General features: G+C 33.0%; 26 protein-coding genes and 1 long non-coding RNA gene across 52 annotated transcripts; 12 read left to right on the top strand and 15 right to left on the bottom strand.

The window, feature by feature from the left end:
* The first annotated feature begins 3,038 nt into the window (after positions 1 to 3,038).
* On the top strand, positions 3,039 to 38,334 carry LOC126855270 (uncharacterized). Of its 2 annotated transcripts, none has more exons than XM_050602755.1 (4): positions 3,039 to 6,831; positions 23,031 to 23,204; positions 35,745 to 35,916; positions 36,269 to 38,334. In XM_050602755.1, exons 1-4 carry the CDS (start codon positions 3,865 to 3,867, stop codon positions 36,478 to 36,480), a joined length of 3,525 nt encoding a protein of 1,174 aa, XP_050458712.1. In that variant the 5' UTR covers positions 3,039 to 3,864; the 3' UTR covers positions 36,481 to 38,334. The 2 variants fall into 2 exon arrangements, with proteins under 2 accessions (XP_050458712.1, XP_050458703.1); XM_050602746.1 differs by having other exon boundaries at positions 3,041 to 6,831; positions 35,745 to 35,934.
* Positions 38,335 to 38,787: 453 nt separating this feature from the next.
* On the bottom strand, positions 38,788 to 40,581 carry LOC126855546 (mediator of RNA polymerase II transcription subunit 22). Its single transcript, XM_050603318.1, has 2 exons — positions 40,088 to 40,581; positions 38,788 to 39,281 (listed from the first exon to the last, which is right to left on the bottom strand). Exons 1-2 carry the CDS (start codon positions 40,188 to 40,190, stop codon positions 38,962 to 38,964), a joined length of 423 nt encoding a protein of 140 aa, XP_050459275.1. The 5' UTR covers positions 40,191 to 40,581; the 3' UTR covers positions 38,788 to 38,961.
* Positions 40,582 to 40,696: 115 nt separating this feature from the next.
* On the top strand, positions 40,697 to 50,580 carry LOC126855283 (gamma-aminobutyric acid type B receptor subunit 1). 5 transcript variants are annotated; one of them, XR_007688216.1, is made up of 12 exons: positions 40,697 to 41,602; positions 43,549 to 43,647; positions 43,781 to 43,915; positions 44,065 to 44,235; positions 44,472 to 44,970; positions 45,065 to 45,192; positions 45,278 to 45,570; positions 45,804 to 46,047; positions 46,349 to 46,592; positions 46,704 to 47,098; positions 47,184 to 47,571; positions 49,677 to 49,802. XR_007688216.1 is itself a non-coding variant. In XM_050602781.1 (12 exons), exons 1-12 carry the CDS (start codon positions 41,432 to 41,434, stop codon positions 49,718 to 49,720), a joined length of 2,574 nt encoding a protein of 857 aa, XP_050458738.1. In that variant the 5' UTR covers positions 40,697 to 41,431; the 3' UTR covers positions 49,721 to 50,580. The 5 variants fall into 5 exon arrangements, 4 of the variants coding, with proteins under 4 accessions (XP_050458738.1, XP_050458760.1, XP_050458749.1 ...); XM_050602781.1 differs by having other exon boundaries at positions 47,184 to 47,334; positions 49,677 to 50,580; XM_050602803.1 differs by lacking the exon at positions 49,677 to 49,802 and having other exon boundaries at positions 47,184 to 47,334; positions 47,398 to 47,659.
* A 537-nt stretch (positions 50,581 to 51,117) lies between these two features.
* LOC126855339 (nuclear pore complex protein Nup54-like) lies at positions 51,118 to 54,957 on the top strand. Its single transcript, XM_050602896.1, has 5 exons — positions 51,118 to 51,307; positions 52,918 to 53,439; positions 53,515 to 54,422; positions 54,504 to 54,731; positions 54,809 to 54,957. The coding sequence occupies exons 1-5, from the start codon at positions 51,184 to 51,186 to the stop codon at positions 54,929 to 54,931; spliced, it is 1,905 nt and encodes a 634-aa protein (XP_050458853.1). The 5' UTR covers positions 51,118 to 51,183; the 3' UTR covers positions 54,932 to 54,957.
* On the bottom strand, positions 51,315 to 52,204 carry LOC126855553 (uncharacterized). The gene has a single exon (XM_050603331.1). It carries the CDS (start codon positions 51,882 to 51,884, stop codon positions 51,498 to 51,500), a length of 387 nt encoding a protein of 128 aa, XP_050459288.1. The 5' UTR covers positions 51,885 to 52,204; the 3' UTR covers positions 51,315 to 51,497.
* A 633-nt stretch (positions 54,958 to 55,590) lies between the features above and the next one.
* LOC126855293 (SWI/SNF-related matrix-associated actin-dependent regulator of chromatin subfamily A containing DEAD/H box 1 homolog) lies at positions 55,591 to 67,255 on the bottom strand. Of its 2 annotated transcripts, none has more exons than XM_050602825.1 (12): positions 67,251 to 67,255; positions 59,640 to 59,821; positions 59,150 to 59,340; positions 58,344 to 58,572; positions 57,777 to 58,110; positions 57,425 to 57,699; positions 57,169 to 57,306; positions 56,732 to 57,049; positions 56,320 to 56,621; positions 56,028 to 56,240; positions 55,821 to 55,927; positions 55,591 to 55,742 (listed from the first exon to the last, which is right to left on the bottom strand). In XM_050602825.1, exons 1-12 carry the CDS (start codon positions 67,252 to 67,254, stop codon positions 55,600 to 55,602), a joined length of 2,436 nt encoding a protein of 811 aa, XP_050458782.1. In that variant the 5' UTR covers position 67,255; the 3' UTR covers positions 55,591 to 55,599. The 2 variants fall into 2 exon arrangements, with proteins under 2 accessions (XP_050458782.1, XP_050458775.1); XM_050602818.1 differs by lacking the exon at positions 67,251 to 67,255 and adding an exon at positions 60,195 to 60,698.
* Positions 60,853 to 64,875, top strand: LOC126855449 (lysophospholipase D GDPD1-like). 2 transcript variants are annotated; one of them, XM_050603113.1, is made up of 7 exons: positions 60,853 to 61,177; positions 61,349 to 61,391; positions 62,235 to 62,416; positions 62,489 to 62,709; positions 63,027 to 63,160; positions 63,252 to 63,369; positions 63,458 to 64,875. In XM_050603113.1, exons 1-7 carry the CDS (start codon positions 61,054 to 61,056, stop codon positions 63,581 to 63,583), a joined length of 948 nt encoding a protein of 315 aa, XP_050459070.1. In that variant the 5' UTR covers positions 60,853 to 61,053; the 3' UTR covers positions 63,584 to 64,875. The 2 variants fall into 2 exon arrangements, with proteins under 2 accessions (XP_050459070.1, XP_050459077.1); XM_050603120.1 differs by lacking the exon at positions 61,349 to 61,391 and having other exon boundaries at positions 60,887 to 61,177.
* A 609-nt stretch (positions 67,256 to 67,864) lies between the features above and the next one.
* On the bottom strand, positions 67,865 to 68,485 carry LOC126855540 (protein mago nashi homolog). Its single transcript, XM_050603304.1, has one exon. It carries the CDS (start codon positions 68,381 to 68,383, stop codon positions 67,943 to 67,945), a length of 441 nt encoding a protein of 146 aa, XP_050459261.1. The 5' UTR covers positions 68,384 to 68,485; the 3' UTR covers positions 67,865 to 67,942.
* Positions 68,486 to 68,614: 129 nt separating this feature from the next.
* LOC126855305 (synergin gamma-like) lies at positions 68,615 to 72,664 on the top strand. Of its 2 annotated transcripts, XM_050602839.1 has the most exons (6): positions 68,615 to 70,267; positions 70,390 to 70,780; positions 70,866 to 71,029; positions 71,117 to 71,258; positions 71,447 to 71,589; positions 71,723 to 72,664. In XM_050602839.1, the coding sequence occupies exons 1-6, from the start codon at positions 69,122 to 69,124 to the stop codon at positions 71,939 to 71,941; spliced, it is 2,205 nt and encodes a 734-aa protein (XP_050458796.1). In that variant the 5' UTR covers positions 68,615 to 69,121; the 3' UTR covers positions 71,942 to 72,664. The 2 variants fall into 2 exon arrangements, 1 of the variants encoding a protein (XP_050458796.1); XR_007688219.1 differs by lacking the exon at positions 71,723 to 72,664 and having other exon boundaries at positions 70,866 to 71,037.
* On the bottom strand, positions 72,228 to 73,997 carry LOC126855560 (transcription elongation factor SPT4). The gene is made up of 4 exons (XM_050603344.1): positions 73,600 to 73,997; positions 73,369 to 73,475; positions 72,992 to 73,047; positions 72,228 to 72,509 (listed from the first exon to the last, which is right to left on the bottom strand). The coding sequence occupies exons 1-4, from the start codon at positions 73,660 to 73,662 to the stop codon at positions 72,391 to 72,393; spliced, it is 345 nt and encodes a 114-aa protein (XP_050459301.1). The 5' UTR covers positions 73,663 to 73,997; the 3' UTR covers positions 72,228 to 72,390.
* A 1,671-nt stretch (positions 73,998 to 75,668) lies between these two features.
* LOC126857069 (smoothelin-like protein 2) lies at positions 75,669 to 76,669 on the bottom strand. Its single transcript, XM_050606169.1, has 4 exons — positions 76,572 to 76,669; positions 76,257 to 76,380; positions 75,934 to 76,085; positions 75,669 to 75,792 (listed from the first exon to the last, which is right to left on the bottom strand). The coding sequence occupies exons 1-4, from the start codon at positions 76,667 to 76,669 to the stop codon at positions 75,669 to 75,671; spliced, it is 498 nt and encodes a 165-aa protein (XP_050462126.1).
* On the bottom strand, positions 76,572 to 92,145 carry LOC126855256 (uncharacterized). 3 transcript variants are annotated; one of them, XR_007688213.1, is made up of 5 exons: positions 91,990 to 92,145; positions 89,336 to 89,377; positions 87,605 to 87,895; positions 79,297 to 83,595; positions 76,572 to 76,647 (listed from the first exon to the last, which is right to left on the bottom strand). XR_007688213.1 is itself a non-coding variant. In XM_050602731.1 (4 exons), the coding sequence occupies exons 2-4, from the start codon at positions 89,349 to 89,351 to the stop codon at positions 79,439 to 79,441; spliced, it is 4,464 nt and encodes a 1,487-aa protein (XP_050458688.1). In that variant the 5' UTR covers positions 89,352 to 89,377; positions 91,990 to 92,145; the 3' UTR covers positions 78,381 to 79,438. The 3 variants fall into 3 exon arrangements, 1 of the variants encoding a protein (XP_050458688.1); XM_050602731.1 differs by lacking the exon at positions 76,572 to 76,647 and having other exon boundaries at positions 78,381 to 83,595; XR_007688215.1 differs by lacking the exons at positions 76,572 to 76,647; positions 79,297 to 83,595 and having other exon boundaries at positions 87,747 to 87,895; positions 89,209 to 89,377; positions 91,990 to 92,115.
* A 57-nt stretch (positions 92,146 to 92,202) lies between these two features.
* Positions 92,203 to 94,039, bottom strand: LOC126855573 (uncharacterized). 2 transcript variants are annotated; one of them, XR_007688258.1, is made up of 3 exons: positions 93,936 to 94,039; positions 93,271 to 93,384; positions 92,203 to 92,398 (listed from the first exon to the last, which is right to left on the bottom strand). It is a non-coding gene; the product is annotated as an uncharacterized LOC126855573 (long non-coding RNA). The 2 variants fall into 2 exon arrangements; XR_007688257.1 differs by having other exon boundaries at positions 92,203 to 92,395.
* Positions 94,040 to 94,070: 31 nt separating this feature from the next.
* On the top strand, positions 94,071 to 97,003 carry LOC126855408 (dual oxidase maturation factor 1). The gene is made up of 8 exons (XM_050603030.1): positions 94,071 to 94,214; positions 94,610 to 94,808; positions 94,916 to 94,973; positions 95,487 to 95,621; positions 95,779 to 95,998; positions 96,097 to 96,308; positions 96,376 to 96,571; positions 96,655 to 97,003. The coding sequence occupies exons 2-8, from the start codon at positions 94,644 to 94,646 to the stop codon at positions 96,833 to 96,835; spliced, it is 1,167 nt and encodes a 388-aa protein (XP_050458987.1). The 5' UTR covers positions 94,071 to 94,214; positions 94,610 to 94,643; the 3' UTR covers positions 96,836 to 97,003.
* A 118-nt stretch (positions 97,004 to 97,121) lies between these two features.
* Positions 97,122 to 109,410, bottom strand: LOC126855226 (dual oxidase). 5 transcript variants are annotated; one of them, XM_050602685.1, is made up of 21 exons: positions 109,171 to 109,410; positions 108,002 to 108,868; positions 107,216 to 107,303; positions 106,550 to 106,707; positions 105,517 to 105,704; positions 104,991 to 105,195; positions 103,928 to 104,094; positions 103,424 to 103,660; positions 102,382 to 102,827; positions 102,102 to 102,303; positions 101,567 to 101,893; positions 100,924 to 101,148; positions 100,521 to 100,739; positions 100,214 to 100,417; positions 99,776 to 100,088; positions 99,264 to 99,638; positions 98,966 to 99,183; positions 98,205 to 98,666; positions 97,788 to 97,943; positions 97,512 to 97,640; positions 97,122 to 97,423 (listed from the first exon to the last, which is right to left on the bottom strand). In XM_050602685.1, exons 2-21 carry the CDS (start codon positions 108,075 to 108,077, stop codon positions 97,295 to 97,297), a joined length of 4,524 nt encoding a protein of 1,507 aa, XP_050458642.1. In that variant the 5' UTR covers positions 108,078 to 108,868; positions 109,171 to 109,410; the 3' UTR covers positions 97,122 to 97,294. The 5 variants fall into 5 exon arrangements, with proteins under 5 accessions (XP_050458642.1, XP_050458651.1, XP_050458667.1 ...); XM_050602694.1 differs by lacking the exons at positions 108,002 to 108,868; positions 109,171 to 109,410 and having other exon boundaries at positions 107,220 to 107,299; XM_050602710.1 differs by lacking the exons at positions 107,216 to 107,303; positions 108,002 to 108,868; positions 109,171 to 109,410 and having other exon boundaries at positions 104,991 to 105,202; positions 106,550 to 106,697.
* Positions 109,411 to 109,552: 142 nt separating this feature from the next.
* On the bottom strand, positions 109,553 to 118,704 carry LOC126855349 (MIF4G domain-containing protein). 4 transcript variants are annotated; one of them, XM_050602931.1, is made up of 10 exons: positions 118,203 to 118,704; positions 118,011 to 118,129; positions 114,015 to 114,099; positions 113,819 to 113,918; positions 113,052 to 113,280; positions 112,574 to 112,802; positions 112,198 to 112,316; positions 111,623 to 111,766; positions 111,263 to 111,391; positions 109,553 to 110,844 (listed from the first exon to the last, which is right to left on the bottom strand). In XM_050602931.1, the coding sequence occupies exons 2-10, from the start codon at positions 118,035 to 118,037 to the stop codon at positions 110,611 to 110,613; spliced, it is 1,296 nt and encodes a 431-aa protein (XP_050458888.1). In that variant the 5' UTR covers positions 118,038 to 118,129; positions 118,203 to 118,704; the 3' UTR covers positions 109,553 to 110,610. The 4 variants fall into 4 exon arrangements, with proteins under 4 accessions (XP_050458888.1, XP_050458894.1, XP_050458879.1 ...); XM_050602937.1 differs by having other exon boundaries at positions 118,011 to 118,704; XM_050602922.1 differs by lacking the exons at positions 118,011 to 118,129; positions 118,203 to 118,704 and adding an exon at positions 116,345 to 116,507.
* Positions 118,705 to 119,327: 623 nt separating this feature from the next.
* Positions 119,328 to 126,418, bottom strand: LOC126855344 (ribosomal protein S6 kinase beta-1-like). The gene is made up of 12 exons (XM_050602910.1): positions 126,037 to 126,418; positions 125,875 to 125,909; positions 125,564 to 125,753; positions 124,253 to 124,336; positions 123,858 to 123,991; positions 123,721 to 123,783; positions 123,462 to 123,590; positions 123,289 to 123,379; positions 123,088 to 123,204; positions 122,571 to 122,810; positions 122,298 to 122,479; positions 119,328 to 122,182 (listed from the first exon to the last, which is right to left on the bottom strand). Exons 1-12 carry the CDS (start codon positions 126,124 to 126,126, stop codon positions 122,125 to 122,127), a joined length of 1,413 nt encoding a protein of 470 aa, XP_050458867.1. The 5' UTR covers positions 126,127 to 126,418; the 3' UTR covers positions 119,328 to 122,124.
* A 614-nt stretch (positions 126,419 to 127,032) lies between these two features.
* LOC126855527 (thioredoxin domain-containing protein 17-like) lies at positions 127,033 to 128,263 on the top strand. The gene is given in 4 exon segments (XM_050603279.1): positions 127,033 to 127,214; positions 127,216 to 127,399; positions 127,716 to 127,797; positions 128,024 to 128,263. Coding segments are annotated over 4 exon segments (537 nt in total). The 5' UTR covers positions 127,033 to 127,097; the 3' UTR covers positions 128,178 to 128,263.
* Positions 128,264 to 128,270: 7 nt separating this feature from the next.
* Positions 128,271 to 140,538, bottom strand: LOC126855397 (SEC14-like protein 2). Its single transcript, XM_050603019.1, has 11 exons — positions 140,193 to 140,538; positions 138,733 to 138,914; positions 134,301 to 134,370; positions 133,640 to 133,683; positions 132,303 to 132,420; positions 130,365 to 130,574; positions 130,128 to 130,208; positions 129,555 to 129,754; positions 129,028 to 129,170; positions 128,803 to 128,957; positions 128,271 to 128,723 (listed from the first exon to the last, which is right to left on the bottom strand). The coding sequence occupies exons 2-11, from the start codon at positions 138,781 to 138,783 to the stop codon at positions 128,611 to 128,613; spliced, it is 1,185 nt and encodes a 394-aa protein (XP_050458976.1). The 5' UTR covers positions 138,784 to 138,914; positions 140,193 to 140,538; the 3' UTR covers positions 128,271 to 128,610.
* Positions 140,539 to 143,030: 2,492 nt separating this feature from the next.
* On the top strand, positions 143,031 to 162,271 carry LOC126855461 (calcium release-activated calcium channel protein 1). 5 transcript variants are annotated; one of them, XM_050603158.1, is made up of 4 exons: positions 143,031 to 143,350; positions 156,739 to 156,944; positions 159,613 to 159,741; positions 160,142 to 162,271. In XM_050603158.1, exons 2-4 carry the CDS (start codon positions 156,771 to 156,773, stop codon positions 160,667 to 160,669), a joined length of 831 nt encoding a protein of 276 aa, XP_050459115.1. In that variant the 5' UTR covers positions 143,031 to 143,350; positions 156,739 to 156,770; the 3' UTR covers positions 160,670 to 162,271. The 5 variants fall into 5 exon arrangements, with proteins under 5 accessions (XP_050459115.1, XP_050459097.1, XP_050459090.1 ...); XM_050603140.1 differs by lacking the exon at positions 143,031 to 143,350 and adding an exon at positions 146,300 to 146,729; XM_050603133.1 differs by lacking the exon at positions 143,031 to 143,350 and adding an exon at positions 146,300 to 146,738.
* Positions 160,980 to 163,326, bottom strand: LOC126857063 (MORN repeat-containing protein 3-like). Its single transcript, XM_050606158.1, has 4 exons — positions 163,306 to 163,326; positions 162,953 to 163,210; positions 162,311 to 162,650; positions 160,980 to 162,072 (listed from the first exon to the last, which is right to left on the bottom strand). The coding sequence occupies exons 1-4, from the start codon at positions 163,324 to 163,326 to the stop codon at positions 161,921 to 161,923; spliced, it is 771 nt and encodes a 256-aa protein (XP_050462115.1). The 3' UTR covers positions 160,980 to 161,920.
* A 348-nt stretch (positions 163,327 to 163,674) lies between these two features.
* LOC126855312 (zinc finger CCHC domain-containing protein 8 homolog) lies at positions 163,675 to 168,321 on the top strand. Its single transcript, XM_050602857.1, has 8 exons — positions 163,675 to 163,906; positions 163,993 to 164,254; positions 164,777 to 165,050; positions 165,288 to 165,580; positions 166,044 to 166,257; positions 166,365 to 166,545; positions 166,670 to 166,833; positions 166,904 to 168,321. The coding sequence occupies exons 1-8, from the start codon at positions 163,828 to 163,830 to the stop codon at positions 167,477 to 167,479; spliced, it is 2,043 nt and encodes a 680-aa protein (XP_050458814.1). The 5' UTR covers positions 163,675 to 163,827; the 3' UTR covers positions 167,480 to 168,321.
* A 1,110-nt stretch (positions 168,322 to 169,431) lies between these two features.
* Positions 169,432 to 173,418, bottom strand: LOC126855566 (small integral membrane protein 14). The gene is made up of 5 exons (XM_050603357.1): positions 173,264 to 173,418; positions 171,377 to 171,481; positions 170,711 to 170,765; positions 170,282 to 170,424; positions 169,432 to 170,211 (listed from the first exon to the last, which is right to left on the bottom strand). The coding sequence occupies exons 2-5, from the start codon at positions 171,446 to 171,448 to the stop codon at positions 170,170 to 170,172; spliced, it is 312 nt and encodes a 103-aa protein (XP_050459314.1). The 5' UTR covers positions 171,449 to 171,481; positions 173,264 to 173,418; the 3' UTR covers positions 169,432 to 170,169.
* A 1,249-nt stretch (positions 173,419 to 174,667) lies between these two features.
* LOC126855320 (sodium-dependent dopamine transporter) lies at positions 174,668 to 199,933 on the top strand. Of its 3 annotated transcripts, XM_050602880.1 has the most exons (13): positions 174,668 to 175,327; positions 180,818 to 181,015; positions 187,609 to 187,743; positions 189,887 to 190,190; positions 190,917 to 191,055; positions 191,262 to 191,396; positions 193,499 to 193,602; positions 193,685 to 193,922; positions 194,170 to 194,298; positions 194,594 to 194,794; positions 194,898 to 195,065; positions 195,466 to 195,618; positions 199,690 to 199,933. In XM_050602880.1, the coding sequence occupies exons 2-13, from the start codon at positions 180,829 to 180,831 to the stop codon at positions 199,711 to 199,713; spliced, it is 1,917 nt and encodes a 638-aa protein (XP_050458837.1). In that variant the 5' UTR covers positions 174,668 to 175,327; positions 180,818 to 180,828; the 3' UTR covers positions 199,714 to 199,933. The 3 variants fall into 3 exon arrangements, with proteins under 3 accessions (XP_050458837.1, XP_050458826.1, XP_050458830.1); XM_050602869.1 differs by having other exon boundaries at positions 195,466 to 199,933; XM_050602873.1 differs by lacking the exon at positions 174,668 to 175,327 and adding an exon at positions 176,540 to 176,701 and having other exon boundaries at positions 195,466 to 199,933.
* A 1,363-nt stretch (positions 199,934 to 201,296) lies between these two features.
* LOC126855382 (ankyrin repeat and MYND domain-containing protein 2) lies at positions 201,297 to 203,765 on the top strand. The gene is made up of 3 exons (XM_050602994.1): positions 201,297 to 201,523; positions 201,761 to 202,138; positions 202,279 to 203,765. The coding sequence occupies exons 1-3, from the start codon at positions 201,323 to 201,325 to the stop codon at positions 202,915 to 202,917; spliced, it is 1,218 nt and encodes a 405-aa protein (XP_050458951.1). The 5' UTR covers positions 201,297 to 201,322; the 3' UTR covers positions 202,918 to 203,765.
* Positions 203,766 to 207,505: 3,740 nt separating this feature from the next.
* On the top strand, positions 207,506 to 211,300 carry LOC126855387 (phospholipase A1 member A-like). Its single transcript, XM_050603007.1, has 3 exons — positions 207,506 to 208,195; positions 208,679 to 208,955; positions 209,556 to 211,300. Exons 1-3 carry the CDS (start codon positions 207,871 to 207,873, stop codon positions 210,139 to 210,141), a joined length of 1,188 nt encoding a protein of 395 aa, XP_050458964.1. The 5' UTR covers positions 207,506 to 207,870; the 3' UTR covers positions 210,142 to 211,300.
* Positions 211,301 to 213,807: 2,507 nt separating this feature from the next.
* LOC126855371 (T-box protein 2-like) lies at positions 213,808 to 226,471 on the bottom strand. Of its 2 annotated transcripts, none has more exons than XM_050602981.1 (5): positions 225,103 to 225,296; positions 224,029 to 224,161; positions 218,384 to 218,702; positions 215,007 to 215,153; positions 213,808 to 214,746 (listed from the first exon to the last, which is right to left on the bottom strand). In XM_050602981.1, exons 2-5 carry the CDS (start codon positions 224,049 to 224,051, stop codon positions 214,210 to 214,212), a joined length of 1,026 nt encoding a protein of 341 aa, XP_050458938.1. In that variant the 5' UTR covers positions 224,052 to 224,161; positions 225,103 to 225,296; the 3' UTR covers positions 213,808 to 214,209. The 2 variants fall into 2 exon arrangements, with proteins under 2 accessions (XP_050458938.1, XP_050458929.1); XM_050602972.1 differs by lacking the exon at positions 225,103 to 225,296 and adding an exon at positions 226,128 to 226,471 and having other exon boundaries at positions 213,810 to 214,746.
* Positions 226,472 to 233,156: the final 6,685 nt, after the last annotated feature.

Raw genomic sequence — 233,156 nt, 5'->3', positions numbered from 1 at the left:
GGACTTTCTTTCATTTTTTTTTTATAATTTATGTAACTTAAAACTTCTTGATTTCTCGATTTTGAAACTAGTACTATCTTATTTTAACTTCCATTTTAATACTATAAATGTAAAGGATATCAAAAAGTATTGTAATTTTTAAAAAGTTTTCTGGACCGTGACATTTATCAGTTATATACACTATGGTGAGTCACTAAAAACTGCCTTCTAAAATATCTTCATAAATATTAATTTTACACAAATATATAAATTAAGACAATACGTAAATTAAAACAAAAATTAAATAATTTTTAAAGAGCTACATTTTAATCTTCTTAATTTTTTGTTAAATGGAGACATATGACATAAACATTTTTGTATAATATTAATATTTATAAAAATATCTTAGAAGATCTACTGCCTTCTTCAAGATTCCTAGTAACTCACCTTGTATAATATCAGTGTTTTTAACAAATCTTAACAGCATTTTTCAGATACATCTCGTAAATATTTGTGCACTTCTGAGTAGCGTAATTTAATATCAAAATGTTTAATCGTATTTTTATTCGTGTAATAGCAAGAACCGTTATGTTTTCTTATATAATCACAACAAGATTAAGAAAAGAAATTACGCGAAAGTCAGTGAACGATCAATACGAACGATCGAATCACGCAAAACGAGTAAGTAATCGCGGGCGATGAAAGGACCAGCTATGTAAAGACCATAGATAATCACATCAAGAGGAATCTTTCATTGCTTTTATCGACAATTACATACTTTTTGAAATCCCTCAGACAATTGCCGAACTTGCCAAAATTTATTTAAATTTGCAAGTTTTTAGAATCTCTTTATTTGAGATTTTATTACCTAAATATTTGATGATAATAATTAATATAATAACAGAAAGGAAATTTTTCTAAAAAAAGATAAATTTTAAATTCGAATCTTAATATGAAAATTCAAGTCAAAGTTTTTGAAACAAATAAGATCACTATATTTTGTTCTTTACTTTATATAATCTATTAAACTTTATGTATAATCAAATTTTTTCACATATTTTAATATAATCTTAATTACCTTTGTCCGACAAAAGTAGGATTCAATATAGCAATTTGGTTCACTTGATAATTATACCTTGGTTAAGTATAGTTCTCTAACTGATATTATGTTATTATATGATGGAAAGGCATCAATTCTGATATATAGAGACTATGGGCTGATTTACTTTCCCTTTGAGGATATCGAATATTTTTTGAACTTTAGATGAATATTAAATGTATCATGGTAAATTCAATTCTCATATGTCAAAATAAGTACAAATCAAAGATGGAAGAAACTATATGAAAAAAATTGATACTTAAAAATAAAATATTTTATATTTTTCCATATTAAACTTAATTATTATCCTATCAAATAGACAATATCAAATTAAAAATTTGCTCGCTTTTGTCCGAGAAAATGCGCTCGGATTATCCGCATTTATTTCAATAGGTCTTGCAATTTTTAATTTCTTTAACATTAAACTATACATTGTAACTTTGATATAAGAAATATTAAAATATGTATAAAATTAATATATAAATGATAATATTAAATAAGATAATAATATAAATAATATAAATAAATATTAAAATATGTATAAAATTAATATATAAATGAATCATTTGTGTGCATTTAACATCAATAGGAATCAAGCAAGAATTCCATTAAAAAAACAGGCTTCTTAAAAACTTAAGGATTGTAGCTATCGTAGCCGCAATTGTGTAGCTGCTGTTCTTCAGGAAATTTATCGAGAGTTGAAAGAACAATATAGCGATTTCTATCTCGTCGTGTATTCTCGCGGAGCGTAATGCACGATGCGCGTTGTACGTTTCAGCGTGTGCATTATTGCAAATAAACTTTGTCATGATTGCGAGCGACCGACAGCGCAGGAAGCAGTCCATTTCGCGCCGAGTCGTCTAGGGCAGAGCGCATGTAAATTACGGGAAGGAAGGGACAGCATAATAACACCTACGCGCGGATGCAATGTGTAGTCTGCGATGGACGCAGAAAGCAGATCGGAAAAGACAAAAGCTGTATCACGCTTAGCTTTCTGGCGTGAGGAAATAATTTCAAAGGAATAAAATAAACGATATCGGTCGCTCATAAATAGAATGAGCGCTAGTTTAGAGCAAAATTTATAAAAAATAAAACGTCACGTGTTGTAAGAGTTATATTTAGTGAGAATCTCTTTTAATGAGAACACTGTTTAATGACTTTAATGACACACAGGTTTTTTTGATTTTTAAAGATTTCTTCACTACGCGTAGATGAGAAATGTAAGAAAATTATTCGACTGAGGGGAATCCGCATTCCATGTTTCGGGTCAACGTGCGTCTCGCTCTTTGATAAGATCTTTTTCAGATTGGTCATCATGTCAGATGCATCTTTAATTACCTTGATCGTACAGATTAATTAAATAATAGAGTCAGAAAGTTTTAAAATAATGTTAACGAAGCTAATTTCGAATAACAAGTATATGTATATACCCGATTCCATTATTATTATTAATTATTCTTATTTATTATACAAACAATATGAATTATTCAACAGATTCGTATTCGTCGAGCAGACAAACAGTATAAAAACACGAAGGAATAATTGAATTACCGAAATCCGTTAGTATACATCTATTGCCGATGGTGTAATACGAATCAACCCTTAAAACCACGAGTACGGTCGCCGCGGCAACCCCAAGTTTCGATTTTTTGTCCTCGTCATGTACTCGATAGGAGCGCCTCCGTCGTTTGCCGGAGTAATGTCACGGAGTGGTTGAACGCGATCGGGGGGATAGGAACGAAGAGGGAAAAGGGAGAGAAAGAGAGAGGGAGAGAGCGAGACACAATCGGTGTAAGCGAGAGGAATGATCCCGGCGCGAACGCAGAAGGGGCGGGAGAGGCTGCTGTGCGCGCGCGAGAGAAAGAGAGAGAGACAGAGAGGCGATCTTCGGCGAACGACGGTGGCGGGATCGCGGGGCAGATGGTAGCGCGAGACAGGCGCTGCTTTCGTTCGCCTTTCGTTCGTGAGGGGTTTTGTGTACGCGAGCGGGCGCGCGCGCGCGACCAAGCGAGCGGCGGATACTTTCGATTTCGTCGAGTGGGCCGGCTCTCTCGCGGGGCGCCGCACTCCAGGAGGCGAGCATGCCAGTAGTCGTCGCGCGATAGAGCGACGACGTGTATTTATCGCGCTCGTGACGTCGATCGGCGCCGTCCCGTGTTGTAAGTCGCTGTCACAGTGCCGTGCGCGTGACGTATATGTGCGAGTGGCTCGTTATCGGCGCACAGGTGTCTACCGAGTTACGTCAATCGGAGTGGAGCGATCGTGACAGGTGGAGGATATTTTCGCGATAGAAAAACGGTGAGACGCGATAGAGAGCCTTTTCGGTTTGGAGGGAATGGAGATACATCGATTTTCGCGTGAAATTAACAGGATCCTTTCATAGCGATCGGATTGAGAGACACCGAAAGTGACGGAAAGCATGTAGATATCACCCGGAGAACGTAATCTTGACTCCCGTCACCGCCTACCTCTTTCCCCGTCGAATCTCGTGTGCGCGCGCGCGCGTGCTTTGACCGTATGCTCGGCGTGTCATCGATTTTTCGGCGAATTGTGTACGACCCGTGTCGCCGGTAGGAATCGCGAACAGGATTATGAAGAGGATCAACATTCCCGCGATCAGTAAGAGCGCGTAAAAAGAGCTACGTACGTGCGTACGTACGCACGTACGCAAGCACGTCGCCGTCTCGTGCCGCGAAAGGAGAGAAAGCAATAGAGAAAAAAAAAGAGAGAGAGAGAGAGAGAGAGAGAAAGACGAGAACGCGAGCTATCGACAACGCGCGTCCAACATGGCCACCGCCGGCAGCAACGCGAACACCGGCAACGAGGCAGGGAACGGTAGCAGCAACGTGCCGCAATGGAAGCGCGACCTGATACAACGTCGTCGTCAACAGAGCAAGGTCCTCGCCAACAACGGCGCGAGCGTCAAACTATGTAGCGCGGTGATAGGCACGTCGGCGAACGCGGACGGCGTCGTCGAGCAGAACGCGCCAATGGTCCAGGAATATTGCTCGATCGCCGGCACGCTCCGGATGGCGCAACGCTTAACAACAACAACGAACAACGGCGAGGATACCGCGGCAACCGTCACGGTTTGCGGTGCCGGTAGCAGTGGTGGTGGTGGTGGTGGTAGTGGTGATAATTCCAGTAACGCGCTGCTGTCCCCCCCCTCCTCGTATTCCGCGAGAAGGCCGCCGACTAGTGGCGCCACCATCGTCGCCGGCGGTGCAACGGCAACGGTTGCCGACTTCGCGCCGTCAGTCGCGTACAACATGCGTCTCGAAGCGGATCTGTCGCTCTGCTCGGACGCGGAGGATGTTGTGAACAGCGCGGCGAACAAGTTCGTGGACGAGCGGAAATTTTCGGATTACGCCGGTGACGAGAACGAGGAGACGGCGTCGAAAACCCCGGACGGTAAGCTGGTGAGAGCGATCGTGAGGATGAGTAACGAGAGTAACGCGTCGACGCAGCGCGGTGAAGTTTGCGCCATTGTGACCGGGCGCGGGAAGGACATTCTTGGTGGAAACATCAGGACGCTGAAAGAATTGCCACCGACGAGCGATAGCCGCCACGTGTCCGGCGAGGACGCGGAGAGCGATAGTTCCGAGGAGCTGCAATACGGACCGGGAATCGTGAATAAGCTCAAGAGCAAGTATCTTAACCTAACCTTGCGCGAGACGAACAAGACCCGCGCGTCGGTGCAGCGATTCCGGCGAGCGGCCAGTCTCGAGGATCTGCTGGACCGCGATGATGACGAGGCGTCCAGTCACGAGAAGCAATCCGCTATCGGTAGGAAGTATACGAAGCGGAACAGCGGTTCGTCGAGTGGCGGCGGTGTCGTCGCACCGAAGACCGACAGGTACCGAAACGCCACCCGGGGCAATGACTCGATGAAGCGAGCGCGTAGCGTCGAGACCTTGATGAGGTACAATAGCGTGACGACGGACGAGCCGATTATGCGCCAGCTTGTTCCGGTTACGAACGGCATGCGCCAGGAGCCGGTCAATGACCACATTATTCTCGTGGATCGCACGTCCGTGAAGATCGAGAATCGTTTGGGCGAGCTCGAACGACCTAAACCGATCAACAAGCCCAAGAGGATCAAGCCGGTGCTGGCGGAAACGGAACGACCGCCGCCGGATCTAGTCAAGACCACGATGAGGATCTTCGAAGGTTCCGCGAAAAAGGTAAAGCCCAAGGGCGAGGTCGCCGCGAAGGTCGCCACTTTTAAGACCATCAATGATACGTTCAAGGCGCAGAAGAAGCTGATGCCGAAACCGCCGATACAGCCCAAGCCCTTCGTCAACGGTGGCGCTCGCGCTGGTTCAGGGGGTCTCGGGTCTCCGAAGAAAATTGTATTGCCGCACAAGCCGACAGCGAAGCTGATCGAGACGCAGGATGGCAAGGAGGAATGTCATATAGATGGCGTGATCACGGAACCGATCGTGCAATCGGTGTCCTCGGTGGTGAGTAAGTTCCAGCAGATCGAAAAATCGCATTCGCCCTCGCCGTCACCGGAACCCTCGTGTTATAAGCTCAAGTTTTCGCCCGCGAACAGTCCCGAACCGCCGCAGATGTGTAAGCCCAAGTCAGCCGCTCTCGAGATCGTCGTCAAATCACCGCCGGTCACGCCGGTACTTTCGCCGAGGATCTCATCGCCCAGATTGCAGAGCCCGCCATCGCCGATCAAGGACGCCAGGCAAGGCTCGCAGAGTCCCTCCTCTCCCGTCAAGGACTCGATCCGAGTTCAGATCTCTAATCCGTTCCACAAACCGCCACTGCCGAGTCCCGTCCGGGAATCTTCAAAGACTTTGGAACCAGAATCCTTCAAAGTTCTTCGTCCGCAAATTGAGAAGGAGTCTTCGAGGACGAACATTGAGAGTCAAGAATCAACTGTCAAAATTGAACAAAAAGAGGACGCGAAATCGAATCGCGTAACGTCCAACGATGACGAAGGAGAGGAGGTCGTCGACGGGCCGAGAACCATCTCCAAGATCGCTCTGGACAACATCGGCAGAGCCGGCATAACGATGCAGTTCAACTTCGGCGACAAGCCCATGACCGATAAGAGTTATCTACCGGGTGCGAAGCAAAATGGACAAAGAACAGCTGATGAGCGAATGCCGGAAGACGATCGTTGCGCAAAAACGGAATCCAGAAGCAAGACGATCACTCCGTCCGATGCACCTGCCGGTGTCGTGATGACCTCGGAGACGACGTACAAATTGCAGGAAAAACTCGGGTCCGAGAAGCTGGACGATGACAAGGAGGATGTCGAGGAGAAGCTGATCGTGCCGGAAAGCAAACCCATCGGCGCCATCTGCAGTCTGGGCTTGATCAAGACCATGACCACGGCGCATCCGCAGAGCAACAATGAAGCGAAGACGATAAGATGCCAACAGAAGAGTGAATTCTCGCCGCCCCAGAAGCAGATCGGGATCATACGGCCGCTTGTCTCAACGCAGAAGACGCAATATCCGCAGAATCTGAGCAATCGCGAGCTTGAGAAGAATCTGATCAATCGAGTCAAGAGTATCGAGCAACCGACCAAGGTGGTAGTGAGCTTGAAGAGCAGCGCTGACGAGATACAGCCGGCGAAGAAGACGAGCGCGGGAGGCGGCGGCGGTCTCTGGGATACGAAGCCATGGAACCAGCAAAACAATACGATGGTGTTCAACTTCAGCAACCGAAAGGACGTGCCGGATTACATCGAGAATGACGGTCTCATCATCAGGAGAAAGCGTGAAAAGCCGAAGGTGAGTCATTAATTGCATTCTTTCCGAAAATGTAAAGAGCGCGACAGGTACTCGCTTCAACTTTTACATTCTATACGACATCGCGATTACGACGATAAGGCTTTTATGGCTAAGAAGGCTTAAAGTTTTCTTCCTGGAATAAAGTCGCGTGGAATATCTCTTTTTATCAACGTATAAGTTGGATAAGAGAACATCTCATACGTAAATACGGAAATAACATTTAACAAGGTATCTATTTTCTGGAAAAACATGGAAAACTTGGAAATCTCAGGGAATTTTGTTGGGACTCTAGCAATTTTAAAAAAAATTATTTCTTTGATAATTTTGCTTTTATGCTATAAGCAGTAAACAATTCGCCAATGAGCCATGCTGTAAATTATGTGTTTAAAATATATTATAAATATATATTTATCTCTGTTTATATATTCAGTGTCTTAACAAAATATTAAATATATATTTTTTATTTTAATTTTTAGTGATAAAAAATAAAAATGTTATGCAAGTTAAAAAATTTTATCTTAACGAAAACTATTCAGTTTTATTTTCAATACATTTGTAAATCTAGCACTTAAAACTTAAGTAGCTTTGTGTTTTTTGTTTTTTTTTTTATGAAAAGCATTAGAAAACGTGTACAATAAAAAAACTTATTTTAGGAAATTGCATAAAAAAATGTTGAAAATATTCTCTTTACCTGGAATTTTGAATAAAAAAATCTGGAAGATCAAGGAATTTTCAGAGAAATTTTTTACGAGATTTGAGTACACACTGTTCAATTAATCAATATAATTTCAACCGTAAATATATAAATAATCTGAAGTAAATCAGAAATATGAAATTGAATTTGTTTATATTTTCGGTTTTTTTTGATATAATAAATAATTTATTTTTACTGGCAATGAGAGAATTAAAGTACATAAAATATTCTTATTCATTAAAAGACTAAAATAAAAGACTAAAATAATTTCTATAGAAGAATAATTATATTTTTAACAATTTATTACACATTTAGATATAGCATATATAATTATCACAATTAAATCTTTTTAAAAATTGATAAAATATTAAATCTTACATTTATGCGTAACATGAAATTTTATTCCTTTATTATTATAATTACAAATGCGGCAATAATATAACTTTATTAGGGAAATATCTTGCATGGAGCAGATTTTTCACGGACCAAGTTAACGTAAGGTAGCAAAAACTGGTAGTGCGAATAATTTGATTACTAGTACCGTAACAAGGTACTTACAAGACTTTTTTCTGTCCATTCAACGTTTTTCTTCTATAGGAGAACTAATATTCATTAAATCGAATTCGTTAAATCGCTTGTTATCGCCGCCGAGGAAGATATCACGGTCGATACAGTTCGATAGAAATCTAGTACCGGCAACTTTCTTTTCACATGCGTAAGATAGTTTGAATATTTCACTTTCTTTAATACGCCAGACACAAAAGCGTCGATCATGACAAAGACAATGTTTGCACCTACAGCGTCAACTGTGGAATTTCAATTGATTCTATATGATATTCCATACACGCACGCTTCGAATATATATAGAGTGTCTTGCATGTCCCACTGTTTCTTTTTATCAAGCTTTTTATCTACGAAGTCTATATGATGAAATCAAAATATTTTTTTAACAAACCAATTAACAATTGTCAAAGTCAAGTCAATAATTTTGGAATTACAATTATGAAAATTTATTCAAAAATTTTTATAAATTAAAAAAGTAAATATATTTTTTATTAAATCTTAATTGAACAGAATTTTAACTTGTAGATCAACAAAAATATTTAAAATTGTGAAAAGGTTTATCTACGAAGTCTATATGATGAAATCAAAATATTTTTTTAACAAACCAATTAACAATTGTCAAAGTCAAGTCAATAATTTTGGAATTACAATTATGAAAATTTATTCAAAAATTTTTATAAATTAAAAAAGTAAATATATTTTTTATTAAATCTTAATTGAACAGAATTTTAACTTGTAGATCAACAAAAATATTTAAAATTGTGAAAAGATTATCTTGAAGTTAATCGAAGAATTCATGGCTAAAGGAAACGCGGGAAAATCACGTGACATCCTGTATACTCCGTGACTTATTCGACCTCGATTTTGCGTCTCGCTTCCGCTCGGCCCGAGGAGCTGCGAGAATCCTCGTTAGACTAACGTACAACACGTGTAACGATGTCGTCGCGTGCCTTAAACCTAGCTAAATGCTATTGTCCGTGTTTAGACAATTGTTTGGATGAATTAGTTACCGTTGTCGGGAGTATCTTGAGATATGCGTTATTTTAGCCACTTTCAGTTATTGATGATGAATTATTGATGATCGTTAGTTTGTCATCGTCGTTTTCTTGTGAGACAACAATAATCTTTTCATTGTATATATGCACTGCTTATTCATAAATTCGACTAAAATATCAACGAGACTTTGGTGGAAATGTGTTTATTATATCATCCAGCGTAGCTCGGGAGAACAGTTGGATAAATTACCTAGCTACGTAATCAATTTAATCTATTATATATTAAAATCTACCTATATAATTATAGTAAAATTTTAAAAATATATATATAGATTTGTGAACTTAGCTGATCGAAATCTTGGAAATGATATTTTATCTCATTAGTCTGAATATAATTATTTTTTAACTAAATTTTAATTATTATATTTCAAGTAAGACTCTCATATATAAATGCGATCATTGCATACGCTTTTCGTGAAATATTCAATATTCTTCACGCGACGAGGTTATTTTGATTTTACGTAAAATATCCGCTTTTGTACTTCTCAAGATGACACGTAATAAGGAGTATTTCTAATACGTAAAAAGCGCCGGTCGAGGAAGATCAGATTGCTCAGATCAGATATCAATGAGCATTGTATTAATTTTCGATAACCGCGATATGAAATTATTATCGCGCGGATTGCGCAAAGTAAAATCGAAATCGTGCGGCGCTTTCTAAAATATTCGACGTAAAATCTGTCTCTCTCGAACGCTGTGCCGCTCGTTTTCAGGCCTCTCGTAAAACGCATCATTGCGCCTTCGCGATGAACCAAAGTGAAACCGAAGAAGGCGTTCGATATTTAATGGAAAATGAGAGAAATTAGGGACACGATCGGCCCGATCTGTCTCACAGACATTACTTTCCCCCCGTATTAGATAATGCGGAAGTGCGCAAATAATTATTATTCTTGCCAATAGATTCTAACGTTTAATCTATGTGTCTTTAATGTGTACGTTTAAAACGAGATGGTTACATGTCTAAGTAATAGTCGCATCTCACGCAAGCTGACATCACGATTTGTACTGGCTAATAATAATGCGTAATGGCTAATTAACGCGTCTGTTTTCCTCAACAGAAAATTTATTAATTATTGATTATTATTAGTTAATAATTAATAATTAATTATTAACTAATTATTTGTAATGAGAAATATATCGGAGATCGATTTTTAATTTTAAAGACGAATAACAAATATATATATATATATATATATATATATATATATATCTCGCAGAACAAGTCAATTTAAACCTTTGTCCCCACTAGATTGTTTTCGCAGAATAATGATGAAATCAATTTTGTCAATAATTTTATGATAGAGACTTACGATATCGCTTGTCGATTGTTTTTTGCTTTGTCTTTAATAAAAAATACGCATTATCGGCACTTCATGCATTATCGTATTAAATATCATAATGGATTACTGTATGTGAAATCGAAATATTTCAAATCTTCGAGGACATTAATATCTGCTTTTATTCAGTTTTTCAACAACAATTTTATTAATTCAATAAAGTTGAATTAATAAAATTAAATTTTAATTAAATGTAAATAATCAATTTTTAATTTAATGCGTCAACTGATCATCAATCGACTATATTCTGCTAGGTTTATATTTATTAAATTAATATTTACAACAAATAAATGAATCAATGTAAGACGAGATCGCAATATAAGAACATAGTCAAAGCATTTTTTTACATTTTGACAACAGCAAACATGATTATGGTAAATTCGAAACGTGATTAGTGTCTCCTAGATACGATTCGCGTTATTTAATATTCATTTATGAAATGATATATCTGTGCCTTATCTAATGGGTGCACAGCTGAAAAAATATGGACAAAGGAATTCGCGTGCACAAAGGACGGTTGGCGTTTGTGAGCCGCGAGGGCTTTCTTGTACAATTTTCATATTTGATTTGCGAAATTGCTTCTGCTCCATCTAATCGACGTAACGGTGCATCTGCAAATGTTGAAAAAGAGAATATCCTTGCCCGACTCGCGGGCTGAGCGTAAAGCAATCGTTTAACGAACTAGAAACTGGAATGTACATTAGGGTGATGCAATCTTCGTCAGCTTCTACAAAGGTTCGGAAATATGCGAAGAGCGCGCATTGTTTATCCGCGTTATTCGATATCACAAACAAAACTTTCAATAAGAATGACTGATAAAACCAGCATGCATGAAATACAAAAAAGTACGACTTGCATCAAAAATAGCTTAATCGCATTTTATTCATATTTTACGATATTTTCGAGGATCACATTTGTCATTTCTGCGATGTAATATAGATTATACAATGATAACCTTGCATGTGCAACGTAGAAAAATTTTTAACCATGTGTTTACCTAAGGAGTTTGATAAGCCGGAAAAACCTTGATCGATTCTAAAGTTCACATGAATAAAAAAAAGCTTTAAAATTTTAAAGCAACCTTGTTGATAAAGTTAGGTCTTATAATAAAGGCTGTATATAAATCATTTTTTATTACACATAACTTATGATCGCGCATGTGCGGTTTTTCATGTATATAATTTTTATGTATAATGATTTAATTTATTTAATAATGTAATAAATATATGATGTTTTGAGTCGACGTCGAGTTTACGTACTGTACGTAAATAACGTTACGAGTTTGTTAAATACATAGAAGAGACGGTATACAATTTTTGCCGCTATTAAAATTTAATTGGATTTGATCGCCGATATTCAGGAACGTAATTATATAGCTTCAACGACATCGTTAATCGCAACAAATTCATCTTTATGAGATGGCAAGAATGTGTATTCATATATATACACAAGTGCTATTTGCGTAAGCATCACACGACAAGCTAATTCGATTTGCGACATCAAGAGTACACAGTCGTGAATATCGTAGTTTACTTTGTCGTTACGTAAAATCACTATGCGCTTATATGCTACGTTAGCATTTTCAAAGTTTTAGTTTATTCGATAATAATTAGATACAGATTAAATTGGAGAGATTAAATTAGATTGTGCAGAAATATGTACGAGGTATATCATTCTTATATAATGAATACTAGTTCAAAAAGAATTTCCGCCTAAAGATATGTCATAAATATTATTTAAAAAATTTTAAGCAATAGGTATCGATAATTTCATCTAAATATATAATCGACAAAGCAAGATATTGCTATTATATTATTTTTATAACAACATAAATGCAGCAGTAATATATACGAAAAAATATTTCGAAATGATTAAAAAGATGCAAAATTGCAAATTATCTGGACAAAGGAACTGTATCTGAATTTACACACACAACTGTGTGCGTAAGATTTAGAAAATAAAGAATATAAAAAAGTTACCGGCTACATTTATACATTGATTGCGTTAATGTGTGAATTGATTAAGAATTATTCCCATTGAATTGTTGCGATTACTTAATTCTAGGATTATATCGTGTCCATTTGCGTAGTTATTATATGGTAATTAACCTTCATTATTCTATAATCTCGAGCATTACATTCGCATAAATTACAATACATATAATAAACATATGATAATATACGTTTATATCAATAGGTTCTCTTATGTGAAAATGTCGCTGTTTTTCAAGTAGCGATGGATCATAATGGATTATTCTTCATTTACTTTAGAGAAAGTTGTTATAGTCTCTAGTAAATACATTGAACTTAAACTTTGTTGTTTATATACATATATGTAGTCGTGGGAAGCATAAGCCAAACAGTTTATATCCGTCGACGTAAAAATCCATAAGTACTGTTCATGTTTACTTTAATACATTACAATAAAATCGATGTGTTGAAAATCATCTATTTTGAAACTTGAGAAACATTCTCACTTATTTTGCTTATTGAAATTCTTATTAGCGATATAAAAAAAGCGATTTGCTTGTATTTCTTCCTTCCCTTTTCAACAGAATAAAACGCCATAGTGTAACCTAATGAGACATTTGATACACAAAGAATCGTAATTAGCCAATCATACGTCATTGCAGGGTTGTTACGACAAGCATAGTTACAGCATGTATGTACACATATATATTTGTCCGTATGGTATGCGTAATTATTAATTGAAACACTCAGAGGAATTTAAACAAAGAGGCCGACATACATATTGGCGCGTATATACACATGTCAGCTGACTATCATCCGGTCGAACGTTAGTGCAACGTCCTGTTTCGCTTAAAACCGTTTGATAACGCCACATCCTCCTTCCGTCTACGTCCTCTCGTCTCTCTTTCTCTCTCTTTTTCACCAGATATAATTTCTGTCAGTTTTTTTTTGAATGGGCAAGCGATACGCAATACCGTTGTGTTTTTATATGCGTCTATTAAAACTATAAGAAATTATAAGATATATAATATCACTATATAATGAAATTGTCTGTATATTTTATAACATTGTTAAAGCATCTCTCTTTTATAATATTCTAAAAATTTCCCAGGGAAAATACGTATTACGTATCAATTTCCATCTGCGGAATTTCCGCGTGTTAATAAAGTAGAGCAAAAAATAGATATTTTGAGATATTATGCCTATTAAATTTAATAGTAATTAAAATGCATTTTACTTTTAATTATGTTTTTTTCTATTTCAATTTAATGCAATTTCTATTTCTACTTCTATTACATAATCTATTTTCTTTTCTCTTACATATCATACTTATAATATACTTATAATATATACTTATAACATACTTATAATATAAAAGCTTGCCGGACGGAAGTGATCACTTTTTCTTTTTTCGTAAATCATTGATTTTAGCTATCGAGTCATTTTGGTTTATTCACGGGAGCGTTTAATGACACATAATTTGTACCAACCGTAGCGAATTCAATCGGAAAACGAGCACTCTCGACTCAGCTTCTACGATCAATTTATATTCTTCCTAGACTTATGCGTTTTATGAGAAAGAAAAAACGCGAGTACGCGCCTTACCTACAGCAAAGAGCACAAGTTGTTTCATTTGCTATCGTAAGCTTTCTTACATAAACATTGGTCCCACTCGAGATCGCACCTCTATGAGTCATGAGCTGTGTCGGTTTATCGATTGGAAATTAACACCCCACCATATGAAACATTACTGATAATGGATATCGGTGATGTGTGTCGATTATCTATAGTGTTAATCATATCTTTATTTTTGACATTATTTTTTCATTTTTACTTTTCACAAATTCACTTTTAAATTTAATTTTATACTGTGTATTATACACGAAAATAATGAAACAGCTTGAAAGTACTCGATAATAAAGAAATTTATATTTAAACACACAAGCTAGATTGTAGTGCAATTTTTTTTTAAATTATGTTTGATAGTTAACTGTGTATATTTAACAAATATAAATTTCCAAACGTAATGTTTATTGCTCTATGCATTCGCTTTATACTGCAGTACGAAGATTGAGTTCATTCGGAGAGAGGATTATCCTTGACATCCTCTTATTCGGTAATTATTACGATATCTCATAATTCTCTCTCCACTTCTCTACCCTCGACATCTGAATTTGATTAAAATGTATGTTCATATTATTAAAGGTTGAAATTTTCTACAAAAATAAAACATTTTGTAACAATACATCTGATGATTTTTAAAGAAGGGATGACTTGCTTTAATCTTATCATTCAATGATAATCTATCCCGCTTATTGCCGAATTCTAGCTATATTTTTTTGTCTATGCATTAAGCATCTATTTTGGACATTATTTTTCAATTAGTTACGATCAGCTGATTTTTATGTTATTAGAATTTATAATAAAAATACATGAATTAATAAGTCTTTTTGATTGTTTTTTATCATATAATTTTACAAGAAACAATTATAGGCGAATTCGCCGATTGAGAAAAATTCTTTATTTCGAAAAATCTAATATTGGATCAGTAGGGATCAAATAAACTAGAGAAGAAGAAGAGACTAGAGTAGATCGGTAACATTCCGCGATATAATACACGGATCTCTTCTCGTATATGGCCGTCCTAGAGAAGCAATCAGGACACCCAGTAGAGGAATCCGTTAGCATCTTTCAAGTTTTCTCAGTACAGGTCTTCTAAGGAATATTACACGTTTTGCAATCATACCTGCAGCCATATATAAAACACAAGAAAGTGAAGAAATTTTTTATTTGCTAAATATTTATTTCTTAATTTTTTTTTATTTTGTAATTTTTTTATTTGATTCAAAGGAGTTTTTGCTAAGAAAGAATTTTGCTGGCACTGCAAACAACCGTCTTATGTAACAGCCTTTGAAATATTAGTCACATTATCTTTGTTAGCAGTGATCTATAATAATTGTCTAAATTCATATATAACATTATTGCATTGTTTGGACGGTATTAATTGAAAGAAGCCGTTAGTTCGTTTACTAGCTATGTTTTACAATTATTCTTATATTTTATTCGAGAATTTCAATATTTTATTTAAATTTTAATATTAAATTTTTAATTTTTTTGTGTACTGTTTGATACTTTAACAAATTAGCAAGAGCAATGGAAAAATATAATTTATTTTTAGTTTTTTACTTTGTACGAAACGACATGTCAAAATGTAAAAGAATAATAGAATATTTCACTTTGACTGACATAATTTGAAATCATGCGGAACTAGTTCTCGTATCAGAGGACAAGATCAGCTTTATATAACGGTAGCTATCACCGTCTGTCAACACATTAATCAAATGTGACATAATTATGAAAATATAACTTAAATTTGTAATTTTTAATTAGCTTAAAATACGCAATATCTTTCTACATTTGTTAAAGTATACAAAGAATTGAAATGTGTTCAAAATGCTATGTTTTCTCGAACGGTGTATGGTTTATTTTCATATTCGCGCATACATGTATGTATGTATGTATGCGATGCGATTCAAGATGGTCCTTATGGCACCTGCCACTACATTTTTTCTTCTCACAAATTGGGCTAATTAATTCTCGCGTGAATAAACCCCCGAGGCAAGGCCTCTCTCGACGATTTCGTTCGCGATGGTGAAATCTCGTCGTTCTCCATCGCGAGCGGGCGTGAAAGGGTTTCCTCGGTGAAATTCAAGATATCTGACCTCGTTTGACCTTGACCGAGCTCCACTCCTGCGAAACGGCTTCAGGACAATTGTCAATATTTTGTATCATCTTATAAAGATTGTTAAAGCTTTCGAATTTTCATTGTAATCATATGCCATTTGATTTGAAAGCGATCTAAATAATATTTCGAAAATCTTACTAAGGTCGCATCATAACAATCTTATGATTGCATTTTCTTCAAAGTTTTTAAAATTTTAATGAAAAAAAAATTATGATATATGAAAGAAATTTTGATAAATGAAAGAATTTAAAAATTATCTAAAGAATATTATGAAAAATTCTCACGTACAAGAAATATACAAATATATAAGAATAAAATTTAGGATATATTATTAAAAGATATCACAAAATGTCAAAAATTGATTATTAAATTTTATATATTATATTAGCAAAAAACTTGTTACATCCTCAAGTGCGATAACAGTTAATTGTGGTCTCATATATCGACTCACAGTTTATCTACTTTATAAAGTATATGTTTGAATTGTCCATTGTCGATCTGATAAGAACGATAGTTGCATATAACGGCTTCAAAAAGCTTTTTGTAACAGGTGGACATATGGCAGACAAAGATAGCAATACATAGCAAACAATGAAAGCATGCTATTTTTCATAATTTCGATTATCTGTTTAGTTAATAGGCGACTTACGCAATGTCGAATTACTTAACGAGGAGCATATTGAGAATGCACAATATCTCTTGCACGATAAGAAATAGCCTCTTTGATCTCTTTAATATCCAGAAAGAAGTATAGTTTTTGCTGACGGCAGCGATGAAATAAAAAAATAAGAATGTCAACTATATCTCTGCAGAAAACTTTGATCGGTTTGACCAAGCAAATTTAGGATGATTCATGTAAACTAATCTTTTGCTGACGACACGTACTCGCATTAATAAAGTTCATGAGTGGGCGAGAAGTGATTCCGGTGATTGTGCGTCAAATATAGAACATGGTCATTATAATCCAAAACACTGAGATTTATCGTAATTTAAATGACTCGATTGAGAAATTAAAAAAAAAAGGATATTATTTATCTAATTATTTTTTTTTATATTTTATCTTATGTTGTTTGTTGTTATAATTATTCAAATCTAGATAACAATAATTGATAAAAATAATTTTAGCAAATGCAAGATATGTATATAGTATAAAAAATTTACTTTTTTTATATTAATTGAACATCTATATTAAATAAATAAGCAAATTTAATTTTTACTTTGAAAGAATTAAATAAATATTGAAGTTTTGATGAAATTCAGAATTAATTAGATGCTAAAATTTGTTTAATGATTTCTGAAAATTTTGCATTTTAAACACTTTAAGAGAGACTTACGACCGACCATGAACCGGATCGGAGGTTGAGGGAGGAAATGAATTCGTTGAGCGTTGGGGTGAGCAGTAAAATCAAAAGGAAGTACGCATATGAGAAACGCCGTGCAGTAAGTTTCTAATAATTTTCTATTAGACACACACCAACTTTATATGCCTACGATTTGAAGATAAGCAATAGACTATTTTAGGAAAATCCATTTGTGTCAAAGCGTATCGTCTCTAATCACTTTTCTTGAAATATTTTTCACAATTAACAATGATTGCAGCGATTTAAAATGATAAAGATAACAGGGTTTTAAATATAATATAAATAATTTTTTTTTTGTTCTACTATGTGAATACATATTGTCGTGTTAAAGGAAAGGATCAGAATTTCTTAATTAATTTGTGTGATCAATCAATGTATCATATTTAAATAATTCTCTGTAGCTGAAAATTCGTAATTATACTGAACTTTATTCGATAAAAATCTTTCAGCTTTCTATCTCGCTTTTCATAACTCTTGTCTCACTATTAATCTTCTATTATGATTCTCAGGCATTTTAATAGTTTCGCTTAACTCACGATCAAAATGCAGTCGCGACGAACATTATAAATGCCAACAAATTCATTTCTCTCGCATTTCTTTACGATTATGTTGCAAGTATTAGCGATATAACCGTAGCTCTCGGGAGGATGAATGTTTACGCTTCGATCCACTCGCTGAGGGTGCAAGCGTAAGACGCAAGTAAGGCGTACTTTTGCGAGGAGTGCGCTCGCATGCGACTGTCGGACGACAGTCGATGGTCTGTCCTCCTCAAGGGTTCAAGGTCCACCTGCGGGAGTGATACTTCACTGCGGCCGGAATAATGAAAAGAACCGTCCTGGGAATTTCTCATGGAGTCAGAGACCGCGTCTCCAGGTTCATTGCCGCAACTTCTCCCTTCTATATCTGCATTCTTTTGATGTCCCTTTAAACCGGCATACAACCCGTTTTTATTATTCGATGCTTTTATGTCCGCATCACTTTCGAACTGGTCCCGATCTTACGAGATGTTCGTATTCTTCGATGCGTACTGTTTTCAGATACATTTCTACAATAATTTAATTACTTGAAAAATGTTCAAATAAATATATGTAAATATATATGTTTGAATATTGATAAATTTGCGTTTAGTTCACGAAAATACATTTTATTAAAACCTCAAAAATAATAAAGAAAATTAAAATTATTTATTTAATAAATGAATAAACGAATTTACTTAACCAAATACTTTTAGAAAATTTAAGACAAAATTCCGGAAAGAAAATGAAAAAGAAAAATAAGATATTATTAATTATCACTTTTGTCTGATCATATCGTGATCAATTTTGCATGATCGTATTGTGAAAATTTATATAATAAACCGATACTACACACAAAATATACATGGCAGGAGAGAGATAATATTTTTCTATACTTTAACAATAGCCTTTATATTAGTTTATCGACCTCACATGTAAGTATCGAGCATGTATTCAGCATTATTTTTCTATAAAACATTTGTTCCTTCCTGTTGTATGGTGTCACGCACATGCGAACAGAAATACAGCATAAAATTAGACACGATAACGTCATTGTTCGCAGCTTAAATCGTGAGCGAATAATACAATTTAATTTGTATAGATGTTGTCGATTGTCATATCGACAAGACTAATTGTTCTACCGCACACGTAATATTGACAACTTATTTTACTCATGCCGCATTAGAGTTAATTCCAAGTTGTCAGATTAAATCCGCCCATTTGCCTAGACGTAATGCGAGATTATACGCTAGGTGTCGAGTGCGCACTTTTTTTCTCACGATACTTTATCCGTAGGAATTATCCACGTTATACAAGTCTGACGCATTAATCTGCGATAGTTAGCACAGTCTGACAGAAATATATCGCATATATTTCTCTCGCGCTGCTATTTTTGCAATTAATCACAAGTATAATTACTAATCTGAGATCTACTGATCTATATAAGATAGAAAGTTTACGTCCGAGTTATAATTAATTTTTCTTCTTGTGTCAAACTTGCGATATTGTTACAAGTCTACAACTTATTAGAATGCATATATTAAACTATATAAAATTATATTGATATTATAATTTATTATGCATTTATCAATGTCACAAATTTATTAACATTGATTTAATAAAATTAAACTATAAGTTTCTAATAAGAGATATAAATCTTATAAATTTCTCTCGACCGACATACACGTACTCTTTGACGAATAGTTAAAATTAATTCTTTCTTAGCGAAAATTTTTTATTTGGAAGTTACATATTTAGATAAGTAAGATAAACATTTGAATTTTGCTAAAATAGAATTTGATTCAAAATTTTGCGTGAATAATATTTTGTTATTAATTTACATTCTTGAGCATTTATATATTTAAATCCATTTAACTATCAGCTGTTTATGTCTCTAAGCTACAGTTGTGTCGAAATAATGGAATTGTCATTTCGATCAAAATTCTTTACATTTCTGAAAATGAAGTGACACTTTTCTGAAAGATTTCTTTTTAAATTTAGGATTTCTGCAAATAATGTCAGAATATGTATCGCTAAGATAATAATGGATGACTGATACGAAATACGCTACTTACTTTTTCGCTCCTCTCGTTTCACCGATACATCGGCACGCCACATTTTATATTCAAATACAGATATTATGTTGCTCGGCCTCGATCGTTGCTCGTCCGTAATGCGGCTGCGTCTTATGATCCGTGACCGCATTTTTCCCTGGATTAACGAACGTTCAACCCAAATCATCGCGCGACTCGAAGAAGAGAGATGGCGAGGCAGATTACCACTAAAAAAATCACTTTCGAAAATCGCCGAGCGATTGCCCCTGCGGCAATCGCCGGAAGTAGACCGGAAATCGGTCGTCCCGCTGTAAGGCCACTCGATTTCACACGCGGATCTCCGCTGCGTGAACGTGGAATTTACATTGATAATTTCGAGAATATTATTTATTACATATCATTTCGTGGAGAAGATATTATAAATAGTCATATTAATTAATAGTTGTCAAAAAAGTATCGAGTGAAAATATTCGTATACTGAATGTTTATTACATTAGACGACATGCTTTATATTATTTCAAATTTTTTAATTTTTTTGACTAATTTATATTTAACATGTTATTTTTATTTGTGTGACATACATTTGAAAAATATTATTATAATACTACGTACAGTGAAATAATTAATAATAAAACTTAAATATCTGTATTTAAATAGAAAATTTATTATTGTTTATTTATATATTTTTTTAAACTAATAGTTATGCAAGAATATAATATTTCAATTATTATCTACATAATGTTGTTGCAAGCTTAATATTTTAGTTTATATGAAAAAAAAAATGACATATTTCTTGAAGAAATAAAACACATGCTCACGGATGCGACAGATGTCGGATAATTTTAAAGTTCGCGAAGAAGTTATGACGTTTTCTTTTCTCTTCGCATATCCTGTATCCTGTTGTCGCGTTTCGCAAGGGAGCCCACTCGTGCGAAGAGAGACCAGGATAGATAGGCTCTCTCCCGAAGGGCGCCTCGACGCGGAGGTATTTATCCATATTGCCTTGTGTTACTCACGTTTCGCGTTTCCCTTTTTTTTACTCGACAGGATGTTCCATTCACGAGTGTCTTCAAAGGCGGTAATCGTAACTGACCGACTGACGCCTCGCGTGAATGTAACCGTCGTCACGGCACGTTCGAAAGCACCTTCGAGTCGTCTCTCCGCAGTTAACATCTCCATTGTTCCAACGAAAGAAGGAAAGTAAGGGATGTCTCCCTCGAAGATCGTTTTGGGATAATTTGCGATTGTACGCGGAGAAAACGTCCCTAAGAGACGTAATGCGTGGAAAGTTTCGCGAGATTCGCAAGGCTGTAATTTAGGCCGCACATTTCGATTGTGCGGGTAAAAACACTTTTTCGAAGAATTTTTTTGGTCCACAATGGCAGGTTTTACGCTCGATGGAAAAGCAAACTCTTCCTTTTTTTTTTTTTTTTTTCCCGTAAAAAAAGAAATAAAAACAAGATGCGAATCAACCTGTATGGAGGTTGCTTCAAATCTTAAATATCTTCGCTTTTTAGCTCTGAATAAAGAAAAAATATTTTTAATATCTATATTTTTTATTTTTGTGCTTTATAAATGTTTTTGTAATTATATTCAAATAATTTTATTTTTATCTTTAATAAAACTAATAAAGCGTAACAATCATGTTTAAGTATAACTTTAGAACAAAATTATTAATAATTAAAATGCGTCTTTGAAATATTTAAAACTAAAATTCTGGATTATATATAAACAATATTTGATCCTTGACGCGTCTAGAGAACACAATCTATTATACTTGCTATATAATTTTTTAAGAGAGAAAATAATAATCTCTAAAAAATAAAATTGCACTACAATGAAAGAGAAAGATCACCACGTAATTTTCAGCGAAAGCTTGAGAATTGAAGCTTGTGAATTTATATGTCCACATATATGCAAATATAAACTAGAGATAGAATGAATTGTCACAGTCGTGTAAATTAAATTTGGGTTACGAGTGATGAATTTTTCTAGTGGACCCTCATATTTTTACGCAGAGACAACTTTCTCGAATCATCGCGGAAATTTCTCGGGTCGTAAAGGATTGCGTATTCGCACATATGTGCGCTTATTTGCACTCGAATACAACGCGGATGTACATCTCAATCTATCGAAATGTTAGAATACATTTGCAAGCAGGAAAGATTTATGTATGTGACTGGCAAAAAATCGACTTCGCGCAAATAACCTTGAAAATTCTGTTTACAGTGATATCGAGAGGATCGTTTTAAAATACCGACACGTTCACCATAACGTTTTCTTTTAATCTCCATTAAATTGAAAGTTGGGCAAGCATAGAGTGGAATAAAACACTTAACCAATATTTTCGCGCCAATAATGTATGGCAGCCTATGTGTTAATAATTTATTTATCTTTATATATGCCAAGATAATATAAAACTACTTTTTGATGATGGGTAATTTAAAGATAATTATTTTAATAATAGGCAATTGTAAATTGAAGATGAATTTGTTAATAAATTTTTTTTTTAATAGATTTTAATTCAATTCAAAGATAAAGATACAACTTAAGTATTAATAAATGATTTATTTACACAATTTAATGCTTGAAAGAAATTGTAATAATAGATATAATAATATTTTCAATCATTAAAAAATTAAAAATACTTTTTTGCTTGTAAAGAAATAGTATAATTAATCAGAATAATAATTATTATATTAATATATTTGGTTATATTTATGTAGAAAGTAAATTTGTAAATTTACATAAATTTTTATATCAGATTTTATATCATAACATAAGCAGATAACACGCTGTGTAACTTAAGATTGTGATATCTCGCTTTTTTTTAAGTTATTGTCTCTATAGCGATAGAGCAATATTTTTTCAAAACTCATTATATTTTTATCATTTTTGTTATAGGTTGGCGACGCCGGCATTATAGTACTTGATGCTACTGTGGATGCCTCTACGACCGACGATGCTGAGTGGGAGATCTCCGGGGGTCCGCCATCACCCTGCGATGTATCGTTTCTCAACGACAATGTCCTCATCAACGGACGCAGCAACCTCTCGAGGACGCCACGAAATCATAAGGTGAGTGGACTCTTGCTATGATTATGCAGTTTTTCCAGCGACGTTTTGTTCGAACAGGTTTCGCAGTGAAAAAAGTTGCGTCACAATTCAAGTCAATGTTTATAATAAAATTAGTATTGCTTATCTGTTTATCTTTACGTACTTTTATTTTGCAGTCATGTCAATTTTTGTAGAGAGAAGTTTCAACAATTAACATATTTTTCTAGAAATCGTAATAATGAATAATATCTTTGAAGTTATTATTAAATTAATGAAAATTATATGTGAAAATACAAGCAAACTTTATTAATCCCAAAAAAATATATATAGTTTTTATTTCTCAGAGAATTAAAAAATAAATTATTGCCAGCAATAATTCAATAAATAATAGGAATAATTATATATTAAATCGTGGCATCTTTATTATATATATATATATATATATATATATATATATATATATACGTGTGTGTGTATTTTAATAATAAAATAAAATAGTTTAGAATTTTTTTTTTTTTTTTTTCAATTTTTCTCATTCAAAATCTCATGTTGTAATGAAATAGTTAGATATAAAACAAGTTTATTGTTATTAAATTATATCAATCATCAGTAATTTATATATCAAGTTTGTCAGTTATCAAAACTATTTAGAAGTCCTATGCGTGGTGTTTTAAATGCATTGATGTCTTGATACGACGAACCTTATCAACATCTCTTATTTCACTTATTGTACCTATCTAATCTAATCAACTGCACTGCAATTATTCATGATCCGGCTACCTTACTAAATCAAAAAGCGCGCGGCGTAATATTACTTTCAAGATCGCGGCGTGAGAAAACTTGCCTCATAACTATTCCTGAGATCGGACGCACAATGTGGTTGCCTGACTCCCACGTGGTTCGAGGAAATTTTTTCCCCCTTGGAGGAAAGAGAGAGAAGGATTGTACTAATCCATGCCGTCACGTAATATATTTTTGGCTCGACAGATGACAAACGTCAATGTTTCACGCCTCTTGGCGCCAGAAACACGTTCCGTTTATATACGTGCTATCAAGGAAAACATTCTTTGTTTGCGGATAATATAAAACAAAAAAATATCGTATCTGAGAAACTCAACTCGCATAATATATTAATGTTATTCATATAAACGTAAGAATCCGCATAGTTCACACACGTGTATTTAAAAATTATTTATACATGAATATAAAAATCAATCACATGTTTTTTATACGCACATATTTTCCCTCTTTTTCTTTATTTTTCTCTCTCTTGACGTTATAAATTCTTGACGCCATATTATTTCTCCAGATCTAGAATTCTCAGGATTGTCTTGTTTTCGAAATATCACTCACTGGTAGACTTTCGTATATTTAATTAGATATTACATATTAGCTCTACGATTAAACATCTGGTAATCTTTTTAATATTATTTATTCTATTCTAATGAAAATTATAATAATGGATTTATAGGCTCTATAATAACTCTAAAAACTCTATATCTAGATATTACAATTCTAGAGATATATTATAGCCATCTATGTAGATACAGCTACATGTTAAAATCATTAATGGTACATGTAATACGTTCTGACATTGAACACATTGCACCAATGTGTAGTAATAAAAAATTAAGATCTTCTCGCGCGATGTAACTTTGATGTAATCTATTAACGATAAATAGCAAGCAGATAAGCGAACAAAACGTCATTTATAAAAGATGTAAGATATGAACGAAACATGCGGGAAATGATTAAAGCGCAATAATGTGTGGTGCATACACGTTGCAATATAAGTGCTCGACGCACCGATAACATATCGCGGGATTTAGTATCGTTCCGCAAAACGCAATTGTGTAAATATTGATATTAATACTGGAAACGTTATGTTATTTGGTTCAGCTACCGTTTAAACAATTTTAAAGAGACATTTTGGAAATATTGCCAAGTGAAAAGAATTTTTTTTTTTTTTACAAAACATGCATGTTTTAGAAAAGATGTCTTTGAGAATAGAGCCTGAATGTCAATATTGATCAGCTGATTGTAAATCATTTTACATAGTATTTTATTAATTTTATATTTTTATATTTTTTGCGTATCAGCAAAATATGCAATCGTGAATTCTCTTTATTGTCAAAAATTCTACGTTTCTCTATTTCTATTTATTGTCGATATTAGTAATGACAGATGTAAATATTAATTGATTATTGTTTGTCTTTTATCGCACATATCATTCTAGATAAATTTAGTATTTTGTAAACATCCAATCAAAACTTCTGTAATAATCGTATAATCAGATCTAAAAGTTCTAACGAAATCTTTAATCGTTCCCATTAAATCATTAAAACGCAATCATTTCCATCCAATCATCAGTGTCTGCTTCATTCGCGACTTTCTCACGCGATTGCGCATCAATTTGACGCTGCGACGCAGGGGGGGTACTCTATTACCAACACTGATAAAATGCCAATTTATAAGTAAAAGAATCGTGTCCGTGGACCGGCAATGATTTTCGAGCGCCTCGTCGACCAAGTTAATCTATCGTGTATCATGGGAATAATCATTGGATAAGGCAATTCTGCTGTTGCTCTTTAGTAACAGTAAACGCAGAAAATGAGAGAAGCCTATACATCTTGAAAGAAATAAAGATTCGTAAGAATCAGAAGACATTTTTTTAATATTGCATCTATATTTTTGATAAAAAAAAAATACGACGCATTTTCTCTGAACGCGTTATCGCTTAATCAATCTAAAATTGACGTTGATAAATATTTGCGTGTCAATCTTGCGTCGCAGTCTTCATTTTTAAGAAAGCAAAATTACGATTACCAATGCGTGTTTGAAATTAATAATAGGATTAGGAATAGAATCTTTTATTCTTTAGTCTCGAAATTCGACTCGCTTAAATCTTTAGATCTTTAGTTCGTCGCAACTGTCAATGTTTTTGTCGAGAATAAATTGATACGACACAACGGCCACGGTATTCATAGATAAAGGTAGCGCCGATAGCTTCGGATCACTCTGTTTTATATCGCCCATTGTGTTCTTACAAGATCTCGCTATTCGTCTCAGGAGAGTTAATACTTCCTGGATCACTACGACGGACGCCGCGTCATGTTTTCTCTAGGATTTATTTCAGTGTTCGTAATACCGTGTCGGATTGATGGAAACGCTGGAATAACCGATCGCGCGTTATACACGACGTGGAATTCCTTTCCGCGACTTATCGCGGAATGAGTCCCGGTTAGAAAATGCGGGCATTGCTCCTGGATCGAGCGATTCGGACGAGAATTCAGTTACCTCGAGCTCATCGCTTTCGAAGAAGACCCAGCAAAGGAATTTTACAGAAAGCATCGAAAATGATATATTGTTACTTTTGTTCTCGAGTACCATTAACCGGAAATAATTTATCAAATATTCACCATTAATTTTCGCGAGTTCTATAGAGTACATAGGAGGAAACTATCACAGTTGTAACATATTTTTATCGAATAACAAATACTATCATTTATGTTGTTAGTTCAAAGAAAAGCTAAAGAATTATATATGTCAAAAATATATAAAACAAATAATATTCTCATAAACATAATATATATTGTGTAAAATAAAGTAGCACTTTCGGTCAAACTATGTGTTTGAGATAGAAATATGTCGTTTCGACACACTTCTCTTAAAAGCATATCTAAGGAATTCTTCGTACATGTTATCGTCTCCGCGTATCTTACTCTCGCAGCAGGAAACTCGTTCTTCTCGTTTATGCACTATGTTTTAGTTTTATTGTGTTTTAATCACGATACGATATAATGCCGTTGATGCTTTCGAGATTAACGCTTATTTTTTATTTTCAAGTTAAATACACAACTTGTATAAAACCTAAGAATATAGCACATTTTGTATACGACAATATTTCATCGAGCTTACGAAATAATATAGAAAAGACTTATCTCCGCATAACGAAATTTTATTACAATTTCTATTGTAGGTGAGAAATATAATGAATATTATATCTCTAAAAATGAGAAAAATTAAGAAAAAAAATTTTAGTAAAATGCAAAGAGAAATTGAAACTTTTCATTAATATTTGAAAGAGGATAGAGGATTGTCAGAGGATAGAGATTTTCTTCTCTTATTCGCCGATCCGTTGCAGCATGTCGTGCGAGATAATACGTACTTTACGATTCACTTTGTATTATAGTGCGTGGTGCAATTTCACTTCGCCAACAATTGGTTTGACAGCTAATACTTGTCACGCGCGGATTCAATCGTCGAGTAATAAACCTTTCTTCCGCGCGTAAAAGGTCGCGATGGAAAATAGGGACAGAGAGCGTAGACACAGTCCTACGAGGCTGTATACGATAAGCTGAGCTTATCGAGAACCTCGTTTCTTCGTGAGAAACTTTTTCCGCGCGTGAACAAGGACTCGCGAACGAGGAGAGTCCTGAATTTGATATAAAGTGCGTTATGCAAGGCGCGAGAGTAATCCAACATTGCAACTTTTCTCACGCTATCGTGATCGCGAAAAAGCATTCGTTTATTATACGCTTAAGCATTTTCTGAAGTGCCTCTCTACTATCAGACCAGTTTGTGAATGTTTTCTGCGAAAATATGATCATAATACGTTGCTCGTGGAAAGAGAAAGGTATACTACCTACATAATGAATTTGTAAATTGCTGAGTTGGAATAACACGTAATGACGAGTCAACATCGTTATGCACGTATTTATTTTGCGATAATATAAATTCACAAATTGATAATCTTATTAATTTATATTATAAAGTTTGTAATTCTTCTGTCGTACAAAAGATATAATAATATAAAAAATTGATACGTTTTAAATGTTAAACTCGTTTTTTTTTCCCTTCAATTCTCATACAAACTATTTTTCAAAAAAAAAAAAAAAAATTATTGTAATTTAATTTTTTTTTTAATACTTCCTCAATTAAAATGTAAACAATTTTGACACATGTTACATTCGTTGCACGCATACGCTTAAAAATATGTTATACTCACATTGAATAAACGATAAGTTACAAAATTATTTCAATCTTCTCTTTTACAAGATCAACATGATGTGGTATTCTTTCATTCATATTCAAGAGACTCGCTGACTATTTTCTTTCGCCTCTTACGTAAATGATGTAATACATTTATCAACAGGCGTATATCCGCATATCTGAAGCTTACTTAGACATACGCTAGACAATAGTGGTCGAGATCATGGTAATAAAAGATTACGACGTGCGTAATTTACGGACGTTGCGCGACTTCACGCCCGCGCGTGACACGGCAAGACGCGACACACGCAACGAGGTGCACTCGTGTCTGTTAACAGTTAATTGCGAGAGTTGTAGCAGCATGCGGATATTATGTCATATATTATGCTAGTACTGTATGTAATAGCACGTTTATGTCTCTCATTTTTTATATATTTTTTTATATATTAGATAATATTTTTGAACGATGCAAGAGTGTTGCATTGATTATATTATTTATTTATTGTTTGATAAAATCGTGTTCATAAAAAGATATATAAAGTGTGTTGCATCGTGTTATATCGATTACTGAGAAAACTTCTTGAGTTTCTCTTTTCAATATTTTATTCTCAAAATATATAAGTATTGATTTTTTTTTATTAAAGATTATATGTTGAAACAAAAAAAATTTGTAATATGAATTTTTTTATATTTTTTTTTATAAAGAGAGATACTTTGTATCTATAGATTTATCTTTCGATTTCATTATCTTTTTCTTCTCAATATTTTTTACTCGATAATAAATTTTTTTTTTTTTTTTAGTAAATTAAAATCCAAAAATTTGGTTACATATTTTTTTCACATGATTTATTAGAATCATCTTTATATCCACTTTACGACTCTATGGGTATTCCAATTATTGCCTCAAAATCTCGCGGAGGAAATCATAACGATACTATATCATAACCATATTACAATGAAGACTATTATTAGATTATTACCTGCTAGCTAGTGGGTGCGTGCTTAGTACATGACTGTTAAATAATGACTAAACGTGCTATTCATAATATTCGATAATGTATACATTGCCAGTAGGTTGCATGCGTGCACACGTATCACGCTGCTCTCCTCGATTCTTATACCGAGTGACACCGAATATCCGACCGACTGACATCCTTCGGTTAGCCGCGTACTTTTTTCATTCAATTCAAGACGCAACATCATAACTCGCACATGCACACATCAGTGCTAAATAATGGGAAATTCTCGTTGATATATTAAATATTTCGCGGGAAATCGATGTATCCACATGAATGTCATGTCAAAAAACCTGATATCGTTAATATTTATCGACTTGGAATTGTCGAAAAAAATCGCGTCTGATATATTTGCATAAAGAGATTAATAATAACACAATTGCAATTTCTTTGCAAATTTTGCAGGAGGATGCGTTGTAAGATGTCATAAGAAGCGTATGACGTAAGATACAGTTGAGTGAAATTTATTCAAGGATTAAATAATTGGTTTGTATATATTTAAAGAGGAATAGAACGGTAATTTTATAGCATTAAATTACATAATAAATCACTCGAAATTGCTGCGAGTAAAGTAGATAGACAGATTGTCATAATTTTTTTTTTTTTTGCAGCTTAACGGATAGAATATACAGAAAGATATAAATTTAGCAAATTTTGAAGCGTGGGAAACAGTAGACAATATTATTTATTATTCAATTATATCATCCCACTCTTTCTATATGATCGATGTTTTGATCGCTCTACTACATTTCACCTGAAATTTAACGTGACAAATATTTATACGTATATCGCGAATTTTAGAATTATTTGAAGAATGATAAAAGAAATTCTTGCTTACGAAATTCGTATAAATATAACTAGATATGCATGTACAAAACAGTTTTAGAGTACAGATACTATTTTTTACAATTATTATTAAAATTATTATTACAATTTTAATATTAATTTATTATCAGTCGAAAGAATAAGTTATATATTTTATTATCGTGGAATTACATTCGTGGAAATACATTTTCTCCCTATATATAATAATAATAATAACAATAATAATAATAATAAAAATTGTATTTGTTTTTCCTTCAAAAAATTGATACTGTTTATATAAAAATAATGTGCATTATATTTTCATATTTTATTCGAAAGTCTCTTTATTATTACATAATAATAATAATTATGCGATTGTTAGACATTTTATAAATACGTTACGTTAATTTAATGATGACTTTTGATGATGTTACATTAATTTAATGATGATTTTTGACAACCACGTTCACGATTGTAATGCTGCACGAGTTTTAACTGAGTCAGTGAAATTCGAGCGTTGAGTATGTATTTACAAATTGATCGTAATCGCTTAAAAGTTTGTTTGGAAATACCAACAGTCTAGTGTCACGCCCTTGGAAAGGAATTAAGCCTGCGTGTTTAAACAATTTTTATCGTCATGTTGCGAAACGCGTTGATTGTTTCGGATTAACACACAATCTCGCAAATATTACAGAAAAATAATAATAAAAAAAATGATTTTCTACACACGAGACTCAAATTTATACATGGTTTATATTTATTAATCTTAACATATTTACATTTCTGTAAAATTTCTCGAATAATTCTATTAGAGCAACGTAAATAAGAATAAGATCAATTCTGCTTTTCTCGAATCGATATAAATTTGCGATCGGCAAAAGGTGCGAGCGAAAGGCTTCTCTTTTTATACGGCGCGTTTATGCGCGTCATCATCGACTTCAGTCATTTCGCAAATTAAGCGAGTGCGTATAGACACGCATAAGACGCGCGTAATCTCGCTAGTAGCGCGCTGGCCGCCAATAACGGGATCTATAGTAATTCACCTTGTCCACGATAAACATTCTGATCGTTCTTCGGTCAAGCATTTAAATTGATGACGATTAACACAGCGATCTATCCACTATGTGTGTTCGCGCGCGCGTTTCAATACGATTGATTCGAATTCGTGTCACGTAAAGATGACGAGGTATTGAAGTGACGAAACATGTCTTCTTGCGAATATGTTAATTACGTAAATTACGATTCACAATATTGTTTATCAGACTTCTGATCGCCCAAGTGTTGTTGGCACTACTTCATGAAGCGAGCGAATAATGTATTTGTGATTCTAGCAAATTTCCTAGTACACGCTTATAAATTATTAAATTATGACAGAGAATTCTTTTAGCTTTTTTGTCTCTATAAACATGACTTTCACGATTAATGAATTTAATTTTCTAACACTCGTTTTTGCATCTTACATGTCTTATCGCCTATTTGCTTCACAAGATTACGGATATTGTTTAAATATTGTCTGTAAATAGGCTATAAATTTTTGACTTCTAAAAGAATAATTTTTATTTAGTAAAAATAATAGATTGAATTATGTTGTAAAGCCATGCGACTTTACAACATAAATCTATTTTTTACATATTTTTTATTTCTGAAATATACATATGTATGATTTATTTCAACAAATCAATCAGATCAAATAAAAAATTGATTGATTTATTGACGAGACGAAGGGAAGTCCTACTGCTTTAAGATAAATGTTCAAGATAAGAAAAGATATTAAAAGCAAATGATAAAAAATGAAAAACAAAATACTTTATCGCTAAATGGTTCACTTTAGCATTTCTCTTGAAACTGCTTAATCCGCTCGATCAGGCAATCACGATATTGTATTGCGGTTTAATTGCATCAAAAGTGCGTGCAAGATGTGCGTAAGGGATATCCGCGTGTACTCCGATATCTTATTAGGACATAACGGATGCGCGACTGCGTCCAGTTTTTGCTGTGTGGCGTGACCTTTATGCGCGCGTTCATTTAGTACTTTAGTCGTGGAAAAGCCCGAGAGATATGGGCGAGTTTGAGCACGTGGATCCTACCAGGATCCACACGCCGCGATATTATAAATTCCCCGGTGCTTTTACGTTATCTCTTGCAGCAACCTTCGTATTTCAGGAAGAAGGATATATATCGCATAGCTGTTGCAAGAGCTGTATCATTCTGTTTCAAAGGTCATCCTGATATTTTCTCTGCATAGAATTCATGTTCGCATTCTACATAGTTCTCATCCATATCCATATAATGAGGTGTACGAGATTTGATTTTCAAAGTTTGCGTAAGAAATTTGTATCGCTAACAAAATGTATGTAAAAAATATATCATTCCTTATATATTTTATTTATCTGCAATTACAAACAGATAATTCTGTAATTTCTGCATACTATAGATTGATCAATAGATTGATAGCAACATTGACTTGTTAATTTTTTTTGCCGTCACGTATAAATTTCGTAAAAAATTTATTTTTTATTTATTCTCTTATTTTAACTAGGAAACTTCTCGTATTTGATTATTCGTGTTAATGAAGCGATAAAACACAAAATAATGCCGTTGAAGAAACGAAGTTTTACATGAAAAATCGCTATAAAAAGATGAAGAATTGTTTCTAAAAATTCGCGTGTCATCGGAAGGGTAAAACATGTTCACTTTATGCTAACGAAAGTATACCCCTCTATCGATCGGCAACAGACCACGGTATTCTTTGTAAAAAAAAAAAAAATCAATATCACGACAGCCAATGGATGCACGCCTTTGCGCGATGGCTTTGCGTGCATCTTCCGGAACAGTTTGGGGTGCCACGGGGTTTCACTCATGTGTTTACTCACACTTGTTCTGCTAATACACATCGTTTGAGGGATAGGACCTTTTATTTTCATATTCGCTCCTAATCGATCACCGCGTATATCGAGAACGCTACTCGCCAACCTCGCTAATGATGAGAAGAAAGTCTCTTTGTTTTAATATTCTCGGGCATCTTTTCACGACTAATGCATTTTTGATCGGGAATTAAGAGAGAAAACGGGCTGTAATGAAGTCATTTCGTGGACTTTCATTATGATGACTCGATGTTGTTAGAAAATTATAATTGCCTTTTTATGGCAATATTGTCAGTGATAGAAGAAAGTATACAAAATTTATCGAAGCAATGGTATTCTTATCATTATTCATTAGATTTTCTATGAAATAATAGCAAGCAGTAATGTTTATATTCACCAGTTAATTAGTATTGAAGTTATGCTTATTTCTCCGTGTGTATTTTCAAAGTATATAATAATATTTTTTCACAAAAACATAAATTATTATACAAACAATTTTAATCATTATTTATGCGTTTCCGTTTTGAATATTTATTTTTATTAGTAACATTTAAATAATATATATGTATATTAAAGACTTTTCCTGTCTTTTTTTTATAAAATTTACAATATTTGAAAATTTAATATGTATTTAAAATTTATATTTTTTATATTTACTCTCAAAACTTTCCTATCTTTTGATATTCTTTTTTATGATTTTAATCATTTTTATATAACAAATTATCTAATAAAAATAAAATTATATAATAAAAATAAAAAAATATATTATGGTATCCGTTTATTGTTACTCTTTATTAATTTATCGTATCACAATTGATACGAAAATTCACTTCTGCTTTGTAATGTAAAATATCGAAATAATAAGCTTCAAGAATTTTATTCTAAATGAAAATAATTTGTGGAAACGTGAAATAACAAATAACATAATTATAAAGTACACAATAATAAACCATATAATCGCAAAGTACGCAACAGTGACTCGCGTAATTGCAGCCTATTGAAATCTCCAACATTCAATTTCATCTTAAAATCGAAAACGACAAATAATTAATTAAAATATCTTATCAGTTAGATTAAGCATTGACATATATATTGAAAATACGAATGTATCTTTGTTATATCTTGTATATACATAAATTTTAATTATCGTAGATATTAATTGAAACTTTCCACTCTTGTTATCAATTTTGTCAAATGTAAATGGGATGATTAATTATTATTTTTAAACTTTTTGATACATCAATATCTATGATCGATGAAAATCTCAAGGTAAATCGAAGAGATAATGAAACGTCGCATTAACGTTCGCTCGTTGAAGATGACTATGGAAAGTCCCGTGTGTTGTCGTTCCTTAAGTTCTGCTGTTAATGCCACTTAACCAGCTAGCCGGAACGATCCACGATTGTCGCCTTCACTCGCTCAGTGAGAAAATGCTAATTGCAATTTGCGACGAGGAGAAGTCCCTCCGGAAAAGTGGGGCGTCGCTTTAGAAAGTGCGTTTTTTTATGCAGCTCAAAGTGACTTTTCGCGTCTGTTAGATATCGTGTTCATTTATTTTGGGGCCTCTCTTGTTAGGACTCTTCTTGCGAGAGAAGACGACAATGATGATTTAATCGGCAGATCGAGTCACGCGAGCGCGCGTTGATAATTCAGGATCGCGTTTCTGTAAGAAACTATGCACTGCTAGACGTCCGAGATTAATCCTGCCGATTTAATTTTTGTCTAAGAATGATCTCACGACGCCTTGGGAAGAGAAAACGGTGTATACATATAATTATACGAAGCAGTTAACCCCTAGTTGAAATAATCGCCGGTACTGTTATTGCTAGACTAACATAGTCGCGAAGGTTCATGGATTGATGTACATAAAACTTTACGTCAAATTCTGTTTGGAATTTATTCGTTTTATAATACACGCATACAAGACCGTCACACAAAGCTGTATAATTTTTCTCTACTTGACTTGAAAAACAAGAATATATTATATAATTGTGTAAAAAACACAAAAATATATAAAGAATTATTTTTAAATACAGAAAGTTAAAAAAAATATATAATCTTTAGTTTATAAATAGAAAATAAAAAAGTAAATAATATTATTTTAGAATAATTTATATACTTTTAATGGAAATTTGTAAATTGCATGTTTTTGTCACATAAAAATAAAAATATGTTTGTCACATAAAAAGAAAAAAGAGAGGGAGAGATAGTTCTAAGCTTTCTATAAATATTATTTATTGTAAATGAAGTAGGACAAAATTTTTAGAGACGAAAGTACTTAATCAAGTCACTGCGAAAGACATTCTCTTCTACAACTCTTGTCTTATTAAAACGACTGGCGTTTAATCAACAACGTATTAAAAAAAAAGCGCTTTCTCCAGTGATAATTCGCGTATACACAGCGAACGAAGATGATGACAAAGACGACGACGACGACGACGACGGGTGGTCGTCTTCGCTCACCGCTCGCTATCAAAAAAGCAGCGAGTGTGACCAGTTACTGTTATACGGAGGCTACATTACATGCGCTTGCCGTTGTTTGTTCTCCTCGCATCTCATTTGTATCGTGCCGCAGCAGCAGCGCTTATTACTCGAGGCGCCTTGCAAAAATTTTTCCGCGGATAACTGTTCCGCTAAAGGCGTAAAGGCGAGCCTTTGCTGTAAATCAAATCACTAGCTGCATAACATGTGTTTACACATTTGCGAATATACTCTCGAGGTATACTTACTCGGGGCAATTTTCCACGCCACACGTCGCTGTAGAATTAATTTATCACTGTTATTATTATAATATTTGCATGTGCGAATTGTTTTATGTGTACGTGGCTACTCTGGCGTCGTTCATTAACTCGGCTAGGATTTTAATTGACTCGTTGTAATTTCAGCATCGAATACAGTTTGACGATACCGCGACTCGTACTTTCGAGTATCCCAGCGAAGCATCGGTTCTCGAAGGCGAGACCAGTAGTGTGGATGGGGAAACTTCCGGTTCCATCGAGCAACAGTCTACGCCGGGCAACAACAAAACCCCTTTGATAACCACCTCGACGACGACAAGTGTGCCGTCTCTTCTCGGTAAAATCAAACTTGAGTCTCGTTCGTTAAACTTGGCAAGACACTTTTGCAATTATTCCAATTCATAAACGTAATACTGTAATAATTAACGGTTAAAAAACAAGCTAAAAAGATATATTATAATTGCAAATTATTATATTTCTTATCATTAATATTTCAGAAATGTGCTATCTTTTCTTTTACATATATATATATTCAAATATTTTACACACATATACAATGATTTTTTTTTTATACATATTTGTATAATCGTTCGAATGTATAATAATCGATAGATAGAAAAAATAGAAAGAGGATAAATACATATAAATACATATTATTTAATTGTTTGTAGGTGGTGGTGGATTAGCCAGTTATACGCCCAGCAAGGTGGATCTGACGTCGGAAGGTTTTGAGCTGGGTATCACTAGAGCTGTACCGATGATAGTTTCCGCGCCAACAGCAGCAACCGGGCAAACTGAAAATGCGAGCGACGTGGAATACTTGAGACCAGCTCAAGATGCAGGCGCATGGGGTTCGGAAACGACCGGGGATCTTCTTTATTGATGAGACAAAAGGAAGAAATACAAACTACACGCTTTAACAGCTACACCATTAACAGCTCAACGTCCCTCCGCAGCAATAGAATGAAAGAAATGAAAATGAAACTTATAAGACTTAAGAAGTATTTTCTTTTTTTTCTAGCGTCGACGAAAAAGCGCGAAAAACCATAAACGCAAACATCAATATTATATTAAAGTTTAATAAAAAGGTTTATGACAAATGCTCGCTCAACTAAATAAAGTAAATTTTTTGTAGAAAACGAGTTAGATGTCGCGTTCGTGATCGGATGAACATATTGGACCACAAATAAGTTATCGTCAAATAATTAAGCTAGATAAACTTTTTTTCATTGATTACGAAAAAAATCAAAAATGCAATCTCCGTTCATGAACGTTTCGAAAAGATAAATGAAAAAGTCGAGGTTATTTAGATTAAGTAAGAACTAACAGTATCATTCCAAGTATATGCATTTACTTTGTATCGTTACGCTATATCAAATGAATGGATTTTTCCTAGACAATGAATCATCGAAACTGCCAAGAATCATTAGGGCTATCTCTTTTGTAATAACACTTTAAAGAAAATGCTCAGTGATACTGATACTTTGTTGGATAAAGGAAAAAAATAAGAAAGAAAGCATATTATCTTTCTGGCTACTATATATGATAGAAGAGAAGTCAATGAAAAAATCGAGAGTTTTGTAACCTTTTTGAGATTACTTTAATTAATGTTAAGCTGTGAATGCTGCCAGTAAAAGGCCAGAGTTTTATGCGAAAGTTTTTGTAGAAAAAGAGGTAAACGATTGAATATATCAGAGATTCAATGGGAGGGAAAAGAAGTTCGAGAGAAACATTTCGAGTTTAGGTTTGTAACATTTTTGCCAAAGTAGAACGTAAGTCTACTTAGTATATTTAATAATATATATGTATAATAAGTGTTTCACAGAGTTCGGCAAAACTGTAAGAATTGTAAATTTTAGGATATCGTCATTTGTACCGAATATATCGCAAATCATACTATAAGTATGTCTTGCAAATAAGATAAGCCATTACAGCATATGTGTTTTTCATATTTTGAGGTTGCATTTATTTTTCAAGTATATATAATACATGAAACTAGTAACTTTCTTCAGCATAGGAAGCATATAAGAGAAAAAACACGACAGTTTAATATTAATTATTAATTTTAAGCGATTGAATTTTGTATATACTAAATTGTTGTGCGGATCTTAAAGAGCCATCTGAGATAATTGAGTCACGAAAAATTCGAGATAAAAGAAAAATTACAGTGCTTTAAGATCATCTTTCTTGTATTATCTTTGTTTTTGTATTAATTTCTTTCTATTGTTTATTGTATCGTCTCAGATGCGTTACCACAAATATTCGAAAATTGTTTTGAATTATGTAGATGTTAAATTTTCGTGTAGTTATTTAATAATGTATGATTGTAGCAATATATGTAGTTAATATGATTATAATTTTATCAGTTGGACAGTGAACTAATTCAAGCAAAAAATTCCATAAGAAAATAATTTATTACGAAGATGTATTAAGTATTATGAAGTTGTATGAAGTAAAACTGCTGCAGCATTTTGTTAAAATTCCAATTATATTTACTCTTTATTTAGATGCTGTACCAATTCATCAAATTCTTTACAATGTATTGCATTGTTTAAAAGACCTATTCTTGTGTCACAGCATTGTTTCACATTGTGATATTTTTGTTAATTTTTCTTAGTAAAATGATTTCCAATTTTTTGTCAAACAGCAGTATGTAAATCGTCAATATTTTTTGTATATCTCATTGTTACATGAAAATATTACAAGGAGAGAATAAAAAGATTACATTTGCGCAACATTCCAAATTCAAATCATATATGTATTTTTTTTTTTTTTTTTCCTTCAGATTGTCAGTTATTCTTATAATCCGCTAATTGTCATTTCCTTGCTCCAATACAGGAGAAAGCTGTTTAACAGTTTTGTAAATTACTATTGTACAGTATCACAAGATACCATATTTCGAGTAAATGATAATAAGCAGAAACAATTGTAAGGTGACTATTAATAATTGAGAGAAGGTTAGATATGTATATATCTCTTTCTCTCTCTCTCTCTCTCTCTCTCTCTCTCTCTATATATATATATATATATATATATATTACTACCTTTTTAAATATACTTACCATGTAAAAGTATCGTGTGATGTACTGTCTGTGTGTTACTAAATATCAAAGTAATAAAAGAGACAATTACTCCTTATTCAGGACTTGTCTACAGCTCTTTGCAAGATTAAAGGGATGCATAGAAGTCGTATTGTAGAAAATTAATCTTATTTATTTAAATATGCAATGTAGGTGCATGTATGTTTAAATTCACGAGTTAAGATATTGATTATTTGATTTGTACAAGTTGATAAACCACATTTTAACGAATCGTGATTCAAATTATAACACAGTCTCATATATTACAAAATTCTAAACTAATGTTATTTGTATATCGAAGTATAATATTCCTCTTCTAGATCATACAAATCCGCAGCCATGTCGTCCCTCAGAGATGCTAATTTTTGATCACACTCCACTTGTTTAGTCCTAAATAACTTGCCGTTTTGTATTATGGCGTCGTTTACAGACGGAAAATCATTCAGGATTAAATATTGCTTTATATCGGAGACTAGTTTCATTAACGATTCGCCAGCACGCACAATATTGGCCGCTCTGACGTGCATTTCATACGTGTCTTGTTCGCATTGTGTCATCCGAGATAGTTGTGAGTCATTTTCTCCTTTCGCAAGTTTGATTATTTCTGGAAATAAAACAAAAACGGGTTAGAATTATTAAGACAAATATTATAAATTATAAAACAAACGCAGTATAATTGTTATAGATTCAATATTATATTATATAAATCCTCTCTTCCCAAATTTCAAAACATTTTTATTGATAAAAACTTTTTAAATAAAAGTCACGTTTATTATACATTATTGCATTGCACTGAACATTATGATATCAATTTAATATTAAGAAAATTATATACATATTTTATCATATTTATTAAGAAATTTTGTAACTTTTATAGTACAGTTTACAATAATAAGAATAATTACTCCATTTTATTTATTGTATATGTATTTACATATATTTCTCAACATTATTTAATATTGATTGAACATTTTTACTCAAATCACTCAACATTTCAAGATATTTAACTGTTTATCATTATGTCACATCCACTGATTGAGAATAATCAAAATTAAATACCAAAATTCGAACTTTAAATTTAAATAGAAAACTACTAAATTTTCTTAACTTTTAATTAAAGATTACAATCAAAATTATCAAAGTACGATAGTCATTGAAAGTGAATACAATAACTCTAACAAAAAATCAGAGGATTTATATATAAGAGGTATATACAGAGGAAACATATATAAATATTTATATTATTTCTGCAGAACGATTTTGATCTGTCAAGCTATATTCATAGATTAAGAAACACCCTATAAATTAGATTAAGAATAAATCAAGGAATATGATTTAAATAAAAATTCAGATTATATTCAAACATGAGAAACGTAGGTTAGAATATTTGTTGACTATAGGTTAAAGTACCTTCGAAATTTTCTAGCATCGACTTTACATCATCCTTCAACCTTGTCATGTACGATTTCAATAAAGCTTCTTTACTTTGCGGAAGCGCACGTTGCGTGGCCATTTTTTTAAAGAAAGGGATAACGAAAATATGTATAGAGTATTATTTGTAATCACACCGCGACGTTTCACGCACAGACGCGTCGGCCATTTTGAGAGAATCAGCTGATGAACTTATATCGCTCGTGCAAACCTGACGTAGCTACACAATACTTTGACGTCTCATTCTTACCCTTCGTCAGAGCCTTCGTCAATCAATTGCATCTCTCTCTGTAGGGGTAAAGAAACCTTAACTGTTCAAATATATCCCGCACATTTTTCGAGCACGGCGAGATCTGGAAAAGAAGAATCTTTCACAAGATATTAATAAAAAAATAAGGAAGAAATTTTATTTGTATCCGTGTTCGAATTTTGCCCGCGTCATATTGATTTTCGCGCGAAGGCGAGCGCCGTTTATTTCGCGGAGTCGTCATCCCCCTGTCCCCCTCACGCCCTCTATCCAGCCCCACTCGCGAGGCCGTCCAGGGTTGGCAATCGATATGAATACGCCCGCGAAGCGCGCCCGTCGCTAAATTGTTCACTCGCACGCGAGAATCCCGGCCACGCGATAGTCGCGCGGGAAGCGTATCCGTTGCGCGATATTGCGAACGTCATCTCCGTTTCCGCAGCCACGGAGGTTCGAATCGGGGTCGGTACTCCCCCCCTCCCTCCTTCCCCTCTCCAATATACTTCCCAAAAGGGTGACCGTTGTACGCGAAACTCGCGCGACGTAACGCGAACGGGGGTGCTGTCACTCTGCTGAGCGTGACAGTTTCTAATCCTCCTCGGTGGTCGACCTTGGACGAAGAATCGCAGACAGGGAGAACCGAACATCGCGTTGACAACGTGGAGATCCTTGAATCGGTCGAGGAATTCCTCGAGGATTTCGAAAAAGAGCTCGACATTGGAAGCTTGATTTTTGAGACGAGGAGGAGGCGTCAAGAAGTGAAGTAAAGACGGAGAAGAGTGTGACGTTCGCAGGAAGCAGATTCGCGAACGGTCGAACGCGCAAGTAACGCAGGCTCGCAAAGTCAAAAGAAAAAGAGAGAGAGAGAGAGAGAGAAAGAGTTCGATTAATCGGACGACGAGGTCAATCGGAGAACGATGGCAGTGAGCGCTTTCTCGATGGTATTGCCTACCACCGATTTTGCCACTACGTGTCCCATTACATCCGGTATGTCGTAGGAGAAAAAGAAAAAGAGAGAGAGAGAGAGAGAGAGAGAGAGAGAGAGGACCGTACGGTTTTAGCGAGACACTGCTGGCGAAATGGCGAGCGGTTTTCTTCGGCAATGCACGATGTTGTTGGGCTTAATTGTGATTTTAATAGCAGCGCTCTGGACCGAGGCGTCACTTCCGCCTGAAGATGAAGATGAGAACGTCCTGCATATTGGCGGTATCTTCCCCATCGCCGGCGAGGGCGGCTGGCAAGGCGGCCAGGTGAGAACGATTAATCCTTCTTTCATCTTGGAACCGCAATCGCGAAAATTAAAAATATTGCGTGAAGTATTGTTGAATTTGATCATGATTCTTCTGAAATATTTAATATTTTTTAACAGACTTTTACAAAGTTTTAAGCAAAAAAGAGATAGGTGTGAAGGTATTACAATCCTTGAAACGTTTCTGTTTTATGAAATTCTTATCGAAAGTTAAATAATACTCTGTTAAAATAGAAATAAAATATTTAATACTACATCCATCACACAAAGTATGTATGTGATAACATCAATAATTGATGAAATTACGTAGGCAAGTTAAATATAAACCGGATTTTTTCCAAAATATTTTATTCAATCAAAATATTTTCAGCGCACATCTAAGTTATTTTTCCACGTAGTTTCTACTAAAATTTAAGCATTTTTGGCTTAGCTTTACATTCGTCCCACTACTTTTTATGACATGAAAATAAAAAAATTGCCAATCTGATGACAAAGATGTTTAGATTTTAATGAAAACTAGGCAGAAAAATTATTTGAGTGTGCGTTGGAAATATTTTGAATAAAGAATTTTGTGGAAAAAGTTTGGTTTGCGCAATTGATTTTGGACACATCCCACTACTTTGTATGACACGCAAATAAAAAAACTTTCAATTCGATGGCAAAAATGTTTAGATTTTAATGGAAACTATGTAGAGAAATGACTTGAGTGTGCACTAAAATATTTTGATCGAATATAATGTTTTTGAAAAAGTCCGGTTTATACTTGCCCACGTAATAATTCTTTTGCTCCGGAATTTTACGCTCGCGTAAACTTTAATTGTCTTTTTAGCGATTATTTCACAATAATATTATTAGATTTGTTAAAAATTACAAGTTCTATTGTTCAGACTTTCGTAAATGCAAAGAAGAATGATTGTTACGTCATCGTATCTTTCCGCGTTTCCGCTTATCTTCTATCTTTTACTTCTCTCGAATTGTTCGATATCCTGTGACATTGATAACTCGAAGAAATTCTCGTCAAACTTTGTAAACCTCTGGGAACAGATTCTAGAGTTCATGTAACGATATAAACAAGTTTATCAATAGACTAATCTTTTTACATTGAATCCCAAAGTCCAATATGCAAATTGTGTTTAAAATATCGAAGAATTTTGCAGAGAATGTAAAGCGAAATCCCTCTAGTTTTATGTAAATTTAGCAATGCGCGTGTATTTTTTTTCTCAAATATTATTATTTGAGAACTGCAATAACATGCCAAGAAAATTCTAACAAACATTAACAATAAATAAACAAAAATATTTTTAAAAGATTGGAAATGTCCGTTTTAAAGCATTATATTCTTCATTCTTTCACGATTATTTAATTCTTGTTTTATATCTAAACATTAAAAATATAATGTAATTTATAATAATTACCAATTTTTCATATTATTTATATACAATAGATAATAAAAAATAAAAAAAGTCATAGAAAACTTTTTTCATCCATACATGTGATAAAAAAATTACACCGACATAATGAAACGGCTCTCTTTAACGGCTTGAAAGGTCGGACAGGTTTATCTACTTTTGATAGCATTTTATGGCATTGTATATAATTTTTATAATGTATTTTTCTACAAAAACATGTACGAAGAAATTTAATAAACTATAACGTTGTCATTTATTTAGACAGACACAATATGCTTAAAAGTATTGTATTGTCCAATTTTACAAATATTTTTTGAATTGTTTGCGTAATAAAATCTAACACTTCCTTCGTATAACTGTTATAAATATTCATTCTTTAATCGTGTCTTTCAAAGTAAAGAAATAGCATTTCTAACTTTTAGCCCGTATATGACGTATATATTTATCGAACGGCGCCGCTTCTCACTCTGCATGCAAACTTAAACTCATTAAATTAGGGGGTTAATCAAGCTGAATTGCATTATCATTTATTCAACAGGCTTGCATGCCAGCTGCGCACCTGGCCTTAGAGGACGTTAATCGCGAGAAGAACTTGTTACGCGGATATAGACTGCACCTTCATTCCAACGATAGCGAGGTAAATTCACGAAGATGCGTTTAATGGCATTATAATGGCGAATTATGCTCCCCCCCCCTTCCCATTTCTCTTTTTTTTTGCGTCAGTTGGCGCGATGAAATTACTTTTGTAATTTATTGCATTTCGCTTCCAGTGCGAACCTGGTCTTGGCGCATCCGTGATGTACAACTTACTGTACTTTCCACCCTATAAATTAATGCTGTTAGCCGGTTGCAGCACGGTCTGTACTACAGTCGCTGAAGCAGCCAAGATGTGGAATTTAGTAGTGGTGAGTGTCTTCGTTCACAGAGTTATTTTGCCGAGAAAAGCGAAAAATGAATTTTTTTTTTTTTTCTTTTTTTTTCACTGCGAATTAAATTCGGCACGCAATTACAAATGCAAATGCGCGAGAAACACGACTGAAACACATTTTCTTAGCTTTGTTACGGTGCGTCGTCGCCAGCATTGTCCGACCGAAATCGATTCCCGACCCTCTTCAGGACACATCCTTCCGCCACCGTACACAACCCCACGAGAATTAAATTATTGCAAAAGTTTGGTTGGTCTCGAGTAGCGATACTACAGCAAGCCGAAGAAGTGTTCATATCGGTAAGAATATCGTTAATAAAATTTTGTTTGTTTTTATTCTTGTCTAGATATCTACCACAAAAAATGTTCCCCGTGTATTTCTCAAAAATAAGTGAAGTTTAAATCAAATTAAATCTTTATAATAAATATTTGTATTTTTTATATTAAAATTTTACAACGTAAAATTTCTTATTACATAAGTTTATTTTTTATAGTAAATTTTTTATATGTAAATAAGAATTTGACTCATCACACAGACTGTCGAAGATCTAGAAGCTCGGTGTAAAGAAGCTGGGATAGAGATAGTCACCCGTCAGAGCTTCTTGTCAGATCCGACGGACGCGGTGAAGAATTTACGTCGTCAGGACGCGCGAATAGTAGTCGGATTATTCTATGTGGTCGCTGCGAGGCGAGTACTATGCGAGCTCTATCATCAGAAGTTGTATGGCAAGACCTACGTGTGGTTTTTCATTGGCTGGTACGAGGACGACTGGTTCGAAATTAATCTGGAGAAAGAGGGTATCACCTGTACGAAGGAGCAGATGCGACAAGCAGCGGAGGGGCATCTGACCACCGAGGCGCTCATGTGGAATCAAAACAACGACACGACAATCAGCGGCATGACGGCTGAGGACTTTCGAAAGAGATTGAACAAACAGTTGAAGGATGACGGTTACGATATAGATAACAATCGATATCCAGAAGGATATCAGGAGGCGCCCCTCGCCTATGACGCGGTCTGGTCCGTCGCGTTAGGTGAGTCCCTCGGATGCATGATTTAGCAAATCCATATGATCGCAATAATCTTTATTGTTTTTTCTCTTTTCTTCTCTTTCGTCTCTGCCGTCAGCGTTTAATAGAACCATGGAGAGACTAAACAGATTGGGAAAAAGCTTGAAGAACTTTACTTATGATAACAAAGAGATTGCCGATGAGATATACGCGGCGGTAAACTCGACCCAGTTTCTCGGTGTTTCCGTACGTAAAATTTATTACAGCTTGAAAATTACTCTCTTCATTTGACAACAGCGCAATTTCTAAATGTGAATCTTATTTCATGCAGGGATACGTTGCTTTCAGCTCGCAGGGCGACAGGATCGCTCTGACGCAGATCGAGCAAGTGATCGACGGAAAATACGTCAAGTTAGGATATTATGATACACAAAGCGACAATCTGACATGGCGAAACGTGGAACGATGGATCGGCGGGAAGGTGCCTCAAGACAGAACGATAATAAGAACCGTTTTAAGAACGGTGTCACTGCCCTTATTCATAAGTATGGCGACCTTGTCGGTGCTCGGTATCGCGATAGCTATCGGATTGATCGTGTTTAACGTCTATAATAGACACCGGAGGTATACTATACTCTGCTATACTCTACTATATATATATGATATATGATATATATATATATATATATATATATATATATATATATATGAGATATATGATATATATATATATATATATACATATATGTATATGTATACTTCAACGCGTGTTCTGCATTCGTTAATATGTTATTCGACATATACTGCGGACCGACCCACACAGTCTATAATCGATACATACAATGTCTATTTTCCAGAGTTATATATTCATCTCATCCCACCGCCAACACGATAATGCTAGTGGGAATAATAGGCTGCTTCTTGGCCGTGTTGTGCATAGGGATTGACGGTAGGTTCGTGACGCCTTGGCAGTTTTTGATAATCTGTCAAGCTAGAGCGTGGACGATGTCAATTGGCTTCACTCTTGCATTCGGCGCTATGTTTAGTAAAGTTTGGAGAGTCCATCGACTCTCTACAAAGGCCAAAGCTGATCAGGGAAAAGTAAGTTGTAAACTAGTCGCGAGTTATTACGTCAAGTCTCTCAATTGGCAAAGTGGTACGAGTAGAGCTTTATAATGTAATATAGCGAAATGTATCGCGATTACTCCAAAAAAATTCTACATGCTTTTTAATATCCTTTTTTCGTCAAACTCTTGCAATCGTACCGCTTTTCTTCCTCGTTTTTCTCATTAGTAATGAGACTGATTTTTAGTTTTTTCATGAAGATGGAACCATCCTGCATGGTTTGCTGTTCCCGCATCTGTATGTCCCGTATCTTTAACCTATTCTCGATTCCTTTTAGTCATTGACGGCTAAACAAAAAGTTTCGTCTATACAGAAGAAGGTTGAGCCATGGAAGCTGTACGTTATGCTGAGCGGATTGCTGTCGGTGGATGTCATTCTTCTCGTCACTTGGCAGATGGTTGATCCGTTGCGAAGAAGAATCGAGACCTTCTTGTTGGAGCTGCCTCCTTACGGAGACGAGGATGCAATGATCAAGCCCGAATTGGAACACTGCGAGAGCGAGCACAATAGTTTGTGGCTCGGTGAGTAAATACATTGTCACAAGAAAAAAATACGTGTAGGGAAATAAATTATGCACGAATTGATGTAATTCCATTACGATGTAAATATCAAGATTGAGAATATTTTTCCAGGTTTGATTTACGGTTACAAAGGCATTGTTCTAGCTTTCGGACTTTTTCTATCTTATGAGACGAGAAGCATCAAAATCAAACTGATTAACGATTCCAGATACGTGGGCATGTCAATATATAATATCGTAGTTCTATGTCTCATAACGGTACCCGTGGTAATGGTCATCTCTAGTCAACAGGACGCGAGTTATGCTTTCTCGGCGCTAGCTACTATCTTTTGTTGCTTCCTCAGCATGGCGCTCATTTTTGTGCCGAAAGTAATCGAGGTGATTAGGCATCCTAAAGACAAGTCCGAGTCGAGATATAATCCAGATGGCGCGGTATCCAAGGAGGAAGAAGAAAAGTATCAGAAACTACTCAACGAAAACGATGAGCTTCAAAAACTTATTGCCGCAGTAAGAATATGAAACAATATCGATGATCTTATCGATTAATTATTATACGTAATTTGATACACGTATTTTTGTTTGTATATTTCAGAAGGAGGAAAAAATTCAAGCCATTAAGCAGAAGCTAGCTGAACGCGATGCTCTAAAGGGCACAACGAGTCGCTGCAGGCAAGGTCAACCCAAACAATCCTTCATCGTTACCGACTATCCAACAGGCGAAGGGACATCGGACAGCGCTATCGGTGGGGGTATTTCTATTTGTACAAAATCTTCTCGCGCTTCCGCTTCTGATGTTGAGTTTTCAGAGACGTACTTATAATCTCTACGCAAATACGAGTAAAATTATGCCGTTGCCGGACATCTTTTCGCGCGACCGCTTGATACATTTGGGACCTAAAGTTCTTTTTACTCGATTTCTCGGTGATTATCGTTACACTTCGCTTTTAAAGCTTTGTGATATTTTCAATTTATTATTTGTCGTAAGTATTGATGGGTACGTACTTTGCGTTTCTTCATAATGCACTGACAGGACAAAGTCATTTGCACAATGAAATAAAAAAAAAGGAAACGATGTTTCCTTTTTTTTTTTATTTCATTGTGCAAATATTATTGACATTTCATCGTCACGTTGCGAATTACCAAAACGGTATATCGCAACGTGACGATGAAATGTCAATAATATTTGCACAATGAAATAAGAAAAAAGGAAACGATGGAACGATAAAAGAACACGTATCTTTTTTTACACAATTTGCACACAATAAATTGTATTTATATTTATTGATACAGTTATGCGCGGTGAATAACAAAAAGTAATCTATTAATATAATAATAAAATAATAACGAGGAAAATGTTAATATAATGTTAATGTTCTTCGGCTAATTGTTTAGAGAATTTTTTCAGTAGATAATGCGACTCTCATATATTATGTCGCTTTTGTAAGAACGTACATTATTCTCTTTTGTAGTTTTAGTATATATCTTTCAATGTTAAATACGCAAATGTCATTATCAATTAGTACGAGAACTAGTAATTAGTAACTTTCATCTAATAAACAAATTAATAATTTCGCGCGGATATTTAAATAAGCGAGAAATACAATCGGATCAATTCATCAGGCCTATGTTGTATGGAAGATGGTCCTATCTTTTTCATGACATACACAATCAATGTTTTTTTTCTATAATTACATGTTATATAGCCCATTTTCCTCGTTTAAAAATTTAACTGTTTTGTAAAGACAGATATATATACCAATATTATATATATCCAATATATATATATATCCAATATTGAATGTTTGTGAGAGAGTTTATCAGGTGCATTTTTCAGCACTGTGAGAAAGTATTCAACCAGATTCTTAGCGTAATACAATCTTCTCCTATGGACCAAAAGTTATCCTGTGGAATAACGTTTTCAGGGACAGAGATTTTGAGTATTTTATATATATCTTAACTTTTAACTTTTATCAAGAGAGAAAAATATATGCTTGGAGGAAGAAAATATAATAAATAAAGTTTTTTAAATTGTTAGAAGTTAAATTGTTAGAAGTTACTTTGATGTTTATTTTTTTAAATTTAATAATATAATAAATTTTTTAAATAAAATTATATACAATAGATTAAAACGCAAAACTTTATTTCTTTGAACGATAAATTCTTCGTATCTGAAGTAAAATCGTCATCATACACATACACACACACACACACACATGCACACATACACGCACATACACATACACATTGTTTTTGAAAGAAAACAGAAACTGAAGCTATAATCTTCTTGCACCGGGTACGTTCTCTCGTGCAATTATTTTTCTCTTGTAGAAATATTTATATCTTTTCAGTTTCAAACAAGATAATAAAAAAGAATATAAAAATATTTTAAAACGCACAATATATAATTCCGATATGCATGTGTTAATTGGAGTACAAACAAACTAATCATTAATCTGATATAAATATTGCAGAAATTATATCTAACTGGCTCTTAGGATAATGTTTTTAATATGCTTATTATTTGTTGCAGAGCACATATATACACAAAGTACTTTCATGTTTACGTTAGGCCTAAAATAATCTTTATGATTACGTGGCTCAATTATTGCAGTTAAATCTCGTTAGAAAAGTGTTGTGTTAATTTTATCAAATACTGTATCAAATTGTGAACCTCATGAAGCGCACTCCCAAATTTGATAGGTAGATTATCAAAACTCAATTTGTAATTTGGTCCCAATTTAATTAAAACATTTGTACCATAAATGCGAAATGTGTACTAACGAGATTTAAATGCCTACGAATGTTATGCCGTTTGTTTATAATTTGGGAGTCTTGATGAGGTAAAGTCTTATACATTATTGTTTAGTTTAAATTTATTATAAGTTTGTCTCTCGGGATACGTGCTTGTTAATTTTTGATGAACTCTTTTACCGTAATGAGATTATTTCCAATCCTTAGACTGAAAAGATGTATGTAAATTTTCGACTTCCAAATCATTTACGGACGGATCAACAATTGTGTCTATGAGAGTCTGCTTGAAAAAGAAAGAGAGAAAGATTTATGGAATTTGACTTTCTGTTTTTAGGCACGCAACACGTCGCCGAAATGTACGAACTGCACCGACTATGATGCCAAAGCAATATACACACAAACAAGCGCTACGCTTGCGACAAAACTTTCTTCTAAAACTAGTATTAAATCTACGTGCACGGTCAATATGCGAATTATATATATATATATATATATATATATATATATATATATATATATATATATATATACATGAAAAATGAATCTCGGATAAAAAAAATCGCCAAAAGCGAAGGATGCACGAGATGTGATTTCGCGACGATGAGAAACGATTGTCACGTACCTAAAGTGTAAGTTAGTTTATAGCGCGTGTGGAATTGTTTTATATGTTTCGATACGGTATAAATACACGATTCGATTGCGCCTTAGAGAGAAAAAATCGAGAAGAGGAAAGAGAAAGTAGAATTACTCCGTAAAATCTGTCATCGCGTATGTATATAGACAGACTTTTCAATCGAGTGTAATTTCTCGTTTACTGTATCTACCCACGCGCCCTCCCCCTTTCTTCTGCCCTCCCTAAATCCATATGCAGTATTTTTTACTGTACTCATTTGATCAACTGCCGCGCAAACGGCGCTTTCAAATCTAGCATTATATATATACATACATATATATATATATATATATATATGTATGTATACATATATATATATACATGTACGATAATCCTATCGAACTGTTGACGAAAGTATCACACATATATGTACGTTAGATATTATGAAAAGATATTTATTTTTAAGTTTTTGAATTATAAAAATCCGTTAAAAATATCGAAGGCTTTATCTATTATTGATCCTTGAGATTGTTTATGATTAAGAAAAACTCGTGCAACGATATAACGCAAACGTTTATATATATATATATATATATATATGAATACATATATATATTATATATATATATACACACATATATATACGTTGTTTTTAGAGCTGGGATTTTAATAAAGAAATTTAAAACTGAAGGGAAGTTTACATCAATATACACTGTAATGCTTATATACATTATATTTGTTCGATTAAACACACAATTAGAGCAAATATCAATAAGAGAGAAATGCATATATATAATTTAAAATATATTTATTAGAATGTATACATTGCTGATGTTGTATATGTTAAAATACATGATATAAATACCGAATCAAAAGTAAAGGTTTATAGTAAAAAGATTTATTGAATAAATACGTGATCTATTTTTTTGAACTTTCAGGCATGCATCTGAAATTTGTAATATCGCGCAGATCTTCTGCGCAGGCCCTCCAAATCTCCCGCCCGCGCTCGGTTGCATTCATAAAATGTACGAGACAAAGTAAAGAGGGGAATCAATTGACCAATCGGGACAGAGGGAGCAAAGAGTCCCTTGTCCCGATTGGTCGGGACAAATGGTACTCCGTTCGACAAGTCGATTCTGCGAACGCGACTCTTGTCACACGTACGACGGCCATGTTGCAGCTCGCCACGAACTGTCGTCGACAACGCGACGCGTTGTTTTAATAACCTATGTTTGAGTCGCGAAAAATCGGAATGTCGTTCGGTAGCGGCTTCGGAACGTCCACGTCGACGCCTGCACCCACGTTCGCCTTCGGCACCACGCCAGCTTCCACAGCGACGCCGGTTAAACCTGGTAAGTCATCCCCGATTTATTCGAATGGGAAAAACGCAAACTCTTCACCGTCTCCTTTTTTCACTCGAAAATATCTCTTTATCTATTTTTGGCGGATGTAAAGGTATTAATAATATTAAGACATTCCTCTTCTGTATATAAATGTTATAAATATTTTGCGACAATCTCGAAATTGACAATGTGACTTTCTTCAATTCCTCGTGGAATTATCGCTGGTTCTAGTGGTATCGGAGGTCTTGTTTATTCTGTCTGAGCCTAGCAAGGGCTGATTCACGCCACTACATCCCGGATCGCATTCCATGTCGCTTTTTGCGAAGAAAGCGTGCCTACTCCTGGATCTCGCGATTATGCACGCTGTGATACAGCACATAAATAGTATGATTAAGAGCGCAGTCAGCAAGATAATTAGCAGTGTCGAGCGTTCTGTATATTCGTCATATTTGAGAGTTTCGATTGAAGCCAATGTGGTGTTATCAAGTGTCGTGTGTAACTCGCTGTCATAAGCAGTTTTGCTGCTGGGCGTAGTGTCCTCCAAATAATACATTTCATTTGGTATTTTCCCAAGTGTTGTTATCATAATTTCTGCAGTTGCATCCTGTATAAAGATAATCGAATTAAATTTTCACAAAGTAATGTAATTATACATGAGAGAGATACACAAAGAGAGAGAGAGAGAGAGAGAATAAATTGTATTATTCCATATGTACCCCAATTGCTACATCTGTAGTACCAAGTTCATTTATAATTTGAGTGGAAGAATCGTGTATCGCTTTAATGCGACGAAAGAGAATATTGGTGCTGGACATAGAACCTAACTTCAATGAATTGTGCGCTAGTTGTGCATAGAAACTAGTCTGTTAATGATTTTTGAAAATACACATTATATTAATACCTATACATTATATTAAACTATATTTTATTAATAAAGTAAAAGAATAGGCTTAAATCATATTTTTAAGTTTGCCTTGTACAATAGTTTATTTTTTTACCATTAAATATTTACCTGCAGTTCATTCTGATGACTCAGAAATGTCATTTTTTACTTTATACTTTTTACATAACTGTGTATGTTATTATGAGATTGACTGAATTTTCATATATTGAAATTTTATTAGATATTTATATTAGTATAAATGTGTTCAAATAGAAATAAATATGTCCATACAATTACAATATCTTTCAATATATATATTATATTTAAAGTTGTTAGCATAAAATAAGTAATGAATAAAATCAAATACCTTTTACATTGACATGTCTTATCCAACTTCATATCAAATAAAAGAAAATAGGTTTGATATTCATTGTTATATTTAAAAATTCAGATAATATCATAGTGCTCAGTGCTCACTGCTCACTGGTATAGTGATTCATTACAATTTGATAATTCAAATTTGTCAGATTGTAAATTTAAGTACATTGATATAATTCTTATATTTTGTAATATATATAGTCAAATAGAAAATTAATTCAAATTTACACATAATTTTTCTTTAAGATTTATATACTCAAGTTACAAAAATTTTTGTCTTTTTTTTTTTTAAGAAAATTTTAATTTCTGCTTTTATTTAATTGCTGCTTTTGCGCTAATCCATATTAAAATTTTTAAGTGGCAGGATTTGGAACACCATCATTCGGATTTAGTACACCGACTACTTCGACGCCAAGCTTATTTGGTACCCCATCAACTCAGACTACTGGATTTGGTACTGGAACTGGATTTGGTACTCCAGCGGCTACAGGATTTGGTGGCACATCAACCACAGGTTTTGGATCTGCTCCTACATTTGGTACCACATCAACCAGTGCCTTTGGTTCAGCGCCAGCTTTTGGGAGTACTCCCGCTTCTTCCGCAACCACTGGATTTGGTACAACTTCGACCTTTGGCAGTGCCCCAGCCTCTACGACTGGTTTCGGTGGATTTGGAACAGCGACGACAACGTCGTCATTGAGTTTTGGAAGTTTCGGAGGATTTGGGACAACTACTACTACATCTGCCCCTAGCTTGTTTGGTGGATTCGGTAGTACAAGTATTCCTTCAACCGGTTTCGGCACATCCACTGGTTTTGGTGCATTTGGAAGCAAGCCAGCCACCACTAGTGGTACGACTGGATTTGGCGGATTTGGGACAGGTGATTTAATATAGAATATTTTTGATGCTACATATTATTAGTCAATATGTATATTTATATTATAAACACAAATAGGATTCACTGGATTTGGTACTGGACTGACACAGCCTCAGCAGCAACAACAGCAACAACAAAACCAACAACAACAACAACCTGCAAATAATATATCAGAAGCTCTCTATAATGCTGTGTTTAATTGTCAATTGTACAATGATGAGCGAGATAATACTATTGCCAGGTGGAATCTTATTCAAGCATTATGGGGTACAGGAAAGGCTTATTATTCTGTAAATGCTCCACCTATAGATCTCACTCAAGAAAATTCGTTATGCAGATTCAAAGCTATCGGATATAGTCGTATACCCGATGCTGACAACAACGATGGTTTAGTGGTGTTGTGCTTCAATAAGAAAGAAAAAGATGTACAAGATGGCAAACAACAATTAATTGTATTTCTGAGTGGTTTGCTGGGGAATAAGCCCAATCTAACAGTAACTATTGACAATATTAAATCCACGGGAGAAAATAAAAGTCAAGTGACAATATATGTGTCAGAAAAAGGAATAACTGGCTCTTACAGAAAAATTCCTGCCAATGAATTAGTTGCATATTTGTCGCAGATGATGCAAAAGCAACAATTGCTACAAAATGGGGTTGAAGATATATTTCCACTGATGAAACTCGATCCGTCGCAGCTAAAAGAATATCTAGATAATCCACCTTGCGCTATCGATGCCAGATTATGGAAGCAAGCGCAATTGGACAATCCCAATCCAGAATTGTATATTCCGGTTCCTATGATTGGTTTTCAGCAAGTTAAACATAGATTGAAATGCCAAGAAGAGGAGACTGCTAGACACAGAGCGTTTTTAGATATGGCAGCGGAAAAAATACAAGGCTTGCAGAGACAGCATACAGCTACGCAGGCCCGCCTCAAGGAACATAGACGAACATTATTAGAACTTCAACATCGAGTTCTGCAGGTAATGGCAATTATATATTGCTCATTAATTGTATAACCGTGTATGACGTTTTTGTCTACTAACGAAAAATTCTATTTAAAGGTGCTAGTTCGACAAGAGATTACGCGCAAAGTTGGATTATCCTTACAACCAGAAGAAGAAGTTTTAACACGAAGATTTGAAGCAATGCATTCGCAAATCAGCGCTCCGACACAATATAAAGGTAGAATTAGCGAGATGCTTTCTCAACTTAGAATGAGGCGGCATATCGATATTCAAAATCAGGAAAGATATACAATGGATCCAATAGCACAGGATGATATTAAAGCGGTAAGAAAATATTCCTTATTTTTAACAGGGATTATCAAAGAGTATAGAGGCATAATAATTTGTTTCTATTATTTTAGTACCTGAGTATGGAACAACAGGGCATGGCGCAACTTATTGCAACAATAAATACCGATTTAGAAAGCTTAAAAATTATCAAAGACGGAATGTCAGATCTTTTAATGAGCCAAAGTATATCCTGAGGATTGTAATGTATAATAAAATTTTTTCACATGCCTTCCATACAATAAGAATTAATGTTTTTCAACATTATCAATGATATGATTAATATATAAATTACAATATCTTTCACAAAATTGTGCCACATTTATTTCATTTACGCAAATTCTACAATTCTTTTGTACTTGAAAGTTGACATGTCGATGAATTTTGCCTATTCAATGATTTTGGCAGTTTAATGATGTTTGTCTGCATATTATGCAGAAAATTATATTGTTTAATGTTTTTTTTATTTTATTTCATATATTTTGCATATTTTTATATTTTGTAACATATGCTGCAAATAAAAAAAGTATGCGTAAAGCGTACTACATAAAATAAAAGGATAAAACAAAATATGCATTGTGTAGATAAATAAATGAATGATTTAATAAATATACAAAACAGATATCATAAAAGAATATGTTTCACAGTGTGCATCATAAATAGAAAATTTATAAATTTTGTGTATTACGTATTTATCATAGTTTAATATTCTCTGATTTTTTAAATCAGAGTAAAAAACTTGAAGTTTTATAAAATATGTTATATTATTATCCTTGTGTGTGTTTGTGTTTATGACGAGTTGACCTTTCCAGTAGATAAAATCGAAATATATCAAAATTATGACTATTACAAATAGAATGATAAGCTATTTACAATTTTCGTTATTTCCTATTACATCAAATGCTTTACATGTATTTTTCGTTGGTGATAAAGATTTATTGTGAGCATCTTGGCCTATGGTCATTTTTAATAATTTTAAAACAGATTTCTTATCTGCATTATCACTTTCTGTGAACAGAAATAAACCTTATTAATATTTTTGCAACTATAAAGTGTAACATTTGCACTTTTACATCTTGCTTTTACCTTCATTTCCAGTAATTTGTTGTTCAAGATGTAGTTTTTCTTGTGCTATTTCATACATGTTTTCCTCTATTGTGCCTTCACTTAATAATCTAATTATTGTAACTGGACTGTAAAAAAATTCAGAATCTTCAAATCCGTTTTAATGAACGATAAAACGTGTATATTTTATTCCAACTTAAATGTACTTTGATATATGATGATACTTACTTTTTTTGCCCAACACGATGACATCGATCTTCTGCTTGCTTATCATTGTAGGGATTGAAATCTATATCATGAATTATAACAGTATCTGCAGCTGTTAAATTGATTCCCAAACCTCCAGCTCTTGTAGATAATAAAAATATGAATATATTTGCATCTTGTGTGTATTCATTTATAAGAGTCTGTCTCTCAGTCACAGGTGTACTACCATCTAGCCTAATTTAAATGTTAAATTTATTAATAATTGAATTAAGATTAACATGCAATTTAAATCAATCTTATAGTTACTGCAAACCTTAGGAATGTGTGTCCTCTAATGGTCAAATATTCTTCAAGTATGTCTAATACCATAGTAAATTGGCTAAAGATAAGTACTCTATGACTGTCTTTTTTCAATTGTGGTAGTAACTTGTCCAATTCTTTTAATTTACCAGCCTGAGGGATAAGTTCCTGGGGCAAACCAAAACCAGCAACACTTTTGTACATACGTGTTAATTGATTTATTTGATAATCAGACGTCCAAATCAATTCTTCAAAGACATACTTTGGATTCTTCTGTTTGTAACCTGATTCTTTCACCAATCTGTTTGCTATAGCCTAATAGGATACATTGATATAAATTAGAAACGAATTAAAAAAATAAAATCAGTTTGTTTTTTAGTCATATATACATATGTATATATAATAATAATAATAATAATAAATACCTCAAGTTTTTTCTCATTATAATAATCTCGTACAAGAAGAGGATGATTGGCGAGCTTTCTCAATTGCATCATCATACCAGTTCCATTCACTTCCGTAATTTCACTAGCCTCTGCTGAAAATTGTGCAACTAATTTATTATACATACTTTGCTGTTTCTCAATTAATGCACATCGTATGATTTCGTCTTTTTTATCAGGCAAATCACGTAGGACTTGATTTTTAAGTCGTCGAAGGACAAATGGTCGCATAATCTCCTTTGCGTTCTTAACTTGTTCTCTTTCAAATAACGGCTGTTCTCCATTCTTTTTATCACATTTCTGAAAATTTCAGAATGTAAATGATAAATTAGCTATTGAATACATGAATACATTATGATAACATAGTAAATATATGCGAGTATGTGTGATACATTTTTAATAATTATTTAATCACTTACAGAATTTTTAGAAAATAAACTTTTTATATCTGCTTGTTTGCCAGCAAACAATGAAGGCATTACAAATATCAACAAAGACATCAATTCCAATAAATTATTTTGTAGAGGTGTACCAGTCAATAAAATCCGATGTTTAGCCTTTAAAAGCAATTGAGATTTTGTTACAAAAAATGATTTCCATATTTATATATGTGCATGTATGTATGTATATATATATATATATATATATATATATATATATACAATAAATACATACGTTAATCCTGACAAGATTTTCGTATCTAACAGTGCTCATGTTTTTGAGCATGTGAGCTTCATCAAAAATAACATAGTTAATTCGCATAACGCGAAATAATCTACGTTCTTCTGGGGTGCTACAAATTAAATTGTATGTAGTTAACAGAACATCAACATCATCAAGATCACCACTTCGCCATCCCATTCGCATATCTTTTCGTTCATCTTGAGAGCCATAATATTGTACAATTTTCAAGTCAGGTGACCATTTCTCTAACTCATTCCACCAATTTTCTATAAAAATAAAAGATGAGTATATATGAAAAGAGCTTATTTTTAGATTACTATTAAACATTGTAAAGATACATTACCCATAGTCGAACTGGGAACAACAATTAAATGAGGCCCGTCCATTTCATTGAGAAGACGAGCTTCCTTTAAATATGTTAGAAATGCTATCACTTGTACCGTTTTCCCTAGACCCATTTCATCAGCTAATATACCATTTACATTCTGTGCATGCATAACGGCGAGCCAATTCAAGCCAACCATTTGGTATGGAGCTAATATTAAATCTGGTGATAATGCTTTTGGTTGCTGTGTTATAGCTGAAGCACCAGCAGCCACAGCTTTTTCCATATTGGTGGACAAGCGAAGACATTTTTTCATTAGAATCTCAACTACATGACGTGTAGATAATAATACCTTTGAACACATTAAATATAAAATTGTAATAATTATAAAATATAATAATTATAAAAATTAAAATTGATAATAATTAGACCTTGTTGTACTGATGTATATATCTTGTTGTCATGAAAATCTTTTAATTCTATATATATTTAATTCTATACATACAAAAATTAATATTAATATCCTAATAAGTTGAAAACTAAATACTGTTACTTATATACATGCATCTATTTTTTTAAATTTACCTGAGCTGTATTTAATAATTCTGTGTCTAAATATCTTGTATTTTGGAATTTATTCACCAAGTCTCTCCAATCTTGAAATGGTCTTGCTTCTACAATAGCATTAGCTCGCTTCTGAGAACATTGGGACATAAGAAGGAGCTCTGAAGGCAGAGCAGTTTGCATAAACTCTAAAACTGCCTTCTTATCACCTGTGAGCTCATTAGATATCTCTATATCTGAGTCTTCATCACTATGAAACAATAATATTTATCTTGACATTATATACAAGGTGTTACAGGTTTAAATGCCCTTAAAATATAGGATCTCAAAACAAGAAAAAATTTTCCTCTGAACGTGTGACCGTAAATGCTTTGCTTAAGAAATACTGACATCTAAAGTTATGGGTAGAAATGATAAATTTGTTGTACAACTGCTAATATATATTTGTTTTTGTAACTGTTCATGTCAATGACATTATAATCAATTAATATTATAAAAACGATAACAAACACTATATTGACATATTACTGAGAAATTTTCTCAGTGACTTTCTCAGTTTGTTCGACGCTTTCGCAAATTAAACATTATTAAAAAAACATTATGAACAAAATTTATAACATTTATAATTACATTAAAATTTATAATTACATTAAAATTTTCATATTTTCTAGTAAAATAGTTGAAACACTATTAATTTATAATCTGATAATAGTTTCATAAAATTTTATAATGAAAATGTTTACATATCAATATCTCTTAAATAAAATGTTGACGGGCATATCTCCAGAGAAAAATTGAATTATAAGAAGTATTGCAAAATTATATACCTATTAAATACTTTGTCTTTATAATTTCCTTCGTCTGAATCAATATCTACATCTTCATCCACATTCAATTTTCTTCTTTTCTTTTTATTACTTTTTGTAGATCCCTTCAAACTTCTTTTCCTATTTTTTTTAAGTGCCTCTTCAGCCTCTTCAACATTCCAATTGGTACTACTAAGTACTTCTTCTATATGCTACAAAAATAATATTTTATATATATATATATATATATATATATATATATATATTATATTAAAGATTATATTTTTCACTATTAATAAATGCTATTGATTTATCATTTTACTATTTATGTTTTCATCAAGTTTAATTTATTTTGTATTTTAAAGATAGCAAAAAGGTTTATCAACATTTAATATAAAATAAATAAAAGTTTGCATATATTAATGTGATATAATTAGATGAATTACTCAAGTAAATAATACAAATGTGAGAAAGAGACAAAGCTTTATTCAAAAAATTTAATTGTGCTTACCAATACATCATTCTGTGGATACAAAGCTGTCAGGTACTTTAACTTATTCTCTTTACCTTTGGCATTGCAATCTAAACTTGATTTAGCTGGACTACCAATATCACTGTCACTATCCTCAATACGATTTACAACTTTACGGCGCACTTGTGTATCAGAACTTACCAAATTACTGTCATCGTCAGCTAAAAAAAAAAATAAAAAATTAATATTTGTATAAAATTTCTGGCTTAAAATGATAAATAAGATTAATTTATATTAAACCAGGTACAAAAAACGATACCAAATTAAATGTCATTTTTACCATATTACAACTATAAATTTATATAATTCATAATTTATAATAGATAAATATACAAACGAAAAATTATTTAATATAAATTGCTCGAGTTAAAATCAATTCTTAAATATCGAACTGCTAAATCGGGATAAAATAAATGTTTTACATTAATGCACAGAGTCATATTGCAGAAACATGATGAAGAATCCAGAGAATACGCGCACCGGTTGCATTCGATTAACGAGATAGAGTAACAAGAAATGTGCGCGAGATCTTACACATATTTATTGCTTTCGTTTGTTTTTTTTGAAAGCGAAATTGTCGCAGGAGGCTGGAGCTACTGGTATCCGTTTTAGGCGAATTCGATTCGGACATCGCGTCAACCGTGCGAGGGACGCTGACAAGAGCGCATTTTTGTGAAGGAACTTTCAAGAATCGTGTGGCAGGTGCATTCAGAAGTCGGAACCGCTACGTAGAGCGCGTCGAGAGTTCTACACGTAGAAAAACGTTGAATGTAGATCAGATCGTAGCGCGCGCATCCGGGATTAGTATTAATGCCTGATTTTCATATGACATTTCTTCTCTAACATTTCTTAAATCAATTTTATTGCATAAAACTTTTGACGCGTTCAAGAATAATTTAAAATCGAGATGCGATACGGTACTCGAGAATCTTCTAGAAGCTACGTGATTTTGTATCTCCTCTCTTTTTAAAATTTAAAAGTAACATATAGTGTAAATGAACATTATAATTATTAAATTTTTTCTTTCTTGACAGATGTTTATCACCCTCTCTCTGTCTCTCTCTCATTGTTTTATTAGCAATTAATTATTCTCGATTAACGAAAAGGACTTTCGATTGGCCGATTGTGACGCGCGCAGGAAAGAAAAAAAAAGAAAATCGTACACCCGCGAAAACTGCGCAGTCGCAGTCTCGCGTATATGTATTAGCGCGATGCGCTACTCTCGAGTATGCATCATTCAGGGACGACGGTCTCGCTCTTTCGCCGTCGTCTGCTCCTATCCCTACCGTTTATTTGTGTCTATTGTTTGGCCCCGCCAAACCGAGAAGGTATGTGAATATCGGCATGTCAATGTCATTCAACGGCGGATAAGCGTGCGGGACAGAGCGAGAGAATGTTGCTGTACACGTTGATCGGCGGCTACATGCTCACCTCGGTGATACTGTTCAAGTATCCTACCTTACTCCACAAGAAGAAGAGGGTGAAGTTTATGTGCCATCATATCAGCCATCGGGGCGGTGAGTCGTCGCCTCGTCGTCGTTACCTTCCCTCCCCCCACCCCCTTTGTTTACCTCGTCGAATCTCTTCATTCTCGCGTGCGATTACGATCGTTGTGATATGATGCGCGTATGAGTGTTTTTTCTCTGTGAAATGTCATTAATTTTTGCTGTGTGTGATACCCTTTTTAGGAGCGGGCGAGAGCTATGAGAACACGATGTGCGCATTTAGACGGTTAGTTAAAATATATTGTTTACTCTCAAGACTCTTGTGTGCTTTTAATCTAAGACTGCGAGTTTTTTTTTCATATCACACAATTGCCAGTGTGAATATATTAATCGCATTATTATTACATACGTATTTGACATCCTTGTAAATAATTTTTATTCGAAATACTTTGTACATAGTACAACACAGAGATGTTAAAATCTTTTGTTCCATGTTAATTTTAATGCAACATTGATGTTTTATATTGTTGTGAAAAATACATGTTTTGCACAATTAAATAATATGTTATTTACATATAATATATATTAGTAATATAAAAACAGATATACACACACATAAGTATACAAACACAAGCAATCTACATATTTGATATACAACTCTTTTAATATGACAATCAAAATATATTATGAACTCTATTAATTGTTTCTAATATTATTTGCATTTAATACATTAATTTCATATTAATTTCATATTAATTAGATGCATACAGAAAAATAAAATTGAGATTATATTAATATTGATTTATATCATAAACATACCACAAAAAAAGGACAAAAGATAAAATAATTATGAACATTAAAAAGGTTGATTATTTGAAATACATATTTTTATAACAGCACCAAATGTAATATATTTAAATTAAATTTCTCCTGTAGTTTTTTGTGTATAATTAAATTAGCATAAGTGGAACGAACACTTTTAATTTATCAGTAATTTGCTTGATTACTGATTAATGTTCACATTTATTTGAAATTATATATATATATATATATATCATAAATACGTATCATAAATATATATCATAAATACATTTGTAAGTGATATTAACATGTTTACTTACAATTACAGAGCAGTGGCTATTGGAACTCAAATGTTGGAATTAGATTGTCATCTTACAAGAGATGGCGAAGTAGTAGTCTCTCACGATCAGAATCTTTTACGTAGCACTGGTATAAATAAAAATATTTCTGAATTGGATTACAAAGATTTGCCACTCTTAAAGCAACGTTTACCAATTGATTTTGAGCCAGGTATTGTTATTTATTATTTAAAGAAAGGATTATATTTTTGAACAAAATTATTTAAAAGCTGTAGTTGAACAGATATGGAATATGTTGGTTCTGCGAGGGAAGAAGATCGACGATTTGCCTTGCTACGAGAAGTTTTTGAAGCATTTCCTAATATTCCTATTAATATTGATATTAAAATCAATGACGATCAACTTATATCAAAAGTTTCTGATCTTATAAAACAATACAATAGAGAAGAATATACAGTTTGGGGAAACTTTAGTGATGAGGTCACACAGAAATGCTATAAAATGGTATGTCAATATGCAAAATTTAATTCAATATATCTTTGAAAAAAAGTGTTAAATAATATTTCATAAAATATTTGACAATTTTTACTTAGCTATTCTTGGTAAGATATTTGTTCTTATTGTCAAAGCATGTTCAAGATATAATTAACTTGACATAGACATTTATTTGTTATATCATATAATGTTATCACAGAAGGAATTGCGACTAATCAAATAAAAGCTAATAACTTATTTTTTTAAGTGAAAAAACTGAATAGAGAGGTATTTTTATATAGATTGTTGATTTTGTTATATTTTTAATAATTTTAATTTTATTATAGAATCCAAACGTAAATCTACTTTTTTCAATGCAACGTGTGACAATGTTGATATTTCTTTTGTATACTGGCTTGTTGCCATTTGTACCGCTGAAGGAAACACATCTTGAAATTTTTTTACCTTCGATCTATTTGCGGTAATATAATTGATATTTTCTTATAATTATAATAGAATTACATTTATTCAAATACACAAACGAAATTATCTTTCTTGCATTTTCATTCTAGACGTAAAGGCGGGTCAAGTCAAACATTTTTATCATTGGAAAAATTTGTAGTACGTACAATTAATGTGCTATTAATGAGGCCGTGTTTATTTAATCATTTAAGAGCACGGGGCATACATGTAAGTATATGTATTACAGTCCACATGATTATATGGAATTACAACTTTTTAATTGGGTAATGGTTTTATTATATATGTCTATGTATAGGTTTACTTTTGGGTTTTGAATAAAGATGAGGAATTTGAAAAAGCATTTGAATTAGGAGCAACTGGTGTTATGACAGATTATCCAACAAAATTAAAATCATTTTTAAAAAACCATGCAATGGAATGAAGTGCATGGTTACATTTTTAAAGAATATTTATCAGATAACACAAATTGTTAAGGAAATTCGCAAAGTTATTTATGTCTGTAAAAAGATATCTGCCACATAATGTATGTGAAGATATATAAGCTATTATACAAAAAGGACAAAGTAGTATATTTTTTATAAACAAAGCAGAACTATTTGCTTATGTTCTGTGTATAAATGCCAACTCGACAAATTTTGCCAGAATTGCGACAGCCCGTACAAATCGATTCATTAGCAAAATTACATATACAACGTATTGCACACACACTGTAGTTCATTATATTACGGTTACATTAATCGTTCAAGCATCCATTCATGGAATAAGATTGCTCTGGCCTCGTAAATTTCTAATTTATCTGTTTTTCCTCGATGAAACGTAATGAGGTTTTTTTTATTAAATGATTTATTAAGAAGCATAAACTAGTATATTGATTAGTATTGACAATTATTTTGCGCACAATGTGTATGAATCAATTGAGCGACAGTCTATAAATAATTTAAATTAAGTGCCTATTCTGTAACTTTTAATGATGTCATTATGTCATCATTGCGCAATGACACATAACAACATTGTTACAAAATAGGTCTCTTAATTGAGATATTTTTTTATAATCTATAATACAGTCGCATATATATATACATATTTCTATCTAATTTGTTACTGGAATCTATTATAGTTATTATAGTTATTATACTTATAATTATTATAATTTCAAATTCCGTATATTGGAATATTCTTATTTATGGGATAGGCATGCTGTCTCCTCATAATCCGACAAATTGTTATTTTTTAATCTAGTCAATTTCTTTACCAAAACTTTTCCTACAATACCTCCTCTTTCATATTTATAAATATATTGTGAGGAAACAAATTCGCACATCCCAAAAAAGTCCGTGTGTGTGCGTGCATATCCCAATTTTTAGTACAAAATATCTATTGATTATTATATCACTCTGGGGCCAGTGTTAGCTTAGCCCATCATTCAGAGGCTTGAAATAACAAATAGTCTGATCTATGGTGCATTTGTTAAATAATTTTTAACATTTTCATGAAAAAAAAAAAAAAAAATTTATGAAAAGAAAAGAAAAATCGAGCTATGCTGATCGTGATATGTCCTTAGTGTATATGGGTGTGATATAAAAAATTCCCTTTTCGTAAAATGAATGTGATAAAAAGTAGTGTCAGTCTCGTTATTGAAGAGAAACTGAAATCGAAAGCCCTATCATATGTGACTAGAATTCTATTAAATAAAGAAATTTATGTACTTGCAAATACTGTATTTGATGAGTATATGATACACTTTCATTATATTTGATAGTGTTACACTGTATATCATTATTAACTTTATCATAGCTGGATGTATATGGAACATATTTCAGGGCTTATCGTTTTCTTTCAATGAATCTGTTCCTGAAGCGTGTTCTATGTACAAAGTTACATCATGTATTTGCATACAGGGCATTTTACAGCTACTATAATTGATATATAATTGTCTATATGGATATCTCTATGTTGAATATATATATACTTTTCTAATCCTTTAAATATAGAAGAAATACATTGAACAATTAAAAATATTAAGTTAATAATATATTCGAACTGCAGCTTGTTGCACACATTTATAAAAAGTATAATAATAACATCTTTTCTAACTTATTATATGTATTATATATAATTTATACACAATTAGAGACTTCTTTTATAAAAGATCTGTGTGTATATGTGCCACTATTACATGTATGCAATATACATATTCAGATAAAAAGAAAAAAAATAACAGTATATAGGCATAAAGAGATGTGACGGATATCAATAGTTATGGCTACAAAATAAGAAAGATTATAATATATTCTGCCTAATAGAACAGTCATAGAATGTAATGTATATTTATTTTTAGTTAACATGTTGATAATTTATTGAAATTGTTGTTTAAATTTTTAAAGATATTATTTATTAATACAATTAAAAATAGATATATTAATACAATTGAACTTACAAATCTACTTTTTATGCCATAAATGCTAAAATATTATTTTATTTATGCCAAATAAATTTGTAAATCTTCCTTCCATAAGTTTCTTTATTTCATATTTTAGCGATAAAAAATAAATATGATTGTGTATAAATGTTATTGAATTTGTAAATTTATGCACGTATATATGTAAGTATCAGAAAGAGAAAGGAATTCTGTATGTATTTAAGCATACAAATTATCTATATTTAACTTTATTAAATTGTATACTTGATACAATGGAATAAGATAAATAAGTAATGTATTAAAAAAATTTTGTTAAAGTGATTTGCTTCTATGAAATATTCAGAGTTCTATAATGTGTAATTAAAATGTCGGAAATGTTTTACAATGAATGTTAATTATAGAAAAATAAAATATGTACAAATTCATGTACCTTTGTACTTGAAATCAATTTTTGTGTATTTATAAGCTCAAAGTTTATAATATAAGTTTTCATTCTATAATAAATAACTTGATTCTATAATGAATAACTTGTTTTACCCATTAAAAATTAAATATATATATATATATATATATATATATATATATATATATATATATATATATTTGTATATCTTTTAATATTTATTTTTATTAATTTATTCTTTTAACATATGTAATTGTGTATGCGAATAATTGTTACTAAAAGTAATATTTAAATCTTTGTGGCAAGATTTGTATATGTTACACACCTGTTACATTTTTAAAAAAATGTTACAGATAATTATAACTTTTTGTGTTTTTAATTGTATACTTCTTATATAGATAAAGATGTATTATTAATATTGCATATGAAAAATTTAGTTAAACTTATATACGTGTATACATAACATAAAAATATATATAAAAATGAAAATATAATCTGTAACAGATTATTTAAAGAGAGAAATTAATAAATTTATGTAGAATATTTGATATCTTTTGTATCCATCTTACACAAAACATATTTAAGTTTATAATATATTAAATCTATTATTAAATGTTATTATAAAAATTAGAAATATAATAATATATCAATATCTCAATGTTATAAAAAATTAATATCTAACATGTTCAAAATTTTTTGAAGACATTTTCTAAATTCGAAGAAAACTTGTACACAAGAAGTTACAGGGATATTATCGTGATGATTCATCACTTGTGCTCTTTTCTTTTGAAACATATTTTTCTTTGCATCTATGAAATATATATGTATGATTTAAGATGTTATCAGCATCATTATCATTTACTATATTTCGATATGTAAACACCTTGCCTTTGCAATATCTACAAATACTATTTGAAGGATGTGATTCATTTTTATAATGCTTTTGTATAGCGGCTGTGTTTGACTCAATCTTACTCTTGCAGTCATCACAATAAACATAATCCTTTGGACGAAATCTTTCATGAACAGAATCAGTTTGAGTTCTACGATCTTGATCGCTGATGTTTTCGTTGTTTAATGTATCCTGTTCAGCAGACATTTTGCAGCTGTCTTGCATCTGCAATTAAGATTGTTTGAAATCAATAAAATATATATTTATATATTCCATTTTCTGTAATATTTAAAATTATTATTCTCAATGAATCATGAGAGAAATTTATCTCGACAAATTTTTTTTAAAAGTGCTTTAAGCTTTCTCGAATTAACACATATTTATTATACATTATATTTTTCATAAAAATTGAAAAATATCTGTATAAAAGATAGTGAAATAATAACATATGACATGATGCAATGCATTATCACTTTGCTACAACAGAGCATATACGCGTGCAGTTATTCTTTTATCTCACTATATGTGTATATGTATAAATACCCTGAGATAAAAGTTCTTTTATCTCACCTTTGTATATAATATGTTAATAGATATATATATCCATTTGCCGATTGTTCTAGCGGGAAATGAACGTATGTATGTTGCTAGCGTCAGATTGTGCACATATTCGCGATTCGTTTATAATTAGCTAATAGTGGATAAATGATTCGTTAAATTCAACCAATCAATTTCTTTATTCACTATTCACGAATAATTTAGCATTAGCATTAACGTTCTTCTTATAGAGATTTGTTCTTTGCAACTGAACTTTTTCCTCTCTCTTTCCAATATATCTATTTCAATTTATTCTCTCTCTCTCTCTATGTTCTAGTTTAGTTACAAAGAACAAAAACCTAAGAGGTTAGATCGAATCACTAATATATTCGCAATTTAATCTCTCTCGCAAATGCACCTTGTTGCGTAAAGAAAAAAAAACAGCTAAATATATAAATAACATTATACTTTATTGGAATATAGAAAAATTATTACAATAATATCTGCACGTAATACAGAATCGGGGGGCTTATATGGGCTTGATCTTGAAGTGCAATCCTATTAGAGAGAACACCAAACATTTGAGATCCTGTACAAGGTAGTAGAAGCAGCGCAACCCCTCCGGGTCACGTGACTGATTGACATCCAGGAGGGAGCCGGTCTTGGACGTGGTGAACGATATGTGCTCGTCACCGATTACAATTTCCAACTCTTGCCGGCCGACGCGGTCCGGCTGCGGCCACAGCGAGTCGTCCTCCTGCATGATCTCGGAATCCTGGATGATTCGCTTCAGCTCCTCCATCACGCACTGGTGCACGTACGCCTCTTTGCGGATCATCGTGTCGTTTTTGTAATTGGAATTGTTAGCGTATCGCAGCTTACCATCGGGCCGAAACTCGAATTCCAAAAACTCGTGACCGAACTTGCCCTTGTGACCGACATAATAGCGTATGTAAAAGTCCGTCGACATTCTGGTTACGATATTATCTAGCTTTGAGTAAAGACGCTCTGTTATGTTAGCGCGGGATACTCGGATTGTCTGTGGTGTCTGCCATAACCAAACGTCAAGTCAGTTTGTATTTATATCGTTCGGTGGAGTTTTCCACCGATGCGATCAAGGATTGGCTGGTCAAAACAAACATGGCGTTCTTTGAACGCGACGTCATTGGCTATGCCATATTATTGAACCAATTTGTTGTATCGAAGCGTGATTAATCTCTTATCTCTTACATTTCGGTCTACCTATTTTTAAGCGTTTGACAGATGCGGAAGATTAAATATATGATTGAAAAGATAAATGACGGATCGCAATCTTTAATTAATCAATAAAAATATAATTTAATTTTTTTAAATAATCTATATGATGAACGAACATTCAAAATTCAAATACAATCTGACAATGTCTAACCCTAATCTAAGAGAGGGGGGATAAGAAAAATTGACGTCATCATGTCAGATGTCAGTTGATGTAAAGGTGAATTGTGTATGCTTCTACGTGAACATCATTCTGCAGAAAAAATGAGATATTTGCATTTTAAATATTCCTGTGATTGGTATTGAAAGACTGATGACTTGTCTTGGCGATGTTAATGTACGCATCAAGCTAGCCACTGAAGAAGAATGAATTCTCACAAGAGCTCGATGAGTTTATATTATTTGCGACGTTCGTAGCAACGAGATTCGCCGATTTGATCTTCGTTGAGCAAACATGAATAAGAGCCACGCGAAGAGACTGAATCAATTGCCGAATTGGCTATGGACGAATTCGACCACCTTGCCGCCGGTTTACAAGATGGTATGGGAGGCGGTACGAGATGATCGAGTCAGGTCGAACGGCATGCAGACCGAGCTGCTTGTCGACACCAATAAGGTATTTCCACTGCTGCTCACTAGCCAGTTGCCCACGGAGGTTCTCGGTCACATATGGAGTTTAGCTAATCAGAAGTACGCTGGACAGCTGACCGAACAAGAACTGTACGTCGTCCTGGCTCTCGTCGCTGCTGCACAGACTTCTTACACCTTCAATAGTCTCGATATACTGCATTTACTTCCCTTCCCTCCTACGCCGTATTTAAATATAGATTGTTTGATGAATCTGCAACCTACTGCGCAAACAAACACGCAACAGAAACTTCAAAACTATGGTAACGAGGAGTTCAATGTCAATAATATAAGTGTAGAAGGAAAATATACCTCTGATGTTAGAGGAAAAATTAAAGTTAGAGCTCACACAAATACAATGTCTGATGTGAATACACCCTTTTCGAACAATACATGTGGAAAATTATCATGTTCCGATAGCAAGACTCTAATATCTGGCACAACTGCAAACAGTTTTAATAATATGTTAAAAGAAATAAAACAAACTCCACGTGTTCAAATCGACATTCCACCTGCATCGTCCTTCGATGAGTCCTGCGATGAATTCACCGAATTTCAGAGCGCACCGATTTCTAACATCCCCACTGCATCAATTTGGGATAGTAAACAAGGTTCTGCAATTGGCAGCAGACTTGCTAATCATAATCTAGGAGTAAAGAAAACAGTCGACAAAGTCAAGAAAGCCACTACTGGAACAAAAACTGTACATATTAATAGTCAAATTCGTACGTCTGCACCTGCAAGTTTACCATATCAAAGTAAAGATCAGTCAACAATAGAAGGTCCGTTGGATCTATTTTCTAAATGCGGAGTAAAGAATCAATCGAAAACAGTAATACTCAAAGACACTGTGATCAGAAATAATGATTCGCCTAAGGATTATAATGATAGTTTTAGTAATCTGGCAAATGTAATAGAGCCTATATCTCTTAGCAATGATAAAGAGACACTTAAAATGGAGTTAACACCAAAGGTAAATAAATATGTCAATTGTATATAATTGTTGCACAAATACATCTTTGTATATTTATATAAGTTGAAAGTTTATAAGTTAATATATATTTTGCTGATATATATATGTAAATTTATCTGTAGGCTGTCACAGTAGATATGTCTAATTCTATTCAACAAGATTTAATGAGCTTGCAACAAATTGAAGATAAATACAGTGCATTGCGTGCATTAGTTCAGGAAACATCTGTCGTGAATGATGCAAATTTAGATTTAACTGTTAATAATCAATCAGCCGACGAGTTCGGAGAATTTATGTCTGCGGAACAACCATCTACTAATCATTCTACGATCATATCAGATACTTCGGATACTGAAAGCTTTAGTAATATTTTTGCAGATTTTGAGTTTAGTAAAGTGCATTCTAATGTTGACAACAATAATTTGGCAGATCTGAACTTTATATCCGAAGTATCTGAGACCTTTAATAATTTAAAACTTGATGATGGAATTGAAGCACAATTGGTAGAGTCAGGTTAGTGCATTTTTGCAACACATGCTGCAATTTTATTTTTGCTTGTGTCTTATTTTGTTTAAATCAAGTAGTATATTATTCTTAGGAAAAAATATTCAGAAAGAGGATGCTATTTCGATAAATAGTGTAGAATTGATTAGTGGTCCATCTGAAGCACTGCCACGATCAGGATCTGTGCCTAGCTTAGATCTTAAATCATTTTTACCTTCAAACATAGAGGAAGATCAAATTGTAGAAACTTCACAGCAGGTATACATGTAATAGAAATATTAAAATATTAATATGTAGAAGGAATATTAATATTATCATATCTTATCAAGCATTTCTCTATTACAGACTATGTATTGGGAATGGAAACAATATATGGAAAGTTGTGTTTTACTGCTACAAGTTGCAGCCAATATATTTACCAATATAACATCAGAATTAGTTTTGCAGGAGGTTTTAAATTCAGCTCAAGGATACAACTTTCTCTGCCGTAGGTGTTCTTTGAATACTGCATTTGTGCATGAAATATTGCACATTACATCAAATTATTTTTATAATTAAAAATGAAATATTCATATCGATTTGAATCTTTAAGAATATACAATATATCATTGTCTGTTCATATATACACAAGTGTGTAATACGTAAAATTATATATACAATATTTTTTGTTTATAGATTTAGCTGAAGTTGCAGCTGTTTGTAGACGTGTTAATTTTTCATACAAAGAGTTAGACATAAACATTATTGGATTTGATGATCTTTTAATGGATATTGATCGGATTTGGGCTGAAATGGAACCTTTTTATGCTAATATACCAGTAAGTATAAAGTGATTATATAGATGTTAATATATGTAGCTATATCCTATATATATTTTTTATCCTTAAACACCTACATTTACTTTATGCAAAGAGATTCTATTATTATAGATGTGCATTTGTACCAATACAGATTGTCACTGAATTACCAGCTTGGCCATTACACCAGGGAGAATGTGTGTCTTGCTCCTTATGTTTAACAGTTATTACGAGTGGTCGAGTTGTTTATAATGATAATAATTATCATGTAACATGCGCAAATTTGTGGCTTAATTGCGTAAACAATCAATTGCCGGTAATGCGATACTCTTTACTTTATCAACCAAATATGTGTCCAGGAAGCCACATTTAAATGCCAATCTGTATACAGTTGCAACGTTTTCTAATTTAGACTAAGAATACACATTTTACATACATATCTCTTATTAATAGAATTCGTAAATTCGATCAAAGTATTAATATTGAAAATAATCTCTAAAAGTAGAGTTCTGATAAAATTTTCATTAATCTAGTAAAATCATCTATATGTATATAAGTAAAAAAATGCAAATGTTATGTCAGTTATTTATTAAATTCTTATACTTTCTATAAATACTTAATAATATGCATACAATGATATATAAAAATGTAGAAGTATATTTATATTTAAGTATGCAAATATATTTATATATTTATTTCAATATAATGAATAATGTGGTTGCATTTCAAACAATGATGTAATTTTAGTGCAATATTATAAATTAACAAAAAATTTTATTTTATTTACATAGTATAAAAAATTTTTATAATTCTTGATTACAATTAACGTTGACTTGTATCGCGTGGCCTATAAACTATTCCTCTGCTTTTCATTTCTCTAATGACACCAGCTGGTAACCGTCCTGACACTGATATAGCATAAACACCCTTGCAGAAACGATCTGGAGCAAACAGAATCTCTGTTAATGTTGGCCATAATTAAAATAATTAGATAGGAAATTTTAATTCCTAAAAAGATATTGTGCATCATTCTATTTACATCTTGATAATAAGAAAGTTATATGTATACAAATAAATATGTTCCTCAATAAATAGATCAAGATTTGTATGTGAGAATAATATATGTGCATAAATGTATTATATGTTTAAAAGTGGAAAATCTCAGAAATAAATATATTTATTAAAATATCTAGATATATATATATATATATATATATATATATATATTATAAATAATTTATAAACATATAAGTAAAACTTATATACATATGTCATTAATTCTTTATTTATTACTATATAATTTTGAAACAGAGCTTTTAAAAAATTTTTTTGAATAAAACAAAAAAAGGTGCAATTATAATTGTAATAAATTATAGATGTTAGTTATTTTTAAATAGTATCATTATACTTTCAATATACTTACTTATCCTTTGCCATTTACACACCCAACTATCTTCTGGACTCATTGCAGCAATCATTCTATAAAACAAAATATGAACAGAGTAAATAAAATGTGATAAAATTGCTTCATCTTTTATAATAGAATTATGTATATTAAACTGAACATTATTAATTGATATATTATTATATAATAATTGATAATATTATATCAGCTTTTTAATATATATACATCTTTAATAATTTCTTTTTGTGTTCTTTACAGATGTAAAAAATTTATGCTGATATCAAATATTTCTAGAACTATATTATTGCAAATAGAACTATATTATTGCATATATATTACAAAATATTATACAAAAATCACTCTTAAGTAATTGTATATATATTCTTGCATATTACCCATCAAAGTTGGAACTTGTACAATCGAAAACATTATCCTTATTATTCTTCATACGAAGAAACTCATCACAGTTGTCACATCCATCAAACTCAAATTGATCAAAGGTCTGTTAAAGCAAGATAACATACAAATGCAATTATTTCGAAAATGTAAATAAATTCTATATGTATTGGCTTGTTAAAGAATTGATTATTATTGGAGGTGTAATTTAGGATTTATAAGAAACATACCTTAACCAAGGAGCATACCAAACATGCTCTTAATCCACGCAAATCTTTCGGCACAGTCTCCATAGATATAATTATTCTTACAACGTAATATAATACAAATAATTTTGTTGCAATTATTTACAAATGAGGGAATTACAATATGAGGGAACTTAATTCGTTAATTCGAAATGTTTCGTGATGACATAAATACATTCGAGCAACGAAATCTTTCTAAAAGCGCATAGACGATAGGTTTGGTTAGATTACGTTAGGTTGGAATAGAATTATGGCTCTTGCGTATGCGTATAGACACGACAATGTGGCAGAAAATGACGTAGTAGCCAATCATTTTCTACATGTTTTATTATTTTCGGAAAAGTATCAAATTGATTGGTCACTGTTGAGGAACTGCTGTTCTTTTGGAGCGTTCCATTTGATGCTACAAAAGTTTCGAAGCAATCAATGATTGATCAATCAGAGACCAAAGAAATCTTCGTTCTGATTGGTCAATTAAATTCAAAACTGTCGTGGCATTAAACTGTGTGTTGCGAATGTATCAACAGATGCTCAACAAAGCTAGTATTGAAATGTAAAAGTAAATAACAAAGGTACGATTTGTTATGCATTTCATTTTCTGCATTTCTGGATTATAAATAGTATCAATGTGTTGATAATATAAACGAAATAAATATTACAAAATAATAAGTCAGTAATTTATAAAATCGTACGTAATAATTTAATAAATAATTTTATTAAATGAAAGAAATTTTCTCTCATCAGAAAATTGTTACATCCGTTAATTCATTTGCAAAAAAACATTAATTAAATTTTTATAACTTTGTAGGAATGTTACTGCGCCTCTTTTATTGTCCACCGTCTTCGCTTTCGCCATTATTTGATTGCGTTAAATGGATAGTTACCTGTTACCTGTGATGATGTTACCGGTGACGAGTTTTCTTCATTTCCGGTAAGTGTAATAGTCATGTGGAAATAATATTTTTTTGGACAAAAGAAAAAAAAAGAGAGAGAAAGAGAGAGAATCGTATACATATGCGCTGTGCTTCGCATTTCTGATAAAATTGCTATATATATATATATATAGTAGTACTGTATACAGCATGACTGTATACAGTACTACTATATATATATATATAGTAGTACTGTATACAGCATGACTGTATACAGTTAGGCAAAAATCTACTCTCAAACAAACGGCCGTTATATGTGTTTTTAACGAGATAATCGCCAGCTAATGGCTGATTTGTTTTTCTTTCAAATTAGAAATTGCATCGTCATCACTGAGAGACAATCATTGAGTTCCGATTTTACCGCACAGTAAAGATCAATATATTAATCCTTTGAGGATGGCAGACGTATAGGTATGTTTAGAGATTTTTTCAAAAGACGGTAAATATATATATGTTTTTGTATTTTAAAGTCTTTTTTATTAATTTATTTTTTCGGCAAGAATTAATATGACTAATCTTGTTATTGGTAAATACTTTAATTGATGAATAATTTTCTTAATATATTCTTGTTTTAAAGAAATATATATATAAAGGATAAAAAATAAGGAGAAATCTTTCTCGTATCACATATTTATTTGAGAAATCTCTTTGGTGCTCTCTCAAGACATTTTTATTAGTTTTTTATAATATCGATGGCTAACGCTATTTGGCAGCGATTTGACAGTACTTCGCTTACATGTGTATATGATATCATCGTGTATTTTTGAGGAAATCATTAGCTGCTACGTTGACATCGGTAGAAAGTTGTTACGCGTTAGTAAGGCTGTGCCAAGAAAATATGCGAAATATGAAAATATAAGATACGTACAAGTACATAGCTTCTCGGGCAGTCGCGATATTTGATTCATCATTATTATCATTATTATCATTGGAAGACATTGTCATTGAATCTGAAATTCTACGCTTACTACCTTAAATTTGATTCGCATCTGGTTGCAGGAACATCAATTTTACCATATAAACCACATACGAATTAAATGGATAACATTGTTCTACAAAAATAGCGGTCAACATGTTCTATCTTGGTATTAAATGGAATTGTGCTGTGCTGCGTTTTTAAAATTAGTCCTCATCTTTAAAGCGACGATAGATGGATTGAACGTATGTGAAGACGCACTTCCAATCCGGTCGTTGCATCATCACCATATCTTCGACATCAAGTAATGGCGCGATTCCAGCGACTTCGCTGCGAAAGAAAACAAACGAATTCTTGGCAAATTAAAGACAAAATGTTATGACAAATGCTTAAATAATATCGAAAATTGTTTAGACAAAAACGATGGCGATAATGTCGAAACTCGAAGAAAAATTCGAAATTATTTCTTACTCGGCCTTCGTGAAAGCAAGTTCAAAGTTTTTCCTGCGATTCTCCGGACGTAGAGAATTGTAATCAAAAGCGTCCGGTCTAAAGTGATGAATTAACGCGCAAAATGCTAAGCCGTTATTCCAGCTTGTCGAAAAGTTATCGAGCTGCACATTCTAAAATATAGAAAAGAAATTAAATGAATATATGTATATAATCCAATAACGCATTAATTTTTCAGAGCGTATATTTTTTCTTAAAGATACATCGCTTATAATGTCTGTGTTATAGGGAATATTTGTACATCGATTCGATAAGTATCTCACATATACGAATAAGATATTTACCTCGTACTCTTTGGTTTTTGACCGACACCATGCCAACAGCCGTTCTTTAATTTGCACAGCATTGTCTCGTACAGTTGGTTCGGTAAATTTGAATCGAAATTCGGTCGCTGGTGATTTTACAGGACTAAATAAAAAAAAAATTACAATAAAATAAGAGACATATATCTACATATAAGTTAATAAAATTAGAACATCTTTTTTCAAATTGTTTTAGCAACAATAGATTCGCCTCCTTGATAATTTCCTTCACACTGGATCATCCATGTGATTATTAATTATATCGTCTCATTTATATATTCGATTGTTTATTCTCACCTTGACGATAAAGGGGCGCTGTTCTGCCTATCGAGCTGACGAAACTTGGCGAACGGCGACAGCGGTTTTTTCGGGACTGAAAAATGAATGGGATACATTGTAGAACTACATCGAGGAGCGCTTTAAAAGCGCACAATATGTTAGACTTGTGCCGAGATGCATAAAATTTGACCGAAATGTTAATCTCTATATCTATTTTAATTGCCTGTAATTGAATCCTGATACATGTCAAAGGCGTAAACAGGTAAATTATTAGAAAACTGGATCTAGCAAAATCTTTCATTTCTCACTCTCGCCGCATGCCTTCAACGCGCGCGGGCGACATGCATTAATTGTCTTACAAACAAATTAAATTTTAGTACAAAAAAAAAAAACAGGTTTGATAATCGTGAAGAACGTATATATGTGCGTCTCTACATAAATATTAATTTTCCAAGTAATTCTTAGTAACTCTGGCCAAAGAAACTATTTTTTTATGGATCAGATTATAAAATGGATAATAACAGAATCGATTTTTTTGTCGATTGATGCCACACATGCACGAGTAGATAGGTACTCGTGCGCGTATACACACGCACACACACGCACTTGTACCCACGGGGACTTGTCACGAGGTGTGGCGGCAAGTACGGGGTAGATTTACTAATAAAAATTTGCGTTTACATAAAAATTTAAATTTCGCTATTTTTTATAATATGCATAAGAATCCTAAATAAGAAAGAAAAAATACTTAAGAATATTACTTTAAGTATCACTTCTATTTTCAAAAATATATATAATTTTATTCTGAGAATTCTTTAACACATCTATTAGTGGTGAATCTGTTTGGTAATTAAAATTTTGTAAAGTATCATAGAGATTGTTACTCTCCTAATTGACTTTTAATCTTTAATTACATTTTTCAAATAAATTAGTAGAATATTAAAGTTAAATAAATTTATATTTCTTTGTGCATGAAAATAGATGATTTTGTTTGCGCGAATACACATAGTAAGATTGTCTCTGTGCTAACTCAATATAAAAAAAATGTCTTCTGTAGAAAAATGTCCATTCTCAAAGACAATTTAAATGTAATATATTACTATAATGCGAAATATGTATACACGGTTGTATTGTGCAATATTAAATCATATTATTATGTAATATTGATCATTATCTTAAACTATATTATTTGGCAAGCATTGCAAAGTATTTCACAAATATAAAATATAAAGAATCTTAAATTATACTATAACTCACAATATATGCGTGTGTATGTACGTGTGTGTGTGTAAAAATAAATGTGTTGTAATATTGCATGTCGTAAAATACATTGCGTTCAAGTAGTGAAGAATCGTATATCCGGTTTTCATCTCCGAATATCCGTATTCGGGGAGCATTTCCGAGAGATTGAGCGTTAATTGAGCCACCACAGCCATCGCTATGCTCCGCTACGTACCAACACTCGGCACTCGTACACTACGATAATGTACACTCTTACACACACTCTATACACAGCAGTGCAAACTGTACGCTACTGCGTAATAAAGGATCAACAAAAATAAGGGCTGTGACTCACTGCTTTATTCAGGGATTGGCATGGATCCTGTAGCGACTCTCAAAGTCCGTCCGCGGGACGTGCGCGTCGCGAGATTTCGAGTTAAAAAAAAAATAATAAAAGAAATGAGGCACACCCGAAATGCGCTCGTGTCGACGACGTCACGTGCGTCACGCGCGTGACTGTTAAATATGTAGATTTTGCATGCCTCGCGTAACTATGTAATGCGCATCAAGCACGAATAACGGCGGAATCGATGCATTACGGTGCTCTCTCTTTAACTTTCTCTCTTTTTATTTTTTGCTAGTTAGAGAAGACTTTGTACAACAGCTTTGTTTCTTGACGCACTGATATTTCCACACGTGTCAGACTATTTTGGTCGAGAAGAACGAAGAAGATAACATCGGCGTATGATGATGGTCGTTGCATCGATCTGCACTACCGTCTCTCGTAATGGACGAAGACCATATTATGAGTGTCGATTCCGCACGAAATATGCTTCTTCTTCGTAGATAACTAGCTATATAGTTCTACATCACGAAACACATTCCTGTTCTTCAGAAAAAACGGCTTCTAATCTGCGTTAAGTCCATCATCTCGTGATGATCGTGCGAAGAGAGAGCTTCAAATGTCAGATGTAGAGTAATTTCCGCGAAAACAGAGAATTATGTGTGTACAGTCAATTAGACCGTAGAATCAGGTCTAGAATTAAGCCCATATAATCGCGCGCTAACGAAACTATGCTCTTTCAGCTTCTTTATCTTTCTCTTCAATTATCTTTTTTCTCTACAATTAACTATCAAAAATGATTTAATTTATAGATTCTAATAAAATACGTGGCGCATTTTACATAAAATGCGCTCAGATAATACTGAATTTATTTTTATAAAAAGAAAAGAATATTTTAATTTCATTAAATAATTCGATCAAAGTAAACTCGGAAGGAAACAGAAGTCTAGTTAAATCATAATTAATTTCAAATCTATGTTTACGGGAACAAATTTTCCTTTCAGAAGAAAATAAGCAACCAACAACAATCTATGTAAAATTTCTAATTTAAATAGTCTGATTAGAATTAACTAACAAACGACACAATGCGTTATCTAAAATTACAGCAGTCAGTTGGGTAAAATCACAGTTTAGCGATCTATATCGTTATGCAGCGAGCAAGATTAACAGCGATCGTACAAATGTCTTTATCATCATATGTTCAGCGCGGCGCAGACTTGCTTCAAGAATTTAAAAGTCTTGGACGGACGTCACTTTTGTCGCAATCAATCTCTCACGTACATAACGCGAAAGATTCACGACATGGACGAGGAAGGGCCGATCAGAAGCGATGATCGTCGTTTTTGGTAGCCTCTTCAAAGATGTCATCAAACACTTTGTCCACTTCAGCGCTGTTGAGATTTATCGCGGGAATTTGCGGCGCAGAAATCAACAAGCGCAGACTCCCGTCGGATATTCCTGGCATGGTGCGACTCCTGGACAGAGCGATCGGACCCTTCGTCGTCGAATCGCGCGACGAGAAACGCCTATTCTTCGAGTCCCTCATCTCCGCAGTGTTGTCGTTCGTGGTCGGATTGTCGAAGTACCTACGTATCTTGTCCTCCATTCTCTTCACGTTGATCGAGGACGAGGACGCCTCGTATTGCTTCTTCATCTTGAAGGACGACGGCGACTTTGGCTTTGTCGGCGGTTTCGGGAGATAGGACGCGCCTCGGTTGAGAGGCTGCGGTGAACCGTCGATCTGCGACGGACGCGGCGAGCCTTTGGAGAGAGCCAGCTGATGCCACGATTCGGACTTGGACAGGACGATGGATCTGGATGGTTTATTGGCGCAAGATACCAGATATTCATCGCTCGGATCCATTGCGCCGTTCGGAATCGGCGAGCGTTCCTTTCGCTCTGTCTCCGGTTTCGGCAGCTCGTACTGTCCTCTAAGCGCGGTGACGCGATTCGTCGGACCGAATGTTGAGGACGGCGCTACCGACAACAAACCACCGGTGACCATCGGTGGATATTTCGGTCTCTTCGGTTCTGGTTTCTTTGATAATTCCGGCTTCTTCGACGATTCCAATTTTCTTGGCGGTTCCAACCTTCTCGGTGGCTCCAATCTTCTCGGCAATTCCAGTTTTTTCGGCACTTCGGGCGGGAGACATTTTGGCTGATTAAAAGTATTCAGAAGCGGATTAAAATCGCTGGATTGATTAAAGTTGTCAGACTGATTCACGTGATGATCATCATTTAGCATCACACGCTCATTCTGCAGCCGACGGACCAGACTTTGTTGAAGCATATTGTGCCGGCGTATCTCATCCTCGGTCGTGATGATCTTGTTGTCGATCGGACGCGATCGGAGTTGCAAGGACGATGAAGGAGTGGGTGTTGTGCTAGTTTCCGGCTCGGATCGCAACTCCGGAATGTCCGTGGATGCGACGGTTGCAATCGCGCAGGTATATCGTGTGATAACACCCGTGTCCGCGCTGATGTCCTGATTTTGGATATTCTGTTCCTCTGGCAAAACGCCGTTCGTATACGAGAAATCTTCCTCGACGATCTCACGCGATGTCACGTTCGGCATTTGATTCTCTTGGAACGGCTCTACATTGGATTCAACGTAAGGCGGATAATCTTGTATTCGCGATCGATTATCCATCACTGGTTTAGACAAGAGACTATCTTCATGTTGCGGATTTGTGTGGAAGATTTGCTCGCGTTGTTCTGGCGATTGATAACCAAAAATTGTTGGAAAAGGAAGTTTCTCCATCGGGTCGGGTGTACGAACAGTGTCTTCCTCGACGATATCGTACACGTTCTTGTTCACCAACGGCAAAGTTTTGTTTTTTGGAATATCGTCAACTATGATACGATAATTTCGATTGTGATCCAGGACGAAATGCTTCGAATCCTCAGCGGGACGATATCTCGAATCCAATATCGTGTCATCGCATTGAGGCATTGCCCATTGTTCCTTGAACTCTATTTCAGGCTGGTCACAAGTCTGGACAGACGCGTTGTTGCACGTGGATGGCAGGCCAGTTGAGACTCTAGGAATCACCCGAAACACGCGTGCCTCCTCCAGATGATGATCGCCATGGACGCCCGTCTGAACAGCCACAGACGAGCTACCTCTTAGCGTCGCATTTCCAGTAAATCCATTTCCGGTTGAGTTCTTATTGTCGCGCACCGCGACTGGCTCGAAAGTATTCTTCTCGCTGCGATGGTCGAACTTGTCCCGATCTGTTCGTTCCTCGATCGCGACACGACGCGGCTCGTTCGGGCGATACTGCGATTCTTTCTCGGGATACATTCTAAAAGAAATCTTTCCGTCCACTACACCGACTTTCTCGCTTGACGGCGCAACGTGTTCGTTGAGCTTGCAACGGGACTCCTCATTGTTTCGCGATGTCTTGGATTCTGGAATACCGGTGTTCTTGCCGACGAAGGGCGCGAATTGCTTGCAGAAGAGCCGATAATCGAGCCGTCCGTTCTCGGTGACTGTGTTGTTCGACTTTCCCTCGATCTGCCTATCCGTATGCTCGAGCCATGGTGGTCGCGGGAAGGAGGATCTCTGGGAGTCTTCCTTTGCGTTGAACCTCGCCGGAGGCTGCGACTGACAAACGTTGCTGTCTCGATCAAACATAATCCTAGCCTTCTCGCGTAAGGTGTTTCCGGGCGGTGGCGCGTTGTCCCTCTGATAGTGATAGCCAGGCGGAGACTTTGGCCTCTGCGTCTTCTCGATCTTCCGAAATAGCGACGAGGGTGCGTGTCTGAAGCCCGCGTCCACTTTCGACACGTTCGCGAATGGGAAACCATTGTGCGCTTTATCGCTGATTGGTGTCTTCTTGTTCATTGTCTGAGGAGGCGCGATCGGGAAGCGTTTTGCTGATTGCGGTTTAGGGGACAGTTTATTTTCCATCTCGTTCGCGGGGGACGGTTTATCGAAGGCGGTCTTGATGTTCGAAAACCGACTATTCCAGTTCTCGTTCGTCAATGACGACATATCTGTCGTTTTGGTGTACCCGAAAGACTTGATGAAACCGGGCGCGGCGTTGTACGCCTGCGACTCGTTGTTCCGGTTGATCAGGGCGAGGAACTTTTTATCGTTCTCCGTTTTGGGATGGAACGATGGTATAGCAAGATTAGACGTGTTCGCGGTGATCTTGTCGCTGACGTTGATGGGACGTCGTAGTAGAACGCAACCGGGATTGTCGAGTCTCTCGGCCTGTAGTTTCAGGTAGCTTGGTATGTCAACGGTGTTTGCGCGCTTGATTTTCGACTTTTTTACCGTAAATTTGTTGTTATTATTATTGTTGTTGTTGTTGCACTTGTTTCCGCTGATCAATTCCGCGCGTTGCCGAAGCACTGCCGCAAGTTTCGTCACTTGACTCTGCTCCTCACTCGCTTTTCTGATTGCGGTTTCTTCGTCGTCGCTCTCTTTTTCCTGATAACTATCTACGCTGCCCCGACGTCGAGTCTGATGCAGATTCAATTCACCGTTTATCGTGTCCGGCCGATCTGCGTAAGCGATCTGCGCCGGAATCAGCGAGCGATATGCACTGGTATCCTCACGAGAATCTTTGTTCTTGTCACGCAAAGACTGTCGCTGATTAATCACGTCTTTTGTGTACTTGTCGTGGATCTCCTCCACGTGTCTATCGTTACTCGTCGCGTTACGTGACGCGGGCAGCAACGATTCCCGTCGTCGAGCCGATACTTGGTCGTTTAGTCTTGCTAGATCGGCGCTGCTCTCCTCCAGTTGCTTCCTTGCATGCGCGATTTCTTCGGCGGAGACGCCGATGGTATGTCTGACAGCGCGACGCCTTCGTTCGGGCAACGCGGCAATACCACTCTGCGCTCCAATCGACTTGCCGTTCTCGTCGCCCTCCGTTTCCGCCTTCTCTTTTTCTTCCGGCACTTGCAGTCGCGACAACAAACTGGACACTAGTCGCAGGAGATGAAGCTTGCTCGTAGGATCTGACACTCCACCGTGCTTGGCGAGCGTGGCAACGTCCGTGCGTTCTAGGGTCTCGCGCAAACGCGAGAGCGCAGTCTGGATGTCCGACAGCAGCAGATCCTCCAGGAACTTGAGTTCGTCCTTCTTCGGCTCGTCTTCGTGGCTGTCGAGCAACGCCTGCTCCAAGGAACGGCGCGCGCGGGTACGCTCGGGGCCGCTACCCTCGGATTCGGCGAGCGACGTCGCCGCCGGCTCGTCGCCGCTGTCTCGTCGGCAACCCGACGTCAGGGACAGCTCGAGCGCCTCGCGCAGACGTTCTACCAGTATCGGCAATGAATTCCACTCACCGACTGCTACGCCGGGACCGCTGCCAACGCGACGACACTGCTGTCCGCTGCTACCGTCGTTGGTGATGGTCGCCGATGGTATCCCAACCCTCGGTTCGCTCGATTCTGCCTGTCCTGCGGCTAACGCTGGACCTGGCACGCCGTCGTCCGACGACGCGCTTCTCGTGACGGCCGCCAGCTCTGTTGAAGAAGAACAGATCAGATGTTGGTTTAGAAAATTATATTGATCTTATATATTTATTTTATTTTTTAATTATTTAATTTTTTATTAGAGTCTTATAATTTGTACATATCTTATCTGAGTAAGTTAAGATATATCGAAGGTATATATATATTAGTTTTTCAAATATTCTATTATAGATTACTTGATTTGATCGGATTTTTATTGACTGAATTATTTTATCTTTTTTCGCATTTTTTATTTTTTATAATTCATGAGATCTTTGCTAATGCATCGTTAAAGGCAATCATATTCAGGAACTAGATTTCAGAAATAAATTTCTCATAATTTCCAAGATATATATAAAATTATCAAATTATTATAATATGTATCAAAATAATGGAAAAATAGAAAGATTATTGATCTCATATAAGATAAAGTGAAAAAAGAATATTTAATAAATTAGTTAATTATTTTTTAAATATAAAATTTTAAATATAAAATTATAAATTATTTGCAATTAATAGAAAAGTAATTTTATAGCATTAAAATAAAATTACACTTTTATACAATTCGGAGAAAGCATACCTACTATATTTTCTGACTGAACGGAGAAAATGTATCAGCGTCAAAATATTGCTTTGATAGCAGAAGAAAATTTACTGCTTCTCTACCAAAACGATCGCTATTTTTAATTCACGATTGAAAAGTCCGAGCATAAATCTTGACAAGTGGTGCTTATCTTTCTCTCTCTCTCTCTCTCTCTCGCGAAGACTGAGATATATTCAATTACTCGCATCTATTGTTTAAAAACATTCGCGTATCTTGTTTTTTGAAATTATTTCACGATGATTTATTACTTGACGAGAGCACATTCGTCTCTTTCACGAAAGATTTTCGAAGCATTTAATATTTATTTTTGAAAGCACCTGTCTTACTTGTCACTCGCTTTATACTCGGATCATTGTATCGCGTTGAGATATATTGCGTAGAAATAGTGATACAATTACTTCACAAAATATATATAAAAACGATATTAATAGCAAAGCACGAAGCTAGAATAATTAATACTTTGGATAATTAAAAGAAATACTATTTTTCTATCAAAACAATCGGCTTTAATTCACGATAGATGCGCTCGACTCTAAATCCCTTTGACAAGTAGTATTTTTTCCAAACAGCCCGAGTTAAAAACCAAATTACAGCACATAATTTTCGCACATAATTTAGCACCGATACTCGTTAACTCGTTTCGCGCTCGCTTATCGTCGCCTCGAGGAGGCACGCGTTCTCCAAACGTGCGCTTCGCACGTCCGATCAACTCGAAATATCTCTCTTCCGCACGTCAACGTGTCGCGCGTTTTAAGACACGCGCGAGGAGATGCGCGGGACGCGAAAAGAGCAGTTTGTTAGAAGCATTGTAAAACAACCGGTTTCCGCTCGTCGCGCGAATTCGCTTCGCTTGGCGCGCGCGTGCACGCGTAACTTCAACGCGACTCGGGACGGTACTCGACTGTATCGCAGACACGGATTGATGTCCTCCTCTCTCGGGAGAGCGACGAGTTCCGATCGCTATTCGCAACTGACAGTAGAACACATATTTTTACCAGCGTGTATCTCTCGTGCCGCTGCGCGATTTTTTCGCGAGCGGAAGAGAAAGATGAGAAGAGTTAGAGCGCGGCGCGAAGAGAGAGCCGAGAGGCGAGAGGAGCGCGAGAGAAGCTGACCGGCTTCGGAGGCTATCGCGCGCGCACACGCTCGCTTTATTTAAAACAACGCACGGGGATCCTCTTCGCGGGGATTTATTTTCGGTCGCTCGTTCGACGCCTGCCGCAGCTGCTCGCGAAGCGAAGCGTGGCGAGGCGAGGCGAGGAGCGAAACTACCCGCGCGCACAAAGCGAAGTCCGCCCCGAAAATTGCACTCGCGTTTCTTTATCCTTGTTAGCGCGTGCACCATCTCTTACAACAGCTTATTATACATAGCTGAGCATCGCCAGCTGTCATTCATTACATCGCGATCTAATGCAATTTCGTGTTTCATTTCCTTCTCATTCTTATTTTTGGAAATGAAAGCGCATGAGAATAATAATAATGATAACATAATAATGATAACAAAGTGAAGTAGAGGAAAGTTAGGCTGAAAAATTCAGAAGTAATGATGCGTAACGGTTTCTTTTTCTTGCTCATATTAATGGTGGTTGAAAGCGAAGTCATGCGCTTGTATAGAAAGCTGATTAAAAATTGAGAATATAAAACAAATAGAGTCACGTGATGTGCATTATGGCAGATGAACGCGCACAGATACATAACATTGGACGCACCCCAATTGCCGTGTCCTACATTGCTATCGCTCCCATTCCTCTCTCCGGATGAAAAAATTTACACATCGTACCTTTCTCTTTGTAGATTATTATAGATACAATGAATCAATTAAAATGACAGAAATGATAGTTTTCTTTTCTTCTCAAAAATGATTTTACTTTTATGAAAGAATCAGTAACGTTTACGTGCGTTTCGCGAATAATATGCACTTTCTCGTTTTGCTTATCTAAAAGAATTTGCATTGAATTATTCAAAATTGTAATAAAAAATTTCTACTTTATATATATTCTAAACACATTATGTTTCAATCTGCAATGTTCTTTTTTATTGTCTCTGTGCCAATTTTACTGCACTCTTTTTCTTTTTTTTCTACTCGTTTATTCTTTTTCATCTCAAGCTACGATTACTATTTATCTCTTTGTTCCTGTTAACAATTTTATTTTTAATTGTTTTTATGATATATCATAACATTTCATATTTCAAGAATTTACATCAAACATTTCGTTCATAGCATCAAGTAATTATGCAGGGTGTCTCCAAATGACAGATTCTTGAGATCATTTGGAAACAATTTTTCTTCCGTGTAAATGTCATGAAACATCAATAATTTTCGAGTTATAAACAATTAAAAAAAAGGATTTTTTGCAAAATTAAACTTTATGGAGAGTTAAAAGATTACTAAAACTACAAGTTTGCTAAAATTTTTTCTCGGTTAAATTTAGATAGAATTTACTTTAATAGAATTTTAATTTAAGATTTATATTCAGAGACACATAGTAGCGAAAATTGAAAATTAAAAAAAAAAATGATGACCTCGATCGACATTATCGTTGAAAAAAAAATCGTCTCCAAATGATCTCGAACATCTGTCGTCAGCAGGTGGTGCGGTGACCCTGGAACACCCTGTATATAGCCGTGAGAGCGTGAGATTTGTAAATAACGCGGGAACTTCTGTGTACCGCGACCGAAATAGTTCGCGTAAGAAGGTTTAGATTTCCTTGAAACATGCCACGCGAGAAACGCAGATCGCTGTATATTCGCAGCGAGCTATCTCGCTGACGTCGCTATTCAAATAAACGCCGCGAAACGTCTATGCGAATAATGGCAGTGCTAACGCAAACACGTCGACGACTTGGTGAGCAACGACGATTGGTTCCGACAAGCGCGATGGTAAACACGACGGTAAACGCCGTAAATTTTCGCGCGACTTATTTAATAGAATTTCTATTCCGGAGCCGCGAGATGTTGCAGAAACGCCAATCTTAATAGATCAACGGGTAGATTTTCGACCTTTGAATTCGATTGGGATTAATTTTATCTCAACTGTATTTTGTCGAATTGAAAATAGAGAGCTTTTTGCGAGATTTAAAGCGTGATCACGTAGCAAAATTTTATTACTTATTTAATCTCAAAAGTAGCCGCGCGCTTTAACTATTCTACGGTTTTTAATTTCAAGTTTTATTTTTCTCAAATTTATATAAAAAATATGTAAAAGTATTATATAAAAAAATATTATGTAAAAATATTATATAAAAAATTCTCCTTCTAACAAAATATTTCCAGAAAGAAGATATCAAAACATAATGGCGATCCGATCAAATTAAATTTCTTAGAAATCAGAGTTTCTTGCCTGCTATTTTAACGATGCACTTTCTCTGCGCAATCGTAAAAATCTCCAAATATTACAAACGTAAGCAACACACCAACCTGAATCCGACGTTTCTTCTTTTTGCGTTTCTTCGCGACTCGATGCCTCCGTTTCTACTTCTTCCTTAACTTCCTCTTGTTCTTTCTCCTTAACTTCTTCCTTGACTTCTTCTTGTACAATCTCCGTAACTTCTTCTCGCTCCTCTTTTTCGGATTCCTTCGTGGACAATCTTTCCAATAATTCTGGACTATTCGATTCTTCTGTTAAGCTTGCTATTTCCTCTCTGTTGCTAGTCTCCTCTTCCGTTGTCTCTTCCTGAGTATCATCTTGTTCCGACACGTCCTGCGGATCTGCAAAGGCAAGATGATTGAAGGTGATAATCCATCAACGCAAGTGTATTAAACAATATGTTAATAGAAAAGAGAAGAGAAGCAATCATTCGCAGTAAAAGTAGAAATATTTTTTTGTTTTGATAATGAGTGAGTGCGATGATGCTTGAAAAATTATACAGGCTTTGATGTGTTGATTGCCAAACTTTATGTATCATAAAATAGAATGCTTAAAGAGTCTTCCTGGTTTGAGGCTCTGAAAATAGGGCGATTTTTTTGAGAATTTTTTTAAAGAAAAATATATTAACTCTAAACTTTGTACGTTTATTAAATAATATTTCAAATACATTCTGAATTTTTTTTCAAACAAAATATTTGTTTCAAAATTATAATAAGCTAGAATAAAAAGAATATTGAAAAATAAAAAAATTTTAGCATCTCTAAAAAAAATTTCATTTTTCATCAAAAAAGGTTGATTAGTTTTGTAAGTCGCAAAATTTGAATTTTGCAAATATCGATTTAATTATAATTCACAATAACCACACTTAAGAATCTTTTTGGTTTTTTTTTTAATTTTGAGCGATTATAATGACCAAAATCATGTTTGCCACAAATAACAATTTTTGTTAAACACTCTTGTTGGACTACTATAACTTTGAAACAAACAAATATTTTTGCTTGATAAAAATTCAAGATGTACTTGAAATGTTATTTAATAAACGCTTAAAGTTTAGAATTAATATGTTTTATACTTTTCTTTAAAAAAATTCTTCGAATCGCCTTCATTTTGAAAGCGTCAAACTAAGAATACTTCTTAATGTTGCCTGTTTAAGGCAAGTTGATATCTTTTTCATGTCACTTTAATTTCTGTGTAAATATATCATCAAAAATTACAAAATTTCAAATTAGCTAAAGATATGGTGACCTGTTATTATGAGCGTTTTAATAATCTAACTTCTAGAGCGTCTCATATTCTGTGAGTCGAAGAAAAAAATTTTAAAGCGATGAGAGAAGAATGTGCTTTGAATTGGCATTTTTTAAATTTCAATTTCTGTCGAGGAGAAAAGAACAAAAGTGATGCTTATTATTTTTGGCCGCTTTGCAGAGCTACGTAAAGATCGATGACTCGGCGAACGCTTCTTGTTAATAAACAGCGGCGAATGCAAACGGCGTTACATCGCGGAAATGCGATGGGAAATGTAAACTGTTCGCACCCCAGCCGAGGCAGTAGACAGAGGTACGTTTTCAGAGTGCTGTTCGTCCAGAATCTTTGGTTAATAACGCTCTGCATATTGTTACACATCATACTGATTGATCATATTGTTGAACATTACATTTTTGCGCGCATACGCTGAATTACGCTCGTTCCCACGTGACTTCTTCCCGACTGACACTCGTTTATCTATCTACGATGATACTCAAGCAACACGATCGTGACGGAGCTCCTAAAGAGGCCCTCACCTTCTATTCCCGACATTTCGGCACGCCGCTTCGACTGGACGCCTAGAAAAATAAATATTATATATGTAATTTTCCACTTTTCTTTCAACAAAATAATTCTTTTTAAAATAAAAACATTTTTATCAAGTAATTATTTTTTTTTTTTCAATGTTAAAGGCACAGAGCATTCTGTTTGTTTCTCCAATATTCTAAATTTGAATGAGTTTAAGAATATGATCTGCTAAAATATGTAATTTAACTTGAATATGGAATGATCTTATAAAAATTGCTTCACAAAATCATAATTCGTAGACTTTTTAATATAAAAGAAATTATTTGTGATAAAAAATTTGTTAATTTTATGTTTAATTGAGATTACAGACTGCGATCACGTGTCGAAACATTGAATTCCAAATCTGACGCGATACGCAGTTGGATCAAACGTCGCGATGTTCCTAGATTTGTCGATAGACAGATCTACTTTGTCATCGATGATGGCAGTGGCAGAGAAGAGGGAAGCGGATGCTAAGCGTGCCGATATACGGCTTGTCTTAACAAAGTACCGTCGCCGGCAGCCTTTCGTGGCTTTGAGGGCCGTTTTCGCGCGAAAATAGCTCTGACCCGTTTTCGTGATACGTTCGAAAATTAGGAAGAAGAAATCTAGACGCATGCACGGCGCGCAACAGCGTTGATTTGCACGCGGGACGACCATGATAGGTAGGCGGTAGTGGCGAACGCGCGATGCCACGAGGTCGCGCTTTATAAATAGGCCGGGCGAGTTGCAGCGTAGGTAGATGCCTACAAATGCCTCCCTCTCGAGAAAGTGTGTTCGCATTTTTGTTCGCGGTGATTCCCCGTCAAAATTGCGACGCGTAGACTCGATGAATAGAATCGATCGGTCGAAAGTGTCGGAAATAAATTTCGTTCGCCCACTCATCTCCATTCGCTTTTACTTCCCCTCATCATTTACTTTGTCGATTCTATGAATTGTTGGAAGAGAAGAAGAGGGGAACAATTAAAAAATCTCTTACAATAGTGTGATTTAATACTCTTCTTTTTAAAAAATTGTGAAAAGTAATCAAAAGTTAATCTCTTCTTAATTTTTTAAAACTAATTTTTCTAGGTGTTTGATAAAAATAAATTAAATTACTGTTGTATTGGATTGCTTTTAGTACTCCTAATTTGATGGAGTTTTCATGAAAAGAGAGATGTTTAAAAGATGCTTTAAGATTTCGGCTACTTTTTTAAACCCTTCTCGGATATTTTTCAAATTTCTTTTTTGTTTAAAAGCAGATCAAGTGATTTATTTTTTTTATCTGTAGCCCATTACCTTTCCTAAATAGAAATAAACAACTTGCTGCTTGACTTGATAGCTTCATGTACTTGTGGGACAACATTTTCTTCCAGAGATCAAAAATGTTTAACTGCAATTTTTGATTTATCTCTCCCGTCTTATTACCATGCGTCCCGATCGTGACTTTTAGTAAATGATACCACGTGGCAGCATGCCAAGGATCACTTCGCCATTCTGTTAGTCTTGAGGCTCGCCGAGTCACGATGACGATTTCGTCGAATTTTCGCTTCGTCGATGGTCACGTATTTTCGGATACAAAGTAGGAATGCGAAGTTTCCAAAGAATGCAGTTTACGTCTCACAACAATTGTAATAAAGTTATAACAAAAGATCCTTTGACAAAAGTTAAGCGGAACTCGTATGAAAAGAACGCATTTGAAATTATTTTAAAATAGCACGAAATATCCATTAAATCCGTCCTAATTATATATTTGGAATTATGTCGATATATATAGCAATCACAGTCGTAAATAATAACTTTGTAGGAAATTTATCTTAATCTTTTTCTCTCTTGTGCGCATTAAAAATAAAGGAAAATAATATTGTCGTGTGTGACATGATTTTAAAAATTATGAAAATATATATGTATACATATACATATATATCTTTTTATAAATAAATTTTATAAAAATGATTATTATTTCGTTAACAATATAATAACACAATAAAAATAACGTTTACGGATAACAAACTGTAATACAAAACTATTGAAATACACAACTATTTTTTTATCAAATTTAAAGCACAAAATCAGTGTTTCGATAATGATTTCACTTTTCCTATAAGAAAGGCATGCATTATAGTTAATCATTTTGAAATTTTCTGAGATACTTATGCGTATCATTGAATATTTTTATAATAATAATAATAATATTATAATATTATAATAATAAAAATTAGCATAATTAAAACTGATCTACATATATGTCTGTCAGTTTTTATAATTATAGTATTGTTTCACTATTGTTGCAAAATATTAATATCTTGATTAATTATCATACATCTTTTTGTTTTTCTTTATCTTTTCTATATAATAGATTCTAAATTTATGTGCGACTAAAACTCATTTCAAAAATAGAAAAATTCTCAAAATTTAATGTATTTCAAAAAAAGTCCTCGACAAAGAAATATGCCTAGAAATTTATCATGTACGACATTTTACATAACAATCTTCAATAAATCTTCGATATATATTATGTATACACATATACAATCTAAAAATATCGTCACGATGAGCCGGATATTGTCTCGAAAGGGTTACGGATTCGATTGACGGAAAATGCGAAATCCGAAGGAAACTGCCGAAAGGGCTGAAGTTTTACCTTTAAGGATCGGAGGACCAGCGTCGGCAGTAGGTAGGAGTGGCCCACAAGCCTTCGGGAGACTGCGTCCGTCTCGCCACCGTCAAACTCTCGCCGTTCCGATGGTTATTGCTGGCCGACGGCGGTAGTGGCGACGGTGCGCCGCGCTGGATGATGCTTCGCTATCAACGCCGTCGTTAAAAGCATAGCGTCACCGGGCCCAAATTAGCCGGCCCGAAATAGCGGAATTATTGGCGACGGCGCGCATAGCCGGCTTGGACTCGACACACCACGGTATCCGGTCGCGGAGAACGAGCGAGAGAATGCTTCCGCTACCGGTATATACGGCTCGATCACCTGGCATCGATTCGGAGGACATCCTCGATGTTTTTTTTTTTTTTTTGTGTTCGAAGAGAGTGCGTTATCTCTGCTTTTAGAAAAGAGGAAATATACTCGCTACAAAAAGTGCCACGTGGAAATTTCTTAATCTCGATCAGAGAAATTGTTATCGTTTACGATTACGGTAACAATAAATAAATTGACTGAAATGTGATAGAGTTTAAATTAAAACTCTTTATACTGCGATTGTGAATAGATAAATAAGCAATTACGAATACAAACATCTGTTCAGTGTTATAAAAAGACTCATATTTTCATTATCTAGTCTTCTAAAATTTTTAATGTATTATTGTTTATAGAAATTTTTATGTGAAATGGTAGATAAACATTTTTGGATTATTGTTAAAAATTTCTTGCCTATGAAAAAGAATTATGATGCATTGTAATTATTCTTCCTACAAATATGATAAATATGATAAAATATTTACAGAAATAATCTTAAGCATTATTTAATTATATCTTGTAGCATCTGTTTAAATATTATTTAAGTGTAAAAATATATATTATTTAAATAATTTTCTAATTGTTATATAGCATTAATTTATGCTTATACACTTAAAAGATACTTTTTCGTTTACTTAAATTTTTCTAGATTATATGTATAATAATAAAATGCGTTTGCACCTATTAATTATATGTTGAAATAAAGCATTTATAAAGAGAGCTCACTTATGAATAAATCAAATTTTCACTTTTGCAAGTTAATCAAAATCTTTTGCAAGTTAATTAAAATTTAAATTAAAGGTTAATTAAAATAATATTTATATGTATAATAGACTTTTAATTTTATTTTTATAATTGAAAACCAAATTGTTAGTTCACAATATTCAAGCAACAGTCCAAATTATTATAGATTTAATTAGTAGAAACTTTGAAAGTTTTCGTTCGCTACCTGTCACATACCATGAAATTTATTTCGTTTGCCGGCATCGATGTCACTCGCATGCCATTCTGCATACCATACAATCCGTACACGCTTGTCACGTCATCATCTTCTTGTGTCGTCATACCGAATTGCTGGTGACTCATCAAATAAAAAAAAAGATATAGAATATAGAGCATAGTAACGTATCAAGAATATATCTCGCTTAATCTTAGACTGATTTTTAATCTCAATTATTAATCAATTATAGATAGATTATTATTGATTGAATTAGATTTCTCTCTCAAAGCTAAGTATCTAAAAATATCATATTTTTTTAATTAATATCAAGTAAATTATTTTAACAGAATTTTTATTTAAGACTTATTATTAGTTATAAAAATGTGATGTTAAAGAGATTAAAACATGTTGAATCTTTTTTGACATTTTCGTCGAAGAAATTTCATCTCTATAAACTCTACCATTAATCGCTGATAAATGTTTATATAAAATAAATATGATATATTGGCGTATTTTTACTGAAAAGTCAATTATCTAGCATATTTCATATTCTTTTCATTCATAAACTGCGTATAGCCTACGTAAATAGCAAAAGTCGATTTAAAGCAATCAGTAAAAGAATTGGATCAGCTGATCCGACTCAGACTTCTGACTTTCTCGTTGAATTGCTCTCTGTCTTTCTCACCTTTCTCTCTCGTTCTCTCCCGCCGATCACCATCGCCGATGACAGCCCCACTAGTATTCTCTCTGTCTCTCTTTCTCACTGAGGCATAAGGTCGTCTGTGTCCGTTAGTGGAAACCGCTTTCCAAGCAAAGCCTATTAACGTACGTGGGCCCCAGTATTCTCACCGCCTCCGGATCTTAACGTTGCGCGGTGCGCGAGCACGCTTTTGCCGAATTTTGTTAATTAATTTCGGCAACTTCGATCTTGAGCGCTGACAGCTTATCGGTAATTTCTTTAAAGGTAAGGTCCTGCAAAATTAAAGACATAAATATCAAGGTTAGCGCGGAAGACACGCTCTCTTTTGTGCCGCAATGGCCGCGATCTCGCTTATCGGAACAATCCTGTTCAAATCTTTATTTCAAGTTTGAATCTTTATTTCATCTACAGTGGCATGTACAAAAATAAAAGATGGTACTTCCTGAATAATACAAGAATCGGAAAGACGTCTAAAAATATTCCAATAAGAATAAGATGAAGCATTTGAAAGAATACAAAGCGTTTTAAAAATCTTCAAATTTTTAATCAATATTCTATTTTTGAAAATATTTAAAAATATTATCAATTTGATTGTAATCTAATTTGTTTCTTCAAAAATGACGATCGTAATATAAAATTTTTGCTTTCAATTATCTTAGATTCCGGTGAACCGGAATCAACTAATTAAGGAAGATGAAGGGATGGTTCGACGCCTTTCGCAGCGATGGTGGTCCGACGCTCTACAGCTACAGCAATCGCACACCCGTGACAGGTGATGTGCCCCTGGTCATCGTATTCGTCATATTCGGTACCCTGTTCATGGCGTTCCTAGTCATATTCCCGGGTGTCAGGAAAGAGGTGAGCAGTCTTTCCACTTGTTCGTCGTGTCAGATCCTAGATCGTAGACCGACGGTTAAGCAAATTACTAGTTATGGCCGTGTAAATCTGATGTTTCTCCGCCGCAGCGGTTAACCACTTTTCTCACGATTACCATGAGCCTCTTCGTGGGTGCGACGATTCAAGGTTCGTGCACTTTGTCTACTTTCCAAGTTGAAAGGCCTTGACTGTCAGTGGCGTAACTAACGGAGCTCGTATCACTAAGAGCTCAGCGAGGTCTAAAAAAAAAGGAGGGAAAAAAAGGAGGTAAAGAAGGGAATTAAGAAGATAAACAAAAAAATAAATGTTTCAAAGTCGTCATCTGCATATTTAGCAGTTATACTATTTATTTATATTTTATTTTTTCACGTGTATAGTTTTTCTCTATTATTGTTATCAGATGTATAAGTTCGAGAAAGTAAAGAACAAAATAAAACTCGATATTGTTTAAAGTTGTTTAAAAAATCGAATATTAGTTACGCCACTGTGTGGGCTCGTAGTTTCATCACGTATTTAACTTGCCAGAGATATTTCTTCGATTGTGTCGAGTAAAATTCTAATATTAGAAAAAAATTACGAAGTCGAGACTATTGATAGAGATGCTAATAAATGTAGCGAGTAAAAAAATAATCATTGCGTTCTCTGTGTGTACACATGTAGTGGCGCAATACGGTTCATCCTGGCATACGAGCTCTGCCACCATTGTTAGTTCCTACAGCGCTTTCTCCAGGCACAAGGCGATGGCCGATATCGGCGGTTACATCGGCTTAATGCATATAAATATAACATACAAGTGTAAGTTTCAATGGGAATTCAGTGAGAATAATCTTGGATATCTCTTGTGTCAATTTTTTACAAACCATGTTTTTCAAAATATTGAACTACATGTGGCAAATTTAAATTCAATTTATAATCTACATCTATTTGCATTTACCGAGTCTTATCTTTGCAGTATTGCCAGAAAGCGAGCAAACGAACGGCGATGTCGAATACAATGAACGCTTCTGGTGGAGGAGTTCAGGCGAGATGACCAGCGCCTTCAAGCAGGCCCTTTATCAGGGTGCGCCATTTCCTATCGTCTCTCTGGCGGAGTACTTTAGCCTCCATCAGGAGGGCTTCTCCTGGGGCTCGCGATATCGCGAAGCTGGATATTATGCTTCGATAATGCTATGGTATTATATTCCCGATGATGAAGTACTTTCGCGTCTAAGAATCTTTTTCTAAACTAAAATAAATTTAATAAACTAAAATAAACAAATCTTTCTTGCAGGACCTCCTTCGCTTCGTGGCTGATGATGAACTTGTTGCTCATGGTAGTCCCGCGATACGGAGCATACGGCATGATTTTCACAGGCCTGTGTATGCTGCTAACAAACTTAATTTACACGGCTCTTCTACCATGCGAGCCTTTGATAGCTCATATAGACGGCTCGATCCTCTCCTTCAATCTTGGTTGGAATTATTGGCTGGTGGTATCAGCTGGTTCGTGAAATATTTGATTGTAACTGCTATGTGTGAGGATATATTATCACAATATTTTCTTTTATAGGTGCCGCATGCCTTTTGGCAGGACTCGTGATAACGGCTATAGATATGATCTTTCCTCATCAATTTTCGACTATACTCGAAGTCGACTACGACACGCCGTATGATAGGCATGTCATTATAGAGGAAAGCTTCGACACACGCAATGTTAGGCGGAAAGTTCCCAAGATCGAGGATTCGTTCGGCGATCGAATAATGAGGTGATTTGCGATTAAATTAATTGATTCAATTCATTAAATTATTCCCCTCCTAATTGCACGCTATAATTATGAAAATATTTCAGTCAATTGTCGTCCAAACTTCAGAATAGACACAATGCTAAAGAAGACACCGAGGGTGTTATTAATCGAGGATACACGTCGCATGAGCCATCCGAATTCCAGCAAGAAATCGGCGATGAGCCTAATAGAAGTAATTGGTCGTATCCCTTCCCACCCGCCTCGCGCAGAACCATAAACGGCTGATGTATTTTTCGATTATTTCAGATACAATTCATCGACTTTCTAAAATGCCATTAAATGTTTCAATCTATTTTATGTGTAACATATTTAAAAAAATAATATTATTTATAATAAAAAAATAAATACTGACTTTTTTTTTGAAAAACTTACAAAGGATCATCCAAAGAAAATTCGTATTACAAATGTAAAAATAAATTTTTAAATTATAATAAATTATAATAATGCGTTCGCCGTCAAATTGTTCGGAATACTTTCAGGAAAAGAAAATAGGGAGAAAGAAAAGAGATCATTTCCTTTTCCTTGTTCATAAATAAGAAATGTTAGTCGCGTGATAATTCATAAATAATAAAAAGCGCATATGTACATTTTATAAAATAGAACGTCGAGATTTGCATTGAAATATTGTCTAGGTATTGGACAGTCCAATATTTCACGCGAACAGGAAACGGAGTTATACCTTGACTAGCCAAAGTTTTCAAAGTGATGAATGAAGTACGGCAAGCGCCGAGTTTTATTGACTTCGTCGCAGGCTGACATGACACTTTTCGTCAGAGGACGCGGTCCACAGCTAAATACTCCTATTTTGCTAACCTGTAAATTAATAAAATCTCATTCATTTCATCAAATATATTTCAAATATATATATATATTTTTTTTAATATTAATATGGTGGACGCACGTAGCTGTGTTTCTTCTGAACAAATTTCAAGAAGGATGTCATGTCTGGTCGACCGAAGTGATTTATGGCCTTGAGTCCGGTAAATATACTTTTCTTCGATAGCCTCTGAAAATGATTCTCACATATGTACTACATATGTGAAATAAAATGTAATTAATAGAATAGAAAGTAATTAAAAATAGCAGAAAATTATTTTCTTTTTTTTTTTTTTTGGTTTTCATATATTGTATACATATATACATATATACATGTATACATAATTTTATTTAATTTTACCAGCATAGTAGTACGCAAATCAAACTTGTGGAAGAATTGCGTAATGAATATATGAATTTCAAGTACGTCTGTAACATCTTTTCTCTCAACATCTCTGAGAACTTCGATGAACCACTCGAAATGCTTGTGCGACGGGCAAATCCATAGAAAATAGACCTGCGAAATAAAAAGAAAATCGCGCTTATCATCTAACAAATTAACAAAAAACATTTTCTCATTTGAATAGTAACATAAATTTTTCCACAAGATCATTGCATCAATTTTATCATGAAATTTTCTTGATATTTTGATATATATTATAAATTATATCTTCTTAAATATAATAAATAATTCTCAAACAAATCTGAATTTACTTGCAGAATTCTTTTTAATCCATTTATTTTTGTGAAAAGATATCTTTTGATTTTTCACGCTCACCTTCTTACACGCGACACCCGAATATCTGTTAGTCGACGTTCCAAACACGAGATCGTTGAGCATCGAGGCGTAAGGGGTGACCCCGATACCTCCCCCCACCATCACCGCGACCTCGAACTTGTACCAATCTTGGTTCCCACCGCCAAACGGGCCCTCAATACGAACTTTCGGATATTCGTCCTCCGGATTATAATTGCAGGGATCGAAATAATTCCGGAGCTTCCATGTCCACGGCCCCTGTGCTTTTATGTGGCACGACAGAAAATTCTCGTGCGGCGCCGAGGTCAGCGTAAAAGAATGAAATTCGTTGGATCTGAAGGACGTGCAGGCGAGACGCACCCATTGTCCCGACAAGTATTTCAAGTTTGGAGGTCTGTAGAACTTGATCTTTATCACGTCCGAAGGTAATAATTCCGTCTCGATGATATCCAGGGCCATGTATTTAGTTCGCAGGCTCACAACCTGAAATGCAAATGACAATTCCTGTAAATTCTGTTGCGTTGTTCTTATCGCATTAATGACAGATATCGAGACACTTTAGATATTATACTTTAAGCGTTCACGAAATAGTGTGTAATATAGAGATTTGTTACATCAGTTTCTGCATATTTAATTATTATAATAGTTTTTCATAAATATTTGTAACGTTACAAGTATGCTGCGTATACAAGTGTAAAAAAATTGAAAATTATTTTTCTTTCTCTTTATTCTTATTTTTACTTTCTTCTATTTTTGAAAAATATATGAATAAGAAAAATTACTTTATCCAGTGCGTAAATAATTGCCGGACCGACAAAGAATATCCAAAATCGCGGTGCGCCCGTCAAACGAGCCAAGCCGTGGATCAAGCACAATGCGTACAGGACCACATAGAGACTGTGTGTCGACCAAAAAAATTTGTAGGCTTTCTGTCTTATGGTCGGATGTGCAAAGACAAAAATAATTGTCATGACGACGAAGAGAAGAATACCGCTTAAACCTGTATGACAGAGAGAAGAATAAGACATTTGTTCAGTAACGTACAAACTGACAAATAAATTCTTTTGACAAAGCCCTCACCGGTCACTGTTCTGAATAGCCAGAAGGAAATGGTAGGTCTTGCGTCGCTGGGGAAACTAATCTCGCTGGTGAGACAGCGAAGATGCGCTATTGGCTGCGTAGAAACGTGATAAAAATTGACTATGTGACCGACCGTGTGCAAGACGGAGAAAAAAAGTGCCGTGCACGCTGCGATTTTGTGGAATTGTATGTGCGAGTCTAGCGGGATGTATTGCTGGATCGAAAATTCCTTCAGCTTCGTCAACAGATTACGCGACATGGTTAGCAGCAAGAGACTATAACAAAAGGATAGAGCGGCCGCTGATCCCCTCGTTATGGCGATTCCTACGCCCATAATATGCCTCAGATCCGTATGTTCCGCCATGAATGAGTAATCTGTGTGAAATTTTATGCTGACAATAAAACAATCTTTTACAGACAATAAATGATAAAAAATGTCTTAAAAGTGTCTAAGTTAATATGCGATTTAGGCATTTTTTGTCTCTCTTGCTTGGATCTGATCGAATACTCACGGATAAATCTCTCGATGAAGAGAGCTACAGTGACTACATAAAACACGAAGAGATAGAATATATTCTGTCTATTCTCCTCGAGGAAGGTTGATATAGCGTCCCACTGTTTACGCGTCCAGCTCTTCGAATCCTCCAATGGAAGTTGGTCAATGTGAAAGCTGGTCATGCGAGCGACGTTTGTTGAAGTGTCGAGAAAATTCTGCTTGGCGCCCTTGCAATCAAGACCAATCGCGACAAAGTCTCCCTTGTACTCCTTCATCATCAATTTGAAGTCGTTGTATGTGAGATAATCCTTTCTCTCGAGTCCGGCATCCTGATGGATGAAAAATTGAGTAACAAAAAATTATCGCGTCATTTATAGATGATAGGTGTTTTGAAACATCTGGGGATCTGTAGCAGATGAGGGACGGGGGATTAGTGAAGATAAGGAAAACGCACTTGGAACATGCCGTCGATCAGTTCCGTAACGTGGTCATCCGAGAGACTCGTGGTGCGCGCTATTTCCACCAGCGATCTTAACATCTCGGACAGTTCCTCCTTATCGATTACGCCGTTGCTATCCTTATCGCACATGTCGAAAATAATGCGCAGCTTATCTTCAGTTTTGCCGCGCGAGAACAACAAGACCGTGTCCAGGAATTCCTGGAATTTGAATTTTGCCGATGGTGATCCGACAAAGATGCAGAACTTATAAGAACTAAGAAATGCAAAAAAGCAGTCCATTAAACGAACGACTCGATTATACCTGGAAAGAAATCCGGCCATCGCCGTCTTTGTCAACAATGTTGAACATTTTCTTGACAAAGACCGCGTCGGCTCGCATGCCCAGGGCACTTGCAAATTCGCTCTTGGAAAGTGACGTGCGCATCACAGTGACCACTTCTCCGGTATCACTGTCTTCAGATCGTCGTCTTCGTTCGCCAGGACGTAAACCGAAAGTCAAAGCATAGGCTTCTCTAAAGAACTAAAAATATTTATATTTTATATATCTTAAAATATTTTTTAACATTTTTTTTATACATAATATCACTTTGTTTCTCTTTTTTCATTACTTCAATTAAAAGACTTATTGCTTTTCCTTTATAAAAAGAATTTCTTTTGTTAATTCAAGTTTCAATTTATTCATAAATGGAGAGAAAGACGCAAACCTGTTCGAGCTTCTTTTGTCGGCGCTCCTTGGTTTCCGCTTTTGCCAGCATGATATCTCGCGCGATTGGCGTGAGTGTGAAATGCTTTTTTTGCGACGCCAGAAACGCCTCCAATTTCGCAATGAACTTTCTACGCGAAGCCAGCGAATCGAGTTCAAGGACAAGGTCGTAATCGCGTGGTATACGTAACAGCACTAGAGCTTTACGATGTCCGGTTTCGCTCTCCTGAAACCGCGATTAATAATTAACCGAATGCACCGTGTGACGTTAAAGAGTCAGTTATTATTTAATAAAGCGTAGAGAGAGAGAGAGAGAGAGAGAGAGAGAGAAAAGGCCATGTAATTAGCGAGCATTTAATAACACGCAACTATATCTATGCGACTTTTAATCGTTACATCATTTGCATAATTAATACGCATAAATATTTGTCAATAAAGTTATATTTCTATAAATACTTTGGAATAATTTTTTCCTTAGTTAAAATTTATTCTAGACATATTTCTTTTCTATATTTTTTTTTCTTAATTTTAATATTTTTTAAATATTTAATTTTAATATTTTTTCTTAATATTATATACAATTATATCTTAAATTAAAATTCTATTAAAGTTAAGTGTATTTTGTAAAAAAATGTAACGAGTACCTGTGATTCCTCCATAGTTATAGTGTTAACGCCGCTGAAGTCGAACGTGCGCAGTTTCTCCCCTTTTCGATCGACGATGTGCAATGCCGCTTCCGGCCCAAATTTCACCTTCACGAGACGGCGATGGTTTGCGTGCAGCCACTCACGTACAATCATCTTATCGACGCAAATCCGACCCTCACTTCGCTTTTGAATCGCCTCTTGAAGTATCTTCAATCTTCGTCGACGTCTGTTTTGCAGCTTCACCAATCCGTATCCGGCACCGGCGCAAAGAATCGGGACGAATCCAAGGAATACGCAAGCGTAGATGTAGACGAGTTCGCTACCCTATATATTATATTTTTCCCAAAATTTAAAATGTTTTTCTTTTGTTCAAAAATCTGATATATTAAAAAAATATTTGTGCTTGCATTTATGATTTTTCTAAATAAAAAAATAATTCTATTTCTGTCTCTCTTTTAGAATTATTATTATAAGAAAAAAATAAATGAAAAAAATTGATTTTTATCTGTATATTTCTTTTAAATTCAGTTACCTCAAAATAGTCATAACGCTGAAGAGGGACACAGGGCTCGAGCATCGTCGAATTTAATTGAAAAGGTTGAGGACAAGGATCACCGTCCTGCCAAACGAATACTTGTTCCTGTATCGCATCGGATGGTATGTCGGTCGCGTTTGTGATTACATCCCAGAGCGTGATATGGCGGATCTCCTGTATCTCGTTCTTCGTAAAGATGCTAACGAGCAAGAAGATGCGTCAGGGAGAGAAAATTGACTCGACTGATTTCATCGCTAAGAGAAACTGACTCGCTCACCCATTTTCCTCGTTCTCAAACCAGAACCGATCGGAATCCCGCAAGCGGAGAAATTGCTCCTTTATAACCGCGGTGAAGAGTTCGCCGGGTCCGCCCTTGGACTCGAGCATCCCGCCGACGTAGACGTCGACGTTGTTGAGATTGTTCGAGTAAATCTCGACGAGGGTGCGCAGCAGTGACGGATTCTTGTTGAATAATTCGGGATTGATCTCGTTCCACGTTTTCCGTCTGGCCAACTTGAAACGCGCCCTGGCTGTATTGTAGTCCGGGAGACCATTGTCGCGACCTCGCATGATGTTCAGGGCACCGAGGTCCCTGCGCGAGAATTCCATCGGACCGAACAGATTGTTCCGGATATCGGTACTGAGAAGATTATCCTCTTTCTCCGCTAGTTGCGACGCCATACCCATGATCAGCTCCTCGATTGTGCTGTTAGCTAAAACTTGCTGAAAAGCATCTATGTTTTAATGTGAACATAAGATTTAGATTTTTAAGAATTTAATGTAATAATTAAATTATATAAATATTCAAAAACTTATAAAACATGTTTTAACATGTGATGGAAATTTTAATAAGTTTAAAATTGACTTTTCTTCAGCAAAACATTATTAAGAAAATTTTAAGAAAAGTTGTTCGATGCTATAATTTCTTAAAAAAATTAACATTAATATAAATACAATTTAACATTAATAAATAATTGATTAATTAAGTTTGCATTAAATCTCAATTTTATTTCAAGATTTTGTAAATTATTTTAATTTTTTAAACGCTCTTGAAAATCCAGGTTTAATTGGAAATGATTAATGATGATCAAACATGAAATATAAATATATTAAAAAAATTTGTCTCAAGGTTCTGTAAATTAATTTAATTTTTTAAATGCTCTTGAGAATCTAAATTTAATTGAAAATGATTAATGATTATCAAAAATAAAATATACATGCAAAAAAAAATCTGTTTATCTAAAGTAATTTCTTCTCAAAAGATATAATGTGAGATAATAACAATGCAGCAAGTCTATTATCATAAGTATGTAACTCACATTCGAGTCCCACCATGTAGAACATAATCTAATAGCTGGTTGGCCTGTATTGGTCTTTCTATATTCGCATTTTTCATTTCGCCGATATATCCCCGGCGGGATAAGAGTGTGACCGAAGCGAAAAGCGGCACTTTGGAATATGTGACTAATACCCGGATGTAGATCTGGTTTATAGCCGCCATATGATGGCAAATCCTCATTTAGTAATGCCGGAAGATATTCGTAAAGAATTATGTTCTGTAAGAAGGTCGAAAAACTTCACATGCAAGAAATAAGCCTTACGTAAGCGCGAAACTTAATTATGTAAATTTAACGCTGCGATTCTCAAAATACAATAGAGAAATTTATTTATATCGTATATTCGAAAGCTCTCAATGATCACATATTTTCAATTATATAAAACTTGTTGTCATTTTTACAAACGTAATTTTTTCATGACTAATAGAAGTAATTTTCATCGATTGTGCATTTTCAAGAGAAAGCTGAGAAGAAGCTATTATCCACCTGAATTGTTCCGATGACTATCCGACGTGCTCTTTGAAAGACCTCTTCGTCGGACATATCCGGATGCTCTCTTTGTACACGAGCGGCTATGATATTGTGATATCGATAGAACAAGATTCCCAGAGCCAATAGCGGTGGGTGCTGATTCGTTCTTGGATCTCCGAGCACTACGCAACACAATTAATTGTTAAGCACTTTCGCAAGAAAATTAATAGCTAAGGGAAAGTTAAAACGCGTTATAAAAGAGTGAGCATAAACCAGGTGCACGTAATAATTATAAGGCAATGCAAAAAGATCATAATGACGTTCTCTATAGTTAATAATAATTTAATATTAATTTAATCAGAGAGCGAGAAGAAAGAATATTATCTAAGTATTGGACAATTCAAACTGGGACGAATTTCTTGTCAACACATTAGAAGGAAAAATGTTTAACTATTACTCAGTAATAAAGTGAATAATTGATAAAATTTGTATTGTCATACAAATTCGATTCTTTATTCACACAGTTAAGTCGAGAAAAAATATAAGAATATTATTTGATTAACAAGCAATTGAAACTAAAGTTTACAGCCGGTTGTTTCAACTTCTTGATAAATTTTACTCATCAATCACCCATTAGATAAGTATCAATAACTGTTTCATCTATTGGTAAAGTTTACTTATAAATTCAATTGTTGCCAAGAGGCAATTTTATTCTGAATTCCAACTATCGAGTTAAGATCTCTATTTATACTGATATTTATCTAATGGGTGATTGACGGATAAATCTAGCAAGAAGTTAGAACAATCGGCCCTTAATGGATTATTAATAGATAACACGGAAGCGTTACTTCAGCAGAATCTCTTTTTGCTGAAAATTTTGATTGTCTCTTAAACTTGAATTAATCCAGATGTTTATCTGGATTGACTGTTGATAAAATAAATAAAGCTACGCGACGTGCAAATTTTTATTAAGAAAATATTAGCTCCTAATCAATAATTCTTAAGAAAATCTAAATTAATAAAATTATTAAATAAATCTACTTTTAAACATTAATATATGTAAATCTTCTTCGCTTACGATATAAACGCTCCGGACTGAGCATTCGCATGACATGCGGTACCGCGTGATTGAAGAGAGGCGCTCGCATGGTGTTCCTGACGGGAAATTGTCTCGTCTGTTCCATGAGAAGACTGCCATTCTTGAATGCTCTCATCGTATTCGCCCACGCCTCGCTGCTCGAATAGACGAAGCTACCGTCGATCCAGCTCGTCACTTTATTTATCTGCAACCTCACGTATTCAGAGCTACTTCTCACGACTCTGCTTCGATGAATCGACACCGCGTATAAGCACTTTCGTTATAACGCGCTTCGACATAAACGGAAGAGCAAAAATGATTATGTTTCAAGCAAAAGAAAAACTGTAAACTCGTAATTTCGTGATTACACATAAACGTGACTAAACGTTGTACAATAGCAATAATTTAAAGACATATTCGGCGTGTATCATTATCGTCATGGGTGAAAGTCGAACGAGGGTCTCCCGGAAATAGACTCGTGGAATTATTCTCGGTAAAATTGACCCGATTGACAATTGGGAATTACCTGTTCCCTTGGACTATTGGGGCTGCGCCCGGTTTGACGGTCGTAATCGGCTCGGAGGAATGGAATGTACTTGTTACCTTGGCACTCCTTGTCGAAAACCGGATCACATTTATCCACATCGATTCGATGAAATTCTATGGGGCAACCACTTTCGCTGGCCATGATTATCTCCGACGTGACCAGCTGTCCTGAAAAAGATTTACCACTTCGAGAATGATGCAAAGTTCCGGCAAGCGCGCCGTGAAACTTGAATTCGATGATTTCGTGGTTTTACTCGAGTAGATTAGAACAGTTCAAATCGACTCGATTAAATTAATTTATTTGCGAACCATAAAATAATTCCAACAAACGCGGCAATTAAATATGCTTTTAGAAATATGTCTTTGGATAAACTGAGAATTATGTATGAAATATTACGATGCGCAAATAATACATAACAAAAGTATATTGTAGATAGAATCACGTTAAAATAATTGCCTGTATAGATATGGTATAATTGTTTATATATTATAATGAATTAATAACGATCTATTATATATAATTACGAGAATTTTAAATTAATCCGATACTTCCTGCATTCTATGTTGCAGGCTATTATCTGAAGGCTATCTCTTATAATTTGATTCCATTAAAAATTGTAATAATTTTCTTATTAAAAATGAAGACAATTCTAAGTATTATAAATTTCATAGAGATAATTATGTTTAAGTAATTATATGCAGATAAAAATTATATAAATATAAATATCTATTATTATGTTATACAACAGATATTTTAGAAAAATTGAGCTATTCGATGAAACAAACAACATACATCAAAAAAGCAAATTACTAGTTTAAAAAAAAAAAAAAAAAATAATAATAATAATAATTTCAGATATCTTAATTAGATTTCAATTAAAAATTTATTTTCTCTCTCTATCTTTATACTAACAAAAATATAAAAAGCCATTTATATTCAAGGCCTGTTTGCGGTCACTTATACCTAGAGTGTGTATTCTTCTGCTAGATAATAGCCGTGTTATTATTCTCACCGAAAAAAGCGAATAATGCGGTCCGATTTTTCACAGACGGCAGACCATCGTCACCTTGCATGAATAGATCGCTGAGCTTCCGAGGGGATGGCCTGTCCTGGCCAGCCATCGCGTATACGCCATCGGAATACGCCGCCGGGACTTTTCGGATTAGCCTGCTGTCTATGGTGAGTTGTATGCGTGTGAGTCGTATTAGGATAACTTTCCATGGTGAATTACCTTCGCTGTGCACACAAGATTGTCGCTTTCTCGTCTCTTTTTAAGGCATACATATGTAACTTCGTTTTATAACGGTTTTATAAAGCAATTAATCAATTTTAATAATCTTTCTCATTTAATTTATAATGCTTGATGTATAGTATTTTAATTATGCATACACGCATAACTTCTGTAACGTAACTCGCGGTTATATCTGTAGTTTCATCGGAATCAAGGTAAGAGAAAACTCATCGCGTTCTCCGTCAGAAAGTTGAGTATTAAAATTGAAAACAGAGATAAAAAAAATTTTGATAACGTTAATATAAAATTAAGCAAAGAAAAAGTCGTGTAAAAAAATGCCTTTGATTAATGTGTTTAATAAAAAATAAGATTTTTCCCTTTATTGAAAAACGACAATCTTGAGAAAACAGTGCAGGTATTTGAAATCCGATTTATAATTTCGAGTACTTGCCGATTGCTCCCCAATCAGGATGAGCCAAATTGTTGTAAAATCCATCGTATCTCTGTTTGCTGTCCGCATAGCTATGTCCCGCGTCTAAAATAGCATTCTTTGTGTAAATTCGTTGTACTTACTGAAATTTAAGTTTTGCAATATCGCTATCTGACGGACAATCGATTGCCAATTGTAGGTCTTCACGTTTGATCATAAAAAAAGTTAACAATCGTCCGTAAATCGAAAGGTATAAAAGGTCAGGATATAAAATACATCCGGCTTCTCTATTTTGTAACTGCTAAAAAAGCATAAAAGCGAATCGGTTTCCCAAAATACAATTAGAGTTAATGAAAATACTTAGACGATACAAGCGCGCAGATGTACATAATAGAAGAAGAATAAAAAATGTAACACGAGTTGAACACCGCGAAATTATCTATCTTTCGCAATTTAGTTTGCTCTCTAATTTTCGTCCTTCACCCGAATGCGAATATTACGAAGTGCGGATCGAAAGAGCGATATCTTTCGAAATTAATTATTAAATTAATTTTGCCCTTTTTTTACTAAATTATCACGCTCGTTATTTAATATAATAAATCATATAATTTATTTTTTTATAATATTAATCTATTAAAATCACGATAGACGTTATCGAGCGGAACGAAAAATTGTAAAATGTCAAGTTGTTCCACTCTAATAGTCTTTTATACTTCGATTAAACCTCAACGGTCTTCTCTTTTTTAAGAATCGCGAGACTTATGATCGCGCACGTCAAGTGCCGAGCCATAGATTGGACGTACCGGTTCTACTAGGTGACACGATCCAAAGTGCCCAAATGATCGCGCAGAGAGGCGATGACCGCCGTCGTCTCGTCATCGTCAAGTGTCACTTGATCTCGCCCTAGGTTCTATGCCTCCTACACATTTCTCTGTCACGTAGCTTTAATTTCTTCCTCTTTTTTTTTCTCGCGCCCCTTTTTCGCGTCTCAACGACGTCCTCGGAGACACATTTCGCTGTTACCGTCCATCAACAAGATAAGAGTGCACTGACCGCCGTCATACGAAATCTCGGATTGCTCTCTGAAAGCTGATATTCGGAGGATGGAAACAAGGAGCGTGGACCGTGTCGGCACCAACTGGTCAAAATCCAAGATATTAACGTGACCGTGCCCTGATCTTTCGGTCACTCCAGCTGCAGCGATCACGTGCGAGCGCAGGACGAAAGATCGCGGGTCCAGGTGCACCTCGCGCGTCTCTCGAAACAAGATTGACGCCCACGCAAGCTATTTTGAGATAGACCCGCCAAAGAGACGAGCCGCGGAATCTCTCATCGCGAAGGAGCACCGGATGGAGGACGCGATGGATCGATGGACGATTCACTCGAGGGGCTCGAAGAACAGTTGGTTGCCTCTTCGACTGTGGTTTCGACTGTGTGAGTCGATCCGCGCCTCCGCCACCACACAGTCGCTCTTGGTCGCGGCTTGGTGAAAGTCGCCGGCCTATTTGTTTCGTTACCGCGCGCTACCTCCGTCTGCCTTCTCCTCCTCCGTATTTCTCCCTCTCGACGTCTCCTCCGCCGGCTACGTCGTCGGCCTCAGTGTTCTTCAATCACTTTTTTTTTTTCTGCAAATAGACAGAAAGAAAGACGGAGCATCCACCGATGAATATCTAAGAGAAATATATCTTTTTATATTTTTCGTTAATTGATTTAAAAATCAAATTTTATTTTAGTTAAAATTGTTGCGATTATAAAAAAATCTTTTTTTTTATTCGAAAGAGGCAGCCAACTCCCACTGTCAAAATTAGCCAAGGATTATCTTTAGAAGAATAGATTTTAAATCCGGGTGGCTCTTTAATTGACCGGTTCGTGGGAATGACATTTAGGGAGAATACTAAGATGCATTGCAGTTTCATGTATCGGATGAAAAACCACTGCTCTTGGTACGTCGTGATGTACAAGATACACATACACACATACACACCAAGCCGCGCATGATGCGGCGCGGCGACGTCATTGCGGGCGCAGGCCTAGATTTCGAAGTCCGCGGCACCGATTACCCAAGGCGAAACCTCTCTCGAGTTCCCGCTGGTCGTTCCAAGGTCGTCGGATGGGTAGAAGACCATCGTGCCGATGCGCACGTTGGGATGGGACGTTCGTGTATATAATCTCAATGTTCTTTCTAATGACTCCTTCCTTTTTAGACGCGGTCGTTCTCGTCTCGAGTGGAAATGACAAGAAAAATCCGTGTCAACGACGCGACTTCTTCTTACGCGTTCTTCTTTTATGAGCCGACAAATGAGCACGATTGGAAAAGGTAGGGTAATATATTGATACATACGTTACATACGTAATTGATCTCGCAAGGTAATTTTTTTTTGTGTAATTTGCATCGATATATTGATACACAATGAACATCGATTTATCTCATTTCATCGAATATCATATCCAAACCATACAGAAATTTAAAAAATATCTACCATCTAAAGCGCGCTTGAAACGATTAGAATGTATTTATGATTTCTAGACGATTGCATCGTCTCGGATAATTACTATCCGTAATTAAGTACCGTAATTAAGCTAGTGCACGCGCAAGCGAGCTCTCGTTCTTTCTTATATCGAAATTGTAGACTCGTATTTCGGTTCCCTGATCTTTGTAACGGTTTATACGCGTCTTAATTAAACGTAATGAATCTGCTTATCCGGATTCGGAAAGATTCGCAGCGATGGTATTGTCAAGAGAGAGAGACAAAAGGTGCGGTTCGATGGAGGCATTATGACACAATCCGCAGAGAAATCGCGTCTACTGGTCGATCTCTTTTATCGCCCTTGGCACAAATCGGTGGAAAGAATCGCAACAAAAAAAAATCAAACGAGTTTATTGACGCAGTCGCTTCTTCGTTTCGGAGACGCGAGGTCTTTCACCCTTTTCTCCCGCGATAAAGTCGACTCCTCGCTGATTTACGATGCGGGATAACAGTTGAATACATTATAACATGTTTTTCGCTGGAATCCCTTCTCGATCGCGTTATTCATCCTTGAAAATTAATTATCACAATTTATCTTTCGATTTATCTATGCAAAAGAACTTGTTTATTCGCACCATCGTCTGCATACAGTGTCATCGGATAACAATTTTCGTTTCGCAGAAGGAGATCATCGCAAACTCTATTCGTGATTCTTCGAAAAAGAGAAAATGACGTAAATCGACATCGTCCTTTCGTTCGTGCTTTTTTTTTATCGTATCGAGAAATAAAATAAAACTCCGTCTGTGCTCCGCGTAATTTTCGTTGAAAAAAACATTTCGACCCAATATAGAAATAACAAAGTAAGGAACTACACATCCGTACTTTCGCGCATATCCACTCGCGTTAAATCCGAGTAAACGGACGGAGATATACTCGAGTAGCGGTCACTTGGAGTTCGAGTTCGAAGGATAGTAGTAAACCACCGCCGGGGCCGGTAGCTGCCAATGCGCGGCGTGGAGTTCGATCAGCTGTAGGAGCGTTCGCTTGACTGGCGGCAGAATCGTCTCCTCTGCTAAGAAGGCATCGCGAACGCTGCCAAGAAGCTGCTGCAGCTGCGCCGGCAGCTCCGCAGCTAGGTCCTTGCCGATGCACGTGAGGATGATGAACAAGCAATTTGTCTATGGTACACACAAGTTAATTGAAGATATAAATTAATCTCTCATTGTAATAATTTTCTATTGAAAAAATCAAAGATTTAAGAGAGCTAAAGAGTTCAATGCAAAAATAAAGTAAGCTTATAATTTAACGAAGTTTATCTTCAATAAAATTTCTTTTATTTGTTGATTATAATTATAAACTTATATCATGCTTCCACTGAAATTTGTAATGAAAAACTTGGTCGTAATGAATTTTATATCAATTCAAAAATCGAATCATAATAAATTCTAATTCGTTCAGATTAATTGCTATGGATAAAAATTTAAAAATAATTAAAAGATTAAAATTCAAATTTCTAAAATTAAAAAATAAAGAAATATCAAGAAATATCAATGACAAGTTACATATTGGATTAGCTCATTAATTTCGTGGACGTACCTCGGCGAGCGAGTTGATGACGGGCGGTTGCAAACAATCCTGGCAACACTTCCAAAGCAGCGTGAGGAGCACGCGTCCGGGAGGAACGCCCTCCTGTTGCGTTTTTAACTGTAGCTGCCGCCGCTTTAGCTGCAATTACGGGATTACGCACGTGTATGCGGGTACGATCAAGCATGCTTACCGCTGTCGTAACATGTGATAAAAGTAATAAAAAAAAAAAATAGATTTACAAATATGAATTATTGAAGCAAAAACGCGAAGTTAAATTATTAGATCGAGAAAATTGAGCCGCTTTTTTTTATTACTCGGAGAATCGTTAAATATAATGTGTAATAAGTAAGATTGTATAATTAATTATACCTGGCAATACATCTCGTTGAGAAACGTCATAAAGGCCGAGTATCGATAACAGGTCGTATTATCGTATAGTAATCTAGCGCGATCCTGATACCACTGCTGACACATATTTAGCAAAGATTCCAAAAAAGTTTCCTTCGTTTCTTTCTGTGCATGCAAAACGTATTTTTAAATTATTATTATTAATAAAAATATGAATCATACTGATATGGATAATTGAATACCATAATCATTATTAGAAATTTTAAATTGAATATTATTGAAAGAGGAAGAATGAAAAAATGTTTACAATTTTCTTACACCTATAAAATAACATAGAAAATAAAATAAAATAATAAAAATGCGAGTCACAGTAATATCTATATATAACATTTATCTTAAATGATTATGCTTTTTTTAATAATATTTATTTCTGTTATTAAAAATTAAATCATAAAATTCTGATTTTTCAGATATTTTTTTCTCATCTTTATTTCTTGTATAATTTGTGGAAAAAAAACATATCTATAGCCAAACAAATCTTCATCTATTAATAATTTTTCTATAAAAAAAAGAAGATTATAAAGATATATAATGACCTCTATAATTGTGATGCAAACTTTAGCTGCCGGTTCGGCATATTTGCGACTTCCCACTACTCTTTCCAGAATATGCCGTACTAGTTCCATCAATGTTCTCGCGTTTAGAAGATTTGGATCTGTGAAAAAAATTATCAATTATTTCTAACTGCTGAGTAACATCTTTTAGTATTAAAAGTTCCACGTCATCAATTCATATATTTATCTATTTTTACTACTGATTTTTGCTACTAATTCGTATTCTTAAATCATGTTTTAAATAAAGTTTGTAATATGTATCATTTGCTTCTAAGATTGAAACGACACTAGTCTATTCTCAAGTCTCTCTTTTTAATTTAATATATTTTAACAATAATAGACACACAGATTCCATTACCTTCTATCGCTCGCAAAAGTATATCTTGAACAGGTGAAGGAAATTTTCCGAGTTCGGAAGCATCCGCGATGTTGAATGCTTTAGCAGCTAATATGTCCGAATTCAAACTCTTGGAACGCTTCAGACCATAAGTGGACACAAAGGTGTGCGATTTAGTAAGCTTGCCTGGTTTTGCGGAATTCGTCTTGACTTCATTTTGATCTACGTTGAAATGTACTCTATTCGCAGCCTGGTGAAAAAACAAAATCGTTTTAATTAATTTTATAATATATATATATGTATATATATATTCAAAGATATTTCAGGAACATTAAAAATTATATAATTATAATAAATATAATAAATATTAAATATAATAAATATAATAAAAATTATAATATTAAAAATAATAATATCAACTAATGATAATTTTACAATAAAATTTTCCAGTTTTGATATATGCAGTTTGTATCTCGGACTTTCATTGCATTTTACTTACGTGTAAGATGTTTCCGCTGGACGCGGACGTATCTAAAGGATGAGACTGACGTAATGTAGAATTCGTTGTCGAATGATGGCTACTCTGAGAATGACGAGGTGAGAGTTGATGTTGCTGCTGAAGAGGATGCTGCAGCTGTTGCTGAGCGTAGAGATATCGGTGAACATTACCACTCGATTTACTGTGCTGTAGATAATACGTGGAGCGCTCGGATGCGTTAATTCGTGACCTGTTCGTTTTTATTATTTACAAGATTAATCCAAATTCAGAATCCTATCTAAAATTCTGTAAACTTTGGGCTCTCATCCAATCAATTAATTTATCCAAAAATATTCATATACACACACATATTTAATATATTATTGTTAGTAATATTACTAATAATTTGACAATAAAACGGCAAAAGATTGACTGATCAAAAACTTTGAATTATTATTCTTTTATTTGTGTAATTAATAGAAAATTAACATGAATTTAAACTTGATAAAAATTTTGAATCTGTTGCTATTAATTGTTACATAATTAATTAAAAAAATTGTGATTATTCTAGGATTAAAGATCATTACAGCTTAATAACGTATCAAAGCGATTCATAGCAACACAAACTCAAATAAAAATTTATTTTATAATATATGAAGGCAAAAAATTCTAGCATCTAAATATTTTATTTTAATTCTTATTTGAACGGCTTTGGAAAACGAAAAGCATCGTGAAACAAAATTTCACACGGCAACGCTTCTTAAATATAGTTCATTGGGTTCACTCACTTAGAGAGATGTGAATCGTTCTGCTTCATAGTGAATTCTTTGGCATGCACGTTTAAACGGAGATTAGTGACGTTTGCCGTGGTTCCTTCCGCTCTCCCACCTAAAGATGACCATGAAATCAAACGATGACGTTCATGTGCAATGACATATTAATATTTACGACACCGCGCATCACCTAATGCGAGAAAGTACGAACCTGGGGGTCGATATATTTCTAGGGACGGTTTGGACTTGGGAGTAGCTATGTTAGTACTTCCTTTCTGCGGAACCGCATCCCTCATCTAAAGAAAACAAAGAACATCAAATAAAAAGAAAGAAAAGAACTAATGTCTATCTTCGAAACAGTAGTGTGTATGTGCCTGAGACCGAGAAAAAATTTTCTTTCGCTGCAAAACTGCATTGCAACGATAATTAAAAATAATTGCGTCGTTCATATTATTGAAGGCTAATATTAACTTTTCAGACTCGGTTGCCACTTATGCAAATATAAAACGTAGGAAAGATGATTCACCTAAAACGTAAGAAAGTAGGAATGCTAGTGGGAGTGTTGCCTCATTTTGATTTTTGATAATTGTAATTATATATATATATTTTTTTTTATTTTATTATATTTTAAATCTAATAACAAATTACCTTGCCAAGATTGAATAATAATGCAATATTTCTAAATGTACGATGTATTGTATCTTATTTTTCAATACATATATAATATAATTACAGCATGATTTTACGATTTTATAGACATTTCAATAGCAATAAAAATTATTTTTACAAAATAAATTTGTTTGTAGAAACCATTAAGAGTTACAATATTGTAAAACGTATATATAATTCTTAAATATATCATTTTCAAGATTTTTTTGAGATCAACTTTGAACTATGACAGAAGAATCTAATATGAAATAAAATTTTTCCTTTTATATAAACATATAATTCTTTTCAACAGATAATTCTTTTAGTCCGCAAGATCTTCATCGTGTATTGGCAAGTCTAAATCCTTGATTACAAAATCCAATGTTTCAAAATAATATTTCTGATCTAGCAAAATCTTGGCATTCACCTCTCACATTTGTAAACATTACATTGCATGTGCATTATTCACTATATGTATGTAGCAGACGTATTTACCGCAAAGAGTACATATAAGAACATTTTCTCGTTATAACACATTAAAATAAATGCAATGGACGCATTGGCTAATGTGCAGAGACTCATCGTTATGATAACAAGTCGCGAAGCACGCGGGATGTCATAAACGATACACACATCATGAACACGGCATTAAGTGCGTAGGCTTAATACACGCACCAATCTATTCTCACGGACAGTTTTGTATTATAAAAAACGTTAATTGGAAATGTAACAAAAAATGAAATAGTTGGTGTAACATTAAATTAGTCTGCCACTCACTCTGCTTGCATCATCTTTTTCGTATCTCATAATAAAACATATTTTATCCAAGTTGTTTATTTCACATCCCGTTTCAGTTATCATAGATATGAGCATCGCAATAAATAAAAAAATTAAGATAAATTGGAGAAAACAGAAAGAATTCAACGATCGTAATATAAAGTCAATTTTTACAATTTCGAAATAAGAGATATGTTAGAAATTTATATTTTTATAAAATTTCTTCTCTTTTTTTTTTTTTTGATTGTAATTAAAAAAAATCCGCATCATTATATATTATATATTATTATTACATACTATTCCTTAATTTACATATAGATTTTTCTATCCACGCCGATCAATATATCGTTTGAATCAGTCATTACGAGAGATGCATTTTTACATTAACTTTGTTTAATTATTCAATATCTATAATTTTTGAAAAATTGCTGATCTCTTCTCTTAGAAAGAACAAAATAAAAAATTTTTATATATTTCAAATAAAAAATTGGAGGAGATATAATATATATCGTACGCAATTCGTACGCAAGTATTATTATTGTCCCGCGCGTGACATTTGTTGACAATTGAAAATGCCGAGAAATATAAGTACAAAATGTCATTCAAAGTGAAGCAAAAGAACAGATGTTGGAACCGATGTAATTTCGATGAATTCGACGCTACATACACATTTCGAAATTGATCGCGCGCGAGCTGTTCTTTAACATTAGTCAGAGTTCTCTGACTGACTGTCTCTGTCTGCTCTAAGCGTGGAATTAAAAAGAGACAGAGAAGATAAGTTGAACTACACACTTAACTTTAATTAATCTTTATATCAATCTTTCTACGCGTTTATTCATCGATAATCGAAAGGCGAGACTTTGAGCAAGGTGCACGTCCTCTCCCGCATATATATATATGTGTACAAAAAATATTAAAAAATGATTAAAACTATGGGTGTCCCAATGTATCAGACAAAAAGCGTCAGGGGAATGGCAGAAGAGACACTCACAGTGAAAAGCGTGCGAGAATCATCCTTCCCAAGGTTTACAACGAAGCGGATGCTGCGGAAATCCTTGTTCTCGCGCACAGATCACCGGAAATACACACACGGAAACGGAATCTTTCGGCACGCACGTGCAACACGAAGATGAATTTCCCGGCGGCGAGTTCTCTTTCACGGACGAGAGGCGCGACTTTTCCGCGTCGAACGTGCGTGCGTGCGTCGTTGTCGTCGTCGTCGTCGCCGTCGTCGTCGTCGCCTCTTTGCTCGCGCATGCAGAGGTTCCTCTCCGATGACCGAGGACTAATAATAGCACGGCGCAGCCACGAGCGAGCGAACGTTATATATCTCTGTGCGATGCCACGTACGTATTAACAGCAGTCGTTGCAGCGCGCGAGAAAAGCGGATTGAAATATATCTCGGATAGACTCATCGCGACAGACATCGCGCGTCGCGACGCCTCTCAAAATCATCGATCAAAATCGCGCTCTTTTCTCTCTCTCTATTTTTCATTTCCACGCCACGCGGCGAACCAAAAATGGTGATTGCTTTTGGTACCGGCATTCGGCAACCGGTGTAACAGTTAAGACTCTTGGACCGATTTTATCTAAGATATGAAGCTGGATTCGAACCAAGCGAACAGATAAATATCAATAAACAGACGTTTATTAACACATTTAAAATTTTTTTTAGATTTCTTAGAAAAATTTTTGTATAAAATAATTTTTGTTATATAAAATTATTAAATAAATAGCGCTTCTCTATCGATATTTATTTGTGATCATTTTTGTTTGCTTACTTATTTCAATTCACAATTTTTAACTCTTAATTTATCATGGTTTTATCATAAATAATCGCGTAAGTACCGGCAAAATTGTCTTCAGAGGAGGATATGGATAAAGATAGCCTTCTGTAGCTTTACAGTGGACCATATTTTGGTGGATATAAATTTACATCTACTATATTCGTTCGCAGAGTGCTAAAGACTTTATCGCCTCTTTGCAGCTTGTAACATTTCATTTCTTATATCTATCTTGTATCTATTTCTTATATATATATATTTCATTAACAAGATTGTAAATACAATGTATGAACATAAAATGCATGCAAAGACACATGATTATTTTAATTATCTATAATAAAAACTGTAATAAAATATTAATAAAATATTTCACATCGATCATTAAGCACATTAATGTAATGTAAAATGTATTTTATTTGTAAGTTTGTCACTCTCTCTCTCCTCTATTGAAAAACAAATAAGAAACATATTCTCAATAATACTTTGCTTTATGATAAATTGGTGATTTTATGATAGCTATTATAATAATTTTAGTGCGTTCACTTTCGTAAGATTTTTATCGTAAATATAAACTTTAGTGCGTTTATTTCCATACGGTTTCTATCGTGAACGCAAACTTTGTTCCATGCTGAGGAAAATGGATTCATTGTCAACTCGTTTTCGCGTCAAATGTCGAGGTTTTAGCCTATTTTTGCAACGTTAATTCTTCGTACTTGATTAGAAAGGGATTACAAAATTATAAAAAATTCAAAACAATTCGAAATTTCGCTGTGGGTATCGTATGCACATATATGTATGTGTATCGTAATAATAAACAATAGAACGTAATAATAAAAATAGAGCATAGGCTTTAATAGTGCAATTTGAAAAGCAAGTGATAAGAAATTATATATTAAAAATTCGTTATTAAAAATCCTTATATATAACTTCACATTTGCATTTTTATAGCGTCATCTCAGTGTCAGTAAAAATTATAATAATGTAAATAACCGCCTCACCTTCGTCGCGCGAGTTGTCCGTACCATTCTCGTTCTACGTATTTGTCAAACACCGGATGAGAGTCGATCCAGCGACGTGTCAAGCATTATTATGTTTTTTCCATTATATACGATACAATCTGATACAAATAATGCTAATTTTATATAAAAATCCAATTTTTTCTTTTCAATTTTCTATTTATGAGTTCTCACTTTAAAATCTCAATTGTCAACAAGAAGTTTTGTTCGCCGGCTGATCCCTCGCTGTATTTATTCCGCAACACTATTGTGTCTCATCCGCTTTTTTGTGATTTTGCTCAATCTTTTGCGACGTTTTTGCCAGTCTCGCGCGTTTTGACGAATTATTTATAATCGGAATGTTACTCCAGTAATGGGTGGAATATTACTCTTACACCAGTTTTGTGATGTAAGTATTTCAAACTTGAACGCGACGCACTGCGATCTACGCTCGATCCGGTTGATCGATCATTTGGCCAACCGCAACAGAATCGCGTCACTCTTGAATCGTCGCGTTACATCGTTTCTCGATAATTATCACGATGATTCATCTCGTTAGAAACTACGCGTCGAGTGACACTAGTAAAAAGAATATTTTCTGGGACTAAAAATCCTTTAAAAATCGTTGTATGTAAACCATAGAGTTGGATCAAGATTTTCAGAAAGAGTCCCTCGATGCGAGTCGCGATGGTCACTCGGTGCCGATGCTGTCACACCAATGACTGGATATACGGCATGCACATGTAACATGTCTTAATATGCGGTTCGCGTGGTGGGCGATCACCTAGGCATCGCCCCCGTACACCTGTCGACGTAAAGAACACCGACGGAAAACGATGTAATGACCAGAACACTATAGAACTAGAAAAAATCGATTTACTTCTAAATTCTTTCGTCATAGCCCTATTAAAAATATATAAAAGTAATTCTATCTTTCAATAGCGACGCAAACAATTTGATGAACCATAAGATAATTAAATATAAATATTTTTCTAAAAACTATATATATATATACATTTTTTTGAATATTACATCTCTACTCTATTAAAGTAGATTTGAATTGACAGTTGAGGGAAAATTACATATGAGTCGATAGCGATCAACAAAAATTTAAAACTACAGAAAAATGATAGAGTTTTTGTTAAGAATATTGTTTCTTAAAAATATCCTCTTCAAGTGGAATGATTATTTCATTAGACGCCGTATTGCATTAAAAGTAAATCTTATAATAATTTTATTTTCGCGTCTTATATTATAGATAATATATACTAAAATAAACGTGAAACAATTTATAGATACAAATATATGTGCGACAATGTCTATTTTTCTCTCACAAATCGTTATTTATTTATTTATAGAGGATTACAAATCATAGTAGTGATAAGTTAATCTTGAGAATCTACATTTAATCTTAATTGGAAGCATATAAATCATTCAGTTTTCTGCCTATATTTTGGCTAGATTTCGTTACTTATCATTCGATGATATTGTACGGGAGGCTCTTAAATAACTAATATATTTCGTATTGCAAATAAATATGCATGTTTCGCAATATATATAAAACTAATCAAATTATTAATTTTCCTATCGATAAAGTTATTGGGTTGAATCGACAAATCGATTTCTAACAATGTCAGTTCTCGTTATACTTTGTACTGAATATCTGTCAGCTAAAATAATCAAAAATGCGCAAACAACGGCATTCCTATGTGAGAATTATATTATCGTGCAGAGATTACATTTATGTTGCTAAAATCATACATACATATATGATTACCATTGAATTCTTGACTAACGCATCAGAATTGAGCGTGGAATATAAGAAATATATATCTCTACGTTATAATAATTATTAAAACAATAATAATAAAGAAGGTTAATTTCTCCCCTATAGCAAAATAATCAGCACCAAAGTTTTCTTGAGAGCACGTCAATCAAGTTGTGAGAATCTATCTACAAAGTTCTCTCATTTGGACGCACTCTCGGTTTTTCTCACTTGTATAACAAATGCCTCGACTTCGAAATTTTAAGATTCGTTAGTGAAATTTCGGTGAAAGCAACAATACGCGTACACAGTTGTACGAGGCAGTGAATAGCGATTTTCATATTTTCTGGCATGCTTTAATTTAAAGCGAATCTTAGGTAACAGTTTATATAGCAGTTTTGGTATTTATCAAAATCTGACAGTGGGTAACTTAGGACGTAATTGGTATCTTTCTTTTACGTATAGTAAATTTCAGTACACACACCATCGAGCGTACGTAATATACATATTCAAATAGCGTCTTGACAACTCTGTAGGCACATTCCCGATTTAACATTGAAAATACATGTCTTTTCGAATACATATATGAGAACCGACTTAAGTTTTCATTGTCTCCCTGTGAATACACATTTTCCTCATAGTATGTATATATAGCTGTAGGGTAACATGGTTTTATAATGTATATTATACGCGCTTATTTATGTAGACATAGTCGAAATGCAACTTATCTACGAGACATGTTTTCAGGAAAAGAAAAAATATTTGAAAGGAAGATAGAAATGTCAGGCAATGTTACATCTCGACTATGGTGTTCGTTATAAATAATTAAAAGATATATTTGCCGGCTAGAGCATGGCCTATTGAACACTTGGGTACTTCGGAGCCTTTATGAGCAACTTTTACAGTTACTCTTGCTTATGTCTATTTTTCTACTGTTTTGTAATTAAAATCATTATCTATATACATGTTATATATGTATACATTAATGTACGTAACACAAGAACAAGTATAAAATACTTATTCGGATGGAAAGTCAATGTTTCGCAGTAACATTGTTACCATGGTATCTTGCTCTCATCTTGTACCAGTCTGACTTTTTAGAGATCTAATATCAATATCTTACATTGAGAACAACTTGTCATGGAGGTAGAAAAATCTATATATGTATACATTTTTTTTTCGCACTCAAATCACAGAATGATAATGATTTCTTATTTCAAGACATTTATATAAATTAAATTTTTAATAATTATATTTATAAAAAATTAATAATTAAACATTTAATAATTTCATTATAAAAAAATTATAGAGAATGACAACGTTCCTCTCATTCCAAAATATTGATAATTACAGTATATGTCTATTTAACAGAATGTTTTTTTCTAGAGAATCTAAAGTATGTTGTAATTAAATTTGCAATAGGAACTTTTTCATAGTGTAAATGCAATTCCATTATACCTCTTATATATTTCATCTTTTTATAATTATTATTATTTAGGCGAACTATTTTTTATTGCCATGGAAACGTTATTACTGCTGAAAATATTTTCCACAGATGATATAAGAAAAATATTTTCTCCTAATAGACAATGGTATATGGAACCTGGAGCGGCGGAGCGGTTGTGGTAGCATTTCTTTCAAAAGTGTTCTTGTCAAGAGTAATTAACGTTAACCGTTGAATTGTAATTGGGAGCGTAGTTGTAAATATATAAAATAAGTTTATATTATAGACTTATATATACTGTTATATATAAATCTTCAGATGTAAAAATATTATCAAGATTAAGTCTTTAGCATCTAATAATTATACAGCTTCTTACGTTTCAAGCATTATGCTTGAATATTTTCAAGTTTTTAAAAGCTTATCTTAGTTAAACCACAGTACAAATTACGATATTATAAGAATAATAACATGATTGCTGCATTAATAGTAATATTTATAAAAAATCATGCATGAGTAATCCAATGTAATACATACATTTTTACTAAATTTCTTAAAAAAAAAAAAAATTGGGAGACAATAATCTGTGTTATATAATTATGTAACATAATATGCTTTTTTGCAGATTATTTTCAAACTTATTCAATAAAATTGCAACTACTCAGAGCGCTACCAGATAACTGCTGCGTCGCCGTTAAATTATATAGTATTAACTTTTTTTATTCAAAATATACAAATATAAAAAAAAAATATATTACCTAAATATGTAACTGCTGGATATCCATGTAAAGTAATAATGGATATTGAATCCATTCCCTAACTATTCCCTCTAAATTATAAAACCCCTCCCTGAGCATTATGAATATTCAGCAGTTGGACAAAAATGCTATCTACTAGTTTGATAACAATGGTTAGCCTATCTCAATCATCTCTGTATCTTCCATATTGCTGTGACCGACTCCCCCATGCCTAAAAAATTATTGTTCATACTATTTTTAAATCAAAGACTTGATGATATAAAATCCTATATATAGAAAAAATATAATCGATAATATAAAAGAATTCAAAATCTTTGTATTCTAACCTGTGATTCGGCAAATGCGTATTGTGAAGGTGGAAATGTGTTGTCCGAGGCGAAAAACCGCGTGAAGATGCTTTACGAGGACTTCTGGCTTTTACAACTCGTGGCTGCGACACAGTAGTTAGGTACCGTGATTGTTGTGAATACACATCCTCTAATATGCTCGGTGCTACATATGTAAATCCCTAAAAAGAAGTTTGCATTATTAAACACAATCAAATATGACTGGTTCATGTGGTTAATTATATGTATATATACTTAAAATAAGAAACTCACTTGGAATACTCTATTGGCCGATTCGCTTAAAGTGCATTCTACTGGTGAATCTATTGGTGCTGAAGCGGTAAATTTTTTATCAAATTGCGATACGTCGTCTTCACTAGCCAATATTGGTTTAAAAGGAGGTTCTAATTTTCGAGATATAACATCATCCCAACTGATATGTTTGAAAAATTTGTGTGCTTTTACTTGTTCGCCATCCAATGATCCAGATCCCAATCTTTGCGTAACTGGTCTCTGTAAAAGTCAATTATATATTTATATATTATCATAAAAAAATGTATACATATTATTTAATGAAAAGATCTATACTATAATGTATAAAGTATTAAGAAAAATATAAAATTATAAAACTTTTTATCAAAATAACATCTTTTTTTAACATAGTATTATTTGCTCGAATTAAATGTACATTAATCAATAAATAATGTTATCAATAATAAATAATGGTTATTAACCAATAAAATCTAATCAATAAAATAATATAATTAAGCAGCAGTTTATGAATACTAACTTTTAATAATTTCCGAAGAAGATCTTTGGCATCGGGTGTTAGATATGGTGGAAGAATCAATTTACCACGTAGAATCTTGTCAATCGTTTTCTTTCTGTTATCCGAGGTAAATGGTGGCTAAAAAATTTGATAATGTCAAATAATACCAATTATGCATAGTATTATTTAATGTATGCTTTTATATGTAATGATTATACATACAAGTCCTGTAAGCATGTCATACATTAAAGTTCCCAAACTCCACCAGTCCACTGCTTTCCCATGTCCATTCCTTGTTAAGATTTCAGGTGCCCTTGAATAAAAAAATAATATAATAATCAGTATAGATTATAATCATAATATTTCTAAATTATTAGCTACTCAACACTCCTTACATGTATTCAATGGTACCGCAGAATGTATGAGTTAGAGCACCTTCCTGTATATGCTCTTTACACAATCCAAAATCAGTTAACTTAATATGTCCTTCTGCATCCAATAAAACATTTTCCGGTTTTAAATCTCTAAAATTATTCGTTATAAAAATTATTAATTCAATACTATATACAAAAATAAAGAAATATAATAACTCTTAATAACTCTTGACACATAACATATGCACACATAACTTATTAGAAAGAAAATATGCAGTACCTGTATATAATTCCTTGCAAGTGGAGATGTTGCAAAGCCAATGTAATTTCACATAAATAAAAACTGGAAAACAAATAAAAGACAATAATATACATGTTTGTAAAATATATTTTGAAATGCTTTTATATATCACTTACCGTGCAGCATCTTCCAGAAAAACTCCTTCATCATCTAATTGTCGAAATAGTTCACCGCCACACATATATTCCAATATCAGATATAATTTGTCACCAGTTTGGAATGCATACTTGAGATCCACGATAAAAGGATGCTACCAGATGCAAGTATAAATATATAAATTGATACTTTGTATAAAATATAATAAATATAGAAAAGTAAAGAATTAATTAATAAAGAATTAATTCTTGTTAAAATTTATCTAAAAAATATTAGTTTATAAGTAATAATATTATATAAGTTATTAATTATAAAGATCTTTTCTATCTAATTAAAAGATTATACATGTGTATGTAAACTGTTTGCATAATCTGAGCATTCCAATTAAATTCTTTAACTGATAGAAATAACTAACCTTTATAGACTCCAAAATATTTCTTTCAGTTTTAGTGTGATCTGTATCTTTCTGATTTCTTATAATTGAAGCTTTGCGCAATACCTGTTGAAATGATGAACAAAAATACTTTAGATAACCATACCCAGAAAAATTATACATAAAAAGTAGTGTATATATATATACATGATCAAACAATTAAATCTCGAAACTTGCTTTACATTTCCGTTTGTGACGCTATCTTAGCGAGTTATTCACAACTCAATACTCAACATATAGTGTAAGTTTTAAATTATTTGGTTCAATAGTTAATGTGATAATAATGCAAAGTTGCTACAAAATTAAAAAAAAAAAATTTTTTTAAAAGTTGCTACAAAATTTTTTTTTAAATTAAAAAAAGTGAAATGGAAGGAATGCTTGAACAATGCGCCAATATTAAATTCTGCATTAAATTAGAGAAAATTGCACACAGAAACATTACAAATCATTCAACATATCTACGGAGAGTCAGCTATGCATGAGAGCAACATTATGAAAATACAAATGACATAACATGAATCAAATTTTTAAAGGACTTGCTTCAAAAAATTATCAGAGTTGCTTTGAACAATGGCAAAGACATTGGACTATGTGTGTCAAGTTAGATGGTGATTACATTGAAACTTTTTAACTGTCTAAGCTTTATATGATTAAAAAAAAGTTTCTGCAAAAGTCTCGAAACTTTAATTGTTGCACCATGTATACATGTGTTATGTATAATATATTATATATATATTATATATATATATATATATGTATGTATATATTATATAAATGTATACAAAAAGATAAATATATTATTATTCTAAAGATAAAACTGCAAAAACTAATTAAATTTCATAATTGTAAAATAATGTATTTAATATATATATATATATATATATATATATATATATATATATGCATGTATATATTATATAAATGTATATAAAAAGATAAATGTACTATTATTCTAAAGATAAAACTGCAAAAACTAATTAAATTTCATAATTGTAAAATTTATATAAAATTCTAATAAATATGTTCGAATTATTAAAATATCATATAAATATCTTATAAATATCATATAAATATAAAAAAAAAATCCATAAAATGCTCAGTGAGTAATAAAAGAGTAAGAAAAATATGAAATGCAAAATTGTACAAATTATGTAATAAGATACATCAAATAATGAGACATCTCTCTCTCACTCTTACATTTTCGATGTTATTGCAATTCTTTACCAAAGAGCAGATTCTTTTTTTTCCAAGCATGATATTCTGACCTAATAGTATGTAAACAGATTTCTGTACCTTCATAGCAAAGATCGTGCCACTGTCATTTCCTGTTACTTTGCGTACTTGAAAGACCTTGCCGTAGCCGCCTTTCCCAATAACTTTGCACAATTCGAAATCCTGCGGCCCGACCTTCTCGCGTTCGCGGTTGACGTTTTGCTCGCATATTGGCACCGCTTCCACGCTTCCGACGTCAGAATTGTCGGAACTGTGAAAAATCGTAAGTAAAATATCTTCTCGTATCCAAAATAAATCAAGATGACAAGAGGATTCGCAGGCGACCGCGTGGTCGCGCTACGCGAGACACACGCGCGCGGCCCTTTACTCACTTTGCAATCTCACTCGGATCGGCATCGCCCTCCTCCTGCAACAGAAAAACAGATGCGGCGTTAAAAGCGTTCACGTGTTATCGCCCGCGATACTAACGCGAGAAGATAGTTCGGAGGATCGGAATTTTCGGGATGGAGTCGCGTGAGGAAATCGAGCCTTACCGCGCCGAACTCGATGACATCGTCGTCGTCCGACTCGTCTCTTTGCAACAGCCCAGCGTCCTGCAGCTCAAAATCGAAGATTGCTGACATCGTGTTAGCGCGATTAATGTGCTGACGTTGCGGGCCGCGAAAAGTGTCAACCTCGCGCGTCGAACGTGCTTGTTAATTGATTGAGTACAAGTCAGCGGAACAATACTTTAGCACGAGCGTACGAATGTTACGTCGAGCCAAAGCCAACTACTCTCGTTCACTCTCGTTTGTGGAATGCAATGCCGGACTCGCTAAGAACGGTCTTGTCGCAACCACGCCGACGAGATGGGGGAAGCGTGATTCACCAATCACGTCATGTCTCCCACGCCGTCCTTCTACGCGGCAATTTTGAATCTGTCACATGCTGCTTGGAACAAAAGAGATCTTTCCTTAGGAAAAGCAACTTGTAAATAATGATGTTCATAAAAATTTCGTACGCTACGTAATAAATGTGTATTTTTTTGCATCTAATGGTAAATGAAGATTTTAATTACAGTAATCTTATTTTTATATTTTTCACATACTTGTCGCGATCGGCTTCTGTACATTTTTTATCGAAACTTATCGTTATACTTGTATCTATGAAATACATAATTTATTAAATATGCTAAATAGATCAAATTTATTGCGCTTCGAATATTAACTTTAAAAAAGTGCCCTGACCGCCGATATTTCATACTTCTTCGTAATCTTTTGTTTAGATCAGCTTTGTGTTTCTCTCTCTTTGTTTCGAAGAAGTATATCCTGTATATGTCAAATTCCTGGAATGTAAACACGTCAGCTGTTCGAATAAAGATCACCGAGCGACACGCAAAGTATATCTATATCCATAGATATATACTAGCGGATTGTGTAATTTTGCGAAATCATGATCACGATCAGATATATCGAATTTTATTCGAGCGAGAGATCTTTGCTCAACAAGGGTATTATTAAGTGCACGATTTATCGATATTATCAATATAATTTATGAAATATTATCGGAATATGCGACACACAACGACACACATCGAGATAACATCTATATAAAAATGCATAAAAGCCCATTATATAATGTATATGTGCGTGTATCGCAGATGAAAACAGAGATAAACTGTAACCGAGTATCTCCAACAAATGATATAGAATTTCACGCACTTATCACCCATCTTTCTAGCGAGCCCGATCAGTGAGCGCGATTTATCAAAGATGGTACGGCGTTTTCATCTGCAGGGATACGAAAGTTTTCTCAAATATGTAGACGATCTGGGAACCGCGGAACAGGTGTACATACTTTACACCGGCACGAAGCTACCCGACACCGGCAAAAGCTGGTGTCCGGATTGCGTGGAAGGTGAGTGAATCTTAAACGAGGGTGTACATAACCTATATCTTTTGTGTGTGTGTGTGTATTTCAAATACGTACGTATTTCTATTATTAGAATCGCATGTCAAAAATATTGGCGATATTTAGATTTTGACGGAGAATGTTACATGACTACTGAACAATGGAAACAAAAATGTGCCGTTTAGTGGCATATTTTTTGTTTCCATTGTTCAGTAGTCATGTAACATTAAAAAAAAAACAGCATACATATTATTATTGAGATTTTATTATATATTGACATATTATTGATGAGATTTTAAGTCTTTACTTTATTTCATTTCAGCTGATCCATTCATTGAACAAGGTTTTGAAACAGCACCTGAAGGAACACAGTTAGTAATAGTGGAAGTTGGAGACAGATCATTGTAAGTAAATAAAACATTTTACCTTTATATTTTTGCAACTATTGTCTTTAGAAAAATCACTGTAAATATCTTTATACAGTAATAACTGCAATTAATTATAATTGCATTTATTAATAATTGTATAAAATTATATAATAAAAATTATATAATAAGCTTAGATAAAAAAAGAAAAGTTGTAAGACAAAAATCTAAGAATCTCTAGAATATCTTTTGTATGTTATCTTAGTTGGAAGGATCGTGAATGTCCATTCAGGACAAATCCTATTACCAGATTGAAAGTCTTGCCAACTCTAATTAAATGGAATACTGAAAAACGTTTAGAAGGTGATCAATTACTAAAACCTGAACTTATTGATATGTTAATCACAGAAGACGATTAAATGTTTGAATAATACATTTTTTGTATTTTATATAAAAAGTATATTGTATATATCATGTGAATTATAAATATTCTATACAAACACTACATTCTTATATCCCATATATTTTTCCGTTATCCAGCTTTAAAGAAACGAATATTAAATTATTATGCTTTGTGTGTGCATTTACATTTTTTAATTGCTATTGTAATAAAGACCAATTTAATTTGTTAAACGACGAAGTATGATATTAAATTACATAACTATGATTTTAAATCTATAAATTGTAAAAGAGAGATTTATACTTTCAAACTTTTTTCGATTTATATCGCGAAATCTATAATAATAATATTTGTTCGCGAAATTTTATTTAGTCTATTCTATTACAATAACTATGTCCTATAAAACTATAAATATATAAGTATAAATTTCTTAACATAAAACCTGTTCGGAATTATGCAATCGGTACCACTTTCTTTATTTCTTCCGTTGGTGGTAACACACGTACGGAATAGTAAACTTTCTTATTCCTTAAAAGGCTGTAAGTATTATCGAAGACAATGGAATCTGAAACAAAGAAATTTGTGTAGGTGACATCTCTTTCGGTATTGTTATTCATTCTAGTGTTTCAACAATATGAGCTTACAGGTAGCCGGATCTTCGCAGGTCAATATTCCTACTTCGTCCGATTGATGAGATGCGACTCTTCGAATAGGTATAACTTCTGTCGGGGTACCATTTGCGGTGTCCTTTTTTAAGATTCCAAACTTAATATCGTGACCTTCACTCCGGAATTCCCAGCTACATAAAGGCGAGTCAAAATTTGATTTGAAAAAAAGTTGTAAATGCAGTCTTAATAACCAAAATTTACCTTAAAATAGAGCCTTTTTCGAGTGTGGAGATATCGAATTCTAACTTTCTACCTTTTCGAACGATAACGGAAGTATAATCGTCGTTTGATTTATCCACATTGTTGGTATACATTTCTTTAGGTATTTTACCACCTTGACAAATCTGGCAACAATCTCAATTATCATTCTCCGAGATGAAATATGTGATAAATTAATAATATTTTACACTTAAAGAAATCATTTTTTTAAATAAATAAATGCGTTTTATACAAAGAAAACGAAAGAGTTAATGGTCAGAAATAAAATTTTTTGATAATTTTAGACTTTATATTTCTTTAATATAAATTTAAATAATTAATACTAAAATTTTTAATAAATTGAATATATTTTATAATATATTGTAATGCTCAAGATTACTTAATAAGCTTTTACTTATTTTTTATCAACTCATAATTCACATATTTTGAATGTTCCATTTCGTTAAATAAATTTCACATTCTGAATCATGCATAATTGTAAGAGAAAGTTGGATCGATTAAAATGTCACCTTCGAAGTTAATCTCGGATTGCCGTCTGGGTCGCATAATGTTCCACCGAAATGAGCGGGTAACTGGTCTTTTGGGATGACCTTCAGTATCACCGGTTGCCATTTAGATGGATCGGCTTTGTAAATTTGTATTTTCGACAATGTATAATCATTCATAAACTTTTTAGTAATGGAAAATGCAAAAGCGAAAACTCTTGGAGCTGTAACAATAGTCTTAAATTTATTTTTTTTTTCTTTTACAGCATAAATTAATTCTCGAATCGATCAATTTGAAAAAAAAAATTATACCGTGAAAAATAAAAATATTTTTTTTAAATCACAATATATTATTTTAGGAATTAATCGTTAATATATCGCTAATATAAATTATGAGATTAATTTTCCTATTCTTATCATGCCAATTCGAACGATACAAGATTTCAGAGGCTTGTAAGAAAATGTTAAAATATCTTAGATATTCGTTGCGAGCAATTTTGTTCTTTTCCTTTCGACCGATAATACGTGAAAATCTATCTACATCTGTTTCATTGCAAACTATATATATCTAATTATCTATAATTCTGTTGAACCTACCATTAATGATAAAGCACGTTTTTAGAATTTCGGGATAATTCGCTTCGTACATTTGAATAAGTGTTAGGACCAATTCGCCAGCTGTAACAGTATTAGGAAACGATAACAATAACATAAGATAACAATAACAATAAGATAACAATAGAAGAAAAAGATGTTATGTACAATAGAAGATAACGAGAAAGTTTGCATCAAAAAATTTCCGAAGCATACCCGGTTTTACTTGAGATATTTTACCTGGTCTCCATAAATATTGCTTAAGATTAAATCCATCCATATCGAAAATGACGGTTAGTTGATTTGCAATCTGTCCGTGCTTCTTGGATTGTTCTCTAGCTAGTTTCAAGTGTTCATCCAAGATTTTTATCGTAACTTTGACATATTCCTGCGGGGTTATTACGTGTAACATTCCGTAAATATCCATTCCGGCAAACGGTATGATGATGACTGCAAAAAATTAATTGTTCATACATGTAAACTTATCTTTGCATTCTCTCTGATTTACATACGATAAACAGGATATACTTTTTATAAATTCATGATCAAAAATATTTTTCTTTTCAAATAAGGTCAAAAAATAGAAATTTTCCTGTAGAGGAAATGTATGAATCAGTCTATCTATTAAATATACTTTGTATTTACTCTATTATCTTACTATACTCCCGCAATAAAAAAAGAAAGATGTGTATGCGAGATAAGCTGTAGCGAACAATGAAAAAAGTAGAGAACGCAGCGTGAATCTGTAAAGCATAGAACCATAAAAATGTGAAAATTTTAGTGAACATAAACGATCGTAACCCCCTGCCGCTTCCCTTTCTTTCTTTCAAAAGCATCAATAAAAGAAGGTTTTATTATTCAGTCATACTTTGTTCATTAGAAAATATTTACAAAGCGAGACTTTCCGGTCTCTATAACAATAGAAGAAAAAGTTTGTTTATTATGTACAATTATGTACAATAGAAGATAACGAGAAAACAATTTCCGAAGCATATCCGGTTTTACCTGAGATATTTTACCCCTACCTCCATAAATATTGCTTAAGATTAAATCCATCCATATCGAAAATGACGGTTAGTTGTTGCAGAAAATGCAGAAAAACTGCATTTTCATAAAATTTTCTGGGTTTTGTATAATTTTAAGCTTCATATTCACAGTTTGGCAGGCCCAACAATATAAAGATAGACTGATTTCATAAATTATTCTTACATGCAAATTTTGACATTTTCAATATCATTTCAAATCTCTTCTTTATGTAATTGGATTTGTCTATATCAAAAATTTAATGAAAATATTTACATCTATCATCGCTAAGATTAAACACTAGTCTTATAAAATATATGAAATTTATAGTATTTGTGAAATTTTTTTGTTATTTCTAAAGAATAACTCTCGTAATAATGTTTTTCCTTTTACATTCTTTTAGAATTAATATTTAAAAATTGTTTTCAAAGTCTAAGATCGTGTAGAAACTTGTTAATTTGCAATGGAATAAAAACTTGTTTAATAATTTTTATTCTCTATTTTCGAATAATAAAATGATCCTTTTCGTTAGAAAGCTACGAATGTTTAATTTCGCTATAACAATCATTTGAAAAATGATAATGTATGATGCATCTCGAATCACAACTGCCATGTATATATGTATATATTTCTTATAGAAAAGTATACTGGTTGAGAATAAGAAGGAGACCTTGATCAGATTTTTTACGAAAATATTGAAACCTGTTATGTTTCACTCTCAAGTATGTTGATCATTATATTTGCTACCAACTCCAGCCATATAAGCGGCCAGGAGCAGACTTTTATTTTTTCGCTGTCGTATCCATATGTTTATAAATGTATTATATATGACGAATATTTTCATTATAATTATAATATATCGATGAAATTCAAGTAAATTCACAAAATTTTTTGTAACATTTAATATGTCTTTTGATGATTTGTGTAATATTTTTTTGCATAATAAAATTTTTTTAAATCTTTAAAATTTATATTTATATTGGTCCGCTCAGAGTTATCATACTTGTTTTATAATAATGTTATAAATATCTACAACTATACTGTTACAATATAATGACATAAATTGATAAATGATAATATAATTTAAAGAAATTTGTAGATTTATGTGGTATTCAAAGATTAATGAATTGATTTTAATAATTAAAAAGATCTTACCTGGTGCACCATCTTTATCGAATCCGCTTAATCCATAAGGGAAGTAAGACTTTACCGTTTGAGGAAGATCCCATTCAGATAAATTATCAGCATCCCATTGTTTCCGCCAATCCAGAGACTACAAATAAATTTTTCTTTCATAATATGTTCATATTATGTACGTTATTTAATTATCACAGAAATACGTGAAATTAAACAATACATACAATTAAAATTATCAATGAAACTTAATAGAAAATATGATTCTGCAAATTTTTCTGAATGTTTCTCACAATTTATACTTAATGATTTCATAATGACAGGGTTTCTCGCGGAATAGAAAGTGAAAAAGAGTGTAATTTCCTGTACGAAGAAATTACTTTAGATGATACTAGCCACTTTGCTTTATGTACCCATGATTTTCAATCATCGTGAAACTTCTCTAAACGAGAATCGTGATGGCTTGACTTTGAACATGCTTCAAGGAATCGCCTTAATACTTTGGACTCACGAAATAGCACGTACAGAAAACGACTTTCTATTTCGCATAAAACATCTTCCAGAACAAAAAAGCGAAACCATCGACAACAATTTATCTTCAACATCTGACATCTGACATCTATCTCCGGAAGAGAGTTCTTTTATTTATTTATTCGCACATAAATTAGCTATAATTATTTTACACAAGCTGATTTGGTCACTATTTAAAAAAAAATATTATTATTATTATTATTATATCTCTTGCTTTCAAATATTATTTTATGAAAAATGTAGTTTATTAAGTTATATGTTACATTACTAAAACATGTTTATTGTTATCAAAGAATTATTTATAAAAGAAAATTTAACTTGTAATTAATTTATTCTTCATTCAATTTACAATAGTTTTGGAATAATTATATTCATTATTAAGAGTTAAATTTCAGAATAACATATTAATCTTATTAGAATAATGTTTAATTTAGGAAACGGATGAAGATTCAGAAAACAACAGATGGAATCTTCCAGAGGCAGCGAGCCGTAACGTAGTTCGCGCTGTATTTACGTCCGCCGCGGTAATATTTAATGATTTGCGAATAATATTCGTGGTAGAGAAACTTAAAAGGCTCGGTGACCGGAACGTGTTTCACCAGACTTTCTCAATTGGATTTGCCTGTGTTTTGTACAATGCGAATGTTAAATCTAATCTGTGAACGAGGGTTGAATATATAATCGACGCTTACTGACTGTGTAATAAAAAATATATATGTGCGTTTTGTTTATTACGCGATGTGTTTGATATGATATAGAGTAAGATATTTTATAAGACATGACTGTGAGATCCATAAATTAGATATGTTCTGACATAATTTACTTACATCTCTCAACATCTTTTCCGCCGCGGTAGGATCCCATTTTCTCGCTGAAAAAAAAAATATATATAAATTTGAGAATGAGAAATCACGCCGGATCACATATAAAAAAATATTTTTATTTATCTATAATACATATTATCCAATCAAACTTGAATATGATAACTTATACAATAAAACTTGATATGATAACTTATACAATAAAACTTGATATGATAACTTATACAATAAAACTTGATATGATAACTTATACAAATATGATAGCATTAAAATCAATAAATAGAATTTTCATTTAAAATGTAAAATCACTACATTTTAAATGAGATCTAAATCTAACAATTAGTTAAATATGCAGTTACTAAACGCTTAAATATGCATCAAGAGATCTTTCATCAATAGCAAAACACGGTACGCAGTTTGAAGTAAAAACAATTAATAACCGTTAATAACCGATAATTCTGAGCAAATTTCAAAACAATTTAATTACTTCGCATTGCTTCGACACACGAAATGGAAAGTTGATGTAACATCAATTAATAATGATGCAAATGTTGTTCACGATGCGCTAGACTGTGCATTGTGTACATACGCATAATAAGGGATAATACTTATCGAAATTACAAAGTGTATTTCCTTCGATATTATTAATACATTGTCACACTCGTACCTCTCAACCAACGAAGCAGAAAGTGGTCATCGTGATGTGGTTGCAAGACATCTTGCACGGATCGTCTGAACTAAAAGAAAAACAAATATACCTATATATTCTTTTTACGTGCATTATATATATAATACCAATAATAATATCAATATTAAAAGTGATCGATCACATAATATAACATGATCTCTGATGAGATTCGATATCTATGATGTTGATGCGGACTACGCGACACAAAATAAATTCTTGATTTATAAATTTATATTTTCATATGTTTAGTTATATGCACGTACAAAGTGCGGCTAATTTTTATTAACATACATATATTTATCGTACATATATTTACGCCAAATATTTTATTTATACATTTTTCCGAAAAATAGCGGCATGTTTTGCATGTCGATTTTGTTTATTTTGTCGACAGCAAAGTTTTTGTATGCACAATTATTATTTACAGGAAACAATCGTCGTGTTAGGCGTAAGGAAGTGAAATTTCCTTGTCGACTCTTTAAATTGTCGATGTTATCTCCACACTAACATATTGACTTGTTAGAAGCAAATCTCCATTAAAGTGTCTACGTTTACTTTCACTGAAAACGTTAGGAAATCAAAGAGAATGCCGAATTTGGCAACAATACCATGTTAGTATTTATTTCCTATGTTATTAAATGTTATTAAATGTTTTCTTTGTGTGTTTTCTTATGTTTATTATTTATTTTATTAATTTCACTTATGTTAATAACTAAAACTTAAAAGATTTTTTGCAAATGAAACCTCAGAAACTTAATTAGATAAAAATTAGACAAAAATTTTTTTTTAACTCGAATTTCAAAAATTATTAATAAATAAAAAAAATTTTTTAATTTAATGAAAACTATAAGAGAATAAATGCAATTTTTTTTTATGGAATATATATATGAATGAATTTCAAATTCGTATTCATATATAGTTTAGATATATCAATATTTGATGATAAGTATTATTATTATTGAATGATAAGTACGTTAATTAATCTCTTACTTTTATTAAATGCATAATGAACAATTTTAGCACAATGACGAAATTAAAGCATAATGCATGCACCGTATATTAATTCAATACGAAAACTTTTTTTGAAAAAATAGCTAAAATATAAATTTTTTAAAGCACGATTATCTATCACACATAACGAATAGCATTATTGTATACAAAATAATGATATGTGATATGTCGATTGTCTCTTATGTAATAAAATAACGGTATAATATTACGGCATAAATTCTATAATCGACAGATAAGAACAAGAAAAAATACGCAAAGGTGAAAAGGATTGGCATCTTTTATACGTCATGTATGACGTTATTCGATGGCGAATAAACCGGTTCCTTTCCTGCCAAAGAGATTTGGACTTGCCTACGTGTAATTTTGATAGATTCACGCGTATTTAAAGTTAAATGTATTGTTTTGTAAATGCTTGACGATCGTAACGAATGGAAAATTCTTTCTTCCTTTTTGTTTCGAATGTCTGCAAAATACATTGAATATAAAAAAGAAACAGCCACAATATATAATCAGAGAAACCGTTACATATACATAAATCCAGATTCACAGAAAGACTTTTTACTGTATTACAATTATAAAATCTGATTTGTGGGCAAAAGAAAAAGATAAAAAAAGATAAAACATTTGATGTCAATTGTTTTTGTAAAGTTAAGAGATTTAATACATGTAATTACTCATCTTTATTATATGAATTATGATGACGAAAGAAAGACTACGCAATTGGTTTCCACTTATTATGAATAATTAATCTCATTATTTCGATAATAAAAACTTGCAAAGCAAAAAATCTGTTATCTCATTTTAATACGTTACATAAATGTTCCTGCTACAATTAGAACTAATTGTAAGATACTATCAAAGAAATAGCAGAAAAATTTAATTTGATTTAATGAAAACGTGCTTCTAAAAACGACAAAATTATTATTCTATATCTTATTTATTATAATATTAAAATATTTATTAACTTCATTATTATCAATAATGTTAATTATTTCACCGTATTATCAATTTATATAAATCACCAAATTCTTATTTAAAAATGTTTAGGTAATTGTGAGAGAGTAGGGAGATACAAATCTCAAAAATCATAGTGCATCTGCTAAATTTTTGTTTCGACATAATTTTTATATCTGTGCTTCTTCCTCGTACATCGAGCTAATAACTTCTACCGCAAATTTCTGCGCTTACTGAAGTTTCTACCACATTATATACGATTGCTTCATTCAACCGGATGAGTTGAGGAAAAAGTCATTTTGTGCGAATGCACGTCGCCAAAGTTATTTCACCTATCAGATTTTTGCGCGTATCCGATGTTGTAATTCAAGACGGCGGATTTATGTATTGAGGATCTTTTAAAGTATGTCGCGCAAGATCTGCGTGTGCCCGATTGTCCTCGCGTCGCATGCCATGACTATCATAGTAGGCTCATAAAAGTGTCGTCGCACTGTCGTACTGTCGATGACCAGAATGTTCCTTTTCCTTCGATGAAAAAAAAAAAAGACGATTAAAGCTGGCCAAAATATATTAAATTTTATTTTATTAATACGTCTATACATTATGCATGATTAGATCTGTCCATTATACTTCTTTTTAAGAGTTCGTCATTAGAAGATAAAATATATTACAATTATAAGATAATAAGTATAATTCAATAGAAGGTAATCAAAAATTGGCGAATCAGATTTTTTAAACGTTTTCTGTTGACGAATCAATTTAAGAAAAAAATTAACTCAGCATTGAAATGAAATATAAGTCTAATAACTCTCGCAATCAACACAAAAAACACAATCGTCAATTTTTTTTCGTGATTCGGTACATCTTGCTGTTTGAAATATTTGGTGACCTGCTACTTGTTCCAGATCTTCAAGGTGAACGATCAACAGATTGTGAGGAGTAAAAGCAATTTACGCGAAGTGAAATCTTATCAGTAGTAACGAAATTTTTAATCTTATTGAGAAATTAAGTAGATAAACCTGGTTAAATCTGTTTTCTGAGAATTTTTTCTGAATTTTTGTATATATATAAATATATATATATATATATATATATATATATATATATATATATGTATTTGATTTGTTTTAATATAAGTATAATCGGCAAATATTCTCTTTTTTAATTATTTATTAAAATCTGAAAGCTTTTTTTTACAAATTTTATTGCTTTGGTGGAATATTATAAAATTACCGCACAATTAATATTTATTTCCATAGTATTATATTTTAAATGATAAAGCTTTATACAAATATAATATCGTATAATTAAACCATTCTTTTTCTCTTGGGAAAAATAATAATGTCTAAGCGGCAGAAAATATTCTTTATTTTAATGAAGAGAGAAATAACTATTTACTTTATCTCATTTCTCTATCAACTTGACAGGTACATCAAATCGCGCTCATTGTTCTCTCTCCGAGTTGGTTTAAAGATATTATATATGTATATATTTGTTTAAAATTTCCAAAAAGGTGCTATACTGTTTCTGTGCAATATTCCGATATCTCGTTTTGGTATAAAAACGCATAAAACTCGAAAACACGAAGTAATAAACAGTATTACGTGACATATAAGATAAATATTTTTCATATATTTTTTTAAATATCACGGTATTAATATAATATTTATTTCTTTCATTCGAAATAATGCTCAGTTTCGTTCTTAAAATGAAATTTTAATTGGTAACATTACTTGCTTTTCAGTAAAAAATTTATTCTTATTATTCGATAAAATTCAATAAAAAGAAATCTTTCAAAACTCTATTATTAATCTGTATAAATATTTAAATAGTTTTTTATAGTCTACAAATATTAATGATGATCGTTGCGCGGATATATTTATTTACTTCTTAAGTGTTTTGACAATTTAAAGAGTTGACTTTTTCAGTGAAAGTTATTAGGTTTCTTTAATTTTTCACATTTGTCGAATTATTTCATACCTATTGATTATTTAAAAAGAGATTATTACATTATTTTATAAATAAAATAATTCAGGAATATGCATTTTTTGAAAAAAATATCTTATATCTTGTCGATTTTATATTTAAAAATTTTCTATTTTGTTCGTGTAATGAGAATAAATTCAAATATTCCTATTTGTTATATATGTTTATAATATATGATTTGACTCTTTTGGAATTTACATTTATGATTACGAAGTACATTATTTTGAAAGAAGTTAAATGTTGCAAAAAATGATTGATGTTATCTCTTACGATGTTTATATCATGTACACGTATCACTTAATGTTAAAAAAATTTGTAAAATATAATAATTGCATACTGTGTTAAACGTTTTTCAGCACAAATGGATTACGATCTTTAAATAATACGTGATATAAAATGTTTTGATGATATTTAATATTTAATATTTCTAGAATTCATTATCTCTCTCTTCGCTACTTACTTTCATTAGCGCAAATCGCTGATCGTCCGCCAATTTCAGTGATGTTGACATTCTTGCTTCTTGAAGATTGTTAATGATGTGATTCTAATCCTAAACCTTAATGCCCTTTCAGCCGCACTTCGATCAACAGTCGATTTCTTCGGCTTTCAAATCTCCGAAATTGGCGGCTTTTGTGTCGATAACTATAATATTAAATAAATATATGTTTAAATATGTTTAAATAAATATATATTTTTTCATATATATTGTTGTATATCTTCAAATAATATGAAAGAAACTTTTTAATAAAGAATAAATATATTATTTTTGATAATAACAGCTAATAGACAGATAATAATAATAAGCTCAGAGTAAAAACAATTAAGTTGGAAAACTGGCAGATAAGCGCCAAGGCACTGGTATCGATGTACGAACTTATTATTGGTAAATTTTATTAACTGATGTATATTAAAAATGTAATTGTAAATGTTTTGGTCCGTTTTGGTCCATTTTCAGCAAGGATATAAATATATAAAGATTAAATTGAAATTTTGGAACTTGACATATATAATTGCACTTTTGCAGTTGCATTTTTAATTTGAAATTTGACTGTACTTTAATGTACATTTTTAATGTACATTAGTTAATAAAATTTAACAATAATAAGTTCGCGTACTGATATCCGCGTCTTGACTCTTATTTGCCAGTTTTCTCACTTAATTGTTATCACTTTTGATAATGTATTTATCGATTATTATCGATATCAGATTGCGTATGAATAGATTTTTTGTTTTTGACAAACATTTACATGCGATAATTAGTGCTATAAGATAAAATGTATTAGTCAATCAAAATTTATTAACAAGTTTATTAGCAAATTATTAACAAAGTTTAAGAAGGGCATTAATTATTTTTTATCTTGTTTGTCTCAATAGTATCTATTGTAGAAATTACGCACTTTACAAAATTTGCATACGTTATGATTTTTCATATAGCAAAACCGCAAATCATACACATTATACTGGTTTCTTAGATTACCATTATTCATTATTCATTATCATGTTTGAATTATATATGAAGAGAAAAAATTTCAAACAAGTTCTTTGTGATATCGTATGCAGTAAACATTAATGCTCTAGTGCATATAAATTAATTATCTATTATTAAACTGCCACAATTACTATTATCGCAATAACTTTCACTGATCTACTTTTCTAAACAACACATTTCCTTCAGTTTTTAAATATTCAAACATCTTTTGGACTGAACTTGGATACCTCAATTATCACCTGTGCGCCAAATATTAATCGCGATTTTAGCGTATATATAAAATAAAGGATTTAATAAACAATTTCTTTTTTTTATAGGAAATATCATAACATGTCAAACGTCATTGTTTCACATGTTTTTTCAAAATATTTCTTTTAGACGTAGCATTATCGAGTTATATTATTTACAAATGTATACACGCTTCCGCTTACCGTATTTAAAAAACTTTCCAAAAAGAGCTCTTCGATGCGAAGATTCTTGAAAATCGCGAGCGCACTCTTAATCCGGCGAAGCCGCTTAAACTGGTCTTATTTACTTGGCAAAATTTCGGGGACTGCCTCGGATCCGTGATCGCGAACTGTTCGGCGTCGACTGCATTCACTGATGGATGCAACAGGTATCCATCATGCGGCGGCCACGTTTGTGTGCGTACGCGTTCGCGTTCATCCGCTCACTCACACACGATTTTGCTCGCTATAAAGGTAACATAGAAGTATCGTCGCGGAGCGAGCGGCACCGAAGCAATGATACCCGCCGCCGTTCTCCGGCCGATAGCGAGTTTCCAACCCCACCCTAGCACCCCACCGCTTTACCTGACTTGATCTGACCTGCCTTGAATGCCCGGTCTCGCACGATTCGCTCGAGCTGGTGCTCGCGACGAGAAGATCGCGGATTTTCGATCACAAATTCGATTGACGAGGTTGATGATTCCCAGTTTGTGTTTTGACATTACGGCCATTGACGGACAGGCACATGTCCGGCATAAGGCATCTATCAATGAAATGAGATCCATCTGTGCACGACAGTACGTGCTCTGGCGACGATGTAACGTCGAGTTGAAGTTAAATGCAAACGCGACGCTACGTGAGTATGTAGTTGTTATTCTCTTGAAGATGATCCGCGCTAATTTCCATCATTGTTTGTATTTCGCCTCATCATGATTTCGAAGAAGATGACGTTAATGTTTTGCCTCTGATCTTTTTTATGAACACGTATTTCATTTTTATGTGTCTCTCTCCTCTCTACTAATATATTAGTGTTGTAATGCGAAGCAATATAATAAATGATATTATTCAGCTTGCTGTATTAATTGTGAATATCTCTGTGTGGAAATAAAATCGTTGTAAGCAACTATATATATATATATATATATATATATATATATATATATATATATATATCGAAATGTTTTGAAATAATATTTATATCCTATATTTAATGCTGAAAGTGATCGTTCACATTTCACGCTATATTTAATACGAAGATCACATTTATTTTTAAATCATTTGAAAGAACAAAAGAATTTGTATGAGTGTATACGATCACATTTAGGATTAAATCTATTGTACAAATATATATATATATATATATATATATATATATATATATATATGCCTTTGAAAACTCACCGTAGTGCTTTAAAAAGAAGGATTGCTATAAAATCATATCGAGTTTTCTGATTGCTGTGTCTTTCGTAAAACGTATCCGATATAAGACGGTCATAAACGGGGCATAACTTAGTCTTAAGGTCGACTTAATGTCGGATAAGTCGAGTGCGCCGCTGCAATCATCCCTGATTTCACTGTAATCACACGAACGCATATGATTTTACAATGAGAGTAAAACTCGACGGAACTTTTATAGCCGATGAACTATGATCGATGTTAGCTATGTCACAAATGAAATGACGCGTCACAAATGCAAACGAACAATGCGAAAAAACATTTAATTGATTCAATAAAAATAATGAATATGTTTTACATGTTTAGACTAGAGTTTAGATTGATTAAAGAAAAAAATTAAATGGATTGCCATTAGTAGTAGCTGGTCGATGATGATTTGATCAGTTTTTATCATTCTTATAATCTGTTTTTGTACTTTCTTGATCTTTTCGCGTTATTTCATATTGAAACACTGCAATTGAGATTTTGCAGATTTATTGTTAGAGGAAAAAATATAAATACAAGAAAAGATAAATATAAAATATTTTATCGTTAGGCAGAAATAAAACGATATGTACGATTAATTAAATTTTAAATTAAAAGTAAAAAGCCATCAAAGTCCTGCTGTATTTGTTAACATGTCGAATCTACCATGTTCAGTTTCAACAGTGAAACTTATATCGCGTATAAATTCTGTTTTTGAAATTTCATTAAAATTAATCATTGGATGCGTACATGTATGTGTTATCAACATTAATTTACGACAATCGAATATATAATGTTTGTGAGCAACTTATCGTAAACAGGAAAAGATAGCGACAAATTAAAAATGAATAATTTCTGCTCCTTTCACCTTGTTTGATTTATTTGCTATCATTTCCTTGTGTGCTATTTCCATTAAAACTAGCCGCAAACTGCATAATCCGTTATTCTTCGCATGATGAAGATGTAAGTATCACATTCCAATGGAGTTTCTTTTTACTGGTGGCGTTATCTATCGACAAACGTGGCCATTCATTTCGCATTTTGAACGTCAAGTTCAGTCGATCGCATTTAACTGCGACTGAATTTTGGAATAGGAGAAATAAATAATAAGATCAGAAAGGCCATAATAAATATAAAGCTAGGCTTTTTAATTAAAACCATGAGATGTATATCTTTCTTTAATCTCTTCGTGTTTCTACCGATATATCGAGCACCAACAGGTTGAAATAGCAACAGGTTTGAAAAATAATGTAACAAGAGCACAAATGGCGCGAAATTTTCAGTCACCTGTTTCAAAAATACTATAAATAATGCTACGCGAATAAAAGGCCGCGCTTTTTTTATTACTCTATAGACACAACAAATTTGAATCTTATATTGTATGTTTGCTAAGTATAATAATAGGTTATACACACACGGTATACATGTATTCAGCTCGAGTGTGACATGTATCAGTTGTCAGTTCGACTACAGTAGCGCCACTTGACAGATCATACAGCGCGGTACGATGCGGTACTACTACAAGCGTAGCTGAGAGGTCATTTTCCATGTACAGAATCTACATCTACATATATATATATATATATATATATATATATATATATATATATATATATATCCGCGTGGGAGTTCCTCGTTTCGGGGTGGTCGAGGGATGCGACGAGGAAAGACGCGACACGTCACATCGATCAACAAGCTTCGATTCGGCGAGGTCTCGCGAAGTGGTAATCTATTTTTCGCGTGTTTAGTCGCTTTTCGTCGTCCTCGCGAAGTGGATCAGGGAGAATCGCTTGGCCTGCGACCACGTAGCCGAGCATGCGAATCGGTCGATCGTCTTCGATTGGCACTAGAAACAGACGTCGTATATTTTGCGGACGAGCAAGCAGCGTCGATACTTTAAGGGCGCGCGAACCACGGACGCAGAGTCGACTAGCAGCTTCAGCGTAAGTTTTTCAATTTTTCTCTAAAACATATAATACACGTATGCGCGTATCTTATCTCTGAGAGACACACATATACATTTGCGAGGGAGTACGAGACGTCAGCAAGTGGCAGAATAGTTTACGAAACCGGTGGAATTTTTATCAGCTGTTTCTCTACATAGGTTATGTTATGTTTCTCCGGTATAATACTATATGATATATAACAGAATTGACAAAATTATAGAACTATATTAAATATTTCATGAGAAAGAACTTGTATGTACATTTGTGAAAACAAGAATTGTCACATTTTTTTATAATATTGTCTAAGAACATGATGATTATATATCAGTTGCAAATCATTTGTCCTATGAATATTCAATATATATAACATTTCATAAGTAGTTTATAAATAATATATATATATATATATATATATATATATATATATATAAATTTTCTCTTGAGAAAAAGATTAATTACAATAGATTTGCTATCATATAATTGCTGTTATTTGTACATACATATAATATCAAAAATTTGAGCATCGTATATATATGACAGTAATAAATATTCTAGAGAGTTTATGCGATTTTAAAGCATAAATATACATGATAAATCAGTCATTTACTATATGCGTATATACTAATTATAGGCTAATTATAATTTATATAGAATATATCGAAAATTCATACTATACTTTAATTAACATATCTTGTTTATAATTTTGAAATAAGCTACTCTTAGCGAAAATTTCTTAGAGAGGATTTATTTGTCAATTTATTCTAACTTTGTGAAATTTAAAAGCCGTTGGCGAAAAAAGAATTTTGAAGTTATATTACAACCTAATTTTTTGTTAACGCGATATTATTTATTTAAAAACTTCAAAAATACTCTTTTTTCTTCCAAATAGATGAAGACAAAATTGTTTAGCGGTTACATCCTCATTAGATTTATGTAACTTTATACAGAATAAAATCGATCAGAGAGAATCGAAGATTCTTTTTTTGTATATTTTGTTTGCATATTTACATTTGCACATTTACATATTTAATTTCGCGAATCAAACAGTTTCGAGCGATGTGATATGTGACCGATCACGACTTTCTATTTTTATCGTATTGCGACGTAAAATTTCACATATCACAGAAATTTAAATACGATGTCAAAACGAAAGAGTTTTATATATAATGTCAGAAGTCGATATAAATAATTGTCAGATGACGTAATCACTTAGTTTAATGTCTCGGCAAAATTGCGTTTAATGTCCGCTGTTAATCATCTCGGTAATATAAGGGCGATGAGATAGCATTGTTTTATAAAAATTCCAACGATGATCTGTTATCACGTCTTCCATTTCTTTCCTTAATTTTCTTGGTTCAAAATGAAGATTCTTAAATCAACGTTAAATTTTCGATGAATTGAAAGAACGAGAAATTCTTAGCAAACTTTTCACCCTTATTTTGATCACATTTTACTTGAGATTATACAAAGAAAACGCACGACTATCGTGGGACCTGTTACGTAAATTTTTTAAATAAGATGACTTAAAAGCGTCGAGGCAGTTAATTGCGATTACTTTCGGTAGGAGTGTGCTGTTAATGGTACATTAATTCAACTCATACAAGCCAACCGGATGGAATGAGATGTATCGCAAAGAGAGCAGCAAAAAGGGGTCAGATTAGACACGCTGAAACTTGGCTATCGTAATTAAAATTCAGATTGATCGATTGCGATATTGATGCATTCGGATTTTCGCACGCGTGAAATAGTTTGCGACGCAGAGATTGAAACCGAGATTAATAATAACCGATAATTTCAATCGATGCTGAACGCGTGAAAATGGACTTTCATATGATACAAATAGCTATATGTTTGTGACTAAAGATAGATTCTCATTTATCGGAATGATTGAAGATCATTAGAAGCGATTCAGTTTCAATGTAGTTCAAATTTCAATAAATTTAAAGGAGCAGGCAAAAAATATATTTTTTTATTTGTGATAATAAAAAAACACGTAATAATAAAAATAATACCTGCCAGTTTTTCAATATAATTATTAATAAAAATGATAATACGCTTGGTAACAAACTTTACGCTGTAAGATATAATTATATATTTATAACATTTATGACGTCATTAATGAGGAAATGTTTGCGATTTAAATGTTAGTTTTAATGAGATAATTTTTATTGTATGTTATTATTGCACATTATGTAGTTGAACGTGTATGTGCATCTTGAAAGAAATATTTCGTCCTAATGCGCTATCAGTTTTTCTTCCAAGACAAGTAATCGTTTTTTTTTCTATATAATTACCACGACAGTCATGACGTAAAAAGTTTGAACTTTGATATTTAAACGACAGATACGCTTACATGTTTAGAAATAACTATGTAGTTTGTTCTAATCTGAGATATTGAGATATATTTTAGCGACTGCAATATTTTTTATCGAATTTTATCAACTTAATAAATTTTTAAAGAGATTCTTAGGAAAAAAGAAAATTAAAAATAATAGCTTAGCAGCTCAACTAAGATTTTTAAATTTCTATGCAAAATTTATTCACAAAAATATAGCAAATCTCTTTAAATTTTAATCTCTTGTTTTATCGTAACAATCAAAGTAATAAAAATATTCAAAATTGTCTTAAATTTGAAACATTTTTAAATTTTATCGTATATATTAACAAAAAAAAATTTTTTAATTTATCTATAATTAATCTACATTTTCTCATCGTATATATAACACATGTGACATTGCATGTACCATACCTGACATGTCAGGATATGTATCATAACGTAACTTATAACTAATCCCGTTATCGCTTGTCGTTATCGTGGCGGTAATCGCCGTGACAGTGATTCGTTGTTATACGCGTGACACACGATAAGAGTGCATGCGAGATTTCAGCGCGCGAACCGCATGGTAGGTATTTTCCTGGTCTTTTGAAAGCGGCGAGCCAGTCGACGTTTGTCTATCGTCGCAGATCGTGTCACGTTCTCTTCCGCTCGATCGCGTTCCCTATAGCGGTTCTCTTCCCCTCACGAGTGAACTAATGGGAGTGCTCCGTTAGCGCGCCGTCGACGCTAATTGTAGAATTCATGCCGGTGTTCTTCTTCGAATGCTCTATGTTTACTCGTGATGGTAGAAACTCGTAATACGAGAGTGGCACGTAAAAGAGAGATTTTTTCGTATCTATAAAATTCATCGAAATCGATTTTTAAAGAAATCCTATCGTTGTTAGTTTTATTTTTTTATTTATTGCAAAAGAGGGATAACTGATGCTTACAGAGCTTGTTTCATATCCTAATTAACTCGTTATTAGTGTCACGACCTGTCACTATTTTCCATGGCTGCTGTTATGAACATGGAAACTCGTCGCCGTATTGACGCCGGATGTAAGTCTTGTAAGTTCTTTAAAAATTTATTTATGTGATTTTATTTACTCACTATTTTTCTAGGTTTATTAACTATTAATAAGAAACTCAATTTATATATATATATATATATTTTTTTTTTTTTGTTATGATTATTTGCATGATATACATAACATTTAAAATACATGTCAAAGAGTTATTTTAAAATTAAATAAAAAAAAGGCTAGATAAATTACGAATTATCTTTATTAGCTTACATTATTTTTCAATTTTAGTTTTCATTGTTTCAGTGCACAGAGAATAAGATATACGTTCATGTAGGTTCAAGTTATCGAATACCATGTGATCTTTTTAAGATACCGACGCAATAACAACGTTTTGTCGCAGATAAATTTATCATAGCAATAATATTATTTCTGAAAAGAGCTTGCGAATCAGAATTGTTATTGTTTGTTTTTCTCGAACGAATTATCGTTAAGCAAATTTCCGCCAGATTTTTTTTCGGTATCGAGCAGGATAAAATCGAAACAGACCGTAGCTTGATTCACAGAAGTGCACGGAAGACAGATTTTATGGTCTTAAAACAGCTTGTATAATTTCTCATAAGTCCGTGCAATAACAGGATATCGCGAATAATAGGTTACCAACGTAACAATATGCGATTCTATCTGGCCGCGTTATAACGCAACTGATAAGACAAGTTTCCGAAAAGTTTCGATATTCTCGAGGTCTTTCTCCAGATGTCGAATAAATCACGCGCGCACGTAAAGGAAGGCATAGATCTCATGGCTTTAATTAACGCCTGGTTTTATATTTATTATGATCTGGGCTTATATTTATTCCGGCTTCTCTGATCTTATTATTTATCTCTCCGGTTTCAAATATTCGAGATATTCGAGATATTAATAGTATTTATATTTCCGTTTTATTTTTGTGCGAGATTATCTTAAAAGCATGAGCCTTGAATGTTCGAATTAATTCAAAATTATATATTATTCAAAGAAGAAGGAAAGAATTGAATTAATATTGTAACCATGGTATTAATACCATAATGCGCAAATTAAAGGAATATGTATCTGAATCTTTTTTTTTATAAAGACACATTATGGTACGATTAAAGAGTAATTTGCAGATGGATATATATTTTATATCATTACATTTTCTACGAAAGAAACGTAGCTCACGGTTCAAAGGTTTTTTTAGAAACTCTCTATAACACATCACAACATTAACATTCCACTAATACTTGTATGTCTCGGAAACCACGATTATCTTGGCATATGAATCATTCACAATCAACACGATTAAATAGCTTTCTCGTTGAAAATCCAATCATCTTGCGCTGAAAGAACTCCACGATAATGCGATTTATTTATTTGGTCTTTGATAAGTTTTCATAGCAAACATCAGTCAAGTGTTGATCTGTAAAATTTATTTATGATCGATCGTAACCATAAATCGTCTCGTGAAAATACAACGACACTGGTCGAGACTATCTCATTTATAATGGATCTATTTTGAATAATAACACAGATATTATTTTTACTCTATTACAAATGTACATAACATAATTTAGTAAATATAATTTTTCTTCGAAAAAAGATACAGCGTATTCCACAAATAATTTCTTTTTTTATTTCTTAATAGAGGTAGACCATAATAAAATTCTACAGTTTGAATTGAATTTGATTTTGAACACAATAATAATGTAATGCGGGAAATGAAGACATTTTATTTATTTTGTTATTAGAAATATTTGAATATATATTTTGTATTACTATAAATTATAATAATAAATTATAATTTTCGAAATTTATACACTAATATAGAGGTTTGGCAACAGAATTTATTTAAGAATTATGAGTTTTATTGATTTAAAAATCTCTCAAACATCACATATCAATCGCTATCTTTTGCAAGCGATTCTAAAATTTGCGATTAATTTTCAATGTTTAAAACATTTTTTACCTAGAACATTTTTTAACATAAATATTTCAATAACGGATTTATAAATTAATAGCGAACAGTTAAGGAATTTTTTACATATTTCATAATGTAATATTTTAGAAGATACTAATATGGGGATAGTTATCATATATCAGCCGCGAGAGGGTATACACATACAGATAATGTTGTGATTAAAACTTTAAGATTATGGAAGCAGTCTGTGGTGATACAGAGTACAGTTAAGATTATATATCAATATCGTATCAATAATATATCGGCTTGCATCGTTGCAGAAATAATTGGTTAAGCTATCACATAGTGTTACTTTACAAAGTATTCGTCATGGCTAATAGACATAATCATGTATCATATGATCGATTAACGGAGTTTGAACAAGGTTGTACAATAGATCTTCGTGAAACAGGATCCTTTCGTCAAATTGCGAAATTGGACGACGAATGTTTGCGATTTATCGATGGGGGACAGGAAAACATCAAAATTTATAAATGTAATTTTGAATAGCTTAGAAGTACATATCTGTATCGCCACGAATTATTGTCATAACTTTGGAATATTGATTGCTACATTGTTTGTTCTGTATGTACTTATCGTATTGTATTACAATATTGCGCAAACTGGATTATCTCTTTCTTTTCTTTATTTATTTTCCTTAATTTTTTTCTTTATTTATTTTTCTTAATTTTTTTCTTTTTTAAAATTTTTGTATATCTTTAATTTTTATTTATTTATTTTTATTTTCCATTTTTCCAAATTTTGTTATATTAAATTTTGTTGAGAGCGCTATATAATTTATATTACACCGACATATCAACATATACATTTTTAATAAAAAAAAAATGTGCTTATAATAGATCTCAGATTGAAGCTACTGAATTCGAAGAATTAAAAGAAAGTGATAAGTTTATAGCGAGACACCCTATATATCTGCTGACATTTTACGTGCGCATAATGATCTGTATCTTAATCTTTAAGGTATTAAATAGACCAGACCGACCATATACTAACTGTAAGTAATCTACCAGGGATGCCCTGACCCTGACTAACGCACATCGGCTTCTCGCGAAAGTAGGCAACCGCGTCCTGGATAGTTGCCATCGGAGAGAGATCTAAATAGAGATATCGGCGCCGGTCTCTCTTGCAATGGGACGACCACTTTGCGGCCGATCCAATGGATTTCATTCTGCCACGTCAGCCATTGTGCGACAGATGCAGGTGTCTTATTAATCGATGGTTGAATAATATCTCTAAAAACGTAATATATAACATGAGTTTCTAGTCGCAATACACGAACACGAATTTTATATTGTGTGGGAAGAAAGCTCTAAATACTTGAGTTATTTTAGAAATTGTCTTTTGATGTTACATTAAACTAGAGCACTACGTATTACATACGTTATGTTATACCTTGAATCATTTAGTTAAAATAGTATTCTGACACAATTTCACAGCATAAAATTATTTCTTTTCTTCGTATGTATATAGATGTCATATATATATATGTGTGTTTTATATACATATATATACAATGCATACATACAATATAAAAACGGAAGGTTGATAGTGTATCTCAAAATAATATTTTATGAGCTTGGATGTGGATGGCAGTCCATATTTTATGATGTACGTAGAATCTTTTGTATCGAAACTGTAATGATGATAATCTAGAATTTCAAAATAAAAAGAAAATTACGAGTTTCTTAATCAAATCTCGCGATAATTGTGTTTATGGAAATTTGTTCATTACTTTATTTTACTCGATCATAATGTAATTAGTTTTTTAAATATCATACAACAATTGTGAAACAAAAATTATCCGCATTTTATTTCTATAATTAATTACAACTACAACAGGGAATTTATAAACATTTTTCCATATAGTCCCTTTGCTTTTCAATGTACTTGGTTCAGCATTCTACAAATTTGTTTATGACCTCAAAAAAAATGTTTCTGGTTATGCTATCAGTCACGCATGCACTGCGGCTTTCACGTATCGGTCTGTAAAAAATCTGCTGCTTATACAATACAATTGAAACACTTTAAAATCTGGAGTTTGAAGTCTTGGATCATCCATTGCATAGCCCTGACCATTCACTATTTTTTAAGGTTTCTTTAAGTGAATCAAAACAAAAAGATGGTAATCTGAAGGAGCTAGGTCAGGGTTATACAGTGAATAAAATTATAAAATTATTTAGAAAATGATTACATTTAAGTAATTACGCATAGAGCACGTGTGTTGTAAGATGTGGCATATAGGAAGTCAAATATCGTATTGTGACTATTGCGAGAAACCGCGGAAATTTATCATTTTTAAAAAATGGAGAAATAACGTATTTTCTCGTATTTTGTCTCAAATTAGAGTCGATAAATAAAGATATGCGTTAAACTGAAATCGATGTCTTGTATAATAATATTTTATTCTTTTTAAACGACTTCCATTATTATTAGCCGATGCAGAGTATAAGATAAAAATGCTTATCTTTTTACGCAATTTTAGTATTCATTTATCTTATTCAAATATATAGTATATTTTAAAATTCTATCTCAATATATATATTTTTTTTAAACATACATGTACAAACATTGATGTTTTATATACATACATCAACATTTCCATATTGGAATTATTCTGGTATAAAATGAGTTCGGTGAATTTTGCTTACGTAAAATGATATTATTCGTAATTTTCGATCCACCTATTTCGCCTAACAAGCTGAAGAGTGACGGTTTCATCCGCTGTTTGTTTTTAGGAGTCCAAAGAGTGGTATTCGCGGCATGATTAAATCGTAGAATCAAGTATCATGATGTGCTATTTTGCGGAAATAACAAAGTTACGTGAACATGATAAGCTTAATATACTTGTGCAATCATAATACTATTTATGAATATTGCGTTCAAATAAAAAAATTATTTCCACTTATTTTTTGTTATAATTACACGTGATACCATTTTATTTTCGTCTCGTTATCTTCAGGAAATATATACAAATGCCTTTAAAAATGCAAATCGTATGTATGCATATGTTTGCTACATATAATCCATGTGCATATTTGCTATTACAATTTAAAGCATAGCAAACTGCGAAAAGAAAACATGCTGCTTAGTATCCTCGAAAGCATTGGCGCTTATGACGCAACAAGCATTGTTATCTTTTTTGACGTTAATATTTACATATGAGCAGTATGTATTACAAGTAAGGCAACACGCGATAAAATGCGAACTATGAAATAGAAAATTGACAACGGTGCCGCATTACTCAATAACAATACGCAATATGAGAGAATAAGAAAACAATCTCAATTAAAAAGCACAAAAATAATAATTTTTTTCTATATAAATTTCTATCTCTTTTAGCATGTAATATTACTTTTTGTAAAAAAAATAGTAAAGAATGAAACTGGCAGTGATAAGATGAAAGAAACGAATACATTGAATATCTGTAAATAAGAAATATAAAGGAACATATATATCCTTATCTATATCGTGTATCGATATTTTTTGTGGCCATATATATGTTTCTTCATTATTTTTATATTCCATTGTATCAATGAGTATGTTGCAAGAATAAGTGATCTTTTCAAATTAGATTTTGGACACTCTGGATCACTCAGAGTTTTATAGGAAATTGAATTTGGAACAAAAAAGTTCCCATAACCATAGATTGAAAAACGTTCTCTAGTAAAGATAACAATGACACACGCACACGTGTCGTTCATGTCATACGAATTCGCGCGTTTGACGTTTGACGCGTTGGTTGTCGCGGCTCGCCGGCGATCTTCGGCCAATCTCGGGTGCGCTCGATGTCGCGTCGTGTTGGCAGACCGGACGGACACGGCTCGTCGTCGGCGATCTTCGGCCGACCTCGGGTGTTCTCGGTGTCGCGTCGCTCGCCGGCGTCGCTCGTTCATGTTCATGTTCATCAGTCACCGGTTGGTGTCCCCCGCATAAACGTCATTTAATTGCAAGTGTCTTTATGTGCGCACGCGTTCATTTTTGACGCGCGAACGAAGAGTGACAGAGTTCTCCCCGGATCTGTGCGAATTACGTGGATCAATGATGCGATAGTCATTGCGGAAGGAGACGCATATTGAGAAAAAGAGAGCCGGATCTTACGTTCGTCATGACTCTGCGGTGTTCGCAATTTCGCGTTCTGAGACAGGTAATTTTCCTCTTTTTTTTTTTCTTTCGCTCATGACATTTTTTGTTATCAATGCTCGCAAACATACGACCTCGTTCCATACGGTAATTTTGTTTTGCTCCGGATCGCAGTACGATAAAAAACCCTGATATGTCGCGGAAGATTATGCGAGGACAATAATTGCGATTCGCTGCAAGTTAATAATCTATACAGGCAGTCGTCTCCGATTGCATTAATCGCGATTTAATTCCGTACGCGAGCCGCAACGGCGGGGAATCGAACGTGGCGTTCTTAGGTTCGTATTTTTAGTAATATTGGCACACGCGGTATTAATCATATTGGCAACGGTGACCAATGCCCTATAGTTTTTATGAGAAAGTTGAAACTCATTTTCGCGCCCGGACGGTCTTTGCTCTGGTCACGAATAATACGATGAGACTCCGTCGTCTCGCAATCTATCTTTGTCTTTTGCGGCCAATTCGCCGCCGTGGAGACGGCCAGGATTACATATATCGCGATTTGTTGTATGTTGGTACCATCAGTGGCGTAATCGACAACGGGGGTCAAAGTGCCGGTGTCGGCATGGTCAGCAATATTTAAAAAATAAAAAGAGGAAGGAGAGAAAATGAAATTGTGACAGAAGTAGAGAGGGAAAAAAGACGAAGGAAAAAAAAAAAAAATTTATCATGTACGTATATTTTTGTCAATTATTTTATAATTATTTTATATCTTTATTGCACTTCTCTTCTCTCTCGTTTTATTCCTTTTTTTTATTATTAAGATTAACAAATTTAGGGAATTAAGGAGTGAAAAATAATTAAACTTGAGATATGATCGGAAAAGATGAGACGATTATTCTCTCCAAGTGTCTGTAAAGAGATTTAAATGTTACATCATTGTGGCGTGCGGAGGAAATAGGATGATTATCGAATGCTAAGGACGATTGTGATCAGCGATGCGAATGATGCGAGAGAATATTTGCTGTAAACCCGTTTTAAATGAATCAGCGCTTAAAATTGTTATCTTCAAGACGCAATAAAATGTATATATTTGTAAACTACAATAATGTTTAGATGTTGACTTACAAAATGACACGATGGTTATAAGATAGCGTAAAATATTGGTCAAAACATCATATCTGTTTTTCTTATATAATTTTCCCTATATTTCTATATATCAAATAAGATGAGACATACTAAATGTGTGGGTGCTTTTATTCTTAAGAAGGAGATAAAAAAAGTTTAAAAAGTTTCTGTATATAATAATATAATTTTTAGAATATAATATAATATATAGGGTGTCTCGGAATTGGTGGTACAAACGGAAAGGAGATTTTTTATATATGAAAAAATAAATCGAAAATGTAAAATAACATTTTTTTTTTATACGAGGCTTCGTTTTTCGAGAAAAACGACTTTAAATATTCGTCAGATATGCGTGCTATGTCTAAATCGAGCTCACTATATGTTATACCGACATATTTGTGTTTACAAACAATGTTAATATCAAAGGATATTTCGGAGATAAGTCAAGATGTGTTTATTTTTTTTAATTTTGTTTTATTTATAAAATATAATGTTTAATAAACATTAAATACTATAAAATATTTTATTGTTTTATATGATGTAATTGAATTTGCGATTGAAATTCTTATTAAAGATCATATAGACAAATTCGATATAATTGGATATAATTATGAAGCTTTTAAATATCAATCGATTTTTTATTAAAAAAACTGAGAAATATCGATTCCAAATTTAATAAATAATCTTTCAGAAGATTTTATCATTAAGATTTTAAATTAATTTGTTTTGTACTTTTAAGATAGAGCGCTATCAAAAAAAAAAAGATAAAATAAACGAAATGATATAACAAAAAGAAAAGGAACAGATGTAGAGATATTAATCATATTTTAACTCATAAATGAAGCTTAAAATTAAGTTTTTTGTGAGTTTGTTACATTGATGTGTATTTTTTTTTATGTAATTTGACGTACATTTTCGTGATAGAAGCGTAAATTATAGCGATGCAAAAAACTTAAAAAATTTTAATATTGAAAAAGATTGCGCATTTTTTTTACATTTAATATTTTAACCATAAGTGATGTGTACGTATTCGGATCAAGTAATCCTTTTCAACGGTGAGGTTTGACCCAGACCGCTTTCCGCGAGCATGCATCACATTTATGACCTTGCACGCGTTACAAGAAAACATATTCGACGTGACAGTGAACGCATAAATTTACGGAGACGCGCACGCGGTATGTCATCCTCAAGTTAGTAAGTTTCTAAGTAAGAGTTAGGACAAACATTTATATATGCATATACGTATCTGATTTATTACATCATTTCGTATGTCGCTTTATTTGGTGACTTTTTCCTTTTTCAAATTTAAAAATCTACTCGTCGTATAACTCGAAGTATAGTAAAGTTTGATTGATCAATCTGGGAAAAAATTTCTTTCTCTCAAATATGATTCTGCTGCGACGAGTGGATTTTCGAAAACAACTCCTATTACATATGATGGGTGAATATGTTAATAATAAGATCATTATCTCAATGTTCTCAAATTCTCTCACTTGAGAAATTCTACATCCGTTCGCCGGCCTCTATTACATCGCACGATGCGGATTTTTCGATCGCTCCGGCTACTGACTGACAGATGAGATCCTTCTCGGCCGACAATGTGTACGTCTCGCATGAGTGGTTCAATTAGCGTGCTTGTTAAAGCAAATCGAACAGCGTGTCACGTTTCGCGACGGTAAATCTCCATTGTTTATTGTTCTCGCCGAACTCGAGACCGGACGAAACTAATCATAAACTGAGAAAAAACAAAATGAGTTGAAGATATACTTATTCACTTTTTCAGCTGTATTTTTTGGTGCGTTATAAAATACAAGATATTTTTTTTTTTTATGCATTTTGACTCGTATAATTTATTATGCATCGTTTGTGGCATTGATATTTTGAAATCGAATTTTGTAGAGTGTTGAAATATCATCACGTTTGCATATTGAAGCGCTGACTTATGGTCAGCCACAATTTTATGACACTTTCTTTAGCGCCTATTATGCCGTCCTACATTATTAAACGCTATCATGAGATGAAGTGATGAGAACAATTAAGATTGATGCGATCTAAAATAAAGAGAAATTTTCTTGAGCTTCTCTTTAAGAGGCTCTCTATATTACTTTCTACTACATAGCAGAAATCGAATAATGTTGAAACTTAAAAGTTATAATAAATAAAGAATAATATACTTAATATAATATAATATAAAAGAGATTATTTAATATGTAAAATATTAAATTAATATAATATAAATAATATACAAGGTGGACTTATTGTTAAACATTCCGACCAGACTTTGAGATTTTAAAGGAAATTTAATTCTGCACAAAAAGTTTCGTATAACCATGAGTTGAGAAATGCTTCCTTAAAAAGTTGTTCGATCCATGTTTATAGGAAACTTTTTGTTCAGAATTAAATTTACTATATAAAATCCAAATTTGGCCGGAACATTTAGACTCTGTATATATTAATAAATTTACATGGCAAGATATTAAGTCCAAAATGCAATAAATCGAAAGGCGAATGAAACTAAAATATAATTTACGATGTTTTTTTCATAATGATTAATATAAACTTTACATAGTGCTTTCTCTCTTACCTAGCTATTAGTCTAATATATTTGAAATAATTTCAAAAATAAAATATAGACAAAATGATAATAATATCAGCTCTTAATATCCACATTATGTGCACCCATGTCGTTCCTACGTTTTCCTGCGCGTCTCTTTTATTCTAATCTCTCTTTTATTCTAATATTTCATTTTTTGACATTTGTTGAATGGTTGTTTTTCTCCTTTACGTAGATAAGCGCGTGACCAGAAGAAGGCCGTTTTATATTGAATTCGTTTCGTTTCAGCTCCGGACAGAAACGCGCGAGGATCAAGCCTGATGTCCGTATGGTCGACCAGCACCGGACGCAATACAGTGTTTGCCGCGCAGAGCGGCGGAGAGGTGCTTCCCACTTCGCACCTGCCGATCCACGTACACGTAGCGCACGCACACCTGCGCAACCCTGACGGCCACTGCTTTCACAAGCCGTACCACGACCACCACTACTGTCAGGTCGGTACACATCTATTTATTCCCCGTCCGATCCTTATCGTGGATCTTTACCGTATCCTTATTCTTTTCTCCTCATCCTCACCGCGCGACATGCGCGACTTGTAACATAAGCGTCTTCTCTTTCTATTCTGCGTCCTCTGCCGCACGTGTTCTTATACCATTCCATGTCATTTTCTTGTCCTCGTGTTATTACTGTTCCTGCTCCCAGTATGTACATACTCGTCGTCGTCGTCGGTTTGAGACAATTGACTGTGATTTTTTTATTACCGCGGATATTCAAGAGACTTAATTTGAATATTTAAGGTATACTTTCTCGATTCCAAGATCGATTATCGTTAACATGTTCAAATTTCATATTTCAGATATATATTTTTGTTTTGTTGACATATGTTATTTTTTGGAATCAGTAAACTTATTATGCTTTCACATAAACTTTTACAAATTATTTATACAAATACTTTTTACACATCATCTCTCATTGCAGATATAAAATCATGTGTCATATCATTTATAAACTTTTATCAAAAATTACTATTGCAGGAACAGATTAAATTAAAATCGGTTTCACGCTTTTTATTTTATATACAATTTAAAAAATCTTATCCTGTGATCAATTCGAATGTGTTACGAAAAAAATTGAGTCGTTCGGAAAAAAAATAGTAGCAGAATAACACTTGTTACAACAATGTTAGATTAGACACGATTTCCGTAAACGCACGTGTAGAATTATTTTTAACAAATAATGAGCTTCGTTTTCTTTGAATCCATAATAGCGCCTTTAACCGCCGCTTTAAAGCAACGTAAGCACGTTGATTATTCGATTGATCAATTGATCGATGAATAGATGACATATCAATTTCATTGCGTTTTATTCCGTTCGTCTCGATGACGCGTGTCTTTTTTAAAATCTAGTTATATTCGTCGATTCGAATACTGTTGTTACATTTGACTTTGAGCGCACGATTAATCGCGCATGTTTTTCAATGCTTTATTCTGAATGTATTACGTACTGATAATTATCCGGATGTCATTCATAACGATAACATCGTAATATCATACTCTCGTATCTTTTTTTTTCATTTGCATGTGGTGAATTATCTTCGTATTCTTGTAATTTAATTTACAAAATATTTTTATCAAATAAATGTGTGTAAAATATCTTAAACATCACATCTTAAATATACATATTTGCCTAATTTAGATTTTTTCCATGCATATGTATTTTTGTGTTTGTGATATATGCTTGCTACGATTTACGAATTAATTTACGAGTTAATTTTTGTAGTTACGTTAATCAATTAACTGTTCCTGTTTCGAAAAAATATCGCATATAATCGCATGTTTTTTGAGATGTTGCATTAGGCCATTGGGAGTTTACGGCAATTAGCGATATGATTATCTATAAATGTGACGTAAGATATGATGTTCCCCTCTCATCATACATATATACATACATATATATATATACTTCCTCTTTCTATTTATTGCTCTCATGTATGGTTGTACGCTGCTCATTTGTAACCATCTGCTCATTGTTCACAAAATGATGTAATCCGAGGAATTTATATTTTGATGCGATACTACTGTAAGATGTACTTAAAAGTACTATTTGTATATCAAATTGTCGAAATAACAGATAGATTGATAATTAAGACACTCGTATCTCTTTTTAGCTAAACAAACGAAAGTCTGGTATCGGTATCGTATGACAAATGTGTCTTCATCTCATTTCTAGTCATCATTTTCATATCATTTTATATTAAGACATAACTGTATTCAGTACTGAAAGTATTTAGAGCGAGGAAAGAAACCGATTATTTAATTGCTTAATGTATTTACACTCATAATTAATTTCAATTATCGTACTTGGATGCATAATAAATAGATTGTCACGCGAATCGCCGAGTATCGGAAATATTCGAGAACGCATATATCGGATTTCGTCGATTGCGAGGTCAGTTTTTCTAAACAAGCGAATATTTTACGCTTCGTAATGGAAATATGCTGCTCGAACTATTTTTTGTTCTGCGTATTTCTTGCATTTAGCATTTTATATATTTATATATATATTTTTTAAGTTTGACGTATTTGCAATATTTCGTTCGCACTGACGATCGGAAATTTCAAGATCGTCATTTACGAATCGAATTAAGTAACATACTTCCGACAAATAGAAACATCGCGTAAATCACGTGTCTCCCTCATTAATGCATGCATCAGTTCATCGAAAGACGCTCGCGCGTGTGTATATGTGTATGTGTGTCTCTTCTCATGCTTGCCAGACTTCCCGCAAGACGCACGTAGTCGATCTTTCATCACATTCGCTCATATTCTCTTTTCTATGTTTTCATTAATTTTCGTTATTATTTGTTTCGTTCAGCACCCATTGGTTTTTTGTCCTACGCGGGACTTTTGGCAAGTGCTCCCATTGGCACCGACGTTGCCATCGATCTTCGGTATGTGTCCCTCTCTCTTTTTTATTCGGGCTTAAGCTTTCATCGGCGAATTACGTCTGATTGCAAAATTAATATCGCAGACGCTTTAGTCCGGTGTGTGACGAGAACACGGTCGCGTACCTCCTTTTATTTTATTTTATTTTATTTTATTGCGCGCCTTTTTGTCCCAGTCTGAACTAATTTGCCATTTCTGCCTTCGTTCTGTTCGCCAGTCGACGATGTCGCAAGCGGGGGATGGCCTTCACACGCCGGGTTACCTGTCTTGGAGAAAACTACAGCTGAGCCGCGCGAAGCTCAAGGCGTCCAGTAAAACATCGGCCCTGCTTTCCGGTTTTGCTATGGTAAGGAAACATACGATAAATCCTTCTACGTGTGGAGCGATAAATTTTTTATTGCGACTCCTTTATATTGTCAAGATTATTCATAAATAGATACGTGTCTTTCGCAATGATTAATCAAGATACGATGAAATGCAATTTTGAATGTTAATAAAATCCAACATAAATTTATTGAGCAAAAATGAGAAAATTCTTGCGAGTTGAAGAGATGCTTTATATCCCGGGAATATGCGAGTTTAAATTCAAATATTTAGATCGTCAAAAATTTAAATTATATACATATATTTTTCAGTTTTATTTTTTCTTGATCGCAAGCTTGATGTCGCAGAACATCTTGGAATCTTTAATATATTCTCGATAATGTACGATAATCAGTATAAAATCATAATCGATCATTATACAGGTTGCCATGGTGGAGGTACAGTTGACTGAGAAAACAAAAGTTCCCGACGCGATGCTGATTGCCTTCGCCGTGTGCACAACTCTCCTAGTAGCTGTTCACATGCTGGCGCTGATGATATCCACGTGCATATTACCAAACATCGAGGCCGTCTGTAATCTGCACAGTATAAGCCTCGTGCACGAGTCGCCGCACGAACGTTTACATTGGTATATCGAGATCGCGTGGGCCTTTTCTACGTTACTCGGGCTCCTGTTGTTTCTACTGGAGATTGCGATACTCTGTTGGGTGAAGTTCTACGACTTTTCAAAGGTGGCCGCCTGGTCGGCCTGCATAGTGATGATACCGGTACTGATAATCTTCCTCGCGTTCGCGATACACTTTTATCGGAGCTTGGTCGCGCATAAGTACGAGGTTACGGTGTCAGGAATACGAGAGCTCGAGTTACTAAAGGAGCAAATCGAGTCCACGGATGTGGAGGGCAGAAATGGTGTCAATCTTCTACGGACCGGCGCAACGCATATCGTTTGAACCGGTCTTCTCAATCTTCCCTGTTGCCGGATTATTTTAAATTGAACGCGCAAAAAGTTGCCTCGTGAAATACGAGGCGAGAGGGGCAGAGATCTGTTACAGTATGCGGATGCTGCGATGAATACCGCGGTGTTTCTTGAAAGATCTCCCACTGGGAAACGAAATCTTTCGAGTGTATACGTAAGTTACTCACGAAGAACATGACAAATGACCGCTCTCTTTGTGTTCATACACGCGCTGCAGATGTTTGAAAGTTCGGTCAAATAAGATCTTCCTGTTTTCTTTTTTCTTTTTTGTTTTTATACGCGTGTCTTCTGTGATGTAAATTAATGTAAGTACAATGAAACTCTACTCATTGATGATGTGAAAGCATCGCAGTGTCAGTGTTTTAGGAAGGAGACAAAGTTTGATAAAATGTCATTGTATATGTAGGCACAGAATACATTCCTTCATTCGCGTTGCGACTTAAAAGTAGGAAGAATAATAGTGCGTTCTAATTCTGAGAAGATATATCGAGACCCGCAGTTTAAAGAACGCGATAGCCTTTTATCAGAAGGTGACGCGATCGGCTGACTATGCAGTTGAATGTACTTATCTTTTTATTGAAACAAAAAACGTGCTTATTTTCGAAAAACGCGATTAACGTTTACATTTCTTAACTATCTCTGCAAGTTGTCAAACACGTACGAATAATATACAACAAATATTTTGCGTTATATAAATTTGCCATTCGATATGCAGAAAGTTAATACTTTTCTCGAAAATATATTTTTGATTCGCGACCGCGCAGTGATTTCCTTTACAATCAATATCTCAACATGTAAATACATTAATTTGAGGTACATATGTTACGATTATCATAAAAATAAATGAAATATCAAGACGTGGGAGAACCGGACTCGTATATACATGATTTAGTGGGTAATTTAATATGTGTTATATTTCGATTACGATGAAAGTCGAATATGTTTGATTATTATTCGTAAAATTATACTTTTACGGCGCGCAAATCAACGCTATATAATAGCGACGCGATTATCAAAATGAAACGGACATAGTTACGAAATCACGCACGGATTATATTTTTCGTTCGCTGTAAATGCGGAAAGGACAGATAACACATGAAACATGTATGTCTAAATCGATTAAAGAAAACATAAACGAGAGATGACGCAAGGCACTTATAAGTGCAGCACTGCTTGACTATTTATCCTTGGAATATGTAATAATATCGGATATAAAGCTTGACTGTCAGTGATAGTCGATGTCCTCTATCGTGCTGTTGATACAGATGTCGTTCTCCCAATGACCGATCTGCACTTGACGGCTGTCAAAGTGATAGAAGACCCCTCGACCTTCCTTCTTGCCATTTATAAATTGACCCTCGTAGATATTACCATTTTCTATGGGGGATTTTAGGATAAATATTTATGAATTTTCAGAAGAGTATCTCGCGCTTGAATAAGAGACTAATAAGGGAGCTTAAAGTTAATGCGCCAAACGAGAATAAGATCAAGCAAGCAATTAAGGAGAAAAATGTATCATTCTCTATGTAATATGTCATTAAAGGGAGAAAAAAAATGACAAATATTTTAAAGCAAATTTATTTTGCGAAGTTGTATTTAAAAATTTCATGCGTACTTTGAATGAGTATCCCTTCTCCATGATAACGATCGTTCAGCCATGTGCCTTGATAATATCCACTGCCGCATTTATACCAAATCTCACCGTAACCGTCCCGTTTGTTTTTCCGAAACATTCCTTCGTAATAGCTGCCGTCTCTGTACCAATTGCTCCCGAATCCGTGCTTTCTTCCTTTCGCCCAATCACCGCCGTACACTTTACATATGGTACCGTCTTCCGAAATTTTACTCAAAATACCATAGCCATGTTTACGATCCTTGAGCCAGTCACCTTCGTACATCCAGCCGAGGCTGCGCGAAAAATTATTCCATATGTAATAGCGAATGAAATATCGGGACTCGAATGTATGTCGATATTACGATATAAAAAAAAGTCCTTTTAATTATTTAATGTGATTACATCAAAACTTATAGTATTTAATTTCTTTTTATATTCCCATGATTATTAAATTAAATAGAAATTATAATTAAAACATATAATTATATTTACGTTTAATATTTTTATTTATATCGTTTTTAAATCATAAAACTAGATAGAAACAAGTGCAATTTATATTTTATCAAAAAGAGATTATAATCTTGGGGTTATTATATAAAAAATACTGACTAAGGAGTAAAATATTGATTAAAAGTTAAGTAGATATCTAAGAAAAGATACTTGAGGGATGCAATTTTTATGACACCTGCTTACTCCTATGCCTTTGCCCTCTCTCTTATCGTTTCTCCATTCACCCTTGTAATATGCTTTAACGATACGTTTTGCTTCAGGCATGTATACAGCGTGAAGCCAACCATTACGTTTGCAAGATTCTATTCGTTGTTCGCACCACGTAGTTTTTTGTACTTTTAAGAATGGCATTGTCAAATATTCGTAAAGGATACATGTTGATTTTTCATTCTATGTGAACAATTGACGATTTCCATAGATTAACGATATAATTGCCTAATTCACATTGTATGATGCATTATCTTGCGCTATCTATTACAAATTGCTTCAAAATAATAAAAGGTCATGTATATATAATTTTGGTAAAAGATATAATTTTAATAAGAAGCAAATTGAAAAAAGAATTGCATTTGTGTTGCACATTTAAAATGAATTTCTAATATGTGTGACTATGGATTACTAATATTTTATATATAAAATTTCTCTATCAATCAAATACGAGATAATTTTATCAAAATTATTCATTTATTATATCGATTTATCACGTGAACATTTATATTTTGATATTTGTTACAACAAGATTTTTTATTTCTTTTTTCTACAAATGAAATTAATAAAAATTCTATTACATATATAATATTAATGATATTTGTATAATATTTAATATATTTTAAATATCATTATCATAGAATAACGAAAAGAGAGGAGTTGGATGATTTAAATAAATTTTGAAAAAATTCTGCTCCGAAGAGTCAAGGTCCATCGCCTTATCGATAACATATTTTCGCACGAAAAATTATCTGGAGAATTTCTCCTCCATTTTGCAACATCGCGCTGCGCATGCGCATATGCCATTCGTTTTTAGTTTTACTGGCCGTTATTGTGTCGATCAATTTTTGTCTCGGAACGAGCGCGAAAATCTTAAAGGTTCACCGTGTGTTGTGTCTGTTTGTGATTTATAATGAACAGCGGTATTCGTGTGCTTAACCGAAGTATGGACACAATCCCTTTAGATTCGATGATGACCGTCGAAGACACGGAGTCGGAGACGGATGTGATCGAGCTGGATTCGAGTTGCGATGCAGAAGTCGTTTGTCTTGACGGCAATCCGACCTACGATTCGAAGAACAACGAGAATTCGTCGGATCGGGACGACGTCGATGCAAAAATCCACGTGACAACTCACTCGTCGAAAGATTTACAGTCCGTCTCGTCAAATGACAGTGCTCCGCAGCCCCTTTTTAAGGTTATGTTTCGCGACGAGAGTGTCTCGAGGTACGAAAAAGTGTTGTATATTCTATACTTTGTTTACACAACATGCGCGCGGGAATTTGTCCCATCTGGTTTTACGAGGATATGTTATATGAAAGCAATATTGTTTTTTGACATATATGAATAACTTAAATTTCCAAAAACTTTAATCTTTAATCTTGTGTGTTTAATAAATAAAATAAAGAAAAAACTGAAGAGATTCCACATTAATAGGAATTTCTCAAGCCTTGATGATTCTAAAATAGAGAGGTTTTACTGTATAAATTATTCAAAATATTTAAGGATTCTAATCTTTTGTTGCAATCAAAACCGAGAAATAAATATAAATTTTTTTCATGTGCAAAATACTAATAATAATTGAAACAAAACAGCCTTCTGTGTATCGAGTCTGAGACTTTACAATTTATGAAATAAATAATATCTGTATTTTAACAATATTAACACATCTGATGAATTAAAAAAGCATTATAAAGCAATTTGTTGTACTAAGTTGTTTATAGATTATGAAATTTTATATATTTACAGACAATATCGACAACAAATAAAAGATTTTTTGCACACTTTAGTGCAATCAAAACCATCCCATGAGCAAGATATAAATTGCTCAAGTTTGATTTTAGAAATTTGGGATAACAAAGATAATTCCAAAGATCAAGAATCATTTGTCAATGTAGAAGATAATAGCGCATTAAATGATAGCACAGAAAAAACTGATACATGTGATCTAATATTATCAATGTTTACAATTGATAAAAAACCAAATTTTATGAATGATTTGGAAGTTCCGACATATGGACAAGTATGTTATCTTCTCTTTATACGTGTATATTTCCATCTTTTAGATACATTACTGAATTTTTTTGTATTAGCATTATACATGTATTAGTATAATTATTAATTTTATCAATTACTCTAATAATAAGATTGAGGAATATTACAGTATGTATTCATTATGTTATTACATATCCTAATTCAAAAATAAATTTTATCTTTTTTTCATCTTTATTATTCTTATTAAAACATTATTTCATCTTAGAAATATGAGGATATTACTGAAGAATCAGACTCTGTGACAAGAAAAGATTGCGCGCCAAAATTAAATTGCTTCAATTGTAATGGAAATCATAATTTGCGAGACTGTCCATTGCCTAAAAATCCAATTAATATTAATAAAAATCGTAAAGAATTTGCTATGAAAAACAATACAGGAGTTCGGTATCATATGAGTGAGGATCAAAGATTTAGTCATATGATTCCTGGTCAGTTAAGCCATAAACTACGAAAGGCTCTAGGATTGAAAGACAATCAACTACCTAAACACATATATAGGTATATTAATTACATAATCCATTGGATGTTGGAGAAATACTCCTTCCTATTGTTTTTAAATCGGTATTGATATCTATTTTTATTGATAGCAATAACATTATTAACACAGAATATATATCATTTTTGTTTTGTAACAATTTAATGTGTGTGTGCACAACAATGTATATATATATATATATATATATATATATATATATATATATATATATATATATATATATATATAATATATATATAATATATATATAATAATATATATAATAATATATATATAATATATATATATATATAGTATATATATATATATATATAAAACCCTTTTTTTCTCTTTATTTTTTCTTCTACTGTACAAATGTATTTGTGCGAGATGAAATATTGAATTAAAATGAGGAAGGAAAGATTTAATTCTCAATCTAATGGGCCAATGAGGTTCTTTCTACGTTTCCAAAACGTTTTTTCTTAGAATGAGATTACTTGGCTACCCTCCAGGGTGGTTGGAAGAAGCGCGCTTGCAACATTCTGGATTATCATTGTTCAATTCTGATGGAGTAGCGGAAGCTGATCCAAATGAGGAAGAAGGAGAAATCATTACAGATGTAGATAAAGATCAATATGACATAAAAAAAATATATGACTTTCCTGGTTTTAATGTACCATGTCCTCCTGGTATCATTGATGTAAGCAATATATAATGGACGCGAATTTTATCTGATTAAAATGATCTTATCTCATAAAAGCTTAAAGCCTTTCTTATTGAAGACATATTTCGATTTATTAATTGCAGGATAGCCATAAAAATTGGGTACCAAAAATACAACCTATGCATAGTAAGGAGATAATGTTATTACACTTACAAGGTAAAAAAGCCGATGATGGTTATAAGAGAAAAAAATTGAGATTATCTACACCAAAAATAAATACTTTAGAAATGCCTAGTGATATGGAAATAGAAGATGCAGGAGGAGGTATAATATAATTATCATATATATATCATAATAATATATATCATAATTATCAAAATGTGCATGAAACATATTTTATTCAATATCTATTATATTAAGATGGAAAATATTATTAAAATTGTTTTAGACAATGTTGTGGAAAATGTGCCCCTTAATGGACATTTTATACCACCATTACCAACAGAATCAGTGCCAACGCCACCACCACCACCACCACCATCTGAATCATTTATATCAATAACAGAAGATTCAGACTCACAATCACAAGAATTGCCTTCCACTGATTCTGTGGTATAGTATTTTTAAAAGAGTGATTTGTGATTTTTTTTGCACTTCAACTTAAGATTGCAATTTTTTTCAGGGTGATACATTCTTGACTGCAAATTCACCATCTCTATCTGACTTAGAAAGTACAAAAAAAACATTACTGACAGAACTTGAAGATAATAGTTCACAATCCAATCCTGGTTCCACAGCACTCAAAAATGATGTAAACAATACATTTGATATATTTTCCAGTATAGAAGTTATGTCTCAATCCAATTCTCTCTCTTCTATCTCTCGAGAATGCTCAAATACTAACAAAGATTCTATGGAGTCACAGTGTCATCTTGATGTATCATTTAATAATGAATTGGATAGCAGATTGAACACATCAGTTTCCAATGAAACAACAATGTATCAATGCAGTTCTACTCCAATTCAATCTTCTAAATTTTTAAATACAAATCAAAATTCTGTCAAATCGGTGCACTTAGGTACACCAATATTGCCAAGTACTTCTCCATATAATAAACTACCATCATCAGAAAAGTTTTCCAAAGATATTTGTGATGTTATCAATTTCGAAAATTTACCTGACTCGACGGGTAAATATAAACAAATGTCGGGAGTATTACAAAAAGTGAGAAGTACCATGGCAAAACTGCATCAATAAGCATAATTTACAAAGGAACTGATACATCATTTAGTAAGTATATCATATTTATATACAAAAATTAGAACAAATATCTAGGATTAGGAATGAAAATATTTAAACGTCATTTAAAAAAGTCATTTAAATTTATTCTATATTTTTTTCGTGTCAAAGAAGATATGTGATATCCTTTTAGATATCTTTGGGCATTTATAAGTAACAAATTAAGTGTATTTGCACGTACACTCAAAGATCTTAAACACCGGCCTGCTTTCCTCTTATTTTTTTTTTTCTAATAATTGCAACAAACAAAATTTTTCATTCTTAAAAATCCACAATCTGAAACGGATTCATGTCAATTGCTCAAAGAATTACGATTATACAACTTTTTTATTTTAAAGACATCAAGTTTTTAATATATTCCATCTTAAAACTCTATAATAAGTAACTTGAATCCTTTCAGTATTTTTGAAATGCATATTTATTTAGACAATTCATTCAATAATCTACTACATGTAAATATATATATATATAAAATAAAGTGTATTTTATATATGTGTACATATATAAGTGTATAATAATGAAGAAACCAATATATATCGTTATATCATTTTCCAAAAGTACAAAAATATATACAAGATTTTCATAGTGCATCTATTGTTGAATCTAATGATATTTATTTTATTTTTACAATGCTTTACAATTCGGATTCCATCCTATATAAACATTAATCTTAATCGGATGCAGATAAAGTTTGATTTGTGCAATGTATTTTGTATACATTGGAGATGATATAAAATATTAATAATCTGTGATTGGTAAAACTAATCTATATATGTAATAAAAAAATATATTTTAAAATACATTTTCTCTATGAAAAATTAAAGTTATAAAAGTTGCACCATGTATATAAATTGCTCAAATTGCTAAACAAATAATTTAATTAAAATATAGCAAAATTTCAAATTTCAATATCATGTTAAATTTTTATTCGCTCAGGTTTGATGATTTTTGTACAGAGATAACATGTTAACAATATATTTATTCTCCCAAAAAACATAATTCGCATCTGCGATTTTTTCAATATTATCGGTTCATTTTTCTTACAAATATAAATATACTAAAATATCTGCTATTATATTATTTCCTATTATATAATTTCCTTTTCTATTTGACAATATAAATAACATGTTTAAACTAACTCTCATAAATATTTCTTTTGTAGTTGTATAAATTATGATGCGTGGATATTGTGAATGTATATTAATATTGTATTGTATAGTATTGTATAGAATAATTAACTTCAGCATTTTTATCTAAAATATAATTATTTTTTAATAAAAATAAAAGTGAATTATTATTGAAACGAGCACATTCCTTTATATATTATTTTATATGTATATTCCATGTTTCCTAAAATATCTTACAAAGCATATATATATATATATATATATATATATATATATATATATATATATATTAATGCTATTTATACATTGACGTAATAAACACACCAATTTTTTATTGCTATGTTGAGAGTCAAAGTTTTATTATCGAAAATATAGGGAATGTACAAGATTAAACAACACATTGGTATTAGTATAAAATATTTTATCATATATAGGGAAAATATTGTATAATACTATTAATAATTATTATTTATATATAACAGACTTTCTCTAATTTCTGAATTTTACATTTGTGTGAAATATCTAAAATGTGATAAAATATTTCCATTTTAATAAAATGATTTTAATATAATGCATTTATATATCTTATAAAACTATAATATATACTTATTTTTCTCTATATTGTAGATAAAAAAGAATTAAATTTCTGAACATTAATTTTATGCTGAAGAAATAAAAAAAGTTTTTTATATACGTATATCTTATCATGTATATTTTTTATTGTAGGCGCGCTTTAAAAAAGGAAAGTACAAATAAAGTGTTTCTTGTTGAAGCACATAGATCTCAAATTCTCAATCATTAAATATTATTTTACTATGATTACATTATTTACAGCATATAATTGTATATTGAGTGTGTGATCAGCACATGGGAGAATCTGTATGCATTAATTTCCTTTTTGTGATTCTTAGTAGATTCTAGATCATTTATTCATATCAAATGTTTTCTCTTATCGAATATAAATATCAAGCAAATAATTTCATTAGGTGACTATGTCCATTTGCAGGCACTTGATTTTTTCATCATCTTTAGTAAAGATTTTAAACACTGAATATATATTATAATATATTCTTATTGCATGCAAATGGTTTTTATCGCTTTATTAATTATTGCAATCTTTCCCGCTAATTGTAAAAGACTGACATGTTAGAATAAATGCTAGAGATCTCATATTAGTGATATATAATTGTATTAAACTTTACTACTATTTATCTGAAAGTTTTCATAAAAATATTAAATGATGATGTGTATATAGATACATGATAATTATTATGTAGAGATAGAAAATTTAAATAAAAGAGAATTTGCTCTGCATTGTATAAAATTAAGATTATCGCATATGTAGGGAGTTATGTTTCTAGAAATATGATTGATATATCCTGCTAATGCATACATTAGAACAGCTGTGCTGTAATAACGTATATACCTCTCTTATATCTTACCCTATTAAAGATTAGCATAAATCCCGATGTACAATCTGGAATAACAAAATCTCCCGTTAATGCCATAATATTGTACTTTTTAATTCACCGTCGGTGGCGAAGGTGGATCGTCGTGTGAACCCTGCAAATATATATGTTAGAAATGTACGTTCAAGATTCTATTACTAAAGCCAATTGATAAATTAGCTTACGGGCTCATTGTTGCTCTTGATAACGTTCCTAGACGGTTGTCGCATAGATCTCGGTCTAAATACAAATATGAGAACGACAAAGCCAATAATTAAACAAGAAAAGAGGAAATCTGAGGGTTCCTGAACGTTCTGCGGTCCTGGAACTGAAAAGATAACATTCGTATTTTCTTATACTTATACTTACTATTATTGTAATTTAATGTGTATAATTTGTATAACGATAGTTTAAACTAAATAATATTTTATCTATTTTTAATTTGGAAAAAACACAAGTGACTAGTTAGATTAAAATTAAATTTAATTTTGCTCAATCCTATCATAGTGTAATATAATTTAACACACTAGCATATAACTATATTTATTACAATCAAAAGAATATTCAGCACACTAAATATAAAATTCAACACAATAAATATAAAAAGTGCATACTTCTCGACACATTGAAGCATTCGATATCCGAACAATAATCTTGCGATTGTCGTAACTGAAATAATAATACAATTTAGCAAAACATCGCTTACTTGTAAAATATGCGCAATAAGGTAAATAATTCGTTCCGTTTAAACATGTCACAGATGTCATGCTTCATCTCAAAGCGATAATTATACAAAAAAATTACAATATATCGTAAATTATGCTTTGAAGATTGTGTACAGATACTTGATGATATATGTATCGATATTTATTTATTATTGGATAAAAAAGCTGTGTTTAATGTTTCGAATACTTTTTAAACATCTACAAAGATTGTTTGTTATAATTTGTATTCAAACGAACGAATTTATCCGTTAAAGTATTATTAAAATAATGTTTTTTTTGCACGTAAGTTTTCATTCTCTAAAAGTTTTCATGTATTCGATTCATATCATGCACCAACAATTGTCTTACGTAATTGAAGCGATTTTTTGTAACTGTATGGCGCAATAAAAAAATTTCTGCCAACTAAACAGAAGAGATTATCGCGTTGCTTTGAAAGTTGTGAAAAAAAATTTCGTTATTGTGTTTGGCCTAAATCCAAAACATTTGCAAAAACATGCACCTCGTCATCGATCGCGGTTTTATCGCCACAACACCTGATTTTATCTCGCTACTTACGATAGAAAGTAGATGCTGCAAGGATATGTGATTCTGCATGTACTCGCACAGGTCAAATCCTTCGCCACTCATCGTGATAGTCGTAGAGAACTTTCCCCGCAAAATCTGCATATAATAATTAAAAGATTGCCATTTTAACATCGCGATATATTCAATATGCTTTTTTTTTATCGCAAGAAAACTGTCATGTTAATACAAATAGACCTTTTGTCATCGATAATCTACAAATTTACATTTGTGTCAATATTGATTAATATACGAATTTATTTACAAAATATTACGGGATTTTAGCGAATTAAATTTAAAATGCAAATTAGTAACAAGCAACAATCTTGTGTTAGTATATTTTAGTAAAATTTATTTATCTGTATTATGTATATGATGTCAAACGTTAAAATATTATGATTGACAGCGAGAGCAAATCTTCACGATGACAAAAAATATTTTATTTTACACGCTCACAGGCTAAAATTAAGACCTACAATTCTCACAATTTCTAGGGCATTCTACATAATGCGGGTAATTATTCGCAACTTTAAGCGCGAGGAAGAGGAAATGGACTACCTGACTTTCTTATCTTTAATGACACATATGGGTACAGTTATTTTTAAATACTTGGCAATGCAAATGTTGCGAACGATATGTAGATTATTAATATAAAGACAAGATTATCACCAAGGACTCGAATTAAAATACCGTTTATTGACCATATATATAATATTATTTATTATAATGTTATGTACATTTTATATTTTGCGAGCTGTATCATTTCTAATAATTTAAATATATAACAACATATTTTGTTTTCTCCCGACCAAAAGGGTATGTTTATTTGTTTGGTAAGATAATATCTTTGTTTCATGTAGAAGATAAAAGTATAACGATGATTTTTATACAAAAAATCGCAATACATTTGTTTTCCTTGTTACTTTGAGATTGTTAGAAATTATATATTTCTCTTTTTCTTTTATTTAATGATATATAATTATATTTATTGTGTATATATATATATATAAAATAAATTCTAAATATTTGCTTTATGTTCGGATAAAAATTTCATAAATCGCAAAATTAAAAGAATGTATCAAAATACTATAAATTATTATAAATTACAAAAAATTTAATATCGATATTTACAGAGTTGAACAGCTGATTATATAAATGCATATATTAGGACTGTAAAGTAACATTCAATAACATGAATCTCCATTCCTGTTGAGCATCAATTGAGATCATTGAGATTTTTATTGTGAAAGCATACCGCTTGTTATTAATGTAGCTTACAATTAATCGAACATCCGTTTATTAAAGTGATAGATGATGAAATGCAAAGATACTAAGTGGCTCACGCGAGAATCATTATTCGAGATGACAGCAATAATATCCTCACGCGTCGACCGACTTTAATCTGTCAAAATTTTATCCACATATATATATATATATATATATATATATATATATATATATATATACCGTCGTCTATCATAATTGCACTACATAGACAAGTCGAGAAGTCACGTTCGTCGCATCAAAATTTTCCGCACGAGCAATTTCACTTCCACGCCTTTTTTCTTCTCTATACATGGACAATTTTCGCGTTAAAGCGCGACGATTTCTAAGCGACGAGAAAAAAAAAAGCTATGTCCGTATGGCAACGCGAGGCGCGTCTCGTTCGAGATAATAACGATTATGACATGCTATGACACACTCTAGAAGAGATCATAACAATTAGTAACGATGATAAAAAGAAAAGACGACAGACTCGCCCGAAATTCGATTACAATTTATCACTTGTTGACATTAACATGAGTAAAAAAAAAAAATACATAATCGACAAGAATTCTAGGGGGGGGGAAGGAATGTAATCGAGACTCGAGAAATACTCACCGTGACAGAACGGACGGAAAAGCGGATTATGACTGCGTGACGCGAGACAGTTGTGGGCACTGCAAGACACAATTTGACTTTACACCGCAATTACTCTCGACCCAGACATTCCGGCCATTATGGTTTCATTCATAGTCGTGTTATGTACATACGTTGTGGCGCGTGCGTAAATATACATTTATAATCACACGGGATTGGCGTACGCGATCGACCAATCGTTGGGCTCGGCGCATTTTCAAACTCGCGACGCGCATCTAGAAGAATTCTTGTCATTGTCAGATCGCTTTTTACGGCGCGGTACAGATACATAATAATATCTTTTTTTCCCAACGGGCGAAAATTTCAAAGTAGACTGTATTGCAGCAGAATGTTTTAAAAACGAGGTATTTTTTATTAGAGTCCTAGATTAATAATAAATTATAATCTAAATTATAATTTATAATAAAAAAAATAAATTATATTATATTAAATTATAATTAAATTATATTATAAATTAAATAATCTAGGACTCTATTTGTTATAAAATGAGAGATTTCATAATAAGTTAATGAGTTACAAATAATTATTTACAAATGTTATTTTTTTGCTTTATTTTAAAGAAAGAAATTATTCATGTAGAGTAAAAAAAAAACAATTCTTTTTTAGGATAATATAGGAGTCAATAAAATTTGAGAACACAAAATAATTAATGCTTGTTTCTGCTAAGAAAACAAAAATATTTTTCTTACATTTTTTGAGTTTGTATATCATATTATAAAAATAATTATAAAAATAACAGCTCACTTCAAATAATAATCGATAAAATGTCATGTCAGTAATTTATTGCTTTTTAACGAGAAAACAAGCGTAGAAGTAATTTAACAATTGTTGGCATTGGCGGATAAAAATGCAATTACAGTTTAGTGGATATTTATCTTGAGGGATGATGAAATCAGTCATTATAAATTGATGAAGTTAATAATCATTATATTAAGATTCTATATATAGAATAGTTGCGTCTGCACTGATAAACAGTGACGAATTTATATTTTCGAGAACTGGAAGCTAATATTTCTGATAGAAGAACATTTTACAAAAAAATATTTATTCGATTTTGCTGAAGAGACAAACTATTCGATCTTGATTTCTTGCCAGAGTGAAAAATTACTCAGATTCTGATTTCGCTAGAGACGCAAATTACTACGGTTGCAAACGTGTACAAAAAAAAAGTAAAAAATGCAACGTGTATCATGTACATGAAGTTAACACATAATTTCGCGTGCCGCGAAATATTTCTCGTATCTAGTGACAGCGCGCGCGCAGCGATTGACCGTGACGTCACGTGGCCGCGGTAGCGAACGACACGTGACCGGGGCGCGTATATACGCGTCGACGGGCGCTAAAATTCGCCACTTACTCTTTCGGTCCTTTGCGACAAGGTTCTCCCGTTTGTGCCGGAGAGATATCGGCATCTCACCCCTCGTCTCGAGCTCTCCTTTTCACCGTATTATCCTCCTGTCAAACAACCCGTCCGATTGATCTCGCGCGAGAGAGAACGAAGGTAAGGAACGCGATCTTTCTCGCGCGCGCAAGATATGCGATGAAAATGGATTCGGAGCGTCTCGAAAAATCCAAAGACCCCTAATCGCGCCCTTTCGCCATCGTTTCCCCGCGAGAGTATCCCCTCATCTGAAAATGCGCGAGCTCTCGCAAGCGAAACGACGCGGGTGGCTTGCGCGATTCGCCTGAGAGAGGAATCTGGCCGCGCGCGTCTTGGAGATCATCGTTCGTCTAACGGATAACGTTAGGAGGAAAAATCTTCCGCGGGAGATTTCGAAAGAGAGTCTCTGTAAAATACGACGCGGGGGAGGGAGAGGCTCGAGGAGAGGAAAGGCAAGGGACGACGGAACGGGCATGGGTCTGACGGATACCAGTTTCGAGCTACTCTTGACCCTGTGGCGAGTCTTCGTCGTGGGAGTCCTGCCGTGGACCGAGGAGCCGCGCGGTCAGTGTCGCGGTGTCTCGCCGAGCTACAACATTCACGGTGACACCGTCGCTCGTTAATCGTCCTCGGCGTGATACTCGGTAAGTGTTTCCTTCATGTATCTATTATACGTATCTATTATTAAGATCCTTCGATCTTAATCTCTATCGGATAAGATCGAAGGATGAAGCTTGTTTCCGTATCCGTTTCCGGATACGCAGCCTTCAGATGGTGATAGTAATATTTTTTTGCGCTTTTTCTTCTATTCTTTAGAAGCGTATGCTCTTTAGATAATTGGTTATAAGCCATGTAGAGTTATATGTAAAAGAGTTTTTTTTTTTATTGCTTTTTTTATTTGCAGAATTTTAAATGTTATGCGTAAAAATGTAAAAAATACATTTTTAAAAATGTAATTTTTACATTTATCTGATTTTTCGTGTCCAACATACATCTAGATTTTATTAGCACACTAAAATAATTTTAAGGCTTTCTTGAGAACTATTGTATAGTTTCACATTATCAGATCTATCAACGTATAGATCTAATAGATTGTACAATCAAATGTTGATTTTTTTAAAATTTTACATCATATCATAGCATTATAGTTTTCTTCGCATGTATTCTTTTATTTTATTATTTAAAATAATTATTTTTTCAAATTTTTCTTTTATTCATAAATTTTTGGGGCGTTAAATATTCTGCAATTAAATAAAAAAATCTTTTACATGTAACAAATATATATGATATATTATCTGTAAATGATTTAGCAGCCTAATCGTTTTTAATCCTTTTCACTGCAGATTTTTTATTTAATTATAATAATTTATTACATTATTATTTTATACATCAGAGGACAATATTATATATATCGATTGTACGTCATCCTAATATAATTAAAGAGAAATTTAAAAGATAAAAGAGATCAAAATGTGTCAAAGAAAAATTATATATATCTTAATCATTCGAATCAATGTCGCGATTCGAACAAATGCACGATGCTAATATTTCTCGAAATATTTTTTACTTTTTTCGATACATATTTTTAGCAATAGAAATCAAAGTCAAAGTACTGATAAGTCAGCTCTCCTTGAGTAAATTCATTATTCGGACTTGTTGTCGTTTGTCAAACCTGATGCTGATTTGAAATCGCTGTTTAAAAGAAATTCAATAATACTCGCATAATTCATAAGTTCGTAGAAAATCTCCCACCTGAATTATTCTTTGTATATCCCCGACGGATCTCTTCTCCCATCTATCAATATATTCGTCGATCACGTTTGTTGTCGCATCATTTAAATACACGATCGGAACGGAGTTGCACACAATCACTAGTAGTTAGTTTATTATTGTTTAGTTTAGTATTGTTCAACTTGAAGTGCGTTTGATTGCGAGTTTTTCCTTCGCAAATTCCATCGACGAAGAAGAGAACGAAGGTGGTTGCCCTTGCGTACTCAAGACAGAGAAAGGCTGCCGCGGTATGTCTTTATTTTTTACACAATTTCTTGCTAAAGATATGGCGAATTCTTTTGCTACTATGTAAAAATATTTGCGACAGGTTAATGTTTTATTTTTAAACAACGATAAAATTTAACATAATATTCCGTATTATTTTAAACATAAAACTTTTTTAATGATGATTTATAATGTTATTTTGATACATAAAATTAGATATGAGAAATCTAATGATTAACACGAAAAAGATTTTCTTTTTTTTATCACGAAATTTTTTTTCGATGCGAGCAATCCGATATGAAAAATAAATAATTGACGCGTGAAAAAAAGACTTTCACGCGTCTATATTTTTCTTAATAAAACAAAAAAATATTCTTTGTAAAATGTCTTGTAATTAATATATATGAGGATATGAGTTGATTACACAAAATATCGCGTAGCGAGAGTAATAAGAATGTAATAAAGATCACGCTATTTGTTGCGCGTATTATTTTTCTAAATAACATAAATCGGCATTATTCTAGATGTGGAAAAGTACATGAACTATGACATTCTCGCGGCTAATATATTTTTTTGTCTACAATCTAAATCATAGGCATTCACGATAAAGATAATTAAGCCAAGATTCTCAAATTAAACAAACGCGCGGGATATCTCTTATTTAATGGTATTGTAAAATCGAAATAGAGTCGCAATCATTATGACGTCAAAGTTATGATAAGTGTTGTGTGAAGAATCTAAGAATAATAGTCGCGATTTTTTATCGTCGGCGTTATGCCTGGTAAATATTTATATAGTAAGAAAAACATCTAATAGGTGAAATAGTTTGAAATGTTAATTGTAAGTATAGACATTTGCTAAAGTATTGAGATATATATTTAGAAAAAAGATCTCATTGTAAGAATTTATAATTATGCGTATTATTTTCATGCATTAAATTGTACATGATAGTTATCGCTTAAATAATCGTTGATTAAAACTTGAATTTGCTTATAAAAACGAAGCATAGATGAGCATAGATGCTTAATATTTTTTGTGCATTTGTAAAGTATTAAATATTGCATACTCATTTATTTTTAAATCGTACTATTATGCAAAAAGATATTATCTCGCGCTTAAACTTTCCGATGTTATTTAGAAAGCGAGTATTAATAAAATTGATAACTAATTGTAAGATTGATACTTCTAATTTTGTTTATTCTCATTTCCTTCAATAAAATAAACTATTATTTTTTTAAATAAATTGATGCATAAATAATTCAAATTTTTAGAACCTAATCTGTAGTTCAAAATTTAGAGTATAAAAAGTAAATATATCAATGAAACTAGTAAAGAATTTTACATTTATTATTTTTTGAAAAAATGTAAGGACCCACCACACATAATTTTATTGAAGCAGTTTTTATCAGTATATTCATTTGCAATAATTTTACACTTAGTTTTTTCAAGTAGACAGTTAGACGGACATTTATCATGTTTTGTGAATGTTTAAGATAACGTATCGAGATTATATACTCTTCATATGCAATTGTTTCTGTTTAAAAAAAAATTGACATACGTTTGTTTTAACTCGGTTATCGATAAAACATTTATAATAATAAATAGCTAGCTGCAAGCAATCTTAAATAGCGTAAGCCGAATGCTGTAAGATATTTATGCAAATTATCAACAATATAACATCATGAAGTAGACAAAAATATTATCCTGTTTAAGAGAAAATAATCCATATTTTTAATTTATCTTAAGAAATTTGATATATGTATTCATATAAAAGGAAATACAGAATATGAAGGAAAAAGTTAAACAAAATAAAAAATTGATATCTTTTCTTGGAAAATCTTTCTAAGCTATTCGCGTTTTGTTTGTAATTTTTTTTATATTATTATTAACAAAACAAAAATGTGTTTTTTTTATGAGATTACGTTATATAAATTAGGCGCATGTGTTATGTTAACACACAAAATTAAAATGTGCCTGAATCTGTAAACGCGAGTGTCGAAAAAAGTATGAATTTCTGCGATGAACAATTCGCGTCATTGCGGTTTCCTTCATCTATTCTCGAACGTGTATGCATCTACGGATATATTATTGGTTTGTTATCTTTATTATTCAATTGTGATTACACAATTATTCGTATTTCCTTGAAAACTCTGATTCATTGCCGGCGGCGAAAGATCAGTCACCTGATAAATATGGACGCGATAGGTCTTTTACTGTAAGAAAATCATCGGATTTCGATTTCTAGAGAATATTATGATATTGTTGTCGCTCCTTTTCTTACTCATCCTTCTCCTTCAGTCATTGTATCCTCACTAAAACTAGTTTCGGAATATTCGTTAGCGACTGGTAATATTTCTACCGAAATATTGTTCATGCTTCAAGAGGGAAGAATTTTAGATAATGCATTTCAGTCTTTTCTTTCTTTATGAGAAAAGCACTATATAATTATAGCAGATAGATAAATAATAGAATAGATATAATGATACATTAATAGGATAGAGATTGAGCAATTAAAAAATATTGCTAAATAACTCAATACTTTTATTTTTTTTAATATATTATTTTTTTCATACGTCACATATCGATTTTTCGACAGATTTTAGATTAAAATTTAAATACTTAAAATTTTGAAAAATTTTTTATTAAAAATCAAATAAAAATAGAAATCAATTTTTTATTATACATGTATAACTATGTTTTTCCTTCTAATTTATTTAATTTATTTGAATAAAAATTTCATTAAATCATATTTCAATTTACTATTTTTTTTTAAATTTATTAATATTTCTTTTTTTTTTAATTTACGAGTCTCTCTCTTCTCTCAGTCCCACGTCAAGTCACGTTTAGCGAATCGCCTCCGATGTCATGACGGAAGCGAGAGCGATCGATCTCATTCGCGTTGACGGCATGCAACGCGATTTTTCGTCGTCGTCCATATCTTCGCGTCGGCTTGCGCGTTCGTAGGTGTCTCGGCAACCGCCGAATATCAATTAACCGGGTCGGTACGCGTGGATAAGCGTGGATCAGTGCGCGTGACAGAAAACCCGTCGTCGAGTGGCCCCTCGAGGCCGGATCGTCCGCGATCGCCTTTGAAATATACGCTGTTTGACCGGTACCCGTCACGGGGCACAATGAGGCTCGTTGGGGGTCGAGCGTTGTCGCCTGAAGGGCTATCGATAACTTGTCGTCGCCAAATTACACGCCCGCGCCGCGCACGCGACGTTCTCTCTCATACACACACACACACACACAATATACATATATTGTTCGCGAATAATAATAATAATAATAATATAATAACCGTACGCGGACAATTTCCTTCCTGTTGCGTTAACGCCATGCGATTCTTCTCCCACTTCACAATCTTCGCTTCTACCTGCTATGCCTTCCTTTCGCTCAACTCCTTTCATATCTCGCACATTAGCGACCTTGCGCTTAATTATGCAAATGATAGACGTGCACTCGTGAATCATACTTTTAAGATTATGCTCATGTTGTTTAGTTGTACGTGCATATAATTCAAAACTTCTGCTTTTAAGAGGAAATTTTATTTACATCTTTAATTCTTTTGGAGAAATTTATTTGTTATTATTTTATTATCAATTTTTTTACTTTAAAGTAAAAGACAATATTTTTTAAATTTTTTATTAGATTATTTCTTTAAGATCTTGATAGGCTCAAGATTGCAAATTTTGAAATTTTGAAAAATCTTTTTTTAATTCATCTCATATAAATGATGACACGTGCAAAACATTTATTTTAATGCAATAGAACGTTTCCAATTTTTCATTTTCAATATCGCAATTCAATAGCAGCCTTTGATAAAATCAATTAGAAACTTTTTAAAAATGCAAGAAGATGTTATAAGACGCAATTTATATTGCCGAATACAATGGATTGGCAATATTATAATTTTAGTTGTCATTCCGAATAATAAATTATTACCGGCTTTGCTAATATATATTGCATAAGTCTTCACATCAAAATCTTTATTCGAGCTTTCATCTGAATACAAAGTTATAAACATGATGCTAATAATCAAACAAATCTATCTTTTACAAAAGAAATATATGTTCTTAAAAACAGAAATTCTAAATATTGTTATCACTTTTAAACTAATATACGCTGTGTTGTTTCAGATACCGAAAGGATGTCGTTGACGGTGGTGAAGAATATCGCGAAGGGCGGCGGCGGCGGCGGCGGCGGCAACGGCGACAGCGGCGACGGCAGAGAGACCTGGTCGGGGAAGCTGGATTTCTTGCTCTCGGTTATCGGTTTCGCCGTCGATCTCGCTAATGTATGGCGATTTCCGTACCTTTGCTACAAGAACGGTGGTGGTAAGTATATGTCGCATCGACGCGGCACGCTCGCAACGATTTCCGCGCGATTTATTTTCGATTATCCCGCGAGTCGAGTGTGCTTCTCTCTGTCATCGACGGGACGTGGCGGCAGGAATATGATTTCAATAATCCCGCCCTTTCACACTCCATCCTCCTTCTTCCCTCCATCATCCCTCCACCTCCGTTTGTTACGAGCTACAGTTACGTCTGCATGCCTAATCACGTTTTCCACTCGCCTCTCCAACATTAATTTCTTCGCATCATTGATCGCGTTTACTTATTACGCTTTGTTTTTCCGTGTCAGAGAAAAAAAAAAAAATAAGAGCCACATTATACAATCGGGTTTGCTACGTTAGTTACGTTTTATTTTGATTCCAATGATTTTTGTCTTTCTAAAGTTGAGACGATGAATCGATTAATTATTTACTCTCTCAGATCATACAGTTATAAATTCCTTACTTTTATCCTACATCATGTTATGAATCGTTTATTTGACGTTCCTATATCTTGACTTGTCGCGATTAAGTATCATTCTCAGACAAACTTAAATTCGAAATTAAATGGGAAATATAAAATTGTTTAATTATAAAGTCCATATTTCTTTCTTCTCTTATTCTACATTTGACATTTATTCTTTTTTTTTTTTTAAAGTTTTGCGAAGCAGAGATCTTTCTCAGACGAACGAATTCATCTTGCTCCCTTCGATATCCTTGCCGGCAAACTTCGTCAACTGCTTCGTAACGTTATCGTCGTCGGACGTTATTTCGCAGTTAACTTGGGAAGGTTGAGTGTTACGCGCGTCGCATCGTCGAGTAATGTACTCCGGCAGGCGAGCAATACCGGGCTAACCGGTTGACTAATTGGCATTTAGCTCGCGGAAAATGACCTCGGGATTTAGACCCCGCTCGACAAGAATTCTCGACGGGCGAGAGCGCTACACCTGTAGGTGCCTAAATTGGTTATAATTAAAGGGAAGATGTGTAATTTACCGGACGCGGCGTAAATCGTAGCGCGCAACAATGATATTAATCCCTTCTTCACAGGGCAAGTGCGAGAGCAATTAAAATTATGCGGTTATTGCTGGAATGAATGCCGCTTCTGCTTCAAGTGATTTAGCGTCTCTGATTAAGATTCTGATTAAGAACACTACTGAGAAAAAAAAAATAAAAGAAGTTATGTTTGTAGCTTATTATGAAATTGATTTCACGTGTTAGTTCACGATTTCATTGTGCATGTCATGCATGCACTGAAACATGACGATATCTCATCGATACTGCATGCCAATCGTGTTGCTTGCATATGCAAATTTTATAATTTATACGTCGTAGGTGTGCATCTAAGTATTCATGTACTCTTTTTTATCGTACTTTGAACACTAATATTATGAATTTACATTAATAATGCAAAATGTCGATTAACGTTAGTAGCTACATATAAATCGCGTTCTTCTATTGCTACGTCTCTGATTAAATCGCAAAAAGAGAAGAAATGCACGAATCTGCGCACGAAGATTTTTAAAGATATAATGTATTAAATAATAATAATTTGAAACATAGTTCATCACGCGAACGGTATTCACTTTGCAATTAATTTTAATCTTGGTGCATCGTAAATTATTGTTGCGACGTGCGATTAGAAAATTATTTAAAGGCATTTAAAAAGTCGCCTATAAAGGATTTTACGATTACCTCGACATCTTTGAATGTAAATTATCATATTTATAATGTTAAGATAATATTAATTGCCAAATAATAATAATCGCAATGCGAGCCAAGGACAGTGAGAAATGAATCGTAACGAATAAACGGTATATCATACAAAATCGTTTGCAAAAATTGTCGAAAAATTTTCTTAAATTAATAATTCGGTATTTTTTTAAATCAGAGATAACAATTTTTCTTGGCTGATATTTAATTAAATACACACCGTGAGATACAAATATTTTCGCGACTAAAAATATGAAATTTAAATCACTTTTTACAATAATGTAAAAAATAATATTTACTTGATTTGCGTTGAGCTTAATTCCAGTAAAATTCCTTTATTTTTTTGACATTGAATAATTCTGTTCCCGATTTGAATTCTGAGAACGGAGAAGAGCACATTTCACTAGAAAAGAGAGGAAAAAACTTGATTAGTATATATATCCTTTTCAAATACACTCTGTATAAAATCCATAAATTACTGATGACACTGTACGATTAAAATACATCTGCGTTTATCCTCGTCTCGAATTGACGTAACGACTACTCGATTATCATATTGTTTCGCTCTCCGCGACTTCTTTTGCGATCCACTTGCTCTTTACTCCTGAAGATCGATCTGTCACCGCATCTAGGGCTCGATCTTGGAAAATCGAGCAATCTTATTGACTTTTGTTAAGCTCGCTGCGGCAATCTGCGACGACGGCGCCATTAGTACCGGGGGCTCTATCGAGTCCCCGGTAGGAATGCGATTAGGGCTGCTGTCAGTGATACAGAGGCTCCTCAAAAGCGGCTGCTAACTCAATTAAGAGCGGAGTAGAGCGCGCGGCTCCGCGCCATTAGGATGGGCAAGATCGGTCGCTAATTTCCAATTACCTTAATTAATTATAATTTCCCATTCGGGACGGGCCTTTGATCATGGACGTGCGCGACGCCGCTCTCCATCCCGCCGGACGGCGGCTGCGTCGTTATCACCCTATACGGGAAGCGTTGTTAACGTGTTGTTTTGTGATTATAATTCAGAGCGAAGCGCGTACGTATTGACACACGCGTATCGTCCTGTGACGTATCGTCCTGTTTGTCACGATACTTCGACAATGGTTCCCTGATACGGCGACGTATGCGTAACGTCTTCTCGCATCTTCCCTTGCGCGATTCTGAGTAAACTGAAACAAATCTGCATAATCAGACGTGCATTGGATAATGTAAGCAATGTAAGCGCTAAAATGATGCCTGTACGATTGAAATCTATATAAGCTGTTCGAGAGAAATTATAGAGTTGATACATTTTAATTTTTAATATAAAATAAGTTGATGTTTATTATTATATTAGAAGAACATTATTAATTTAAAATATTTGTAACATATATTTGATATTTATATATTTAAATTTTTATTTATTTATATTTTAGTAAATTAAATATGTTTAATTGTTTTAGTAGATTAGATATGTTTAATTGTTTTTTAAGGAGAAATAGGAAGAGCGGAAATGCGAGATTATCATCTACGTATTTTTATCAAGAAAACAAAATAAAAAATAAAATAAAACGCAGAATGCTTATCATCGAATGCCACAATCACGAAACCTGTTTTACGTACTTGCTTAATTATTACGCGACGCCTGTTGCGCCAGGTGCTTTCCTCGTTTGGGTTTCATCGAATTGCTCGGTTATTTCATCACACGAGAACTCTTTGCGGAAACTCCCATTTGTGAAATTCTAAACGAATTATCCAATTTTCCTGTTAGATCAAGTATACGATTTCTGATTATCGAGAAAATGCCTTTGTATTTGAATAATGTAAATGTTATTCATATAAATGCTAATTGAAATTCTAAACCGGTTTGATACATTAATACAGATTACTCAATCGACGAATATTTAATAATCTGATATAATGTTACCTATGAGAGAATCAATTGTCAACAGGAGTGAAAGAGATAGACATTGTAATTTTTTATACAATTCGTGCAAAGTTCGCAATTTTTTCTCTAACGTAGTGTAGCTGTCACAATGATGGAATATAATTTATCGTAAAGCAGAAAAATGATAGATGTATCCTAACATTAACGTATCATAAAAAAATTTTTTTTGAAAGAATTGTTTTTTAATTAATTTTAATTAATATTATGTCAGTGATTTAATTTATGCATACTTATTGCAGAAATTTAATAATTTTACATAAAAATTCCATATAGATTATTTAGATATATAGATTTATTATTCGAAAATTTTTTAAGATAATCAATTTTAACATAAATTTTAGATGTCTCATAATATGTGTGAAAACATTATGGATACAATATTTAGAATACTTATATTTTTAAGAGATGTTCGTTTATTCAAAATAATGCATGTCGACTTTCGTCAGCAGACAATATCAACACCAGCACCTCGACCTAAACCCTCGTATATCTTTTGATAAAAGCGTATTCTGATCGACAATTGGTGCGATTATCTCGCGAGAATGCATTACGTTTCATTCGAACGAGCTTTTCACCTTTGTTCGGGCGTAAAATACAGCTTTAAGCACTAAGCCTTTGCGCGAGTGCATGCTCGCGTTCAAAGAAAGAAAATTGAGCGGAACTGTTGTCCGAGACCGGACGTTTGTTCTCGACATTAGCGACATGTCAAGACAAAAGAGAAAGAGAGAGAGGGGGATATGCTCTAGATCTAAGATAATTCTTGTTAATTCTTTGACCTTTGACGAATTCATCTTTCGGTGTAAAATAAAAAATGATGATAATTAATATATGTGCGCAAACTTTAAATTAAAAAAAAAAATCTTTAAATACTTTAATATAAATCTTATAAATGACAAATTTTTGATAAATTGATTCCGATATTGTATAAAGCGTATATATAAAAGTTGAAGCTTCAAAATAAGAACATATTTTATTTTTACTTATAAATAGTGAGTAAATTATTTAAACATATTACGGATGCTATATGTAAATATATTAGCGGCAAAATTAATGTTATATAATATTTCTATTTGTATAGAATATATCATAGAATTTTTATAATGGAACCATTCGGCGACGAGCGATCTACTTAAAAGAATACGATTTTTAATACGATCGATTCGTGAATTTCAAGGCAAGAACAAGAGGAAATTAATCAAGATTACTCAACGACAATATCCTCCTTAATGCGATTACATCTTCATCGGTACGGAACGAAAGTTCCATCGAAGCTAAGAAGGGAGATCAAGGAAATAAGCATGATAGTCTTATTCTTCTCTTTTGGAGTGCATTTATCCTGTTACATTTATTTATGCAATGTGAACTATATAACGATATTATTTAACAAAATTCTTTACAAATAAAAAATTGGATCACGACTATATGAGAAATTATTATCATCTTTTATAAAAAAATTGTGATCATTGATTGACAATTTGATGCACAAAATTAACATAAATATATATCACACAGATCTCAATGAATTATATTGAAAAAATTTCTTGTAATCTATAAAAAAAATAGTCAATGAAAAATAAGTCATATATTAATATTTTTTAACTATTTTTTTTCCTAAATATCTTGACTGCAATATTTTAAATAGCGCACACACACGCATGAATATGTAATTTAATTATTATTCTTTTATATGATATATTGGTTCGCGAGTGCCGCGTAATAAAATCATTCCGCCCTTTTGGAAAGCCGTTGGGATTCTGCAAATTTGCGCGATCCATATTATATAAAGAAGCTAGTGTATAGGCAGAAAGATAACACATGCGGCTCAGAGAGAGAGACCGGTGAAAAAAATGCGATATGTGACGCACTCATACCAGCGGGTTAGTTCCATAACTGCATTGTGCGTTATTTAGAGCACCGGTAGCGAGGTGCTTTTAGGCACGTAATTCGATAGTCAACTTTCGGAAATGTGGCAAGGTGACATTAACATGGTGACACGACTGAGTCGATCGTCAAGCTAACAGGAACTGTGCCCTTTTTCAAAAATGTGTGACAATTTTCCAAAAATATTTGTAATTATGATTTCTCTCCTCATTTTATAACTTGAAATTAGAACGATATAATCGCTTAGACAATAATAAAATTAAAAAAAAAAAGAGAATATAAATAAAATCTAATTTTTATTTTTGTAATTATTATTGAAATTATCTATATATATATATATATATATATATATATATATATATATATATATATTCTTGTGTAGTATCAATATATTATTATTACATAAATATATATATATATATATATATATATATATATATATATATTAATTTTAGCGCGGTTTAATTAAGAAATATGTTACGTTATTAATATATTGTTAACAGCAAAATAATTTTTTGTTTTTACTCTGCATGTTTAATTACGTCAAAAAGATCTCCAATTTTTATATCATAATTTTTTGACATGGAATTTGTAATCTAAATTATTTTGACGTCTAAAAATGTGCCGCAATACGCGCTAATGATTCTTTAAGAGTTCTTCTCTTTGGGCTACACACTTGAAAATCTCTATTCTCTAATTTGTTCGTTTCGTAACTTTTTTTCTTTCTTCTACGAACGTCTTTTTCCCGGATATCAACACCTTTTCTTCCTCTTTTACTCCCGCTTTTTAGATCGCACAATAATGCTGTCCTGCTCCGTTACAAAAGACTCTTGTCTTAAGATTCAAAGATTTTCCGCAAGACTTATTCTCTTAAATGGACAAAACCGACGGACAGAAAAATTATCGGATTTCATTTGATCGAATTATTATGTCGAAAAATTGAAATACAGTCATCAGATAGAATAGCATTATTATGATTCGATGTTAATTGAAGATGCTAATATTAGCTGAGGATCAAAATTCGATATTCGTTAATATTTAATTATGCGATTATATTTCTGATAAAAGTTCTTTGTTGACAGGCGCATTTTTGGTCCCCTATTGCGTGATGTTGGTGGTCGGCGGTATTCCTTTGTTTTACATGGAGCTCGCACTTGGTCAGTTCAACAGAAAGGGTGCTATCACGTGCTGGGGTAGACTTGTGCCGCTTCTCAAAGGTAAGTAAAGTCAGATTGTTATTCATGCGACGTATTCTCTCTAATCTAATTCTTCACAAATCTCGGAAATTATTAAGCGAAACTAAATAGAAACAAAAATGCACAGACAGCATAGATAAATTTAAAATATTTCAAATATACTATCCGATGATTTATCTTCTTATCTAATCGCCAATTTTATGTTTTACGCGAGAAACTGAGGTCGTGTCTATCTTAATTGAACCATCTGTCAATGTAACAACGAAGATATAGATTAACTGCATATTCGAGTGATGCATTTGTAAATTGAACGAAATTATTCGATAAGTTACAAATCACTTTACAACCCTTATATAATCTTCTAATCATTCGAGCAATGTCGAAAGCGCAAAAATTGAACCTTATGACCGTAATAGCGCCCGACGACATAATGACATAAGTATGAAAAAATATCAATTTATCAATAATAATCAGAGTCATTTTTTTTCTTCTTAACTCTAATTCTCTATAATAAAAATAAAAAAAAAAAATTATATCCACAGAAAGCGCGATCAAACTAAACGATTATCGATGAAACTCACCATTTATTTCATACCTTATATCATTCTGTATCACGTTAGGATACACTTAAAGTTTATAGCTTCTCGCCGTAAGTAACGACCATCGCGAACCATTGAGCGCACTCACATACAACAGGTGAAAATATACTATTACGGGGTGAAGAAATCCGCGAATACAGTCCGGAAAAGTCTTTTGAGGACTTAAGAGCCGGAACGACCCTCTTTACTCTCATTATATTCCCCCGCGTCGCTCCCCGGGTCTCGTTATTCTCTTGTGGGATATTGGTATTCCGAGCTTCTCTGACTTCTCGGTTTCTTTCGGTCTCCTTTTCTCCTTTCCCAAGACGCGGGGGACAATCCGCCGATCTTGCGGCCCCCGATCCGGCGAAACGGAATCCGGCGGAATCGTCGTCGTCACCACTCTTAGCGCTCTAATAGAGCGGAGCGGAGTATATGGAGCAAAATATGTGTGCACATGTACATATATATATATATATATATATATATATATATATATATATATATATATACGATCGTATATATGACGCGGCCTCGTAGATCTCTCTTTCGCTCTCCTGTAATATGTGACCGCGGTTGCTTTATATAACGCGTATAAATCCGAGGAGATCGCGCGCGCGATGGGATGCGAGAGACGGCTCTCCGACGGTGCTCTCCGCGTAAAGAGCCTCCATTTCCGCCGATTTCCAACTTCATTTCCACGCGACTACAATTTCATGCCGCTTATCCCCTCTGTTCTCCGCCGATCGCTGTATCGATCGATCAAGATCCTCCGCGATTCTCCGTACATAAATGGATTTTTATGCACGCGCAGTGCGTCGTATGCGTGATCTTGCGCGGAAGGAAGGTCACGTTGTCATTTGCATAGAGAGGCTCGCGGACTTAAGATATGTATGTTCGCGAATGAGATAGAATATCTTCCGTTGCGAGAGAAAAACGCTTTCTGCAGGCGGTTCTAATCTTTTTTCGCGCCTATTGCGATTACCATACGCTAATCTATTTAGCGATCTCTTAGGTTCTTCTAAAATCAATTTATCGCACGCAATTGGAAAGTTGCAATGAATAATGATTTGAGATAACATTGGGAAATTTTCTTGAATAAAATTGTCTTTTATTTTATATTGTTATATCGTGAGTTTATTTAAATTTTCGATCAAAATAGAATTAACAAATAATTTTTCAGTCCATATTTTATAACAGTTCATATTTTATAACAACAAATCTCTATTAATCTATTAAATATAATAAATGTTTTATATATTTTATAATTAAATATAATAAATATAATAATTGTTTTCCGGTAATTTTTATACATGTATCTTGATTATAACTTAAAAAAAAGAATTTTCTTAAATTGAAAATTTCTATTTAAATATTTAATAATATCATAAAAAAAGAAATAAAAAGTTTTTATCAAATTGTTGCGCTGTAAAAAAATCTAGAAAATATACTTATTTTTCGAGATTTCAAGCGGACATGCCCCCTTAAAATAACAGAGTACAAAAACTGAATACTTTTGCACAGAGAATAACTTTGTCACCATATGTTTGGTGCATGAAAACATGAAAAACATTGTCCTTAATTAGGTATCGGATACGCGGTCGTTCTGATTGCGTTTTACGTTGACTTTTACTATAACGTTATCATCGCCTGGTCGCTCCGGTATTTCTTCGCCTCGTTCTCCACGATGTTACCGTGGACGACTTGCGACAATCCTTGGAATACGCCGCTGTGTCGCGAATTCGACGCAAACATCTCATATACTTTCGAGGATGCAATGATCAACGAGGTAAACGAGAATATCGGAAATGTCACCCGATTTCTGGTCGATCAAAGATCGGACGCTGCTCCAAAGGATAACCATACGAGCGCTGCTCATGAATACTTCAAGTGAGTAGACTTTTGATACTCTGTTTGAGCTTTCTATAAAAATATGTTAATAAACAGTCATATTTGTCGAAAATTTTAAAATTGTTAATGAAATATTTATTTTATCTTATTATTATTATATATCTTATATTATTTATTATATTATTAGTTTGTCTTGTCTAAATCGTGATATATAATTTAAAAATGCCTAAAGATATTCTCTAATAAAATATATAATGATATATATATATATATCGGTTGTGCATTAGCATTGCCAATTGATTGCTTAATAATCTTGTTATAGGAGATTAAAAAAAAAATATGTATATACACATATTTATTTATTAATTTATTTACGATAGTATCAACATTTTTTCAAAACTTCTCGCAGTTTAATTATTTAATTATTTTAAAATATTTTAATATTTTAATATATATATATATATATATATATATATATATATATTAAAATATTAAAATATTTTAAAATAATTAAATAATTAAACTGCGAGAAGTTTTGAAAAAATGTTGATACTATCGTAAATAAATTAATAAATAAATATGTGTATATACATATTTTTTTTTTTAATCTCCTATAACAATCAATTGGCAATGCTAATGTACAACCGATCTTAAATAACTTAAATATAGAATATAAATCTCTTAGTTAGATATAGAATATAAATCTCTTTTCATATAAATTGTACGCACAATAGCTTTATGAATTACAAAACATTTTTCCTTAAGCCGCGCTATCTTGGAGCTACACGAAAGCGAGGGCTTACACGATCTCGGAGCCATTAAGTGGGACATCACGCTATGCTTGCTCGTAGTCTATCTGGTCTGCTATTTTTCTCTGTGGAAAGGCATCTCGACTTCCGGCAAGGTAAGCTGAATGCCTCGTCAGAGATTCGAGGTTCTAAGGACGGACGAGCAATTTCTGCCAAGTACCTTCGATTTTACGCGAAGGTTTAAGAGATACAATGAAGCACCGCATTCTATGTATCAAGCAATGCTCCTTCCATCAAGTGCTATCTATTTTACATGCATATATAGTATTCTAGCCCAGGACGAGCAATTCTTTTGTTGCAGGTAGTCTGGTTTACCGCTCTCTTCCCTTACGCAGTCTTGCTGATTTTGTTGATAAGGGGTGTCACTCTGCCGGGTAGTACCGAAGGCATCCGTTATTATCTTAGTCCAAATTTCACTGCTATCACGAAAGCTGAGGTACGTGTAGCATTTTGTGTTGCATACTTACGCAAATACTTGAGATATTCAGGATTTTCGAAAAGAATTTAGCTCATTTGTCATGTATTTATTACTCTTTGAAATAAATATGTTTTATTAAAATTAAAATAATGCACTTTAAATAAATTTTAATAAAAATAATATGGACGGAATACTGTAATTAATGAATAAAAGATTAGTACTTAATGGAATTTAATTCATGAACAATTCTATTCAATTATATGTATATAATTAAATTTCGCGATAAATAACACAATTTTAGAATTTAATTTATGAACAATTCTATTTAATTATATAATTAAATCTTGCAATAAATAACACAATTTTAAAAACTTTAATATATTGAGATTATATTTACCTGTTTTATAATGAATTCTTCCATAACGAGACATTGAAAAATAGTTCGTTCACAATACGCGGATTTTTAAATAAAATCGTACAAGAGGGAAGTATTGGAATCACCGGCGATTGTTTTATTATCGTTGACCTGGATTACCATGAGCTACGACGTATCCGTGACAGTGACAAAAGGAAAAAAACTTCGGGAGTTAATGCGTTTATAGGATGACGAGCGGGTTGGACGAGCCGGGGTGAGGCTGGATACGACGAGGCGGTAAGGGAAAAATGAGGGGGAAGGAGAAAACGTGCACGGTTAACTGACGACGATGAAAATGGAAACTCTGTGTAGCTGTCATAATGAACATTAGAGTTTGGTCGAGCACGCGCTAGAACGCGTTAGAACCCGCGGCCGACCCTCGGTGCTTCGCGCGCAGAATGCATTTCGACGTACGACGATTTAGCCGCTTACCGTCGTCGCTAAAGTGGGTTTTATATCGGCGAGAAAGTGGATTTGTTGATCGCCATTAATCCGTGGATATATACGAGAAGCCGGTCTGATGTATAGGCTCTTCTCTTTTCCCACGCCTCGAATACTTTTACGTCTCTCATCTCTAGCGTCACATTTCTCGCGAATACAGTGTGCGTCTGTAACATTTATTTATTTCTTTTTTATAAAAACATGCGCTTTATTCCATAACAAATTTGCGTTATAATTAATTTATTTGATGAAGGAGATAGAGGGCAATAAAGAGCCAGCGCGGTAATTTGTGCACACATGTTTTATTACAATCAAATTACATTCATTAAGTGGTAGATACAATCACAAAAAGCGTACATTTTCTTTTTTCGGGCCATTTACAGTACAATTATAAAAAATATATAAAATATATTATGTTAAAAATGTAACAGCAATAATACGCAGAACAAAGTGATGAGTCACTCATGTTACTACAGAAGGTAAATGTAATGAAAAAGATTGTCTGATAAAGTATATTACCTTAAAATATAACCAATAATGTGAATATACCGAACTTGAATGAGTCACTTACGTTGTACAGAAGGCAAAAAAAAAAAGAAAAAAACAGTCGAATGTATTAAAAATAAAGAGAATATATTATATTAAAAATATAACAGCAATAATATGCAGAACAAAGATAAGTCACTCTTGTTGTTAAAAGATAAATGTAATGTAATGAATTTTCAAAATGGAAAAATTATTTTATAAAATATATTACCTTAAAAACCATCGATAATGTGAATATATCAAACTTGAATGAGTCACTCATGTTATACAGAAGGCAAAAAAAATTAATTATGTTAATTTATTTGGTATAGCGAGAATTCTGTGAATATTTCACGAAATATCTGAAATAATAAAAAAAATGTTTACTATATTTTTGAATTCTTAGAACGTTATATTTGAATCTTACGAAAATTGATCATTATTGATAATTTCCAGATAAAAACAAAATATTTAATATTAAATTCGTGAAAGAAACAAGTAAATTAAATATTTTATTATTTTTTATATAGAACTTTAAATAAATAAATTTGAAATTGAAGAGAGAGAGAGAGAGAGAGAGAGAGAGAGAAATCTCATTAAAATGTAAATCGCTCTATTACAATAAAGTTGACATAAATAAAGTTAACATCCTTAGACTTAGCTTATTATATTTTTCGTAAAAAGTATTAGAAAATATATTTTATTATTTTCACGAATATGTTCTTTCGTTTTCTTCTAGGTGTGGGTGGACGCCGCGACGCAGGTATTTTTTTCTCTAGGTCCAGGATTCGGTGTATTGCTGGCTTACGCGAGTTACAACAAATATCACAACAATGTTTACAAGTAAAACTGAATTTCTTTTTACGCGCGCAGAATAAAACGCCTCGTATCGTCCGTGCGTTTCTTATATGAATGTTCTTCGCAGAGACGCCCTATTGACGAGCTTGATTAACAGCGCGACGTCCTTCGTCGCCGGATTTGTTATATTCTCGGTGCTCGGTTACATGGCCCACGCCAGCGGAAAATCCATCCAGGATGTCGCTACGGAAGGACCGGGTTTGGTCTTTATCGTCTATCCGGCAGCCATCGCCACTATGCCCGGTTCGATGTTTTGGGCGCTCATCTTTTTCATGATGTTACTCACACTCGGTTTGGACAGCTCGGTATGACTCTTCCGCGTTACTTCAAAAATCATAGCCTGATTTATTTAATTGTCTATAATCGATAACGACTTCTCATATGTTGTTATTGTGTTTCACAAATCATGAAACAATTTTTTTTAAGTAAAACTATCAACTTTTATATTAATTGATATACGTGTAATAAACCTTGTCTTTCTGAATGTATTATTAAATGCTTTGTTTAAACGTAACGAATAAATTAAGATAAGAATTAATGTGATTTTTATAGTTTGGCGGCTCGGAGGCGATTATAACGGCACTCAGCGACGAATTTCCTATAATCGGCAACAATCGTGAGATTTTCGTGGCATGCTTGTTCACTCTATACTTTCTGGTCGGACTTGCCTCTTGTTCGCAGGTAGATACGCTAAATTATATAAATTTCTGATGTAATTAATATTGATTATTTCTGACTCGATCCTTGTAAAATCTTTTAGACATAAATATAAGAAATATGTCGTAAATAGTCTAACAAGTTTTATAAGATCTTTAAAAAACTTCTTTCAATATTTTTTATTTAAAAAATTTTAAAAATTAAAAAAATTGCATTAGAGGGGATTATATGATACGCTTGTTATTATGTTAAATTTGTGCGAAATATCTGTGATGTGTACACATTATAAGAGAAAAAAATATTGTTCTTTAATATATAGGGCGGATTTTACTTTTTCCACTTGTTGGATCGATACGCGGCCGGATATTCGATGCTGTTCGCCGTTCTGGCAGAAACCATCGCGGTCAGTTGGATCTACGGAACAGACCGATTTTGCGCCGACATTAAAGACATGATCGGATTCAGGCCCGGCGTCTACTGGCGCGTATGCTGGAAATTCGTAGCACCACTCTTTCTGATGGTACGTCACATCACGTGGCAGAATGTATTCATATAGAAAGACGTGCTTATCATTATTTAATATTAAATATATATAATGTTTGTTCTTCTTTCTATATTTTTAGTTTATTATCGTCTACGGCTTAATGGGTTACGAACCATTATCATACGAAGATTACATTTATCCGGTTTGGGCAAATGTACTGGGATGGCTGATCGCGTGCTCTTCTATCGTCATGATCCCAGGTATGGCAATCTACAAAATCTGCACTACACCCGGATCTTTCATTCAAGTAAGTGTTTTATAACTTTCTTCTTGAATGATAATTTATACAAAACCAGTTTAAAAATTGTGATAACACATATGTGAAATTAATTTTATATATATTTATACATTATATTAAAAACAAAATTAACATATTATGCCTTATCTGATAAAAATATAGTTTTGTTAAATCTATTGAGATATTTATATTTAAATATATATCAGGTTATTATTATTAATTAATTAATTTATTTATTGTCAATTAAAAAATATAATTAATAAAGAATATATATAATTATGAAATAATTAATAATTCATCTTGTTGAGTTGTCTAAATTATATTTAAATTATATATCTGATAAAATTAGCTTATTGTTACGTGCAAAAATGACAAGATATGAAAATGCATTGAACGGTAAATTTATCAGAGATTAAAGATCCTGACGACGCCATGGCGGGACACGCAGCATCAGAGGAATGACTTGTCCTCGGTAGCGAATGGTGCTATTCGTCGAAGTTTCTTGGCGGAGCAAGATTTTGAAATTACCAAGGACCACGAATTAACCAAGGAACAGACGGAGGTAATGATTCAATCTCGAGAGGGTGTCAAGGGGAATGATCCACCCCCCGAGCCAGTCTAGGACAGTGCGGTTGTGATTTTGCACGGTGCCCGGTTCCAAGTATACCTCTGCTAGAGGACGATCGCCGAGCAAGGTCCTACGATGACGATAATGACAATTCAAATAAAAACAAGGATCAATCTTTTACACGGATCGAACATGCATGCGTGTCGCTTAAATTTTAGAATACCGGTTTGATTTTGACGATAAAATACTCTCTTTGAGTTATCGCAGTTGGACTATTCGCGCGTATTTGGATTCCGCTTTATTCCTTCCGTGGATGAGAACAGAGCAGAATCCTATTTCGCGTATTTTATTGTGATGAAAACCGTCGTATAGATATAGAATAAATCGAAAAGATCTGTAGAGAAGAGATCGGATCGGATCGCAACGCAATATACGTCATACAATAATCGTCAGCCTCAGTTTCCCTCGGATGGGATGCTCTGGCGATAACTTCTCCCTCTCTCCCTACCATCCCCTGTAAATATAATCACAAGGAAACGCATGAAATTGGAGATGAAATGTCTAGCAAACAAGCAATTGATGTATGCATTTCTTCTAACGAATGATATTTGTCGAGCTATTATTAAGCGGGAATTGCACCATCTGCCCCCACCTTACCTATAATACCTTGGACGACAGCTTTAAATTTAGGAGAACTGTTTATGCTATTTATTTAATTTAGCGTAGTCTATGAAACATCCCCGCGTCGGCTTGCTGGCGATGGATTCAAGCAATTAATAAGAATTACTATCTTTGGCACAAGCTCCCTTTCCCTAAAGAGTTTTTAATCATTTGGCACTATCACGATTTGAGAAATGAATTTTGTTGCTTAATAAAATCATTTATTTCTCGGATCGATGCAGATTATATAATCGCATAAAATATTCGTATATAAAAATGTTACATAGAGAAGAGATTATAATGCTAAGATATTTTAAGAGGAAAAAAGAGATTATACGATCTCGATTAATTGAATGTGATTAACGATTCCTTCCCTGGATCGTACCGTTGTCTATAAAATGGAAAGGGAATGGAATTGAGTTGATCACGTGATTAACGTTAATCGTTATCGTCGGTGCTTCAGCGAGTTAGAAAAATTACATTTCCGTTTGATCAATCAAACGCTCGTCATTCAGGCTTCGTAAGCCTGGACGGTAAATGCTGTGTGGACTATACGCAAAATTATTATATCACCGGTAAGATCAATTATCTGGTTGATCAATTTATTAAATCTTATTGCCGGTGTAAGTAAAAATAAATGCTTCATTGATATTGCGCTCAGTCCTGTATCAAATAACACGATAGAACGATCCATTTTTTTTTACATAATGCTACTATTTTCCATCATGCTTTCATTTTTCTAGTCATGATAATTACACACATACACACATGTATATTATCTGATTATTATATATGTTCATTAAAAATCCAGGAATATATATAACGACACTTTTCCCAATGACTAGAAAATTGAGCTAATCGTTTTAACATTACCACGACTTTATCTATATTAATAATTCATCATCATACGTTGAATTGTTCGTTTAAATAATTGATCCCATATGACGCGTCTATTCGTCGAATCTAATACGTGCCAAATTTTCATTGCATCGTAACATCGATGTGTAATATGTAGTCACATAATCTAGCATAAACATTCGTAATATCATCGTATTTCACGCGCACTTGAAGTTAAATGCGGCCTGATTCTCTCAATTTTAGACGTTAATTCCAGAGACAACATTCAGTGCGTAACTAGAGTCAAATAGCTACATTTACGGTTATTTTATGTGCGTTTAAATCTTTGCAGTTCAAACTAGTTTTGATGGATAAATCTTTCTTATCTTGTTTTAACATCAAAACAAATCTGCGATTGTTAACAATCATATATACATTTCAGATATTTTTTTGTCTTTGATATAATTATTATTATTGTTATCAACGAAAAAAAATAACACATACAAGTGGAACATAAAAAATTCTAAAATTGTATGCTGATTACAACTATTAACTATAATTTTGACTACAACGATATGTGAGGAATCGTCACATCGAATGATCTTTATAATACGAGGCTGTAAAAGATGAAATGTATGCTACGAATACAGGTCGATTCGTGTGGATAAACGCATTGTGTGGGTTTCGTAAAGGAATGTCGGCGACCGGATACTCAGTAGTAATTTCTAGTAGTTTGACAAATCGTAGTAGTTAACGAGTATTCAAACCCTAACGTATGCTCTACTTGTCTATCTACTTCCACACATATGTATTATCGTGCGGTAACTAGGGCGACAAATCGTTTCCTAATTCTCACACATAATGTCACATAGCGCGTAATCTCCCCTTCGTTCGCGATACGAATTCTGCTATGATTACGACAGAACTGTTCATCATTATTCAGCATTAACCGACATATATTAATTGATATATAGTATAGATATTCGATGCATATTCCGAGATATGTAAATATCCTCCGATACGAATGTTTCTAAATGTCTGATTGAGTGGCTGCTTTTTTTTTTAATCTAAACAATTACCGGAAAGCTAAAAGAGACATTTACAATAATTGCTATTTTTTTTTGTATTAACATACATATACTAATTTTCATATTTTTCTTTTTTTAGAAATTTATTTTTTCCGATTTTTTAAGTCAATCATTATATATTATTCTTTGATATAAAAAATTATTTTATGAACAGCTCTACAGCAGGCATCGGATAATAATAAAATTTGAATTGTGGGATATGTTCAGCCAACAAATATGTTAAAAAAATATATGTATATATCGCGTGCTACATCATCGCGAATTCGCGCAAAAAGATCGAAGAGATCGGAGGCTGGGCTGCGCTACTTGAGTACAGATAAGATACATCATCTAGCCCCACTGACCGGTAAAAGGCGACCGGAAATAGGAATAAGCATTTCGAAAAATCGTCGTGATAGTGAATCGTTAGAATCTTGCACGCGATCGCGGTCTCCTCTTCCCTTTTCCTCCCCTACCTCACCCCGCGCGGTTGCGTGCGCGATATAGTTTATAGTGATCGTTGTTTAGATACAGAGAGAGGTATATGTATCTATATATAAACACACATGTAAAAAAATATATATGTATATATATATATAGTGTATATACATACATACACACTTTATATACATATATATATATTTTTTATACACACATTGCATCCAAGTTGCCACCGCAGCCATAGGTAGCAACTCGGATCTTGTTAATACTTGTTGAAACGATTTCCTCCACGGCGGGGAATTCCTCTTCTGCAAGTTAATGCGAAAAAAAAAATCGCGTCGCGACTTGGATAAGATTCTCTCCTTTTCCTCTCCCTCCCATTATTGGCGATCATGCCCGCCCAAGAGCCATATTGGGCTGACATCCGCTGATATATAATTGCACACGTCGAAGAAGATTTTGCACCGCTTTCAATTACGATAATATTGTCGCACAGCACTCTCTAACTTATGCTTTAGTAGTTAGTAGTTAGTATTTATTAATTGATGCTATTTTAACGCTATATTAATAACATATATTAGCGTATATATGTATATTGTTGATAGTAAGAGAGATTGACATGTTTTGTTATTATTATTATATAAATTATTATTATATAATTATTATAATATAAAATGAAGAATAATTATAATTAGATATTTCTTTATCCTGCCTGAATTATGTAGGCGAGAAAATCATGTATTATTTGTTGAAAATCATTAATGATTTTGTACAAAAACGATGGCCATGACTGAGTAAATACTCTTAGGGCATTGTAATACAATAAAGTAACAAATTATAATACGATATAATACAATTTTGTATTAGTTACATATATATGTTTATATATAAAGACACATTTATTTATTAACATTTATTCATTACAAGGAAATGAGAAGGAATTTTTTGCTAATAATGGCAAAACGATATATAAAAGAAATGGAAGAGTGATCGACCTGATAGCGCATGGAGCGTGAGATCTCTCACCTATATATGTGTGTATGTGTCTCTTTGTTTGCAGAATCCTTCCACTACTACTACATAAATTGCCATTTTGTGTGCGATGTTATTTCGAAGTTAAGCGGTGCAAAATTGATTTTGACGTGTGCATATCCTTCCTAAGCTACGTGTCGTAATCTGCTCGAAGACTGCTGCAGCCGCGGCTTGGAGCTCGACCCTAATTAGCGATAACCCGCTACGGCGACGCTAGCGTTACGCATGTAAGGATGATTTTGTCAAATAAAAAATTTTGTTCTCTAAAAGAACAGCGTGTCACTCTTTTACGGCTAAAAGTTCTATGAAAAATATACATCGAATATTTATATTTTTGTGATATTAAAAAATATATTTATTAAAACATTTATTAAAATGTTAATTACAAAATTTTATTAAAATGTTTATGAAAACATTCTATATAAAAACATAATTAACAATTTTTTTGAAAGTAACAAAAAATTTTAAAGATATATTGCATTGAGCAAACTTTTTGACAAATGTCAAATATGTGAAATAAAAAAGTATTTATTTTATAATATATCTTAGGTTCAAATAAAGCGCGTTCATCTTGTTTCGATTACTCTTCTGATCGGAATTAAAGTAAATAAATAAATTTTTGAACTACAAATCAGACGTTTTCACATTTTTTTTTTTCGCAAACATGTGAAAGAAAAATAGATTCTTTTTATTTGTTTATGTTTTAAAATGTAAACTAATTGGTTTCTCTGAACTCTTTGATTTTTCTTCCCATTTCTTATCATATATATATATATATATATATATATATATATATATATATATATATATATATATTCTCTTATCTTAAATAAGCGTGTTTCCGCCGAAAATGTGCGAACACTTTAAAACGCCCACATCGTGTTTACTCAATTAGTTGGAATGAGAAACCTCTTCAACCGCATAATCATGCGACTTGTCTACTTCGTGTATTAAAGCGAAATTATCTCGAAGAGTGGTCGTTAATTAACAAAATGCTATTTCCGTTAACTCACAGTCGCAGATTGTTTTCGCAATTATTCTTAGCCACTTTATCATATAAAACAAAATGAAAAAAGCAATTAATATAATTTCTTTCTTAATTTTGTTTTTCTTAGAAATCAAAATATTTGTTGCATATGTAAAATTTTTAATTAAATATAATTAAAAGTCAAGTTTGAAACAGATAGAGTCTATTTAAATTCAAATAGAGAAAAGATTTATTTGCATTATTAAAGTTTAATTATAAACATTTCTTTATTTGAAATTGTTTATAATTTGTGAACAATTGATTGATTTAAATAACAATGTAATAATTGTTATGATCTCAAATATGACAAATATATATATATATATATTAATAATATATTTGTTTCAAAATAAAATTATTACATAAATGTTTTTTATATTGCAAAATTTATGAAAAACCATATTTGATTTTAGTTATCTACGGCTGATAACATTTGCATCTTTCTTTTATCCGAATAAAATTTTTTATCGATAACAGAATTATGATTTCAATGGAAATTTAAAAATCGCATATTATTTATGTAAAATTTGCTATCATTTAAAAAACATTTTCTACAAATTAAATTGGTCGATAAATATCCAACTAATTATTTCTAATAAGCTTCAGATTTGTCCACACGTTATTCGACAACAACATGGCGCCTGCTACGAAAGGTCTCACGGATTTGCAGAGGGAAATTTTTACAAAAATCAGCCAGAATGAAGTGAACGAGTTGAAGGCATTATTGGCGAAGAACAAAATCAAGATAGATTTTGTGGATGAGAATGGAATGAGCCCGCTCCAACATGCCTGTTATAAGGGAAACAAGGAAATTGTGCAGATGCTCCTCGATCAGGTAGGTTATGTCTTGATAATATCTTGTGTGAACAAAGTTACATTCGCGATGCATAATAATTTACTATTTTGCATGAAAATATATTCTTCTGCTGATATCTACTGACTTTTTCTCGAGAGATTTATTCTATTTGAATTTGCCGAAATTAAATTTAATTGCACGCATGTTGACATATGAGAGGGATGGGGAGGGGGCGTTGTTAAAAAAATAATAACAAACTGTAACAATTATTTATAGGGTGCAAATGTGAATGCCTGCCAACACGAACATGCGTACACTGCTCTTCATTTTGCTGCTTTAAGCGGCAACGCTGAATTATGTCACCTTTTAATGTCGCACGGAGCACGTTTGACAGCAACGAATAGTGTGGGCAGAACAGCTGCTCAGATGGCGGCGTTTGTGGGAAATCACAATTGCGTAGCGACTATCAATAACTTTATTCCAAAAGCTGATATAGATTATTTTATTAAGCCGCAGGGTTTGCAGACTGAACCTATGTTACCGCCGCATTTAGCAGATTGTTTCCATCAATTCATAATGCAAGTCAATGTAAATCCTGTGCGTGTATGCATGAATTTACAGAAATTTCCTGCTCTTCTGGAAAATGCGGCAAAAGTAAGTAAGATGCAATAAGAAAAATAAAGAATATGTAGTGAAATATTAAATGCAACCAGTACTTAATTTTATTTGACATGTTAAAATATTTCTCTTTTTTTTCTGTGAAAGAATTAATGTTTAATTTGTTATCTTTTTAGATACAAAAGGTATTAGAATCTATGCGCTATAAAGAAATGACGCGAGGCGCTGAAACAAACGAAGTTATGGCTTTTAAGTATCATTATCTCAGTTGCGTTGTAGCTGAAGTGTTAAAATGTCAAAAGCGACAAGAAGCAATGAAGGCAGAAAAAAGCGAGAATGAGGAGAGCGAAGAAAAGAAATCTGACACTGTAGAAGTTTTGATACGAAGATTCCTCAAGTGCAGTAAGATCGATGGTTTACCTGAATATCAGGAGGCATTTTTGCGAGAGTCCGTAAGAGAGTTTCCGTTTAGAGAAAGTACAATTTTTCGCCAAATGGTCGCCACGTTGGCTAGCACAGATCCACCATCCGCCGTTTCCGTAGTTTCCGCTGCGATTAACGGGCAACGAGGCTTCTCCGATAATGCCCAGACTTGTGTAACTTGTGGCGAAGATAAAGCTACCAAAAAATGTAGCAAATGCAAAGCGGTGCAATACTGTGATAGAGAGTGTCAAAGATTACACTGGTTTATGCACAAAAAGGCATGTGCTAGATTAGATCCATCTCTGGCTAATAATGGAAAGATCACGGATGTAAATAAAGAACAAATTATCAATGCTGTCAGTTCAAGATTACAGAATCTAGTTGTTAAATAAATATGTACAGATTTAATATTAGCAGTTGGAATTGTTTCCATCTGGAACACATTATATCCCAATTATCAAGAATGTTTATTTTTTTCCTGTAAATAGTCACTTTATTAGGATTGTTATTCTACGTAGAATTTTTTCATTCTGTATAGAATTGATGGGTTTTCTATGATATAATTATGCTTGTCATATTATGAAAGCTATAATAATACTATTATTTTTATGCAATTAAAATCATTGAAACTTCATAAGCATTTTTTTAGCCATGCATTTATATTGACATTTTTTCGAATATCTATCCTTGACAATCAGTTGTAATATTAATGAGGAATAAAACTGAATGAGATTATAATAAGTTTTTGGTCATGTGCGCAAAGATATTCTGTTTATTAAGAGATTTTTATATGCAAATTTGAGTTGCCGGATTTTTTTTGAACTGACTGACTTTGATGTGGTTATATATATATATATATATACTTCGCTGTACTTCTGGACAGTAATATTGTGGCCAAACAAATTATATGAAGATAAAGATTCACATTATATATGATATAATAAGACAAAATGTTCTTTTGTAATATATAAATGTATTCATACATTTATATAATAAATTTGGAAGAGATGCATAAGAACAAATACATATTTATGTTTATAGAAAAATATTTTATCATGTCATATTATTGTCACATAATGTGAATCAACATTTATTCTTATCACGTATCTATGTGTGTTCAGTTAAATATATCTGTTTGTAATATTTTAGAACTGTGTTTTTTGAAAAGCTTATTGTGATGATTTATTGTGACAATTTATTGTGACTTATCTTTGCCGGAATAAAGCACATTTGCTTGTGATTGATAGTAGCAGTTGCATCATTCTGTCATATATTTTATGTCGCTAATTTTTATATCAATAATTACCATGTAAGCAATATTTAATTTAATCAATCTATTACATTTTATTTTCACTTTGCTGTTTGTGTTAGGAAAATTGTTAATCAAATTCAATCTAAAGAGAGAAGCGAAATGAATTATGGTTGAATCTGCCATTTCTCTCCTCAATCGGATCGAAAGATGAAATTCATATCGTTTATCAAATTTTTTATTTATATGTATTTGCATATATTTGTAATTTAAAATTACTTGCTCAAATTACTTTCATTATTACGCTCGAGCATCTTGTTAATTATAAATATATATTATGTATATACTTAGTATAAATGACGTATTTTTCACTTTCAATATTGACAATTTTTTTCGTCAATTTACTCCAAGATTCAAATTGGTGGGACTTTCTCTCTGCAGCGAGTTAACGTACATCTAGGAGATTTCAAACTTTCACTTCAAACACCGGATCTGATCATCGCGTTTCGCGTTACGCAAATATTACGACATTCGTTTTCGGTGGTACATATATGTATCATATCCAAATAATCGATCATCTTTTTTATAAGTACTATTTTTATGAATTTTAATTCATTAAGATTCTCGTGAGTTATTTAATTTGATGATTTAATATATTGCACATACATTATTCGCTATTTGCTCCGCGAGCTTGCCTGTTATTTTGTTTATTTTTATTGGAGCTGGGAGAGGAGGGAAGATTCTTCATTATTTAAATTTTTTAATTTTTTAATATTTGAAATGAGATATAAATTTTATTACTTCTACTGATAGGAAAATAAACAAAGATTATATATATGAAAGGAGCGATATCGGTTATAATTACAAGGTAAAGTGTGTGCCTCCAAAAACCACTGTCGCAATGCATATTTGCGTAATGTGAAACTTCATTTATCGTTGGAAAGCCTTTCATTTTACAATTCAGAAAGTATTAATGATTCTCATTTTTGTAATGAAGATTTAGACTTTAAAACAGTCGAAAAATATGTTTGCGAATTTCGAGCTCACTCTATCTGAGAAAATAACTTATATTTTTCTTGCTTTTATACATATAATAATATACATATAATAATAACATTAATAAAGCAAGAAAAATTAAATTTTAATTTTATAATAATAATTGTCTTTTGTCAAAACAGTTAAAATTATATTTATGAGAATATATAATTTTTATTTTCCACTTTAAAGAAATGCAAAACCGTATTTAATTCATGATTAATTCATTACATGATTTAATTCAGTAAACTTTCACTGTTTATGGAATTACACGATAATATTAATTTTTGTTTGTTTAATTACAATGAAATCGAAATAAGAAACTTATTTTTTCGGTAATGTATGAGGCACTAATTTTGAAAGTTACAAATTTCAATAGAATATGTATGAACAATGATTCGCTCTTGATGACAAAGCCATCAAATTTCTTTTTAGCCACTTTAAAATCAATTTAAAATTATATTTTTTCAAGAAAATGTTTAAGAGAATTAGAAGTTCATTTGTTATAGGTTTTTAATACGAGATATTTTAACGCAATTAAAATTTTTAGATATTTCATCATTATATAAACAAATAAAACTTTTGTTTATCTTTCTAAGTAAATTCTTTTTAATTTACTTAAAAAAAATCTTTTTAAGTAAATTCACATTTAATCTTTTGAATTTTTTATTTTAAATGTCATATATTAACCAGATTATTTTCCTCCGCAGCATTATGTATATATATAATTAATATTTAAACACAGAGTGTTTTTTTTTTAAATATTGCATATATGTATATACAAAGCAATTATAAGGTCTATGTATTAAGTAAATGCGTTGATACCGTTATCACTTGCCTTGTGCACTTGATATATTAAATTGATTTTATGCTAACGTAATAAGTATTGAATATTTCTTAGCGGTATATGTCACAGCGAAGATTGCCTCCCTTCTTTGATACTTCCGCTACGGAAACGGTATTGCTCAATTATACTGCAATATCTTACGTTAAGCATAGCACGCGGTTCGAGGTTGTGAACGTAATAGTGAGGTTGCCCCCATTTTAGCCCCAAAACATAAGATTTTGGGCCGTTAGAGATATCGTTTCGTCTACACATTATTTTCTGGTAGATTGCCGGAAAACGTATACGCGTTGTTACGCACTTGTACTACTACACTATCTCCATTCATGCGTTCTTCTATTCAAGTATCCCTATTCACGTATGAAAATTTTGCACACTATTTCCAGGTTTGATATTACGAGATTTTATTGTAATTTTCATGTATCAAACAAAGTATATTATTTATAATTTATTATACACACGACGGGCCCAAATGTTCTGGCTACACTGAGATTTTACAGGAAATTTAATTCCGAATAAAAAGTTTCCGATAAACATGGGTTGAATAAAATGCTTCCTTAAAAAGTTAGCGCCTAAAAACCCTGGAAATTACGGTTATTTTATACATTTTCATAAATATCAGGAGAAATAGGTAGAATAGTTTTTTAATAAAAATTATACAAATTATAAAAATTATACAAATAAATTTAAATAAATATTTTTAATAAAAATTACCCAAAATCAAAGTTTGGCTTGAACGTTTGAGTCTATCCTGTATAAAATAAATGTATAAAATACGTGTGTAAATATATATATATATATATATGTATGTATGTGTGTGTGTGTGTGTGTGTGTTCTTGTTATCATCGCATTGATAAATGAATAAACTATTAGTTGCTCGATATTACGTGTTATTTGATGTGCTTTGCAAGAAAATATATTTCGACTATATCACGTGCAAATATATATATTGCAAGTTTCCTTGCGAGGTCAAAATCAGAAATCAAGGTGAATGCTGTATGTGCTCGAGGGGATATGTAAATTTATCGTTTTGTTTTCGGAAGGAAAACATGTTCAGGAACAAGGCGATGAAACGGATTTAATTTTTCGACTTTCACTTAACGTTTTATCGATATACTACGTGGACAAAAAATATGTTGTCACGTGTCTTTTGAAAATATTTGAAAGAGATAGAGGATATAATTTGAAACTTTTCTTATTTTATATTTTCCAGTTATTTTATCGTAAATTTGTTTATTTGTATTGCACAATATATATAATGTAATATACAAATAAACAAATACATCTCATATCTATAAATAACTGACACTTGTATATTGACATATTAAAATTTATTCATATGTTACGTCATCCTTCATTCATCGAAAACTACTGTGATTATTTTTCAACTTTCTCTGTACGATGAAATGTCTATTTATTGCTTATACACGCATGTAGTTACACACATGGATCAGTCTTGCAAAATATTTCAGGGTCAAGTTTTCGGTTAATTATACTATTAAAAAGAGACATCAGATTCTTTCAATCCACTTTCTACATATGCAAAAGAGTCCTACGTGACTGTTTTCTTTTCTGAATGAAAACGCAGAGGACATCCCAAAGTTTATCGTATGTGATACATTGTTAAATATTCATGCGTCTAAAAAAAGATTCAACTCTCTCTGCATTCGAATTCAACTGTACAATTTTTCTAGCAAGCAAAGCGTATGCAAAACACACCCTTTACGCATCTGATAAAAACAAATAGAAACAAGTATCATAAACATTATTCTAATAGACATGCCAAATTTTCGTCTACGTATAAATATTTATATTCTCTCTGCAACAATTTTCTAAAGATTATTTCACGGAAATCGATGGAACAGGAACTGTCACATTCAAAACAAGGTCAAAAGTTCGAGAACCTCTTTACATGCTGGATTCTTAAGCGAGAAGATTCGATTTCCATTTGGCGAACGGAGTTGTCAACGCTCGCAGAAGAATAATCCAAGACCACTGACCAAAATACTTCTAGTCATCCGGTGACTCGGTACCGTCAGGTGGGAAAGATTCAAGGAAGGGAGACCTCTAGAGCAAGAGAGAGAGAGAGAGAGAGAGAGAGAGAGAAAGAGAGACAAAGATCGGAGGAACAAAACGGTAATCCCGGGTGGCAAAGTCACCGCAAGCGTCGATCATCAGTTACCGAAACGTACGCGTCGCAGAGAGACATCCCCGAGATGCGTGTCCTCGCGCTCGTAAACGTCTTCGCCACGTTCCTGATGACATGGGGCTGCGCCCATATAATCGCCTGGAGGGAGATGCGACGGGAAGGACCGATTCGCGATGCTATCGAGAGCGGCGCAGCCGCCGAGTACAACAAGGACGATTGCGTCTGGAGGCGAGGAAACGACCGGGACGTCTGTCCCGATCCGGATGTACATATGTATCTTTATACGCCGGGCCAGCCACGACGGATTCTAGATCCCTCGGAGCAGTCCGACTGGCTGCGTCAGGATTACGAGCCCGTCAAAGATAATGTGATCCTCATTCACGGATACGCAGGTGAATCTCTGCGCTCTCGTCTGGAATCGTGGAGAGATTTAAATATTTAATATAGAATATATTTAAATTATTAAAAAATTCTTGAATAAAAATTTTCTCAAAAAATAAAATCAATTTAAAATTAGATAAAAAGAAAGTTTGGCTATTTAATTAATACAGTTTTATTATTTATTTTATTTAATTGTGATTAAAAATTTTCTTTAAAATTTTCAATAAATGCTACGTAAAAATGTAGATGATTTTTCGTCACTGTATATTTTATTCATTTGTTATCAAGTATTATTTACTACAAATATATTTGAATAAATATTAGATTCTATTTGGATAAAGAAATATAAGACAAAATTAATTGAAAATTTTCCAAAAGTGGAGAATATTTAAATATTGGAGTACTCGTTAGATATCTTTATAATCATTGTTTTAAGTAGTTGTAATTTTTTTTCCAGTTTTTTGTATTTAACTTTTATACGATAATCCACGCAGGTGGTGACAATACGTTGCCGATCGCGATTTTGCGCGACGCTTACTTGAGAAATGGCAGCTACAATGTGTTCCTAGTTGACTGGGGTGCGTTATGCGAACGACCGTGTTATCCGGCCGCAGTGGCAAATATACGACCGGTAGCGAAGTGTCTCGCCGGCACTCTGACGATCTTGAGAAACCTTGGCCTGCAGATCGCGAGGACCACCTGCATCGGGCATTCCTTAGGCGCTCACATCTGCGGCATCATGGCCAATTACCTGCTCTTCAGGATGTACAGGTGAAGAATTTAATTTAATATATTTGTGCAAGTTAATATTTTAATTAGCTGTTTAATTTAATAATTGTAGTTTGATTTTGTGTTTAGAAAGAGAGAGAATATACGAAAGTATCAAACGCACTAATATTTATATAAAGACAAAAACAAGATGAAAAAAATTGTACAAATTAAAAACTAGCACTTTATTTCCTTATTATTTTATTTCACTCATAAAGCTTAAGCTCCTTAAAGCAAGCGGATTTTTTTAATTTTGGTTTCCTCATAGAGGAAGATATTTAAAAAGAAAAAAATTATTAAATTTGTTTCATGAAATCCAGACTCATTTGTGTCGGAAAAGATTGCGCTCTTTATCGAAAATGTCACATCAATATTTATTTCCGTGATATGTTAACATGCGTTAATCAAATGAAGAATATTCACATTATTGTAAAGTATTAACTTGTTAATATTTTTTATAACTTGTATTCTTTTTACTATTTGCTATTTTATATGGTGCTCTCCAAATGCAGATGGTATCTTAATCAATTTTAGGAAAGATTAACAAATAAAATGTTAATGTATGCATGTGAAAAACTTAGGAATGAAATATATTGCGCGTAGGATAATCGGCTTGGATTCCGCCCGTCCGCTTGTCCGGCCAGGTTTGATGAATCGTTTGGACGCCGGTGACGCCGATTTCGTCGAGGTGATACACACCAACGCCGGATATTACGGCGAGGTCGGCCGCGTCGGCCACGTGGACTTTTGCGTCAACGGCGGCAAGGTGCAACCCTTCTGCCAGGACAGGGAGATGTTCCATCTGTGCAGTCACGTGTGGTCCGTTTGCTTCATGGCGCAGAGCATAGACGACGATGGCGCGAACATGATGGCCGAGTCCTGCTCCAGGAGGTGTCCCTCGGGTCCGAGGATCGCCGCCAGGACGGGCGAATACGTGGCGATGGGTCAACATACCCCAGTCAACACCAGAGGATCCTTTTGCTTCAGCGAAGTCAATCCGCCGTATTGTCCGAAATATTTGAAGGGTCGCGGCGACGAGAGATGCTGCGTACCGGAATTGACGAATAATGAAGAAATAGAAGAGAATAGCGTAAAGTATGGTAACACGACGAAGCGTTCTTTTATGAAACAGTTGAATTTTGAGCTTGACTTAAGGCAAGGCGTGCAAATTAAGAAAAATTATTATTAAGTTATAATATAATAATATAATTAAAATTATAATATTATTCATTAGATATTAAATTTGTTTGTTGACACATAAATTAAATTGTTAATGTATATATGTAGAATCATATAGCGTCTCTCTCTCTTTCTTTCTCTTTCTTTTTCTTTCACAAAATAAATCTCTTAAATTATGTATAAATTAGTATAAAATCATCTTTTTACATCTACTTATATAAAAAACTATATATATACATAAGACGATTGATATAAAAGAGACAAAATTTTTTATATATATTATTTAGAAGAGACATCTATACATATCTATTTTTTTATATTTGTTTTGTGCAAAATAATATCTTATATATGATTTGTGAGTAGATATATGATTGATGAGTGAGTGAGAACTTATATACGTGCTTACGTAAATTAAGATCTTACGGTACCGGGTGGCGTGCACCACAAAATGATTTACTGGAATGCCGGAGTCACCGATTACGTATTCAGATTACGTAGTGCGCCGGAAAAATCTTAGGTTTGTAATATATCCGGCGATCCATACCGTTATACGCTCCACTAACATAAACGTCAACGAACAGAATCATGACAATAATAAACGATCGATCGAGCTATATTTTGCATACTATTGGAATTCTCTTAAGCGGAATTTTTACGTCTATCTTATTGAAATTTTCTTGCAAGTTTAATTAATTGGGAGCTATCAAAGTATCCTTATTTTCAAAATGAATTTAAATATTAAAATATTTCATGTATTAAAAATGCTATTATATATATATATTTCTGTGCATATACTTGGCCTCGTTGTCATTCAGGCGGCGACACTCAAATAAGCAGGTAGAAATATAAATCACTCCGTGTATCATCGTATATTATCACTTGAAACGTGATTATTTTCTACAATTGCGATTAACGTAATTTATCTATTATTTTCGGATTAAAAGCACGCAGTAATGCATGAGTCATCTAATCGGCTGAATACAGTTTAATGAAAAGTAATAAATAATCAATCGTTTACTATAATGATTAATTCTAACTATAATGATTTAAGAATCAAAATATTCCGCAGACATTTATCTTGAAATATATAAAATATTATATGACAGCTGTGAGAATAAACTATACACTATATAGCGCGTTATTGTTTATATTTCTACGTTGCCTTGTTATTTGTGTTGTTTACATTCCTAGGTAGTGTTGTAATCTTGTCATTCGCACATCAAGATTCGAGTGAGCAAGCTGTAACTCTGTATATCGTCGTGTATTATCATTCCAAACACGATCATTTTCCATTAATTTTCTTTCCGTATGTCATCATATTATTTTTCGCGCGATCGCGATATGTGTATTAAGAGATGTCAAATGTGATCATTTCTTACGATTATTCACACTACACAGACACACAGACAAACACACACACACACACACACACACATCGATTGTCAATTATTATGAAATACTGAATATGTGTATTAAAAAAGAAGTCTTAATATCAGCATATGATGGTGGTGCAGTGATAGTGCAGTGATAGTGCAGTTTCACTTCCAGTTCTACTTTATTTTCTAATACTTATGTAAAACATATGAGATCAAATTCTCGGCACTTCATTCGAGTAGTCGGAAATTTGTGTTTCAATCAATCGAGACGATGTCGAGTAATTGCGTCTCGAGTCGGCGCCCCGCAGAAGTGTCTCGAGGTCCATGAGTCAACAAAATCGTCGGAAAGTTGGGATAGGCGACAAACAGACGAGACGTACTCCTCGACATCTTGCACTCGTGCTGTGTCGCAGATAGCGTGTTTTAAGTTTGACATGACAGACGTGGGAGGTCGTCTAACAAAGAGAGATGCGAAAAAATAATTTATTGTATTTTAGAAAAAAAAAAACTTTCGAAATCTTGATAATCGTAAATTTCTGCTGGTTTAGCCAGATAATAGGATTGTTAAAAAATTAAAAAAGCAAGTCGGATTATTGAAAAGAAGATATTGAGCAAGCTAGAAATAAACTTAAAACATAAATAATATAAAAATTAAATTTACTTTTAGGAGAACAATTTAGGAGAATAAAATTAAAAAAATTAAATCAAAATTATTTTAGGGAAAAATAAAATAAAATTTGCCTTCAGAAAAGTTAAAAAAAAATTAAAATTCAAATTAGAAAAGTTATAAAAAATTAAAATCAAAATTATTTTTAGGAGAGATAAACTTAAATTTGCTTTTTTAGGAAAATTTTAAAAGATTAGAAGCACTATAAATCAATTCTATCATATTTATTGTTGACTCACAAACGAAATGATGGACACTTATCAAAATAAATTTTCATTTTGTGAAAGGAATAGAATTATGTGATGAACAGTTGCTCACAGTGAAAAAATTAAACAACATCACGGAAAAAAGCAACAATAAACTTCGAGATTTTTGAAAATATTTTGATTCGATTATTTAACGTAGATTTTTTTAAGAATGGATAAAAAATATTAAATGTGTGACTATATTGGCGCAAAAAGTGCGTCTGCTGTATTCAAATACAGGTCAGACACAATGGATCTTATTCGCTTACTATCTTTCGAAAGACAATAGCTAATCGAGGTTAACCGACGTTAAACTCTCATATATCTGCGGAAAAAACTATAAAAGAGCGCATATTACAGATATATGCAAAAAGATTATTATTCTCTGACAAGAGATATAACTTAGACGAATATATTAAACTAAATAAGGCATTTATGTCGCAATTTGTCATTTATTTCATTGAATAGAAGAGAATAAATCTTTTCGAATATAAACATTATAGATAGATAATCTTATTATAAAAAAATAATCTTGCCTCTAATCATATATACAGATTACATATATTTAATATCTCTTTGGTAATCTCTGAAATGTCAAATTGTGTAATATACAGTAATAACACATATGCGATAAAATATGTACACAAAACCAAATATATTGAAGGAATGAACAACGAATGAGTAGCAGTTATAAATTTTTTGGAGTTAAGAATTTTTCAAAATTATTTCGCCGTATGCAAATTTGCACTTCGAACAAAAAAAAATGAATAAACAGTGAACAAGATTTCAAAAATGCAATTATTGTTCGTTCGTTGTTCATGTTTTTATCTAACCCATATATGTCCGTTATAAACTTAACACATGGCAATTATCACAATATATCTCATTTACTTCTCGATGAGTTTCATATAAAAAAAAACTCTGTGGAAAAGAACTGATTTTATGTCTTATACATGTCACAATTCTTATAAATTTAAATCATCAAGTTTCACAAATTTTTTAAATTTTGAAAATCATTGAATTTCTTAACAATAAATTATAAAATTACTTCAGTAACAAAAATTGATAAATGTTATTTGTCAAACTTAAAATAAATTTTAAACCCTAATTATATTAATATGATTAAATTTATTTTTATTAATAATTAATTATTAATAACTAATTAATAACGTATTAATAACTAATAAATTTTAATAATAATAATACATATAGGAACTATATGGATTTATATGTATGACATATGTATATGTACTAACATTTCATTGTTATAACCTCTTATATTTCGATATAATGAATATTTCGATAAATATTCATTATATTCACATATTCGAAAAGTTAAAGAAAGAATAATTTAATAATTTAACTTTTTAAATCACATTATGTTAAATTATTAAATATTATCACGTTTAATGTGAACTCCTAAAATTATAAAATAAGTTTTAACTAAAATACTATTAAAACTATATATACAAAATGATTTATAGAATAAGTCTTTATTTACAATAATCTTTGGCCTACGAACAGATAAATATTAAAACTGTAATTTATCCAGATATATGAATTCCAAGACAATATCAGGAGTTACTTTAATTTTATTTATCTGTCATATTTCGATTAAAAAGAAATGTTGGTTATTTTCAATTTTAATTAATCGAGATTTATTTACACACCTTTAATTTATATATTTATTTATTCTATAATTATTCTTTACGCTTAAAATGTAACTAAAGTTGCGACAACATCGCGAGAAAAATTGTCAAAAAAATCATCGCGAGAAAAATTAAAACAAATCATAATTTCCTGTAATGAAACATCGGGCACCGATACTGATAATATCTCGTCAAATTTTGTTGCGCAATGAATGGCACTTGTAAAGATCGAAAATAATAGGACCAACACAGATCGTGAGCCGCTGGCAACGACGATGACATTGACGGCATCATCGGCATCATCGGTGCCGTTGGTTTATGCGACGGCGAGTCTAACCAGGGTCTATGAAAAGGGGATGACACTTCACTCTTGTGATCACTTTCCAGTTTTAAAGGTGATCTTTGCTTTCCGGCAATTGAGACTGACGGTTTAATGTCATCGTAGTCATCGGAATTTTTAATTTCAGATTTGATTTCTGATTTATGCGCCAAGTCGTCTAAGCTACTCGCGCTACGGTTCGACTCGGATGAATCGGAGAAAGAGTTGACCTCTTCATCGTCCGGTTGACTATCATGGCCTACCTGATGATATTTACGCTTGCATCGCGACTGTCCCGTTTCGCGAAATCCCTTCGCGAACGGATTGTTATTAATCTTCAACTTCGTGATGTTTTCGTTCTGTAAATGATGAAAAAAAAAACAAAAGTTTTCATTTAAATGTAATTTCTTCGAGAAAACATTTTGCATTTTTGTGAACAGTATTACTCGACACGAGAAAAATAACAAAAGCAAATATAAAAAAATATAAATATTAAAAGAATTGAATCATATGATGCTTATATAATCTAAAATTGTTACGATTTTTAAAACCAAATAGCCAAAATGGTTTAAGAGAAAACATCAATTTAACATTACTTGTAAATTTTTTTATAAATTACCTGATATGCCGTGACTGCGATAAATTCAGTCTCCTTGAAAGCAAATGACGAGGCTGGATGAGAAAAAAGGTCGATAAGATTTGTCGCACGGGCGCAACAAATTATCCAAATCGTAGGAAGGTATTTATGCATCGATGTTAAAACCACCTGTAAATTTTTCTATTGGTTATTCACTAATTATATACAACTTTGGATTAGTGAATATAGAACTTTAAATTAGTGAATTATATTGTTCATTAATTATATAGAAAAAATAAACTCTATAATTTAAAAAAAAATATAAACAATTAAGAATAAAATGATTATATGAAATAGTTTATATACAATTAAGAACAAAATAATTATACAAAATAGTTTTAGAAATTCATTAAATTATATAAAAAATAAAATTGCGATTATAATTGCGAAAATTATTAATATATCGACGGTGAGGCAGTAATTTTATTTATTTTCATAAATCATCGCGTTCAATTTAAAACAATGTATTATTTAAAATAAATTCTTATTTTCATGCGTGAATACGCAAAAAGAAGATCGTTGTTATGCAGCGTGCATTATTGCGAAAGATGATTCCGGAGGCACGAAAGAAAAGGCCCTTTCTGTTAGTTGGAGAGGACGCGGGGAGAACGGAACGTCGAGAATTTTATTAAATTCGTAATTAGTTTGAAGAACCGGGTAAAAGGGCGCCGCTTTTTCGAGATAAGTTGGCGCCTGACTAAAGAGGCCGACGGTAGACGCAGACGCGATTCCCGAAAACCAGACTGGCCCTACAACCTTCCCAGAATCATGTGTCTCCACTGAGGATCTCTCGTATAAATCTAGAGCGATGCATCACTTGAATATTTGATCTGTCGTGTATATATTTTAAAATATAACGAATTTACTAACAATTTAATAGCGCAATCCTTTATGCATTTCAGATATCATTATTGATACTAGATAAATCATATTTTTTTAATTAATTTTTTTTTTAAATTTTACTTGAAAAATTAAAATACATATATGTTTACTGTGTATATAAATAACAAAACTGTAATAAATTTTACATACAAGATCCGTTTTAGAGATTTTTTTAGCGAACATTATATTTTTCTCAATTTTTCAGTATATAGGGTGGGCCGAAATGTTCCAGCCAGACTTTGAGATTTTATAAGAAATTTAATTCTGAATAAGAAGTTTCCTATAAATGGGTCGAAAGATGCTTTTTTAAAAAATTAGTGTCAAAAAATCTCTGAAATCATAATTATTTTATATAATTTTATAAATATCAGGGAAATGCGTTTTTTAACAAAAAATACCGGTACAAAAATTGTAGAGAATTAAATTATCTTTTAAATGAAATAAAAGTGATTGTACGTTCCATAGGTTTTGAGATAACCAGTTTCCAATAAAGTTACAAAAAAATGTTTTTTTGCCTATCGACAGTAGAGCTTTTTAAAAATCTTCTTCATTTATGCTATTATGATTTTAGCTAATTTTTAATGCTTATCTTGCTTGTTGATTATTCCATAAAAAAAATTTCTTTTTTTTTTGCATTGTTTGAACGTTTGAACCCACCCTGTATATATTTTTTTTATAATCAAGTCTTGTACAAGTAAAGTCTGATTGAAATTAATTAAGAAAAAAAGTTTCGTTATTTATTTACGCTTTTGATGATTATAGTTCATTAAAATTCTACGCTCATAATTCAAGATCTATACGTGCTTCTACATTTGGGTATAGATAATCGCTTTTCTGCTTAGATTAAACCTCTTTAGATCAGATCATATCTCACATATATTCCCCGCTTTGTAAAAAGGAAAAAGGTGACAAAATTGAGATAACCGCGTAACAATGTAAGTACCTTATTTTGCAGCCACCGCCATGCGTCCGCGGGCGTTTTGAAGATTAACGCGATGCGCTTTGCGCTTGAATCGACTCGAATGAGCATAACGAGGGGCAAAGGGAGCCGCCGCCATTCTCTTCTATGCGCCGTGTTCTTTCGTCGCGTCGACAAAAGCTGCGAGAACCGTAAAACGCATCTCCCTAACACCCAGCGGCGACGGCGGCGTCTACCCCGGCAGTGAGAGAGAGAGAGAGTTCCTGTCGGCTCGTAAACAAACCCTCTCGTAGGCCACAGTGGGAAGAAGGTATATCGATTACAGGGTGTCGTGGAGCGTGTTAATCTTCGTTCTCCACGGACGTCGGATTGACCGGCCTACCGGCACCGGTACTCGAGTGCAGCTTAAGTTTCTCGCTGGAAAATGTGTCCACCCCGCGCGCGTCCATCTTCCTCTTTCGGCGAAGAGATTTTAATCCCCGACCCCATGGCGCTTTTTCTTTCGAGACGATCTCGAGAACAGAGTGCTCGCACAGAAATATTGTAGCTTTCGAAAATATTTGTTACGTTATCGAGGTAGATTTTTCAATGACGTGGACAACTTTTGTATCTATATACTTTGAAGTGATTATTTACCTTAATTCGTATTAAAGTGCATTTTTTTTCTATTATTCCACGCATGAATTATCGTATCAAAATCCTTTTTATTCATTATTACAATTGAATCATGTGATCTTAAAATAATACACATGTTCATGATTCTTTTTTTAGTAAAATATGTTTTTATTTTGTACATAATCATAATTTTAGATTTTGGAATATGTTTAAAAAAGTCAAGACAAATATTATAAATTTTCTGCGAAATATGAGGTTAATACTTTTCTCTAAAAATTGTCTTTTCTTTCTACTAAAAAGTTTAATTGAGTGGCCATGTTGTTTTAATATCACAAGATTCAATTATGGGAAAATGGGAAAAAAAGAAAACATTTTCATAAGAGAAAAAATTATAGAAAGTCACTTTTATATAATATTTTTGAATAATTTGAAAGCGCTGGCATTTTTTGTTTACGATACCAGCTTTCGATTAGTGATAAATGTTAAAAAGAGAAAGACTCACAAGCAAATTAAATGAACGTGACGATGTGTGACGACTTTCCATGCGATACATAAATCGGAAAAGAAATATAATACTGAACAAAAATAGGAGATAAAAAAATGAGGAAGACAAGTAAGGCTGTCAAAACATCGAAGAAGTAGATAAATGGGCGGCAGTTACTGAATTGTGTGTTTTTCTCCCCTACTTTTTTTTTTCACGCGATAATCTCTTATCATTGCTTTATAGCTACCGGCAGTACCAATATTGTCAAGTAAATTTTTTCCATCAAGCCTAACAAACTTGACTATCGATTTCATTCCGTAACGAAAGACTTGCAACTCGTATCAGCACATTTAATTAATAAAAGAAAATATATAAAATATATCTTATAATTTAATTAAATTTATATTTTTATTATATTATATTTTTATTTTTAATGTATATAACGTACACATTACTTACGTTATTACGATGATCGACGATGTTGTTTGTAAGTTTTAGTTTGTTGAAGTTGATCGAGTTTTGCATCCAGTGCTCGCCTGTCGCGGGATTATCGGGATGAAAAAATATTCTGCGATCAAATTGCTGTTGCGGTTCGGATGGCCCGGCGAAGCTCCAACCCCCGATGTTGCTGCTCTTATTTCCGTTTTCATCGTCACCTCCGCTGTTTCCACAATATTTGTGACGGCGATCGGAGGCCGGTGTTATCTCCATAAGCACATAATAATAGTCCTGTTTGTTTAAACCGTTTACCGTCAACTGGATGGATGGAAACATGCGTCTGTAATCAAATAAAAAATTCATTGTTGCATAATGACTATATGTACATATATATGATATTGCTGTTCGTGTTTCGAGAGATAATATATTTGAAAAATATTTTGTAAAGCGAGAGTGTGTCGCACATAGAGAGAAAATTCAAAATTTTAAGCAAAGTACAATTTTGTTTGAATAAAAAGGAAAATAAAATATTTAATTTTTTTATAATATATTAATAAATATAAGATATTTTTTTATAATATATAATATATTTTATTAATATTTAATTTTTGACAAAACGTTTCCCACAAATTATTTTGAATGATAAAAATTCATGTCAAGTTTGTAATAAGCATCTCTTTTTAGCGAATAATTTTCATTTTCAGATATTTGAAAATGAATAATTTTATCACCAAATCTCATTCTACGAAAGCATCCTTAATACTTCTAGACATTATGTATGAGCGGCAATAATTCATAGACGAACATTGAAGACTTCATTAACTTAACGACTTTGCGGTCACAAATGACATGCGTAATTGTCCTATGTGTAATGACTTTCAATCACTATTTTCTACTTTCAAGCATTTTCTACCACTATTAAAAAAAAGAAAAAATGATTTTCATGCCAGGTATGCGATGCATCTCTGAAAGAACAAAGGCCCTCTGGTCATTAACATGCCGGCGACAAGGAGGCGTCATAGAATGAGCTATGGTAAAACGGCTCCTGTTTCTTCGCAAGATTTTCATCGGTAAATTTTCTTAGTAAACATTTCAAACACGTAGCGGCTAATCCGACGAGTATGCGACTCTAAAAAGTCAAACATTACTAAGAAAAATCATATTGTCTCACTATGTCCGTCTCTAATTGCGGTGGTTTTGTCTGCATTTTCCCGCGTTTACTTTTTAGTCCTTTCTATCGAGGAGTCAGGCTAAAAGGGTTTGTTTTACGCTTGTCTGAGTGTGCCATCGGTATCGGGAAAGCCGATATGAGTCATCGAAACGCAGGTATTAAAACTAAAATTTGGTTTTTCAATAGTAAAAAATTATAAAATTATTTTTAAAAAATATTAATTATTATTTTCATTAAAACATTATATATACATTTTCGATCACGTTAATTATTTCATACTACTAATTTCACGTGACATAAAATTTTAGATTTTATTTTTATAAAAGCAAAAATTGTAACAATATAAAAATATAATATGAATAAACAAATAAATATAATTTTTGAAAGACTGAATTTTAACGCATCAGATTTCCGATCACATTAATTATTTCGTACTATTAATTTGACATAAAATTTTAGATTTTATTTTTACAAAAGCAAAAATTGTAATACTTTTAAATAAAAATATAACATCCAAAGAAATAAATATAATTTTTAAAAAACTTAACACATCAGATAATATCGAAGCGCTTTTGATAATCATATGTTAGATAATTTTGGTGATGAGTTAGATATAATTCCCGTGTTTTTCATATTTCGAAATTAAATAGTACATGCGATTAATAATCGTAAATCAACGAACAGATTCTTAAGAAGTAATTATGCATCCAAGATTACGTTCGCGCCATTAGCGGCTGCTGGATGCTGGACGCTCGTGCCGCGCGCGACGGACATCTGGTCTAAGAAGCCTCTTGATTATGCGGCGACGAGATAACGATTATAGTGGCGTGATGTAACGCGCTTTGCGACGGCACGAGCTCTGATTGCAGCATGCATCCCGTTTTGTCGATTGCGGGGGAACCCGCCAACCCGCGTGGGCTATCTCACGAAAAACATGCGCGTCGGTTCTAATTTTGGAAAAATTCGATGTATATCCTCATATAATGAAATCAGTAAAAAAGACAATAAATATGTTGTCACGTACATATATTTCCGAAGCAAATGACACTATATAGTTTTTATTTAATTATTTAAAAACGTTAGATTTTTATTTCTTGATATATTGTTGTGTGTGTGTGTGTGAATGGATTCATATTTTTAATATCGTAAACACGAAAATTTTATACTCTTCATATAAATATATTTTGTTTTGCTTAATAAATATTCTTATTATTATGAGTAAAAGAGAGATGTTTGTTCTAAATATATGTATGTAAATTTTACGTCAGCTTTATCTTCTTGCATACATTTAACAGGGGATTCTATTTATGACATTTCTTTATATACTCGGAAGGAAATTCTTGACAATAAGTTTGGAATTAATTAACTTCGAGCAGAGGGAAAAAGAGAAAGGGCAAAATTAGAAATACAATATGTAATTATTTTTGAGGAAATCTTTTCGATAATCTAACAATATCCCTTGACTGACTTTCTATTTGCTAGTGTCACGCAAGAATTGACCTATTGACCACAAAAGCAACTTCTGTTACGCACATTTTTTTGTTCCGCTTCTTTTATCAGGTTCATTGTTGAAAGAACAAGGATTCGCAAAAAGAGACCGAGAATTGAAAGGAAAAAGAGGAAAATAATGGAATACAACGAAAAGTGATGGTGAGGTTGAATGAAATCGAAGATCATGCGAGCAGATATTCGATTGTGAGAGTAAATTCGCAAGGTCCGCGGCGAAAGAAAACAAGAAAGCACGTGGTGGGCACGTGGTGCGAACGAGACGCCGGAAGGCATGGACGAATGGGCAGACAGACACCTCGGTCGCTATTGTCGCGCCTGGACCGCCCAGGAATATGCATGCTGGAATATAAACACGTGTTCCGACTTCTTTTCAGAGCGTCAATCGTCATATCGCCTTCTCGCGATCCGTCAGCTCGTTAAAAGCACGATCGATGGTCGTCTTACGTAGGTCAGGAGAGACTTTAGGTGGTCCAGTTGTGTCTCGTAACAAGATATATCTTACGACGTATGGTCAAACGCAAGTAGACTTTTTCACGAGAGATTTCGAGAAAGAAATAATGAATCTTTTTGAATGGACATTTATCACATAAATGAGTACAAATTTATGTGAAAATAAAAAAAAGAATGTTAAAAGAAACTAAAGTGAAATGTATGAATAATGCAAATTTAAATTCGTTGATCTTTAAATTCGACAAAATTCTCAAACCTATATAATTTAAGAATTATCAATATATATTTTTTGATATTTTTATATTCAGAAAAACCCTCCCTTACTTAGAATCCGTCCTTTCTTCCTCTTTCTAAAATATCATTATATGTAATTCTAAAACATTTAATATGCACAGGGGGCAAAGAAAGCTATCCCCCCTGGAAAATAAAAAATAAAAATTATTTATATAACGGGCATGTATTTATTACTTATTTATTTATATAAAAGAAAGTAGCCTTTTAACCAATCTCCGTATTAATATCGATGATATATCGTATTTGCGTTGGCCGATCACTTTTTTTTTAATTCTTGCATCTTTCATTGCTACAATTACAAATATATGATATCGTCATTATTAATTAATCGGTTCGATAACGATTCTCATAAATAAACGACGAACAGAAAGGATTCGCTCGCGGCAACACTCAAACACGTTTCCTGTCTTCCGCTGCAACTTCCACGCCCACGCGACGTGCAACATATGATATATAACATGAGATCTCTCGTGACGCGTGACATCATCGCGGGTGGCGTTATCTGTTTTAAAACGACGCAAAATTCCACGTACCCCTATCTCGAGTGGTTACCGCCCCATGTCTCTCTCATCTGAGGACTTGTTCGATCGCTTCCGGCAAAGGATCCGGCGTTGCCGGAAGCGGTCGCGATTTGACGTCCGATTCTAAAACGACGTTGGTTGTCCCGTTTCGTCTCCGTAGAAGACGTACTTATGTCCTATCCGAAACGCCCTCTGATCCCCTGATCGGCAAGAACAGATAAATTGTCAACCGTGTCGTTACGGTACCCCATGACGCCTCTTACGACGCCCGGCTCTCTGACCTGCGAAACTAAACTCATTGTCATCCGTCCGTCTGTACTTTTACAAAGAAGCTTATCGAGCGTCGTGGGACAGAAATGCCAGTAATATGCGTCAGACTGAATTTTGGAAGCAATTTTGTTGGTATATCTCAGAAAGTGTTTAGCATTTCACGACGATATCAATCTGCCAAATGAAAGCGCGACGACATTAATTACAATCGTTTTTGATTGTTTTCGATTTCATCTCTATCAAACTTGACGTATTTGACATTAACTTGACGTATAATTTTGAATATTTGATTTAAAATTTTTTTAACTGTAAATTTTTGAATTTTTAAAAACATATTTTATAATATCCTAAATGAGATTTGCCAACATTGGAAATATCGGCCTGCCAACGAATTTCGAAAGCCAACATTGGGTTGAAATTGTGCCAATGATTCTTTATTTTTTTATTTCGTTCATGAAGCTTCCTTTATGAGGAAGCCAAAATTAAAAAACCCGCTTGCTCTTTGTGAGCGAAATAAAATAATGAGGAAGCAAAGTGCAAATTTCTAATTTGCACGATTTTCATCTTATTATTTTTTTTTTTTTTTTTTTTAATTAACTTTGATTCTTTCTTTTTTTTATTCACAAACTGTTTACTCTACAAGAGAGAAAAAAAAATCGTCCAAGTCTCTCGGTCGTCCTCTCGCGCGTCCAGCAGATCTGCGACCGGCAGATGCCGAGCCTCGTATTACTTTTTGGCGGAATCCCCGCGGGGAGGTCCATTGTTTCGTAAAAAAAAATTGCGACCGTGCAGCGGTTTTTTCGAGTGCGTCGGCGCGGCGCGGCACGGCGCCGCGCCGGCCGTCAGACGGGGGGAGTGGTTGCCACGGCGTCGTCTCTATGGTGCATGACGCACCTCTTACAGGCGCCAAGACGGACAGAGATCTCGAAGTTGAAGCGTGCGTCAAAGGGAAGTATCTCGTCTTGCTTGTCCAATTGAAAGCGCCCGGTATCTCTTTCGTCGCGCCGGGCGCCATTTAGACGGATTAGATTGCGTAAAAAACGCGTACAAAAGTGATTACAATCGTAACGAGGAAAGTTTAAGCACCATGATCTTATTGACGATTATTTGTTATCGTTTTAAAATTTAATTTTACACCTGCATTATCGAGATACGAAATTTCTATACGCTTATTGAGAGAGAAAGAATATTATTATTATATTACATCGAAGATTTATAAGATTTGTATTTTTATTGGTTTATCGAATTCAATATTGAATCTCTCATTTTTTTATTGCTACAGCAGTATGACACTTCTATGGCTATAACGCTTATTTTTAATGTCTAATAATATTTTTGAAGAATATTTGAAGTAACAACGCACATTTAGAAATAACATAAGCAATTTTTATGTAAAATGGCTTTGCAGAAAACTATACTTGGATAATATTAATACAATAGCGTGTACTCACCGTCCCGACTTGGTGATGATCATTTCCGTGGTCTCGGCATGAAATTGTTCCCAGAGCTTGCGATTTTGTAATTCTACGCTGACTCCAGACGGTAATGGTAGTCGTGACCATCTGTTCGAATATGACTTTTCATCTGTCAATTGATAACGCATGATTAGAACGATTAAGCAATAAAACTTATATAGTGTTTTTTTATTACATAATGAAATCCATCTCCAGATTAAGTATCACGTATTAAAAAAATTCACTCTGATTTTCGAATCGTATTAGAGATATTCTTGTAAATATTCAATTAATCCAATAATAAGCGATACATTTTTAAACGCGGTCTCAATTATATTATAATTCAAGAAATTAAGATTTAAATAAAATCTCGGCGTTTAAAAAATTACACAGGCTGACAAAAAAATTTTTTGTTAAGTAACTTTAATCAGAGTAGATTTCTTATAGATTTTCGGCTACAAAAAACTCTGCCGCAAATTGCTTTAAATTTTAAAGTTATTTTGAATTTTATTAATAAATTTTAATAATTTTATTAATTATTTTTAATTAAATTATTAATAATTTTATTAATAAAAAATCGCTGATTTTTCATATTAAAATCCAAAGTAACTTTAAAATCTGACGTGACAGAGCAATTTAAACAGCGGAATTGTTTTTTGTGACTGAAAATCTATCAGAAGCACTTACTCTGATTAAAATTACTTGTTAAAAATTTTTTCACAGACTGACAAAAAGTTTTAACCGATAAGTTGTTTTGAATTTTAAAATAAAAAATCAGTGATTTTTCATTTTAAAATTCAAAATAACTTCAAAATCTGACGTGATGGACCAATTTGGTTTGCGGCATTGTTTTTTGTGGCCAAAAATCTATAAGAAACAACTACTCTGATTACAGTTACTTGACAAAATTTTTTTGGTCGTCCTTTGTTATTGAATTGAAAAAGTGTCTTAATATCTAATAACATCTACTTAATTTTCTAATAAAAACTTATACATAAATACACTTCGTTCTAACTTCGGAATAAATGAAAATTAAGATCGAGAAAATATTTTGCGCATGTTTAACGATACCAGCTTGCTCTGTTTACGCGATGAATTAGGGATATCTATTAATTTCCACGAAATGTGTCGGCGTTTTTTCTGAAGTGTCGACATCGTTTGAAGGTGAACGAAAGAAAGACTGAAGAAAATGAAGTAACGAATAGCAGCGGGAACACCGGAGTGTCCCCGTTGTCGCCGCACTTGTCTAGTAGTATTATAGACTGACACACAATTGCAAACATTCGATCTCCCGCGAAGAACGGACAATATATCGCCAGGACCGTTTTGTAGGAAGATAATGATTATTTGCTCCGTTGAAGGTCGGCACTTTTCATCTTTCAAGGATCTCGTGTATTATACGAGGTGTTATAATTGACAGGACGATTGAGTTCGATTTTCATTGTGCAAATCGTTTTGTATATCGGAATAACATTTTTTTCCAACAAATGTTAACGTTAAAATATTTTATTGCAATATTTTTGCAATAAATTTTGCAAATTACAGAATAGTTAAAAGTGCCATTTGTACTTATGCGAAATGCTTAATAAATAATATCCTTTTTTTCAGACAACGCAAAATAATTGTCATCTGAGTTCGTCAATTAATAAAGATATAATCACAAACTATTGTTTTATTTGTGCAAAATGCAAAATATGTTATTATATTTAAATTTTGTCTAATTTATTAATATATTCAAATTATAAATATCTTGCGTTAAAAATCCTCTCCTTAAATTAGTTTACAAAACAAATATAAAATTGAGAGATGTATAAAAATCTGGATAATAAAATCAAATATGTAATACATTAAAATAAAGAAAGCGAAAAGAGCGGAAAATGAAATTGAATCAAATAACAAACAGCAGTCACGGATTATAATGCATCTTAAAATTCACATATCGCATTAAATCGATCGAGATTCTTAATATTAAATTATTATATAACTACCGCAAAACTGTTAACGTTTTAAACTCGCTCCGTGACAGGAATCAGCTGATCGTCGCTAGCTGCTTTCAAATTCAAAACAACTTGAAATAACCAGGATTAACAACAAACCTGTTCTGTGACTTAGAGGAATTTGCTGTTGCGTAAAAAGCATTTGATGTTTTTGCAGTTGCATTTGCAAGTCCACGGGCATCAGCACGTTGACATTCGTGTCCTGAGGAGGCACTTGAAAAGACATTATCGAAGATCGATATTTCAAGGTTCTTTCGATCACTGTCGAAGCAACTACGTGTGAGGAGAACGCGAAGAATTAACGTAACGTCTACACTGTCGTAGTCGAGTGACAACTAAAGAAATCCCGATTCCGACCAGAAGACAAAACCAGTGCAATATACACGCGCAGATCATCGAACAATGCGGACTCGTGTCTCCATTGGTGAACGTGGCCGCCCTCATAAATGCCGCACCGCCTACGCGAACTCGATTGGTCATGGTTCCACCACAAGTGGGGTTTGGAACCCAAACAAGTGTCTGCAGAGAAGGAGCAAGGGAAAAGGAGAGAGAAAGAGAGGTAGAAGGAAAGGGGAGAGAAAAAGAGAGAGAGAGAGAGAGAGCGAGGGATGAAAATGCGGTGCGTCACGCAATTGCGTTTTCCTGATCTACGTTCTCGACGCCCAGCTTGCTGAAACTCAATTGAAAACCGTTCGCTCACTTCCCGATAACTTTCTTCGCTTAAAACCTCTTTATCAAAAAACAGTCTATTAAAGTCAAAAGATTATTTATCGTTAGCTAATCTAAATCTGATAAATATATATTTAATTTTATAAGATACAAGTGGATACATATATATATATATATATATATATATATATATATATATATATATATATATTTCAATCTTTGAACACGCTGTCAACTCATAATTATAATTTAAAAAATTAAATAAATTATAATTTAAAATATAAAATAATTAAAATCTGAACACATATTCTAATCTGCTAAATTCTAAACATAGGGACGGACGTATAATTAATTGTGAAACACTCTATAAATAATTTTTCACATAAGAGAGAAACTAAAAAAAAGATCTAATAAATAGAGAGATTAAGTATGCCTTATAATTAAACATGATCTTCATTAAATATGTTCTATATAGTAAAATAACAGTGTGATATCTGAAAGCATCAATTCCACGCGTGTAGTGACTGACTTAATCGTTATGAAGAATTGACAAGTGCATTTGATGAGCGCGTCGCAGATCGTTATCGCCATCATTTCCACCGCCAGTGACACCGACCCTGCACAGATTTGTATCGCGTGTTCTCGCGAGAGTCTCGTCTCGTAACGTTCCCATTACAAGCGTCGTATATGAGACGGAACACGGAATTGTCATCACAAATTACCGGAATCCGGCGGGTAGACAGAGTTAATAGTTTGTTCTCGAGTCAAGAGACGAAAGAGAAGAAGATACCAATCTCAACAACGGACACGTTGCGTCGCCGGGATCTTTCATCGGGCATCGCAGTAGGTTTACTTTATTAATGGCGGTAGGTTTTCTCAAAAACAATCAAATAGAATATTTTTTTTTTATTTAACTGGAAGATTTTTATTTTATTCAAATGCAAAATAATATGTGCGTGTTTTTCCAGGGATATTAATTATAGGATATTCCTGAGTCATCTCTTAATTTGAATAATAATAGTATCTTTGAGTTTGACTTGTTGTTGGAATCGATTTTGTAAATATGTATATATATATATACTTTAAATATTATCCTTGCATTATAAGTATTTTTTGTGAAATTCTTTTCAGTAATCTTTTCAAGTATGCTAATTGTTTTCTATGAATTGATAATTGTTTGTTTCAAAGAATTGAATCGTTACAACTGCAACTATATTTACGGTTCGGGTTTTCTAATCTTATCAAATGTTATCCTAATTTTCATGGGTGTAATTGAATATTTTAGTGTGACTCTCATATAACAATTCGTAACGTGATGCTTATCATTGTATCTCACCTTTCATTCCTTTTTCTCATACTTTCTTTTTCATATCTATTTATTCTGCTCGTGTTTTCCAATATTGACATACTTCCCCGAAAATCTCTAAATACACCACACACGCCCGTATACACGATCTTTCACAATTATTGTCACAATATGACAACTAAGGCGATATCCGTAACAAAAACATACATTTTACTTAAAAATAGTTGCCTGGATTTATCACAAAAATCCATATATAAACCTGTATTCGATAATAAATGATTTAAACAGAATATTAAAGATAAAAATTTGCTATTATAAAGACATTAGAGAGAAAAATAATGCGCTGTTGTAATATCGCTTATAACGTGTCTTGCATTTCCTTGTATATCCTTTAAACGTCGCATTACGGTGATGATGATGACCTCAAAATTGTCGCAGAAAATTTTTCAATGTTCTTTATGAAATCGTAAAAAATAAAGAAAAAAGCGAGAAGAGAAAAATTTAATTAGATTAATTTTACTTTGTCAATTCTGTATCGCGTAATCAATAATCTCACAGTAAACGACAAATAGAAGAAAGGGATGAAATGGAAAGAGAAAAAAAATGAAATAAAAGGCCCTGACAAATGCATCCTATGACTCGCTTCCTGTTCGTCACACGCACGCGACAATTTCCTGGACAGTGATAATTGCAATGGTTATTTTTCAACGCGACAGAATTGCAGTCGATTGAATAAGAGATTTAAATGCAAGACACGATGGAAGTGTCAGAAAAATGTCGCAATGAACACCATGTGTCTATAGATTAAATAGAGTAAATAAAATCTATCAACTATATTTTGTCCCAAGAATAAACAGCTATTCTGTAATCTGAGTTTGGACTAGAGTAATGTTATCTAACGATACGAGAGTTTTTATTTTAATAAGAGATTGTTTTCCGAGAGCGATATATATATATTTTTTTTAAGTGCAATTAAATGTCATTGAAACGAAATGAGAGGAATTTTACACAATTTTTGTGTAAAATTAATCTTTAAATTTCTTATTGGCTCACTTCAAACCCAGTACAACAGCTGATCTGTCATGATTTGTCTCAAGATTTAACAGCTAATTTGTAATCAGAGTTTGGACTTATTGTTAGAATAATAATATCTAATTATACGAGTTACTTTTATTTTGAGAAAATTTCTTGAGAAAATGTCGCTTTCATGACATTTTCAAATACTATTAAAAGTCATTGAAACGAATAGAATATATACGAATTTTACAAGATTTTCGTAAATTTCTTATCAAACTTTCGAGTTCGCAATTAAGCACATTTCAACATATGCACATTTGTATTTCAGACTTAACATCTAAACATAGATTTTTTTCAATTTTTTATTATTTGACTTAATTATAATCGCAAAATGCTAAAATACCATTGTGCATATTTTCATGACTAAACGAAACAAACGATTGGTATATGTCCATGATACTTAAACAAGGAGTAACCGCGCGTGTCGCGATGCCACGCGATCGCTACACGAGACGGGCGTGCAAACTAATTTTACGCACATTTGTCACGCGGTCCAGAGTCCAGGATGTTTATTTTTCTCTCAAAGATCTAGAAGATCTCGAGAAAACAGTGACATTCTACCGGGCGGGCACTTGTAGAAACGCTTCCTCGTGGCGCAGCGTAACAACTGTGGAAGCGCCAGTCGAGATTAAAATGTAAACAGGCAAGACGAAACACAAGTACGCATGCATTCCCTCTCGTAGCGGAACGGCATAGGCGAATGAAACTTTGTTTCGGAGTGGCCACTTTGTCTCGACTGTTTGTACATTCGAACGGAAGTTTTGTCAAATCATTTTCGTTATCTCCGTATGGCTGAAAGAAATAGTTTCCTTAACTTGAAAAAGAATCGTACCTTGAGTTAGAGCTGAATCATATTTTTCCTGATACTTTCTGTTCGATATTCATCTATAAATTAGGATTATTTAATTTACGCTATCAGTGCGAGCGCCTAATTAGATAAGTTTAATGTAAAGAGATATCTTAATTACATTTACTGTTAGTCCCTTTTATGTCGGTTTTCGAAACCGTTAATCGATTAATGTCTGGAAATATTTCAATAAAAATCTTCACTGAATTCATTATAAGATTTCAGAATTAAAATCAAAAATTTTAATATCCTAAACAAAAGAATTATATTACATTATGAGAACTAAATATTATAGAAAAATTTAACTATTGACTGTAAGTCCATAGGGCATGATACATGCATTCCTACTAAATGTCGGATTGTATCCTTCGTTAAGCAAACTAAGCGGGTTATCAATAAGAAGAGTGCTTTGTTTTTTCAGGATAAACCAGACTTAAATATGCTCATCTTTAAGATTTGCTGTTCTTATTGTCAGCATGAAAAGAGATAACATGCGTGCAAACCATCTGTTTGAGCTTACATTGTTGCATTTTTGCTGGAAAAAATTGTTCGTCCATTTATTAATAAATCTGAATAAAAAACGTATTATTATATTTAGCGATTGTCGATATTTATTTAGTTGACTCTAGATGACTACCAAAATGACTATAAATAAACGCTTTGGCGGCATTTTTTCGATCATTTCAAACTTTTGTTTAAAATTTACTACGGAAATGTTTATATTTTTTCAAACTCCAATTTTGACAACTTCGTAATTACCAGAAATTGGCTGTGAAAAATGAGCAAAAAATGATTTACATACATATTTAGAAAAAAAATGGAATCATATAGTATTAACAGAATTTATATTTGCGCGAGCATTGTCTATGAGATACAACAGAAAAGATAAGATTAACATTTTAATCTTGTTTAAAAAAAACCTTGCTATTCTATATGAAAGAATAGATAGATGCACACACACACATGTGTGAATGGTTATACAAAGCCACGAATGTATTATCGAAAATTCAGCTGGCGGAAAACATGGTATATTTTTTTAACCCGAGAGTGTTATCTGTTCTGTGGAAACAATTGATTTTCAGCCAAACACTCGAGAACAGTTTTTTCTTTTTCGTCGTTTTTACACACAAGTATCGGTAAAATCATAAGTTCAAATAATCCAATTACAATAAAAGTACAATCAAAATATTAATATTACGTATCTCAATTAAATTCAATTAAAATTCTTTTAAAATCCACTAAATTTTACCTGAAGAAAATACGATTTTGATATTTATATTCTCAGACTTATCTCTTATCTAAAATTTATTTTGTGATAGATAAAAAAATGCGGTGAGAATAATAAGATATATACAACAAGAATCTCCAGAATTTCAATTTTTCGATGCGCTTTCGAAATCACAATAATTTTTATCACGGTTGTCTTATCGTGAAGGAACCACGATCGACCGTGAGGTGCTTTCGAGCCGAAGAAAAGAGAGGATCATCAGGTTCTTTAATATTCCTTTGCGATCGCACACGCAGAGGGATCGTAAAGCGTCGCATCCGGACGTAGTAAAGCGAGTTTTCGCGCGTGGGCGACGGCGCGCTTTGAAGTGCAACGGCGGAACTGCATAACCGCTCGTGCAGCTGCGCTGCATCGTCCCTGTATCTTCGCGCGCGTTGTTTCCCTTCCTTTCTTTTTATGGCGAACGATTGCGCCGCGCGAGATTCTCTGTCGGACGACGGGGTGCCGGGCTACGTTTCCGGCATGCGATTGTCGATCTCTCCGCGATTTCAAGGGAAATTCCCCTTTTATACTGCGCTATTTTAATATGTATATATTAGTATATATATGTATATGTATATAGCGCGAGTGTGCGCTCCACTTTTTGAAGATAAGCAAGAACTCATTATTAATGTTTTATCTAGCGTAAAAAATTGATAATATTATTAATATTAATTATTTGTATTATTAATAATATACAAGTATCGCGCAAAGATCAAAGTTATGTAATTTAGAAAATGTAAAAGTATGTTGATAAATATGACTCGATTGTAATATTGTTTAGTAAAATAATTTAAAAAAAGTAAAATAAAAAAATGATAACATGAGTATTACATATTTTATCACAAAAAAAAATTTTTAATGTATATGAGATCGAGATAGATTACTCAAGATCTTCAAGATTAATTAAAATTTTCAAGATCTCTATCGAGACCTTCAAAATTATATAACTTCGAAATGTTTCGATAAGAGTAATGCCTTAATTGATTAAAAATTTGCAAGAGATACAATTGAATACGCATTACTATAGTTATATGTAAAAAAAAGTAATAAAAATTTTGAATAAATTAAATTAAAAATAAAGAATTTTTCACACATATTGCGTCAATCTATGTGCATAATTCATCTTCTACAATTTTCCGAATTTAATTCATTTTTATGTCAATATTTGTATGTATGCGTGTTTTGCATTTTTGGAAAATAAACGTATTTGTGTAAATACAACTTGCAAATTTGTTCTTTTCATGACAAAGGAGGATTATAAAAGAGAGCAGCCATGATATATCTGTTTTATATGTGATTTATCGGTCGAGCATTGCTAACATTTTTGCACATCTCGCAAGAATTATAATTCGAAGTTATGGATGGAATATATTAACCGGCACGAATAAGATAAATCTATAAAAAAAAAAAAAATTGGCGCTTTGTAAATATTTTTAGAACCGAGAAATAACGTAAACTGTTTATCTTATTGTTAGATTAAAAAAAGGAACTTTTACTCTATGACAAATTCTTTGGATTTTTCGAAATAAGCTAAGATTACTTTTTTCTCTGTGAAAATTTCTGTTCAATTTAATTTTTAAGATTAGAGAAAGAGAGAAGCAGAATGACTTGACAAATATATAATATAAATATATCTATAATACAAAAATTTATAAATCTACATCAATCTACAATAATCTATCCCTCTTATATAAATGACCCTTATGTATACGAAAAATTGATTGCACGATTAATCCATAAGAATCTATCATAAAGATTTAATTCGTTTATTCTAAGACTTGAAAAAACTAAAACAAATAAAGATTAACATCAATACCTGTGTCTAATGTTTATAACATATTCATCACTTAATGTAATCGAGCTAGCCAGGTATGTATTTTTATGGAAACTTCTAGGTGTGAAAAATTAAAGTAAATCATACATACATTTCACTTGAAAACAACTATGACAAAGTGTTAC

Source organism: Cataglyphis hispanica, chromosome 2 (assembly GCF_021464435.1).
Source record: "Cataglyphis hispanica isolate Lineage 1 chromosome 2, ULB_Chis1_1.0, whole genome shotgun sequence".
NCBI lineage: Eukaryota > Metazoa > Arthropoda > Insecta > Hymenoptera > Formicidae > Cataglyphis > Cataglyphis hispanica.
This window is presented reverse-complemented; position numbering and strand designations above follow the sequence as displayed.

What these genes read in the sequence shown, in the direction of transcription:
- LOC126855256 (XM_050602731.1), bottom strand. An exon ending in AGAAGAAACGTCGGATTCAG is followed by an intron (nt 83,596 to 87,604) that starts GTTGGTGTGTTG and finishes CTTCTTCAACAG; the next exon opens with AGCTGGCGGCCGTCACGAGA.
- LOC126857069 (XM_050606169.1), bottom strand. Translation starts at nt 76,669, where the DNA reads ATGTATCCCATTCATTTTTCAGTCCCGAAAAAACCGCTGTCGCCGTTC. An exon ending in CAAAAACCAAAGAGTACGAG is followed by an intron (nt 76,086 to 76,256) that starts GTAAATATCTTA and finishes TCTATATTTTAG; the next exon opens with AATGTGCAGCTCGATAACTT. An exon ending in CTTGCTTTCACGAAGGCCGA is followed by an intron (nt 75,793 to 75,933) that starts GTAAGAAATAAT and finishes TTTCTTTCGCAG; the next exon opens with CGAAGTCGCTGGAATCGCGC.
- LOC126855540 (XM_050603304.1), bottom strand. Translation starts at nt 68,383, where the DNA reads ATGTCGACGGACTTTTACATACGCTATTATGTCGGTCACAAGGGCAAG.
- LOC126855320 (XM_050602869.1), top strand. Translation starts at nt 180,829, where the DNA reads ATGTCGTTGACGGTGGTGAAGAATATCGCGAAGGGCGGCGGCGGCGGC. An exon ending in TAGCACCACTCTTTCTGATG is followed by an intron (nt 194,795 to 194,897) that starts GTACGTCACATC and finishes CTATATTTTTAG; the next exon opens with TTTATTATCGTCTACGGCTT. An exon ending in CACCCGGATCTTTCATTCAA is followed by an intron (nt 195,066 to 195,465) that starts GTAAGTGTTTTA and finishes TAAATTTATCAG; the next exon opens with AGATTAAAGATCCTGACGAC.
- LOC126855312 (XM_050602857.1), top strand. Translation starts at nt 163,828, where the DNA reads ATGCCATTCGTTTTTAGTTTTACTGGCCGTTATTGTGTCGATCAATTT. An exon ending in CGCGACGAGAGTGTCTCGAG is followed by an intron (nt 164,255 to 164,776) that starts GTACGAAAAAGT and finishes ATATATTTACAG; the next exon opens with ACAATATCGACAACAAATAA. An exon ending in GTCCTCCTGGTATCATTGAT is followed by an intron (nt 166,258 to 166,364) that starts GTAAGCAATATA and finishes TATTAATTGCAG; the next exon opens with GATAGCCATAAAAATTGGGT.
- LOC126855560 (XM_050603344.1), bottom strand. Translation starts at nt 73,662, where the DNA reads ATGGAGACTGTGCCGAAAGATTTGCGTGGATTAAGAGCATGTTTGGTA. An exon ending in TGGTATGCTCCTTGGTTAAG is followed by an intron (nt 73,476 to 73,599) that starts GTATGTTTCTTA and finishes TTGCTTTAACAG; the next exon opens with ACCTTTGATCAATTTGAGTT. An exon ending in ACAAGTTCCAACTTTGATGG is followed by an intron (nt 73,048 to 73,368) that starts GTAATATGCAAG and finishes TTTGTTTTATAG; the next exon opens with AATGATTGCTGCAATGAGTC.
- LOC126855371 (XM_050602972.1), bottom strand. Translation starts at nt 226,254, where the DNA reads ATGTCTTTTCAAGTGCCTCCTCAGGACACGAATGTCAACGTGCTGATG. An exon ending in ATCATCACCAAGTCGGGACG is followed by an intron (nt 218,703 to 224,028) that starts GTGAGTACACGC and finishes ATTTGATTACAG; the next exon opens with ACGCATGTTTCCATCCATCC. An exon ending in TCGCAGTCACGGCATATCAG is followed by an intron (nt 214,747 to 215,006) that starts GTAATTTATAAA and finishes CATCATTTACAG; the next exon opens with AACGAAAACATCACGAAGTT.
- LOC126855566 (XM_050603357.1), bottom strand. Translation starts at nt 171,448, where the DNA reads ATGAGTGGCGAAGGATTTGACCTGTGCGAGTACATGCAGAATCACATA. An exon ending in ATGCTTCAATGTGTCGAGAA is followed by an intron (nt 170,425 to 170,710) that starts GTATGCACTTTT and finishes TTATCTTTTCAG; the next exon opens with TTCCAGGACCGCAGAACGTT. An exon ending in TCAAGAGCAACAATGAGCCC is followed by an intron (nt 170,212 to 170,281) that starts GTAAGCTAATTT and finishes ATATATTTGCAG; the next exon opens with GGTTCACACGACGATCCACC.
- LOC126855397 (XM_050603019.1), bottom strand. Translation starts at nt 138,783, where the DNA reads ATGTCAACATCACTGAAATTGGCGGACGATCAGCGATTTGCGCTAATG. An exon ending in ATCCGAGATTAACTTCGAAG is followed by an intron (nt 129,171 to 129,554) that starts GTGACATTTTAA and finishes GATTGTTGCCAG; the next exon opens with ATTTGTCAAGGTGGTAAAAT. An exon ending in CTGCGAAGATCCGGCTACCT is followed by an intron (nt 128,724 to 128,802) that starts GTAAGCTCATAT and finishes TCTTTGTTTCAG; the next exon opens with ATTCCATTGTCTTCGATAAT.
- LOC126855305 (XM_050602839.1), top strand. Translation starts at nt 69,122, where the DNA reads ATGAATAAGAGCCACGCGAAGAGACTGAATCAATTGCCGAATTGGCTA. An exon ending in TTGTAGAAACTTCACAGCAG is followed by an intron (nt 71,030 to 71,116) that starts GTATACATGTAA and finishes TCTCTATTACAG; the next exon opens with ACTATGTATTGGGAATGGAA. An exon ending in AGGATACAACTTTCTCTGCC is followed by an intron (nt 71,259 to 71,446) that starts GTAGGTGTTCTT and finishes TTTTGTTTATAG; the next exon opens with ATTTAGCTGAAGTTGCAGCT.
- LOC126855344 (XM_050602910.1), bottom strand. Translation starts at nt 126,126, where the DNA reads ATGTCAGCAATCTTCGATTTTGAGCTGCAGGACGCTGGGCTGTTGCAA. An exon ending in GATCCGAGTGAGATTGCAAA is followed by an intron (nt 125,754 to 125,874) that starts GTGAGTAAAGGG and finishes GATTTTTCACAG; the next exon opens with TTCCGACAATTCTGACGTCG. An exon ending in TTCTTCGGAAATTATTAAAA is followed by an intron (nt 122,811 to 123,087) that starts GTTAGTATTCAT and finishes TGACTTTTACAG; the next exon opens with AGACCAGTTACGCAAAGATT.
- LOC126855270 (XM_050602746.1), top strand. Translation starts at nt 3,865, where the DNA reads ATGGCCACCGCCGGCAGCAACGCGAACACCGGCAACGAGGCAGGGAAC. An exon ending in GGACGCCACGAAATCATAAG is followed by an intron (nt 23,205 to 35,744) that starts GTGAGTGGACTC and finishes TTGTAATTTCAG; the next exon opens with CATCGAATACAGTTTGACGA. An exon ending in AAGTGTGCCGTCTCTTCTCG is followed by an intron (nt 35,935 to 36,268) that starts GTAAAATCAAAC and finishes AATTGTTTGTAG; the next exon opens with GTGGTGGTGGATTAGCCAGT.
- LOC126855553 (XM_050603331.1), bottom strand. Translation starts at nt 51,884, where the DNA reads ATGATAACAACACTTGGGAAAATACCAAATGAAATGTATTATTTGGAG.
- LOC126855349 (XM_050602922.1), bottom strand. Translation starts at nt 116,485, where the DNA reads ATGCGCGAGCAAAGAGGCGACGACGACGACGGCGACGACGACGACGAC. An exon ending in AGAAATATATCGACCCCCAG is followed by an intron (nt 113,919 to 114,014) that starts GTTCGTACTTTC and finishes GGTCATCTTTAG; the next exon opens with GTGGGAGAGCGGAAGGAACC. An exon ending in AACGATTCACATCTCTCTAA is followed by an intron (nt 113,281 to 113,818) that starts GTGAGTGAACCC and finishes AAAAACGAACAG; the next exon opens with GTCACGAATTAACGCATCCG.
- LOC126855283 (XM_050602768.1), top strand. Translation starts at nt 41,432, where the DNA reads ATGGCGAGCGGTTTTCTTCGGCAATGCACGATGTTGTTGGGCTTAATT. An exon ending in TTCATTCCAACGATAGCGAG is followed by an intron (nt 43,648 to 43,780) that starts GTAAATTCACGA and finishes TTTCGCTTCCAG; the next exon opens with TGCGAACCTGGTCTTGGCGC. An exon ending in CCCAGTTTCTCGGTGTTTCC is followed by an intron (nt 45,193 to 45,277) that starts GTACGTAAAATT and finishes TATTTCATGCAG; the next exon opens with GGATACGTTGCTTTCAGCTC.
- LOC126855387 (XM_050603007.1), top strand. Translation starts at nt 207,871, where the DNA reads ATGCGTGTCCTCGCGCTCGTAAACGTCTTCGCCACGTTCCTGATGACA. An exon ending in CCTCATTCACGGATACGCAG is followed by an intron (nt 208,196 to 208,678) that starts GTGAATCTCTGC and finishes TAATCCACGCAG; the next exon opens with GTGGTGACAATACGTTGCCG. An exon ending in CTGCTCTTCAGGATGTACAG is followed by an intron (nt 208,956 to 209,555) that starts GTGAAGAATTTA and finishes TATTGCGCGTAG; the next exon opens with GATAATCGGCTTGGATTCCG.
- LOC126855339 (XM_050602896.1), top strand. Translation starts at nt 51,184, where the DNA reads ATGTTTGAGTCGCGAAAAATCGGAATGTCGTTCGGTAGCGGCTTCGGA. An exon ending in TTCAACATCGAGTTCTGCAG is followed by an intron (nt 54,423 to 54,503) that starts GTAATGGCAATT and finishes TTCTATTTAAAG; the next exon opens with GTGCTAGTTCGACAAGAGAT. An exon ending in CACAGGATGATATTAAAGCG is followed by an intron (nt 54,732 to 54,808) that starts GTAAGAAAATAT and finishes CTATTATTTTAG; the next exon opens with TACCTGAGTATGGAACAACA.
- LOC126855449 (XM_050603113.1), top strand. Translation starts at nt 61,054, where the DNA reads ATGTTGCTGTACACGTTGATCGGCGGCTACATGCTCACCTCGGTGATA. An exon ending in CACAGAAATGCTATAAAATG is followed by an intron (nt 62,710 to 63,026) that starts GTATGTCAATAT and finishes ATTTTATTATAG; the next exon opens with AATCCAAACGTAAATCTACT. An exon ending in TAAGAGCACGGGGCATACAT is followed by an intron (nt 63,370 to 63,457) that starts GTAAGTATATGT and finishes GTCTATGTATAG; the next exon opens with GTTTACTTTTGGGTTTTGAA.
- LOC126855226 (XM_050602685.1), bottom strand. Translation starts at nt 108,077, where the DNA reads ATGACGAGACGACGGCGGTCATCGCCTCTCTGCGCGATCATTTGGGCA. An exon ending in GATTGGGGAGCAATCGGCAA is followed by an intron (nt 106,708 to 107,215) that starts GTACTCGAAATT and finishes CACCATAGACAG; the next exon opens with CAGGCTAATCCGAAAAGTCC. An exon ending in TAGTCATCGGAACAATTCAG is followed by an intron (nt 103,661 to 103,927) that starts GTGGATAATAGC and finishes ACCTTCTTACAG; the next exon opens with AACATAATTCTTTACGAATA.
- LOC126855546 (XM_050603318.1), bottom strand. Translation starts at nt 40,190, where the DNA reads ATGGCCACGCAACGTGCGCTTCCGCAAAGTAAAGAAGCTTTATTGAAA. An exon ending in GATGCTAGAAAATTTCGAAG is followed by an intron (nt 39,282 to 40,087) that starts GTACTTTAACCT and finishes TTTTATTTCCAG; the next exon opens with AAATAATCAAACTTGCGAAA.
- LOC126855382 (XM_050602994.1), top strand. Translation starts at nt 201,323, where the DNA reads ATGGCGCCTGCTACGAAAGGTCTCACGGATTTGCAGAGGGAAATTTTT. An exon ending in TGCAGATGCTCCTCGATCAG is followed by an intron (nt 201,524 to 201,760) that starts GTAGGTTATGTC and finishes AATTATTTATAG; the next exon opens with GGTGCAAATGTGAATGCCTG. An exon ending in TTCTGGAAAATGCGGCAAAA is followed by an intron (nt 202,139 to 202,278) that starts GTAAGTAAGATG and finishes TTATCTTTTTAG; the next exon opens with ATACAAAAGGTATTAGAATC.
- LOC126857063 (XM_050606158.1), bottom strand. Translation starts at nt 163,326, where the DNA reads ATGACCTTTTATTATTTTGAA. An exon ending in TGACCTTTTATTATTTTGAA is followed by an intron (nt 163,211 to 163,305) that starts GCAATTTGTAAT and finishes TTGTTCACATAG; the next exon opens with AATGAAAAATCAACATGTAT. An exon ending in AGAAGGGATACTCATTCAAA is followed by an intron (nt 162,073 to 162,310) that starts GTACGCATGAAA and finishes AATCCCCCATAG; the next exon opens with AAAATGGTAATATCTACGAG.
- LOC126855461 (XM_050603133.1), top strand. Translation starts at nt 146,681, where the DNA reads ATGGCTGCTGTTATGAACATGGAAACTCGTCGCCGTATTGACGCCGGA. An exon ending in TGACGCCGGATGTAAGTCTT is followed by an intron (nt 146,739 to 156,738) that starts GTAAGTTCTTTA and finishes GTTTCGTTTCAG; the next exon opens with CTCCGGACAGAAACGCGCGA. An exon ending in TGCTTTCCGGTTTTGCTATG is followed by an intron (nt 159,742 to 160,141) that starts GTAAGGAAACAT and finishes ATCATTATACAG; the next exon opens with GTTGCCATGGTGGAGGTACA.
- LOC126855408 (XM_050603030.1), top strand. Translation starts at nt 94,644, where the DNA reads ATGAAGGGATGGTTCGACGCCTTTCGCAGCGATGGTGGTCCGACGCTC. An exon ending in TATAAATATAACATACAAGT is followed by an intron (nt 95,622 to 95,778) that starts GTAAGTTTCAAT and finishes TTATCTTTGCAG; the next exon opens with TATTGCCAGAAAGCGAGCAA. An exon ending in TATGCTTCGATAATGCTATG is followed by an intron (nt 95,999 to 96,096) that starts GTATTATATTCC and finishes TCTTTCTTGCAG; the next exon opens with GACCTCCTTCGCTTCGTGGC.
- LOC126855293 (XM_050602818.1), bottom strand. Translation starts at nt 60,291, where the DNA reads ATGTCCGAATCGAATTCGCCTAAAACGGATACCAGTAGCTCCAGCCTC. An exon ending in ATCCACAGAATGATGTATTG is followed by an intron (nt 59,341 to 59,639) that starts GTAAGCACAATT and finishes TTATTTTTGTAG; the next exon opens with CATATAGAAGAAGTACTTAG. An exon ending in AATTATTAAATACAGCTCAG is followed by an intron (nt 58,111 to 58,343) that starts GTAAATTTAAAA and finishes ATGTGTTCAAAG; the next exon opens with GTATTATTATCTACACGTCA.